The 288358-nt window shown below is 36.6% G+C and overlaps 9 protein-coding genes, 1 long non-coding RNA gene and 1 pseudogene across 12 annotated transcripts; 6 read left to right on the top strand and 5 right to left on the bottom strand.

Annotated features, from left to right (window-relative positions):
- Positions 1–9097: 9097 nt before the first annotated feature.
- On the top strand, positions 9098–24941 carry LOC137394662 (tubulin polyglutamylase complex subunit 1-like). The gene is made up of 9 exons (XM_068081421.1): positions 9098–9171; positions 13178–13276; positions 14534–14624; positions 17254–17384; positions 17790–17853; positions 18288–18403; positions 18809–18944; positions 19843–19900; positions 24115–24941. The coding sequence occupies exons 2-9, from the start codon at positions 13213–13215 to the stop codon at positions 24211–24213; spliced, it is 759 nt and encodes a 252-aa protein (XP_067937522.1). The 5' UTR covers positions 9098–9171; positions 13178–13212; the 3' UTR covers positions 24214–24941.
- Positions 24942–25605: 664 nt separating this feature from the next.
- LOC137393408 (glycolipid transfer protein-like) lies at positions 25606–46359 on the bottom strand. Its single transcript, XM_068079955.1, has 8 exons — positions 46101–46359; positions 43966–44088; positions 38683–38802; positions 36534–36619; positions 31099–31154; positions 28999–29129; positions 27108–27237; positions 25606–26626 (listed from the first exon to the last, which is right to left on the bottom strand). Exons 1-8 carry the CDS (start codon positions 46193–46195, stop codon positions 26429–26431), a joined length of 939 nt encoding a protein of 312 aa, XP_067936056.1. The 5' UTR covers positions 46196–46359; the 3' UTR covers positions 25606–26428.
- A 27168-nt stretch (positions 46360–73527) lies between these two features.
- Positions 73528–113624, top strand: LOC137393315 (Na(+)/citrate cotransporter-like). The gene is made up of 16 exons (XM_068079811.1): positions 73528–73575; positions 74556–74708; positions 78308–78525; positions 85064–85213; positions 88298–88413; positions 92435–92574; positions 97780–97849; positions 98523–98681; positions 99594–99713; positions 102601–102693; positions 104348–104452; positions 108838–108929; positions 109078–109187; positions 111549–111710; positions 112151–112288; positions 112998–113624. Exons 2-16 carry the CDS (start codon positions 74657–74659, stop codon positions 113133–113135), a joined length of 1863 nt encoding a protein of 620 aa, XP_067935912.1. The 5' UTR covers positions 73528–73575; positions 74556–74656; the 3' UTR covers positions 113136–113624.
- A 3334-nt stretch (positions 113625–116958) lies between these two features.
- LOC137392892 (Na(+)/citrate cotransporter-like) lies at positions 116959–162875 on the top strand. 2 transcript variants are annotated; one of them, XM_068079248.1, is made up of 15 exons: positions 116959–117099; positions 120180–120397; positions 124351–124500; positions 127290–127405; positions 135944–136083; positions 139158–139227; positions 140777–140935; positions 141288–141407; positions 146958–147050; positions 148379–148483; positions 158080–158171; positions 158319–158428; positions 161036–161197; positions 161639–161776; positions 162463–162875. In XM_068079248.1, exons 1-15 carry the CDS (start codon positions 117048–117050, stop codon positions 162598–162600), a joined length of 1863 nt encoding a protein of 620 aa, XP_067935349.1. In that variant the 5' UTR covers positions 116959–117047; the 3' UTR covers positions 162601–162875. The 2 variants fall into 2 exon arrangements, with proteins under 2 accessions (XP_067935349.1, XP_067935350.1); XM_068079249.1 differs by having other exon boundaries at positions 117033–117099; positions 120201–120397.
- Positions 162876–165282: 2407 nt separating this feature from the next.
- On the top strand, positions 165283–165636 carry LOC137394157 (uncharacterized). The gene has a single exon (XM_068080878.1). The coding sequence runs from the start codon at positions 165283–165285 to the stop codon at positions 165634–165636; it is 354 nt and encodes a 117-aa protein (XP_067936979.1).
- A 165-nt stretch (positions 165637–165801) lies between these two features.
- LOC137394156 (uncharacterized) lies at positions 165802–166653 on the top strand (annotated as a pseudogene).
- An 8364-nt stretch (positions 166654–175017) lies between these two features.
- LOC137394155 (streptococcal hemagglutinin-like) lies at positions 175018–176236 on the bottom strand. Its single transcript, XM_068080877.1, has 2 exons — positions 176177–176236; positions 175018–175818 (listed from the first exon to the last, which is right to left on the bottom strand). Exons 1-2 carry the CDS (start codon positions 176234–176236, stop codon positions 175018–175020), a joined length of 861 nt encoding a protein of 286 aa, XP_067936978.1.
- Positions 176237–183983: 7747 nt separating this feature from the next.
- LOC137393004 (transient receptor potential cation channel subfamily M member-like 2) lies at positions 183984–258851 on the top strand. The gene is made up of 22 exons (XM_068079384.1): positions 183984–184087; positions 187779–187962; positions 188466–188635; positions 194785–195040; positions 195693–195897; positions 197670–197775; positions 198141–198341; positions 201613–201759; positions 202956–203024; positions 203550–203673; positions 206892–207023; positions 214439–214538; positions 223509–223734; positions 224785–225051; positions 229980–230171; positions 231673–231936; positions 233599–233779; positions 234359–234437; positions 236295–236479; positions 241104–241236; positions 243136–243255; positions 258033–258851. The coding sequence occupies exons 1-22, from the start codon at positions 184064–184066 to the stop codon at positions 258169–258171; spliced, it is 3504 nt and encodes a 1167-aa protein (XP_067935485.1). The 5' UTR covers positions 183984–184063; the 3' UTR covers positions 258172–258851.
- On the bottom strand, positions 231878–255548 carry LOC137393005 (uncharacterized). 2 transcript variants are annotated; one of them, XR_010978268.1, is made up of 3 exons: positions 255409–255548; positions 243862–244080; positions 231878–231998 (listed from the first exon to the last, which is right to left on the bottom strand). It is a non-coding gene; the product is annotated as an uncharacterized lncRNA (long non-coding RNA). The 2 variants fall into 2 exon arrangements; XR_010978267.1 differs by lacking the exon at positions 255409–255548 and adding an exon at positions 255109–255228.
- Positions 258852–260615: 1764 nt separating the features above from the next.
- On the bottom strand, positions 260616–261251 carry LOC137394154 (putative uncharacterized protein ENSP00000383309). The gene has a single exon (XM_068080876.1). The coding sequence runs from the start codon at positions 261249–261251 to the stop codon at positions 260616–260618; it is 636 nt and encodes a 211-aa protein (XP_067936977.1).
- Positions 261252–281651: 20400 nt separating this feature from the next.
- LOC137394153 (involucrin-like) lies at positions 281652–282218 on the bottom strand. Its single transcript, XM_068080875.1, has one exon. It carries the CDS (start codon positions 282216–282218, stop codon positions 281652–281654), a length of 567 nt encoding a protein of 188 aa, XP_067936976.1.
- Between the last annotated feature and the right edge of the window lie 6140 nt (positions 282219–288358).

Raw genomic sequence — 288358 nt, 5'->3', positions numbered from 1 at the left:
CTAAAATTTAACTCGCTGAAACGAACAGAAGGGAACTCAACTTTTTGTAGAAACAAAAACTCTTTAGATTGCAACAATAATTATTGTTGCAATCCTGCCTGAGCTTGTTGCTAGTTATTTAATGATGATTCAAAGTAATATTTCTCCGAATAAACGATTTTATCATATCATTTAATCAGCCAAACACAAGCTGACCTGATTAACAAATTGCAGAAGTATTTATATTGTATAAGCGGGCGGGCTAGAGGTTAACAGTCGTTGGCCAAACTGACCAATTACATATCTTTGCTGACTTCTGACTTGGTAAGTATTTCACATTCGCAACAATAAAAATTATTGAGTGACAACTAACCATTATGGTGCAACAAGCTAGATACCAACAAAAAGGGATGTAGGGAACAGTACTCTCAAGAAACAGTAAAACATTGTCTAAGAATGAAAAACAATAAATACTAAACTTTATCTCGAAAAAATGTATGAGCAACAACGGAAAACATTTACTTCAAGAAAGAAACTTGGACAGCTAGTAACTAATTGGAACATATACCTGAAAAATATTTCGACAGGCAACCATGAGCAAAAATAAATTTTATTAACATGCCATTCTCCAGTCTGTCCTACTCTGCAAAGTTGCTCCCCATGGCCCTATTTAGAATCATCACTCATTTCATAGTTTGTTCGCTAGAGTATCGTTTGAGATTTTTAGGTTTACTACACTAGAAAACCCGCCAGGAACCGTCTATGCTAGTAAGTGAAGACTCACACTAAGGCTTTAAGATTATGATGCAATCTATTATGTTACGCTGTATCAGATGCTTCAGCTTAAATAAAGTTGTGTGACCTATTTGGCCAATTTATTCTTAAATAAACATAATTACCTTTTCATTTATTATTACCATTGCAAGTAGTGAAGAGCTAGAGAGAGAGAGGTAGACTCAAGCCCATAGTAATGTTGTATGGAAGTATATATCATAATGGAGAAATGTACAAACACTAGAGAGGAGATATATGCAATATTACGATGAGCATTACACCTAATGCATCTGAAGAGCAGCAATACAGACCGTTCTCATAGGCTCATCTACATGTACAAGCGGATTAGAAACCTACAGTGTCAGTAATCCATGAAGAAAAAGACATCAATTCGCCTGCTAAAAACCGTCAAATAAAGCTAGATCTCTACAAGACACAACCGAAACAATTGGAGCTAGTCATCTGTTCTTATTATTACACTCCCATGACGTACTTAAAACAAGTCCACTCAATTGTCAACTTTTTCCAATATAAAGACCAGAAACTGAGCACCCAAACACCCCCTCACAGGCTAACAAAGACATCTACAAAAGCAGCTCCAATGACTTAGCCTCTTTCCTTAGGGCGTGATGAGGCTTTCTCTTTTCACTCCACTTGCTAAGGCCTTTCCTTGCCTGTGGAGCCTCTTCCCCACCACTTGCTGAGCTCTCTTTCCCTACGTCTGCTGAGGCCTCTTTGCCTTCATTGCCAAGGCTACTATTTTACTGCTGAGCATTTCTACCTATAGACTGTCATGATTTTCGTTTGACTGGCGAGACTCACAACTGTACAAGACCGAGTAACCAAGAACATGGGTGACCATTCGTGTGAGGGTGTAACTTTTATTGACTATTTAAACCTTTTTTCATTAATATAATTGTTCAGAATTTTGTTAATTGTGTATTCTATTTGTTTGACTTGTAAAATAAAAAAGCAATTTTACGGGTGAATATCAGTATTGCTTACAATAGCTTAACACTTTCATTAATACCTGAAGGTGTTCACAATAATGATGAATTAGTACTGGTTCACAACCAGTACTAATTGATTATTACTGGTTGTGAACCAGTAATAATCAATTAGTTCCCACAAGCTAAGCAAAAGTGCATAAACCAAACACAATCAAAATAGAATAAGATGACAAAACAAATTCAACACTGATTTCCCATGTGGTTTCAGATTGTGTATAAAATAATTTCTCCCTCAACACACATGATAGTAATACTGCAGGATGATTGCAACAATGGCTTGAGCAAGATTAGGCCCTACCAGAGCCATTATAAAATTAATTACAAAGGTTGATGAACCTAAGGGATTGGCTAGACTATTACGACATGAAGCATTACTCATCAATAAATTTGCTTGATTTAAAACTTTTCTTATGAATGTGATTTAAATGCCGAACAAATTATATAAAGTCAAAAGGATGGAAATGCAGATTCAGAGCCTTTTGACTTTGTTTTTCATGCCTTTTATGTTCCTACTAGACTGACAGAAAGCGTTTTGCAAAGAAGAAAGAAAATTACAGATCATCAAGGCTATCCTCCCCTTCCCCCATTAAAGAGGGTCTAGAAGATAAACGAAGAAGAGAAATTATTCAGAAATTGAATGAGTCTGAAAATAAAAAATAGTAAGCAAACAATGGACAGCCTTCAAGTTTAATGAATGGGCTCGCGATTTAAGCAATGATAGCTAGCCCCATTTCGGTAGAGAAAATTCTAAACTAGAGCATCAGTTGCTAAATCAAAACTTCAGGTCAGGCATTACATTCCTTGTTGAGATGCTGGAGAAAACTAACGAGCTGATGTGTGAAACTTTAAAAAGCTGTTTTTAATTGTTCTCTAGTCGTGGTAAGTATTATGATAGGAAAATGGAACATTCACAAGGTACAATGCAATCAGACTTTTGCATTGAGAAAAAATATCGACATGAAAGAAACAGATTTTTTGTCCAATTAGCAGTCAAATGGCACTGCAGTGCAATAGGATAACTGCAATGGTAGCTGTAATGTACTGGGTGTGGGTGTTGTTATATACAACAAACAGCAATAATGAAAGAAAAAGATTATATGTTTATATCTCTCCCCCTGCAATAGGAGAAATGCAATATTGGCCTATATTAGAAGTAAAATGCACTGATATCATTAGAATAATCAATATTATCCCACGACCAAACAGAGCAAAGCGATTGGTTGGGAGATTTATGATAAATGCACATGTGCACACAACTCCAGAAAATTATTCATCAACAATGAGACGAACCCTTGAATCAAAATTTTATTAACAAATTTAACCATCGTTTTGTAGAGTCATTAAAGTATAATAACAATACAAAACACATACAAACCTATTTAAATATGTTACCAAGTCTTTGTAAACCGTCGTTATTATCTTAAAACTTACCCATCTGATTGGATTATACACAAATAGACAGATTTATTTAGACGAAAATCGTTATTAAAACTTGTCAAGCCTCACTTTTATAAAAGTTAAGACCAAAAATTGAAACGCCGAGCGAAAAAGAATAGAACGATTAAGTCGTGCGCAGTTCACGAAAAAATAACGTGCAATTTTCACCAGTCTATAGCATTGTCGGAGGTTTCGGTGATTAATGTAGGAGTACTGAAATCGTTTCATTTTTGCCGATTTGAAATTAACTGACATTTCAGACACATTTGAGTACTATGGTATTCTAACTGATGTCCAACGCGGTGTAAGTAAAGGATATGACGATGATATTTTTTTCTAACGATTTTTATGAGATTACGATATTTAATTATAAGTTTGGATATTTTTCTTGATACTTCTTGATATTGTTAGCTATGACGTTTTGAAATGTAAACAAAATTGCGCATTGGTTGTTTATTATTACTGTATTACTAGCACTAAGTTTGGATATTCTTTTTGATACTTCTTGATATTGTTAGCTATGACGTTTTTAAATGTCAAAAAAATTGTTCATTGGTTTTCTATTATTACTGTATTACTATATTAATAATATTGGTTATTCTAATAATATCAGTGCATTTTACTTCTAATATTGCATTTCTCCTATTGCAGGGAGAAAGATATAAACATATAATCTTTTTCTTTCATTATTGCTGTTTGTCATGACCAAACACTTTTTTAAATAAATTTTCTAAAAATCTATATAATAAATATCACTTTGTGATATTGTTAGCTATGACGTTTTGAAATGTAAACAAAATTGTGCATTGGTTTTATATTATTACTATATTAATAATCTTGGTTATTCTAATCGAATCTAATAATCTTGGTTATATCAGTGAATTCGACTTCTAATATTGGCCAATATTGCATTTCTCCTATTGCAGGGGGAGAGATATAAACATATAATCTTTTCTTTCATTATTGCTGTTTGTTGTATATAATAACACCCACACCCAGTACATTGCAGCTACCATTGCAGTTATCCTATTGCACTGCAATGTCATTCGACTGGTAATATTGCATTTCTCAACCATCAGTACCCTTGCTTTTTCCAATATCACTTTGGTCGTGGGCTGTATGACAGTGGAATTTCTAGTTAATTCCTTGTTATCACTTTGTTATCACTTGTGGCTACATTGTCTCATTATGGATTTGGCTCATTATTCAGCTTTCTGGTAGATATGAGAATTTCATTCGAATACAAACAGTCATTGGAGAAAGTTTACTTATCACAAGCTATTTCGGCGGTGTTACAGTATGTCAGTCAAATTGTCCGATTTGATAAAAATCTATGAGGACAGCAACCTGGGGAGTTCAGGTCTTGGATTAGTAAGCTTGAGCTGGTGGCTAAGTTACGGAAGATAGACGATCAAAAGTCATTTGTGCCATTGTTTCTAAATGGACCAGCCTTTTCATTGTATGACCAGCTCTCAGAGGACATTAAAGGTGACTATGCCAAGTTAAAGAAAGAACTGCTGACAGAATTTAGCAAAAACTGTTACAGCGCTTACGATCAGCTACGAACAAGAGTTTTGCAAGAAAGTGAAACGGTGGATGTATACTTGGCTGACTTGAGGAAGTTAGTAGATGCCATTGGTCAAAAGGAATCTAATCCACTTCTTAAATGTGCTTTGTATCATGACTGCCAGTAGACATAGCAAATCAACTCAAAGCTACAGCAGCAGTAGAGGAAATGAGTCTACATGAACTAGTGGCTCGGGCTCGAACAATCCTTTCTTCTACAACCAGTGGTAATAGTTCTGCTTATGTGTGTAGCGCGGCCATTCAAAAGGAGGTCAAAAATGCTGTGCAATGTCACTCTTGCTCAGGCTTTGGGCATATTTCAAGAGAGTGCCCTACTGGAAAAAAGTCTAGAGGCTATAATAGGCAACCTCACTGCTATAACTGCCAGTTTATTGAACATGTTCAGAGGCAGTGCCCTAACAAACAGGGAAACGAGAACGGGGGAGTATCTGCGCCGGATTCTCGCCCGAGCAACCAGCAGTAAATATGGCACTACCAATCATCCCTTTGACTGTGGATAGATTACCAGTAAAAACAATCATTGACAGTGGATGCCAGCAGTCTGTTTTATCGAGAATGTTAGTAAATAGATTGGAATTAGTTACCCGGTATCAGCAGAGGACAGTAATGCTAAATGGAAGCACTACGCAATGTAGTGGCGAGATCAATGTAACAGTGGGTCTTAGTAGTAACCAGGCTATACCAGTTCAGTGTCTTGTTGCTCCAGAGCTAGTATGTGGTTGTGGATTAATTCTTGGAGTAGATGCAATCTATCCATTAGGCGGTGTAACAATTATTTCCAATAGTATGATGCAATTCGGAGTGGAAAGTTGTGTAGCAACCGCATGTGCGAAGCAATTATTTAGGGAAAATTTGACTATTGTAGATACTGATTTCATGGCAGCTATTGATGGAACCAAATGGACAGTCACATGGAAATGGAAAGACCAGAAAGAGCCTGTGTTAACGAATCAGTGCGCAGAGTATTCAGTAAATGTAGATCATAAAGAGCAGTATGAAGCTGAGATTACACGGTGGATTAACGATGGATAGCTAGAGCCACATAATAGAGCATTACATGGTAAGGTGAGTGGAGTTATCCCATTAATGGCTGCTTTCCAGCCGAACAAAGGCAGGAAAATAAGGCCTGTTTTGAACTATAGCAAAGAGTTGAATAAACATGTGCATAGCAACAGTGGGAATGATGTAGCTGTCTGCCAAGATAAGCTTCGAGAATGGCGTAAGCTTGGTAAAAATGCATGCATGTTAGATCTACAGAAGGCTTATTTACAGCTACACATGGACTTGTCATTACAGCGATTCCAGGCTGTGCGTTTTCCTTGCAAACTTTATGTGATGACCAGAATGGGATTTGGGTCAAATGTTGCTCCAAAGATAATGTCCCGCATTCTAGCAAAGGTTTTGGCTCTTGATAAAAACGTGAGTAGAGGTACCGATCATTATATTGATGACATTATAGTAAATGAGGATATTGTATCAGTAAGTGCGGTGAAATAACATTTGAGCAAGTATGGATTGACATCTAAAGAGCCTGGAATTTTAGCTTGTACCCGAGTTTTGGGACTAAAAGTGAAAGCTAACACCGGTGACAAGCTTCAATGGGGTAGAGACTATGAGTTGCCAACAGTGCCCGATAAGCTGACTAAGAGAGAACTGTATTCTATTTGTGGTAAATATGTAAGTCATTACTCTGTTGCACGGTGGTTGCGAGTTGCTTGCAGCTACATTAAACGAGAGGCACAGTCAAGTCAATGGGACCATGAAGTAACCACTGACGTTGTGTTTGGGCAATGGAATGTCAATGATCTAACCAGAGGCAAAAAATGGTGCGATGCAAGTAGTTTGACCATAGGAGTATGTTTAGAAATGGACAATCAAATAGTAGAAGATGCCAGCTGGCTAAGAGGTAATAATGATAGTGCACACATTAACCTTGCTGAGTTAAATGGAGTGGTAAAGGGTATAAATCTGGCTATCAAGTGGAAGCTACTAAATGCGACAGTGATGACAGACTCCGCTACAGTCTGTGGTTGGGTTAGATCCGTATTGACTGACAGTAAAAGACCAAAAGTAAGTGGGCTTAGTGAAATGGTTGTCAAAAAACGTTTGAACCTAATTGGTGAGCTTGTTGCAGAATATGGACTGAAATTAAGCATTGTCTTGGTGAAATCAAAGGAGAACAAAGCTGACGAGATGACTAGAGTACCGCGCAGATGGCTTGACCGGCGTGTATGTAGCGTAATTGCACTGGTTTCTGACTCTGACATTGTTGTTCAGCTTCGTGATTTGCATGATACTCATCATCTAGGCATTGAACGAACATTGCATATGGCTACTGTGCGCTGGGGATCTAAGATCACCAGAGAGGATGTTGAAAAGATCGTAGCGGAATGTCATGTATGTAAACGTATCGACCCTGCACCAGTGCGATGGGAATCAGGACATTTAGATGCTGCTGATGATTGGCATAGGTTGGCGACGGACATAACTCATCACAATGGTATTCCGTACCTAACAGTGATAGACTGTGGACCCAGTAGATATGCAATATGGCGGAAACTAAGAAATGAAACATTGTCGGCTGTTTCAGAGCAGTTAGAACACATATTTACTGAACGTGGCTCTCCTGCTGAACTAATGCCGGATAATGGACCATGCTTTAGAGCTATGACACAAATGTTAAGGAAGTGGAATGTCGTGCAATTATTTAGTTGCGCATACAGGCCGTTTGGAAATGGCATCATTGAATGGAATCATAGAACTATTTAACGGATGTTGGCACGGTCAGGAGGCAGTGTGAACGAAATGGTGTACTGGTACAATAACTCGCCTAATTCAGATGGTGTTGTGCCATTTGAGAGACTACACAAATACAAGCCACAGTACTTAGCAGCCTCAGGAACTATAAGAAATAATACCAGCTTGAACCCATATAAAATAGGCGATCATGCATATGTGAAACCAGGCAATGCAAAGTGCACTTCAGTATGGAAACCAGGTATAATCACAGCTCTCGTCTCAAACACAGCAGTTAAAGTGGACAATATGTCAAGACACGTTGGAGATGTTAAGTTTGGCTGGCGTCCTGACTGTATAGAGCATGTGCAGCCAGTGTTTCTACATGCTGACTTAAACATTGGGGATGACAGTGAACAAAGCAACTCGTCTGATAGTGAACATAGCCAGCCTGATGATAACGAAAATGTTGATCGCCCAACACGCCCCATGAGAACTCGGAAACCCCCGTCATGGCTAGCGGACTTTTACATAACAAACTAGGTTGATCATGGAGATCAGGGGGAATGTGGCTAAATAATTGTATATACGGTAAACCTTCTGCTTTCTGTGGGTCTATTGTATTCATATTTGATAGTGTTGTCTTAGCTACTTTTGCACTAAATTATTGTGTCTCATTGGCTGTGTCTTTGTTATCACTTGTGGCTACATTGTCTAATTATGGATTTGGCTCATTATTTAGCTTTCTGGTAGATATGAGAATTTCATTCGAATTCAAGCAGTCATTGGAGAAAGTTTACTCATCACAACGACATGGTTCTACGAACTTTCCCTCATTTGAGCATAACTCTATTCAATGCAAACTTGCTGCAAATTATATTGCAAAATTTAAAGCTAGTATGCGAACAGCTTTTAATAACAAATGGCGCATCTTCACCATCCATATGTCGAGCATTGCCTTCGAGGAACGAACACATACATAAAAACGAAGTATTACTTGCTGTGGTACCCTGTGGAAAACATATTGTAAAATATGACTATTTATTACCACAATAAAGATTGCTCAAATAGGTATCATCCTATTTCGTGTAATCCAACCAACTCAATACTACGTCAGCACCTTTAATTCAGTTGAATTAAGGATTGCCCACTGTTATTCTATGTGTTTTAACAAAGGTCAGGTTCCACGAAACGTTTGGCTAATATAAGAAACATGAAAACCTCACGTCGCTGGTTATAGCATCACTTGTAGTTAGCTATACGACTATGTACTGCACATGCTGCAAGCCAATCACTCTGTTCTCAGCAATTGAAAATTTTAGTCTATCGGTTTGGCGAAATATCTTATCCGTAGTTACATTACTTGCTAAATCCATACCGATCGCTTGCCAACTTTCTCAATTACATAAAAAAAACCAACATTGACGTGGTATTCCGACGATAATCTCAATTGTTGTTAAACATAGAGATCAGTTTTGAGCTTTACCTTTCAGCATTGATTTTGTGACGCGTATAGGGCTATTGCCTAGGTACTGCTACCAATTTCAACATCCTGTTTATAATTTGCGGCATTCTCTTGCTTAGAAATCGGCAACCTTAGCATTTATAAGTTGTTAACGAGTCATATTCATTGCATGTTTTTCGCATTGTAAGTTGTTATTATCATTAATTATTGAAATTTTGTCGCCTTAATATTTTTTGACCTGCAAGGTGCCATACTCATGCGGGTTTTCAAGCAAGGAATGTCAAAGGCGTCTTGCTAAAGTAAAGTTGTCACAAACTTCTCTCGATACATACAAAGTGATACAAGTTCTCAGAGTATTCAAGGACAGAAATATCTCTACTGGCTTTACAGTGCCTCACAACAAACCGTACTTGAACAAGGAATTGTCTGAATTTTCGAAATTCTTGCGTACAGCTAAAAGTCTCCTCAAATACCGATCAACATATGACAATAGAGACAAATTTAAAGAAGCCAAAAGACAGTTTAAGTAAGCACTTACTAAAGCTCAAAAACTATATTAAAAAAATCCAAAAGTCTGAATAGTTGTAACAGAAATGGCTTTCTGGAACAAAAAATTTAAAAATGGGTTCCATAGCATTGGAGATAATACCATTAGAGACCTCAAGGACACCAATGGGGATATCCTTCATAATGATAAAGAGAAAGTTCGCCACGTAGTTTAACAAAATATTTGGCAGTAGGTATACCAAAGATTTTTCTCCACCGCAATCATTGCCGGCTGAACAAAGGTCACAAGGGTATATCACATATACAGAAGAACTGAATAGACATACATGTATTTCCATGGATGAAATCAGGAAAACACTATCCAAGCTCAAGACATCAGAAAAAAGTGCTGACTTTGATGGAATCTATCCAAAAATGCTGAAGCAGACTACCAATGTTTTTATGATGGTACTGCATGCTCTCTTTAACAACATTCTTGTTACACACCAATGGCCTTAGAAGAGTCAAACTTTGTTATCTTTCTCAAAAAGCTAGAGAAACACAACTACTATGATGCTGGCTGATATAGATCACCATAAGCTCACCTGTTGGTGAAACTTCGGAGTGTCTTGGAAAACATGCTTAGAGCATTGGTCAAGTTTGTTCTCCCTAAAACACCGTTCAGGACAGAAAGAAGGTACACTTATGTATTTACTCCAGCTACTGATAGAATTGACTCAACATGTGAAAGCTAAAACACACACTGCTGCTATATTCCTAGACTTCTGGTGCTGTATGGCATTGTGGAATAATCTGCAGACTTGAAAAGCTTTGAATAGAAGGCAATTTTTTCGAAGTTATTTGCTCTTTTATGACAACAAAAGAAGTCAACCTGAAAGTAAACAACTACATACATCTAGCACCAAAATTCACAATCTGCCTTCCTCAAGCTAGTAGGATTGCACTGTTACTAGTCATTATCTATATTAGATATAATTATGTTGTCTAATGTTGAGGGAACTTGTCTACAGCATGCAGACGGCTGCACTATGCTATTCATTGGAAAAAACTCAATTATGCTGCAACATAAAAGGCTAAGATGTCTGTACAAAAATCCAGCGGTGAATGGAAAGATGAAAACTGACGATCAATTATCAGAAAACCAGAGTAACAAATTTTTCAGACAACTTTCACCCCCTGGTATGAACACTACCAAGATCTAGGTCTTCGAATTCATAAAATTTTTAGGTATCATAATTGCTTGGAAGCTGACATTCACAAAACAGTATGCAAGTTGTAGGAAAATATAGGAGCAAAAACCGACATGTTTAAACCTTTCATATTTGCGAGTCTCAACTGTGAGACTGCAAAGAAAATCATCAGCCAAGTGAATGTACTAAATTGATACTAATGCTGTATCACTCTGGGATACCAAAGCAAAAATTTCAGTTGCTGAACACATCAATTTCAGTTGCTCTACCCATATTTTGCTCACGTCAACAGCTGAGCAAAATATGGGTACACTGGTATCCTGTCCTACTCACCAAGGAGCAGGATCACCAAAACCTTCCTAGCAGACTTGAGAAAAATGATAGCCAAACATTTCCAATTACATAAAGTTAGTCTCAAGCACCATTCTAAAAAGATAATCAACCGGACCATTGAAAAGAGTGGTCAGGAACATAGAGGCTACAACTGCGCCAAGGAGCAGGATCACCAAAACCTTCCTAGCAGACTTGAGAAAAAGGATAGCCAAGCATTTCCAATTACACAAAGTTAGTCTCAAGCACCATTCTAAAAAGATAATCAACCAGACCATTGAAAAGAGTGGTCAGGAACATAGAGGCTACAACTGCGCCAAAGAGCTTGGTTCAAATGACCTGTTGTCAGAACTATCTCCTGATCATCTTGATGAATACCTAGTCTTACTGCAACACAACAGGCGCTCTCTCAGCTCCTGAAAGATTTTCAGACAATATCGCATTAGTAGGACCTATACCCCAACTTGCTCGTGCCTGGGAGATGAACTCCCACACCACTATCTATTCTACTGTCCAGATTATGAAGTCAAACAGTAGACCACATGTGTCAAACTCACAGCCTGTGGGCCCGCCTTGAAATCATATCTGGCCCACAAGGTCATTTTGCATTATCGTTATTCATGACCCATCGATATGGAGCGCTGATAACATAATACTGCACAGAACTGTAGATCCCGTAATGCAACGCTTGAGCTGCCTTGTCGCTTACTTCTCACGTCAATTAAGTCTAGCTGTTACAAGATATTACGAGTCGCTACCCTGATGATCACCTGCTGTCCATTCTGGGAATCTCCACAACACAGGACTTTGCGCTAAATGTAAACAAACTTGTTGCCAAAAAATATACTATGTATCTCGTTTCGTTCAGAAAATATAATCAGATCAGAGTCATAAGAACAAAGAAAACTGAATGATTTAAATTGTTCTTGCTGAAAAGCACACATTTTATGCATATTTTCAGGTTTTGTACCATGTTCATATCTCTACCTTGTATAATTTTGACAGGATATATTTTTAAGGAAAGCAAAATCTTTTGGGATATTTAAGTTTATTTTTTATATACATTGACATAAGAAGCAATGGAATTTGAATTTTATTTTTAACAAGCCACTTGGAGAAAAAAATAAATAGAAGTAATTTAAGGTTTAAGTTTGTTTTATAATAAAATTCCTGTCTGTTTGTATTCATATTTATGTTCCAAAAACATTTAGTTTCAGTGTATTAAATAAATGTTTTTCCGGTTCGGCCCGCGACTAAAGTGTGTTTTGAACTTTGGCTCCTTGTACAATTGAGTTTGACATCAGTGGACAGTCAACTCAAACTTATTCAACTGGGAGCATGTAACCCGGTTCAAATTTCCAACCAGCAAACTGTTATTCATATAAATTATAGATAGAGCCCTGGTCAGGCGTTAACTCGACTGTTCACCTCCGTCAGAGATTGACTGGTTCTGTTATTTAGCTGCAACAGTCACAATGTGGTGCTTGAGGTTTGATAATGCGCTCTAGGGTTGCGGTTCTTGAAGATGAGGTGACCCAGTGTCGTAGACAACCAGGGAGGAGAGTTTCATACACGCACTAACACTCACTCATTGAACAGTCATTTTGTATGTTCTACGCCCACTAAAACATGATATATTCTATTACATTTTATGCCATATGCTGTAAAACCTTCATTTGATTAAACCATCAAAACTCTGATAGCTCCGCTATTTTTCTGCTGTTGATCTGTTTTATTACAGGGTAAAAAGAGGTTGTACATGAAGTTGTTTTTATTTGTTGCGACCAAAAGCTGCTTTCTCAGGCAAATGTATAAACATAAAGCCATGCTTTGTCAAACACATCTGCGTGTGTTTGTAGCATGTAAGCAGGTAACACATCACGGCGAGTAGGCCCAAGTGGGAAACAGTAGCCTAAGTTGTGCGATTAAATTGTAGTTTAACTGTTAGAATTAACATTAAAAGACATGAATTTATTTTAGTCCTAATTTTAAATTTAGTTCGCTACTCTATGATTTGCGGGGCATTTTCCCCCAATAAAAACTTAACATCTTTATACCTAACCGGTCAACGTAAATATCATTGTATAATGTATAGCAATAATTTTTGTAGATAGTTTGTAAAGTTTATTTGTACCCGTAATAACCAAATAATTTTTTTGTAGAGATGGTCTGCTGAAAGAAAAATATTACAAAAACAATGGCTGATAGAATGCGCAAGCCTGCTGAGGAGACCAAGGCTGACCTTGACAAGTTGTTTCTTGGTAGGCAGATGTTTATAAAGCATAGAGCAGCATTATAGTATCCCAAGATTAGTCGGCGATAAGTTGATTTGTTGTTTAATTCAACTCAACCTCGGAAGACCCATTTTGACCAAGTCGAAATAGTGTATGACTATAAATCTTCTATTTCAGTTCACTTCTCTGTACACATAAAAAATTAATTTTTTTTCAATATGCACAGCCAATAATTTTTGTTACCGGTATATGCCTTTACTTAGGTAATTATTCCTGTGGTACTTGTCAAAAATGTTCTTGCTACCGTCTGGTAAGTCTATATAACTTAGATGGTTGATCGTCAGAATTTCTTAGCAAAAAAGTTCAATAAACCGAATGAAGGAGTTGTAACTGTAAGGAAAATAAATTGTATCATATGCTCAAATAATTTGGGTAAATTATTTAGTTGATCCTTTTGGGTGTCAGCTAATGCAAAAATTTGCTAACACCCAAAAGAATCCTAGCAATTTGTGATTTTTGCATTAATGTATTTTTTCAAAACATGTTCCGAGTTAGTCTTTGTTTACTGGTGTTCTATCATAAATATCAATAACCATTTCATTTTGAACATGCTGTTTGAATGTAGAGTGTTGAATTACTCCAAGTTATTTATGACGGCTATTAATGTGTTGTTTTCCCTTAGTATACAACGATAGTAATGATTTATCTCTATGGATCCTATAAGCAACCTTCTCCAGTGTTCATGTCTGGTATTTGATTATTTTTTATCATTGCCCAACATGCATAACTTTACATAGAATGGCTTTTAAAAAATCAAGAGCTTAATTTACATTTTCTGTTGGCGTAGGATGTTTAATCATAAAGCTATCAGTCTTTTAGTTCCTTTGATCTGTGATCGATAACTCAAATTTATCATAATAATCAATACAAAGTTTAATTTTTTTACCAGCACAGCCTTTGTTTTTGGATATGTGAACTTTGTTTTCTGATCAGACTTTCTGATTGATCATCTTCAACTAACTGTGAATATTCTGTAACAGAGCACCTTCAACTAACTGTGAATATTGTGTGACAGAGCACCTTCAACTAACTGTGAATATTGTATGACAGAGCACCTTCAACTACTGTGAATAATGTGTGACAGAGCACCTTCAACTGACTGTGAATATTGTGTGACAGAGCATCTTCAACTAACCGTGAATATTGTATGACAGAGCACCTTTAACTAACTGTGAATATTGTATGACAGAGCACCTTTAACTAACTGTGAATATTGTGTTGCAGAGAAAAGTCGAGTGAAAGAGACAATGAGTGATGTTCTTGCCAAGTTGACAGCGAATAGACCAAAAGACGCTTTGCAGTTTATCGCCGATTAGTGAGTACTTATGCTTTCCAATAACTGGGTTTCTGACAGCTGTGAGTTAGTGCTTGACAGCTGTGAGTTAGTGCTTGACAGCTGAGTTAGTGCTTGACAGCTGTGAGTTAGTGTTTGTCGCCTGAAAAAGTGAGGTTACTCATACAGGCAGTTGGTGTGGTCTGCAGCAGCCTTGTAAGTTTTCAGTTTTCTGCAGTATTTACAATTCAAGGTTTTTTATTTAACAGCCAGATTATACTGACTTTGTCTGTCAACAAGTATTTCTGCTATTTTTATCATGTTTCATCATGTAAAATACAACTTCCGGATGCTATTCTGTGGTTTTTGCAATTTTTTGCGCACTGACAAATCATTAGGCGTGTCTGGATGGGAATAACGTGCTCTGTTGGGTGACTACAAGTATGTATCATACTAATCTGAAGCATGAAATCATCTGTCAACAGAAAGCAAGATCTCTCTCACATTTATCTGGCCATGGCTTGTTTTAAGACCAATATTGTAGCAGAGATTATGATAAAAATTAGCAAGCGATGCAATTTCACAACGCTTTGTGATATGCTTGTACATGTTCTTAGAACATGTACAGACAAAACATGTTCAGTAAAAATGTAGAAGGCAAGCCCTCTACATTTTTACTGAACATTCCAGAGAATCAACGCACAAGGTGTGCTACTCTTTGATATTTCAATCAGAATTCTCTCGGTGACAAGACCAGTTTAATATTGAAAAGAAAGCTTGCGCGGTTGCAGTTCATAACAAGACATGGTCTGCTCATATAGCCATGGTTTTAAATGAAGTAGTCGGTGTTACAATCAATCTCAACATACAAAAGTACTCTGTCAAAAATAAATTAAACTATTAATTGTCAAAACTAGGTTAACAAAGTAATAGTTTTTTATTCTTTCTTTACTTTAGAGACACGTAAAGACAAGCGTAGGGAATGCCTAGGTTAAGTGGTAGAATGAGTAATAGAAATACATGGATTAATTTGTTATTATTTAACCTAGATATAGTTCAACTTAATTTATATTCTGTTATTATTTTTGGCTTTATTTTTATGTCACCTTATTTGTTCTTACAAAATTGCCCAAACAACTAGTATGTATTATAAAGGCAGTTGTGAGTTGAAGTTTACTAGAATTAATCTTATAAGAAACCTGAGATGAATATTTTATTGCTTGTTGAGTTTCTACCGACACTGAACAGTCATAGCAGTCCTAAAGGTAGATGAACGTTTATTAAATATACATATTCAAATATGTACTAGTGGTTAGTCGTTTATTAAATATACATATTCAAATATGTACTAGTCGTTGGTCGTTTAATAAATATACATATTCAAATATGTACTAGTAGTTGGTCGTTTAATAAATATACATATTCAAATATGTACTAGTAGTTGGTCGTTTAATAAATATACATATTCAAATATGTACTAGTAGTTGGTCGTTTATTAAATATTCATATTCAAATATGTACTAGTAGTTGGTCGTTTAATGAATATACATATTCAAATATGTACTAGTAGTTGATCGTTTAATAAATATACATATTCAAATATGTACTAGCAATTGGTCGTTTATTAAATATTCATATTCAAATATGTACTAGTAGTTGGTCGTTTAATGAATATACATATTCAAATATGTACTAGTAGTTGATCGTTTAATAAATATACATATTCAAATATGTACTAGCAATTGGTCGTTTATTAAATATTCATATTCAAATATGTACTAGTAGTTGGTCGTTTAATAAATATACATATTCAAATATGTACTAGTAGTTGGTCGTTTATTAAATATTCATATTCAAATATGTACTAGTAGTTGGTCGTTTAATGAATATACATATTCAAATATGTACTAGTAGTTGATCGTTTAATAAATATACATATTCAAATATGTACTAGCAATTGGTCGTTTATTAAATATTCATATTCAAATATGTACTAGTAGTTGGTCGTTTAATGAATATACATATTCAAATATGTACTAGTAGTTGATCGTTTATTAAAAATTCATATTCAAATATGTACTAGTAGTTAGTCGTTTGATAAATATACATATTCAAATATGTACTAGTAGTTGATCGTTTATTAAATATTCATATTCAAATATGTACTAGTAGTTAGTCATTTAATAAATATACATATTCAAATATGTACTAGTAGTTGGTCGTTTAATAAATATACATATTCAAATATGTACTAGTAGTGGGATGTCTATTATAATTCTGTCAGCCTGTAGTCAGCTGTTACATTAAAAAAATGATTAGCATTATCAGCTGGGTAAAAGTTGCATTATGTTTACAATCTGTAGTGCTTTTTGCTTCAACTAAATCCAAGCTCTGAAGACCCTCCAGCGATGTGTCTTGTTAATTGACTTCATTTTGTCTTCGCAGCCCTCTTTGGCCTTCCAGTGTTATTGTATATGATTTAGTGTTATAGCATAGTGTTATAGCATAGTGTTATAGCATAGTGTTATAGCATAGTGTTATAGCATAGTGTTATAGTATAATGTTATTGACACCTACTGGTGCAATGTCACTCATCGTATAAGCTCGGCAATTACATTTGCATATGGCTCCTGCCATTTTAGAATGCAACTTCATACCATTTTTCATATAGTTTTCAGTCTACATTTGAGCAGAGCAAAAGACTTGACAAGTGTTATCGGTGCATAATGATGACCCACCATTCCAGGCCTGTCTACCAGCAAAATATAGCCTCAGCATTTGACATTCTCAATCAGAGCAAGTGTGAGTTGTAGCTATGTGTGAGCTATGTGGCCACAGAGATAGCAAGATAGGTACCAGGTCATATATGAATCAATTTAACAGGCTCAATATGCCCTGATAATAGACTGTAGCGCCAGTGATTTGTAGAATAAGGACTGAGCTATTGCTGGGTCAGGATGACCACATTTCTATGTCATTGCCTCGTTTGACAATAGATATATATTTTATGATTTGTGTTATATATTGTAGCTTTGTTAAAACCAGTGAACTTTTAAAAGATCAATAATTATTATACTTGGTCAGTATGTGAGTCAGCTAACGCCTGTTTAGGCTCATCACATAATAGACTGAAGCGGTTCGCCGTTCCTATTTATGTCAGCGTTCTACAACTACACCAGACACATGAATGTGTTTGCATTGTTGCAGTGGGGAAAGGTCTTTACGGTGTTACTGGTTCCATCTTCGACGAGCTGATAACTTTAATACTACAGTAGGTGTACATTCCTAATATGGTCATACCTCTAATACCACAGTAGGTATACATTCCTAATATGGTCATACCTCTAATACTACAGTAGGTGTACATTCCTAATATGGTCATACCTCTAATACCACAGTAGGTATACATTCCTAATATGGTCATACCTCTAATCCATGTTTTACTGTAATTTCATGTTTTTATGGTTTATTATTAAGTTTTTATGGTTCTCAAAATGTTGACACGCTTCTAACATTATTAAATTATATTTGGTGTTTGTATGTTGGATATAGTAACCTGATTTGATGTATTTAATATATTTAGTATTCTTAGTGTTATATTTAATATTTAGTATTCTTAGTGATATAGTTCCTAGATGACCGCATTGTTCACCAATTCCTCCATAATTATTATTTCACCCACATACTGGCTGTTTGTTGTCTAAGGGGAACTCCAGAGAGCCACATTAAAAAGATGACAGACCGACTGTCTCGAAGACGCTATGAGGCAGTTACATACCACGTCTTTCATTACGCCGTCACAATTCTTGCCGTCTATAAAGGTGAGTCTTTTATAATTCTTGCTAATAGACAATGTCTTTTTATTATGCGCAAGTAATTACCATAGAAAAATTGTGTCACATTAAGGGAATCGTAATATTACGAATTATTCTTTTCATCAAAATAATTGGTCATGGAGAAGCAGACAATTCCAAATTCTGTTGAAATTGTAATTGTAGCAATGCTAAGACAACCTATCAAAGTTTGAGATGTGAAAACATAAACCTAGGTCATTCTTCAAGAATATCTTAAACTATTTCGTAGTTGCAATTCTGTCAGTCTCATGTCTCCATGTCACTTTGGTCTGGTTAGTCTAGTTGAGACTGTCATTGTTATGTTCAAAGTGGCAGCTTCAACTAATGGAAACTGTCTTTTTACTCACTATATATGCTGCTTGCTTCTCACAGATTACTTGAGGGTAGCGGAAGATCTTTTTGAACTGCTGGATGTAAATTCATCGGGTCAGGTTGACAAAGTCTATGCTGATCTTTTGCTAACACAGCTCAGTACGACTTTTGACCACTTCAAGAAGGACTGTCATAGGTAACACTCAAGATAAGTCGTGTACCAAATGTTGATCGTAGAAGATTGAGTGATTTTGCGTCTATCTAAGGTACATGTACATAGTCATGGTTTGACCAGCGCTCACTAGACTCTAGCTAACATTTTTGCCACATGCCATCATGGGGCACTCGTCATCACTGTTATACTGGTTATCACAGCCACACAGTTCTCTTGGCTATACGAGTTTGATGCTCTTCTCCGTGATTAGCCTCGTTTTCATTGATAGATTTCATAGTTTTCATTGCCCACATTTTGGATTGGTTTTTTTAGTAAAACTGGTACTCATGGTTTCCCTAGTCCTCAATGATAGGATTAGACACGTGGTCGGACACAAGGTTGGACAAAGGGTCAGACATGGGGTTAGACATAGGGTCAGACATGGGGTTAGACATGGGGTCAGACATAGGGTTAGACATGGGGTCAGACATGTGGTTAGACATGGGGTCAGACATAAGGTCAGACATAGGGTCCGACATAGGGTCAGACATGGGGTCAGACATAGGGTCAGACATAGGGTTAGACATAGGGTGAGACATGGGGTTAGACATGGGGTTAGACATGGGGTCAGACATAGGGTCAGACATAGGGTCAGACATGAGGTTAGACATGGGGTTAGACATGGGGTCAGACATATGGTTAGACATGGGGTTAGACATGGGGTCAGACATAGGGTTAGACATAGGGTCAGACATGGGATCAGACATAGGGTTAGACATGAGGTCAGACATAGGGTTAGGCATAGGATCAGACATGGGGTTAGGTTCGTGAAGTTTTAGCAAAAATTATTTTACCATTTAGACATTTGCTTGTTTTTTGTCTCAATAGATAGCATTTGTTTGCATTTGAGTAAATTATGAGATTAGCTGTCCTTTTGCAGTGGCATACAGGCAGGCATTTCTCTATCACCTGATGCTCTGCACACCACCGTCTCTAAGGTTGGTATTTAAATCTCTAGTCAATGGTGGCCATTCTTGGGTTTGCCAATCACTTGAGAACAATTAGTACACCGAGAGCTTTAAAGGTTGACTTGCAACAAAATTCACATTACAGTTATATGGATCAAAAGATTCACCATGTCTTACTCTGCTGGGTTGTAGGTGCAAAATATGCGGAAATGTGATTACAAGCTCTTAAAAGCTCAAAATCGAACAGTTAATCGCAGCCATCACAAAAGTGCCGTAGGTTAGAATCCCTTTCCAAAACGGCTCAGATGTGACGTAGGTGAACACGATAGCTTCTGTTTACACTTTCATGCAACTTCATTCCTCGAAATATTTTCACAAATATACTTCACGCATTCAATAAAGCCATGTCTATTGTTCTTAAGCATCTAATTCATCATCATTGTAATGCTGTCACCTTGAGCACTGATATCTCAAAACCTACTGTAAAAATTCGTTTAATTTTCTAACTTTAGCTCGAAAGAGTGCATATCATCCTCTAATAAACATGAAGAGCCTGTTGGTCACCTGTGATAGTCGGAAAATGCAGTAGAAATTGTTTGCGAAATTTGGCAGGAAGTATGGGTCACATGATCAGATTACGACTAGATGATTAGACCAAACTGAAGCGAAACTGTAAAGTATCGAGCATCTATATTTGATAAGGGCTTTCCGGTAAAACCCGAAGTGTTTTTCATAAACTAGTGCTACGAAACGTTTTATATTGAGCCTTTTATTGGCTTTTAATTTCACACGATAACATCATGTGTCAAAACAATAACCACATTGAGTACGTCATCAAAATAAAGGGAGTCCACACTACGGGATTTTCGTGATGGCTGCGATTAACTGTTCGTTTTTGAGCTTTTAAGGGTTTGTAATCACAATTCCCTCATATTTGGCACCTACAACACAGCAGAGTAAAACATGGTGAATCTTTTGATACCAAATAACCGTAATGTGAATTTTGTTGCAAGTAAACTTTTAAGAAGATGCAGATATTTTATAAGGTACTGCGTTTTACAACTGTACAAAAGCAACAGAGTTTTATTGGGGTTTACAGTCAATAAAATATATATGTATATATTTCTCAAAGTATGTCCGTGTGTCGTGGTATATCTGTATATCTGTTGGTTTTCCAGCTATAGCTATTATTAAAACAGCGGAGCTGGACAACAATGCAGACGCAAAGTCATGGCTTACCGTCATTGAAAGCCTAGTCTTATTAACTAGCTTAGTGGAATTTTCCATTGGCATTACACCAGGCTACTAGCTTGAAAGGTACAGTTGTTTGACAGTTTTAAAACCTTTACAGTTGTTTTAATTTTTCTCTTAATTTATTTCAACTACACAAAACACTTCACTCATGATATGTAGTTTGAAAGTTAGAATGGGATCGTGAAATAGTATCATTCATTACCAATCATGAAACAATGTTAAAATTATGGGTTTACTTTCACTTTAAGAGAGCTCAAAGGTTAAATCTTTGGCAGGATTCGCATTAGGAATAGCGTAAAGATGTAAGTACTTTTGTGCCAAGATTATGGCTCTTCACTATATTAAGAGGAGCCAATCATCATATGCTACTAGCACTAATTACAAGGATAGTTCAAATATGAGATCTCTGTTAACATTGTAGTTCACTAACGCATGGGTGCACAACTCCAACATATTAGGGGGTCGGTCACGTACCAGATTAGAGCACTCAGTGTTGCGCCCCATGTGCGAAGACTAGGCGCGAAGTATTAAAAATCCTAGCATGCTGAAACACAATTATACACATTTGCGTGTAGCATGGAGTAGTATAAAAAATGGTATATAAGATTGAATACCTTAGAGCAAACGTGCTCATATACCTAGAATAAAAATATATACTTGTATTTTTGGATAATTAAGCAACACTCAGACTTAAATCTCACTGTCAGACTCGTCATGAAATGTCAACATTTGATTCAATTTTTTGAGAGCTCGTAGCTGTGCAGTATGTCACAGATTGTGGAAATAGCATCGCTATCTAGCATTTTATTTATAAATGGTTATTATTACTCATGCAACGCCAAGCATTCACCTCATGAGGCCAGCTGATAATTGTTACGTGTGATGCAACATCGTTATGCGTATTTTAACCGATATAATGAATATTTTCACCATTATTGGTTAGGTTATTGCCTGGTGAACGAGAGGATCTGAGACCAAATCTTTTTTGATATGGATTTGTGATTGCTAGATACTGGTCGCTATAGATGGACAGACTTACAGACAGTGACAAACTTTAAGATTAATATATATACTAGGCTACTAGCTGTACCACCCGGCGTTTCTATTACCCAGTGTTGCCCAGGTAATAGAAAAGTCTGGACAGAAAATTTAATTGTATTTAACATATAACAACATTTGCCATTCTAACTTTCAAACTACATATCATGAGAAAAGTGTTTTGTGTAGCTGAAATACTTAAATAAAAAATAAAAACAACTGTAAAGTTTTTCAAACTTTGTCAAACTGTAACTTTCAAACTTCATATCATGAGGACAATGTTTTGTGCAGGTCAAATAAATTAAAAAACAAAATAAAACAATTATAAAAGGGTTTAAATGTAAATGTGAAATAATTAGCAAGTAATAGCTAAATTAATTCGGTTCTACTACGATTACAATAAAGGATAATTTGGTAGTGATATAATTATTACAAACTGAAAAAACAAAATAAAACTCTTGAATATGTTGAATCGATAATAACAATTCTTGTATAATATCCATGTACAAATTTAACTATCTCCTTACGGCCAGCCATTTTACTGAAAAATGCCAATGTTGCTTCATGATATGTAAGCATTATTTTTTCAATTTCAAACTCTATCTAGAACAGTTTTGTTACATATTTTATTTTTCCAATATGTTAAAAAGCACTGTCATGCAATAAATTCAATGTATCTATACTTTGTGTATTGATAAAGCGATGTGAAGCTACGATTGCTATGAAGCTAAAACAATCCTCTACAACGTTCCTTACTCTTACAAAACTATTACTTTCACCCCATCTGAGTGAGTGCTGCTATTTTACTTATTTGTGTAATCACAAAAATCTGAATCGGCTATAATGCCATCAACATAAGTAATTATCTGTTTTCTAACTTACAAAAAACTAACACAAAAAATGTTCGTTTTTTGTAATTGAAATTCTTGCATAGAAGTGTGTGTGTTTGAAAATGGTTACTGTTCTACCAGAAGATATTAAAACTTTGAATATGACGATAATATTATCGCTCGATACTGGTACAAATGTAAAAATGAGATATCGTACTTTGTCTGACCGAAAGGTGAGAGAATGTCGAGGCTCTTCTCACAAATATACAGTATACCTGTCTGCGCCGGAAGAATATAGTAATTAAACCTTACGAAAAATATTTCTTAACAGGAGCATCGTAACGCTTGGGCGCATCTGTAAAATATTCAGCATGCGCTAAAGCTATATTTATAGACGGAATGCAGACAGACGACAGACATACTTTGAGAAATATGTATATCGATAGATAAGCGAAATCTGCCCTGTCATTCACGTGGGTACCCATGTGAACTTTCTCTAATTTTTGAGATTTGGTTTTTGTCGAACTTGAGTACTGGTTTTCTTAGTACTTTAACATCAAGTCTTGTTTTGTCTACTCTTGTCACTGCATCATTCAAGTTCAGCCATAAATCAGAACTTTCTATAGGAAAAGTTGCAATATGGTGTCTGCCTTCTCGTGGTAGTGTAAGCAAACAATCGTTTCACACAGCTAATTGTTTGAGAATCCACTGTCTATTTGTTTGGCTAACAACCACAACTATATTTATGCAATCCCTGAAGCAAAAAGTCCATAGCATCGTACTTTTGAGTGGTTGGAGATAGCCCTGCATTATAAGAACAGAAGTTGTTCATCCATGCGTTTTCTATCAAGGCGTCATAGGAAATAGCTGACCAATTAGCGAATACTCAACCTCTACCCCACCCTACAAGTTAATACAGCTAACTGCAGTGTGTTTATGAGAGTGTGAGACGTAGTGAACTGGGGCATTGTCTCAAAGTCATAATGAAAAAAAGTATTGGCCAACATGATTATTGACAATGTGACCGATAATTATTATATCAGTAGTTTTCTTTCCTTTCTCCCAGTATTTGAGCACACAACTTCAATACAACTTACAAGCTTATTCACTGTCGATATACAGGTATCCCGTAATGCAACCGGTAAAGAATTCATCGACTGCAAACATTTTTTGGAGTTGTCCGCTGATGTATACCTTTCACTTCTTCAGCCTCCAGACTAACATCTATCAATGTCAGTACCAAAACTGTCTGAACATTCGATCTTCATTTTGATTTTGTTCTATTCTGCATGGCTCACCTACACAGGCGCTAAGGCTTATTGTGGGTCTGGCTTAATGTATGAGCATGGACTGTGTTCCACAAATGTATTGAAAGTATTTTATGAGCTTCTGTAAATGAATATGACAAATATTTTGATGAGAGATGAGTTGAAATAATAACTAAGATTACATTAGACAACATCATCCTCGCTCTTTGAGCTATTCTGCTTTTTGTTGCCGTTTATTATTTTTAAGCGTACGATTGACGATCATGAGCCAAAGAGAAATTATTACCATTAATGCCTTTTCATATTATTTTCTCCTAAGTAAATGATTTTAGTTCTTAGAGTTTTTCTTTATGCGGTTCAGGCACCAAGCACTGCATTTGCTGCAGTTCAAGTGTCTGCCATGAATGTACATTCTATTTATATACATGAGGTTTGGAATCATCTACGGCACTATTTTACACTCTTTTATCTTTTCATTTTCAACTTTTTTAAGCGCCCTACTTTGTAGTCTCCTTTTGTGCCTAAAACATTCCAAAATCTTTTTGAACATTAATTATTTATTCTAATCAATTCTATGATGAAATGTTTCTGATGAAATATATTGAGGTGATGCATTCCAACATGTTTCTTATATACCTGTCTTTCCTAGATCAACAAACTACCTACACTGAGGTTTTTCTTAAAGGTGACTTATTCCTATCACTAGTATAATACATCTGGTACCTGTTTAAAATACTATTTGATATGGCGCAAGATGCCTTGTCCTTAATATTTTCTATTACTGGTACATGTTGTATGCTATAATAACAGATGGAACCTTTGACCTATCGATATATAATTGGTAATATATGTGATATCATGAACATTTCAACGTAATGTTACAGTTTCAAGCATGATATGAATTGTTATCCTCCTGATATATCTAACCACTTTGTCTCTCAACTTCCAATATATATATAATATATATTATATTAAATTGTTTTCACCTTAATAAATTTTCTTGCTAAGGATGATGACTTGAGCACATTGAAAACAAATAATAATAGTAACCTTGAACCAGCAGCCAGCCAAGTTTTGAGAGGAGTTTCTCATTTGTGCTGGTTACATCATTTTAACAAACTTTAAAAGTAATGTCAATCAACATATGTAGGTTTGTACACAATTTTAAGTTGGTTAAAAACAACGCCTCTGGCGCTCTCACATCACAGTTGCACAAACCGTCTGTATACTGAGTAAACTGGCAAACCGCTCCTCTAAAAACTATCAGCAGGTTTAAGCAGGATATTTATTTATGAGGTAACATCTCACAACCTAAAACATTAAAACTCAACATAAAAGCATCGTGAACATACGCAGAACGCAATCCTGCATTAGTGTTTATTCAATAGTAATCCAACGTGAATTCACAGTGTAATATCAGTCAAGCAAACTCAATGTGATTAACAATCTATGTATAGAAAATTATTTTGCATTGCTTTTCCATAGAGTAGGGCATAGACTCGAGACGTGTTACACAACAATAACAATGTATCTGAAGGCGATGTGACTAGACAGAAGCGTCTATAGAAAAATAGTGAGCTCCAGCAGCACAAACAAATAAAAACAAATGCTAATACAATAAAACAAGCATCTATTGTTTTGTCACCTGCTACTATAATCAATCCTTCAACATAAAATGTTGGAATATACTTCTATATGAAACATTCCAACAACTTTAATATAATCATAAAATTTTAGCAAAACATCATCATAGAAAAGGTGAGCACAACATCTCAACATGCATAAACATCTGAAATTCTTGGAATTGCATTGGTAATAAGTGTGAAATAGACATAGAGATACCACATAGCAAAAGTCAATAAACCAAACCGGGTGGCTGTAAGCATATCCTTAAATGCAGTTGTTCCTTTAATGCTACGAATTGACGGATTCAAGCCGTTACTGCTTGATTTATGCTGACATTTCTAAATATTGTTTTCTAAATTATGGGTAAAAACTTAGGCTATAGAAATGTAGAACGCTGTTATAAAATCCACATTAAAATAAAAGTGGTTATGTAAATATTTCGAACAGTAAATATTACTGTTCACATATTTATTATGTGAATAGCCCAAATTTCACACCCACCCAGTTGCTCCTGAGTCGCTACGAAAACAAAAAGTCATCTATTATCTTTCTTTCATAAGAACAATGTCATAAAGCGCTAAAAGTTTGCGAATATTTTCACAGACAGCGACTAGACCTTCATTGTAGGCAGCGACGCTATCATATAGACAGACGTTATATCCATGCTTGTTCTTATCTTTCTCGGTCATTGCCAGGGCAGCCATTACAGACTCCTTGCTAGGCACTGCCGGTGATATCATCTGTAATTACCATTCAACAAGCATTACTAATACATGTAGTATAATAGTCTTATCTAAGCAAAGAGGAGACAACTACCAAGTGTAAATAAACCAACGATATGACCTCATGCAGTTGATTAGTGTATTGTGGTGCAGAATCTCTCAGACCAAGATCAAGGCAACAATTGGTTATTTACAATTTTTATTAGCTGAAAATTTTTATGGTGAAAACAATTATTTTGTTCTCATATTTAATAAGTAGAGACATCTCCGATAGCGTAATATTTTAATGCGCAAAATATAAACACAGAATAACGAGTACAGCAGAATAAAATAATACACTCATTGACAGCCATGCTGACAACAACTATAACTCTAAACGTTTCTTCCCATTGTCTGTAGTGAGGTACCCCATACAAACAAGGCAACGCATTCCACATACATATAAATGAACTATTACTGATCATATTTATACTAAATAACATATTAATTTAAAACTTACAGTAAACATTGATCTCACAAAAAAGTTGTGGTACTGCTTCAGGGTCGACTCATAAGCGAGGGAAACAATCTTGGAAAAGTTCTCTTCTGTTTTAATGTGCTTGAACATTTCTGTCATAAATAATATGCTCCTGTAAAAATGGAAATATTAAATACTTCAGTCATTCCATCTCACGGTTACCAAACATTAATGCTTGGACTGTTGCGGACTTTGACTAAACACATTTAGTAAATCACATCTCTAAGCTTTCAGCCAAACATTGTGGGAATGGACTTCCTGTAGGCTCAGATATTCAAAAGTAAACAAAACCTTTTCATAAAGTCAGTTGCATATATAATTAGATAAAAGTAAGAGATTATTTTTATTTTCAAAATCCTAAAACTTTAAAACGTCAATTTGAGATGTTTCATTTAACCTTTACTTTGTTCCATTTGAAGATATTTGTTGGCTGTTTGAAAGAGATTTTATGAGTACGTGCTCTATAAATTGTATTAATAAGAGAGCAGCAAGTCTTATTGTAAATATGCAGAAAAATTAAATTCATCTTAAACAACAAAATGAGCTCGCTTGGTCGCAACCACAAAACCACAACTAAGCAATTATAGATGAAGCTCGTAGACTAACATCCTGAAGGCAACCTTATCTTAGTCTGTGCTGCTGACGATAGTTCAAACTTGTCTTCTCTTGCAAATTATTAGTGACAAAACTCATTTTGTTCTTACAATTCCAAGATAGAGAAACCTTAGCCCAATATTTTGTTATATGGAATAAGCGCATGTCGGAGTTGTTGTAAAACAAGAATTCCAATTTTATTTTATTTTTTGAAGTTTCAAATGTAAACCAAAATGTAGAAGTTATCCTAATAAATCTATAAAGCTATTCATGACAATTTATAACAAGGAGCAGTCTCTAGGTAGATCTAATTCTTCTTTGAACTCCAATGTTGATACCTTTGACCCTGGTCTATCAGAAAAAAGAGACACATCAAGAGTATCTAATTATATAAAGACAGGTAGTTAGCTAATTCTGTTATAAGTACAATCATCTTTGACAATATTTGCTCTTTAACACAATCATTTTTATAATTAGTAGTAGAGGTTACAGTAACTATTAGTAGTAGAGGTTACAGTAACTATTAGTAGTAGAGGTTACAGCTACTATTAGTAGTAGAGGTTACAGTAACTATTAGTAGTAGAGGTTACAGTAACTATTAGTAGTAGAGATTACAGTAACTATTAGTAGTAGAGGTTACAGCTACTATTAGTAGTAGAGGTTACAGTAACTATTAGTAGTAGAGGTTGCAGTAACTATTAGTAGTAGAGCTTACAGTAACTATTAGTAGTAGAGGTTACAGTAACTATTAGTAGAAAAGGTTACAGTAACTATTAGTAGTAGAGGTTACAGTAACTATTAGTAGTAGAGGTTACAGCTACTATTAGTAGTAGAGGTTATAGCAACTATTAGTAGTAGAGGTTGCAGTAACTATTAGTAGTAGAGGTTACAGTAACTATTAGTAATAGAGGTTACAGCAACTATTAGTAGTAGAGGTTACAGCAACTGTTAGTAGTAGAGGTTGCAGTAACTATTAGTAGTAGAGGTTACAGCAACTGTTAGTAGTAGAGGTTGCAGTAACTATTAGTAATAGAGGTTACAGCAACTATTAGTAGTAGAGGTTACAGCAACTATTAGTAGTAGAGGTTACAGCAACTGTTAGTAGTAGAGGTTACAGCAACTGTTAGTAGTAGAGGTTACAGCAACTGTTAGTACTATGACAAGAATACTACTACTAACTATTACGCCTAAGCAACAACTACGAAAAGAACTAAAAACAGAAATCTATATGAAGCAATTTTAAAATTCACATTAACACAGCGAGGTGTGATTACTGCACCTGCCAAGCCAGAGAATAGAGTCTGTTACGGAATAACTTTTTTTGTGAGTGCCGGCAGAAGCCTCCTCCTCTACAATCGCAGCTAGAAGAGAGTACTTGTCTGGATCTTTATCATACTTATCTTTTATTACCTGCAATGGAACTACACCTTATCACCTGCAATAGAACTACACCTGATCACCTGCAATGGAACTACACCTTATCACCTGCAATGGAACTACACCTTATCACCTGCAATAGAACTACACCTTATCACCTGCAATGGAACTACACCTTATCACCTGCAATGGAACTACACCTTATCACCTGCAATAGAACTACACCTTATCACCTGCAATAGAACTACACCTTATCACCTGCAATGGAACTACACCTTATCACCTGCAATAGAACTACACCTTATCACCTGCAATGGAACTACACCTTATCACCTGCAATGGAACTACACCTTATCACCTGCAATGGAACTACACATTATCACCTGCAATGGAACTACACCTTATCACCTGCAATGGAACTACACCTTATCACCTGCAATGGAACTACACCTTATCACCTGCAATGGAACTACACCTTATCACCTGCAATAGAACTACACCTTATCACCTGCAATAGAACTACACCTTATCACCTGCAATGGAACTACACCTTATCACCTGCAATAGAACTACACCTTATCACCTGCAATGGAACTACACCTTATCACCTGCAATGGAACTACACCTTATCACCTGCAATGGAACTACACATTATCACCTGCAATGGAACTACACCTTATCACCTGCAATGGAACTACACCTTATCACCTGCAAATGACTCGCCCATCGAGTATAAAAGCCATATCGTCATATGCTTAAAGCCTGAGTTGTATTCTCCAACATTCTATGCAAAACTTTGACTGTAAAAGTCATCTTGAAGATATGAGGGTCAATGAGTGAATGGAAACGTAGTTCAGCAACTTTTGAATTTATGTAAAAGCCAAATTGAGATTTTCTTCTTTGGTTTGCATGTCTGAGTTGCGGCATGTTTCATATGAGTGTATAAAATGAAAACTTGACAAACAGTTCATTTCCACTAGTTACATACTATAGCAAACATTGAAAACTTCTGAATGAGTTTTTAATATTCAAAGAAGTTCATTGAAGTCTAAATTAGAAAACAGGTAGCGTTAGACGTTGCAGATTTTTGAACTACTACAATGACAATACAATACTTCTGGCAATGATACGCAGCGGTGCATAATAGACTCAAATTCCTTATATAAGCACACTTCAATTGTTGGGTTAGACAATGGGGCACTCACATTTATGTTGCTATGGTAAGATTTGTTTTTGGGGCGATACTGCCGTAAAGGTTGATGAGAAATGCCTCGAACACGACCAACGACGCAGTAATAATACATGTACGTCATAATACGTTGCGCATAGCACGAACGCCTAGTATGCTATATTTATGACAATAGTTCACTTTTCTCATTGACCTGAGAGTCTACTCGTGCGAAAAGCATGCTCAGCAATAGTAAATCTGTCCACGAAGAAATTATTCCCAATTACCATGAAGTTGTCTGTATATAATCATGTTTACGAAATGTGTAAATCATTGCACGAGTGAAAAAAACGGTTTATAAACAGTGGCAGGTAGTGTAGCTGCCATTGGGTAAGTTGACTAATTAGTCAATCACAAAAATAGCAAATTGGCTAATTTGAGTAACTTAGGCTAGTAACTTAAGCTTGTCTAAACATTACTATAATAGGAGCCACGAAGCCAGCTTGTAAACGTTGGGCGTAGGTTATACGTAATGATCTCTCACGCAATCAATCATGATCTTCAAGCGTACCAGCAATAACCATTAGTATGTTCACAAGAGCATCAAGTGTGCATGTTTCAACTGGGGTAATGAGTATGTGCACAATTATTCAATTGTATGGTAATATAGCCACTTGGTCTAGTAAGTACGTCTGACTGCAAATCCAGAAAAGTGCAATGTTTTTGACCTTTTCCATCACAGGTCAAAAACATTTTGGTTAATTTGATCGATTGGTCATATGATGACTGTATCAACATTTTATAAAATTCCTGCATCAGACATGTAAGACTGACCTTTATATTCTTTGTCAATTCGTGTTCCATCGGTGACAGAGCTTTTCCAAGACGATCTGAAATACAAATAATGACAATCACAGAAGTGCAAGGTTAACCACAAAACAAAATATTACTGCATTAACAGCTGCAGATAACATTACAGATTGGTGTTTGAATAATATTTTTGTGTGCTTTTAACCAGATACCAGGTGTAATGAAATTAAATACGTGTATTATTTCTAGCCATTTCTTAAAAAATATTTCTAGTAAACATCAGCCCCAGACTTCTTTGTTTTCAAGGTATAATAGATAATTACCTCAACAGATGTGTCACGACTATAAAACAGGTACATTTTTAATAAATACTAATGCTTTTTCCAGTCTTTGGCTGTTGGGATGAATAAGCTTGAGAGCTGCTGCTGCGGGCGTTGGAGCGCGTTCCATTAGCGATTGGCGTGGCTGGGACTACGACTAATTTAGGGTCCGAGATGTGCACTAATTTTGTCTAACTTTTTTGCATTCTCGGTTCATCTTGGTCAACTGTCTTCTCTAGAACTGGTCAGTAGAGCAGCAGTCTTTGTCCTGAGCAGTATGGCTCAATAAGCTCACCATTATTGGTGATAAAGTTTCTAAGTTTATAAAGTTGTTCTTTTAAAAGTTCTCAAGTCTACAATATTTTCAAGTCTATTTTACCAAGACAAGCCACGGAAGGCAACAAGGTCAGTTTTTGCCTATTAATTTGTGCATTTTACTTTTAGCAAACTGTTAAACTTTTACACACATAAGGATTTGTTACATTCACTGTCTATTTCTCATTTTATGTTTATTTCACAATTTATGGCTAATTCTATACATTTGATTTGCCTCTAAAACATTTGAATCAATTTGTATATTTTACACTGTTATTAATAATTGCAACTGTTTTATATTAATGTACATGTCATGCAATTTGCATTGCAGACTTCACGTTGAGCCAGTTGGGTTAAATAAAGTCTCATGAACCACAACTACTCATCAGTAAAGCTAGCTCTCCATTACGGCTTGTCGCCCTAGATAGCGCCTGTCGCTACACCAGGTTTTATCAACATTCTCATGTCAAAAAAATTGACAAAGATTCTAAAATATCAACCGGAAACAGCTGTGAGGCTGTATAATCATTGTAAAGCTTTAGTTTTATAATCATGTTATCTAAAGGTTGTTCCTTCAAAATCCTTATTCATCAAAGCAGAGCGTGCGTTAATAGGTTTTAATTGGATGAATTCCGAGAATAATTAACTTTTACAGACAATTGTTTAAATTACCCAATTGAGTGAAGGAAGAATTGGTGTACAGTAGACGCTGCTACAGTTATAATCCGTTCCAGGAACATTTACGTAGGGATTTTATGTTATAGGAACTTTAAAATACATGTAAATATCCTAATCTGTTCCAAGCTCTTTCCAAACTCATCCTTTTTGGCCATACACAAAGAAAAACTAAACTTGACTTTTTTAATTTGTTCTCACGTAACTGTAATGTTATTAGTTTGCATCGACAAATTTTCACCTTCTGATCAACTTCCCTGGTTTAATAGACTCTGATTGCGGTAATATTACTATAAAGTTGATGAGAAACGCACATATTCGACATCCAATTTTGATTTGTTTATTTTTTCCGGACAGCAAAGTCTATTCTGGAAAGTAAAATGAATAACAAATATTTTATACGCCTACAATAAAGCAAAACTAAAATATATTTTACTATGAAAAGGGCAGTGTTTACCTGTTCGTCGTGTATCTGTGTATCTAGGGGGTCATGGTTAGGATAAAAGATAACTTTTGGCGATACTCCCAACTCGTGACATTCAGATTAGTAGACTGACGTTGTAACCCTAGCACCAATCAATCGCCTTTCTAAGTATTTATTAACAATTGAGCAGCTACCTATTTTCTGTTTTGTCGACACATCTGACGATCTATCATGACGAACTAGAATGTCATAGAAGTTGTATATATAATAGATATAACGCTATACATCCACTGTCTTTTTTCACAATTGCGGCGAGATATGTTACCATTAAAATCTAATTTGAAAAGTTGTTCCCACTTGATACTTTACGTTATATGGAATTTTTTACGTAATACATAGCAAAAACTTTGCATAATTTTTTTACGCTATCTGGAATTTATGTTATAGGAGGTGTAAGTCTACTGTAATTCAATGATCACTGCTCAAAAGTTAATACAGGACATAAGAATGCGCCCCAGATTTTTTCCGTATTATTGGAATCTGCTTTAACCTTGCGATGTGATTATCTGTCATGTTGGGTAACCATACCAGCAAATCAAGGCACACTAGATGGTGATTATCTGCCATGTTGGGTAACCATACCAACATAGCAAGGCAGACTAGATGGTGATTATCTGTCATGTTGGGTAACTATACCAACATAGCAAGGCAGACTAGATGGTGATTATCTGCCATGTTGGGTAACCATACCAACATAGCAAGGCAGACTAGATGGTGATTATCTGTCATGTTGGGTAACTATACCAACATAGCAAGGCAGACTAGATTGTGATTATCTGTCATGTTGGGTAACCATACCAACATAGCAAGGCAGACTAGATTGTGATTATCTGTCATGTTGGGTAACCATACCAACATAGCAAGGCAGACTAGATTGTGATTATCTGTCATGTTGGGTAACCATACCAACATAGCAAGGCAGACTAGATTGGGGGAAATGTTTAAGAATGGCAGCAAACACGAGTGCTTTTGTTTCATGCTCACACATTGGCTAATCCCTAGTGTTGGCGTGTAATTGCTAAGTCTGGTGTTTGGCTGCAAAATGACTGCCTGTCATCATAACTTGTAGCTTGCATCGAGAGGGTTCTAGTCTTCAAAACTGTTTTTCGTTTATTCAATGTCAAAATAATTACTGAGAAACGAAATATAATGATTATATTGGTTTAACTTAATATAACTTTGTCAGTCAAAATATTGTCAATTCTCTTTTAAACCAGTTGCACTTTATTTGTAGAATTTATTATCAGCCGTGACACTTTTCCTTCGGTAGGAACGTTTGAACGATGAACTATGAACGATAACGCAGGATGAGAGATAGTTTGACCTTTGACATCCTAGATAACTGACGGCCTCGATAGCCAAATTGTTTATCTGAATACATGTTTTGGCCATCATGTGCTGAACTAGATTCGGCCATGCGTTCATTTGTTTACCAGATCTTATCTAAAGTGAACATTTGTCTTCTTGCTCACAGACAGCAGTGCTCAACTACACAAAGGCTCAGGCTTAATACACAAGAATCTACATTCAACCTACTGAGATAAAATGGTGTGATTAAATAACATATATTGGAACAGCCATAGATATATAAACCTTTATATATCTATGGGTTTATATATCTATGGGAACAGCCAACCAAATGACTGAAGCAAGTGTTTAGATCGAAGTATTTCAAGTCTATCAACTCCTATTTGCCCTCGCTTAAATATCAACTATAACATAGAAGGTCTATTGAAAACTACATCTAGCTATATCATAGTGGGTCTATTGAATACTGTACATCTAGCTACATCATAGTGGGTCTATTGAATACTGTACATCTAGCTATATCATAGTGGGTCTATTGAATACTGTACATCTAGCTACATCATAGTGGGTCTATTGAATACTGTACATCTAGCTACATCATAATGGGTCTATTGAATACTGTACATCTAGCTATATCATAATGGGTCTATTGAATACTGTACATCTAGCTATATCATAGTGGGTCTATTGAATACTGTACATCTAGCTATATCATAGTCGGTCTATTGAATCCTGTACACCTAGCTATATCATAGTGGGTCTATTGAATACTGTACATCTAGCTATATCATAGCCGGTCTATTGAATCCTGTACAACTAGCTATATCATAGTCAGTCTATTGAATACTGTACATCTAGCTATATCATAGTGGGTCTATTGAATCCTGTACATCTAGCTATATCATAGTGGGTCTATTGAATACTGTACAACTAGCTATATCATAGTGGGTCTATTGAATACTGTACAACTAGCTATATCATAGTCAGTCTATTGAATACTGTACATCTAGCTATATCATAGTGGGTCTTTTAAATTCTGTACACCTAGCTATATCATAGTGGGTCTTTTAAATTCTGTACACCTAGCTATATCATAGTGGGTCTTTTAAATTCTGTACACCTATATGTTGTTCAAATTAGCACCATGCATGTTGGTGACAATAATTTCCTGTTAGCTTAGATGGCAGTTTGAACTAGCTTCGAAGGCTATTTAGATGTTACATGTAGATGTCTGGGTTCTAGACATACTCGCCTTTGAGCTATCATACCTGGCCTTTGACGCATTCTATAAGTTGGTGATTGGATAGAAACACACAATGAACATGATTTCAGGTTTTCTGTGGCTACTCTTGGAAGGAATTCATGACAAAATGTTGAAAAAAATATTTACCCTGCATTTAGCATGTAGTACGCGATAAGCATTCGTTTAGTCTCACGCATATCGATGAACTCTGAGCTATCTTCTACTTATCACTTTCAGTGATATGTGACTGATAGTGATTACTCTATAGATGACAATTGTTAGCACAGGCTAACCTCATTTCAGTGATATGTGACTGATAGTGATTACTCTATAGATGACAATTGTTAGCACAGGCTAACCTCATTTCAGTGATATGTGACTGATAGTGATTACTCTATAGATGACAATTGTCAGCACAGGCTAACCTCATTTCTGATAAGTACAAGACAAGCAGGCCTTTAGCCTCATAAAGTTGTTATAAAGATCTCAGTGGTACTGATGCTTATGCAGTGAATATCTATTAACAATGAAACATGCCTGACTAAAGCCTGGTTCCCATATCAATTGCAGGAACCCGGCGGTAATCTTGCGCAGGAAAACACTTGCGAAGCTAGGCTCGGCGGCTTCTGCTCACATAAAGCCGCATCACTAATAATGGCACAAAAATGTTTGCTCGCCATGCCGTTTCGAAAATGCTGACTTCCACCTGTACAGTGCATTTCGAGAAGGCTTTGCCTGCGGCTCTTCGCGAAAGTTAAACAACGCTGAACTCTTGCGCTGTATCGCCACAACTACCGGAGATACTCGGCACGTAGGTTCACATTTCACAGCTGATAGCTCTGCGGTGCTGTCGCCGGTGCTTGCTGCGTATATGGGAACCAGGCTTGATCATGGTAGTAATCACGACTAGTGGCTACTCAAGTTAAGGTAAAATCACCATATTCCTCCTAAAATCGTGACTTGAATTGACTGGAATTCAAATGCATCACGCTTACATGTTTGATTACTCCCTTTGGCAACCAAACTGTACCTTGAATACAAATATTCTATCTGTACGCATTTAACAAGGAAGACGTTATCTTCCATATTTCGTTGCTTTTATTGATTTTCTTACCAAATATGGTTGCCAGATCACGGCAGCAGTCAAGGAATTCTTTCGTTTTAGTTGGCCGGTCCAGAGGTCCAAGCATATCAGTAAAGCTTCAAGAAGACACAGGTAAACCATGAATTACTTTACAAATTTCAAACAAAGATATAAGAGATGAATAATATTGCATACACTAACAAATATATAAAGGATGAATAATATTGCATACACTAACAAAGATATGAAAGACAAATAATATTGCATACACTAACGAAGATATAAAAGACAAATAATATTGCATACACTAACGAAGATATAAAAGACAAATAATATTGCATACACTAACCTTAATGTTTATTATCAAGCATGAGCTGATTTAAAACAAATTCTCGCTAACGAGGTAGCAGTGCTCGGAGTTGTGACACTTTTACAATATTAGGGATTGTATCATGGATGTATTTTTAGCAAATTGATGATAGCAATGTGGTGAATGAATCATGAATATACCATGACCTCTTTTACATTATTCTTATTTTTCATGTTCATTCTATTATTAGAAAAAGAGTAGACAACTGATTGTCTAGTATTTTACCATATACGTAGTTATATCGTATAGTCTGCCAAACTTTAGTACCGTACATGTAGCCAACAGGAAGTGCAAGTACGAAGGAAATATAGACTTTCCTTATATAATTACCAAAGACCTCTATTTGAATGCCACCTCTATTTGAACGCCACCCTAATTGAATGCCACCCTAATTGAACGCCACCCTTTAATTGAACGCCACTTCCATTTGCCCGCTACTTTGATCTTTAGGAACTCATAACAGAAAGTGATCAATAGAAAAGTGTCCACAAAATAGTACTAGTAATGACTTGGTTACATCGATAACAATTAATTATTTCATTGTTGCTGTAGTGGTTGCTTTTAGCGACGGTATAACTGAGAAGGTCGATCATCACAATCATCAGGACAACACTCTGATTCGAAGTCCCTAAGCTCTAAATCCTATCTAGTATTTTCAGATTCAGTCATAATGTAGTTTACTATCCGACCAGAAGACTTTAAAGGGTTTTGATGAACGATGAGAATACTCTTCAGTAATACTGTACGACGTAATAGCAGCCAATGTTATGGCGTATTCTAACTTTAAAACGTCAAAAATGTCTTTACAACTTCAAAGCTTTATGGACTTTTCTTCAAAACTTTAAAACGACACCATCGAAATAGTTAATAATAGTCTTCTGTTTAACTTGGTTTGATAAGTTTGTGTATTTGAAAGACAGTTTGGCAAAAATGCTGAGGCCAATGGCATTAATGTCGATCCACCCAAAAGAGAGTTCGAAATATCGGCGACATTAGCATTGCTTTGCCAGTAAAAGGTTTAAATTTATCTGCCCAAAATTCTGACAAGCTAGTTGAAAAATACAGTGCCACCCTTTATTAGAACATCATCTCTAATGAAATTCCACTATAGGGGAAGGGTTATAAATAGAGCGCCATGGCGCTCAAATAGAAGTTTTACGGTATATTAGTGAATAAACAGAAAAAACACATACATGCGCGGTTTCTAGTAACGTGCACAAAGGGCTTTTACACACAAGTTACATCTCAGAATTGATGAATATAAAGCTGCCTTTAGGTACATAGGCAGCAACCAGCTGCTAATGCTGCCATGTTTATAGGACTACATGGGCACACTTTCAAACAACTCAGCTAGTAGCTAGAGCAGAGCAATGTGATATTTGTCATCAACAGGGTGATTAAGTATACAGTTTATGCAATAAACAAGTAAATAGGTCAGGATCTCATCTAACTGAAGACCAAGTTCTCATTACAACATCTCAACAACTTTGTGTAAGTTATATTCTGCTCCTGCCAATCTTATCAAGGTCACATTCCGCAGTCCATCACGCATATTTCATATCTACATTGTACTTTGATTCTCATATCAGATTTCTATAGTTTGCAAAAGAAAAGCCATAGAAATACATGCTGCAGATAAGGCCTAAAGCAAGGGCGGATGTCAGCCCACCCGTCCAGTTCAAATTAAAGAGGCATCCTATTTACAGCTTGTCGATAATACCAATCGCAAGCTATCAAAATTAATGTCAAATTCATTATATTCTGTGGGTGGGTTAAAAGGTTGCCATGTCATCTGACACTTTAACTGACCTGTGTTTCATGTCTGTGAAGAAGTTATGTATACCTTCTTTGGAGCAACTGGCAACTCGCATCTTAATAGTTGTACTCCTTTCCACATTTTCAGTCTCAACTTCTAGTTTCTCGACTTTCCTAAGAAAAAGTGGGCAATATATTATATTTCGTATTGCATCACACAATTTACAGAGAAATAATATAAAAACAACTAAAATTATAAATTATTAATTTTACTGATGATTAGTCAGTAGGTCTGTAGGCCCTATTTTAAAGATGGATATAATTTTATAATGAAAATAAATTATAAATAGCAAATGTTAGTATAAAACAAAATCATTTTCAACTAAGTCTTATTGCTTCTTCCAGATGCATAAACACCACTGAAAATATAATAGCATAACTCAGTGTGGGTGAAGCAGACCTCCTAAAATTGGCGAACTTAATTCAGGGGACTTGTGTTAATATCGTTTGCAGCGAATTGCATTATTTTTGGGTGAGCTGTTGGGTAGTAGGGTTTGTTTGGATTATATGTTTATAAACAACGGTGTTTGACTGTTTTTATTGTGTTTGACAACGGTGTTTGACTGTTTGTATTGTGTTTGACAACAGTGTTTGACTGTTTGTATTGTGTTTGACAACAGTGTTTGACTGTTTGTATTGAGTTTGACAACGGTGTTTAACTGTTTGTATTGTGTTTGACAACAGCGTTTGACTGTTTGTATTGTGTTTGACAAAAATATTTTACTGTCTGTATTGTGTTTGACAACAGTGTTTGACTGTCTGCATTGTGTTTGACAAAAACGACACAACAACAATCATTTCACTGCTCTGCTACCGCACACACCTAGCCTGTCTTGACAAGCTGTTGTTTTTGCGTAGTTGTCCCCCCGTCAAGCGGCGAGCAACAACAGCTTGTCACAAGACGTACTGCACCTGATGCATCAGCTGCACTTATAGGGAGTTGTTCTCTTCCGTCTACGCGGTTGGGCCGCGATGTTATGTTGGTCGCTCCATTGGTAATCATAACGGATTTCACGCAAAAATTTATGTAGAAAAAAACAAGATTACAACGTTTAACCAAAGACCAGTTTCTGTGATAAACTTTAGTAAAACTTAAGAATAAAATAAACTCAAAATAAAATCCATAAGAACAAATAAAATTGACTGACACAGAAAGAGAAATAAAACTGACTGAGCGCACAAATAACGACATGTTTAGTCGCTGTTGTTGCCTAAGTTCTCAAATTCTAATAAAGTTTACTGCAGAGAGGGGTTGCCAGTTAAACGTTCTTATCGTAATTTTTCTACATAAATTTTTGCGTGAAATCCGTTATGATTACCAATGGAGCGACCGGAATAACATCGCAGCCAAGCCGCGTAGACGGAAGAGAACAACTCTTTATAAGTGCAGCTGATGCATCAGGTGCAGTACGTCTTGTGACAAGCTGTTGTTGTTCGCCGCTCGATGGGGGGACAACTACGCAAAAACAATAGCTTGTCAAGACAGGCTATCACACACCCAACTCTGTTCGCCTCACCATTCTAACCTTTAAGACCTGTAACGGAACATACATGTAACCACAGTACACAATTCATTTGCAGACTCATTTGGATTTGAACCCGGAACCTCTGTAGGACAGTACAGTACAGTACAGAATCTGTAGGACAGCACACTAACCACTACACCACAGCCGCTCAATGGTAGCCGTGGAATAAATAGCCACTATATTATTACTAGACTATATTATTGTAGCACACTATGGCTTGTAAGCTTCAAATTAAAAACAAAGATTACAGTCAGCAAAAGGCTGCAGCTAAAGCCTGGTTCACACTATATCATCGTATGTCAACATTTTCCTTTCAGTGTTCATCTTTGATTATGTGAACTGTACACCGATGGCATCAAAGAAGCAACAAGAAGGATACATCGGGAAAGTTTGACAGCTGTATACATTTCCAACATATCGGCATCGCTTCATCGATGCCATCGATGACATTTCGCCGAGAATCGACGACCGCCTTTACAAAGTGAACCATTTCGTCGATAGTAATTCGCGGTCGCGGATAGCATGATTTCTTTACTTCCATTTATGATAATTGCTGGGAGACTAGTATTTGATTCGAGGCAAAAACAAAATAGTTTCTTCATAAAAATTTAAAAAGAAAAATGAGAATACTATGTCACGGAGTATTTGCTGATTCAAACACGGATGGGTTTGTGATAGTGTGAACATTGTTACCATCAACGATCACCGATGTATTGTGGCATAAATGCCGAGATACGGCGATAAGTCTAAACCAGCCTTACGAGGTCAGCAGTAGGGATGGCATTTGTAGTTTAGAAAGATGTGATCGACTATCGTTGGAGTTTTCCCACCAATAGTGATAGCTATCGCATTATCAATGAGCAGACAGAATTCACCGATAGTTATCGCGTGACTTGGCAGCTGGTAAAACTATCATATTATCGAGAAGATAACTTCACTAGCCAGATGACCATACGCGCGTGAAAAGATCGAAGATTGTGGGAAGCGATGGGAAAAAGAAAAGCTGCAGAAAAAAATCTGTAGAAGAAACAACAAAAACTATCTGCAAAACTATCGGGTTATATTCTTTTTTATTATTCGATAACGATATATAAGTTTTGGATGTTTTGATAGACTAAAAATAGGCAACATATTCATACCGAGAAGACAACTACCGACTATCGCAGTCGATTATCCAGCTATCGTCAACCTTAGGCAGCAGCTCATCTGGAGAGTGGTCGCGGATAATGATGCAGTTATTGAAAAACTGATAGAGATCAACCAAAGACAAAATTTTAAGTGTGAATTTCTTTCTTGAAGATGAGATCTATGAAAAGGCTACAAAGTATCTTGGAGTATTAGGTCAACGGTGAAAATGTCAATCTAATAGTAAAATTGCAACAATCAAAAGAAAGAAGTGGAAACTCTCAGATGGAAAGCTGCCCACCCAAGACAACAAGGAAGTTGTGTCTAAAGGTCAGCTGCATGATACTTTGTATCTTGGTCACAAAATAGTAGGTCATAGAGGTAGAGACATAACAACTAGATGGACAATGGACAATTATTCAGATGTTACCAGATATGTCATAACCACTTTTATAGGAATCTGTATAATACACTCCCAGCATAAAACCATAACCTCACTAGTCAAGCCAGTGGTAGCGCCCTTATCAAGTAAAGGTTTCCTAAATCTCCTGGAGATAGATTTAATGGATTCTCTCAACTTGCCGTGTGACTGCTCAACACTGCTGCATACATGGGCGTTAAATGTAACCAATCATCATACAACATATATTCCACTTTATCCCATGCAGTGCTGAAGAGGTGTTGTGAGTACTACAGGGATACTGCTGGCTGTTTGGGTATCCTAAGAAAACCTTATGTGACGGCAAAGAGTTTAAAAACAAGCTTTTAGACCATTTCCCATGAGAAAATAGCATTACTATTATAGTGCGCGGGATTACAAACTGTCAGACTAGTCTAAACTTTTGGACTAGTCCACATTTTTCAGACTAGACAACAAATTTGTACTACAGCATATATACAGCATATATACAGGATATATACAGGATATAAACAGCATATATACAGCATATATACAGCATATATACAGCATATATACAGCATATATACAGCATATATACAGCATATATACAGCATATATACAGCATATATACAGGATATATACAGGATATAAACAGCATATATACAGCATATATACAGCATATATACAGCATATATACAGCATATATACAGCATATATACAGCATATATACAGCATATATACAGCATATATACAGCATATATACAGCATATATACAGCATATATACAGCATATATACAGCATATATACAGCATATATACAGCATATATACAGCATATATACAGCATATATACAGCATATATACAGCATATATACAGCATATATACAGCATATATACAGGATATATACAGCATATATACAGAATATGTTGTAATATTGTATAGCAGTTCGAATTCTAGCCTCACATTCTCAGATTTTTGTGTAGTTCCATAAAAAATGGTAAAAAACAGTTTGCGTTTGATTCTGAAAAAGATGAAAATAAAGTAATACACAAATGCACTCTGGCAAAGTAGAGTCAGTATTTCGTAAACTACAAGTACAATGAGCACGGCTACACGCAGTAGACGCTCCTGTAACATTACGTTCCTCTCCTATCACATAAATTCCACTTAATGTAACAAAATTATGCAGCTTTTGCTTCATATTTAAATAAACTTTATTTAACGTAAAGCGTTAAGTCTTCGAATTCGATTTGAATAACAAAAATCTCATAGCCTTAAAATGTAATTTTCTCTTTTGTCCCACTTTGGAGAGAAAGCGACGTATACACTATTATATATACTAGTACCCTCATAGTCTTGTTTGACTACAGTCTGTGCTGTTTTGTACTACTATTTTACAGTAAATTAAAAAGTCAAGTCTAGGTTTTTCTTTTTGGAAGGGCCAAAGTGGTGTGTTTGGAAAGATCTTAAAACTGATTAGACAACTCCCTGTATTTTACTGATCATATGACATAAAACTCCCTATAACTTGAACGTTCAAGAAACAGATTACCTACAGTACATACGTACAACTGTACATATGTACAGTTGTACATATGTACAACTGTTGAATACTAAGACAGTGAGTGCGAGTTGGAATCAAGCCTCATCGAGTTCCTTCAGCTTATATCGAGGTTCTACCATTTCAGAACTTTTGTTCATCATGAGAAGCAAAAAAGTCTGGAGCATTTCGTTAGCACTCGGTTTTGTTCAAGATTGTTCGAGACATTGAAAAACTGAGGTTGAACTGCATAAATGGCCTGTGGACCACACATGCTGGATATCGGGTTACATTCTTATCATTGTTGTTAAATATGGACGCCAGATGAGCTAATGAGAAGGTTTTTTTGTATTGCTGAGAACAGAGCCAGCTATCTAACTGGTGAGAGAATGAGGGAACCACGGGAGGCTTTCTCCAGGTGAAAAAGAAGTGTTCTGTTTCACCTTTCCTGTTTCCACTCTGACTAAAAGCACCAATTTCTGACCCAAATAGAAAAGTCACTGATATAACACTACTTTTTAGTGTAAAAAACAAGAGATTGACCCATAATGCCAAAAAGTTATTCTGAGACAGCCCTGCGTCATTGATGTTAGCTTAAGAGCACATGCAAGACATTCCTAACAAAAGCTCAAGTAGATATTTGCTGCAGTCCCCTAAAATGCTCCTCGTAATAATGCATATTATTACCGGTGAATTGGTGTACCATCTTGAGTCTGTTTGACATCAATTACTTCATATGTTACATCTGTGCCATGAACTGGGACTACGTCATGATGCCTTTTGCCAATCTCAAAATTCTTGTCCGGATCTCTACATTAAGAAAAACTATAACTATTTGTAATTTCGTTTTGCTAGTATGAAGAAAAGTTATAGCTAATTATTGCAATACAAAAAAGTTAAAAAAAGTTAATAATAAATTTTAATATTTAAAGATGAACTAACACAAAAATGTTGTAGATTTTATTTTAAAAATGTTTACCATTCGTGGTTGTTTTTGATGCTTGAGGTGATCTAATAGCCAGGATGTTTCAAGATTAAAATCGATAAAACCTCATCAAGATTAGAATGCTCAGAGCAATCGAAAATGCAAATATGATGTCAATAAACACCAAGATCGAAAGAAGAAACGCACGTAATGCTTCAACTTGAATACAATAGCCGATATCAACTATGGCAACGATACCAACTAGTCGATTCACACATTTTTATTCTGAGTATTTTAAATGCAATCAAGTTTTATTGATTATAATCTAGATACATTCTAGCAATGCGATTACATTACATGCCAAACATCAAAAACAAGCGTAAATGATAAAAAATACCGAAACTTTCTGATTGAATCTACGAAAAACTGTGTAAGTTCATCTTTAATATTCAATGATTATGTTTTATTATCCACATGTATACTCTATAGTATACTCTATATTCTATAGTATACTCTATATTCTATAGTATACTCTATAGTATACTCTATATTCTATAGTATACTCTATATTCTATAGTATACTCTATATTCTATAGTATACTCTATAGTATACTCTATATTCTATAGTATATTCTATAGTTTACTCTATAGTATACTCTATATTCTATAGTAAACTCTATATTCTATAGTATACTCTATAGTATACTCTATATTATATAGTAAACTCTATATTCTATAGTATACTCTATAGTATACTCTATACTCCATAGTATACTCTATATTCTATAGTATACTCTATAGTATACTCTATATTCTATAGTATACTCTATAGTATACTCTATATTATATAGTATACTTTATATTCTATAGTATACTCTATAGTATACTCTATATTCTATAGTATATTCTATAGTATACTCTATATTCTATAGTATACTCTATAGTATACTCTATAGTATACTCTATAGAGTATACTATATAGTTATAGTATATTCTATAGTATATTCTATAGTATACTCTATATTCTATAGTATACTCTATAGTATACTCTATAGTATACTCTATAGAGTATACTATATAGTTATAGTATATTCTATCATGTTTACTAAATACACTTACTCTACTAGTTATAGTATACACTATCATGTTTATTAAATACACTTACACTACTAGTTATAGTATAATCTATCATGTTTACTAAATACACTTACACTACTAGTTATAGTATAATCTATCATGTTTACTAAATACACTTACACTACTAGTTATAGTATACTCTATCAAGTTTACTAAATACACTTACACTACTAGTTATAGTATACTCTATCATGTTTACTAAATACACTTACACTACTAGTTATAGTATGGTCTATCACATTTTCTTACATTATTGTCTTGACTGAAAAGTAAAAGTGCTTAAATCAGAGCGTGAAATCACATTTTGGGTTAAAAGATCCGTAGACATCGATAAGGACTCTTCTGTAACATTTGCTTGATGTGCTATGATAATAGTCTCATCGCTAGTGCCTTTTATGACAATTGAAAATTGTTATGTTAGATACTTCAGTTGACATCTTAAAGATAGTTACTGACATGTTTAGATTGCTTGCTCCTTATGAATGGCAATAGATCTGTTTCTATTGGCAACTTGCTATAGATACTTTAAATCTAACGTCACTAAACAACTTAAGTTTGCTGTAGCACAGGAAGTGAGCTGCTGCTAAGGTGTAGCACATACAGATAAAATAACAGGAACTGCTTTCAAGGGCCAAATTAACTAGCTAAGATTTCATGCTTACAGTCCAATACGCTTGAGAATCGGTTATAGACGAACAATTTCATAATTTGATCCATTTAAAATGTCAGTAAAGCTTGTTGGTGATAGGATTTTACTCACCTGCGGCCACCAGGAATATGGTACAGACAAAGGGTTAGTAGTACGAGCGAGCTAGTAGCAGCTACTATTCGAGCACATGTTGATTTGGTAACCATGTTGTTCTTTAATACTCAGTGCTGCATGATTAGGCGACTCAGTTTTGTTGTCCTCTAATGAAACCTCTTATTAATGGAGATGAATGAAGTGGCGCACACTGTCTTCGCCCTATACAGCTATCTGACCGTATAGCGAGGATATCGGGGAAGATGTAGATAAGATAAGAGACGCAGTGATATGAGTACTCGATGACCGCAAGACAGCTGTGGCCTGTCTAAACAGTGATCTCCCGGATAGACCTGCTGTAGGAAAACTTCAAGATTGATCCATCTGACTGAAGTCTAAATAATGGCAACTTGTAACAGAGTTGTCTGCTTTTAATTCAAAATATCTCAAGTAGACAACTCTTCAGCTATTGTATTATTTGCAGGATTTTTATGATTCTAGTCAAATAGCAAAATAATTAAAATAACACATTAATTAGAAATTTAAGGTAAAAACTGTAATAATAGCTAATTTTTAAATAACATTCATTGTATATTGTTTAAATATTAACAAGCTCCTGAAGATTCTTATAAAATCTAACGTGTATTCATTTCATACAGTGTATTAATAAAACAGCTTTAGAAAATCTTTCATATTAACAACAAAATTAGAGAGCAAAATCAAAAGAAGTTTTCAAATGTAAAAAAGGGTATAACAACACAATACAATGTGGGATTGCAAAATGTCCTAGTAGCGAATAAGGAAGGAATGTAATTATGAAAAAATGTACAGATCTTTCCTTTTAAAACGAATATGAGCTGAACAGCATATTAAGGAGTGTGTCTGAAATTCCACATGTGATACTCATCCATTCTTTCTTCTGGCCCACCCCTCGCTCTACTTACCCACTTCTTGCCTCACTTTTCCTCTAATTTTTAGTCATTTTATGACTTTACAATGTAGTGCACAACAATGAAACTCTGCCCAGAGTATAATCCATATACATATCAGTAAGTCATAAAACTGTCACAATTACGGCATGCTACCTGCTGCTAATTGTCACATGCTACCTGCTGTTTCAGTGACTAACATGTTCACACAAAATAATAATACGTCACTAAACTGAACCTACTAAAACTGAACCTACCATTGCTTAAATAAATTGATTTTTGCAGTAAAAAAGCAATATTCTTAACAAATACTCATAAAAAAGTTTTTTACATGTACTGTATAATACTCAATATTTATACCATTATATATATATCTACCGTATATATATATATATAAATTGTTTCCTCACCCCGGTTAACCCGTATGGGTGGTAGTTTCTGCTTTAACTCGGGTCTCCTACCAGAGACCTGGGAGTTTGAGCACTCGCCTCAAGATCTTAGCTGTTCCCAGTAGCGCACTTTTCTGCAACTCACCTGAGTTGATTGCTGTTGGTATTTGGGCAAGCCACATTTTATGCGCCGGTGTTATTGCGCCCAGTGCCCCAATGACTACTGGGATTACAGTTGTTCTTACATCCCAGCAGTTTTCAATATCTTCTCCAAGAGGGAGATATTTCTCTACCTTTTGTTTTTCTTTGCTGGCTATATTGTAGTCATTGGGTACTGCTATATCTATTATAGTAGCCCTCTTGTTCTCCTTGTCCACCACCACTATATCTGGTTGGTTTGCTAGGACATGCTTGTCAGTCCGGATGTAGAAGTCCCAGAGGATCTTAGCGCGGTCATTTTCCTTGATCTTACCAGGAGCTTCCCACCAGTGTTGTGGTTTATTAAGGCCATACTCGTCACATAGACTTCTATACACAACACCTGCGACATGATTATGTCGCTCAGTGTATGACATGATTATGTCGCTCAGTGTATGCGTTTCCTGCTAGCTGCTTGCATCCACTGATGATGTGTTGAATGGTCTCAGGTGCATCTTTGCACAGTCTGCATCTAGGATCGTCTCTAGGGTGATAGATTTTTGTTTGGAGTTGCCTTGTTGGGAGCACTTGCTCCTGGGCTGCCATGATTAGCGGACTCTGTATTGGCCGTTAGGTTTCTTTTGTTCAGCCACATATATGTCTGGTGAAGATCGCCAACCTTAGATATTTGTCGGTGGTAAGCACCATGAAGAGGTTTCGTGTGCCAGTCACACGGAACCGAGAGAGTGAGAGAATATATATATATATATATATCTCCCGTTCTCTCTCTCCCTCTCTCTTGCTCTCTCCCTGTCTCTCTCTCTCCCTCTCTCTTTCTCTCTCTCCCTGTTTTTTGCTCTCTCTCTCTCCCTCTCTCTTTCTCTTGCTCGCTCTCTCGCATTTGCTCTCTCACTCTCTTGCTCTCTTTTTCTGTAATTCGTTTGGCACACATTTAAAGGAATGATAACCCATAAAGCCATAATTTGCTCATATTCAGTGATCATTGCAAGTTCCCTTAGTGCTGCAGTAAATGCCCACAATTAACTGTAAATCTAGCTAGAGGCAAGTAAAGCTCAGCAACTATTTTATGCATCATATTTGGGCGCAGAACAAAAATTGTAACAAATCAATGAGGTTGTTGAGTTTTAATGTTTAATTACAAACAACTATTACTGTTGTTCAATTGCCCCTTTGGTATTACAGGCGGACACTAGCAACTGAGTATACCATGTGGGAGAATTTGTCTAAAAACTCCCTCAAAATGTTGACTACTTTATTGTGGAAAGATATAGCATAATAATATATTATAAATATATTAAATTACCATGTAGAGGCCTACTGTGCTATAAGCAAAATTAAATATCATATCATGTCAGATTATAATATATTATGTTATGTTTTGTTCTTTTGTGAATTTCATGTAGATTTTAAGCTAGTTTTTTTATTGATTATCTGTTTTGCTGTCCGAGTAACCATAGCAACTATAGAAACCATAGAAATAATGCTGTTTGTATGAAAAGGGCTTTCATGGAAACTATTTTCAGACTGAAAACAGAGTAAATTATAACATGTGAAAACATTCAGCATCATTTCAAAACTTGTAATTCAAAAATCACAGATGTTTAAAGATTTGAAAGCGACTGATGAGTAAACATAAGCCCTGTTTGTGCCATTAGCAAACAATACATTGTATACAGTAGAGCTGGGGCAATAGGCAATTGCAAACTTCCTTTTCTACAGGATGAAAGTATTTGTGAGGAAGCTGAGTCAACCCAGAATGCCACGCCTTTGAACATCGGATATACAGAACATTTGATCAGATACGCTGAGATAACATACTCTATCCCTTCTTCCTGCCTCTTTAGACATGCACTGCTGGCTACAGTAATTACCTCTTAAACAGCTGATTGTCAAATCCTCGTCTGGGTCTCCGAAAATCCCAATTTCCAAACAATGTTTTGAGTGAACCAGTGAGTGAGCAGACCTTTCTCAAAACACAACTCCTTTTATTTGCTCAGTGACGGCTATGATGCGTACAGTTTGTGATGCGTACAGGTTGTGATGCGTACAGTTCGTGATGCGTACAGGTTGTGATGCTGGTAAGGCAGCAGCATTCCTATGAAGAACTTTATTATACTCGCTATATTATACTCGCTATATTATACTCGCTATATTATACTCGCTATATTATACTCGCTGTATTATACTCGCTATATTATACTCGCTATATTATACTCGCTATATTATACTCGCTATATTATACTCGCTGTATTATACTCGCTATATTATACCGGCTATATTATACTCGCTATATTATACTCGCTATATTATACTCGCTATATTATACTCGCTATATTATACTCGCTATATTATACTCGCTGTATTATACTCGCTATATTATACTCGCTATATTATAATTGCTATATTATACTCGCTATATTATACTCGCTATATTATACTCGCTATATTATACTCGCTATATTATACTCGCTGTATTATACTCGCTATATTATACTCGCTATATTATAATCGCTATATTATACTCGCTATATTATACTCGCTATATTATACTCGCTATATTATACTCGCTATATTATACTCGCTATATTATACTCGCTATATTATAATCGCTATATTATACTCGCTATATTATACTCGCTATATTATACCGGCTATATTATACTCGCTATATTATACTGGCTGTATTATACTCGCTATATTATACTCGCTATATTATACTCGCTATATTATACTCGCTATATTATACTCGCTATATTATACTCGCTATATTATACTCGCTATATTATACTCGCTATATTATACCGGCTATATTATACTCGCTATATTATACTCGCTATATTATACTCGCTATATTATACTCGCTATATTATACTCGCTATATTACACTCGCTATATTATACTCGCTATATTATACTCGCTATATTATACTCGCTGTATTATACTCGCTATATCATACTTGCAACATTATAATTGCTGCATTATACTTGCTATTTTTATACTCGCTATATTATACTCGCTGCATTATACTCCCTGTATTATACTCGCTGTATTATCCTCGTTGAGGGAAGAGGCGTGGAGAGGGGTGAAAGTGGGGGAGGGGAGAAGGGGAAAGGGGGGAAAAGGGGATGGGGAAGGGGGAGAGAGGGAGAGGGGAAGAGGGGGACAGGGGGTAAAGGGGGAGAGGGGGAGAGGATGAGAGGATGAGAGGGTGAGAGGGTGAGAGGGTGAGAGGGTGAGAGGGGAGAGGGAGAGAGAGAGGAAGAGAGGGAGAGAGGGGGACAGGGGGTAGAGGGGGAGAGGGGGAGAGAGGGAGAGAGGGAGAGGGGGAGAGGGGGAGTGGGTGAGAGGGGGATAGGGAGAGGGGGAGAGGAGGAGAGGGGGAGGGGGAAAGGGGAAGAGGGGGAGAGGGGGAAAGGGGGAGAGGGGGAGAGGTTGAGAGGGCGAAAGGGTGAGAGGGTGAGAGGGTGTGAGGGTGTGAGGGTGAGAGGGTGAGAGGGGAGAAGGGGGAGGGGGAGGAGGAGAGGCTGAGACGATGAGAGGGAGAAAGGAGGAGAGACAGAGAAGGGGAGAGGGGGCGAGGTAGAGGGGCTTAGAGGTTGAAGGGGAAGAGAAGGGGAGCGAGAGAGATCCTTATCTGTAAGGCAAGTTACTATTTACAAAACAACTAATTAAAAACACTTCAAAGAACTTGACAACTATTTGCATGATAGTAAGAACTGTTCACATCGGATTTAGTCTTTCAAAACCTATTTGCGTAATGATTTATTGATTTATTGATCGCTAAGACTGAGCAATCTCATGTTTTCTTTAAGATTGGCTACGCTCACTCCTTCCATTTTTAATGAACATGCATGCTCGTATATTGGTCATTAAATGCTTTTGCTCAAAACTACTCTCAATTATACTTCTCCAGTTTTAATTGGAGCAAAAAGAAATAATTTAGCCATGAATTTATTGATTCACAAAATGTGGGACAGGTACAAAAGGTGCTAACAGAATTAGCTATAACTGTTTTAAACAAGTACGAACACGCTTGACTAGATGTCAATGACTAGATGTCAATGACTAGATGTCAATGACTAGATGTCAATGACTAGATGTCAATGACTAGATGTCAATGACTAGATGTCAATGACTAGATGTCAATGACTAGATGTCAATGACTAGATGTCATCTAAAAATATGATAAACACACTGGTGCTAAACATCAGCTTGAATATGGACAAATTTACAGCAAATCCAAACACTGAATTAGTGCCTACAAGTTTCCTCGATGCATTCTGGAGGTAAAACTAGAACAGTTGCAGTTGCCTTGCTAAACCGTTTAGCCATTTTGTGATAAGTGAAAGTTTTGAACAGCGAACAGCTAAATTCAACATTTATTTTACTTCCGTTCGTAGGAAAACATTGGCGTTTGAAGCTTCTGGGCTGAAAATTTGTTGAGCACTTAGAAATACTCCCAATATTTTATTGACTGTAAAATCCCAATAAAACTCTGTTGCTTTTGTACAATTGTAAAACCCGGTACCTTACAAAGTTTCTGCATCTTCTTAAAGGTTTACTTGCAACAAAAACCACATTACAGTTATTTGGTATCAAAAGATTAACCATGTCTTACTCTGCTTTGTTGTAGGTGCAAAATATGTGGAAATGTGATTACAAGCTCTTAAAAGCTCAAAAACGAACAGTTAATCGCCGCCATCACGAAACCGCTGTAGATCGGAATCAGTTTATTTCTTTGACGTAGTTAATCCATTTGGTTTTTGTTTTGACACATGATGTTCTCACATGAAATTAAAGGCCAATAAAAGGCTCAATATAAAACTTCTCGTAGTACTAGTTTATGACAAACGCTTCGGGTTTTACCGAAGACCTCGTATCAAATATAGATACTCGCTACTTTACAGTTTTGTTTCGGCTTGGTTTAATCGTCTAATCGTAATTTGATCATGTGACCCATACTTCCTGCCAAACAGCGCGAACAATTTATGCAGCATTTTTCGATTATCACAGGTGCCCAACAGGCTCGTCATGTTTATCAGACAATGATATGTACTCCTTCGAGCTAAGGTTAAACAATTAAACAAATTTTCACGGTAGGTTACAAAATATCAGTGCTGAAAGTGACAGCATTACAATGACGAAGAAATAGACGCGTAACCACAATAGATATAGTTTTATTGAATGCGTGAAGTATATTTGCGAAAATATTTCGACGAATGAGGTTGCATGAAAGTGTAAACAGAAACCATCTCGTTCATCTACGTCCCATTTGAGCCATTTCGGAAAGAGATTAAAATCTATGGCGGTCTTGTGATGGCCGCGATTAATTGTTCGTTTTTGAGCTTTTAAGAGCTTGTAATCACATTTCCACATATTTGGCACCTACAACACAGCAGAGTAAGACATGGTGAATCTTTTGATACCAAATAATTGTAATGTGAATTTTGTTGCGAGTCAACCTTTAAGTTCTTTGTAATGCCAGTTTATGAGCCCTTACAGATTGATGCTTTCGACATTTGGTCAGCTCCATAGCTACAGTAAACGTCCAATAAAATGCTGGCACTCTTATGCAGTGTATGAGAAGGTACGTGATTGGGCGCCTCCCTTGCGACATAATTTTGCAAGCTTTTCACTCATTACAATTATGGCATCTCTAACAATTGTGAGTCAATTATTACAACTAATGAACCATGAGATGAATCATAAACAAACAGAGGCGCATGTTTTTAAAGAGAACCAAACTATTTATTATCTCTTGCCCCTGTTATTTAATGAGTCAATTGCTTCCAACACCCTCTTCCCCTTCAACGAGGCTTTTTGACATTCCTGCCAGCTTTTAAAGAGTGAGTCAATGAACAGTTGTTGGCTGACAATTGAAGCTTACAGCTTTACAAGGCTCTCTTACCTGAATTCATTTGAAGAGTATTAAAAAAGTGAAAAAGGTCTCTGTGACTCACTTCATTCCAGCATGACGATTATTCCTGATTGTCACATACGATAATCTTTGTAAATGTATAAGCAATTCGAAATGACCATCAACAGATGCTTCTGATATGATCGGGTTTATACTGAAGACAGTAGCTAACAGATGCTTCTGATATGATCGGGTTTATACTGAAGACAGTAGCTAACAGATGCTTCTGATATGATCGGGTTTATACTGAAGACAGTAGCTAACAGATGCTTCTGATATGATCGGGTTTATACTGAAGACATTAGCTAACAGACGCTTCTGATATGATCGGGTTTATACTGAAGACATTAGCTAACAGATGCTTCTGATATGATCGGGATTTATACTGAAGACAGTAGTTAACAGATGCTTGTGATATGATCGGGTTTATACTGAAGATACTGAAGACAGGGTTTATACTGAAGACAGTAGCTTTCAATATTTGACTTTTAAATTCTTCAGCCTAATAAATAAAATTAAATGCTTTTATTTTAATATTGTTAACTGAGTCCTTTAATATTGTTAACCGAGTCCTTCAATAAAAAGACCACAATTTAAAGTTGTTAATAATAATCCAGCTTTATCACTAAACTCCTTCATTATTATTCATAATTTCATAAAATCTTGAGATACTGTGGAATAATTAGAGCTGGTATTAATACTATCATGCTTGAAGATCATGGTTGCACAAGAGATCATGATGCGTAATGATTATAAGTACAATTATTCCAAGCCATGGCAAGCTTTTTTCTTAACTCCGAGACGAAATGAAGGACACGACTCTTATTTACGGCTCTTATTATATTAATGATATGGCCTCGCTCAAGTTACTCAAGAAACTTAGCCGATGACAACTACATTACCTGCCAATGTTTATAAGCTGTTTTAAATCTTGGGCATAAGAAATGTTGAAATGTTTTTTGATAATCTGTTTAAGCTATGCCTCGAGCTTTCAAATATTTGGCTTATGCATTGGCCAGACACACAAAAATCGACAAATACTGTATCCTCATTTAAAATTTATAATAGCATATGTTGTATATGTTGATTACAAATAAATTTTCTATACAAAAACTTTTTATTTTATTTGGGCAATGCCGGGCATTCGGTAGAATATAATACATACATGTTATATATAGTTAAATATATAACATACGAGCAGATATATATATATATATATATATATATATACATATGGGAAGATGGTGTATATATATACACCATCAGAAAAGTATGTCATACATCTATAGCACAAGGTTTTAATGGTATGTAGGCCTAGATATGACACTTTAAATGGCTGAGAGTGAAATGAACAAGATTTGCAAATGTTAAACTATATATATTAATAATGATGATGTTGTGATAGCTAAGAGGCTCAATTTTGTTTGGAAAAGGCAAAATGGTGTTGAAAGGTTAAGCAAGAATATTGTCAGATGCTATACTTCCTCACCAGTTGATGCATGGGCAGCAGATATAAATTATTTATGTTCTAAAGATGTTTCTATAACATTTTCAATGCTCACAGTGCTCACATCGTACACCTATAAAAGCCTTATAACCAAAGTACATTTAAGAAAACAGCTAACGCTTGTAAGAAAGGACATAGCACAATAACATAACCAAATGCAGTGTGATACGATCATATGCTCATGCTTGCTTATGTCAGCAACTAACGATTTGATTAAATGGTTGAGGAGATGAAATTGGTAAGCATTTTACTTTGTTGGCAGGTTGAGGGGTTGAGTTGTTGAAAGAGAACATGCTTATTATATAAGCAACGTCACAATGAGTCTAATAATATGTTGTTTTATGACAAGGCACTAGCTTAGCTTTACCAAATTTTTAAAAACGCCCAAACTTTCAAAATATTGCTTTCAGACTATTTAGTTTTGAAGCAAAAGGAAGCAGTTTTATGCTTATCATTATACTTTAGATGTGAGAGAAAAAAGGTGCCAAATGTTTCTACACACTCTGTAATAATACACTAGAAGGATGGTTAGGATGTAAACATGTAAGGAAGGATGTAAAGCAATCAGCTCAGCATAGTGTGACTTGTAGAATGTTGTTGAGGTGTGTACATCTACAGAGCTTGATGTGGTGAAGAAGAAAAAATATGGCTTTGATCCTAGGGCAGAGATATAGCTGGCAATATTTCCATTTAATCAACGCTGTATGCATTCTGTGATTATTAACGGGAAGCAATAATTCTTCCATTGTTTTGGATCGTTACACAATGCTAGTAACTGCCAACAGTTTCACATAATTGCTCAGAGGTAATTTCATTACGTGTCTAATTTGACAGTTTCTCATTCAAAGGCAAAAAAAGATGGCTGCTTAAGGGACATGCCCACTCAATATTTGTGCTCTATGTATAACTTTATGCATACCTCTATGTATACCTCTATATATACATCTATGTATACCTTTATGTATACCTTTATGTATACCTTTATATATACCTCTATGTATACCTCTATGTATACCTCTATGTATAGCTCTATGTATACCTCTATATATACCTCTATGTATACCTCTATGTATACCTCTATGTATTCCTCTATATATACCTCTATGTGTACCTCTATGTATACCTCTATATATACCTCTATGTATACCGCTATGTATACCTCTATATATACCTCTATGTATACCTCTATGTATACCTTTATGTATTCCTCTATATATACCTCTATGTATACCTCTATGTATACCTCTATATATACCTCTATATATACCTCTATGTATACCTCTATGTATACCTCTATGTATACCTCTATGTATTCCTCTATGTATACCTCTATATATACCTCTCTGTATACCTACTTGTATGGTATAACCACATGAACTTGCATTTCTTTATGCTGTCAGTCAACATATTGGTAAGAAGCTACTAGTTTGACACTCAGAACACACACTGTTTATGGAGAAATCAACATGGTTGACACAACAAATATTTATAACAATACGTGAGCCTAAACATGACTGCCAGGGTGTTAGTTTGGCAGGGGCAATATGGTTACGTGATCTATTACTTATCGTCTAATTTCCATAAATTCGATGACACAATCTAGATAATACATGCTTTGACTTGGTTTTGAAAATCTATTTGAGTTTGTGGCTTTCTAAGAAGCTAGTATTTACATGACAGACAGATTTGGTAATTTGGTAAACCTCGTTGCATGGTATATCAGATACACAGCTCTACCCTATGTGCGGTATGAACTTGTAATATTCAAGCGATAGCAGTTTCTTCCATTTCTCTGACACATTTCACAAACATTGGCGGTCTCACCTGATATATTCCCTAAGCATGGACAGTTTCACTTAATATTAATACTTACTATTAATACTTACTATTAATACTTACTATTAATACTTACTATTAATACTTACTATTAATACTTACTATTAATACTTACTATTAATACTTACTATTAATACTTACTATTAATTATGGTATCAAAAATTACGATGATATTATTATACTTTACTATTTTGTTTTTTTTGTTTCTCGGTCTAATTAATAATGTATAAATAAAGTTAATATATATTATATAATATATATTATATCATTATTAAATAATATATATTATATTATTATATAATATATATTATATTTCATAAACATAGAAAGTTTTACTTGGTATGTTTATGCTTGATATGTTTGATGAATATGAACAGATTCTTTTCATATGTCTTATAAAGATGGACAGCTTTGCTTGATATGTTCAATGACTTTTGTGCATAAAATGTTTTGACAAATTTGTTCTTTATAGAAGTATGGGTGCGGAATGGTTTGGTGTGGAATTGGAGTGTGATTGGAGTAGAAGTTCTTTGGTACAGAATATGCAGCACAACTTACACATAGTAATCATGTGGTAAAAAAATATATTCCTTGCATCTTTAGAAAAAAATAATTATTGTGATAAAGTTTTAGAATAAATTAAAAAGTAACGGCTCTCATTCAGCATCTTCATAGAAGGAGTAAATGTGTCTCACTGCTCATTGGAGATTATTAAAAATTAAAGAAAAGAGAAACGATTATCAAATCGGTACGGGAAGACGGGAAGCGAATTCAATTGGGCAGAATATTTCAATGCCCTCAACGCACAATAAACTAACATAATACACTTGAAAATGAGTCACAACCAGGCTACATAAATTAAACAGATAATATCATATTACGCTCTTGCTAATCGTTTGACAACTGATTGTCAATGCCAGTTGGCTCGATACAACTAATCCTATAATGCGATGTATCAGCTCATCTTTTCATCTCAGCCATTAGGGATGAGCCAAAGGTTCGTTCTAGGACTGAGGCAGCGATGAGCTGAGTTGACAGCCGTGAGACTTGCGGAATGTCGTAAAGGGATTTCTGGAATGCTACAAAATGAATACGCACTGTCATACAAACATTGTAATGGCCAGGCTTAACAGGTAGCTGCAGTAATTGTTTATTTGATTGGCTGTTATGTAATGGCTATGTCAGCGAATACAGCAATAACCAACTACCCTGCTGCAGGAAGAAAAATTTAGGAATATTCCTTTAGTTGTCACTGTCTATAAATCCTTTGATACATGTATATAGCAATCAAATGTATTAAGTATGCTCGTTTTAGGTCAGTTTGAAGCGATTGAAAATTACAAATATGCTTTCAACAGGTATGTTGGGGCTAAAGTTTTTATTGTAGGACTCTTGAGTTTACGAACTGAACAAAAAATGACATGTATTATGTAACGAAGTCACAACAGCATTGAACTGCTAATGGGTATATAATTTGAAGAACTAAGAGAAATACAAACAAACCTAAAGTCCAAAGTACAATTAGCTTGATGAAGTGCTCAGATTTAAATGGGTCAAGAATGCGAAAAGACACTGATTAAAGGAGTGCTAGTGACATCAGCCAAGACAAAAAGACAACGATGGGAGTGATTGAACTTTGGAAAGATATTTAATTAGACATTTTCTGGTTAGGCTTTATCGAGGGAGTTATGCTGGCTTTTTTACTTTGTTTACATCCAAAGTTTAGACGGAGACAGACGGGGAAAATTTTTATTTTGCAACAAAGCAAAAACTGTATCAGCTCCACAAATGAAAAAAAAGTATTTTTGTTTAAATGAGTTAAAAATTGTTTTTTTTATTTAAATGACAGTTTACCATATCACCCTGTAACAATCGATAAATTCTAGCCTGATTTCAGTTTTTTAAAAAGATCTACAATTAAGTTATAAAACTTAGTATACTCTTGCCATATTTTTGCCTTCAATAAAAATAATATAAATATATATGTTAATGTTTCATTTGTTTGAGACTTATATCTAACATGGACTTACAAGCAATTGAAAGATAGATTGCATAAATTGCAAGAGAGAATCAAGTTACACGTACATCAATTTGAGTGAAGCAATTTTGTGTTTACTGTTCAGGATTTGATCAAATCTTTAAAAAAATTATTATGTTTTTGGTGAAACAATATAGTCACTCTTCCACAAAGAACAGAAACAAATTTGATAACAACTTGTTCAATAGAATATATTTCTGAAGACTGTGAACCTACCTAAGGTTTGACACTAAGCTGAGGGTTGGTCACTCCTTTATTTTCCAGCTTGTAGCAGTTTAAAGACTAATTCTGCTTCTTGTGATAAGTTATTTGATGGCTGCCTTGAACCATGTGCTCGGTGACGATGTCTGCTTCTCACATAGTCAAGATCCACAATGGCCGAATCGACATTGTCTATTCCCACTGTGAGAGAAAAGAGGTAAACTCATGTTACATGTAAACTCAGGCTTGTAGAGTTTGGTATCAGTGAGCTCAATCACTCTCAATCACTTGACTAGAGATTTTTATTTTTTAAATAAAAACATCAACTGATATCGCCGCTATACCGTTGTATCTACTCAAAAGGTTTTGTCTACAACAAAATCCGAATCTCAGGTGGATGTACGATTCAACACCTTAACACACACATGGCTGAAGAATATTATGTACATGTATATTAATTTGTATTTATTGCTATGCAAGCTTTCATCAGGAATTCAACTGCCACTTTTTTTTAGGCATAACGAAGCAAAGCGTGTAGTTTGAGATATTTTATTAAATACAAATATTTAGCCTTATTTATGATTTATTTATTTAGCCTAAGAGATGACTTAGGAAACGGGTTCTGATGATTCTTTACATAAAGACCAAGATAAAACCTGAACCACTGCCATGTCAGTAAAATGAGTGTGTTCAAATTTAGCAAAAACATCTATGTAATTATTTGTTGCTGGCTTCTTTAAGTGTTTATTGTGCCCCTAAGAATTTACAAAAACAAACTGCAAAAACTAACATTGTTTGTAAGAGTTGCCAACATTTTGTAAAGTTTATAGGCTCACCGATATGGCAGGCCAAATGTTGTAACTTACTTATAGAGCGCGGTATTCGGAGTCTTGGTGGAGACCTTCTCAATATGCTTCTAGAATAAGATTTATGGAAGAATCCAGAATAACTTTCTGCTGATAACTTAGACCAGACTTCACTCATTTTCTCGTCGTCTTTGCTGTTATCCGAATGGGCTAAGTTTTCTTGTATATTAATATCTATAGATTCAAAACCGCCCCATTTTTTATCGAAGCCTAAAGTCCTTTCTGGCATCGCCGCTGCTACTGTCAGCAGAGTGTGAACCAGTAATAAGAGAAGAAGTCTTTCTCCAAACGATGGCTGACTCATCTTCCTTAATACAAATAGAGTTCAAGTAAACATAACGTCTATAAAAAGGGATGATAAGATATTAGTTATGTCGATGAACACATCCTAGCTGTGATCATAACAGAGCAACAAGATAATAACAGCTGCAAGAAAAAAATAATGGACAACAAAATGATACAAATTATTATCATTATTATCATTATCTCTGTTATGAAAAAGAATAAATTAGAAAAAATAAATATTCTGGTAGCGTTGTGACTTTGGTGATGCCTTTGGTGATGCCTTTGTTTCAAATAATTATATTTTTTTGCTGATGGAATGTGAATCAGAAGAATGGTGATAGTAAAAATAAAACATTAATCATAACACAAGTCAACCACTTAACCAAAAATAAAATTACTTTGACGCACCCAGAAGAGACAACTTTTGTAAGATTTTCACTACTGTAGGTATGAGCACCTACAACTTTTTAGGCAACTAATATCACTCCGACACCAAACCGTTGAAAGCTAATATAAAGTTTACTTACAATTTGGTAAGTATTGTCAGTGGTAGAACTGAATGGAATAGTTGTGGTTAGATTCAGCCAGCCCGTGAGCTCCCGTATTTAATGATGCGATGATTGACACATCGTGTCTTATATACTGTATACCCTCGTGTGACTGATTCCCTGCCATCTGCTTTTCATTGCATATCACAATAACTACAGATGCAAGGACATGTTTATTACGTAATTAGCTGAGATATGAAAAGATGCGAATGCTAATAGGCTATTTTAGCTGTCGCTTACGTTGCGCTACGACATCACTACAGAAGCGCTACACTATCGCACTGTGCAGTTTCATCAGATGGTTTCTTGTGTTCTGTGATTCAATAAGATATGTTTTGTCTGTAACTAGCTTGCATTAATCGAGTATTATTTCATGCAAGAAATTGAGGAGAAAACAAGGAAATATGTGCAACATATTTTATGACACATTACAAAGTATTAAATTTTGGATTCCTGAAATTTATACGTATTCCAGTGATTGATGCGCATGCCTGGTGTGAGTTGCATCAGGTTAACCTTTTTGTAGAAAAAAGGGATGTAACTTAGCTGTGCTGAGATGCGTAGGGAACAGCTGATACATGTGTGTGGTCACCTTTGATTCATGTGGGTGGTCAGATTTGTTGCATGCCATTCGTGACCCCTCTCCAAAGTTTCTCAAGCTCTTCATACTTGGTCTATATTACTCCAACCTTTTAACATAGTAATATATATCATTATTTTGGTAAACATGCAGTTGGTTTTCAGAGAAAGTGACATAAATTACGCCATGCCTATAATTCTGTTTAAAAATAAAAAAAATTGCAATTCTAAAAACTCCGCTGCATATAAAGTGATGATATAGGTAATTGATAAATCTAAATTCATGCCAACTGTCGAAGTTTGTCTCAGTAAGCTGGCCATACGATATAAGGTAATACCATATATGGTAATACCATATATGGTACTACCACATATAGTATTACCATATATGATATTACTATATATGGTAATACCATATATAGTAATATCATATACCGGTATAATATTACTATATATGGTATTACCATATATGGTAATATAACATATTCTCTTATTTTATAGCATCTCAATAACACTGTAATAATGTAATGCAGCATCTAATAGTTACGGTATTTGTTATGGCATCAGCTGTGACTGCTAAAATAACGATTCTAGCTGGTCTAGAATGGGTGAAGAACTGAAAGTCAGAAAAGGCGATGACAAGGTCTTCCACTTTGAATTGCTTCTTTTGCCAAATCAATAATCAATGATGTATATTTCCCTGTTCTGGTACTACAATTATGGGTCTGTCAAAAATATTCATGGTGTAAAGTATATACGTTATGCACCGCATTTTTTTAGTGTAATAATATTGTATTGTAATAACTCTATGTATACGGTATGTAATAACTCTATGTATACAGTATGTAATAACTCTATGTATACAGTATGTAATAACTCTATGTATACAGTATGGAATAACTCTATGTATACAGTATGTAATAACTCTATGTATACAGTATGTAACAGCTCTATGTATACAGTATGTAATAACTCTATGTATACAGTATGTAATAACTCTATGTATACAGTATGTAATAACTCTAGGTATACAGTATGTAATAACTCTATGTATACAGTATGTAATAACTCTATGTATACAGTATGTAATAACTCTATGTATACAGTATGTAATAACTCTATGTATACAGTCTGACACACATAGTGGCTCTGATTAGATACACTCCATCACCAGGTACACAGGAGCATTTACACAGACGGTCAGCTCAATCATATCATCTTGTTTTTGACATTGATTTCAATCAATTTAATATTGAGCCTTTACTACAAGATTATAGGCTAAATCTCTAGAATTCTTGCAGGATATTCTCAACATATACGGTTATCAAGTGAAAGGCGACTGATCACAAAGATGTTTACCTGGCCATAGCTGAATGAACAACAATGTAACAATGTGACCACAGGACTCTACAGCTGCATAATGGTAAGACTGTGCAGTCGTATGACATGGTTCCAGATACCTGTAAGTAAGTTCACAAATGGCTAACATGTTAGCAGTACATATATCTGCTTGTGAGGGTATTGAAGCTGTCTTATTATTGCTGTATTACAGAAACTTGATATGGTTGTCAAAATATAAATAAAAAATACATAGAGACCGCTATGTTTTTTAAAACTTCCTAACACTGTTTATATTAAATATTACTGTACTCTCTTTATATGTTACTTACCTATAATAAGTTATGTTTGCATTGCTTTATCACAGAAGGTGAACTTTGTTGTTTATGTAGAAATGACGAGAAGGCAACGTAACTAAAATATTTTTGCATCTCTAGTTCTAAGGTAGTATTATATTAGTATTATTATAGTTCTAAGGTAGTATTATATTAGTATTATTATAGTTCTAAGGTAGTATTATATTAGTATTATTATAGTTCTAAGGTAGTATTATATTAGTATTATTATAGTTCTAAGGTAGTATTATATTAGTATTATTATAGTTCTAAGGTAGTATTATATTAGTATTATTATAGTTGTCTGTTTTATCAGCTTTAATAATTATATAAAAATGTAAATCTAAGTTTATAAATAAAATGGAAAAATTGAAAAATTCTGAGAGGAAACCAAGAGTTAACGTTGTACTTCATATCAACACATCTCTGTTAGCTCATCACTGATGATGTTTGTTAGAGTCGGACTGTGGTACTAATAACTATTTAGGTAAAAAGGCTGTTATCAGCCAAATGGTTTTTAGATAAAAAATTTTGCAATTTTGTTCACTGTTTTTTTGTACAAAAACTTTAGATTTTTTTGGGAATTTTATACCATTGTAGTCTATTTGATAGTTACTATGCATTTGCCCCATATCTACTGCAGTTGTACGCGCACAGCGAGGAAAACTGTCCGCTCCTATTTTTCCTGACGCATATACACAGTCACACCTACCACCTTCTACGCCTTTCTTCTATTATTGAATTACTCCACTTAGGCAGTACACCTACCTAGTAAGTTTGCGTGTGCTCTGTCAAAAGATTTTATTTCTCGCCCAGTTTTGACTCAATGTTTCAAATTACCTTCAATATTGATTAAGCAGTTAAATATGCCAGTCTAAGGTCTGCGTTTAAGGAAATGCAGCCATAAATCAAAGCTTATTCAAGAGCCAAGCTGTACAAAACCTTTTCATCTCCATTTGATTGAGTCGTAGACTATACGCATCACAAATTTGATCTTCAAGTTTGTCATAGGAAAGGTATCGCGGACAAGGATGCTATGGGATAAGGATGCTATGGGATAAGGATGCTATGGGATAAGGATGCTATGGGATAAGGATGCTATGGGATAAGGATGCTATGGGATAAGGATGCTATGGGATAAGGATGCTATGGGATTAGGATGCTATGGGATAAGGATGCTATGGGACAAGGATGCTATGGGACAAGGATGCTATCGGATAAGGATGCTATGGGACAAGGATGCTATGGCACAAGGATGTTATGGGACAAGGATTCCATTCAAAGAATCATTAAGACGGTGCAATGGAGTTGTTAGATGACCTTTTGCTGACCTCTGTCACAAGTCCTTCCTTTGGGCACCATTCTATTGCAACGGTACTTTTCCACAGTAAACAATATACAACAGCTGGCTGTGTGCATAGGAGACTAATAACCAATGAGCTAGTCCTTACTCCGCCTAGATGAACTTTGACCTCTGTCTTTCAGCGCCGTCGAGCCTGTCATGATCTACAGTAGCGTTTGCTCTCCATATGTTTGATGAAACAATTTACTGTGCTGCCATCTGCTTCACTAAACAATATTTTGCACATAGTTGTCGATATTAATCATGGAAATGCACCCTGGTCACAAGGCCTTTCATTCGTATTTCTTCAAAACATATTGTGAAATTATTACTATAGCTTATGGTATCAGTTTGTCTATCTTCGTTAAACCATAACTGTCACGAACAACTTTTATCGTATTTACTAGGTAAATCAAACACACTGATTCCGATTTTGTACTCAAAATAAAGATTAGTTCACTAACTTTCAGAGTAATAAAGGATTTTTTATAGCGTTTTAATATCAGTCTCGAAAACAACACGATTAGCACAACAAGCTCCACCCATAAATACGTGACGTAACCTAGCTTTTTAGGAAAGAAGTTACGTAGGGATGTTTAGACCGATTTAGAATAATAGAGATAGGTGTTTTAAAATGCATTAATATCTAAATTCAGCCTTAAAAATAATATCAGTCTTTTCTGAAAGGTAGATAAGCTATTTAGCATTGCATATTTAAAAAAGCGCGATAACAACGCTAGATTGTGATAAAACCACGTTTTTTGAGCTCATTTTTCTCGGCGTTCAGCCCATTTAAACATCATGTAACAAGCTACGAGCAATTTTAAATAGTTTATATACTTTTCATAAAAAACTGAAATTATTTTACAGGCTGGATTTAGATAATAATGGGTTTTAAGACACCCATCTCTATTATTCTAAATCGGACTAAACATCTCTAACTTCCTGAAAAAGCTAGGTTTCGTCATATATTTATGGGCGGAGCTTGTTATGCTGATTGTGTTGTTTTCGAAACGGATATTGAAACGCTTTAAAAAAGCCTAAATTACTTTGAAGGTTAGTGGACCAATCTTTATTTTGAGTACAAAATCGGAGTCAGCTTGGCTGATTTACCTAGGAACTACGATAAAAGTTGTACTTGACAGTTATGGTTTAATATTCGAATAACTACTCGTACTACTGATCAAATATGCCCGCATTGACATAGGACCTTCAGTCTTCTTAAAATAATACAAAAAATATATTTTAGCATAAAATAGTGTTTTACTAGGAACTTTCTTATAACATTCCCTGTTTTATTCTCGGACAAAAATCTAACGGTACTGTGGAGAGTGACCTTTCAGTGAGGAATAAATTTGTGCATGAGGCTTTATTATGGTTAATAAATGTATATTCTGGCATATCTTGCCCGCCATTCAATCGAAGCCTGAGGACTTAGGTTTCTGGTATAAACAATGGAATCAAAGCCTGAGGACTTAGGTTTCTGGTATAAACAATGGAATGTCAAGCAGGAATGATGATACTAGCTGTAAATGGTGTTGACTTAAATGTGGCACACTGTAAAACAACATTTACAGACCGTGCAATAATATACTTGTTCAAGCTAGACAACTATAAACTTAAGCCTTGAACATGCCATGAAATTGAAAAAGAGAATTAAAACAGATTATTCATATTGATAAATAAATGGACAAATGAATTTCACAGTGGTACATCTATTACTATTTCACAGTGGTACATCTATTACTATTTCACAGTGGTACATCTATTACTATTTCACAGTGGTACATCTATTACTATTTCACAGTGGTACATCTATTACTGCAGACATATAGGTAGTAGTCTAGTAGGAACACTAATTTTATATTTATAACAAAACTACTTATTGGTGTTTCCAGAGTTTCTAGATGCGTCGTTTTACTATGTCCGGGTAGACAACTCCAGCAGAAGTGTACATAACTGTCAATCAGACCAAAAGACAAAATGCGATGAGTAGTGTTTGTATGGTTCAACCTTTCACAACAATAGACAACTCCTGATGCTGTCATGATGCCATACAGGGGTTCTGGATGATTGAGTGCAAAGAATTTTAATGAGACAGAAGACAATTTCAAATAGGTCATCAAGGGCATACCATTAAGGAATTTAGAAATACGCAGATAAAACAATATGATATGCATTCATTGCCTGGAATGAATTAGCTGGTGCAATTAACACTCTTCTACGTACAAGAATAACAACTAGTAATCCAGCAGTTAGGTAAGACTCCATGAAGGAGACAGCGGCAACCTTGGTAGTGCTAAATATTTCACAACCTGAGTTTTCGTAAGCTAGCTGCCTGTATCTTGGCATATTTTGTTCACTGAACAAAATATCAATTATTGATAATTGATTAAGCTCATGAGTTTTCACGTACAGTAATTACGATCTCTCATGATCATCAAGAATTTTGGTCATCAGTTTAAAAACCGGTAAGATGATCTTGATGACAGTCACCATCAGGTGTTTGCAGTGTTGCTATGTTGAAGAGTAATTCAGGTGTCAAATATATCGGAGAGAAGTAATTGATTAGACTTGTGTCTAGTGACATCGGTAAACAAGGCCGATACTTTCCCACTCATCGATACCGTATTGATCTGCATCAACACATGGTTACTAGGGTGGGCGGCTGCAGCGGGCCTTTATCTCTGTATCAACACATAGTTACTAGGGTGGGCGGCTGCAGCTGGCCTTTATCTCAACAATTGGTGCTGTCAAAATTAGTCTTTTGGCTACTTTTGTTAAAACTGCATTATTAACAATATTCTTGATGTCATTAATCTTAATATTCTGTATTGTTAAAATTACAATACATTGTAATACAATACAATACATTGTAATACAATACAATACATTGGTCACTTTGGTTACTTTGGTTATATTGTTTCTATTTTATACACTCCTTACGCTGTTACCTCGAGAAACTTTGGTAACACTAATTTATTGGCATTATTATTTTGGTCACTTTAGCTGATACTCTGCATTGTCCTAATGTCATGTAAGTCACTGATATAAAAACTCTAATGTTCTTTGCACCGCTATCTAGGTCAATTTTATTACAACATCATTTTCCACAGTACTATCTACTTGCTGGAATATTTCTGTTAACATTTTGTGTCATTCAAAGGAGCATCTACTATATGACTAACTTACAAGAATATTCACAACTCTCATCATACTAGATAGTAGAGATACTACTGCCTAGTTGACTAGACTATTTAATTGTATGTTTCAACAAGATTTTTATTTGTGTTTGTTATGTAAGTTCTACAATTTATTTTACAGACCATTGTTTATTTTTTTCATTTATTTGTATAGTATTTTTCTGTTCTGATTTTATTAAGCTGCTACCAGTGCCTTGAACTCGTGTACTAATTGCGCTGTCATAACAAATACAGTCAAACCTCGGCACAGTCAAACCTCGGTTCAGTCAAACCTCGGTACAGTCAACCCTCGGTACAGTCAAACCTCGGTACAGTCAAACCTCGGTACAGTCAAACCTCGGTACAGTCAAACCTCGGTACAGTCAAACCTCGGTACAGTCAAACCTCGGTACAGTCAAACCTCGGTACAGTCAAACCTCGGTACAGTCAAACCTCGGTACAGTCAAACCTCGGTACAGTCAAACCTCGGTACAGTCAAACCTCGGTACAGTCAAACCTCGGTACAGTCAAACCTCGGTACAGTCAAACCTCGGTACAGTCAAACCTCGGTACAGTCAAACCTCGGTACAGTCAAACCTCGGTACAGTCAAACCTCGGTACAGTCAAACCTCGGTACAGTCAAACCTCGGTACAGTCAAACCTCAGTACAGTCAAACCTCGAAATACGAAGGTAATCTATTCTGATATTACCTTCATGTTAAAATAGTAAGACTTTGGAGCAGGTATTTTTCTGAGAATGCATTATATTCTATTTCACACTCTCCAGAGCTTCAAACAGTGATAACTATTTCATGTAAAACAATATATATACTATAAGCATATATATTCTTATTAACTGCAACGTATTCTTTTCTCAAAATGTTATTTCATATCGTAGATTAACATAAAATATGAGCAGGTTTATAGATGTTAATTTATGAACAGTTTTTAGCTGAAGACTATAATCAGAGAGTGAGGCAGGACTCCAGTTTTATGGCATCCGGCTAAATTATGGTTATATTTATGCTCTAAAGCTATCATAAACTCTTCCCGGTAAGATCAGGGTCATTGCGCTACATCCCGATTGGTTGTTTTGCAAAAAAGTCATCTTTCTGTGAATCAGTGTTATCAGAATAGTTCAAAAATGAAAAATTACCCGTTAAAATATAAGTTTTATTACTGTTACCGAGCAATGTGCATATTTACTGTATTATATTATACAGTCTAACATAAATGGTATAGGATTTTTTTAGTTTTTAAATACAAAATATTTTATATTTGAAAAGGAAATAGGTATTAACTAACCTTTACACTTACACACGAGCAATAAAGTTCATGACAACGGGTAACGACATTTGTTAATATCCTTTCTAGATATAATCAATGACAACAAACCTTCAATATAGCACGCTATATTTCACCATGATTTTTTGTAAAAACTACTAATAACCATTAATGTATCCGTATTAATGCGTGTTTATTCACTAATGTTTTGCATCCTCAACGCATAAAAGCGATTGCGCAATATCTGTTGATAAGCCAACAAAGTCCAGAATTTAAAGGCTTGGAACAGAGCAAATATTAAATTAATGAACTGGAAATATGAAATAAATACAATTTGGCTTTTGAAGATTTTTTGTTTACTTCAAGAAATCAAGAAAAGGTTTTGTGGCATACTAGTTCAGAGGGTAATTAAACTGTTGTGTGGTATACTAGTTCAGAGGGTATTTAAACTGTTGTGTGGTATACTAGTTCAGAGGGTATATAAACTGTTGTGTGGTATACTAGTTCAGAGGGTATTTAAACTGTTGTGTGGTATACTAGTTCAGAGGGTATTTAAACTGTTGTGTGGTATACTAGTTCAGAGGGTATTTAAACTGTTGTGTGGTATACTAGTTCAGAGGGTATATAAACTGTTGTGTGGTATACTAGTTCAGAGGGTATATAAACTGTTGTGTGGTATACTAGTTCAGAGGGTATTTAAACTGTTGTGTGGTATACTAGTTCAGAGAGTATTTAAACTGTTGTGTGGTATACTAGTTCAGAGGGTATATAAACTGTTGTGTGGTATACTAGTTCAGAGGGTATTTAAACTGTTGTGTGGTATACTAGTTCAGAGAGTATTTAAACTGTTGTGTGGTATACTAGTTCAGAGGGTATTTAAACTGTTGTGTGGTACACTAGTTCAGAGGGTATTTAAACTGTTGTGTGGTATACTAGTTCAGAGGGTATAAAAACTGTTGTGTGGTATACTAGTTCAGAGGGTATTTAAACTGTTGTGTGGTATACTAGTTCAGAGGGTATATAAACTGTTGTGTGGTATACTAGTTCAGATGGTATATAAACTGTTGTGTGGTATACTAGTTCAGAGGGTATATAAACTGTTGTGTGGTATACTAGTTCAGAGGGTATTTAAACTGTTGTGTGGTATACTAGTTCAGAGGGTATATAAACTGTTGTGTGGTATACTAGTTCAGAGGGTATATAAGCGGTTGTGTGGTATACTAGTTCAGAGGGTATATAAACTGTTGTGTGGTATACTAGTTCAGAGGGTATTTAAACTGTTGTGTGGTATACTAGTTCTGAGCGTATTTAAACTGTTGTGTGGTATACTAGTTCAGAGGGTATTTAAGCTGTTGTGTGGTATACTAGTTCAGAGGGTATATAAACTGTTGTGTGGTGTACTAGTTTAGAGGGTATTTAAACTGTTGTGTGGTATACTAGTTCAGAGGGTATATAAACTGTTGTGTGGTATACTAGTTCAGAGTTTTTATAAACTGTTGTGTGGTATACTAGTTCAGAGGGTATATAAACTGTTGTGTGGTATACTAGTTCAGAGGGTATATAAGCTGTTGTGTGGTATACTAGTTCAGAGGGTATATAAACTGTTGTGTGGTATACTAGTTCAGAGTTTATATAAGCTGTTGTGTGGTATACTAGTTCAGAGGGTATATAAACTGTTGTGTGGTATACTAGTTCAGAGTGTATTTAAACTGTTTTGTGTGCCAAAAGAATGTTAACAACCCTGAATCCTATGATATATAAAAGGCAACACAAAATTTTGTTAAGGTTCTTTTATTAATGATGTGATCTCTTCGTAAGGATGTGGCCCCTTTGTTAATGCTAATAATTTATCTTTCTACTACATTATCAAATTTTAGCCTCAAGCAGTTTCAATTGGTAACATTTATGGACCTACCATGGACTGCTCATTAGCAATTCACTCATGTATTCGACTTTGCTTATAATTATTATAATAAGCAAATGACATACAAAGTCCATTAATGGTAACCATAATATATTAACTACCCAAGCTTCAACTAAATATGTACAATTTTATCTCAGTTCCACTGCTTAATGACTAAAGGCAACTTTTAAGATAAAATTAATGACTTAATAGAGGTTCATACAAGTTTGGGGTATCACGTAGGCAGTTGCAATAAAAAGCAACAGTAATGAGGCATGTTTTCTACATGAGTTGGCCTTTTTTGTCATTGCAAACTTCTTTAATACGTAAAACCATTTGTTATGAGTTAACTCTTTAGCTATTGTGTATTATCTAATACTAATCATGGGCTTGCTCAGATATATATATATATATGAATAAAAATCATTAGATTGCAGTGTGTATATTCTTCATTACATTTAGTTTACTATATTTCTGGTAGAGGATTTACTAGCTATTAGAAAAATTTATGCTTCAGTTTTGAAAATCCAACATTATTTTTAAAAAGTTTTCTGGCTTGTAAGCCGATAGTGGAAAGATGCTAGTGTTTTATTTTTATTTCACTGATTGATTCTTAGGCATTCTATTCAGGAGCAGCTTGCAGCGCGTCAGAAGCCAGCCCCTTACTCTGAGCTAGGATTGCTAGCTAACCAACCATTCTAATAGTTCCCTCGCTCCTATACACTTTAGTTTGCAATCATTCAGCGGCTAGAAGCTCTGCTACTGCTTAGTAGATGCTATGCTCAGTGTCAGCTGACATAATGATAGGAAAGGAGAAAGGAGAATATTATTATCTATTTATAATATTAAGTGCATTTTAAGCGCAGTTGACATAAAGTTGCTGATACCAAGGCTAAGCAAATGGGTAAATTGGGTTCAAATAATACCAACGGTAGTTAAAATTTACTTTTCAAACACATGCAGTGGTGCGGCAGGTCGTTATATACTAACTGCTAAAGGTTTTGGTTTGTACAGAAATACCGGCAATTCTGCACATTAAAGATGAAGATGGTCTGTTTCTACAAAGCATATAGGAAACTGTTTACCCTCGTTATGTTTCATCCCACCTCCCGTAACTCTTCTTTTGACCTCCTTTCTCAATGCACTCAACTCATTACTCTGCCACCATCCCACCTCCCGTAACTCTTCTTTTGACCTCCTTTCTTAATGCACTCAACTCATTACTCTGCCACCATCCCACCTCCCGTAAGTCTTCTTTTGACCTCCTTTCTCAATGCACTCAACTCATTACTCTGCCACCATCCCACCTCCCGTAACTCTTCTTTTGACCTCCTTTCTCAATGCACTCAACTCATTACTCTGCTACCATCCCACCACCCGTAACTCTTCTTTTGACCTCCTTTCTCAATGCACTCAACTCATTACTCTGCTACCATCCCACCACCCGTAACTCTTCTTTTGACCTCCTTTCTCAATGCACTCAACTCATTACTCTGCTACCATCCCACCACCCGTAACTCTTCTTTTGACCTCCTTTCTCAATGCACTCAACTCATTACTCTGCCACCAGTTCAAACATGAGCTGAAGATCTAGTTTATTTCAGTAAAACATAACACTAGATATATAGCTTTTCAGCTAGAAAACTGTCACATTCTGTGTCTATTTCCTGAACTCGACTGTTTCAACTACATCATGCCAACACGCTTCCTTTACTCTAACCGATCCTCTTTAAATCTACAGATTTATAGAATCTAAAAAATCTATAGAATCAAAAAACCATAAAAGTTTCAAATGCTATATCAATGTAACTGAAGTTGTTTTCTCATGGTTGCAGATGTAATAACTCCAGCAGTGGTAGGATCCAGCTAAGCTTTCCAGGGTGACCCCAGACTGAATAACCTTGCCAAAATAACTATTAAGAACTAATTCATTAAAGAAATGTGTAAAAATAGGAGCATCACAGTATCTAAATAATGAGTACCTTACTCTGAAAGGTTGGCCTCAGCTACTAATAATAATAGTTGTGTGATATATATGTATATGTATATCTATGTATATGTATGTGCAATATTGTATCTATGTATAGGTATGTGCAATATTGTACCTATGTTTATGTATGTGCAATATTGTATCTATGTACATGTATGTGCAATATTGTATCTATGTATATGTATGTGCAATATTGTACCTATGTATATGTATGTGCAATATTGTATCTATGTATATGTATGTGCGATATTGTATCTATGTTAATCATATGTCATATTATGTTATGAGTTATCTAGGAGGTTTTAATGAAGCTGGGTAGTTTTGGCAGCCGCTAGCTAAGAGCACATGCTAAAGGGTCATCAAGTCTAGTAGGTCGGCGAAAACATTGCTCACTGGAATGAACATTGTTCAGATCGATGAATTAATTGTTTACTGAAAGCATGGGTTTTGATTTTATTACCAAATTCAATGTATTCATAATACAGCAACAATATCAGCATTGTCTACGCTTCTACAGTTATTTGGATAAACCATTCATCATGGGCATAGCGTACAAATAGGCATAACCGATACTGCTTGTAGCTAAATACTACTACAAGAAAAAGTAGGTGAATTGCATTATTATAATGCAACTGCTAATTCAATTTAGCGTGTTTGCTATATTTTACTGCTAAATAGTCATCAAAACAAGGCTGTCTCAAGGCATTGGTTAAAATTGATTTTCTTAGCTTGGGCTTTAAGCCTTTTAAGCGAGCTAAGTGACACCGGTTTCTTCTAGTGGTAGTCCTAATGGTATGGGTTGACATTTACGCAGGCATATCATAGCATAGCAGAAAGCTTCTGTTGTTCACGCGTCGGACTTACGGTAAGTGAGTGCGCTGTGTTCTGTATAGAGTGTAACTCAAGTTTTGGAAACTTAATCATAGGTTGGAAAGTTTATGTCAATCATTCCTAGGCATTAGTTGCTGGCTAGCACCGCTAAGGCTTCGGTATAGAGGATTGGTCATTAGCTGGCACTTGACCAAATGTAGAGACCTCTGGCTCACCAACCCTCATCTTTAACTTATTGCAATAAACGCATATTACTAGTTTTGAACTTATGATAAATTAGATACCGGGCTGTGCATTTAAACCAGAGCTTTCAACATAAACAATCAACCACGTCATTTTCCCTTTTTATTTACATGAAGATGTAGTTTGTTTAATTTACATTTGTGCTCTGGTCGCTTGTAATTTGTTGGTGAATTGATTGCCATTTGGTATGCCTGCTTGTATCTCCATGTCTTCAGGAATGCACCAGTATTGAGTTGAAGTCCTTTCCATGTTTGCGAATAATAGTTTTTCTAAAATTAATCAGACATTGGTTTTGTTGTATAAAGGTATTCTTAGGTTCAATAATATCTTAGATCTAAATGATGTATGACCACAATTTTATTAGATGCAGTCAGTAAACTACAGATATATATTTGTGGGTGAGTGCAAACTTTAATCCAATAGTAAGACCATGCTTTCTAACAAGAACATACCTGATAGCAGTTTCAACATACCTAATAGGTAGTTCCTAATTTCTATAATAAACTCGATGAGTCTATTTTAAGAGAGGTGCATATGCTGTCGATGATGTTTGTATTTCCTGAAAGTGTTGTCAATATATTTCTGCTCTTATGTTCAGGCGCATCAGGAGTATTTTGGTATCTGTAACTACTCATAAACAGAATCTGCAATAACAATTGGCTTGTAGCCACATCATTGCCAATCTACTTGTAAGCTAATTAAGTCTTTACAAATAAGAGAGAGAAAAGGCCAGCATTCATGTTGCATGTACAAATAGTGCTGTATTTCTAGCGGCGAGGAGAAGACCGAGCTCTTTAGAGGCGTGCGTGCGGTCACAATAGGCTAACAGTTCTACTGAGTCTGGAAGGAAGAGAGAGCTCTGATAAGAACCTATGATGAGTGGAGAACCTGAACTGCTGCTTGTGACGAGCAAACATAGAATTGGTGAGTAAACCAGCCCGGTTGTCTCTTCTGTCGTTAGCAGACCTGCTGGAGAGTAAACCAGCCTGGTGTTCTTTTCTGTTGTTAGCAGACCTGCTGGTGAGTAAACCCAGTCTCCTGATGGTCTCTCTGCTGTTAGCAGACCTGCTGGTGAGTAAACCCAGTCTCCTGATGGTCTCTTTGTTGTTAGCAGACCTACTGGGGAGTAAACCCAGCCTGCTGGTCTCACCTGTTGTGAGCAGACCTGATGGTGACTAAACCCAGCCTCCTGGTGGTCTCTTCCGCTGTTAGCAAAATCGCTGGAGAGTAAACCCAGCCTCCTGAGGGTCTCTTCAGTTGTGGGTCCTCTGCTGTACTTTATAAACTCTACACACCAAGTTGTATATATGACAATGCTATCATTGTTAACCATCATTTTAGAAATGTATTGTTGACAAGGGAAATGGAAACAGTATGGTTTCCTGTTTGATGAGCTGAAATTTGTAATCCTTCAAACTGCCAAAGATACCTCGTATAACCATCCAATGATAGTCCAGGCCACACTAAGCATAGATGTATGACAGGAACCCATAGAGTGATCAGTTTGTATTGAACATTTAGATAATCAATCAACAATGAAAGCAAATGTGTTTGTTTTTCTAAAACAGCTGCAGTTATTGATTCCAAATTGAATAGCGACTCAGCAAAAAGGCCTGTAGTGCAAACAATAATATTGAGCATGAGCCTGCTACCATCAGCGCTGAGTCTATTGGTGTATTAGCTCAGCTGCCATGAGTAATGATACTTTGACAGTATTAGTCTCGCTACAACCCAAACCAGCTCCAGTAACAACTAACAACTATGGTAAGAAGATGGCACCAACCCACATTCCGTTGTCACATAAAACTATGAAAGTATCCATTGCAATTAGGAGTAGCCTCTCATCTTCTGATGATTTTGCGCCTTTGCTATGTGGCCAATCAAAAGTGGCAAAGCTTTTTGACACCTGTCCTCAAGCGCACTGTCAGGGCTGGCTAACAATTCTCTTTCAACGTTATAGCATGTCCTTGTAGCTGATTTATCATTCGCCACAGTGTTTGATAAGATTATATCTAAAGGTTTTTTGTGAGGAGGTAAGTTGTTATGAATAGCTTTTTGAGAAAACCTTACTAATATGTTGGGATGAGAGGAGAGTTAGATTCAGGTGATGATATGTAAGAGAATAAAGATATCAACAGACTGTTAGTAAACGTTCCTAAGTACTATATGCATAAGCTTAGAGAGCTTATTTATAGCTCTGTAGTAATTACTAAAGATCTATTTATAGCTCTGTAGTAATTACTAAAGATCTATTTATAGCTCTGTAGTAATTACTAAAGATCTATTTGTAAATGAAGAATTGAGCAATGAAAAACTTGGCTGAAATTGAACTCACGGTGATCGCAACCGCAAGTTTCCAAAACACGCGCTCTATTTGCAATCCTTTGACAAAATTAATTAATGAATCTTTAGAAATTGGCCAAATCACAAAATCTCTTAAAATAGCTAAAGTAAAACCTTTATTTATACAAAAGGCTCAGTAAAGCTTTGTTCAAATTATCGGCCTATTTCGATACTGCCCGTCATAAGCAAAATGCTGGAAAAGATCTTGAACACACAAATAATGCAATATTTAGAAAGTAATAATTTGATTCATGAAAACCAGATTGGATTTCGGAATTTAGTTTCGGCACAGTTTGGGCCTCATCATTATTTTCTTTTGTTGTTTTTTCTGTTTTCATATCTTTTGATGAAATAAAACAAACAAAACAAACCATAAGCTATACAGTCCTTAACTTTTATTGATCTTATCATATACTGTATACCTTTTATAATATAACTTTCCTTGATTGCCCACGCTAAATGACATATTCATTGAAACTATGAAATCTATGAAACACGATGCTTTTCTGTCCTCGCCGTACTAGGGCTAATTTGTTTTTCGCCATACGATATCAACAATAATTTATCTCGAAATTTAAATTTGGCGATTATATCTCAGTTCAGCGTCATCCGTTATGGTAAAAAAGGGTTTGCAAACAGATAATAAACAAGTGATAAGACTTTTAGTTAAAAGTTTACTAAAATGCATATGAAAACTTCCTTCAAGTATGTTTAGTAAGCAAATTCATATAAGTTAGATTCAGCATCATGTAACACGACTGTCTTGAACGTAAGGACTTTGCACGTGGTACATTGTCATGTTACATTTTTTGCGGATCATAACCACAAAATGCACTAAAGTTATTGTAGGTAACTATAGTTACTAAGGTTAACCTATTGTTTGGTTACTACTTTTTAATGATGATTTTGATAATTTTTAAGAGGCAGTGATAGCATTAGATAATTACTACGGGTTTTTATATCTTTCTATACAATATTTTCGCCTTATGATGCCAACGCTGAAACGAACTAAAATCATATAATCGTATACCAAATAATTTTTCAATGTAATCGTCGCAAAACAGACTATATTTAGCCATTACTTGCAAATGATTTCACATTTACATTTAAACACATTTACAGTTTGATTTTTTCGCCTAATTTTTTTTTACAAAATACTTCTTTCATGATATGAAATTTAAATGTTGCAGTTGTTTAAAAAAGTTTGAAAACCTTTACAGTTGTTTTATTTTTTCTCTTTATTTATTCCAACTGCACAAAAAACACTTTTCTCATGATATGAAGTCTAAAAGTTAGAATGGTAAATGTTGTATATATGTTAAATAAAAATGAGTTTTCCGTCCAAAGACTTTTGTATTACCCAGGCATTTACCAGTAGCACCAGTGACAGGTGCTACTGGTGCTCTCTTATGACTTATGTCTGTTCTTTCGTTTCAGAATTTGTATATTTCATAGAACTAGTCACACATTGCGAGGAACAGCTACACTAGTTTGGATAAAATTCAGAAAACTGACATTGTCCTTTGCTATATACTGGCTTGTTATTTATTGATTTCATTTGATACATATTGAACAACAATAAAATAAACTGTCCATAAATAAATATTAGGTGCGTATTAATAATAATATTGAGTTGTTCGTACGGTTGCAAGCTTTTGCAAGGGTTGCTCTAGATGTCTTTTCTAACAGACGCTATTAATGTTGGGAGCTGTAGTTGGGCTTCTTTCAGACGAGACCACCCCTTAAAGTATCATGAAGGACTCTGGCTTGATCAGCTTCTAGAGCCAGCAAAGCTTTGATAATAAGCCATTTGCCAAATATAGTTGTCCTAAAATCGTTAAAGGTTTACTTGCAACAAAATTCACATTACAGTTATTTGGTATCAAAAGATTCACTATGTCTTACTCTGCTGTGTTGTAGTTGAAAAATATGTGGAAATGTGATTACAAGCTTTTAAAAGCTAAAAAACCTTTAAGGTCAATGCATTACCAACCTACTTGAACCTATTTAGAAACGTGATCAGTTGCTTTGAATGCTATAATGGCATGGACGCCGCATGAAGACATGGCCCCCCCCCGTAGTTACATGGCCATCTAATTAGCTAGTCATATACCAGCAGTTCGCTCAGAGCTGTAGCCTCATTATTATCATAATCATCAGATAAACAATATTGCTTTTAGATAATTCTCCTGACCAATCAGATCTTGACTTTTTGACGAGCAGCGAACCTCTGACTAAAAATAATGAGACGCCATTGCCGGCCCGCAGCACGGAAATGAGTAGCCAGGCTATAACAAGTTCACCTCTGAGACAGGTTTTGAACAATTGGAGACTCGCTGTTGTTCTGCTGACTCCATTGCTGCTCCTGCCCATCATCACAGAAATACCAGACAGTCTAGTGAGTTGTGACAGCTGGCCATAAGGCTGCTGTTGTAAAAGTCGGACTACAAGCTACTGTCAGACTACTTTACTCAGACTACAAGCTTGTCCATATGTTTGCCTACCAACGTACCTTTACTCAGACTACAAGCTTGTCGACATGTTTGCCTACCAATGTTACATACTTAATAACACTTTCAGTCCAGTCTGTTTAGACTAATCTTACAATCCTATCAACTGAGCCATCAAGTTCTCACAATGACTTCACAATACCTATTTGTTTAGTATGTAGAATGGAATTTAAAACATCTACTGATAAACTTAATTTAATCATTACAATTTTCTGCTGTATTTCATCTAATAAAATGGTATCAGATGTATATATATAAATAAATAAATATATATGTATATATAAATATATATATATATATAAATATATATATGTACATGTATATATATATATGTACATATATATATGTATGTACATATATATATACATATACATGTATTTATATATATATATAAATACATGTACATGTATTTATATATATAAATAAATATATATATATATATATAAATATATATATGTACATGTATAATGTATATATTATATATACACGTATGTATATATGCGGATATACATGTATTTACCGTGAAACCTTTATTTGAAAGCTATGGCGCTCTATTTTTGACCCTTCTCTCACAGTGGCGCTTTACTAGAGGTGTATTTTTTAAACACCTCGTCAGAATTTTGAGAAGATAAATTTAACCCTTTCGCAGGCAAATCGTATGTCGCCTATATTGTGCACTCTCCTTCAGGTGGTGCGAAATTAACTCTTTTGGAGGCAAGAAATTTGTTAGCTTACTTCCAACTTGTCGTAGATCACTAACTAAGTATGCACATAAAAGCTGACACGTTTCTCTATCAGTTGATATCTATTGCTTGCACTTATCCTACAATGATTTTATAGCCTTCTTTGCAATTTGCTGGAGCTTTTCTTTGTTTTTCATTTTAAATTTGAAGGCATATTTTCATTTTATAATTATATTTAACAAGGTTACCCAAAAAACTCATTTCACCCATGGATATGTTTACTGCAGTTTGCAGCCAAAACTAGCTTTTTATTTGCAATAGAAGTGGAGTTATGGTCGCCGATCAATTGTAACCTGAGTTCAGATTACCGCAATCATGCTATCAAATAGTACGCTATAAATCTGCACATTTGTAAGTTTTACAATAATGATAGTTTATCAAATGCTGCAAATATATATTCCAGAACAAGTGACATATACAAGCCATAATTATAATATATAATATATATATATATTATTATAATACATGCAGAAACAAAAATTAACACTTTAAAACAACTATTAGCATTTTTAAAACAAAAAGACTGGCATCAATTGCTCAGCCAGTTGAGTTCTGATTGTTGCCTTCGTTCGAAAATGTTTCATATTCTTCTGGCTGTTCAATACCTTCCACAGTGTCTTTTGACCTCAGTTTCTTTTCTGCTCAGCTGAGCTAGTTGATATTAACATCCAAACAATTTTTAGCGGAGCAAAACTTTTACGGGAAGCCATTTGAATTGCGTAATCAGAATACCCTCAAAGTTTTAGCTTCCAAATACATAGTAGCACAGATTTCATAGTAAATGCAAAAGTTTTTTTCACCTACTTCAAAGTATCAAGAATGCATTAAAAAGAAATTACTATTAGCCTGATACAGCTACTAATCATTCTTATGCTGTTCAATCAAAGTTTTTAACGTATTCATCGGAAAAGGTTAAAAATGTTTTTAACCTTTTCGACGAAAAAGTAGAGGTTTTATGGTATATGTATATATATCATAAAACCTCTAACTAAACGCCACCTTCATTTGAACGCCACCTCCATTTGACCACCACTTTCACATTTTTTGATCTTTACGAACCCATAATAGCAAGGGGTAAGTTGAAAAATGTCCTCAAAATCATACTAATAATGACTCGTTTACAGCAATAACAATTAATTCTTTCATTGTTTCTGTTTGTATCCAAGTCCGTTTTCCAACTCCTAAGCTTTTCGATTTCTCGTTAAAACTTTAAAAGCAATGCCATAAAAATAATTAATTACTGTATCGGGCCAATAGTAGTTCCTTTTTCACCGCGGTCTTGTTACTTCGACATATGTAAAAAACATTTTACATTTACGATGGTATATGAATGACTAGTTTTAGGCTAAAAGTTGTGCTGAGCGCCTATGTGGCTGAGTTTATCATTTTTGCGTAAAATCTTTGCTGTGCTAATATTTTTGTTTCAAAAATGTTAATTTTTGTTTCTGCATGTATTATAAGTATGGTTCGTTTGTGTGTATTTAAGTATGGTTATTGTATATATATTTGTAGCATTTGATAGATTATTATTATATAATTTATCAATTTTCAGATTTATAACATATTATTTGATAGCAAATCTTAGCTCAGCTTACAATTGACCGATACTGGTAACTCTTCTTCTATCACATAAAAAGCCAGTTTTGGCTGCTAACTGTAGCATACATCAATGAGCGCAATGATATTTTATGCAACGCTGTTGAATACTGTTACAAAATAAAAATATGCCTTCAAAATTAAAATGAAATAAAAAATTGAACGCTCCAACAATTGGCAAATCAAAGCACAGGCTATAATATCATCGCAGGTTAAGTGTATATGTAAGCCGATGTATAGGCTTTCGCGGTAATACAAGTACAGACTGTAATCAATGGGATTTCAATTTTCTTTTCATTACGAAGCCTACATATTAGCTAAACCAATCAAATTTTGTCTCCAATAAAAAACCTTGCTGCCAATCTTGTAGCAAAATCTTTTTACTAAGCAATTCCATTTCAAATCATTTTTCAAAACGGGAAAACCAAATCGCTATCGTCATGGTAATAAGAAACTCACGCCGTCTTTCACTGCAAAGGAAGCGTCAGAAATTTTGTGAGAGTGGGATTCACTAAACAGTTTTATACTCATCTTGTAGAAAATTTTTTCTGAATAAGATTCATTTTACATTAAAATGATATCTGCATTGATTCTCAAGATATTGCATAAATACTAGCGGTATATCAATTTTTTGAAAATCTGTTTAAATTAATTTGGGCGGAATAATCATTCAGTCAGAATTTAGTGCGGTAGTGAAAGGGTTAAGAAGGTATAAAATTATACCCTCCATTTAGTGTAGCATTTTTACGAACGGTAAAACAGTATTGTAGTTTTGTGGCATAGAAAAGCAACGTTAGTATTTTGTCTCCAATTTTCAGGCATAAAATACGCAATATTTGAAGCTCTTTGCAACCCTCTTGCTCATTTATGTATTTTAATATTTAAATTTTAAAGTTTTTCCAATGAATAAATTTTATCTGTATTCGCCGATGTATTAGAGGACAACTTCTTATGTTTGTTGAATCAGTCATTTTTTTATTCTACTATTACTTTGAACAAGAAAACACGGTGTCATTTTACACTCAGCATTCTTACATATCCAGATGTAAATATCTCTCAGACTTTTAGCACATGTTAGATAACTCCAACTTAGAGTATCCTCAGGGAGTGCCCTCAGAGTATGCATAAGATTCTCTATATGCCGGCAGCATTGCCTTTAATTGTTTATCAGCTTCCGCTGGGACTCTCTCTTGAGATTGTCTAATAGCTGTAATCACTCTATTAGTTTAAACAACGCTCTATGGTTCCCAGAGGAATACTGGCTTTAGCCTCAGAGCAGTACTTGGCTATCTTTATACTGTTGGGAAACTGAAAATATACATTTATTTAACAATATTTGTTAGGTTATATTTATCCCTGGAACAGTTGTGTTTCTCTGGTAATAGTTTATACTCAGTTAAATGGCTTTGCCACAGGCATGCCGATCCCCAGGTGTTTCAAGTTCACTATGGCAACTACCAACAATAACAATACATGCTTTGCTAAGTCGAAACATTAAAAGGGGTCTCACAAATCACAACACAAGCAGCGGTATTTTCTGTCTATGTCAAAGGTCAAAGGTCTGTACATTAGCCTCACTTCTAAAACTTGATTTCTGACTAGGTTTGAACAAATAGCTTTGTATGCAATAAATCTATGAGACTGCTCTCGCTTGATGATAAATCTGCTGCAACATTGTTTTCTGTACAACCACAATAAGTTAGTGCACATCAAGGAAAATGTGGTGTTCAAATGAATAGCTAACATACACAGTAAATAAATCCAATTCACTGCCATACAGAGCTACATGTAGCGTATGAAGTTACCTTGTCATACAGAGCTAGCGTATGAAGTTACCTTGTCATACAGAGCTACATGTAACGCATGAAGTTGGCTTGTCATACAGAGCTACATGTAACGCATGAAGTTGGCTTGTCATACAGAGCTACATGTAACACATTAAGTTGGCTTGTCATACAGAGCTACATGTAACACACGAAGTTGGCTTGTCATACAGAGCTACATGTAACGAATGAAGTTGGCTTGTCATACAGAGCTACATGTAACACATTAAGTTGGCTTGTCATACAGAGCTACATGTAACACATGAAGTTGGCTTGTCATACAGAGCTAACATATGGAGTAACCTTGTCATACAGAGCTAGCATATGGAGTTATCTGGTCATACAGAGCTAACATATGAAATTGGCTTGTTGCCTGATAAACTCATTTCATTAGCTCAGTTTCATTAGCTTCTTTCTGTTCAGGAAGACTCACTAGCTCATGGGATGCCAGTCCAAACTCCATTATTAACAGAAGCAGTCATAGGGTGAGACTGACCATATGATGAATCTGTCTGAGTGCATGATCTCTTAATTGGCCACTCGAGTTAATCTATATGTATATGTAAAGTTGTAAACTGTGTTATTGTGAAGTGTTCTCCTATTATAACCCGGATTATCTTAGAAGTGCCAAGGTTAACTTTGTAGCTGCAGTCAAATTCTGGTTATAGACTCTTAGCTCCAAAGGCCTTATTCTTGTTTAAATACTTTAATAGTTACAATATTTTACTAGGCAACAAAGTTTCAATGCTCAAGTGCGGTAAATGGACAAGTGTCCAGCTATCTGTAAAAATGCAAGTATTAAGCTATCTGTAGATGCACAAGTGTCCAGCTATCTGTAAATGCACAAGTGCTGCAATTTGAAGCACTATGATATGATACTAATGCACCAATATGCACTAATGCACTATGATACTAATGCATTGCTGGCTCATCTGGCATTCTGTAAACAAAATTTAAGCAAATGCGGTAGGCGCTGCAATACAAATAATCCATTCCAGGAATTTATACGTTATATGGATTTTACGTAATAAGAACAGTAAAATACATTCAAATTGCCTAATCCATCCTAATCCGCTCCAATAACTCTAATCCGCTCCAATAACTTTTCAAACTCAATTCTCTCGCCCTTGAAAAAAGAAAAACCTAGACTCAACTTGAATTTATGGGCTGTACAGTACAGCAACTGCATATTTATTGGTATGTATCGACCATTTTTCTCCTTTGTCTTATCGCTTTCACTCGGTTTATGATATCTAACTGCGGTAATTTTGCAATAAGTCTTTACACCTTTGATGTCATATTATAACGATTTGTTTACTTTTTTTTAAACAAAAAAGTCTATTCTGCAAAAGAAAAAGAATCAAAAAATATTTGATGTGTCTACAATAAAGTAAAACAAAAGTATCTTTACTATAAAGATTGCGGTGCTGATCTGCCCATCTTCTCTTTGTCTCCAGATCTGCGCTTCGTCTCTCTGTCTTCAGATTTGCCCAACGTCTTTCTGTCTCCAGGGTTCAATGTTAGGATACAAGATAACTTTGGACGTTGTTGCAACTCATGAAATTGAGATTGGTAGACCAACACTGTTACACATGCTCATATCGATCACCTTAAGTATTTCTGAACAATTTCTCATCTACTTATTATTTGTGCCTTATCGACACAACCTGATGTTTTCTCATGGCGAACTGCACCGCCATGGTACTTGTATATAAAATGAAAATATAAGTCGTTTTCTCTACCAGATGCAGCAAAAGAGAAGGGATATTTTTTAAGACTAACTACAAGATTCTCATTTTTAAATCAAAATTGAGAACTTCCACTGATTTGACACTACGTTATGTGAAATTTGTTACATAATATGAATCAAAGCCTTTACATAAACTCTATAGGTTAAGTGTATTTACACCATAGGAGGTTTGTGTTATAGGAGTTTCTACTGTACAGGGTGTTTTAGTTGCTGATGTGTTCTCCATGGAATTTTTGTCAGCTTGTTAGATAAACTAACCAATACACCTTGCTCTTCTTTGACAGGTCAGGCAGAATTTTAGGCTTTCACTAAGGCTATTGCTAATTTTTAATAATTGGTGCTTAATAATAATATTTCACTGTTCCAACCTAGAGTTCTAGATCCTAGACCCTAGACAGTCATAAAATCCAGCGTGCTTTGCTCAAATACGTTGTAATTAACTTCATGTGCTTTGTGTGAGAAAGAAACAATTTAAAACTGTTTTTACTATCTTTTCTGTTATTTAAATTTACAGATATCGAAATGTGCATACATCCTCTTATTGATGGCTATATACTGGTGCACGGAAGCCCTTCCACTGGCAGCGACCGCACTGATTCCACTTTTCCTCGCTCCCATGATAGGTCTGATGAGTTCTAAGGCTGTTGCAGTCAACTACCTGACGGTAGGCAAAATATTTTATGCAAGTCCAGATACGATCAGACATGAATGTAGATATGATCAGACAGTAATGTAGATACGATCAAACACGAATGTAGATACGATCAGACATGAATGTAGATATGATCAGACATGAACGTAGATATGATCAGACACGAATGTAGATACGATCAGACACGAATATAGATATGATCAGACATGAATATAGATATGATCAGACACAAACGCAGATACGATCAGACATGAATGTAGATACGATCAGACATGAATGTAGATATGATCAGACACGAATGTAGATATGATCAGACACGAATGTAGATACAATCAGACACGAAAGTAGATACGATCAGACACGAATTTAGATATGATCAGACACGAATGTAGATACGATCAGACATGAATGTAGATATGATCAGACACGAATGTAGATACGATCAGACACGAATGTAGATATGATCAGACACGAAAGTAGATGCGATCAGACACAAAAGTAAATACGATCAGACATGAATTTAGATATGATCAGACACGAATGTAGATACGATCAGACATGAATGTAGATATGATCAGACACGAATGTAGATACGATCAGACAGTAATGTAGATATGATCAGACATGAATGTAGATATGATCAGACACTAAAGTAGATATGATCAGACACGAATGTAGATATGATCAGACACGAATGTAGATACAATCAGACACGAAAGTAGATACGATCAGACACGAATGTAGATACGATCAGACACGAATGTAGATACGATCAGACATGAATGTAAATATGATCAGACACGAATGTAGATATGATCAGACACGAATGTAGATACGATCAGACATGAGTGTAGATATGATCAGACACGAATGTAGATATGATCAGACATGAATGTAGATATGATCAGACACGAATGTAGATACGATCAGACGCGAATGTAGATACGATCAGACATGAATGTAGATATGATCAGACACGAATGTAGATACGATCAGACACGAATGTAGATACAATCAGACACGAATGTAGATACAATCAGACACGAAAGTAGATACGATCAGACACGAATTTAGATATGATCAGACATGACTGTAGATATGATCAGACATAAATGTAGATATGATCACACACGAATGTAGATACGATCAGACTCGACTGTAGATACGATCAGACATGACTGTAGATACGATTAGACACGAATGTAGATAGGATCATACACAAATGTAGATACGATCACACATGACTGCTTAATGTTAGAACTACACTAATCCTGTAATACAAGCACTACTTTTCTCAGCATACTGTATGCTGTAAACCAATAGAGAATGATGTTTTATTGATCTACACGTATGTTCATTGAGAAGATATGTCAACATGTAACCTAATATTGCCCTTCCAAGCTTTCTTCCATCTCTCCTTTCACACCCTATTCATGAGCACCTCTCTGCTATACTCATATTAGCTAATATGTTTGCACCTTGAAGCCACCAACTGAAGGACATGAGGCGATCCGATGCCCTACAGGGTAACAAGAGTTAATAACTACTTTTTCTCCAGCACTCCAAGTTTGTAATTCCATGATGGAATAATTTCTTATACGCACTGTCTCTTCTTCTTAGTAGTACAGAAGACTATCTATTTAGGTGAGAACAGATAGTTTCTGCGAATGCTAATTTGTTGGCCATGGTCCAACACTAGCCAAAGCTAGTGATCTGAAAACCCTGGTTTTCCTCAATAATTAACATATAAATGTAGTATAGCTCAGGTGCGTATAGTCTGCAGCTGCTCCGGGTGGCACATCTTGCTCTGGTTGGCTAGTTTCTAGCCGTCCAAGTTACTCAACATCCCCCTTGACTGTCAGCCTTCCAACAGTAAGCATGACTGTCAGCATGTCTGCAGTCAGCATGACTGTCAGCACATCCACAGTCAGCATGCCCACTGTCAGCATGTCTGTCAGCATGTCCTTGTAATGGCATGCTTTTGTCATGTGGTGACAATGCTTGGTAGTGTTCTCATGTTTAGTAGAGAAACACATCGCCAACACTAGTTTTTATAAACTGCCTTGGGTGGTTCTAACACTTATCAAGGGCTTCTTCTGGAACTGTCAGATTAACCCAAAGGGATGCATTTTGCAACACTTTCAGAGTCTGACAGAGCCAGGTAGCAATTTCACGTGCCCAACGTGCGAAGGACAGAGGTGGATCTTTAACGTGCCCACATTACTGACAGTCATGCTGACAATCAGCATGACTGTCAGCATGCTCACAGTCAGCATGCCCGCAATCAGGATGACTGTCAGCATGCCCACAAACACCATGCCCACAGTCAGCATGCCCACAGTCAGCATGCCCATAGTCAGCAAGCCTACAGTCAGCATGACTGTCAGCATGCCCACAGTCAGCAGGCCCACAGTCAGCATGACTGTCATCATGCCCACAGTCAGCATGCCCACAGTCAGCATGACTGTTAGCATGACAGTCAGCATGCCCACAATCAGCATGCCCACAGTCAGCATGACTGTGGGCATGCCCACAGGGATAGGTAAAACCTGGATTCCGAGTCCAATAAACGCTTGATGATTAAAAAGAGTAACCCCGCCAGCAATTCCTGAGCAATTCCACCTCAACTATTGTATTGTACGTAGTTGCAACGTGATTATTGTTGTGTTAGTTCATTATAACAACATTCTTTAACACTTGGATAGCATAAAAGAATTCTCAAATTATATGTATAGTATAAACAAATTATTAGTATTGTTCAGTGCACTCACTAGCTCAGGCGACACGAAAATTTGTGTGACCCCCAGTGTCTTGGCACTTTTGGCACCTTCCCAAGCATGTACTAAGGTATGACATATTTTAGCTGTACATTTGAACTGTCTACAAGGAAGAGATTGACAATATAATATGATATATAATATAATATGCATTATCTGCTATGATATTCGTTGTTTTCCAAAATTTAACTAAAAAGGTAAATAATTATGAAAGATAACAGGGTAAATAACCAAATAGCGAAGATTCTATAAGAAGAGTAAAAAAGTCATAAGACCAGGCTTGAGGCTTTTAGTGAAATGGCTGCCGTGCTGCTTGCAGGATCTAAACTTCCTGTTTGTTGGAGGGTTGATGTTCGCTACGGCCATAGAGAAGTGGAACTTGCACAAAAGGATAGCATTGAGGGTGCTCATCATAGTAGGGACAAAACCAAAAATGTGAGTATAAATCTACTTAGTATTCTGCGTAGCGAGTCGACACACGACTCGACTCCCTGTAATCTGATCACCTAGTAATCAGTCGACACGTGATTTGCTGTAACCCTTGTTACCTGGTAGTTAGTCGACAAGCGACTCACTGTAACCTGGTCACCTGGTGGTCAGTTGACACACGGCTCGCTGTAACCTGGTAGACTGTCAACACAAGAAGTGCTGTAACCTGGTCATTGTATAGATGCTATGTCAGGCTGAATAGCATCTAACCAAAGACACAGTCTTTCATCCCTACTAGTTATCCTGAGCACCAACTTGCCTGTCTATGACAAGCTCAATACCCAGCGCCATCACAAGTTATAATCAGGCTTGTACGCTCTACTGGTAGTAAGATTATCGCTTTTCACTGTCAGCATGGAGTTCTCATTTGTTTGATCTTAGGATCACAGACATATAAAAGCCTCTTCTAATAATAATACCATGCAGCTATAAGTCAAGTGTTTGACTTATACCAAAGATTAACAACTTTACCAGCGGTATTAGAATATTGTCAAATACTTGTTGGCTACAGAGATGAAGTAAAGTACCTGAGACAAGTTTGCTACGTTATATTATTATCTGAGATTTTGATTATGAGATAAGCTAAATGCATTAATAATCACAAACTGGGCAGAATTCAATTTTTAAATAAAAGGATAACTCCTCCTAAGTGGTGTCATCTTTAAATAAAAGGATAACTCATAAGTGGTGTTATCTTTAAATAAAAGGATAACTCCTAAGTGGCGTTATCTTTAAATCATCAGAAGTATCAGTTTTAAGTTTTTCAGTTAGATATCTAAAAGTTAGCTACATTTTTAAAGTTGAGTAGTTTTTAAATACGTATATCAACAAATACAACCCACAATGGTAGATTGTTGTATAAATATGTTCCAGAACTGATAGTAATATACATAGTGAAATTCTTCTTATTAGAACAGGTGTTACTGTTATGATTAGCCAGGTGGTGTTATGCAAAAATGAATTACCTGATGTGCATGACAAGGCTTCTCTGTATTTTAAATGAACAATACAGCGGCTTCTTATACAATAAGACAGCGATGCTGAGATCTTACCTCTGTTACAATACAGCTGCTTCTTATACAATAAGTCAGCGATGCTGAGATCTTACCTCTGTTACAATCAGGGCTTGTTCGCCTTTAGTTTTTAAATTAAGTGCAGACAGGAAATGTTTCACATATTCTCATTACAAAAGAATTTTCTTTTAATTGCATCTATTCTATAAGCATTTGGTTTTTTGTTCAATTAAAAAAAATTATTAAAAGGAAGTCAATGGGAGAATAATGGCCTTTTTAGCCATTTGAATAAATCTTTTTCTACACTACCACTCTAATGACAATGGAATACCATAAACTACAACACTCAAACCTTTGAGCAAACCAACTCTAGTCAGCAGAATATGCCGTCACTTTTATATCTCCAACTCAAATATATTTTGCATAAGACTGATGTGCAAAAGGTATGATTACTGTCTTCTGATTCAAGGACCTTGACCTTCGCTATGGATAATTATATTAAATATGTCAACATAGGATGTCCAAATTTAAGTCATCATGATTAAAATAATTGCGTGTTTTGTCCTAGAATTACTCTATCACATCTCGTAGCTAGGTCCTCAGCTATGTATTTACACCACATTGGTGCCCACTCATACATGTTAACATTGCGCATAGAATACTTGCAAGAGACATGTTGGCATTCTCCAGTTAATCAAGCAATGGCTTCCTTATTTATCTTCCTAAGTAGCCACTTAGTGAGGAATATTTTTAGCAACGGAACTTGATGTGGTGTACTAATGTATCACTTGTATATCAATGCTCACACCCTGACGGATGCTGAGGCTATGTCAAGAGGCTGAGCATGCTAGAAGCAAGGCAGTTGGCTTTCTTTGCCCTGTGTGTGTTTCACGTAATCATTAGTAAACTAGAGGGAATTTTGTGTCGAATTACAAATATACTTTGCAATGGTAATAAATATCAGAAACTGAAAGACTATGAATACGACTACCAGAGCTGACTAACAAGGAAAAATATCTATCTGCGCTTGACACAGGCTTTTTGCGTCACATTCTCCATCATGCTGCAGTTGCACCACATATTTATGATATTTATGTACTAGATGAATGCCCGGCATGGCACTGGTAATAAAAAACATCTTATAAACAGTGGCAGGTAAATGTAGTAGCCCAGAGTTGTCCAGAGTTGCGGGAGTTGTGCAGAGTTCGGCAGAGTTGCACTGAGTCTTGCAGAGCATAGGAATAATTAATGATTGATACTCTCTCTCCCACCACTCTGATTGAAGACTCAACTCTAAACTTGTATAACGGTTAATGTGATACTTTTGCCAAATGCGCTACATTATGTTGCTAATACTATATTGTATCGCATTACTTGATATAATACAGTGCTAAATAATAATATGCTTGTACAAGTTCATGGCATATCAGCCTGCACATGGCTTTAAACATCTTAAGCCCCTGCTTCAATTTCTAGTCATAATGTTGATAGAAAGCTGGTCTTGCTTTAGACGCTTTTGTGATTGTCAGAGGAAGATAACTCCACAACTCTTAGAGTACTTTCATGCTGCTGTTGCTCATACAAACTTCAGCTCAGGGTCAACTTTACCATTATGCTCATATTAGCCTTCAACCTTCAGCAGTGTTTTTCAGAAGGTCTGTCAACGCTGAAGTAGATAGCGTAATGGCTTAAGATGTCCACTTTGTTAATCCTATTGATTATGGAATTATGTTCCTTTTAGCTACAGTCATTAGTGGCAAGTGAATTACCATTTGCAAAGACGCCCGCTTGCTTTCAAACAGTAAATCATTCTGATCGTATCACTCCGCCTCGTTATAAATGATATCAAGGAAGGAGTCTGTCCACTAGCACTCATTGAATCACCCATTCAACCTTCAAACCTTTCTACATATATAGATCTTTTATACCCAAAACTAGTCATCAACTGTAATCAAATTAGGTATTATTTTAAGATTTAACGGTCTTCTAAACTTTTTTGAAAATTCACATTTGACTGTTTTCGTAACTATACTGTTTTTCAAAAACTAAGAAAAACTGAGATTCAATTTGTATAAAACTAAAATTAATCAATATAATTACCTAAATATAGTACGATTTAAGCTTTTTTAAGTTATTACCAAGTTTTTATGTGAGTATTGTAGTAGTGTTTCTAAACTGTGAAAGTGCATTTTCGCTGACCAAATTTGACCTTGAGCTATTCGCCTGATGCATCATTATGACAGGCTAAATTATTAATAAAATTAGTAACTTGAAAAAATTCCACACAGTAAACATGGAAGTTTCTAATTCATTGGCATCCTGCCAAACCAAAAATAAATCTGATGCCACAGTCAAACAGCTCGCGCCTTTGCTATTGGTTTTTACTAAAAAGAAGACCTCTTTGTACATTCTGGCAGACATCCAAGGTTTTCATAAGCCTATCTGACTGTGCTTGCTTACCTGTTGACTACCTGCCAAGCCTGTGTGTACACAGATAGTAAGGATTACATTATCTTCCCATGCTATATAAATCTAGAATGCTACGTATGACGTTACTAGCTGCCAATCGTAATTATGGTTAAATAGGCATATTAATTAACTGCTGCAGAGGAATTCTTCTATCACAACCTTTCGGCTAAAAATATATTGAGAATTTCCTTCTATCAAATCGTACTTACTTAAGAATGATATTTAAATGAAGAGGCAGGTAACTTATTAGGTTAACTTATATGATAAGTATATAACTTATATAATGTTAACTTATATGATAACTATATAACTTATATAATGTTAACTTATATGATAACTATATAACTTATATAATGTTAACTTATATGATAACTATATAACTTATATAATGTTAACTTATATGATAACTATATAACTTATATAATGTTAACTTATATGATAACTATATAACTTATATAATGTTAATGCAGTGGTTTAAATTTTAGGTTATTGCTTGGCTTCATCATTGTTACCGGTTTCCTGTCCATGTGGCTCAGCAATACCGCTACTACGGCCATGATGATTCCAATTGCTCATGCAGTTATAGTCGAGATGTGGAAGCAGAAGAAGGCAGAAAACGCAGCAGGCAAGTTGAACACTGTTGCTAGTGCGTGGTGGTATTTGTTAGCATTGATAGAATTTGAAGGTTCTATTGACACCCATAAGATTGTCCATGCTGGTGATATATAATATATAATATGCTCCTCGAAGATACCAAGCTTCCAATTGGAAATCTTAGTTAGACATGTGCATTATACCAGTAAGGATATGGATGAGCTTGCTGAAAGACCCATAATCTAAGAAACAGGAGTGTATGTAATTTTGTGACTACTCTAATCTAAGAAACAGAGCTGTATGCAATGCTGTGACTACTATAATAGCCTAAGAAACAGAGCTGTAGGTAATGTTGTGACTATTCTAATCTAATAAACTGAGCTGTATGTTATGTTTTGACTACTATAGTCCAAGAAACAGAGCTGTATGTAATGTTGTGGCTACTCTAATCTAATAAACTGAGCTGTACGTTATGTTTTGACTACTATAGTCTAAGAAACAGAGCTGTATGTAATGTTGTGGCTACTATAAGAAACTGAGCTGTATGTTATGTTTTGACTACTATAGTCTAAGAAACAAAGCTGTATGTAATGTTATGACTACTATAGTCTAAGAAACAGAGCTGTATGTAATATTGTGACTATTATAGTCTAAGAAACAGAGCTGTATGTAATGTTGTGACTACTATAGTCTAAGAAACAGAGCTGTATGCAATGTTGTGACTACTATAGTCTAAAAAACAGAGCTGTATGTAATGTTGTGACTACTATAGTTTAAGAAAAAAAGCTGTATGTAATGCTGTGACTACTATAGTCTAAGAAACAGAGCTGTATGTAATGTTGTGACTACTATAGTCTAAGAAACAGAGCTGTATGTAATTCTGTGACTACTATAGTCTAAGAAACAAAGCTGTATGTAATGCTGTAACTACTATAGTCTAAGAAACAGAGCTGTATGTAATGCGGTGACTACTATAGTCTAAGAAGCAGAGCTGTATGTAATGTTGTGACTACTATAGTCTAAGAAACAAAACTGTATGTAAAGCTGTGACTACTATAGTCTAAGAAACAAAACTGTATGTAAAGCTGTGATTACTATAGTCTAAGAAACAGAGCTGTATGTAATGTTGTGACTACTATAGTCTAAGAAACAAAACTGTATGTAAAGCTGTGACTACTATAGTCTAAGAAACAAAACTGTATGTAAAGCTGTGACTACTATAGTCTAAGAAACCGAGCTGTATGTAATTATGTGATTACTATAGTCTAAGAAACAGAGCTGTATGTCTTGCTTTGACTACTATAGTCTAAGAAACAAAGCTGTATGTAAAGCTGTGACTACTATAGTTTAAGAAACAGAGCTGTATGTAATTCAGATGTATGTCAGATGATGATTATTCATGATAATACGCTGCGCTGTCAAATCCTATGGCAATCTGACTCGTCAAGAAATTTCATGAAATTATCCTTGGCCACGAATTCTTATTAAAATATGTCAGATCATGATATTTCATGATAATCCGCTTTACGACAAATCTTACAGTAGTATTTACTGTGAGATATTGAGACACCCTAGGACACTTATATCTCGCTAGTATTTAGTTTCGTGAGCAGCATACAGAGTAAAATTTTACTGCAACTTAATTTCGCAGCTCTGATGAGTGCGAAAATATAGTGATGTGAAAATAAATGCAGTGGAACAAACATAATTAGATTCCTCAGGTTCAGTTCACGGCAGGCCCGTATTCACTGGTTGCAAGTTGGGGCGGCTAATGTTAGGCGACTAGTTATGAACACCTGGGGGTGTTGAGGGGGGCGGTGTAAGCCCCAACAGGTTTTTCTTCTGTAGGGCCTCAGCCGGGCCTCTCGTGTGAAGTTTTAAAAAATTTTATCGAAAAGTATTAACATTTTTCTATTTTTTGAGATTTGTTTTGTTTTAGGTGATGTGACTGACGAGACGTTTTAAATTAAAATAGGCAAAACTTGACCACAGTTAAAATGCTTAGAAAAAAGACATCTTTTTTTTTAGCGTTTTAACAAAGATCAATTTTGCCGATTTTATTTTAAGTTCATACGGAGGTTTCCACGCTTTCGATGGGACATGGCCAAGCGAATGTTTGGTAAAACTTGATATTTTGAAAACCTTCATAAAGGTCGTTAACAAGAATATTTTGCCACTGATGATGATAATAATGACGCCTAAGAACTACTAAAAGTTGATGTTTGTCTCTATGGCTTCGATTAAAGTAATATTCTACAGCGATAAAAACCGTTTCCATAGCCGTTGGGCAAATAACTTTTCAAATAAATGATGTTGAGGTCGAGTTATCTGAAGCAATTTATCATTGCGTGGGAACGGACCAAACGAATTCGTTCGAGTTAACCTTGTGTAAGAGATGAAATGTTACATTTTATCCGAGGGCGAGTTATCCAAGTTTGACTGTACTTAGCCGCCGAAAGTTCCTAAAAAGTTCGGATGGCTCAGCCGGCCAGCCGCCCCAGGGAATACGGGTCTGGTTCACCGGTAAGAAAAAAAATTCAATTTGGGACTAGTTTGTAATTGTGAGCCGCAGGTAGAATGGTGTGGGCAAGGTCGATATTGCAATTTGATCGCTTGCTGCCATTTGTTTTTTGGACTATCAACAAGCCCGTATTCCCTGGGGCGGCTGGCCGGCTAGCCGCCCCAACTTTTTGGGAATTTTTCACGGCTAAGTACAGTCAAACTCGGATAACTCGCCCTTGGATAAAATGCAACATTTCATCTCAAACACAAGGTTAACTCGAACAGATTTGTTTGGTCAGTTCCAACGCAATGATAAATTGCTTCAGATAACTCGACCTCAGCATCATTTATTCAAAAATTTATTTGCCCAACGGCTATGGAGACAGTTTTTAACGCTGTAGAATATCACTATTCCAAGCCATAGAGACAAACATCAACTTTTAGTAGTTCTTAGGTATCATTATTATCATCATCAGCGGCAAAATATTCTTGTTAACGACTTTTATAAAGGCTTGCAAAAGATCAAGTTTTACCAAACACCCGCTTGCCCATGTCCCATTGAAAGCGTAAAAACCTCCGAATGAACTTAAAATAAAATCTGCAAAATTGATCTTTGTTAAAACGCTCAAAAGAAAAAGATGTCTTTTTCTGAGCGTTTTAACTGTGGTCAAGTTTTGTCTATTTTAATTTAAAAACGTCTCGTCAGTCACATCACCTAAAACAAAACAAATCTCAAAAAATAGGAAAATGTTAATACTTCCTGATAAAATTTTTTAAAACTTTACATGAGAGGCCCAGCTGAGGCCCTACATGAGAGAAACCTGTTGGGGGCTTACACCGCCTCCTCTACACCCCTAGGTATTCATAACTAGTTGCCTAACAATAGCCGCTCCAACTTGCAGCCAGTGAATACAGGCCTGACTATCAATGAACAAAGCTATTTAATTTCGAGTTTTCGCTTGTTCGTTATGACAGTTTAGTTTTGCACATGAAATTCTCGCGAGAGGATGACTCCGCGAAAATGCGAAAGTTAGATGAGGCGAATACATAAGTGTCCTAGGGTATACGATTATTTTGCCTTACGAAATGGAACATGAGAATTTTTCACTTCACAATACGAATCTTATTTCACCATACAAATTCAACAAGATTTTTGCCCGAGTTCGAGTTTGGCAGTCGGTGTGGTGTGCCTATTATGTACGTCAAAATAACAACGACGCTGAAATGCTGTTTACCAAAGACATTTTCCTAACGCCTGAAAGAAACACGATGACCGACTTTTCTCAGTCCAGCAATCCTTGTGAGTAAAACGGTAATATTTTCCCTTTAAACCTGTAGCAAAGTTGGAGTTGCAATCCCTTCAAACAGAAAGTCAGTGGTCAGCCAACTTCCCTTAACCTGCTAACAAAAATCCACTTTATTACGGAAAAAGCATCGTTTGGGCTTTCCTGCCGAATTAGGTTAAAAAAGGTTTCAATGATATCAGTTAAAATTATATTGACTACGAAACCAAAAACTAATAGGTGATAAAACTTTTGTGATAAAAAGTTGAAATTCAGTAAAATAGTTATATAAATAAATAAATAAGTAAATACATACTAAAGTATACAAAGATACAAACATACATTAAAAGTATACAAAAATTTTTATTTCATTTACTGAGACAAATACACACTTAATTTAATTTTAAAACTTAGCTTTAAGACTGTGTTTAGTAAGCTAAACTTATTTGAGGTGAATTCAAAGTTTGTGTTATCCATTCGTCTGTCTTGAAAGTAAAAACTCTCTACGGTACGTACTATACATAGCATTATGCAATTACATTGTGATGCAGATCATAACCAATAAATGCACTAAATATACTAAAGTTACTGTAGGTAACTATAGTTACTAAAGTTAACATACTATTTTGTTACTAGTTTTTAATATGTACAGTACTTGTATAGAATTTTAATAATTTTTACCAAGAGATGTTTGCATTATGTAATTACTATGGTTTCTATATCCCTCTCTACGATACCAACCCTAGAATGGATTATAATTGTATCCTGATGGTGCACTGTATAGATAAAAGATAAACGTTGGGCAATTTGAGATTTTATTGTAACTAAAAGAAAAGGTTATGAGTTTACTGTCTGATTAGGAAAAATTAGAACAGTACGAAGATGAGATAACTCCAAATATCTCAATAGCAGTGCACTAAGATATTCAATGATATTGCCAAACTCATTTTATTGGTTTATAGTCTGCGTCTATATCAGTACTAGGATGTGACTGTTACTAATACTTGACAAAACAAAGTTTTACAAAAATCATAGAAATATTAATCCAGTGCTGTGATATGTATCACCAATAGTATGAAGTTTTTAGTCAGCAGTGTTTATAGATGACCACATGCAGTTAGTTACAATTGCTAGGATCATTCATATCTGTCATTAGCCAACGCTACTGCTCGTGGACATACAAGACTCTAAAAAAGTTATTTTGCTTTAAAAAAGTTTGCGTGTTCTGTAATCAATTTTGCAAAAACACGCCAACCTAGCCTTCCAAAATGAAAAATGCGTTATTTGGGCAAAAGAATAAAAAAGAGCAAGGTTAATTGTGGCCCTTGAAACCTTTGAGCCTATATAATCAATGAACAAACATTTCAATAAGGAAAGATTGAGTCACATTTCAGCTGTAAAACTCTCGACTTGTCAGGTGTAGGCAACTCCTATTCATTTATTACTTTCAGTAAATGGCTACGAGCTTAAACCAAATGGCCAGTCAGATGATGTGGAAGAAGTTCATATAAAAGACAAAGGGTAAGAATTTACGATGTTAGACATATAGAGTGCTTGATAAACATGAACAGAGTGAAGGACTAAATTCATATGTAGAGTGATAATTGAATAACTGAATATGACTGATTATAAATGTGCATTACCAAAAGCACATTTACATCTGATTATATTCAGATATGACAACCAGTTCTTGGTTTGTGCCAATACTAACAGCAGTACATAAATAATATAGTATGGCAGATTTGGTACTGATGGGGAGGGGCTATTTACATCATGGTTGAGTCTCCTTAGATTGGGCTGTTGGATATTGGGCTGAACCTATACAAAAAAGTGTCCATGAGTGAAGAAAAATGCTTAAACTCACATGACCAACAAGATTATTACAATCAGTATAGAGTTTTAGTAGGCACTACAGCTAGTGTAGGTGTACATCTACAATCACAAAGTGTAAATGAGTGATTATTAATCTTGATTGGTCACATTGACATTCTCCTTGTTACACCAGAAGCTGCTACATATGTATCTATTGTGAGTGAATCATCATTATGTTGGATGTCAAACCTTGTGATCAAACTATCTCATGTTGTCATTTTTTTGCTCTTTACCAAACTATGCAAGAATGTATGGTCTGCAAATACAGATACGCGTTGAATTAGAGTCATTCCCCCTTGATTGTCTCATAACCCATTTATAGCCCAGACAATGACAACATATCTCCCGAGGATATGAGCCCAAAGTTTCAGAACCTGGGCAAGGCAGTCTCACTGTGTGTCTGCTATGCAGCCAATATAGGAGGTACTGGCACACTGACAGGCACTGGGCCCAACCTTATCATTGGCCGAGTTATGAACGAGTGAGTGCTCTAGTAGAAAGTTATCATCTCTTTTTTGGTAATTACTTTTCATTTATGCCTGGTAGGATAACTTCAAAGTAGTGCTTAGACATTACTTGCTATGCTACATTGCACTTTGAGATTTCTTTTTTGTCTCTTTAGTAAGTTATATAACAAAATGTGACTACAGCTTATGAGCTGCCTGAGTGAGATATTAACCCCTTTAGCTTCAAAATAGCTTCAACTACTATTTATTAAGAGAAAATCAATTTGCCATGATAGTGACAGTAAATAACGTTAGTGGTTCAAAATAAATTATTTTTAAACTTTTGTTCAGACAAACGTACATGTGAGTTTAATAAACTGAGCTGAAATATAAAAAGAAGTGTTGTTAACTCTTTTTCTAGTTTTAACTAGAATGAAAAAGAAAGCAACTCTGAATTTCATGATCCATAGTGATAAATAATGGCTACCGTCACATTAGTTTACTAAATTTCAGTATACATGCATGTAGAAGACATCTGATAAGCTGATCACTCAGTAAATAGGCTGAGGGGTTTTCCTCTCATCATTTTTTTAAACATTGCTCATGGAGCTAAGAACTGTTTAGCCAAAAGTCAATGTGTTGGTCCAGATGTACGATAAATTAGTTTTTGCTTTTATTCAGTGACTTGTTTAGCCATCCTTTGATTTGCACTCATATATGAAACTTCAGTACATCGCTATGCGACACTCATCATTAAGATGAATTATACAAGGAATAAAAAGTAATCACACATTCACATTATGTTCTGCTTCTTTTTTTAGGTGCGGAACTAATATATTGTTGCACAAATTTTATGAAATTTCAAACAAAATTCTAAAAATGTGGAAATTCTGTCATGCAGATCTTGAGCCTTTAATAGTGTCATACGGGTTGAGGGCCTGTTACAGGTACTTCCCGGATAGCGATGATGTAACCTTTGGAAGTTGGATGCTCTTTGCAACTCCTCTTATGGTTGTTTGCCTAGCCATCTGCTGGGTGATACTGGTGCTTATCTTTCTTGGTCCAAGGTCAGCAAAATAGTCCAATATCTGAATGCATAGACATTGTAATACTGTTGCTGCTGGGATTATTAATCTGTTTATTAAGAATTTTCAAATGAATGCTAGCTTTGTTTTGAGTTTTTTATTATTTAGACTGTGTATTTTCTTTTTAATATATCTACTATATAAACGGCAATCGTTGTCTGTCTGTCTATCCGCCTTATAGAGCGGTCTTTCCTTTTATCGTCATACGAATTTCGGTCGTACGAAGCGAACTGAATTAATATGTGTAGTAACGGTAAATAAATTATAGAGCGGTCTTTCTTTTTCCATTCGGTCGAACGAAGCCAACCGAATTAACATGAGTACTAATTATCGTAATATCGTAATTTCGTAATATGGACTATTAGCCGCTACTTTTCTCTGACGATTTGAGCCAAACGGCTTATATAAAGGTGTGGCGATTCTGTTGTTTTTCTTTCACCGCTCGGGCGCATTAACCGAAATCCCCGGTTAGCACGCTTTTTAAACGGCAAATTTTCTGCCGTGTTAAAAAGCACCTTTCCTGAGTTCTGCGGCCTATACAAAGGTGTCTATACAGCTATACAAATGTACTATTCATTAAATAAAATAAATTAACGAGTAGTTATTTACATGCAATTAATATTTACTGCCAACGTGTACCGAGAAGGTCACGTAAATGTTTGTTTCTTGGAGCCACTGGAAAAACGCATTTCTCACCTACTAAATTTCCACATCAAAAAGGTGAGTGTTTCTTATACGATGTTGTATTGTCTATGAATCGCCACATCTCCACTACTTAATATCGTTGGATTTGCCGCTGTTCGTGATAGTGGGTCATGTTCATTTCCTTCAGCAGCCGAGTTACTAATTTTTTCCAGCTACGAGTAGGCCTACTGTAACTTACTATTACAGAACTTTCACGAGTACTCCGAGGGTTGCGATACGCTATTCTGAAAAGAAAGAGAGCAGCTGCTATCGACTTACTGTCACCCTGCATCAGCCATGACCGGCTATACGTCGCCTGCTCAAAAGTAGGCACACGCCGAAAACTGTTTCTTCATACGCCCGACAGAAAAACCAAAAATGTTGTCTATCCGCAAGTGTTGCGTTGAACTAAGGGAGAGAGAGAGAAAGGGAGAGAAAGGGAGAGAGAGGGAGAGCGAGGAGGAGAGGGGGGGGGAGAGAGGGAGAGAGGGAGAGAGGGAGAGAGGGAGAGAGGGAGAGAGGGAGAGAGGGAGAGAGGGAGAGAGGGAGAGAGGGAGAGAGGGAGAGAGGGAGAGAGGGAGAGAGGGAGAGAGGGAGAGAGAGAGAGAAGGGGAGAGAGAGGGAGAGCGAGGAGGAGATGGGGGGAGAGAGAGGGGGAGAGAGAGAGGGGGAAAAGGGAGGGAGAGAGAGAGGGGAGAGAGAGAGGGAGAGAGAGAGGGAGAGAAGGGGAGAGCGAGGAGGAGAGAGGGAGAGAGAGAGGGAGAGAGAGAGGGAGAAAGAGAGGGAGAGGGGGGAGAGAGAGGGGAGAGAGGAGAGAGACGGAGAGAGGGGAAAGAGGGAGAGAAAGAGGGAGAAGAGGGAGGGAGAGAGAGGGGGAAGAGGGAGGGAGAGAGAGGGGAGAGAGAGAGAGGGAGAGAAGGGGAGAGAGAGGGAGAGCGAGGAGGAGAGGGGGGAGAGAGAGAGGGAGAGAGGGAGAGAAGGGGAGAGCGAGGAGGAGAGGGGGGGGGGAGAGGGGGAGAGAGGGAAAGAGAGAGAGGGGGAAGAGGGAGGGAGAGAGAGAGAGGGGAGAGACGGAGAGAGGGGAAAGAGGGAGAGAGGGAGAGAGGGGAAAGAGGGAGAAAGGGAGAGATGGAGAGAGGGAGATGTAACTGTATATTCGGAGTTGTTTTACGGTATGAAAGCCAACTCTCAATAAACCTTATGCTGCCCGTGAATCTGCTCCTGTAGACGGGTAATGCAGCTAGTACATATATATTTGCTGGCACCCCGACTCGAAGACAACATGCTGTATCAAATATAGAGTTAGTTTTAATCCTGAACCGTCATATGCTATTGCTTTAGCTTTAGCTAATGCTTTTGCATAGCAGATAACAGTTAACAATTTATTGCAATCCAAATTTACTGGACTGGTACACTTTAACTGATGAATATGTGTACTTTTACTGTACTGGTACACTTCAACTGATGAATATGTGTACTTTTACTGTACTGGTACACTTTAACTGATGAATATGTGTACTTTTACTGTACTGGTACACTTTAACTGATGAATATGTGTACTTTTACTGTACTGGTACACTTTAACTGATGAATATGTGTACTTTTACTGTACTGGTACACTTTAACAGATGAATATGTGTACTTTTACTGTACTGGTACACTTTAACTGATGAATATGTGTACTTTTACTGTACTAGTACACTTTAACTGATGAATATGTGTACTTTTATTGTACTGGTACACTTTAACAGATGAATATGTGTACTTTTACTGTACTGGTACACTTTAACTGATGAATATGTGTACTTTTACTGTACTGGTACACTTTAACAGATGAATATGTGTACTTTTACTGTACTGGTACACTTCAACTGGTGAATATGTTTACTTTTACTGTACTGGTACACTTCAACAGATGAATATGTGTACTTTAACTGTACTGGTACACTTTAACTGATGAATATGTGTACTTTTACTGCACTGGTACACTTTAACTGATGAATATGTGTACTTTTATTGTACTGGTACACTTCAACTGATGAATATGTTTACTTTTACTGTACTGGTACACTTCAACTGATGAATATGTGTACTTTTACTGTACTGGTACACTTCAACTGATGAATATGTTTACTTTTACTGTACTGGTACACTTGAACTGGTGAATATGTGTACTTTTGTTTAGGACTCTGTTTTGTTGTTACAATGATCCTGACTTTGAGGCAGAAGGAGGAAAGACAGTCTTAAGGAGAGAATACAACAAACTTGGAAAAACAAGGTCGGTGACATATCGACAGCATATTTACATGCTCTTATATTAGCATATATTTATCTTCAGCAACATGAAAATATTTATAAATATATACATATACATATGTGTATATAGATGTATATATACATGTATATATGTATATATACATATATTTCTCAAAGTTTATGTGTTTATTCGTCTGTGTATGTGATTGTCCAACTACAGCTATTATTTTAGCCATGCGTTACGATGCCCCTGCTAAGAAATATTTTTTGTAAGGTTCAATTAATATATTCGTGGTCAAGACTAATTCTTCTCACGCGGACAATTATATTTTGTCCGTGGGACGAGCCTTGACATTCTCTTTCCGTTCGGTAAGACAAAGCTGGTACGATATCTCATTTTTACATTTGTACCATTATCGAGAGGGTACCAGTATCGAGAGGCGCTCTACCACTGAGCCATACAAGACCTAACGATCCAAGACTTTATCATATTCGATATACTGTAACCACATGCTAATATTTTTTAGCACTGCACCCACACATTTCGATGCCCCTATTAAGAAATATTTTTCCTAAGGCTCAATTACTATATACGGTGTCATGCGGACATTTAAAGTAAGAACTTCGACATTTTCTCTCCGTTCGGTCAGACAAAGAGAGTACGATATCTCATGTTTACATTTGTACCAGTATACCAAAAATAGCAGTTAAGGTTCGATTACTATATCTGTAGTCAAGGCCAATTCTTCTCACCTGGACAATTGTATTGTCTCTGTATCGCCGTATTCAAAATTTTGGTGGATATAGCTTCTGGTGGAACAATTACCTTTTTATATACATACACTTTTATGCAAGAATTTTTATTATTAATTCAACATATTGAGAATTTTTACTTTGTTTTCTCAGTTCGTATTAATTGTATCATTACCGAGTCATCTTTTATTGTAATCGTAGGAAAACCGACTTAATTTAGCTATTACTTGCTAATTATTTCACATTTATATCTAAACCCTTCTATAGTTGTTTTATTTGTTTAAATTAATTTGACCTGCACAAAAATTTTTTCCCAATGATAAGAAGTTTGAAAGTCACAGTAGTTTTATTTTCTCTTAATTATTTTAACTACATCAAAAACCTTTCTCATCATATGTAGTTTGAAAGTTAGAATGGCAAATGGTGTAATATACTAAACACCAATCATGCAGTTTTTTGGGCAAAGACTTTTTTATTATCCGGGCAACGCCGGGTAGTACAGCTAGTATATATACATATATATACATATATATATATATATATATATATATATATATATATATATATATATATATATATATATATATATATATATATGTAGATGTGCTCCTCGTTTCTATAGTTTTGGAAAGACTAGTATGGCCTAGTGATAAATATATTTATTATATATATTAATGTATATGATTAATATACATATAGTTTTACTTCGTACTAAAATTTATTGACAAACATAGTATCATAATTGCTATTGGCTAATCCTAACTCAGTCTTGATCAAGGTGAGTCTAGTATAGTTCCATCATTTAGAGCCACTCTACTGGAAGCGGTCAGACTACGTGCATCACATTCAAAAGGTCTGGGCTGACAGTCTTTAAAACATTCTGTAGTCATGTAAACTTCTGAGTTTAACATTTTCTATTACAGCTTTACAGAGATTGTCTTGATCATCTTCTTCAGCATTCTAGTTCTGCTCTGGCTATTCAGAGACCCCAAGTTTATGCCTGGATGGTCGATATTGTTCCTAAACGGGTATGTTAGTATGAGAGCGGTTAGACTATGAGAGTGGTGAGACTATGAGAGTGATGAGACTCTGAGAGTGGTGAGACTATGAGAGTGGTAAGACCATGAGAATGGTTAGACTATGAGAGTGATGAGACTATGAGAGTGGTGAGACTATGAGAGTGGTGAGACTATGAAAGTGATGAGACTATGAGAGTGGTGAAACTGTGACAGTGGTGAGACTATGAGAGTGGTGAGACTGTGAGAGTGGTGAGACTATGAGCGTAATGAGACTATGAGAGTGGTGAGACTATGAGAGTGGTGAGACTATGAGTATGATGAGACTATGAGAGTGATGAGACTATGAGACTATGAGACTGGTAGCTGATGATCTGTAAAGTAGGGAAGAGTTTGCACTTCAGTAAACAACTTGAAAATGTACTAACCCAGTTCAAAGCAATAATCAACTGCGTTTATACTTCAGAATCAAAAAACGGGTGATCAAAGATTACATCACCAAAAATAGCAGCGTCAAAACATCTGTGCCGAAATATCAGGCCAACTCATATTATTCCGGTTTGTATACATATGCCTATATAAAACACTAGCTGCATTACCCGTCTACAGGAGCAGATTCACGGGCAGCATAAGGTTTATTGAGAGTTGGCTTTCATACCGTAAAACAACTCCAAATATGCAGTTACATCTCCCTCTCTCCATCTCTCCCTTTCTCCCTCTTTTCCCTCTCTCCCTCTCTCCGTCTCTCCACTCTCTCCGTCTCTCCCCTTTCTCCCCTCTCTCTCCCTCCCTCTTCCTCTCCTTCTCTCTCCCTCTCTCCTCTTCGCTCTCCCTCTCTCTCTCCTTCTCTCCCTCTTTCCCCTCTCTCCGTCTCTCCCCTCTCTCTCTCTCCCCTCTCTCTCTCCCTCCCTCTTCTCCCTCTTTCTCTCCCTTTCTCTCCCCCCTCTTCTCCTCGCTTTCCCTCTCTCTCTCCTTCTCTCCCTCTTTCCCCTCTCTCCGTCTCTCCCCTCTCTCCCCTCTCTCCCCTCTCTCTCTCTCCCTCCCTCTTCCCCCTCTCTCTCTCCCTCTCTCTCTCCCCCCTCTCCCCCCCTCTCCTCCTCGCTCTCCCTTTCTCTCCCTCTTTCCCTCTCTCTCTCCCCCCCTCTCCTCCTCGCTCTCCCTCTCTCTCCCCTTCTCTCCCTCTCTCTTTCTCCCCTCTCTCTCTCTCCCTCCCTCTTCCCCCTCTCTCTCTCTCCCTCCCTCTTTCTCTCCCTCTTTCCCGTCTTTCCCTCTCTTCGTCTCTCCTCTCTCTCTCTCCCCTCTCCCTCTCTTTCTCCCTCTCTCTCTCCCTCTCTCTCTCCCCCCTCTCCTTCTCGCTCTCCCCTTCTCTCCCTCTCTCTCTCCCCTCTCTCTCTCCTTCCCTCTTCCCCCTCTCTCTCCCTCTCTCTCTCCCCATCTCTCTCCACCCTCTCCTCCTCGCTCTCCCTCTCTCTCCCCTTCTCTCCCTCTCTCTCTCTCCCTCTCTCTCTCCCTCTCTCTCTCCCTCTCTCCCCCCCTCTCCTCCTTGCTCTCCCTCTCTCTCCCTTTCTCTCCCTTTCTCTCTCTCTCCCTTAGTTCAACGCAACACTTGCGGATAGACAACATTTTTGGTTTTTCTGTCGGGCGTATGAAGAAACAGTTTTCGGCGTGTGCCTACTTTTGAGCAGGCGATGTATAGCCGGTCATGGCTGATGCAGGGTGACAGTAAGTCGATAGCAGCTGCTCTCTTTCTTTTCAGAATAGCGTATCACAACCCTCGGAGTACTCGTGAAAGTTCTGTAATAGTAAGTTACAGTAGGCCTACTCGTAGCTGGAAAAAATTAGTAACTCGGCTGCTGAAGGAAATGAACATGACCCACTATCACGAACAGCGGCAAATCCAACGATATTAAGTAGTGGAGATGTGGCAATTCATAGACAATACAACATCGTATAAGAAACACTCACCTTTTTGATGTGGAAATTTAGTAGGTGAGAAATGCGTTTTTCCAGTGGTTCCAAGAAACAAACGTTTATGTGACCTTCTCGGTACATGTTGGCAGTAAATATTAATTGCATGTAAATAACTACTCGTTAATCTATTTTATTTAATGAATAGTACATTTGTATAGCTGTATAGACACCTTTGTATAGGCCGCAGAACTCAGGAAAGATGCTTTTTAACACGGCAGAAAATTTGCCGTTTAAAAAGCGTGCTAACCGGGGATTTCGGTTAATGCGCCCGAGCGGTGAAAGAAAAACAACAGAATCGCCACACCTTTATATAAGCCGTTTGGCTCAAATCGTCAGAGAAAAGTAGCGGCTAATAGTCCATATTACGAAATTACGATATTACGATAATTAGTACTCATGTTAATTCGGTTGGCTTCGTTCGACCGAATGGAAAAAGAAAGACCGCTCTATAATTTATTTACCGTTACTACACATATTAATTCAGTTCGCTTCGTACGACCGAAATTCGTACGACGATAAAAGGAAAGACCGCTCTATAAGGCGGATAGACAGACAGACAACGATTGCCGTTTATACAGTAGATTGTTACAAAGACATCGATGAGAAATGTACGTAACCTACGCTATCTGACCACGTGTCCTATAAGAGCCATGTTCTATACGCATAAAACTGCTCATATAGATTTATCTGTGTACCCTCATCTATCCCTTAGAATAATGACCACACTGGTTGTTTCTACAGTAGTTAATAGTGATGTTGAGAAGACAACTCCAAAGTTATATAACTGCAGTTGTAAGCATCCAGCATGGTCAATGTTTTACAGGGCGCGAGGTATGCATAGGCGTCAATGATCTCTTATCTTGAACCATAGGTCAGGCACAGAAAGGTTGTGATTCTTACAGTGTACATATACTGTATAACTACAGTGTATATATACTATATAGCTACAGTGTACATATACTATATAGCTACCATGTCTATATACTATATAGCGGCAGTGTGCATATACTATATAGCTACAGTGTACATACACTATATAGCTACCATGTCCATATACTATATAGCGACAGTGTACATATACTATATAGCTACAGTGAACATATACTATATAGCTACAGTGTACATATACTATATAGCTACCGTGTACATAAACATGTAGCTACTGTGTATATATACTATATAGCAACAGTGTATGTATACTATATAGCTACAGTGTGCGTATACTATATAGCTACCGTGTACATATACTATATAGCTACAGTGTACATATACTATATAGCTACTGTGTACATATACTATATAGCTACCGTGTACATATACTATATAGCTACAGTGTATATATACTATATAGCTACTGTGTACATATACTATATAGCTACAGTGTACATATACTATATAGCTACCGTGTACATAAACATGTAGCTACTGTGTATATATACTATATAGCAACAGTGTATGTATACTATATAGCTACAGTGTGCGTATACTATATAGCTACCGTGTACATATACTATATAGCTACAGTGTACATATACTATATAGCTACTGTGTACATATACTATATAGCTACCGTGTACATATACTATATAGCTACAGTGTATATATACTATATAGCTACTGTGTACATATACTATATAGCTACAGTGTACATATACTATATAGCTACCATGTACATATACATGTAGCTACAGTGTATATATACTATATAGCTACTGTGTATATATACTATATATAAGTCTACATTAGGTCACCAGGTGGAAACAACTAGATCACAGCAGAACACGGATTCTTGAGAGCAAATTTCCCTCACAAAAGTTTACATTGTTATATCAAATTGCCATCTCTAGTAATTAAAAGAGAGAGGATTGGTAGTTATCACATTTGCTAGTACAGAATCTTTATAAGGTTGCTTTCGTAAGCTTAAAATGGCATTGTAAGCAACACGCAGAAGCATTTCATTGGACAGCCTCATAGCCAATGGTTAATAGCTGCTAAGTGACAGCTAATAGTTATAATCTATCAATTCTACAATCATATTTTTTCAGTTTATTCTAGCTTAATTTTTCTCCAATTGACCGTGTTGAACGGTTTTTTGGAAAGTAATAAATGTATGTACAATAACAAATATACATTTACAACAAAGCTTTGATACTTATTAAGAATTGCCCAAAAACTTTGAGTTCACAAGATTTGCAACACAATCTATTGAAATCTTTTATAAGATGCAACATTAACAGTGTGCTACAGGATAACTCTGTTTGAATCATATGCTGCCCCACCACTTACTCCTGTCAATCTCTGACGCTGTCGGTGAAGACTTTCTGAATATGTTTCCACCCTGTTGGCTGTTTGTGGTGAATTACATGATGCATTACAGACTGTCTCATTTAATAGATATGGCCTGAGTTCCTAAAATTGTGTTGTAGGTATGTGTCTGACGCTTCAACTGGTATATTTATCTGCACATTTCTCTTCACCTTTCCATCAAGCTTTCCTTGTCTCAGTTCACACACTACAGGTTGGTCCTGTCTGTTTCTAAAGGCTGATAGTTTATAAATGTATAACAGTGCTTTCTTGAATAGGTTTGCTATTTTGTAAAGCTATTTGTACTAGATAACATGTTAATATATTATATGTGATGAGTGCTAACTGTTTGGCCCTTATAGGATATACGCTTGGCCCACCTATTCTTGACTGGAACACTGTACAAAAGAAACTTCCTTGGGGAGTTATCATTCTACTCGGTGGAGGTTTCGCATTAGCAGCCATGTGCAAGGTAAGACAACTTCAAAGTAGTTAGTGCAGAAGTTGTGACTAATAGCCCACATAGTCTATTTGAATTAGTTTAGGAAACAAATCACAAAGGACAACAGTGTCCTACACAGTCGATCCTTAATTTGATAATCACGTCTACATGCAAACTTTCTGAAAAACTGTAACACCTACATTCAAACGTCATGGCGCTCAACTTCTCAACCCTTCCCTTGTAGTCGCAGTTTATTAGAGTTGACATTCAAATAGTGGGTGACGTATTTCTCAAATAGCTTGTCAGATTTTTAGAAAGCTAAATTTAACTATTTTACTAGTGAAGCGAATGTCACTTATATTTTGCGCTCTCCTTTAGGTGAAGCGATGTTAACCGTTTTGGTTAAAATAAAAGGATGCATAAAATTTCATTGTACTCCTCCATATGTTTGCTACAGTTCGCGACCAAAACTAGCTTTTTATGTGCAATAGAAGAGGAGTTATGAGCGTCGATCCACTGTAAGTCGAATTTAGATTTGTTGAGAAGTTTGGTATAGAACAGATAGTTTAGAATTATGCTATCAAATAATATGCTATAAACCTCCAAATTTATAAGTTATTTAATAATAATCTATCAAATGCTGCAGATATATATTAAAAAACAAATGGCATGAACAGGTATATATATAATGCGTGCAAAAACCAAAATTAACATTTTGGAAACAAAAATATTTGCATCATTTGGTCGGCCAGTTGCATTCTGATTGTTGCTTTCATTTGGAACCATTTCATCCTCTTCTGGCCGTTAAATACTTTTCACAATGTCTTCCGACCTCAACTTTTCAATGCACTGCTGAACTAGTCAATATTAAAGTTCAAAAGAATTTTTTAGCGGGGCAAATCTTTTACGTGTTGCTATTAGAAAAACCTTTCGCGAAAATAATGAAAAACTTTCAGTTGCATTCACCCCAAACACAACTTTTAGCCTAAAAACAATAGTACAGATTACATCATAATTTTAAACCATTTTTCCCACACCTCGAAGTATCAAAACTGCTGTCAAAACGAAAAGCTACTAATATCATGATACAGTTATGAATTATTTTTATGGTGCTGCCTTCAACATTCCAAAGAAAAAACTGTAAGCGTTAGAGTTAAAAAACGTACTTTGATACGAACAGCAACGATGAAAGAGTTCATAGCTAATGATGTAACCGAGTCATTATTTGCACCATTTTGTGGAAACTTCTACTGATCACTCGCTCTTCTGGGTTGATAAAGATCTAAGAATGTCAAAGTGGCTTTCAATTAAAGGATGACGCTGTACTTCTCTACTCTTCTCCCATAGTGGCGATCGAAAAGAAGTGGCGATCGAATAGAAGTGGCGCTCGAATAGAAGTGGCGATCAAATAAAAGTGGCGATCGAATAGAAGTGGCGATCGAACAGAAGTGGCGATCGAATAGAAGTGGCGATCGAATAGAAGTGGCGATCGAATAGAAGTGGCGATCGAATAGAAGTGGCGATCGAATAGAAGTGGCGATCAAATAGATGTGGTGATCGAATAGAAGTGGCGATCGAATAGAAGTGGCGATCGAATAGAAGTGGCGATTGAATAGAAGTGGCGATCGAATAGAAGTGGCGATCAAATAGATGTGGTGATCGAATAGAAGTGGCGATCGAATAGAAGTGGCGATCGAATAGAAGTGGCGATCGAATAGAAGTGGCGATCGAATAGAAGTGGCGATCGAATAGAAGTGGCGATCGAATAGAAGTGGCGATCAAATAGATGTGGTGATCGAATAGTAGTGGCGATCGAATAGAAGTGGCGATCGAATAGAAGTGGCGATCGAATAGAAGTGGCGATCGAATAGAAGTGGCGATCGAATAGAGGTTTGACGGTACATGGTATGATTTTAAATTTTTCAACGTATCTGTCTCAGCATTCAAAGTATTTTCCAACATACAAACATAAAAAGATCGGAAACTTCTGAAAACAGTTTTGTAACTAACAATAAAATAACTAGTAGAAGTTACAACTAAATTTAAAAGTAATTATAACATATAAATTAAGTTATTTTTAACGATATTAGTGTCAGTTAGAGCAAATTGTGTCATATATTTTTATCACTTACTCTGCCACCACACCTACACATCATTGATCTTCCAGCTCCATTCATGTTTCAAGGTTTCTCTAGCGCAAGGTTACGATATGAAGTTAATATCACAAAATGATTAACTTTGTATATCAGACTTTGACCTTCCATTCAGTTCACTTGGTCTCATCACAATATTTTAGCCAACCTTTTGAGACTTTGTAAAATATACAGGTTACTTAAATATTTTGTTTTCTGGCGTTTTCACCTTATTTTAAGATATTTATTTTTTCTGCAGGATTCAGGATTATCTGACTGGCTTGGGTGTCAGCTAGCTGTGCTGGACTCAATCCCCCCTTCGGCACTAGTCTTCACATGTGGAACAGTTATGACACTTTTTACTGAGTTCACGAGTAACACTTCCTCAGCCAGCATATTCCTACCCATACTTGCACAGCTGGTCAGTATTTACTCTATGATCATACCACAAGCATAGATAGATTTATGATCTGTCTCTTACACTAAAACTATCGAAATAGCCAATAACAAACAACTATTCAAATTACGTATCATTTTTTCTTGATGCAAAAAAGTACTTTATTCTGGCAATCCTGTTAGAGATTCTAATTTATTCAGCCAATCAGAATAAGCAATACATTTTTGGGATGAATCATATTTAACATGCACCTTTATCCCACCATTGAATATTTTATATAAAACACTTCATTTAGCCTTTCCTATTAAATGAAACAGTTTGTTCAGCAAATCATGCCAAGCTACACATTTTTTTAACCAATCAATATGCTTTATTCAGCCAAGTATTTTACACAAGGCAGTACATCTATCACATAACCAATCACAAGCTATATAGCAAAATCTGTAGTTGGTTTTCTTTGATAGGCTGTCACTCTGAAGATACATCCTCTATACATTCTCGCTCCAGTGACTGTCTGCTCCAGCTTTGCCTTTGCATTCCCAGTGGCCACAGCTCCCAATGCAATAGTGTTTGCCTTTGGACATCTGAGGGTCATTGACATGGTGAGTACATCAGACTATAGAAAATAAGGGTTATTGATATGATGAGTACAGTAGACTTTAGACATCTAAGGGTTATTGATATAGTGATTACACTAGATTTTAGACATCTAAGGGTTATTGATATGGTGAGTACATCTGACTTTAGACATCTAAGGGTTATTGATATGGTGAGTACATCTGACTTTAGACATCTAAGGGTTATTGATATAGTGAGTACATTCGACTTTAGACATCCAAGGGTTATTGATATGGTGAGTACACTGGACTTTAGACATCTAAGGGTTATTGATATAGTGATTACACTAGACTTTAGACATCTAAGGGTTATTGATATAGTGAGTACACCAGACTTTAGATATTTAAGGGTTATTGATATGGTGAGTACACTAGACTTCCTGTACAAATGCTATCATTTGAAATTGTATCTTGTTTTTTTGTAGGTCAACTTTATTATTTGACTTCGTCATCATTTTTTGTTTTGTTAATTTGTTGTCTAGATTAAAGCGTTGATAAACATAAAATTGTAATATCAAGACCTTGTACCAAAGCATTATTTATGTGATATATAAATAGTTACAATAATTATTAATATCAGCTAATATGAATGTATTGACAAAATCTGCCTTACCATTAGACTAGGCAAAGAACCTTTAATTTGATCCAAGAAGTCTCATAGATTTGCAAACATGATACATGTGTATAATGACAGGTAAAGTCAGGCATGCTGATGAACCTGCTGTGTCTGAGTGCTACTATGCTTGCCATCAACACCTGGGGAGCGGCTTTCTTCAAGCTAAACACCTTTCCATCATGGGCAGCAACTGGTGCAAACAGCACTTGTACATAATCTGACTCAGGTCACTCAGACAATAGCTCAAGTGTATTTAATACATAGTTACGTAAATTACCCAAACAAAACATATTAAGATTACAGTTTATTTGTTTGTTTTCAAACTTGGTACCTGGGTAGGTTGTGATTTTGTAATTTGAATATTAATAATAATAGATGACTAACATAGTTTTAATTCTATTTTTGTTTTCTTTACTTTTTAATTATATTTTAAACCATGAGATTCCATTTATAACAAATCAAATTTTTTGGTGCTTTTGTAGTATTGTCATTGGGAAGAAATACGTCATGATAAAATACTATATTATTAGGCTATTTCTTATCAGTAATATGTTTGATTTATTTGATTATATCAAATTTATGGTGATGTAATAATCTTATACTTAATTGTTAACAAAGCACTACGTTATCTTGTGATACTATTGATACTGTGATACTATTATACTGTGATCTTATACAATGATACATATAATAACAACATGACTGTATTTATGTATTTTTTTGTTTGGTGCTTATACAAGATAATTTTTATTTCATCACATTTTATTAATGTTACCAAGCTGAAAAAATGATATAAGATTGCTTGACTTCTTTAATTAGTGCAGATGGACTAAAGTTTGTTTTTAATTGTTGTAGCATAAAGCGTTAAACTTTAATCATAAAAACACATATTAAAGTTAAAAGGTTACTTTATGAGTGTTATGCAAGCTATGAAGTATTATTATAAAAACAATTAATTTTGTGTATGTGCAGCCATAGGCGTTTTCTGTTATCATGAGAATTATCAGCCAAAGACTTGGTTTAGTCCCCCGAACTGCAAGCGTAGAACTAAGCAAAACTGGAATTGTTAGGGATTTCGTTGCTGTTAATCTTAGGATAATATTCAGGTCAATGAAAAGGGTACAGTACTGGTTTATGAGTCCACAAATGTTTGACATCTCTTTTTTGTTCTTTATCCACCCTTTCTAAATTTATTAAAATAATAAAAAGGAAATTATGTATTATAAGGGATATAATTGTGTATTAAGGGCTATTTCACCCTCGAAGCTGGGCCTGAACCCTAAAAACCTTACCACATTAGAGTAGCTGTCTGTTTATGCACTTTTTACAGTTAGAAAAATCTCAAAATATATTCATCATCCAAATCGTCTCAGGACCCACCTGGAAACCAAGAATTATGTTGCTCGCTCAAAGTGCTGTGTCTGTTTTTAAATGGAAAATAGCTGTGGCCTTTGACTCCATTTTAGCAGACTCGTAACAATGATTCAACGCTAACTTTTATTATTTGGCAGGATTAACCTGATTTCAAAAGAAAAAACCATGTTGATTTCTGCTATATTGTGGAATCTATTAAAATATACTACATGTACTTGTATTTCATACAAAACAAGAACTTGTGCTTAACTTTTTGTGGGCATAAAAAATGAGCTTACATCTGTAAGGTATAAAAATATAAGTAGCTTTCTTTAAAATACGAAATGGTACAGAAGCCAGGCTAGCTTACAAATACAGTACATATAAAATACAACAAACATCTTTAAGCATTTGTAAAAATGTGCACAGCTTATTACAATGTACAACAATGAAATATTTTTCTTAAATTTACAAATGTTGATACAGTAAATCACTAGGGCATAATGGTCTTTTCAAAACCATAGAAACTTGGGGCCATTCTACATTCATTGAGAGTCTAGTATTCTACAAAGAATGAAAATGTGCTTGCTTGTTTTTTTAACTACATGCTTTCTCCATGCAAGTAGACAACAAGTTATTATCCAAGTTAATTTTGAAAAGCTCACTAGGATTTAATCTAGATAGCAGAGGCTTAATACGCAGCTTCTTATGTCTGGGCTTCCTGACTCTCCGTGACAATATTCTGATTATATGGTTAGTAGTGGATGAGAGCTTGTTAATGAGTTGGCCTTTAAGATCTTTCATCCTTGGTTCAAGGGTATCAGGTTTATGGTACATGTACATGTCACCATCAGCAGATGAGTCAACATAAAATGCTGTGTGTAACCTCTGTTTAGCACACATTTATCATTGGTGAAAGTCACTTGAGACAGCTTTTGTTTGATTTCATCTACTTCAAGTTCTCATATTAGCTGTCAGAGACAAATCTGGACGCAACTCTATCTACAGTTGTCACAACCTCCCCATATAGCCCCAATTTTGATTGCCCACTCATAAAGTAGCCTTTTATCTTGTTCAGCTACAGGCAACACAAACCTTGTTTGACCAAGTGAAGTCATAGCCGGCATGGCATATATCATGGACAACCATGAATAATGAAGTTGGTAGGAATTAAACCCGAAACATGTCGCTTACCATGCAGACAACCTACCTTCCGCCCTACCAGGCCTTTATGTACAATTATGCTTATATACGACACTGAAAGCTAGTTCAAATTTCAGCTCATAAGAATGCAATCAGACTTGAATGAGCCTTAAATGCTGTAGGAGCAGTGTACATAGATGTAAGAAGTTGTCCCATGGTGTGACAACTTTTCATCAAGTCTGCAATAAAGAAAGATCCATCAAAGATTATAATTAAAAATAAAACAGGCTAAATATTGCTGTAAAAAAGAATAGCAAATACATTTGCAAAATATTCTTGGTCAAATTTAAGAGCCATAGTACTAAGGATAGCTACAAACAACATATTTTGATACTGTGATGACTATTAAATAACTAGCGGAATGCCCAGCATTGCATGGTATTAAAAAAGCTTATAAAACAGTGGCAGGTAATGTAGTTGCCTGCAACTTGCCATTGGCCTGGCGCATTGCCAATGGCTAATTTGAGCAAGCTAGTATACGTATTGTTAAACTTACTAATAAAAGCTGTGAGAGCAAGCATAGAATGATGTTGCGCCGTAATGCAGAGCGGTATGAATATTTGCACCAACATAGCGACATACATCACCCAATGAATCTATCAATCTCGCATAGCTCAATAGTTGGGGAACGGGAGGTTCCGAGACAAAATCTTATGCGATACGAATTCTTCATTCAAAGATTTTAATATCTATAGCTAGACAAACCAAATGAAACATGCACACAAGCACGCACGTACGTATGTATGTACGTACACACAACGCACACACACACACACCCGCACGCACGCAAACACACACTTTGAGATTTATGTATATAGTTAGACGTATTCAAGATTGTGAACAATGTGAAACCTTGTTGAAATAATAATCATAGTCATAAAGGGCCATAATCTTTTACAAAGCTTAATATAAAATTGTTATAATGTTTTAATTATTTTCAAATCATATATTTTGTAGTAAATGCAGTTGTAAATTACTGATATTATGATTTACTGCTTTGTTGTTTTACCAAACTAAAAGCCTTGATCATCCAGGTATATGTTTTAGATCTGATATTACGAATCTGAATACAAATCAGTAAACTACAGATATTTAATTGTGGGTGAGTGTAAACTCCAATCCAATAGTAAGACCATGCTTTCTAACAAGAACATACCTGATAGTAGTTTCAACATACCTAATAGGTAGTCCCTAATTTTTATAATAAACTCATATGTGCATATGCTGTTGATGCCTCAAGTGTTAATAGGCTCTTTCTATTTCCTGAAAGTGTTGTCAGTAGATTTCTGTTCTTATGTTCAGGCGCATCAGGAGTATTTTGGTATCTGTAACTCTTCATAAACAGAATCTGCAATAACAATTGGCTTGTAGCCACATCAATGCCAATCCACTTGTAAGCTAATTAAGTCTTAACAAATAAGAGAGAGAAAAGACCAGCATTCACGTTGCATGTACAAGTAGTGCTGTATTTTTAGTGGCTAGTAGATGACCGAGCTCTCTAGAGGCGTGCGGTCACAATAAGCTAACAGTTCTACTGAGTCTGGACGGAAGAGAGAGCTCTGATAAGAACCTATGATGAGTGGAGAACCTGAACTGCTGCTTGTGACGGGCAAACATAGAATTGGTGAGTAAACCAGCCTGGTGGTCACTTCTGTTGTTAGCAGACCTGCTGGAAAGTAAATCCAGCCTGGTGGTCTCTTCTGTTGTTATCAGACCTGCTGGAGAGTAAACCAGCCTGGTGGTCTCTTCTGTTGTAAGCAGACCTGCTGGAAAGTAAACCTAGCCTCCTGGTGGTCTTTTCTGTTGTGAGCAGACCTGCTGGTAAGTCCCCCAGCCTGTTGGTAGTTTCTTCCGTTGTTAGCACACCTGTTGGAGAGTAAATCCAGTCTGGTGGTCTTTTCCGTTATTAGCAGACCTGCTGGTGAGTAAACCCAGCCTCCTGATGGTCTCTATGTTGTTAGCAGACCTACTGGTGAGTAAATCCAGCCTGTTGGTGCTCTCTTCTATTGTGAGCCAACCTGCTAGAGAGTAAACCCAGCCTGGTGGTCTCGCCTGTTGTGAGCAGGCCTGATGGTGACTAAACCCAGCCTCCTGGTGGTCTCTTCCGTTGTTAGCAAAATCGCTGGAGAGTAAATCCAGCCTCCTGAGGGTCTCTTCAGTTGTGGGTCCTCTGCTGTACTTTATAAACTCTACACACCAAGTTGTATATATGACAATGCTATCATTGTTAACCATCATTTTAGAAATGTATTGTTGACAAGTGAAATGGAAACGGCATGGTTTCATGTTTGATGAGCTGAAATTTGTAATCCTTCAAACTGCCAAAGATACATCATATAACTATTCAATGATAGTCCAGGCCACACTAAGCATAGAGGTATGACAGGAAACCATAGAGTGATCAGTTTGTATTGAACATTTAGATAATCAATGAACAATGAAATCGAATGTTTTTGTGTTTGTTTTTTCTAAAGCAGCTGCAGTTATTGATTCCAAATTGAATAGCTATGCAGCACAAAGGTCTGTAGTACAGACAATAATATTGAGAATGAGCCTGCTACCATCAGCGATGAGTCTATGGGTGTATTAGCTCAGCTGCCACGAGTAATGGTACTTTGACAGTTTTAGTCTCGCTACAACCCAAACCAGCTCCAGCAACAGCTAACAACTATGGTAAGAAGATGGCACCAACCCACATTCCGTAGTCACATAAAACTATAAAAGTATTCATTGCAATTAGGAGTAGCCTCTCATCTTCTGATGATTTTGCACCTTTGCTATGTGGCCAATCAAAAGTGGCAAAGCTTTTTGACCAGCGCAGTGTCAGTGTTTGAAAGCTTATTTATAGCTCTGTCGTAGTTAATAAAGATCTATTTATAGCTCTGTCGTAGTTACTAAAGATCTATTTGTAAATGAAGAATTGAGCAATGAAAAACTTCATTCTTGATGAAACTCCTACAAATGGCTTTTTACATCTTGTCTTATTACTACGATAGAGAGCGAATAGAGGACTTGCACTCGCAATCAGTGAATCGGCACTTATTTGTTGGGTGCTGCGGCAGCTGTAGCTTTACAAATTTGTGGACATGTTTGTTTTCGTTGTTGAATAAAATTTATATCTACATGAATTTAGTTTTCAGAGAAACCAATTCTACAAAAGATGTTCAAGCTTATATCTTTGTTCACCCGAAGAAGGTGCATGAGCGCGTAACTTGGTCAGTATTTCGAGGAGACCAGATTATATTAATAAGCTCTCAGGTCAAGTACAGATGCAAGTCTAATCATGTACTTATCGGCTGACAATGGAGAGCTCATTGCGAGAGGTCACTCATGAACCTCTTCGCATCATAGGAAAGAATGAATGGTTTGGCAACCAGTGCTTGTTGTTCCATTTGCAAAGACATAAGGGTCTATGTTGCTTAAAATATTAATGGGCAGTTTTGTGTAATTTGTCAATTTCTGAGCAATATTACTTACAAACCTTAGTTTAATTTTCTGCAAACTTGGATTACATTTCAACGAGCAATATGACTTCCTGTCTTGAATCTCGTGGGCTTCTTATAGGCTTAAGCGTTCCTTCTTTGCCAAATCACAAACACTTGAAGAACTCTAAGCCTTGTATTATGACGTGACTGGAAGCATCGGTTTTTGACCCCAAAGCTGGCTTAATGCCAGTGCCAATGTCTTCACCCATTGCCATTCCTACTAGCTACAGAAGGCTTGTGTTAGTTCTGACTGATTTAGCCTCACGTGCCATTGACTAATTTTACAAGTGCTGACAGCTCTTTTAAGACTTGGAAAAGTTACCAAAAAGGAACATCCCCAATTACAATAGTTCATTTTGTAAATACTCAGAATTAAAATGCATCTTTACGAATAGCGAATCTCACTTGCGATTATATTACAGTATGGAATATTATTTGAAATAAGTAACTGTTGATAAAACTAAACACACATTTTTCTACCCTCGTATGATTTATGGAATAGAGTCTCAAGACCATGCTAGCTCAACAGAGTTGGAAAACATTTTGTAATTATAGAAAAAAGCTTTCGGGATTGTTTTAAAAGTTAAACCAAAAGCATCAGCAATTAATAGCTTTTCTTCATTAAAATTAATACCTGTAAAAATGTTTTTTGAATTCTGGCTTGTGCTACATTTTTCAATGTATCAGAATTTGAAATAATGTTTGTTAGATTTTATTATAGTGTTTTTAATACAAAAGTTTTTTAAGTTGTCACTTTTCAAAATATGTTAATTGATCACATAGACTAACTATACTATATACTATATAATTAAAGTATAGTTAATTGGTCTATGATTAATCACAGCTACTGTACCAGATTAAAGACAAGCAATGCTTTTAAAATACAATACTTTAAAAATAGTAAAGGTCAAAGATCTATGTTGTTCACTGCAGCTAAATTATTCAATAAATGCTTATTTGACTTTTATGACTTGGCTTCAAGTGTTTTAAAAGTGAAGCTGTCAAAGCGCTTGTCGGCAGGCAGCCGGTGACAGGTGCTACTGGTGCTCTCTCATGACTTGTGTGATGAGTGATCGGTTGGTTTGAATGCTATAACGCAGCATGAAAACATGAACCGTAGTTACATGGCCATCTAATTAGCCAGTCATATACCAGTAGTTCACTCAGAGCTGTAGGCTCATTATTATCATAATCATCAGATAAACAATATTGCTTTTAGATAATTCTCCTGACCAATCAGATCTTGACTTTTTGACGAGCAGCGAACCTCTGACTAAAAATAATGAGACGTCATCGCCTGCCCGCAGCACGGAAATGAGCAGCCAGGCTATAACAAGTTCACCTCTGAGACAGGTTTTGAACAATTGGAGACTCGGTGTTGTTCTGCTGACTCCATTGCTGCTCCTGCCCATCATCACAGAGATACCGGACAGTCTAGTGAGTTGTGACAGCTGGCTATAAGGCTGCTGTTGTAAAAGTCGGACTACAGGCTACTGTCAGACTACTTTACTCAGACTAGAAGCTTGTCCATATGTTTGCCTACCAACGTAGCTTTACTCAGACTACAAACTTGTCGACATGTTTGCCTACCAATGTTGCATACTTAATAACACTCTCAGTCCAGTCTGTTTAGACTAATCTGACAATCCTATCAACTGAGCCATCAAGTTCTCACAATGGCTTCACAATACCTATTTGTTTAGTATGTAGAATGGAAATTAAAACACTTACTGATAAACTTAATTTAATCATTACAAATTTCTGCTGTATTTCATCTGTTAAAATGGCTATTTAAGAAAAAATTAAGTAAAGCATGAAATTACCTTGTCATACAGAGCTAGCGTATGAAGTTGGCTTGTCATACAGAGCTACATGTAACGCATGAAGTTACCTTGTCATACAGAGCTACATGTAACACATTAAGTTGGCTTGTCATACAGAGCTACATGTAACGCATGAAGTTAGCTTGTCATACAGAGCTACATGAAGCGTATGAAGTTAGCTTGTCATACAGAGCTACATGTAGCGTATGAAGTTAGCTTGTCATACAGAGCTACATGTAGCGTATGAAGTTGGCTTGTCATACAGAGCTACATGTAACGCATGAAGTTACCTTGTCATACAGAGCTACATGTAACACATTAAGTTAGCTTGTCATACAGAGCTACATGTAACACATTAAGTTGGCTTGTCATACAGAGCTACATGTAACGCATGAAGTTAGCTTGTCATACAGAGCTACATGTAGCGTATGAAGTTAGCTTGTCATACAGAGCTACATGTAACGCATGAAGTTGGCTTGTCATACAGAGCTACATGTAACGCATTAAGTTGGCTTGTCATACAGAGCTACATGTAACACATTAAGTTGGTTTGTCATACAGAGCTACATGTAGCGTATGAAGTTAGCTTGTCATACAGAGCTACATGTAGCGTATGAAGTTGGCTTGTCATACAGAGCTACATGTAGCGTATGAAGTTGGCTTGTCATACAGAGCTACATGTAACGCATTAAGTTGGCTTGTCATACAGAGCTACATGTGGGGGTCCTCCCATGTTTTGTGACGATTCTGACGACCCGACGACAGGGATATTTAAAAAGTGACAGACGAGACGACCATTTATCAATGTAGGTGACGAGGTGACGATGATTGTGTAAGTAGGATTACTAAAGGTACGGCTGCACGTAACGAATTTTTCGTCGGTTCTGACCGAAATCACGAAAAACGCAGAATTATTCGGTCGAAATTCAAAGAATTATTTGAGTTGTGCATGCCCAACGAGTTCGTTGACGAAACGCTTTTAACTAACAGATTAAACAAATTATTAGCGAGCACGATTCTAGCAGCTTTAGCAATTAATATAGTCCAAGACATATATCGCGACACACAATAAAATTACATAAGTATTTCAACATAAAACACACGATGTAACTGTTTAGGTCGCGCTATTGTTGGTTAACGAGCACGACTCTAGCAAATTTTTAGATATACGTAGTCCGAGAACATAATGCGACATACACGAAAAATATTACAGAAAGTTACCATAGTAAATACGATGCAATCGACTTGATTGCGCTAGAGACGTCAACATTTTCTACCACAAAACTTTTGCTGCTAAAAAGGAAATATAATTAACAAATAAACAATTTGTAGCTATAGCGTCCAAACAATAAATACATTCAATAACGCAATCTAAGCAGTTGCATCGTGTGTACGATGTTGAATTGCACTTATACTTTTATTGTGTGTCATTATACGTCTGTTGGACGTCATTATACGTCTCTCTAATTGCAAAAGCTGCTGGAATCGTGCTCGCTAGCACGATTCTAGCAGCGCAGAATAATTCTGTGTTTCAATCATTTCGTGATTTTGGTTAGAACCAACGGAAATTTTGTAACGCGTAGCCGTACCTTTACTAACTTATTATTTGTTCATAAATCACCACGGTCAACCGAAACTTAACTAGTTTTGGTTTGAAGCATCTGGCCCAGCATTTATAGACTGCCAAAAAATTAAAGCAATGAAATGCCACGACATTGACAGCAAATCCGTTTCCAAGTCTGTGACTGACAGTGATTATTAAAGACAATCTCGGTCTATTTTTAGTACATGAAATATAGCCCTAAAAACCTAACACGACTGTCACTCTTCGCGGAGTAATCAGCAACGCTCCCAAACATCACTAATAAGTTTGTGAAGGTCGCTGGTTGAGCCATGCTTTTGGTTAGCAGAAGTTCAAACTGAGCGAGTTTCAGATTTTTAACGCAACCCAGTGCCACCAGAATAGATATTTGTATTAAAATAACGAATGTGAAGAAAAAGGTTGATTCGGTTGCCAACTTGAAAAAGGTGACAGTGATTTTAAAAGTGACAACAGTGATTTTAAAAGTGACGACAGTGATTTTAAAAGTGACTATTCTGACGACAACTTTGTGTGGTAGGACCCCCACATGTAACACATTAAGTTGGCTTGTCATACAGAGCTACATGTAGTGTATGAAGTTAGCTTGTCATACAGAGCTACATGTAACGCATGAAGTTGGCTTGTCATACAGAGCTACATGTAACGCATTAAGTTGGCTTGTCATACAGAGCTACATGTAGCGTATGAAGTTAGCTTGTCATACAGAGCTACATGTAACGCATGAAGTTGGCTTGTCATACAGAGCTACATGTAACGCATTAAGTTGGCTTGTCATACAGAGCTACATGTAACACATTAAGTTGGCTTGTCATACAGAGCTACATGTAGCGTATGAAGTTAGCTTGTCATACAGAGCTGCATGTAGCGTATGAAGTTGGCTTGTCATACAGAGCTACATGTAGCGTATGAAGTTGGCTTGTCATACAGAGCTACATGTAGCGTATGAAGTTAGCTTGTCATACAGAGCTACATGTAGCGTATGAAGTTAGCTTGTCATACAGAGCTACATGTAGCGTATGAAGTTGGCTTGTCATACAGAGCTACATGTAGCGTATGAAGTTAGCTTGTCATACAGAGCTACATGTAGCGTATGAAGTTGGCTTGTCATACAGAGCTACATGTAGCGTATGAAGTTGGCTTGTCATACAGAGCTACATGTAGCGTATGAAGTTAGCTTGTCATACAAAGCTACATGTAGCGTATGAAGTTGGCTTGTCATACAGAGCTACATGTAACACATTAAGTTAGCTTGTCATACAGAGCTACATGTAACACATTAAGTTGGCTTGTCATACAGAGCTACATGTAACACATTAAGTTGGCTTGTCATACAGAGCTACATGTAACACATTAAGTTAGCTTGTCATACAGAGCTACACGTAGCGTATGAAGTTAGCTTGTCATACAGAGCTACATGTAGCGTATGAAGTTGGCTTTTCATACAGAGCTACATGTAGCGTATGAAGTTGGCTTGTCATACAGAGCTAACTACAGATATTTTTTAAGACTAACTACAAGGCTCTCATTATTTAAATCGAACTTGAGAACTTCCACTGATTTGATACTACGTTATAAACTCTTAGATAAACTAGGTAAACTCTTTAGGCTAAGTGGATTTACACTATAGGAGGTTTGTGTTATGGGAGTTTCTACTGTACAGGGTGTTTTAGTTGCTGATGTGTTCTCCATGGACTTTTTGTCAGCTTGTTAAAAAAACTAACCGATACACCTTTTTGCTCTTCTTTGACAGGTCAGACAGAATTTTAAGCTTTCACTAAGGCCATCGCTAGTTTTTAATAATCGGTCATAATAATAATTTTTCATAGTTTCAACCTAGACCCTAGGCAGTCATAGAATCTAGCCTTCTTTGCTCAAATACGTTGTAATTAACTTCATGTGATATTCGTGAGAAAGAGACCATTTAAAACTGCTCTCACTATCTCGTCTGTTATTTGAATTTACAGATATCAAAATGTGCGTACATCCTCTTATTGATGGCTATATACTGGTGCACGGAGGCTCTTCCACTGGCAGCAACCGCACTAATTCCACTTTTCCTCGCTCCCATGATAGGTCTGATGAGTTCTAAGGCTATTGCAGTCAACTACCTGACGGTAGGTGAAATATTTTATGCAAGTCCAGATACGATCAGACATGAATGTAGATATAACCAGACACGATTGTAGATACGATCAGACATGAATGTAGATATGATCAGACACGAAAGTAGATATGATCAGACACGAATGTAGATACGATCGACACAAATGTAGATATGATGAGACACGAATGTAGATATGATCAGACACGAATGTAGATATGATCAGACACGAATGTAGATACGATCAGACGCGAAAGTAGATATGATCAGACACGAAAGTAGATATGATCAGACACGAATGTAGATACGATCAAACACAAGTGTAGATATGATCAGACACGAATGTAGATATGATCATACATAAATGTAGATACAATCATACACGAAAGTAGACATGACCAGACACAAATGTAGATACGATCAGACACTAAAGTAGATATGATCAGACATGAATGTAGATACGATCAGACATGAATATAGACATGATCAGACACCAATGTAGATACGATCAGACATGAATGTAAATACAATCAGACACAAACGTAGATACGATCAGACACGAATGTAGATCTGATCAGACATGAATGTAGATATGATCCGACACGAATGTAGATACAATCAGACACGAATGTAGATATGATCAGACATGACTGTTTAATGTTAGAATTACACTAATCCTGTAATACAAGCACTACTTTTCTCAGCATACTGTATGCTGTAAACCAATGGAGAATGATGTTGTATTGATCTACATGTAGGTTCATTGAGAAGATATGTTAACATGTAACCTAATATTGCCCTTCTAAGCTTTCTTTCATCTCTCCTTTCACACACGCTATTCATGAGCAACTCTCTGCTATACTCATATTAACTAATATGTTTGCACCTTGAAGCCACCAACTGATGACATGAGGCGGTTGGTGCACAACAGGGTAACAAGAGTTAATAACTACTTTTTCTCCAGCACTCAAAGTTTGTAATTCCACGATGGAATAATTTCTTATACGCACTGTCTCTTCTTCTCAGTAGTACAGAAGACTATCTATTTAGGTGAGAACAGATAGTTTCTGCAAACGCTAATTTGTTGGCCATGGTCCAACAAGCTTAACAGCCAAAGATAGTGATCTGAAAACCCTGTTTTTCCTCAATAATTAACATATAAATATAGTATAGCTCAGGTGCGTATAGTCTGCCGCTGCTCCGGGTGGCACATCTTGCTCTGGTTGGCTAGTTTCTAGCCGTCCAAGTTACTCAACATGCCCCCTTGACTGTCAGCCTTCCAACAGTAAGCATGACTGTCAGCATGTCTGCAGTCAGCACGTCTACAGTCAGCATGCCCACTGTCAGCATGCCCACAGTCAGCATGACTGTTAGCATGACAGTCAGCATGCCCACTGTCAGCATGCCCACAGTCAGCATGATTGTGGGCTTGCCCACAGAGATGGGTAAAACCTGGTTTCCGAGTCCAATAAACGCTTGATGATTAAAAAGAGTAACCCCAGCAGCAATTCCTGAGCAATTCCACCTCAACTATTGTATTGTACGTAGTTGCAACGTGATTATTGTTGTGTTAGTTCATTATAACAACATTCTTTAACACTTGGATAGCATAAAAGAATTCTCAAGTTATATGTATAGTATAAACAAATTATTAGTATCAGGCCCGTATTTCCTGGAGCGGCTGAGTGGCTGAGCTGCCCCAACTCTAGTAGTTTTTAACGGCTAAGTACTAAGAATTGCAGTCTAAGCTCATTCACTTGGAATTTCCAACTACTAATAACTAGTACTAGTACCAAATACCGGTACTAATTACTAGTGCTTGTCTAGCACAACTAGCGATGAGGCTCACTAATCTAATACGTATTGGTTTTGCCTGCCACTTATGTAGTGAGTGAGAGATCCTTTTCTGCATTGAAGCAAATCAAAACAGAGATGAGGAGCACCATCGGGCAGGCTCATCTAAATAATCTTTCAATATTACACATATACATAAAGATGTTGAAATACATGTAGATACAGAATCGGTTGTGAAAAATTTCTGCCATGGACACATTGACAGAACAAAAGCTATTGCAATAAAGAAGTAATAGCTTTTGTTCTTTCAATGCTTCTCACAGAGATCTGTAGTGTCATGAGTTTTATATCGTTCGTTGAATAAAGAAAAAATTTCGCCTACCATGAACCATTAACAATATAATATATTGTATACATAAATATTATTTATGTAGATTTCGATGCTTACAGTTTATTGCACCTATGCATACTTTGAGGGTTGTTGATGCTTAAAAGGTCGAGAGCTCCGGGGCGCTGCCCCGTACCCTGTTAAAGAGGCGGGAGGGGGGGGGGGGGGAGGGGGGGGGAGGAGGGAGCCTCTCGCCCCCTACACACCGCCCCCTAAACCCCCAAGTGTTCATAACTAGTCGCCTAACATTTGCAGCCTCAACTTGCAACCAGGAAATACAGGTCTGATTAATATTGTTCACTGCACTCACTAGCATGTAAATTTGTGTGACCCCCAGTGTCTTAGCACTTTTGGCACCTTCCCAAGCATGTACAAAGGTATGACATATTTTGCTGTACATTTGAACTGTCTACAAGGAAGAGATTGACAATATAATATGATATATAATATGCATCATCTGCTATGATATTCGTTGTTTCCCAAGCTTTACCTAAAACAGCCATTAATTATGAAAGATAACAGAGTAAATAAACAAATAACGAAGATTCTATGAGAAGAGTAAAAAAGTCATAAGACCAGGCTTGAGGCTTTTAGCGAAATGGCTGCCGTGCTGCTTGCAGGATCTAAACTTCCTGTTTGTCGGAGGGTTGATGTTTGCTACGGCCATAGAGAAGTGGAACTTGCACAAAAGGATAGCATTGAGGGTGCTCATCATAGTAGGGACAAAACCAAAAATGTGAGTATAAATCTACTTAGTATTCTGCGTAGCGAGTCGACACACGACTCATTGTAACTTAGTCACCCGGTAGACAGTCGACACGTGACCCATTGTAACTTAGTCACCCGACAGAAAGTCGACACATGATCTGCTGTAACTCTTGTTACCTGGTAGTTAGTCGACAAGCGACTCACTTTAACCTGGTCACCTGGTGGTCAGTGATACATGATTCGCTGTAGCCTGATCTGTAGTGTCATGAGTTTTATATTGTTCGTTGAATAAAGAGAACATTGCGCCTACCATGAATCAATATATTTATGTAGATTTCGATGCTGTACATTTGAACGTACAGCATCGAAATCTACATAAATATACATCAGATTGACCTGATAGTCAATCAATGCACGACTTGCTGTAATCTGGTCACCTAGTTGTCCGACGATACACAAAGCGCTGTAATCTGGTCACCTGGTAGTCAGTCGAAACATGACGTGCTGTAGTCTGGTCACCTGGTAGACAGTCGACACATGACATGCTGTAGTCTGGTCACCTGGTAGACAGTCGACATGCGACTCACTGTAATCTGGTTACCCGGTAGTCAGTTGACACACAACCTCACTGTAACCTGGTCATCTAGTAATCAGTCGACACACGATTTGCTGTAACCCTTGTTACCTGGTAGTTAGTCGACAAGCGACTCACTGTAACCTGATCGCTCGGTAGTCAATCGACTCGCGACTGGCACCTAGTAATCAGTCGACACACGATTTGCTGTAACCCTTGTTACCTGGTAGTTAGTCGACAAGCGACTCACTGTAACCTGATCGCTCGGTAGTCAATCGACTCGCGACTGGCTGTAACCTGGTCACCTTGTAAACAGTCGACGCTCAACTCGCTGTACCCTGGTCACCTGGTAATCAGTCCACATGCGACTCGCTGTAACCTAGTCACTTGGTAGATAGTCGAGCCGCGAATCGATTCGTAGTAACTTGAACAAGAAAAGTTTTGTTTGATTTAACAAACCAGTAAAAAACCACAAAGTGAACTAATCACAAGGCATGCTGGTACAATGCAAGCCTTCAAATTTGATTTAAATATCAAGTCTTCTGACGGTATAGCATACAATGTAAATGCCACAACACTATGTTAGGGTAAGCAAGCATTTTCAAAGGTCTGTAAGGGCTGTTTTGGTTAGCTTGCGCTTTGGTCGGTTAATATTTATGACAACCTGTTAAGATTATAGGCAGCTTTTTGTCTGCTAAAACAATCATTTTATAATTACTAGGTCAGGTTGAATAGCATCTAACCAAAGACACTGTCTTTTATCCCTACTAGTTATCCCGATATTTAACAATGAGCACCAACTTGCCTGTCTATGACAAGGTCAATACCCAGCGCCATCACAAGTTATAATCAGGCTTGTACGCTCTACTGGTAGTAAGATTATCGCTTTTCACTGTCAGCATGGAGTTCTCATTTGTTTGATCTTAGGATCACAGACATATAAAAGCCTCTTCTAATAATACCATGCAGCTATAAGTCAAGTGTTTGACTTATACCAAAGATTAACAACTTTACCAGCGGTATTAGAATATTGTCAAATACTTGTTGGCTACAGAGATGAAGTAAAGTACCTGAGACAAGTTTGCTACGTTACATTATTATCTGAGATTTTGATTATGAGATAAGCTAAATGCATTAATAATCACAAACTGGGCAGAATTCAATTTTTAAATAAAAGGATAACTCCTACCCTAGGACACTTATGTATTCGCCTCATCTAATTTTCACGTTTTCGTGGAGTCATCCTCTCGCAAAAATTTCATGAGCGAAATTAAACTATCATAACGAACGAGCGAAAACGTGGAATTAAATAGTTTTGTTCATTGATAGTCCAAGAAACAAAGGGCAGCAAGCGATCAAATTGGATTATTGATCTCGGCCACACAATTCTACCTGCGGTTTACAATTACAGACTAGTCCCAAATTGAAAAAAATTTTCTTACCGGTGAACCGAACCCGAGGAATTTAATTATGTTTGTTCCAATGCATTTATTTTCGCATCACTATATTTTCGCACTCATCAGAGCTGCGAAATTAAGTTGCATCAAAATTTTACTCTGTATGCTACTCACGAAACTAAATACTACCGAAATATAAGTGTCCTAGGGTAAGTGGTGTTAACTTTAAATCATCAGAAGCATCAGCTTAAGGTTTTTTAAGTAGATATCTAAAAGTTAGCCACATTTTTGAAGTTAAATAATTTTTACATACTTACATGAACAAATAAAACAAACAATGCTTGATTGTTTGTTGTATAATTAAGTAACAACAATGTTAAAAGCAACTGTTCCATTCATTATACCAGATATCGCTGATATGTTTAACAGAATATTGACTGATGGCTGTTTTCCTTTGGCATAGATGCATCCACAGGTTACTCCTTTATGTAAAGGAGGAGATAATAGCAACCCATCAAATTCCTGCCCTATCTCAGTACTCCCCATTTTATCTAAAGTTTTTGAAATGCTCTGAAATATTCACACTTACTCTCATTTGTGCAGAAATGATATTTTGCATCCTTATCAGTGTGGTTTCCGAAAAATCACTATTGTGCTGATGCTGTTCATAAACTGATCTCAGACTGTTCATATCTTGAAACAAAGAATGAAAAAGTTTGCTTAATGCTTTTAAATTTCAGCAAAGCTTTTGACTGTCAATCATAAAATATTATTTGATGAACTGAAATTTGCTGGTTTTATAAATAAATCCCTGCAAATACTTCCATCTTAGTTTCACAAAAGGCATCAAAAGGTATTGAATAACAAAAAATCCTTGATGCTAGAAATAGATGTTGGTGTTCCAAATAGGTCTCTTATTGCTCCAGTATTATTTTTAATATATATATAAATGGTCTCAGACTTATTCCCAGAAGCTTTGCATACGCCGATGATACTGTCTTTGTGAGCAATCACAAAAGTGTGCAAGTTTTTGAGGCAAACTGCAAACTCACCATGTGAATAATCAGCAGTCGGTGTACCTCAAATCACATTACAATCGATTTACAAAAACAGCGGTTTCTTTTTTATAACACTAATGAAAACCTTTGACATAGCTTTACTTTTGAGTTTAGCAGTCAATCTCTCATTTGTAGATTTGTTTTGACGATCGATCAACTCTCTTACAGTAACCATGCTGACACTATTTGTAATAAGGTCACTAAGTCATCGACTCTGCTCCAGTTTTGCAGGCCATACATTAACTCAAAATCTGCCATAGCATTTTATTATCAGTTTATATTTTGCCATATTATTTGGGGTATACATATTTATTATAATCTAGCTCCAAGATATATCACAAATGATTTATTTTTGTTGCAAAAAAGCATTCTGACTAATTGCATATCTATATCATATTCTAGCATATCTTATCCTGACGAATGATCTTTCCAAGTCTTTATACTTTCTGATTTTACCTGCTAAATGTTTATTTTACTTTATTTAAAGGTTTCAAGATAATTCATGGTTTGTGTCAATGTGTTTGACATGACAGTTACCGGTACACATTTTCAAATAATTTCAACTTACATGATATGAACAAATGGCATACAACCTCTAACAAGCACTATGAAAATATCCCTGCTAGCTGCTTAACAGTCTTCTACCGTATACCTTATATCAGTTCTCTTAGCAGAGAAGAGTATTTTAAACGCCATTTGTCAGACCATTTATTTGATTTTACTGGCTAACTGTTGCTCTTTTGTCCTTTTTGTTTTATTATTGTCTTATAGCATAATTTGAAAAACATTTCTATTTAAAATGAAATTATTGCCAATAAAGTATTACGAGATATATATAAATATAGAATATTAAAGAGCGAAAGAAAACATACTGTATAATATGTATGAGGCCGATGAAAACTTGGTGATAGTTACTTGGATGTTTATATGACATACAGAGGCCTGCGTGTGTATATGACATACAGATGCCTGCATGTGTATATGACATACAGATGCCTGCATGTGTATATGACATACAAATGCCTGCATGTGTATATGACATACAGAAGCCTGCATGTGTATTTAACATACAGAGGCCTGCATGTGTATATGAAGTAGGGAAGCCTGCGTGTGTATATGACATACAGAGGCCTGCATGTGTATATGACATACAGAGGCCTGCATGTGTATATGACATACAGAGGAATACATTGTGTATATGACATACATTGACTACATTGTGTATATAACATACAGAGGCTTACATGTGTATATGACATAGGGAAGCCTGCGTGTGTGTATATGACATACAGAGGAATATATTGTGTATATGACATACATTGACTACATTGTGTATATGACATACAAACGCCTGCATGTTTATATGACATACAGAGGTCTACAATGTGTATATGACATAGAGAGGCCTGCATGTGTATATAACATACAGAGGCCTACATGTGTATATGACATACAGAGGACAGCATGTGTATATGACATACAGGGGTCTACAATGTGTATATGACATACAAACGCCTGCATGTTTATATGACATACAGAGGTCTACAATGTGTATATGACATAGAGAGGCCTGCATGTGTATATAACATACAAAGGCCTAAATGTGTATATGACATACAGAGGACTGCATGGGTAAATGGCATACAGAAGCCTACGTTGTGTATATGACATACAGAGGAATACATTGTGTATATGACATACAGAGGAATACTTATGTATATGACATACAGAGGAATACATTGTGTATATGACATACAGAGGACTACATTGTGTCTATAACATACAGAGGACTACATTGTGTATATGACATACAGAGGACTACATTGTGTATATGACATACAGAGGACTACATTGTCTATATGAAATACAGAGGACTACATTGTCTATATGACATACAGAGGACTACATTGTCTATATGACATACAGAGGACTACATTGTCTATATGACATACAGAGGACTACATTGTGTATATGACATACAGAGGACTACATTGTGTATATGACATACAGAGGACTACATTGTGTATATGAAATACAGAGGACTACATTGTGTATATGACATACAAAGGACTACATTGTGTACATGACATACAGAGGACTACATTGTGTATATGACATACAGAGGACTACATTGTGTATATGACATACAGAGGACTACATTGTCTATATGACATACAGAGGACTACATTGTGTATATGACATACAGAGGACTACATTGTGTATATGACATACAGAGGAATACATTGTGTATATGACATACAGAGGAATACATTGTGTATATGACATACAGAGGAATACTTATGTATATGACATACAGAGGAATACATTGTGTATATGACATACAGAGGACTACATTGTGTATATGACATACAGAGGAATACATTGTGTATATGACATACAGAGGAATACATTGTGTATATGACATACAGAGGACTACATTGTGTAAATGACATACAGAGGAATACTTATGTATATACTTATGTTGTTATTTAAATAAAAAGTACAAAACTAGAGTAATAAATACTCAGAAGGGTAATGTATATCCTACATAAAGTCGCTAGCAGAAGTTTAATATGACGCACATTAAAGGTCATTTCTTTATTTTGTTATTCTGAAGTCTTGTAAAGCCACAGGCTGATTGATGCACGAATACTCTTGTCTAGAGTTGCGGAGAGTTGTTCAGAGTTGCGGTAGTTGTGCCGAGTCTTGCAGAGCATAGGAATAATTAATGATTGATACTCTCTCTCCCACCACTCTGATTGAAGACTCAACTCTAAACTTGTATATCGGTTAATGTGATACTTTTGCCAAATGCGCTACATTATGTTGCGTTTACCATGTTGCGCCTTCCCTTAACTGGCTACTGCAATCCACCCCTGTTTCAGGCAGAGAAAGAGTGTATGAGTTCAAAGAGAATAAGTTTGTATTTGACTGTAATCACCACATTTAATGTACAACAGAGGCATTCTCAACTACACTGGAGCCTGGCCCGTCTTGCCAAGTGACCCAATTTACTACAATATAAAAGGAAGGTGGATATGTACAAAAACAAGTAAAAACATAGCACACGGTCGAAACTGAATATAATAATATAAAAAGAAGTATAAGTAGGATTAAATAATTACTGGCGTCGCCGATTAAAAACGTACAGAGTAATAAGAAATAAGCATATACAACAGACAGGGGAGACGATTCACGATATTTAAAAGGACAAGACAGTATAAGGCATATAGGAGTAAATTAAGTAAATGCAATATCCGCCACAATATAATTTAGTGCTAAATAATAATACGTTTGTACAAGTTCATGGCATATCAGCCTGCACATGACCATAAACATCTTAAGCCCCTGCTTCAAATTCCAGTCATAATATTGATAGAAAGCTGGTCTTGCTTTAGACGCTTGTGTGATTGTCAGAGGAAGATAACTCCATAACTCTTAGAGTACTTTCATGCTGCTGTTGCTCATGAAAATTCCAGCTCAGGGTAAACTTCACCATTACATTTATCACTATGTTTCCGCGCATGATGCTCAAGTTTGAGCCAATCCGCAAGTTATCATGGAAACGGCATAAGCTAAAGCTTTGCTACTCGCATATCTTTATCGAATCCATAATGCTTGCGGATGATGGAAATGGCACTAGCGAAAGATACGCATTAAAATATCGCACGGGCTATTCTACTCTAAACATTGTCGCGCTTCAGTATTTTTTATTTCATACTGAGCAGTTTCCCTGCTGTTTGAATGCTGCTAACCGAGGCAAGACTGTTACTAATTATTGACCTATGGGGTCAATAATTAGCGACACAGCTTAGTCCTGTCATCAAAGTACTAGCTTTAAATGTAACATAGAAACTCCATAGAAACACTTAATTGCACGGTAACTCAATGTGCGCACAACTCCAAATGTGCATCATGGGCGTATTAGAAACAGTGATTATTAGCTAGCCCTCAGCATGTCTTTCAGAAGGTCTGTCAACCCTGAGCTTGATAGCATAATCACTTAAAATTTCCATTTTGTTAATCTTATCAATAATGGAATTATGTTCCTTTTAGCTGCAGTCATTAGTGGCAAGTGAATTACCATTTGCAAAGACGCCTGCTTGCTTTCAAACAGTAAATCATTCTGATCGTATCACTCCGCCCCGTTATAAATGATATCAAGGAAGGAGTCTGTCCACTGGCACTCATTGAATCACCCATTCAACCTTCAAACCTTTCTACATGTATAAATCTTTTATACCCAAAACTAGCCATCAATTGTAATCAAATTAGGTATTATTTTAAGATTTAATGGTCTTCTAAACTTTTTTGAAAATTCACATTTGACTGTTTTCGTAACTATACTGTTTTTCAAAAACTAAGAAAAACTGAGATTCAATTTGTATAAAACTAAAATTAATCAATATAATTACCTAAATATAGTACGATTTAAGCTTTTTTAAGTTATTACCGAGTCTTTATGTGAGTATTGTAGTAGTGTTTCTAAACTGTGAAAGTGCATTTTCGCTGACCAAATTTGACCTTGAGCTATTCGCCTGATGCATCATTATGACAGGCTAAATTATTAATAAAATTAGTAACTTGAAAAAATTCCACACAGTAAACATGGAAGTTTCTAATTCATTGGCATCCTGCCAAACCAAAAATAAATCTGATGCCACAGTCAAACAGCTCGCGCCTTTGCTATTGATTTTTACTAAAAAGAAGACCTCTTTGTACATTCTGGCAGACATCCAAGGTTTTCATAAGCCTATCTGACTGTGCTTGCTTACCTGCTGACTACCTGCCAAGCCTGTGTGTACACAGATAGTAAGGATTACATTATCTTCCCATGCTATATAAATCTAGAATGCTACGTATGACGTTACTAGCTGCCAATCGTAGTTATGGTTAAATAGGCATATTAATTAACTGCTGCAGAGGAATGCTTCTATCACAACCTTTCGGCTAAAAATATATTGAGAATTTCCTTCTATCAAATCGTACTTACTTAAGAATGATATTTAAATAAAGAGGCAGGTAACTTATTAGGTTAACTTATATGATAAGTATATAACTTATATAATGTTAACTTATATGATAACTATATAACTTATATAATGTTAACTTATATGATAACTATATAACTTATATAATGTTAACTTATATGATAACTATATAACTTATATAATGTTAACTTATATGATAACTATATAACTTATAAAATGTTAACTTATATGATAACTATATAACTTATATAATGTTAACTTATATGATAACTATATAACTTATAAAATGTTAACTTATATGATAACTATATAACTTATATAATGTTAACTTATATGATAACTATATAACTTATAAAATGTTAACTTATATGATAACTATATAACTTATATAATGTTAACTTATATGATAACTATATAACTTATATAATGTTAACTTATATGATAACTATATAACTTATATAACGGTAAAACTTGCTAGATGCTTCCTTTTTAATTTATCTTATAAGGGTCTAATATAGAAATCTAATGCAGTGCTTTAAATTTTAGGTTATTGCTTGGCTTCATCATTGTTACCGGTTTCCTGTCCATGTGGCTCAGCAATACCGCTACTACGGCCATGATGATTCCAATTGCTCATGCAGTTATAGTCGAGATGTGGAAGCAGAAAAAGGCGAAAAACGCAGCAGGCAAGTTGAACACTGTTGCTAATGTGTGGTGGTATTTGTTAGCATTGATAAAATTTGAAGGTTCTATTGACACCCATAAAATTGTCCATATTGGTGATATATAATATATAATATGCTCCTCGAAGATACCAAGCTTCCAATTGGAAATCTTAGTTAGACATGTGCATTAGACCAAAAAGGATATGGATGAGCTTGCTGAAAAACTCATAGCCTAAGAAACAGGAGTGTATGTAATTTTGTGACTACTGTAATCTAAGAAACAGAGCTGTAGGTATTGCAGTGACTACTATAGTCTAAGAAACAGAGCTGTATGTAATTCTGTGACTACTATAGCCTAAGAAACCGAGCTGTATGTATTGTTGTGACTACTATAGTCTAAGAAACAGAGCTGTATGTAATGTTGTGACTACTATAGTCTAAGAAACAGAGCTGTATGTATTGCTGTGACTACTATAGTCTAAGAAACAGAGCTGTATGTAATGCTGTGACTACTATAATAGCCTAAGAAACAGAGCTGTATGTAATGTTGTGACTATTATAGTCTAAGAAACAGAGCTGTATGTAATGTATTGACTACTATAGTCTAAGAAACAGAGCTGTATGTATTGCTGTGACTACTATAGTCTAAGAAACAGAGCTGTATGTAATGTTGTGACTACTATAGTCTAAGAAACAGAGCTGTATGTAATGTATTGACTACTATAGTCTAAGAAGCAGAGCTGTATGTAATGCTGTGACTACTATAGTCTAAGAAACAGAGCTGTATGTAATGCTGTGACTACTATAATCTAAGAAACAGAGCTGTAGGTATTGCAGTGACTACTGTAGTCTAAGAAACAGAGCTGTATGTAATTCTGTGACTACTAAAGCCTAAGACACCGAGCTGTATGTATTGTTGTGACTACTATAGTCTAAGAAACAGAGCTGTATGTAATGTTGTGACTACTATAGTCTAAGAAACAGAGCTGTATGTAATGCTGTGACTACTATAGCCTAAGAAACAGAGCTGTATGTAATGTTGTGACTACTATAGTCTAAGAAACAGAGCTGTATGTAATGTTGTGACTACTATAGTCTAAGAAACAGAGCTGTATGTAATGTATTGACTACTATAGTCTAAGAAGCAGAGCTGTATGTAATGCTGTGACTACTATAGTCTAAGAAACAGAGCTGTATGTAATGCTGTGACTACTATAATCTAAGAAACAGAGCTGTAGGTATTGCAGTGACTACTATAGTCTAAGAAACAGAGCTGTATGTAATTCTGTGACTACTAAAGCCTAAGACACCGAGCTGTATGTATTGTTGTGACTACTATAGTCTAAGAAACAGAGCTGTATGTAATGTTGTGACTACTATAGTCTAAGAAACAGAGCTGTATGTAATGCTGTGACTACTATAGCCTAAGAAACAGAGCTGTATGTATTGCTGTGACTACTATAGTCTAAGAAACAGAGCTGTATGTAATGCTGTGACTACTATAATAGTCTAAGAAACAGAGCTGTATGTAATGCATTGTGGTTCTTTTTTTACATTTATATATACAGTGCACCCTCAGGATACGATTACCCTGATATATGATTTTTTCTCTTTAACCGAAGTGGAGCATGAGGATTTTTAAGCTCACCATATGAATCTGTTTTCATCATACAAATTCAACAAGATTTTTGCCCGAGTTGAAATTTGGCAGTTGGTGTGCTTATTACTTATGACAAAATAACAAAAATGCCAAAATGCTGCTTGCCGAAAACATCTTCACAATGCCTGAAAGAGACACGATGACCCACTTTTTTCAGTTCAGCAAGTCTTGTGAGTGAAACGGTAATATTTTCCTCACAAAAACCAGTAGCAAAGTTGGAGTTGCGATCCCTTCAAACAGAAGGTCAGTTGTCAGCCAACTTCCTTTATTCTGCCAAAAAAAATGAAAATCCACTTTATTACAAAAAAGTATTGTTCGAGCTTTCTTGCCGAATTAGGTTAAAAAAGGTTTTAATGAGATTGGTTAAAACTATATAGACAATGAAACCAGAAACTAATAGGAGATAAAATTTTTGTGATAGAAAGTTGAAATTCGGTGAAATCGTTAAAAGGACATACTCAAACTTAGCTTTAAGTGTGTGTTCAGTAAGCCAAATTTATTTGAGGTGAATTCAAAGTTTATGTTATCCGTCCGTCTGTCTTGAAGGAACTCTCTACAGTACGTACTATACATAGCATTATGCAATTACATTATGACGCAGATCATAACCAATAAATGCACTAAATATACTAAAGTTACTGTAGGTAATAATTTTTACCAAGATATGTTTGCATTATGTAATTACTATGGTTTCTATATCCCTCTCTACGATACCAACCCTAGAATGGATTATAATTGTATCCTGATGATGCAATGCACTGTATAGATAAAAGATAAACGTTGGGCAGTTTGAGATTTCATAGCAACTAAAAGAAAAGGTTATGAGTTTACTGTCTCATTAGGAAAAAATTAGAACAGTACGAAGATGAGATAACTCCAAATATCTCAATAGCAGTGCACTAAGATATTCAATGATATTGCCAAACTCATTTTATTGGTTTATAGTCTGCGTCTATATCAGTACTAGGACGTGACTGTTACTAATACTTGACTAAACAAAGTTTTACAAAAATCATAGAAATATTAATCCAGAGCTGTGATATGTATCACCAATAGTATGAAGTTTTTAGTCAGCAGTGTTTATTGATGACCACATACAGTTAGTTTCAATTGCTAGAACCATTCATGTCTGCAATTGGCCAATGCTACTGCTCGTGGACATACAAGACTCTAAAAAAAGTTATTTTGCTTAAAAAAAGTTTACGTGTTTTGTAATCAATTTTGCAAAAGCACGCCAACCTAGCCTTCCAAAATGAAAAATGCATTATTTGGGCAAAAGAATAAAAAAGAGCAAGGTTAATTGTGGCCCTTGAAACCTTCGAGCCTATATAATCAGTGAACAAACATTTCAATAAGGAAAGATTGAGTCACATTTCAGCTGTAAAACTCTCGACTTGTCAGGTGTAGGCAACTCCTATTCGTTTATTACTTTCAGTAAATGGCTACGAGCTTAAACCAAATGGCCAGTCAGATAATGTGGAAGAAGTTCATATAGAAGACAAAGGGTAAGAATTTACGATATTAGACATATAGAGTGCTTGATAAACATGAACGGACTAAATTCATATGTAGAGTGATAATTGAATAACTGAATATGACTGATTATAAATGTGCATTACCAAAAGCACATTTACATCTGATTATATTCAAATATGGCAACCAGTTCTTCGTTTGTGCCAATACTAACAGCAGTACATAAATAATATAGTATGGCAGATTTGGTACTAATGGTGAGGGGCTATTTACATCATGGTTCAGTCTCCTTAGATTGGGCTGTTGGATATTGGGCTGACCCTTGACCATCATCCAACCCCCAGCTTTGACCTTTGAACTTGTAAAAACAAATTACGGTGGGTGCTCTGAATGGAGATACAAGTAAAAGCTGTAAAATTTATTTTGAAAATGATAACTAAATCTATTGCCATATTTTAATGTGGCTCATTATATTATATATTATATTATATATTTTATATTATATTATAAGCTTTTTTATATTGTTTTAAATTTGCTTTTGCTTTCTTTGAAAGCTGATAAGCTTTTCTCTTTTATGTTTTTTCACTTGAGATGCTCGGCAAACCTTACAGTATGATTCATATACACTTCAATCTAGTTTTCTTTCACACCAGAGAGTCTTTTACGAGAAGAAAGACATTACTAAAGCTGAATAGTTGTATTTTTATTTGAATCATTTAAGCGATTGGCTAAGTTCAAGATTTTTTGGGTCTGATTAAAATCTGTCAAGTTTTCACCAAAGCTAAAAAAATATTTAATATAGATGTAGCTTTACAAGCTTTGTGCTGTCAATAATGCTGCCATTTAAAATACCAATAGCCTTACCAAATTAAAATACTTTTTATATTGATTTTAAAGAATGCCAAATTACCATAAAATCCACAATGGTAATAATCTATTATCTTCATTTTTTATATATATAAATTTCAATTTCTGTCTGTCTGTTCAGGTTTCCAGCTATAGGGATAAAGTTTTAGGAATGAAAAGTCCACTGTTCACTGGATTTGAACTCCAAAACCTCCGGTTTTGCAGACAGACATTTATTCAAAACACTAGGCTGTCCAACTGGCTTTACTATGGAATAACTTATGCACATACTTATTACATCAGCCAATCTTTGATTGCTTCACACTTCACTTAGCGCTATACGTGAACCTATACAAAGAAATATGTGTCCATAAGTGAAGAAAAATGACTCACATGACTTAGACTCACATGACCAACAAGACTATTTCAATCAGTATAGAGTTGCAGTAGGCACTACAGCTAAGGTAGGTATACATCTACAATCACAAAGTGTAAATGAGTGATTATTAATCTTGATTGGTCACATTGACATCTTTCTCATTACATCAGAAGCTGCTATATATGTATCTAGTGTGGGTGAATCATAATTATGTTGGATGTCAAACCTTGTGATAAAGCTATCTGGTGTTGTTATTCTTCTCCTCTCTACCAAACTATGCAAGAATGTCTGGTCTGCAAATACAGATATGCATTGGATTAGAGTCATGCTCCCTTGATTGTCTCACCCATTTATAGCCCAGACAATGACAACATATCTCCCGAGGATATGAGCCCAAAGTTTCAGAACCTGGGCAAGGCAGTCTCACTGTGTGTCTGCTATGCAGCCAATATAGGAGGAATCGGCACACTGACAGGCACTGGGCCCAATCTTATCATTGGTCAAATTATGAACGAGTGAGTGCTCTAGTAGAAAGTTATCATCTCTTTTTTGGTAATTACTTTTTATTTATGCCTGGTAGGATAACTTCAAAGTAGTGCTTAGACATTACTTGCTATGCTACATTGCACTTTGAGATTTCTTTTTTGTCTCTTTAGTCTCTTTGACACTCATCATTAAGATAAATTATACAAGGAATAAAAAGTAATCACACATTCACATTATGTTCTGCTTCTTTTTTTGGTGCAGAACTAATATATTGTTGCACCAATTTTATGAGATTTCAAACAAAATTCTAAAAATGTGGAAATTCTGTCATGCAGATCATGTGCCTTTAATAGTGTCATACGGGTTGAGGGCCTGTTACAGGTACTTCCCGGATAGTGATGATGTAACCTTTGGAAGTTGGATGCTCTTTGCAACTCCTCTTATGGTTGTCTGCCTAGCCATCTGCTGGGTGATACTGGTGCTTATTTTTCTTGGTCCAAGGTCAGCAGAGTAGTCTAAGATCTGAATGCATAGACATTGTAATACTGTTGCTGCTGTGATTATTAATCTTATTAAGAATTTTTATGTAAATTTTAGCTTTGGTTTTAGTTTTCATTCTTTAGAGTCTATTTTCTTTTGACCCTGTACCTTGGTATCTTTTATCTTCCTCAAAGAATGTGTGTACACATTCCAGCTATAAATCTTAATACGTATATTGGAATAAAGATTCCGTACCGAAGAAGATTCGATCTCGCACCCTGCCGTTCACAAGACCGAAGCGCTACCCACCAGACCACATATGTTGAATAGCTACGAAGCCAATTTAAGTCAGGATAAGCGTACGACGCGGGTCACGAAAAGCTGTTCGCTCCCCTTATTACACGTACTGACTGACTAGCGCGCAGGCTAATAGCGAGCAACTCTCACTATTATAGTGGAGAAGCAGCCTACCATAAAGTGCTCAAAAAGTGATTTATTTTATATTAGGATGGATAATATGTTGAAATAATTTTTTAGACCAGATTTTTATGCTGATTCCGAATATCTAGTTTTTACACCTCTAAACTAGCCACCAGACTAATTATAATGTAGGCCTATTACGTAATACAATAAATTAATAATATAATTTTTATAATTTACATGTTTGATCAGTACAGAGCGGGACAGTGATACATCGAACGAGATCAAAATTTGTAGCTGATTTCAAATATCATATTATGAGATTTCAAAAATGCATGGATTTGAATTTATATTACATAATGATATTATTACGTAAGTTATATGCGTAACTTGAAGTATGTATTAAATATGATTGTGAATACCACCCAATTCCATTTGTTTTTGGACCAGACTGGAGCTTGTTCTGAGTATGTAATTGACAATTCTCTCAACTAGCCATAACATTTTATAATGTATTATGTAATATGTACATGAATTTAATGATATAATTTCAAATTTCGCCAGTTTATCATTTAGGGAAAGCAGAGAGGTTGCAACACATCAATCAAGATCAGAATTTGTTGTATATTTCAGACTTAATATTTATATCTTTCCAAGTTGCATAGATTTGAAATTATACACGATATTGTATAATATAATGGATTACATCATTTGTCTGTCTGTCGGTCTGATGTAGCACCGTGACTGTGTGTTATTTCCTACAAATCTACAAAAAGGAAAAATGAATCAAAAACTGTCACAGCTGTTTAAAGATTTGACCAAGATGTAGAATCTTTTTTTTCTGTCTGGTATCAGGGAAAGGTATCATGAGTGGAAATATTCTGCAAACTTTTAAAGACATAACCTGATACTTGATGTATAATAACCTACGTACCTTCACCAGCATTCTAATCAGAATCTGTATTCTCTTCTTCAGCACTAGTTTTGTTTCCACAGTCTTTGCACTGACACATATCTGTACATTTGAGTCCAGCCTTCGGGCACTGGCATCTATTGGATGAACATCCTGTCTTGCGTTAACAAGACATGTCTTTCATCACATCAGAAACCGAATCAGAATCATCAGAGTCATACTATCACAACCGCTGAGTGAATGTAGACCCTGAAGTGCCCGGCAGTAGGGTGGTGTTAGAATACCTGATATATCTCCAATGTGTGTGTATGTATCGCATTCGTTCTTTCTTCCCACGGAAGTAGTACAGTTGATCTTGTACCAAAGATATACAAATCATAAACACATCTGTATCTTGACACTTTATCATCAACGTACAGTCCGATCCTTTGTCTTCCATGATGGACTTTATATGTGCTATTATTCTTGTGTCAGCTTCCTCATGATCTGATGCTAGACTCACTACATTTTTATTACTAGTTTTCCCATCCATTTTAAAACTGATCTTGTTGCGCTTGGAAGAAAATGCTATGTATACATCAAGATCCTGTTTGATCTGTACACTGCTCTACTCCTTACTCAAGAAAGCCACCAAAGCTTCTTTGTTAGCCCTCTCTGCCAGGAAGTCTGACCATTTTGGTACTATTTTATTTGGTCCAAAAATAGTCACCCTTTGACTACCTTTCAATCCATGATGCATTCATTCTGTTGATTTGATGCTCGCCTCAGGATAGCTATCACAGACAAAATTCACCCAAGAAGAACCATATGATGTAGCGATTGATGCTAGCCTTTTCAATAGGACACTAGCAACCATTCCAAATGCTGCTGAGAGTTTCAAAGCTTGAATCTCAGTCTTTCCATTAATGACCACAGCATCGAATTTTGGAAGGTTTTCAAATTTTGGGTAACATGTTGGATGTGGCTCTAGCTTTTTTTCCAATGCTGTCATAAGGTAGACTTAGCTGTCTTCATCATCAATCCATCCGCATTTGCCAGGCTTCCAGCTTACATTGCCAAGGGAATAAGAAAGTACTTTTCTAAGATCTATGTTCCTCTACTGGCTGACTACAAGAAGACAATCAAAGATCCGTTCTGTACACCATAGACTTTTCTTACTAGAAGTTTTCTTAGCACTTTGACTCAAAGCAAAGTCTTTCAGTTTGTTTGCCTTTATTGGCGCATTAAATTCTACTTCTTGAGTTGTCATGCGTTTGGTGACAAAATCTTGAAACTGCTTTTTTCTGATCTGTCTTGCATTTTGTAAATCATAGGCAATGTCAGTTGAAGCCTTCCCTCCACTGACGATAGAGACGAGGTTTTTAATTTTGTGCTTGAATGGGTTGATTCGAGCTGATATGATTTCTTTGATGAGACATATTGTGTCTTCGTCTGCTTTCCATGCTGATTCTGACAAGCCGTGCTTGTCTAAGCTAGTAGAGTCCAATTCTAGAAGCTTCTTTATTTCTGTGTGCACAGCTGTCCTTTGTGGATGAGCCATAGTCCATCTCTGTGAGGCAGATAAGGTTGTTGTGAATCCAATGAGACCTCCTTGTGATTTAGAATCATGATTGATGGGCTGATCTGCCGCCATATTACAGGCAATGCTGGAGAATGGGCGGTGATGCTCATATTGAAAGATAGAATAACCACGGTGATCTGTCATTGCTCGGTAAATTAGGGGGTGAGTCTTTGCCAGCTGCGTCATCTCCATATAGTAAAGTGTGCCATACCTTGCATAGTTGGAGTGGTCGTATGCAAAACACCATGGCAAGAGTCGTTGTAGTTAGTTGACATGGAGGTTCCAATCAGATTCCCTTGTTGCTTGGACAAAACTTAGCAGTTGTGTCACCATTTCAATATACTCTACCCATAATCTAAATGTGGGGTTGCCTATTGAAAAGGTGACCATAAAATCTTGGAATGCCTGATTCATGTGGGTGAGTTCAGATTGATTATATTCAGTGTGATGAAAAACAGCTCTACTAACATCCAAACTAAGAGAGTCAAGGGCACTAGAGGATTCAAGACTTTCAGGGAATTCATCAAACAATAGGTCATACAGTGCTTCCAGACAGAGTTTGTGTGCCATGATGGGCCTATTGTAACTATGACCATTGATCACCCCTTTCAGGCTTCCTTCAGCGATACATTGCGATTCTGTGATTATTTTGGCCCACCATACCTTTTGTCATCCTCATCCTTTACCTTTACCATACCTCATCATCACCATACCTTTTGTCTATCACACCAAGGAAAGCCATCACTGTGTGGAAATCTTTTAATGTAGGGACAAGTCTTGACATCAGAATGGGATTGAGGAAGCGAATAGTTTGTGCTTTACAATATATAGCTTGGTCGAGCACTACTACTGCAGTTTCTATAGCCAACTTGTCAGCTTCATCGATACTTTTCTGAAGAACCCTAACCAAGGTTTCCTTACAATTTTTCACACAATAGAAGACACACTCCACATCATCCATGCTTTTATAACTCTAAAATGTGAAAACTTGATTAATAGCAGTAATTCCAAGCAGGAAAATGGAGATTTCCCGAAATTTTAGGAGTTGTCCTTTCTCAAAATAAAATCGTTCTAGAACTTCTGAATGTGACCAGTTATAAGTGTAGAAACTATATCATCAAATTCAGCATAAAATTTTGGCCAAGAATCTTGTCTTACTTTATTCTCCATATTTATATAAATAAGGGTGAAAGGTAGCTCTGGGCTGCTTCTCCACTACTACTTCTCATTGGTTACAAGACAAAACACTTTTCTAATGATATGTAGTTCGAAAGTTAGATTGGCAAATTTTGTTAAATGTTAAATACAAATCAATTTTCTGTCCAAAGACTGCTATTACCCGGGCAACGCCAGGTAGAACAGCCAGTACATATATATTTGTTGGCACCCCGATTCGAAGACAACACCAGGTAGAACAGCCAGTACATATATATTTGTTGGCACCTCGATTCGAAGACAACACCAGGTAGAACAGCCAGTACATATATATTTGTTGGCACCTCGATTCGAAGACAACACGCTGTATAAAATATAGAGTTAGTTTTAATCCTGAACCGTCATATGCTTTTGCTTTTGCTTTTGCTTTTGCTTTAGCTAATGCTTTTGCATAGCAGATAACAGTTAACAATTTATTGCACTCTATTTTTACTGTCCTGGTACACTTTAACTGATGAATATGTGTACTTTTACTGTACTGGTACACTTCAACTGATGAATATGTGTACTTTTACTGTACTGGTACACTTTAACAGATGAATATGTGTACTTTTACTGTACTGGTACACTTCAACTGATGAATATGTGTACTTTTACTGTATTGGTACACTTCAATTGATGAATATGTTTACTTTTACTGTAGTGGTACACTTCAACAGATGAATATGTGTACTTTTACTGTACTGGTACACTTCAACTGATGAATATCTGTACTTTTACTACACTGGTACACTTCAACTGACAAATATGTGTACTTTTACTGTACTGGTACACTTCAACTGATGAATATGTGTACTTTTACTGTACTGGTACACATTAACTGATGAATATGTGTACTTTTACTGTACTGGTACACTTCAACTGATGAATATGTTTACTTTTACTGTACTGGTACACTTTAACAGATGAATATGTGTACTTTTACTGTACTGGTACACTTCAACTGATGAATATGTGTACTTTTACTGTATTGGTACACTTCAATTGATGAATATGTTTACTTTTACTGTAGTGGTACACTTCAACAGATGAATATGTGTACTTTTACTGTACTGGTACACTTCAACTGATGAATATCTGTACTTTTACTACACTGGTACACTTCAACTGACAAATATGTGTACTTTTACTGTACTGGTACACTTCAACTGATGAATATGTGTACTTTTACTGTACTGGTACACATTAACTGATGAATATGTGTACTTTTACTGTACTGGTACACTTCAACTGATGAATATGTTTACTTTTACTGTACTGGTACACTTCAATTGATGAATATGTGTACTTTTACTGTACTGGTACACTTCAACTGATGAATATCTGTACTTTTACTACACTGGTACACTTCAACTTACAAATATGTGTACTTTTACTGTACTGGTACACTTCAACTGATGAATATGTGTACTTTTACTACACTGGTACACTTCAACTGGTGAATATGTGTACTTTTGTTTAGGACTCTGTTTTGCTGTTACAATGATCCCCACTTTGAGACAGAAGGAGGAAAGATAGTCTTACGGAGAGAATACAACAAACTTGGAAAAACAAGGTCAGCGATCTATCGACAGCATATTTACATGATGTAATATTAGCATATATTTGTCTTCAGCAACATGAGTATATATATATTCATGTTGACTACATAAATATATACAGTATATATATATACATGGATATATATATACATATATATATATATATATATATACATATTTATATGTATATATATGTATATGTATATATATACATTTACATATATACATATATATATATACATATATATATGTATATATATATATACATATATATATACATGTATATATATATATATATATATCGTAAGTCCTTATGCTCAAGCCGCACGGCCTGTCGTTGGGCGCGGCTTCTGGTTCAAGGTCATAGGCCGCGGCTAAAGCCAAGTTTTTAAAACTTATGTGGGGATCAGGGCAGCTTCTCGATAAATGCGGTCTCTGCTCAGCTCTGCACTTTAACCATAGAATCGCAGTCATGGTACACTTTTATGTATGGGGTTTTGGCGATCTACTCGTTTATTTTCAAGGTCATGTTTATGGAATACTTTAGAATAAAGAAGAATTTATCGCTCATGTTTAACTCACCACAGTCATAGGTAATTAACACCTTTTCATTCTTGACCGGGCATCTTTCCATAAACGTGAAGCCCTCTAACAGTGCAATAAAAATCTAGGTGAGACATGGCAAATAAGTTATTGATGCAAGGGTTTAGGAATTTTAATTCGAACTTGGAAGTAAAAGAAAATTCTTTTCACGTGTACTGATGTAGCCTGGGTTTTTATTCAAGAGGACAGGGGTATAGCGAAACCCGTCTTAACACTCTCGCTCCTGAAGGAGGTCAAGGACGACAAAACATCAGTCATTAGCCGCGGTCTGTGGGCATACGCGGCTTGTTGGAGGAATATTTTTTCTTTCGTGAGTCATTTGTTTTTGAGCACAAGCTGCACGGCTTGAGCATGAGGACTTACGGTATATATATATTTATATATAATTCGTTAATATATATTCTTGTATATATATATATATATATTTATGAATGTATAACATATATATATATATATCTATACATATTTATATATATATTAGTAGAGGTAGAATACTTATCTTGGTTAAATATTAATATTACTTCGTACTAAAATTTATTGACAAACATAGTATCATAATTGCTATTGGCTAATTCTAACTCAGTTTTGATCAAGGTGAGTCAAGTATAGTTCCATCATTTAGAGCCACTCTACTGGGAGCGGTCAGACTACGTGCATCACATTCAAAAGGTCTGGGCTGACAGTCTTTATAACATTCTGTAGTCATGTAAACTTCTGAGTTTAACATTTTCTATTACAGCTTTCCAGAAATTGTCTTGATCATCTTCTTCGGCATTCTAGTTCTGCTCTGGCTATTCAGAGACCCCAAGTTTATGCCTGGATGGTCGATATTGTTCCTAAACGGGTATGTTAGTATGAGAGTGGTGAGACTATGAGGGTGGTGAGACTATGAGAGTGATGAGACTCTGAGAGTGGTGAGACTATGAGAGTGGTGAGACTATGAGAGTGGTGAGACTATGCGAATGACGAGACTATGAGAGTGGTGAAACTATGAGAGTGGTGAGACTGTAAGAGTGGTGAGACCATGAGAGTGGTGAGACTATGAGAGTGGTGAGACTATGAGAGTGGTGAGACTGTGAGAGTGGTGAGACTATGATAGTGGTGAGACTATGAGAGTGATGAGACTATGAGAGTGATGAGACTATGAGAGTGGTGAGACTATGAGAGTGGTGAGACTATGAAAGTGATGAGACTGTGAGAGTGATGAGACTATGATAGTGATGAGACTATGAGAGTGGTGAGACTATGAGAGTGGTGAGACTATGAGAGTGGTGAGACCATGAGAGTGATGAGACTATGAGAGCCCTGAGACTATGAGAGTGGTGATACTATGAGAGTGGTGAGACTATGAGAGTGATGAGACTATGAGAGTGGTGAGACTATGAGAGTGACGAGACTATGAGACTGGTGAGACTATGAGAGTGGTGAGACTGTGAGAGTGGTGAGACTATGAGAGTGGTGACACTGTGAGAGTGGTGAGACTATGAGAGTGATGAAACTATGAGAGTGGTGGGACTATGGAGTGATGAGACTATGAAAGTTGTGAGACTATGAGAGTGGTGAGACCATGAGAGTGGTGAGACTATAAGAATGATGAGACTATGATAGTGATGAGACCATGAGAGTGATGAGACTATGAGAGTGGTGAGACTATGATAGTGATGAGACTATGATAGTGATGAGACCATGAGAGTGATGAGACTATGAGAGTGATGAGACTATGAGAGTGATAAGACTATGAGAGTGATGAGACTATGAGAGTGATGAGACTATGAAAGTGGTGAAACTATGAGAGTGGTAAGACCATGAAAGTGGTGAGACTATAAGAATGATGAGACTATGAGAGTGATGAGACTATGAGAGTGATGAGACTATGAGAGTGGTGAGACTATGAGAGTGATGAGACTATGAGAGTGATGAGACTATGAGAGTGGTGAGACTATGAGAGTGATGCGACTATGAGAGTGATGAGACTATGAGAGTGGTGGGACTATGACAGTGATGAGACTATAAAAGTGGTGAGACTATGAGAGTGGTAAGACCATGAGAGTGGTGAGACTATAAGAATGATGAGACTATGAGAGTGATGAGACTATGAGAGTGATGAGACTAGGAGAGTGGTGAGACTATGAGAGTGGTGGGACTATGAGAGTGATGAGATTATGAGAATGATGAGACTATGAGAGTGATGAGACTATGAGAATCGTGAGACTATGAGAGTGGTGAGACTGTGAGAGTGATGAGACTATGAGAGTGATGAGACTATGAGAGTCGTGAGACTATGAGAGTAGTAAGACCATGAGAGTGGTGAGACTATAAGAATGATGAGACTATGAGAGTGATGAGACTATGAGAGTGATGAGACTATGAGAGTGATGAGACTATGAGACTATGAGACTGGCGGCTGATGATCTGTAAAGTAGGGAAGAGTTTGCACTTCAGTAAACAACTTGAATATGTATAAACCCAGTTCAAAGCAATAATCAACTGTGTTTAAACGTCAAGGTCAAAAGACTGGTACTGAAAGATTACACCACCAAAAATAGCAGCGTCAAAACATCGGTGCCGAAATATCAGCCCAACTAGTATTATTCCGGCTGGTATACATATGCCTATATGAATCATTGTGGCAAAATATTGCCTTCATTGATGTGGAACGTACATAACCTACACTAACTGACCGAGTGTCCTATAACAGCCATGTTCTATATGCATACAACTGTTTATATGGATTTATCTATGGATCCTCATCTATCCCTTATAATAATGACCACGCTGGTTGCTTCTAGTTAATAGTGATGTTGAGAAGACAACTCCAAAGTTATATAACTGCATAGTTGTAAGCATTCAGCATGGCCGATGTTCTATGGAGCAGAGGCATACATAGGCTTCAATGAGCACTTCTCTTGAACCATAAGTCAGGTACAGAGAGGTTGTGATTTTCACAGTGTATATTTACTAAATAGCTACAGTGTACATATACTATATAGTTACAGTGTACATATTCTGTATAGTTACTGTGTATATATATGCTATATAGTGACAATGTACATATACTGTACAGCTACAGGGTACATGTACTATATAGCTTCAGTGTACATAAACTGTATAGCTACTGTGTATATATACTATATAGGGACAATGTACATACACCGTATAGCTGCTGTGTACATATACTATATAGCTACAGAGTACATATACTATATAGCTACTGTGTATATATACTATATAGCAACGATGTACGTATACTATATAGCTACTGTAACAATGTACAGTGGAACCTCGGTTCTCAAGCGCTTCGGTTCTCAAGCGCTTCGGTTCTCGACCAATTCGGTTTTTGACCAAAAAAATTGAGAATTGTTTGTCTCGGATCTCAAACATAAATTCGGTTCTCGACCAAACCGGGGCATGCGCATTAAAATTAAACGTTCGGAACAGCTCCAGAAACAGCATGGAAACATTCATTAACAAAGGGAGAAGCAAGTTACGCTTCATAAATTCTTTATAAAAAGGAAGAAATCATCTGGGATGATGTCCCTCTACCAAAGAGATTTGCTAGGGAGACAACTCTTCCATTCGAGTCACCCTAAATTGTTTTTGAAGAGGATTCTTTTTCACAGATGTGAAATAAACGTGCCATTGCCATTTATATTTTCTTTTCACACGAATTTTGATGGTAACCACTGATCTGTTGTATTTTTCATTGTTTCATTATCAATTTTTGCAATTTTTTGGTATTGTAATTCAACCTAGAATGTTTTTGATGTTTTAAGAGCAAAACACACAAAATGTTTAGTTTTTGTTTTTTGTTTTCATCATCATAGGTAGAAAATAGTTTATTAAAAATAATCACAATATCTACTTGTTTTTATTTATAGTATGTAGTATACAGTACAGTTTATGGTGTAAAATGTTTAAAAAATACTTTACTGAGGTTGTTATCTCGGCTTAAAATGGATTAAAATTTACATACATTAATTCTAATGGGAATAATTGTTTCGGATCTCGAACAACTCAGTTTTCGAACAACCTTCCGGAGCAGATTATGTTCGAGAACCGAGGTTTCACTGTACATATACTGTATAACTAGTGTGTACATATACTATATAGCTACAGTGTACATATACTATATAGCTACTGTGTCTATATACTAGAGTTGCCCCGGTTTTAATATCGGAATTGGTATCGTTGCCGATTTGAGTGTATTAAGTATCTGAATCGTTATCTGCCGTCTTTTTCTTTAAAAAATTGTAAACTTCAGATACTTTTCACAGATCAACTATTTAGCAGAAAACAGTATTTTAGCCTGCTCTACCAATAAAAAATCTTCAGCTGCAAGTTCCTTACTTTTACCTAATGACTTTCGGGCCTGTCACACAATCTATTTCATGTCTATAGCCTGATAAACATACACACAGCTGAGGAATCTTTTGGCTTTAGTCAGGACATAATCACAAAGTGCAGTATTTCCCAATTACAGCGAAATGATTTATTGCAGCCAATCACGAACAAGAGAACAATCATGAGCAACAAGAATGCGGTATATTATTAACTAGCATTACAAAAGTAATTTGAGCAGTCGATGCATAAAGTTATCTATCTCTCTCCTGATCCTGACGATATCCTTACGCTTGTATCGCATAAAATAACCTCAGCAGCTTATCGGTATTTAGCCTGTCCTCCATCATCTGTGGCAAGTGAGTCCTTCTTCAGTATGACTAGCTACATCGATAGTGATAGAAGATAGAGACGTCTTACTGAGATAATTGAATTACTAACAGTAATTAAAAGAAACCTTGATTTGCTCTAAACTTGTACAGGTGCCGCAGTTTGTTCAGCGATAGAAGAGAGACTTCATTGTCGCAGATAAAGCTGTACCACTAACAGTAATTACCATTATTAATAACAAATTACAAGAAACATGGATTGTTTTGTTACTAGATGCACGGTATGTCAGTATGTGAATATATACATGTATATCTTTTTTCCATAAACACAAACAAATAAATACATCAATATTTATATTTTCTTTGCATTATATTTATATTTGCATTATAAAACTAACAATTATCTATGCAACACAAAAGATCGAAATCGGGTTATTTTTCAATAAGAATCGGTAATTCGGATCGGTGTCTGAATCAGCTGGTGAAATTAGAATCGGGCATCTTTACTATATACTATGTAGCTACAGTGTAAATATACTGTATAGCTACTGTGTATATATACTATATAGCTACTGTGTATATATACTGTATAGCTACAGTGTACATATACTCTATAGCTACTGTGTATATATACTGTATAGCTACAGTGTACATATACTGTATAGGTACTGTGTATATATACTAGAAATTCCACTGTCATACAGCCCACGACCAAAGTGATATTGGGAAAAAGAAAGGGTACTGATGGTTGAGAAATGCAATATTAGCAGTCAAATAGGATAACTGCAATGGTAGCTGTAATGTACTGGGCGTGTGTGTTATTATATCCAACAAATAGCATTAATGAAAGGAAAATATCATATGTTTATATCTCTCCTCCTGCAAAAAGAGAAATGCAATATTGGCCAATATTAGAAGTAAAATGCACTGATATTATTAGAATAACCAATATTATTAATATAGTAATAATAGTAAATCAATGCACAATTTTGTTTACATTTCAAAACGTCATAGCTAACAATATCACGAAGTTGTGATATTTATATAGATTTTTAGAAAAGCTGTGCTATGTAGTCATTGTTCTGTAGTCATCCAAACTTATAATTAATTATTGTAATAATCTCATTAGAACCGTTAGAAAAAATATCATCGAATATCCCTTTACTTACACTGCGTTAGATTTTTAGAAAATTTGTACTACGTAGTCATTGTTCTGTAGTCATCCGAACTTATAATTAATTATTGTAATAATCTCATAAAAACCGTTAAAAAAATATCATCGTCATTTCCTTTGCGTGGGACATCAGTTAGAATACGAAAGTACTCAAATGTGTCGCAAATGAAATTGAGAATGAAAAAATTGAAATTGGCAAGAATGAAAAGATTTCTGTACTCCTATGTTAATTGCCGAAACCTTCGGCAATTCGACAATGCTATAGACTGGTGAAAAGTGCATGTTTTTTTTTTGTGAAATGCGCAATACTTTATCGTTCTATTCTCTGTCGCTCGGCGTTTTAATTTCCGGTCTTAACTTTTATTAAACCAAGCTTTTCAAGCGTTTTGTGGCGATTTTCGTCCAAATTAATCCTTATATTTGTGTATAATCCGATCAGATGGGTTAGTTTTAGGAATTTGTGGTAACCTTTCAAAGGATTGGTAACATATTTAAATAGGTTTATATGCGTTTTGTATCATTATTATACTTAAACAATTTTACTGAAAAATAGTTAAATTTGTTGATAGGATTTCGTTGCAAGGGTTTGGTGACGGCCGTTAACGGATAATCTTTCAGGAGTTGTGTGCACATGTGCATTTATCATATATCTCCCAATCAATCGCTTCACTCTTGTTTGGTCGTGGGACTATATACAGTGGTGTGAAAAATAAACGGAGCACCTTATAAAACTTGATCATTGCTAGCGCTCAGCACTCAAGGTGATTAAATCCCTCATTAAGCTCTTGTTATTGAGTAGAACCTATACATAGTATACATCAAAAGAAAGCTTAGAATGAGTAGAACTTGATGAAACTAATTCTAGCTTAAAACAACAATGTTAGATAAGTTTTAGAGAGAGTCAAAATTAGCAATTATTTTTGGCATTTTCATTCATTTTGAATAAAATTAAACCTCTATTTTATTTATGGTCAAGCTTAAAGCAGTGATGCTACTCAGATCAAAGATGTTGTGTGAAACAATCCTCATGCCGTTACGTTTTGCACAACAGAATAATTTGTCTTTGAAGTTGCTAACTTGCTATAAAAGTGAACTTCTAGCGTTGGTAGATTCATTCAGTCAAAAATCGACATAATGCATCGTCATCCTACAGAAGCAAAGCGAGCAGTAATCGTACGCTTTTACCAGGAACCGTTTGATGGTGTTACAAACAGTACTTTTAGCAACCTTTACTTCTTTGGCAATCTCCCGCTGTGATTTGCCTTTCTGGTAAAGGTGTACGATGACTGCTCGCTTTGCTTTTGTAAGATGACGAGGCATGATGTCGATGTTTGACTGAATGAATCTACCAACGCTAGAAGTTCACTTTTATAACAAGTTAGCAACTTCAAAGACAAATTATTCCGTTGTGCAAAACGTAACGGCATGAAGATTGTGTCACACAACGTCTTTGATCTGAGTAGCATCACTGCTTTAAGTTTGACCATAAACAAAATAGAGGTTTAATTTTATTCAAAATGAATGAAAATGCCAAAAATAATTGCTAACTTTGACTCTCTCTAAAACTTATCTAACATTGTTGTTTCAAGCTAGAATTAGTTTCATCAAGTTCTACTCATTCTGAACTTTCTTTTGATGTATACTATGCATAGGTTCTACTCAATAACAAGAAGCTTAATGAGGGATTTAATCACCTTGAGTGCTGAGCGCTAGCAATGATCAAGTTTTATAAGGTGGTCCGTTTATTTTTCACACCACTGTAGCTACCGTGTATATACAGTAGACGCTCCTATAACGTAAACAATCTGTTCCAAAAGCGTTTACGTTATAATGAATTTACGTTATGAGAACAGTAAAATACATGTAAATTTCCTAATCCATTCCAAGATCTTTCCAAACTCACCCTTTTGGCAATGCTGGAAGGAAAATCTTCACTTAACTCTTTTAATTTGTAAGCTGTACTGTAACTGCAGAATTATTGGATTGCATAAACAACTTTTCTCCTTTTTATGATCGATCTTACTAGTTTTATAGACCATGATTGCGGTAAACTTACAACAAATTAATAGGGATTGCACATTTTGTACTAACGTGCATTGCAAAATTTATAAATAGCAGATAGGGCAGTGAAGCACTTCATGACTACTGGATAGTACAAAATAGTGGAATGCTAGCATTGATGAAAATGTTTAGCCGTGATAACCTGGATTGCTGTGACGTGTGAGGAGTGGATGGTGCAAGGAATACATGACATGCAAAATATCTGAATATGTGATAGTTTGACACAGTGGCAGAAAAGGTTATATACATTGCAAGAAATACAACTGGAGGCCTAAATGATCGGGTTTCAGTGTGTAGAGCGGAATGAAGTGTCAGTTTTTGAATCAGTTTCAACTATCTTTTCTATTAGTAAAGATTTTTTTTAATCATGATAGTCCAAAAATGGCAAATTTTGCAGCCATATCTTTAAAAAAAAGTGTCAAGTGGTTTGATATCCGCATCGAATATTTGTGTCAGCTTCAATGTCAAGTGTTTAGTAGATCTGATGTAAACTAATAAAGTGTGAAGTGCAGTGCAAGTGGATAAATATCACGACCATAATGTACAAAGTGTGTAGTGCAAGTGGATAAACATCGCTATCATAATGTACAAAGTGTCTAGTTCAAGTGGATAAACATCACTATCATAATGTACAAAGTGTCTAGTGCAAGTGGATGAACACCACTACCATAATGTACAAAGTGTCTAGTGCAAGTGGATAAACACCACTACCATAATGTACAAAGTGTCTAGTTCAAGTGGATAAACATCACTATCATAATGTACAAAGTGTCTAGTTCAAGTGGATAAACATCACTATCATAATGTACAAAGTGTCTAGTTCAAGTGGATAAACACCACTATCATAATGTACAAAGTGTCTAGTTCAAGTGGATAAACATCACTATCATAATGTACAAAGTGTCTAGTTCAAGTGGATAAACATCACTATCATAATGTACAAAGTGTCTAGTGCAAGTGGATGAACACCACTACCATAATGTACAAAGTGTCTAGTGCAAGTGGATAAACACCACTACCATAATGTACAAAGTGTCTAGTTCAAGTGGATAAACATCACTATCATAATGTACAAAGTGTCTAGTTCAAGTGGATAAACATCACTATCATAATGTACAAAGTGTCTAGTGCAAGTGGATGAACATCACTACCATAATGTACAAAGTGTGTAGTGCAAGTGGATAAACATCACTATCATAATGTACAAAGTGTCTAGTTCAAGTGGATAAACATCACTATCATAATGTACAAAGTGTCTAGTTCAAGTGGATAAACACCACTACCATAATTTACAAAGTGTCTAGTTCAAGTGGATAAACATCACTATCATAATGTACAAAGTGTCTAGTTCAAGTGGATAAACATCACTATCATAATGTACAAAGTGTCTAGTTCAAGTGGATAAACATCACTATCATAATGTACAAAGTGTCTAGTTCAAGTGGATAAACATCACTATCATAATGTACAAAGTGTCTAGTGCAAGTGGATAAACACCACTACCATAATGTACAAAGTGACTAGTGCAAGTGGATAAACATCACTATCATAATGTACAAAGTGTCTAGTTCAAGTGGATAAACATCACTATCATAATGTACAAAGTGTCTAGTTCAAGTGGATAAACATCACTATCATAATGTACAAAGTGTCTAGTGCAAGTGGATGAACACCACTACCATAATGTACAAAGTGTGTAGTGCAAGTGGATAAACATCATTATCATAATGTACAAAGAACATCGCTATCATAATGTACAAAGTGTCTAGTTCAAGTGGATAAACATCACTATCATAATGTACAAAGTGTCTAGTTCAAGTGGATGAACACCACTACCATAATGTACAAAGTGTCTAGTGCAAGTGGATAAACATCACTATCATAATGTACAAAGTGTCTAGTGCAAGTGGATAAACATCGCTATCATAATGTACAAAGTGTCTAGTTCAAGTGGATGAACACCACTACCATAATGTACAAAGTGTCTAGTGCAAGTGGATAAACATCACTATCATAATGTACAAAGTGTCTAGTGCAAGTGGATAAACATCGCTATCATAATGTACAAAGTGTCTAGGTCAAGTGGATAAACATCACTATCATAATGTACAAAGTGTCTAGTTCAAGTGGATAAACATCACTATCATAATGTACAAAGTGTCTAGTGCAAGTGGATAAACATCACTATTATAATGTACAAAGTGCAGTGCAAGTGGACTTAGTTTTAACAGCAAGTGTGAAGTATAAAGTGCAAGTAGATTCAATACTGACAAAAAGTGCAAAGGGCAGTGCGAGTGGATTAACTTCAACCATAAAGCGCAAAGTGTAAAATGCAAGTGTATGATTCTGTCCTAATAGTGGATAGTGCAAAGTTCAAATGCATAAAGCTCCAACTAAAAGTGCGTAATGCAAGTGCGTAGTGCAACACCATGGCTGGCAGTGAGCGTTAGTGCAGTGCGTCCAATATTTGCTGGTGGCCTGCATTACAGTCTGTCTCATTTAATAGATACGGCCTGAGTTCCTAAAATTGTGTTGTAGGTATGTGTCTGACGCTTCAACTGGTATATTTATCTGCACATTTCTCTTCACCTTTCCATCAAGCTTTCCTTGTCTCAGTACACACACTACAGGTAGGTTGTGTCTGTTTCTAAAGGCTGATAGTTTATAAATGTATAACAGTGCTTTCTTGAATAGGTTTGCTATTTTGTAAAGCTATTTGTACTAGATAACATGTTAATATATTATATGTGATGAGTGCTAACTGTTTGGCCTTCTAGGATATACGCTTGGCCCACCTATTCTTGACTGGAACACTGTACAAAAGAAACTTCCTTGGGGAGTTATCATTCTACTCGGTGGAGGTTTCGCATTAGCAGCCATGTGCAAGGTAAGACAACTTCAAAGTAGTTAGTGCAGAAGTTGTGACTAATAGCCCACATAGTCTATTTGAATTAGTTTAGACAACAAATCACAAAGGACAATAATGTCCTACACAGTCGACCTTTAATTTGATAATCACGTCTACATGCAAACTTTCTGAAAAACTGTAACCTCTATTCAAACGTCATGGCGCTCAATTTCTCAGCCCTTCCCTTGTAGTCACAGTTTATTAGAGTTGACATTCAAATAGTGGGTGGCGTTGTATTTCTCAAATAGCTTGTCTAATTTTTGGAAAGCTAAATTTAACCATTTTGCGTGTGAAGCGAATGTCACTTATATTTTGCGCTCTCCTTTAGGTGAAGCGATGTTAACCGTTTTGGTTAAAATAAAAGGATGCATAAAATTTCATTGCATTCATCCATATGTTTGCTACAGTTCGCGACCAAAACTAGCTTTTTATGTAAAATAGAAGGGGAGTTATGAGCGTCAATCCACTGTAAGTCGAATTTAGATTTGTTGAGAAGTCTGGTATAGAACAGATAGTTTAGAATTATGCTATCAAATAATATGCTATAAACCTCCAAATTTATAAGTTATTTAATAACAATCCATCAAATGGTGCACATATATATTAAAAAACAAATGACACGAAAAGGTGTTAATGCATGCATGCATATAATGCATGCAAAAACCAAAATTAACATTTTCGAAACAAAAATATTTGCATCGTCTGGTCGGCCAGTTGCATTCTGATTGTTGCTTTCATTTGGAGCCATTTCATCCTCTTCTGGCCGTTAAATACTTTCCACAATGTCTTCCGACCTCAACTTTTCAATGCACTGCTGAACTAGTCAATATCAAAGTTCAAAAGAATTCGAACGAAAGAATTTGAAGAATTCAAACGTCTTGGCGCTCAATTAATTCTCAACCCTTCCCTTGTAGTCACAGTTTATTAGAGTTGACATTCAAATAGTGGGTGGCGTTGTATTTCTCAAATAGCTTGTCCGATTTTTGGAAAGCTAAATTTAACCATTTTGCCAGTGAAGCGAATGTCACTTATATTTTGCGCTCTCCTTTGGGTGGAGCGATGTTAACCGTTTTGAATGCAAGAAATTTGATAACTTACCTCTGGCTTGTCGTAGGTCTCTGAATGAATATGTTTGGAAAGCTGAGAATATCTCTGCCAGTTGATATTTATTGCTTGCACCTAACCTACAACGATTTTATAGCCTGCGCTGCAATTTATTGGAGCTTCATTCTAAAGTTGAAGGCATATTTTCATTTTATGATTACGGTATATTTAACAAAGTTGCATAAAAGCTCATTGCACTCATCGATATGTTTGCTGCAGTTTGCAGCCATAACTGGCTTTTATGTGCGATAGAAGAGAAGTTATGAGCGCCGATCCATTGTAAGACTACTTTAAATAACTGAAATGATGCTATTCAATAAAATGCTATAAACTTGGAGGCTTATAAGATATAACAATAATCTATCAAATTCTACAAATATATATTCAAAAACACGTGACATAAACCACATTTATAATACTTGCAAAGACAAAAATGTACATTTTTGAAGCAAAAACATTTGTATCGTTTGGTCAGCCAATTGCATTCTGATTGTTGCTTCAAGCTGGAACCATTTCATCCTCATCAGGCCGTTAAATACTCTCCACAATGTCTTCCGACCTCAAACCTTTCAATGCACTGCTGAACTGGTCGATATTAGGGTCTAAAGAATTTTTTTAACAGAGCAAAACTTACGTGTTGCTGTTGACAAAGCTTTTTGGGAAAATAATGATAAACTTCAAGCTGCATGCGCACCAAACACAACTTTTAGCCTAAAACTACTAGTACTGATTCCATCATAATTGTAAACCGTTTTTCACATACGTCGAAATATCAAAACCGCTCTCAAAACAAAGAGCGACTAGATAGCTACCACTAATAGCTTCAAAAACGAAAGAGTTCATAGCTAATGATGTAACCGAGTCATTATTTGCACCATTTTGTGGAAACTTCTACTGATCACTCGCTCTTCTGGGTTGATAAAGATCAACCCAGTGTACATGTAGTGGTACATGTATTCACATAGAGGTTTGACGGTACATGGTATGATTTAAAATTTTTCAACGTATATGTCTCAGCCTTGAAAGTATTTTCCAACATACAAACATAAAAAGGTCGGAAACTTCTGAAAACAGTTTTGTAACTAACAATAAAATAACTAGTAGAAGTTACAACTAAATTTAAAAGTAATTATAATTTATAAATTAAGTTATTTTAAACGATATCAGTGTCAGTTAGAGTAAATTGTGTCATATATTTTTATCACTTACTCTGCCACCACACCTACACATCATTGATCTTCTAGCTCCATTCATGTTTCAAGGTTTCTCTAGCGCAAGGTTACGATATGAAGTTAATATCACAAAATGATTAACTTTGTATATCAGACTTTGACCTTCCATTCAGTTCACTTGGTCTCATCACTATATTTTAGCCAACCTTTTGAGACTTTGCAAAATATACAGGTTACTTAAATATATATATATATACCTTTTGTTTTCAGACGTTTTTACCTTTTTCTAAGATATTTATTTTTTCTGCAGGATTCAGGATTATCTGACTGGCTTGGGTGTCAGCTAGCTGTGCTGGACTCAATCCCCCCTTCGGCACTAGTCTTCACATGTGGAACAGTTATGACGCTTTTTACTGAGTTCACGAGTAATGCTTCCTCAGCCAGCATATTCCTACCCATACTTGCACAGCTGGTCAGTATTTACTCTATGATCATAATGCAAGCATAGATAGTTTTATGATCTGTCTCTTACACTAAAACTATCGAAATAGCCAATAACAAACAACTATTCAAATTACGCATCATTTCTTCTTTATGCAAAAAAGTACTTTATTTTGGCAATCCTGTTAGAGATTCTAATTTATTCAGCCAATCAGAATAAGCAATACATTTTTTGTGATGAATCATATTTAACATGCACCTTTATTACACCATTGAATATTTTATATAAAACACTTCATTTAGCCTTTCCTATTAAATGAAACAGTTTGTTCAGCAAATCATGCCAAGCTACACATTTTTTTAACCAATCAATATGCTTTATTCAGCCAAGTATTTTACACAAGGCAGTACACGTATCACATAACCAATCAAAAGCTATATAGCAAAAACAGTGGTTGGTTTTCTTTGATAGGCTGTCACTCTGGAAATACATCCCCTATACATTCTTGCTCCAGTGACTGTCTGCTCCAGCTTTGCTTTTGCATTCCCAGTGGCCACACCTCCCAATGCAATAGTGTTTGCCTTTGGACATCTGAGGGTCATTGACATGGTGAGTTCATCAGACTGTAGACAATAAGGGTTATTGATATGATGAGTACACCAGACTTTAGAGTACATCACGACTTAAGACATGTAAGGGTCATTGATATGACGAGTACACCAGACTTTACACATCTAAGGGTTATTGATCTGATGAGTACACCAGACTTTAGAGATCTAAGGGTTATTGATATGGTGAGTACACCAGACTTTAGACATCTAAGGGTTATTGATCTGATGAGTACACCAGACTTTAGTCATCTACGGGTTACTGATATGATGAGTACACCAGACTTTAGACATCTAAGGATTACTGATCTGATGAGTACACCAGACTTTAGACATCTAAGGGTTGTTGATATGGTGAGTACACTAGACTTTCTGTACAAATGCTATCATTTGAAATTGTATCTTGTTTTCTTGTAGGTCAACTTTATTATTTGACTTTGTCATCATTTTTTATTTTGTTAATCTGTTGTCTAGATTAAAGCGTTGATAAACATAAATTTGTAATATCAAGACCTTATACCAAAGCATTATTTATATGATGTATAAATAGTAACAGTAATTAATAATATCAACTAATATGAATATTATTGACAAAATCTGCCCTACCGTTAGACGAGGCAAAGAACCTTAATATGAATAAAAAAAATCTCATTGCTCTGCAAACATGATACATGTATTTAATGACAGGTAAAGTCAGGCATGCTGATGAACCTGCTGTGTCTGAGTGTTGCTATGCTCGCCATCAACACCTGGGGAGCGGCTCTCTTCAAGCTAAACACCTTCCCTTCATGGGCAGCAACTGGTGCAAACAGCACTTGTACATAATCTGACTCAGGTCAATCAGACAATAGCTCAAGTGTAATTAATGCATAGTTATGTAAATTACTCAAACAAAGCCTATTAAGATTACAGTCAATTTGTTTGTTTTCAAATTTGGTACCAAGGTACAATGTAGGTTTTGATTTTGTAATTTGAATAATAATAATAATAGATGACTAACATATTTTTAATTCTACTTTTGTTTTCATGTACAATTTTGCGATCATATTTTATACCGTAAGATTCCATTAATAACAAATCAACTTTTGGTGCTTTCGTGATATTGTCATTGGGAAGAAATACGTCATGATAAAATACTGTATTATTGTGCCATTTCTTATCAGTAATACGTTTGACTTAATTGATTTTATTTGAATTTATGATGATTTAATAATCTTATGCCTAATTGTTAGCAATGCACTATGTTATCCTTGTGTGATAATTTCACCATAATGATACGTATAATAATAACATGACTCTATTTATGTATTATGTTGTTTGATGCTTATACAAGATAATGCATATTTTATTACATTTTATTAATGTTACCAAGCTGTTAGGTAGCGACCTGATGTGACCTGAATAGGTCAGGTCAATGCTCGCTACTGGTACTATGGAAACCAGTACCACTTGTTTCACGGTCGACACACCGGCGACTAAAGTGGTAATCCAACTCTCTATGAGAATGAAGTTTGAGCTGCTGCTTTGCAGAATGATCCTGGTTATGAGCAAAGGCTATCGGAGATAACCCTAAACAAACCTAAAGGGTTTCTGAGCACTCTATTAGAAGATTGAATGAACCATCATCAACTTTCAACAGCCAGCTTGCTGCAGCCATGTGTTTCTCTGGTCGTCAAGATTCCCTTGCCATTAAGTACAGAAACACCTGATCAAGAAGTAAGGACTACACTGTGCAATGAAAACTTCAACACGCACAGGTTCTGCTTCAAATTTGCCAACAAAGTCCTGCGGCAATTGGGGAGTGACGGAAGAGGCAGGGAAGTGATACCACAAAGCCTCTAGTTATAAACCAGCAGCTAGGTGATAGAGGTTGATCAATCGCTCAACTTAAGATCAGAAACAGTGAAGCTGATCCGTAATGGCCACTATGACTGAGCAGCCCTATTTAGAATGCGCTCTGCTCATTCCAATCAGAGGATTGGGCTAAAAAAAATGCCCTAAACATAGCCTGTCTCCTCATACTCTTGGCTGGAAAAGCGCATCCAAACGCTGATGAAGATCAGCAATCTAAAATATCAGGACAATGATGGATAAGAAATCTGAACAGCCAGAAAGATGCACAGCATTCATTGCGTGTGAACTCTAAAAGCTCCATGTAGACAATGCAGCTGTTCAGGAAACACGCCCGCCCGATGAAGGTCAACTTACTGAAGAAAGTAGAGGATACACCTTCTTTTGGAAGGGAAAGCCCTCCACTGAGCTAAGAATTTATCGAGGTAGTTTTGTTATCACAGCAGAACTGGTGAAGAAGCTGAATCGTTTGCCAGTCGGTTTTAACAAGAGGCTCATGACCCTACAGCTGTCGTTGCAAGGTAACAGAAGCACAACCCTTATATCTGTGTATGCTCTGACCCTGCTTGCTGATCAACTGGAAAAAGAAGCTTTCTACTGTGACTTGAATGATATCATTTTTAGGAATCTTAAGCAGAATGAGATTGTGCTCCTGGGGGATTTTAACTCCCGTGTTGGAAAAGACCGTCATGTATGGAAGACAGTGATTGGCGAGAATGGTGTTGAAAAATGCAAAAGTAACGGGGAAATCCTGCTGACAAAATGTGCTGAACACAGTTTGGCCATCACAAACACAGTTTCAGACAACGGGACAGGAAAAAGATCATAGCGACACCTCAGATTTGGTCACTGGCATCTGATTGACTTCATCATTGCACTACAATCAAACCATTGTGACAGAAATATCACTTGCGCAGTTGAATGATCAGGATGCCTGCTAGACTGTTTACTGGATGATTGTATCTCACATCAATTTCAAGATACAGCCAACAAAAAGGGAAGAAAAGACAGTTGAAGAAGTGCAATATCAGCCACGTGAGACAATCTAAAATCCAAAAACAGTTCCAGACTGACTTCCCTACAAACCTCAAAAAAATTGACACAGAAACGATTGATGAGACTTGGAAGGAAATGAAAGCTTTAATCACAGAACAATGCTTGTCCCATTTTGGAAAAAGGCTAGACACAACGAAGACTGGTTCGATGAAAATGATCTCGAAGTACAAGACCTGATGGCTCGAAAGTGGACTGTCTTCTCCACCTGGCAGAAGAACTACAGAGACAAACAAAAAAGGTTGGAGTATCACAAAGTTCGGGGCGAGATACAAAAGAGGGTTCGAAGACTGAAAATTACTTGTTCTTGAAGAAATCAAAAAAGATGCAGAGCCTAGCAGACAGTCACAACTGTAAGGAGTTCTTCGAGACAACCCAAAGGCTCTATAGGCCAACCCCGAATGGGGTTCTACCACTTGCTGCAAAAGATGACATTGTATATCAAGAGGAAAAAATCAAACAAAGGTGGGCTGAACATTTCTCTGATCTACTCAACCAGGACACAGTCATGGATGAATGTATCACCAACCAGCTGCCGCAAGCTGAAATACAAACCCATCTTGGAAACCCCCAACTCTTGATGAACTGAAGAAAGTGATACGAATGTCTGAGAGCGACAAGGCTGCAGGATCGGATGGTATACCGACAGAGGTATACAAATATGGAGAGAAACACTTGGAAAATAAGCTGCTGGAATTTTTTCAGCAAATATGGGCTAGCGAAACAATCCCTGCTGATCTGAAAAATGTCAACATTATCACCATTTTCAAGAAAGGAATCAAATCTGATGGTGGCAACTACACAGGTATTTCTTTGCTATCAATAGCTGAGAAGATGCTCTTTCAGATAATAGGTTACCACCTAGGACAACTGACAGAGACATGTCTACCAGAGAGTCAATGTGGGTTTGAATTCGGTCGTAGCACTGTAGACTGTAAAAAGGATCTTCACAGCTAGACTTATTTAGCAAAATTTTGTGAACAGTACAGAGATCTCTACATGGCGTTTATCAATTTAACCAAAGCATTTGACACAGTGCATCGAGCAACTTTATGGAAGGTCTTGAGGACAATCGGATGTCCCGAGAAACTAGTAAGTTTAGTGCGCATCCTCAATGATGATATGAGAGCCTCTGTGTTGGTGGATGGTGAATTCCCAGAAGACTTTGGTGTAAACACTGGAGTAAAACAGGGCTGTGTGATTGCCCCTTAGCTGTTCTCCATATTTCTGACTGCTGTTCCCAAGCTCATCAGAAAGAATATGCCAACTGGAATCTAATTAAGATTTAGGTTCAATGGCATATTCAATCTACGCCGATCGAAAGCAAAGACAACAACAACTGTGTGCGAGCTCCAGTACGCAGACAATAATGCTATTGTTACTTACAGCAAGGAAGACCTCCAGCATGCAATGGATGCCTTCAACTATGCATACACTGCTCTTGGACTAAAACTCAACGCAAAGAAAGCACAAGTCTTATACCAATCAAGGACGGAAATATCAAGTCATGATCTCTCTAAGATTAAGGCTGATGGAGAAGAGCTCGCTTGTGTTCATACCTTCAACTACTTTAAAAGCTTTCTATCCTCCAAAGCCAATATCAATGCAGAAATGGATAGAAGGCTCCAGGCTGCTTGCATGGCACTTAAAAAGCTGCAGACTCGAGTCAACAACAAGGACATCAACAAACACAAAGAGTTGATGGTCTACAAAGCCTTTGTACTACCGACTCTCCTGTATGAGTCTGAAGCTTGGGTTACCTACAGCCACAATCTGAAGACATTTTAGAAGTTTCCCAATCGCACGGGGAGGAGAATTCTCGGCATCAAATAGCAGGATCGGCAAACAACGAACAGCGTCTTTGAGATAGCTTGTACCACAAGTATTGAAGCTAAAGTTATCAAGAACCATCAAAGGTAGTCAGGCCACGTAGTACAGATTGATGATACTCGTTTACTAAGACAGGTGAACTGAAAGAAGGCAAGCGCACTCATGGAGGACAGAGAAAATGGTACAAAGATACTATCTATCGTAAGTTGAAGCAGTGCTTCATCTATAACGAGGCTTGGGATAAGCCAGCCATTTATCAGAAATCGTGGCAGAACGCCGTTAACAATGGTGTGAAACAATTTGAAAAAAATAAACATCCTAAAAGAGAGCTGAAGAGGGTTGCACATAAAACTAGTCCAAGCGCAACCGAAGACAGTTATCACTGAAGACAGTTATCTCTGCCCTCTATGTGACAAAGTTTGCCGATCTTGGATTGGACTCACGAGCCATCTGAGAGTGCACTAGCTAGCAAGCAGACATTGTACTCAGTAGTTGAGTGATTGCAGATGACGACCAAGCTAAAAAAAATGATATAAAATTGCTTGACTTCTTTAACCAGTGCAGATGAGTTGAAATTTGTTTTGTAATTGTTGTGGCATAAATCGTTAAACTTTAATCATAAAAACACATATTAAAGTTGAAATGTTACTTTATGAGTGTTATGCAAGCTATGAAGTATTATCCCACGACCAAACACGAGTGAAGCGATTGTTTGGGAGATTTATGATAAATGCATATGTGCACACAACTCACGAAAATTATTCATCAACGGCCGTCGCAAGCCCTTGTACCGAAATCTCATCAACAAATTTAACCATTTTTCAATGGAGTCGTTTAAGTATAATAACGATACAAAACACATATAAACCTATTCAAATATGTTACCAAGTCTTTAATACTTGTAGAAAATTTCCTAAACCTTACCCATCTGATCAGATTATACATAAATAGACAGATTAATTCGGCCTAAAATCGTTGTTAAAACTTGACAAGCCTTATTTTTATCAAAAATAAGACCGGCGAACGAAACGCCGAGCGACAGAGAATAGAACCAATAAGTCGTGCGCATTTCACGAAAAAAAAATCTGCACGTTTGACCAGTCTATGGCATGGTCCAATTGCCGATGGCTTCTGTAATTAACGTAGAAGTACTGAAAAGTTCGTTTCTTTTTTACCGATTTCAGAGTAACTGACATTTTGGACACTTATGTGTACTTGGTATTCCAACTGATGTCCAAAGCAGTGAAAGAAAAAGAAATGACGATAATATTTTTTTTAACGATTCTTATGAGATTGTTACAATACTCAATTATAAAAATAATTATTTGATTTTATAAGATTTAATTATAAGAATAACTATTCGATTTTCTAAGATTTAATTCTAAGAATAAGCATTCGAATTTACAAGATTGAAGTATATAGTGGCCGATGTTGGGCAATATGTTACTGTTATTATCTTTTCTAATTATTTTTATTAAATAGATTTTCTAAAAATCTATATAAATATCACGAGTTTTTGATATTGTTAGCTATGACGTTTTAAAATGTAAACAAAATTGTGCATTGGTTTTCTATTATTACTGTATTACTATATTAATAATATTGGTTATTCTAATAATATCAGTGCATTTTACTTCTAATAGTGCATTTCTCTTATTGCGGGGGAGAGATATAAACATATAATCTTTTCCTTTCATTATTGCTGTTTGTTGTACATAATAACACCCAGTACACTACAGCCACCATTGCAATTATTCTATTGCACTGCAGTGCCATTTGACTGCTAATATTGCATTTCTCAACTATCAGTACCCTTTCTTTTTTCCAATATCACTTTGGTCGTGGGCTGTATGACAGGGGAAGTTCTAGTTATAAATACGTAATTAATTTTGTGTATGTGCAGCCATAGGCGTTTTCTGTTATCATGAGAATTATCAGCCAAAGACTTGGTTTAGTCCCCCGAACTGCAAGCGTAGAACTAAGCAAAACTGGAATTGTTAGGGATTTCGTTGCTGTTAATCTTAGGATAATATTCAGGTCAATGAAAAGGGTACAGTACTGGTTGATGAGTCCACAAATGTTTGACATCTCTTTTTTGTTCTTTATCCACCCTTTCTAAATTTATTAAAGTAATAAAAAGGAAATTATGTATTATAAGGGATATAATTGTGTATTAAGGGCTATTTCACCCTCAAAGCTGGGCCTGAACCCTAAAAACCTTACCACATTAGAGTAGCTGTCTGTTTATGCACTTTTTACAGTTAGAAAAATCTCAACATATATTCATCATCCAAGTCGTCACAGGACCCACCTGAAAACCAAAAACTACGTTGCTTGCTCAAAGTGCTGTATCTATTTTTAAATTGAAGCTAGCTGTAGTCTTTGACTCCATTTTAACAGACTCGTAACAATGATTCAATGCTAACTTTTATTATTTGGCAGGATTAACCTGATTTCAAAAAAATACATCAGTATTCAGTAAGGTATAAAAATATAAGTAGCCTCCTTTTAGAATAAAAAGTGGTACAGAAGCCAGGTTAGCTTACAAATACAGTACATATAAAAACAACAAACATTCTACAACATTTGTAAAATGTGCACAGCTTATTACAATGTACAACAATATTTTTCAAATATTTTTCTGAAATTTACGAATTCTGATACAATAAGTCACTCACTAGGACATAATGGTCTTTTCAAAACCGTAGAAACTTGGGGCCATTCTACATTCATTGAGAGTCTAGTATTCTACAAAGAGTGAAAATGTGCTTGCTTGTTTTTTTAACTACATGCTTTCTCCATGCAAGTAGACAACAAGTTATTACCCAAGTTAATTTTGAAAAGCTCACTAGGATTTAATCTAGATGGCTGAGGCTTAATACGCATCTCTAGGGTGCTGGTTGCTTTACCATTAGTTTCATTGATTCCGTCTGAATAGATTCTACATTCCAGGTTAATATCTTCTAGCAGCTTCTCATGTCTGGGCTTCCTGACTCTCCGTGACAATATTCTGGTTATATGGTTAGTAGTGGATGAGAGCTTGTTAATGAGTTGGCCTTTAAGATCTTTCATCCTTGGTTCAAGAGTATCAGGTTTATGGTACATGTACATGTCTCCATCAACAGATGAGTCAACACAAGATGCTGTGTGTAACTTCTGCTTAGTACACATTTATCATTGGTGAAGGTCACTTATGTCATCTTCTGTTTGATTTCATCTACCTCAAGTTCTCATATTATCTGCGTTATAGCGTCTCTGCGCAACAGGTCGCTTAGCTGTCAAAGGCAATTCTGGGCACATCTCTATCTATAGTTGTCACAACCTCCCCATATAGCTCCAGTTTTGAGTGTTTGCTCATAAAATAGCTTTTTCCTGATTCAGCTACAGACAACACAAAGCTTGTTTGATCAAGTGGAGTCATAGCTGACATGGCATACATCATGGACCACTGATTTAATGCAGTTGGAAGGAATTAACCCCAGACCTGATGCTTACCACTCAGACAACCTACCTTCCGCGCTACCAGCCTTATGAACAATTATGCTTATATATGACACTGGGAGCTAGGTCAAACTTCAGCTCATAATTATTCAATCAATTGAATACACCTTAAATGCTGTAGGAGTAGTGTAGATGTAAGAAGTTGTCCCATGGTATGACAACTTCTCATCAAGTTTGAAATCAAGAAACATTCATCAAAATTATAATTAATAATAAAACAGGCTATATATTGTTGTTAAAAAGCCTATATAAATATATATATATATATATATATATATATATATATATATATATAAATACAGTATATATATAATTATAGCAAAGTGAGAGTTGACTAAAAAAGCTTTATTACTATTAGTTTCATATACATAGTAAAATGTACAATCCTCAAATAAAACTCATTTACTAGTGACAAGCAGGTAAGATGTACCTTGAACAACCCCACTCTAGGATTAAAACATAATTATATGAAAGCCATGTTGTTAAGTATATGGCTAGGTTGTATTACTGGATAATAAGACTTTTCTACCGTGGCGACATGTAGAAATGAGTTCTTGTCTCTTATTTAGACTGGCCTTATCTGGATGCATATTTATATAATATTTTTCTAACAAACATAGTCTGCATATTTTTGAGGTGTTGCCATATGCTCTCGCTTGCTTTACTGCATTCCATTTGATGGTATACCCTGTGTTGCTCCTTTTCAGCTCCCAAATATAATTACTGAGCGTTGTTGCGTGTCTTTTTTGTCGTTGTTGAATGATGCTTTATGATTGGTGAATCTAGCCTTGAAAGTGGTTTCACACAGCCCAATATATGTTTGGCTGTTTTGCTGGTCATCTGTAACTATTGCCTGGTATATTAGGTTTTTGGTTAGACACCTTCCTTCTAGTTGGCATTCTTCTTGCTTTCTGCAGTTGCAGGTTCTATCACTGGTGTTGTCTTTCTTCTTTTCCGTGTTTAGTAGCTTTTTGTTATGGCCTTCTACATGTATAATGCCCTTTACATTTTCCATACAGCTGTAACTTAGCTTGAGTGTATTCTAGTTAAACATTTTTCTAAGCGGGTGGAATTTGTTGAATATTCTTTTAATCATTATGATCAAAGCTCGTCCTATGTTGGTACTGGCAGCTGCATTATATGGGGGTTGTACCATAATACGTTTCTTTTTCTGCGGTCTAGTCGTTTCCTATCATCATCATTCTGTGGTTTGTATATCAGCTTGTGTTGGTATTTGCTATCATTTAGGGCATCCTGATATATTTTAGTTGCATTGTTGAAGATGGTTTTGCTTGACGATTATGTTGTTAAGGCGCCTGCTGATTGGGTCTGGTATGTTTGCCATTATTTGCGGTGGGTGATTGGATTGCGTGTGAATGTAGTGTGATGTGTTGTTTGGCTTGTTGAAGGGCTTGTATGAGTGTTGGTTCGGTTTAGGTCAAGTGTTATATCCAGTAAGTTGTGTTGGTATTTGCTATCATTTAGGGCATCCTGATATATTTTAGTTGCATTGTTGAAGATGGTTTTGCTTGACGATTATGTTGTTAAGGCGCCTGCGGATTGGGTCTGGTATGTTTGCCATTATTTGCGGTGGGTGATTGGATTGCGTGTGAATGTAGTGTGATGTGTTGTTTGGCTTGTTGAAGGGCTTGTACGAGTGTTGGTTCGGTTTAGGTCAAGTGTTATATCCAGCAAGTTTACAACTTTCAAGTTGGCTTCTATAGTGATATTTAAATCATATTTGCTGAAGATGGTACAAAGGCCTTTCTTGATCGCTTCTGCTCTCCTAGGTGTGCTCCTAACAATTCCTAGCCCGTCATCTCGGTATAATCCAAAATAGTGATTATAATTCTCCTGAATCTTGTGTAGCGTAAACAAGCCAACCAACTCGCATGTCTCCGCCCCATCATATGATCCCATTGTTACATCGAAAAAGCTGTTTCTGGTATTCTTCACCCAATGAGTATCTTTATTTACCAGTATAGATATCTTGGCGTGTATGATAACGTGTCGGATATTAGCATCTATGGTGGTGAAATTAGTGGCATAATCTAGAGCCAGGTTCATTAGCTCTATTGTTATAGATGGATAGAAATTCACAACATCGAATGATATAAAATTCGTACCTTTTTTGTCAGTATTGTTAAACCATTCTATGACTGCTGAAGTATTTCTCCACAGATTAGCGTTAGATTTAGCTGTGACACACTTGTTGATGTTATCAAGCAGCTGTTTTCTGATCTTACCGATTTCAGACTTGGCCGGGTTGATAAGTCTAGCGCTTGGTGTATTTATTGAGTTTTCCTTATGATCTTTAAGGGTTATGAATGCGTCTTTCATTTTCATCTGATATATTCGGTCGTGTAAATCAAATGTTCGAGCGATTTCGGCAGCTTCTCTTGTGACCCTTCCCAGCTTCCCTTCACCTTCCCATTATCCAGTAATATAACCTAGCCATATACTTAACAACATGGCTTTCATATAATTATGTTTTAATCCTAGAGTGGGGTTGTTCAAGGTACATCTTACCTGCTTGTCCCTTGTAAATGAGTTTTATCTGAGGATTGTACATTTTACTATGTATATGAAACTAATAGTAATAAAGCTTTTTTAGTCAACTCTCACTTCGCTATATATATATATATATCTATATATATAATTTCTCAATTTTCTCATAGCACAAAGGGTAGTGATCATCACATCTCCAGAATTTGTAGATGCTGTTTCTATGAGAATCTGCAATAATGATGTAATTTTTTATTTTCCTTAAGTCCATCTGTGCATGGCTGATATCCGATATAACGATGTACATCAATTATTTTCGTGAGCGATCTGGTGTGAGTTGGTGTGGCGTGAGTTTCTCTAAATTATGGGAGTTGTTTGACCAGAACGAAAGATTCGAATTAAGTCAAACTGGAATCGTTAGTGTTTTCGTTGCTACGAGCTTATGATCCAAAAACTTTTTTATAAGGTGAGTACATACAGTAATCACAAATTGCTTGTTGCGAGTTCATTAGCTAAGGATTCATTGCAGCTTGCCAAAGCTCGCAAGTGTTGAGCGTGTATTTTTTTTCGTAAAGTAGTTACTTGGTTTGTAATTTGCATCTTCCCTTCTTAGGATTAACAAAGAAACAAGTATGTACGTCTTTGCTTTAGTTTATTTATTAGTAAAGCTTCACAATATATAGTTTGTATGATATTGTATATACGATATGTCGTAGCTTTATGCGATATATCATGGAATTTTCTTCACAAGTAAAAAATTTAATGCGATTATCTAGACAGATAGACGCTAAATAGATTAATGACAAGACGTGTGAGATGCAATTGTAAAATAATATACTTCAACAAACAGGCACCATTTCGGCAATTACGTGATGAATTAAGTTAGTAGTAGTCGGCGTATAGACGCATTTTTTACTCTGAGTGACTTTCTTAAGTCCATATGTCGTGTGTGAGGACAACGTAAACTAAATTTACGAGTGCGTATCATTTGTGGCTATAAGGAGTTTAGATTGACTCACGGATAATAAGCTCAATCACGCATTTGACGTGTCCCTTGAGCAAAGTTGTAAATCATTAAGACCATGTCGCCCTCCAAACTGCGCCGAATTTCTATGTATCACAAGTACTTTTTAGCACTTTCTACTGTTAAAACATTATCAGCACAAAATATACGTTTGTGTCAAAGCTATGAAATCTAAAACTCGTATTTGCAAATGTAGAGTGAAGCTACCCATCTTGCTTCATTGCTTCACAATTTTGGTAAATGGATAATTTCTTTGTTCTAGAAATGATTTTTGGCATAGTATCTTAACAATGACTTTTTTGCTAATTCTACTAATTTTGAAATAACAAAACTATATACTGAGTGGCACAAACTACATTTTGCATAATGCCTCATCTCATAATAACCATTTCTGTTTCTCGAAAACAAGCAGCTTCCAAGTAAGTGATAGATGGTAAGTTGGTAAATTAGCCTTAACCTAAAAAGTATTGTATATTTGTTTCACTGGGAATGTTTTGCCAGTTAGTAGTAATTTTAGCTTTACAGATATGCTGCTTGATTTAAACTATAAAGAAGCTATAATGAGGATGACTTTAAAAGTCTACCGTATAATAAGAGTGACCTCTAGAGCCTTGTGTAAAGGTTTTTGTATGATAAAAATAGTTCTATCAGTGGGTTTATTAGTAGTTGGACGTTTTTAGTAGACATTTTTTTAATTTACAACTTTGCCGTTTCACCAAAATATAAACAGTTACATCTGATTATGCTGTAAAGTTTTATGTTGTAATCGTCTCACAACATCATTGTTCTTAGGAAGGTAAGTTTAGATGAGTATTGGATATATATCAATCTACAAATAAAGTTACAACTCATATGTAGACCAGAGTTGGTTTGAAAAAATCAGATTATTGAACTTTTTGATTAAGTTATGATCTTTTCATTCGAAAAATCATTCTTTTTTTATTTTTTTGTAAATTGGTAAAAATCAGCATTTCTTAAAAAGAATTTTTGTTTGGATTTGTGTAACAAAATTGTAAACACTTTTCCGTCCTAAATTAGCAAGTGTGATGGAGATAATTGACTGCATGTGTAGTAGGACGTGAAGAACCTTTGAAGTTAGTAACTGTGAGTTTGTTTAGTAACCATCAAAGCAAGATTAATTGGGAGGCAACAACTGTAACTGGTACAGTTTTCCCTCACTACTCTGTTTAATATATGAATATGACATCAACTTCTTTACTGCGGTTAGCTCAAGTGTAATCATTAAAAATTCTCCACATTTGCTATCGTTCATTTAAAAATAGAAAACTAGCTAGGTACTGGAAAACTGATAAGCTGGTTTTTATGTTTTGCACTGTCATTCGCATTGATCACACCAAGGAAGAACCTGCTCAAATATGTCATAGTGCCTTATTATTTCTTTGGCTCTCATTCGTACTTTATGTGAAACTGCTAGTAGCTCTACTGAATTAATTACATCTGGTCTGCACATTATAACTTTATATGGCTGTTGAATGTGCACTCTGATGTGCACTCTGATGTGCACTCTGATGTGCACTCTGATGTGCACTCTGATGTGCACTCTGATGTGCACTCTTATGTGCACTCTGATGTGCACTCTGATGTGCAGCGCTCTGATTTGCAGCGCTCTGATTTGCAGCGCTCTGATTTGCAGCGCTCTGATGTGCACTCTGATGTGCACTCTGATGTGCACTCTGATGTGCACTCTGATGTGCCCTCTGATGTGCACTCTGATGTGCACTCTGATGTGCACTCTGATGTGCACTCTTATGTGCACTCTGATGTGCACTCTGATGTGCACTCTTATGTGCACTCTGATGTGCACTCTGATGTGCACTCTTATGTGCACTCTGATGTGCACTCTGATGTGCACTCTTATGTGCACTCTGATGTGCACTCTGATGTGCAGCGCTCTGATTTGCAGCGCTCTGATTTGCAGCGCTCTGATTTGCAGCGCTCTGATTTGCAGCGCTCTGATTTGCAGCGCTCTGATTTGCAGCGCTCTGATTTGCAGCGCTCTGATTTGCAGCGCTCTGATTTGCAGCGCTCTGATGTGCACTCTGATGTGCACTTTGATGTGCACTCTGATGTGCACTCTTATGTGCACTCTGATGTGCACTCTGATGTGCACTCTGATGTGCACTCTGATGTGCAGCGCTCTGATTTGCAGCGCTCTGATGTGCAGCGCTCTGATGTGTAGCGCTTTGATGTGCAGCGCTCTGATGTGCAGCGCTCTGATGTGCAGCGCTCTGATGTGCAGCGTTCTGATGTGCAGCGCTCTGATGTGCAATGGAATACAAAAACAATTTTCGTGAGCAAAAGTGAATGAAAAAGTTAAATTTATCATAAACATCGGAAAAATCGATTTGAATCGAAAAAAATCCAATTTTTTCAACAAAATAATGATTTTTTCAACCTTGACGTATACAGTAGAAGGATCACCCTTTAGGTAGTTAAGTAAAATCCAAATTTCTTTTTTATGAAAAAAGTGGGATGAGTTGGGAAATTAGCAACCAAGATATGAAAGCTATGTACATATATTAAGCTATGTATGTTATTTAGATATTCCAATACATATATATATCTGTCAGTGAATCATTGCTGGCCATTCAACTCTACACCAATGCATAGACAAACTTTAACATCAATAACCCCACGTTTATAAGATTCTGGTGTGATTATACCGAGACAGCTCATGGATGATGACCAGCATGACAGCTTAGATTCAGACCTAGAGGGGCGGGTGAATGGAACTTATACAATAGCTGGTGCCTTGCCACCTGTCAGTGATGAGAGAACGGGTGACCGTGTTATGGATACGTCTAGTGATTCAAAGATTCCTTCTGGTATGTTAATATTTGACGTGTTAAACATATCAAGTTTTCTTCAATTAAATCAAACATAGTAGCTTTTATAAGCTTTGCTGATATTCACTGCCTACAGTGTTTGCTGTTCAGTTTTACTCAGCCAACAGGAACCACCAAATCAAGCCTACAGGAACTTATAAAGTTATAAAAATCTAAAAACCACAAAAATAAACAAAACAAAAAATGAGAAAGTGGTAAAATAATAGATTTAGAGAAAAACTAATCTTTTAGTTGACAATAGAACAGATTTAACCAACTTTTAGGGTTAGGCTAACTCTCTCACCCCCAGGCTATGTATCTAGACATGTTACTATCATGTGCTGTCTCTAGACATGCTACTACCATGTGCTGTTTGTAGACATGTTACTATCGTGTGCTGTCTGTAGACATGTCACTATCATGTGCTGTCTCTAGACATGCTACTATCATGCGCTGTGTCGCTAAACAGGTCACTATCACATGTTGTGTTTTTAAATGTTACTATCATACACTTTATTCTTGAGGAATTAATAAAATTAATTGCTTTGCTTTTAATATATTCTCAAGGCCCAGAAATTTAGAAAGTGGGTCTCAGAGCATCTCTGTCAGGTCTCTGTCATTTAATGATCGCTTGTTTTTGGAAGGGGTATCACTAGTTATTTTATGTGAAATGTCACCTGATGCTTTTTCTATGCCATTTTGATTTTCTTTGTTAAGATGGTCCTTTTATGTTGCATATCATTGCAGTGTTCATGTTATGTTACATATCATTGCAGTGTTCATGTTATGTTACATATCATTGCAGTGTTCATGTTATGTTACATATCATTGCAGTGTTCATGTTATGTTACATATCATTGCAGTGTTCATGTTATGTTACATATCATTGCAGTGTTCATGTTATGTTACATATCATTGCAGTGCTCATGTTATGTTACATATCATTGCAGTGTTCATGTTATGTTACATATCATTGCAGTGTTCATGTTATGTTACATATCATTGCAGTGCTCATGTTATGTTACATATCATTGCAGTGCTCATGTTATGTTACATATCATTGCAGTGCTCATGTTATGTTACATATCATTGCAGTGCTCATGTTATGTTACATATCATTGCAGTGCTCATGTTATGTTACATATCATTGCGGTGCTCATGTTATGTTACATATCATTGCAGTGTTCATGTTATGTTAAATATCATTGCACTGCTCATGTTATGTTACATATTGCAGTGTTCATGTCATGTTACATATTGCAGTGTTCATGTTATGTTACATATCATTGCACTGCCCATGTTATGTTACATATCATTGCAGTGATCATGTTATGTTAAATATCATCACAGTGCTCCTGTTATGTTAGATATCATTGCGGTGCTCATGTTATGTTACATATCATTGCAGTGATCATGTTATGTTACATATTGCAGTGTTCATGTCATGTGACATATTGCAGTGTTCATGTTATGTTACATGTCATTGCAGTGCTCATGTTATGGACTTTTCTAACTGTTGAACATTCATAAATACTCCATGCATATTGTATTTGCTACATTTTCATATATGAGTTCTGAAGCAGTCAATAGACAGCGTATGTATACATGACATCTACTGCTAGTCCTCCTTGTAGTCCTCCTTGGCCAACCTTTCCTTTGTTTAGTTTTATAATTCTTTTCTATATTATTAATACTTTTCATACAGTTTATTTATTATATATTTACTATACTTTTATATACTACTAAAAGTCGTTTGCTATTAGCCTATTGCTGTTGCCTGGGATGCCTTAGGAGTTCTACAGAACACTTCAAGGTTTTATTATCCCTATAGATAAACTTGTAAGATCAAAATCTAGAAGTAGGAAGAGGTCTAGCAGATCAAGTGTGACAACAGCTACTCAACAAATAGAACTAGCCGGCGGAGCATTTGCCTTAGGTTCAGATGTCGCTATTACATCGCCTCAAGCACTTCCTTCCATTTTTTCAGGTAAAAATTACAGTTTCCTGTTGCTCGACTTCATTTCACGTCTTCACTGAAGCATTTCAACACATTTGAAAATATTCCTTACACACAATATTTCTGTAAATAATTTGCGATACTTTTAAGACTCAAGAGCTCCAGCAGAAGGTGTCAAAGCGGACGGGGGTCATAACGCAGACCTGCCTGCGCTTCACTCACCACCAGATGGTTCAGTATCTGCCAGAAAAAAAGAGACGGACAGTGTTCTAGGTAGGACTGTAAAGTCTGGCTCAGGCAATTGCGTGTAAACCTATTTAGGTCTACAAGAACGAAGAGTTTGGATAATCATTTTGCCAGTTATTCTGAAGTAACTACAATGGTTTACAATTAAGTTGATATTGTTTGAAACCTTTCAGTTCATTAGGTGGAGTGACAAGATTTTTGCTGCGAGATATTGAGTGAAATATGTATAACAGAGCAGTATATAAAAATACAACAGTCGGTATCTGAATCAGGTACAAGCACACAGATATACAGTCAGCACTTGGAATAGGTACATGTATAAAAGTACAGAAATAGTAAAGTTATGGTTGTCTGTGGAGAACAAATGGCAATCTTTGCATGACATGATAGATGCCATTGGCCATTTTAGTATGATATGTATATATAATATGTATTTTAATATGATATGATATATATAATATATATTATATAATATATATAATAGATTTTGTATTTTACTATGATATAATATTTATATCATAATATATAATATGATATAAATAATATAATATGTATTTTAATATGATAGCTGTATTTTAATATGATAGTTGTTATTTAATATGATAGCTGTATTTTATTATGATAGCTGTATTTTAATACGATAGTTGTATTTTAATACGATAGCTGTATTTTAATATGATAGCTGTATTTTAATATGATAGCTGTATTTTAATATGATAGCTGTATTTTAATATGATAGTTGTTATTTAATATGATAGCTGTATTTTATTATGATAGCTGTATTTTAATACGATAGTTGTATTTTAATACGATAGCTGTATTTTAATATGATAGCTGTATTTTAATATGATAGCTGTATTTTAATATGATAGCTGTATTTTAATATGATAGCTGCATTTTATATGATAAGTGTATTTTAATCTGATAGCTGTATTTTTAATATATAATAAAAATATATAATAAAAAGGAGTGAAAGCTAATAAAAGCTTTGAGTCCTTTTTATTGCTAATAGCCATTGTCTAGTGTGGACAGGCCTTTCCTTGTTAGAATGTTCAAGTCTTAGCTAAGCATTACGTAGGAGTTTTGTTGTTTTTTATGAAGTCATAATGCTGCTATATTGACGCTTTCAAAGGCAGCTAAAATGTCCTTTCAAACACCCGGTTATGTTTATTTAACGGCAGTGAGGAGTAAATACTCCACAAAGGCCGTTTCTTACTGACTTCTAGTTTTTACCTCTGGTATTGCTGTCGCTAGTTGATGCCATAGTAGTGTTAAGATGTTACTCAAATCTTGCCAACTGATTGAGTTCGTAAACCCACACAATATACAACGAGGCCATTGTCTAAGCTTTACAGTCTGTCTAGATCTTTTCTCTTTACTCTAGTTTAGACTAGCCTTCTCAGCCAACGCCCATCACGTCTGTAAATGTTTTTAGTCACTTGTATCATCCTTTCTTTCAGGTCTGCAAAAAGAGAAGTGTGAGTTCAGCATGCTAGTACGCTCATTTTGCTCGCTACGCTTTTGTGTTAGTTTATATATTTTTGCAGTGACCTTTGCCTTTTCATAGTTTTGAATATCAATTTTAATTATTGTCAAAACTAGCGAAAGAGCAGTTTGGCACCAGTTTGATCACGGATGGTGAGCAAGTATTGCATGACACACTCATTGCTCTGATTACGAGTTAAATGTACTCATTGATAACACTAGCTTCACTTCAGCATAGCTGTTCCTCTTACCTCAAACTGTGCTTAGCTTTTTTCTTTATGCGTACTGTGTAGCCTTCGTGTGCATGCTTCAATCTGTAATCCTATGGAAACTGCTATCACTGAAGTTCAGTTCAACTTTTGATGGATTTAAATGTGCTTGAGAACTAGTTTGCTTCTGTGCCAAACATGTTGAGCTATTTCTCTGAGCTCTCTCACTTTGGTTTACATGCGCGGCATTTTTAAGGTGGTGTGTTTCAGCTATGTCTGGAAGGATTTTCAGAACATTCTGTTTTCATTGCTACTAGGTAGTCATAGTCTACTATTTGAACCACTATTAGGTAGTCATAGTCTATTAGTTAAGTCATTACTAGCTCGTCATAGTCTACGAGTTAAACCACGACTGGATAGTCACGGTTGAACTAGTCTACTAGTTAAACCACTATTAGTTAGCCATAGTCTACTAGTTAAACCAGTATTAGGTAGTCATAGTCTACTAGTTAAACCACTACTAGGTAGTCATAGTCTACTAGTTAAACCACTACTAGGTAGTAATAGTCTACTAGTTAAACTACTATTAGGTAGTCATAGTCTACTAGTTAAACCACTACTAGGTAGTCATAGTCTACTAGTTAAACCAGTATTAGGTAGTCATAGTCTACTAGTTAAACCACTACCAGGTAGTCATAATCTACTAGTTAAACTACTATTAGGTAGTCATAGTCTACTAGTTAAACCACTACTAGGTAGTCATAGTCTACTAGTTAAACCACTACTAGGTAGCCATAGCTTATTAACAATTTTCTACATTGTTTAGCTTTATTTACCGTTGTAATCTCTCTACATAGCCCGACTAAAGCGCAAGAGCTTTGGAAACAAAAAAAAACGACAGAAACTTCAAGATGAACTCGGACTTGATAACAATATTGAGTCAGTACGAACCTTCGTCAAAACTAACTTTCACCAAAAGTAAGTTGCTGGAAAACAGCTTCTCATTATTTGTAAGACTTACTCTCATTTTATATTTTGTATCAGACTTTCTATCAACTTGTCTGACTATATTAAGTACTGGCAGATAATCAGATATCTTGCAGCATGCGTGTAGATTTTCACTGAGAATTGCTACACTGCTTTCATAACAACAATCAATGAATGCGTTTATTGAGAGTTTGGGGTTTGAGTTTTGTAAGCAAATATTATTGACGACCTGGCGGAGCATGTGGTTGGGAAATTTTGACAAAATCAGCGAAAAAATGTGAAACGTATAACGTTCACAAGGACTATGACACTGACGCACACACATAAATGTATGGCGACAAAGTGGGATTTGTTAAATGAAGACGTGTGTTGCTGTCAAGTTACCGCTCTATAGCATTCCTACTAATGTATTAAGCTGTATCACTCTTTATATCGACTTGTCTGCCAATGCCCACAATGAGATGTAATGTTATGAAATCGTAATTCATAAGCAATCTCTTATCAAACTGATAACTTCTCAATGTCAACTCCCCTATCAACTCCGCTGTCAACTCCGCTGTCAACTCCCCTGTCAACTCCCCTGTCAACTCCCCTGTCAACTCCCCTGTCAACTCCCCTGTCAACTCCCCTGTCAACTCCCCTGTCAACTCCCCTGTCAACTCCACTGTCAACTCCCCTGTCAACTCCCCTGTCAACTCCGCTGTCAACTCCCCTGTCAACTCCCCTGTCAACTTCGCTGTCAACTCCGCTGTCAACTCCGCTGTCAACTCCGCTGTCAACTCCCCTGTCAACTCCGCTGTCAACTTCGCTGTCACTCTTAAAATCAAAAGGTCAAATATTTAAAGTTTATATATATTTTAAAGGACTCGGCCTGGCCCTTCACCCTCTACAAAATAAGCAAGGCAAATAAACACACCGAGTGGTTAATCACAAGAATATATATATTTAATAATAAATATATAATGGTTCGTGAATGTCATAACATGAACAAGCATGCGGAGAGGGTGCGCGTACTACTCAGCTCTAACAATATTGGCCAGTCCCTTATATACGCTTCTTCTCTCTATGGGCTCCACCCTTTATTATTTTTCCGGCCATCTTTCTTTGTCTTTTTGACTTACAGAGCCGGCTCCCCTACAGCCGAGCCTCCTGCTGTGATAGAGAGGCTCGGCCCGGCCCGGCCCGGCCCGGCTATGCCAGTGCTCATTAGGTCAGCCCCGCCAGCTCTGGCCACGGTGCTCCGCCGTAACACTATTTTACATTTTAATTTAGAGTAAATTTTAATTTAAATATACAGTATGAAGTTTAATATAGCTTATATATTTGTTTTATCTGCTGTTAAACTTCATCAATGCACAGACCTGACAGCCCTTCTGAATGTAGAGCAGTAATAGTAGTAGTAATAACAGTAATAATAGCAATAGTAGTAATAATAATAGTAATAATATAGTTTAAACAGAATGAAAAGGTCTGTCAGATATTATAAAGTTGAGCAGACAATCATGTTGTCACTAGAAGATGTTTTATAACTTCACCTGATATATAGGTATATTTCTGATTACATAATATCTCCTGTCATCAAAAACTTGCTTCAAGCTCTTGCTGCAGCTAAACAAGGTAGCCCATGTTCTGCTTTCTTGCCTCAGTTTTTGTCAATTGAATGCTTCTTATTTCATAAAACAACTCTATAATTTCTGTTAAGCAAACATCTTCTCCTGCACTCACCAGTAGTTTGCTTGTTGAATATAATTACATTATCTTTTGTAAATCATTGAGCTTTTATTTCTCTACAAAAGACTTGATTAGGTGACTTTTAGTAATCGCTAAGACTTGTGGTTTCTATTTTGTACAGCACATTGTTTGGTAGCAACGAGATTGCCTCAGACGTCTTTTCTGCGCTTTTATTTTCTTGTTTCATAATTGTGTATTTCATTTGTCCGCCTTATAATAGGGCCTTTTCAGCCCTATCCATTTATTGCTTGATGTCAAAACCTCCAGCGAACAGGCTATCACTGTTGATTCGTAATTGCATTGCTAGGGGGAGAGTAGGTCCGCATACATTTTTAGATCTCTTGCTGAGCCATGAATTGCAAAAATAGGCATAACGTGAGCCGAGCCAATCATACTTTTTAAGCAAAACGTGTGAATGACATAGTATTTCTACCACAGCGATTGTGTATTGGGAGTTGCTACGCCTTGACTTGCTTTCTATTTCTGCCAAGCTCTGCTGATACAATTGCTTTTTTCTGACCAAAAATCTGGTATATTTATTTACGATGCCAAATGCAAAATAGCGGAGACAACCGACAGCATTGCTTTGTGCCCTACAGAGCAAAGGCAAACACCACTTTCTTTCTACACCCGGAGCAAGCCTCACATGTTTGACATGTACAAATGTGTGCTATGATCTTTGGTTGGGACCCTCTTGTTTATAGCTGTACCCAGATGGTGCATAGATTATTTGACATGGTTATATATTTACTCAGATGATACTTCTAAAAAACATTGCTGTGTGAGCTTGCAGATTGGATTTTTAGATCTTGTCCAAAAAGGCATGAACAAGGATTTTGAGCTTAATAACACTAAGCTCGTGTCGATTCAGGTGTCCTCACCTCTGCGCTTTGGTTTTATATACAGAATTCCTAAAGATGATATAGATGCTCTACAGCCATATTCAAGCCAGTTGACAGTAACTCCCGCAGGCATAGGTGGATCTAAGGCTAGCCTTCGCAGTTACTCCAAATATAAAGTTGAGAAGACTCGGGCTTATGGTTGGATAAACTTTACGAAAGACATGAAGAGTAGCTATGAGCCTCCTGTAAGTTTTTTGAGTTTGGGCCAAGTGTGCATGAAGCTATATACCTTGAGATGCTAGTTTGGGTCAAGTGCGCATGAAGCTATATACCTTGAGATGCTAGTTTGGGTCAAGTGCGCATGAAGCTATATACCTTGAGATGCTAGTTTGGGTCAAGTGCGCATGAAGCTATATACCTTGAGATGCTAGTTTGGGTCAAGTGCGCATGAAGCTATATACCTTGAGATGCTAGTTTGGGTCAAGTGCGCATGAAGCTATATACCTTGAGATGCTAGTTTGGGTCAAGTGCGCATGAAGCTATATACCTTGAGATGCTAGTTTGGGTCAAGTGCACATGAAGCTATATACCTTGAGATGCTAGTTTGGGTCAAGTGCGCATGAAGCTATATACCTTGAGATGCTAGTTTGGGTCAAGTGCGCATGAAGCTATATACCTTGAGATGCTAGTTTGGGTCAAATGCGCATGAAGCTATATACCTTGAGATGCTAGTTTGGGTCAAGTGCGCATGAAGCTATATACCTTGAGATGCTAGTTTGGGTCAAGTGCGCATGAAGCTATATACCTTGAGATGCTAGTTTGGGTCAAGTGCGCATGAAGCTATATACATTGAGATGCTAGTTTAGGTCAAGTGCGCATGAAGCTATATACCTTGAGATGCTAGTTTGGGTCAAGTGCTCATGAAGCTATATACCTTGAGATGCTAGTTTGGGTCAAGTGCGCATGAAGCTATATACCTTGAGATGCTAGTTTGGGTCAAGTGCACATGAAGCTATATACATTGAGATGCTAGTTTAGGTCAAGTGCGCATGAAGCTATATACCTTGAGATGCTAGTTTGGGTCAAGTGCGCATGAAGCTATATACCTTGAGATGCTAGTTTGGGTCAAGTGCGCATGAAGCTATATACCTTGAGATGCTAGTTTGGGTCAAGTGCGCATGAAGCTATATACCTTGAGATGCTAGTTTGGGTCAAGTGCGCATGAAGCTATGTACCTTGAGATGCTAGTTTGGCTCTTTTTTTGTTGGTTTTGTTACTACACCGCCGACTTGAAAAACTCAAAAGTTTGAAATAATCATTTGTAAAGGAAACTGCTAGTTCTCTTTGCTTTACACAAGGCAGTCAAACAACAACACCGAGTATTAAGTGCCTATGACTTATATATTCACTAAATAAAAAGCTGGTGTAATCAAAGTAAACTCACATTAAATATTGATAAAACAAATTATGATGTAATACAAAAACCCACAAAACAAATTTTCGCTAGCTGGAAATTTAAAAATGAATCATTTATCTATTTCAGAGACAAGCAACATAAAATTTCTCGGTATAACTATAGGTCAAACACTAACTTAGTCCGGTCATATAGCTAATTTAAGACAACAACTTCGCAAAAGCTTAGGTTTAATTTACCTAGCTTCTAGCTATCTTCCTACTACTACCCTCATATTACTATACAACAGCTTGATAAACAGTAAAATAATATACTGTATTGAGGCATGGGGGAATGCACCTGTTACATACATAAATAAAATACTTACCATACAGAAAAGATTACTTTGAATCATTTACCGGTATCATAAACCTCCCACATATTCTTCTGCTTCACTGTTTAAACTTAGTAACATCTTACCTATTCATCAACTTTAGACTTTACGCATTTGCATTCTAGCACATAATAAATTCTACAACCATCCATTATCACATCCAGCTTACCCTACTAGACATTCATTACTATCTCTTCTACTCCCGTCTTCTTCTACTAAGTGTGGGCATAGACAGGTCTCCTATCAGATGGCACGGGCTTGGAACCTATTGCCTGGCAGTCTACTCTTGATTGCCAATGCTCACAAATTTAAAGTGACTTTGAAACAACATTTGCTTGAATTGCTGGGATAGCTTAGGTCTATTGACTTTTAGCTGCTTTGTCTGCTGACTTGGGTTCGGCGCCATGATTAGCTCTGCTATTGCGGATATGGGCCCTCATTTTCTACAAATTTCTTATTTTTTATATGTTGTATATTAAAATAATGAAAATAGATACGTACATACAAATAAATATATAAGTTTCCATGCATGACAGGCAATAAACCATATTCAAAGCATGCAGAGAGGGTGTATGCACAGCTCTGCCAAAACAATCAAATCTTTTATACTTTTAGTTTCATTTTAGGCTCCGCCCCTTTTCCTTTGTTCAATTCTCGGTTTCCTCTCGGCAGCCCGAGAAGGCACGGCCCTACCAAAGTGCTGACCTGGAAGCCCTACCGCTACAGCCCTGTGGCCAGGGCCATAGCAATTATTTAAACAGATCATTATAAAATCTGTTTTAAAATTAAACCAGATAGTGTTCATTTGGAAGGCTATCATCTATCATCCATTATTGAAACCCAAGCATGAACACAAGCCATCACTTCAAAATAATTAAAACACCAAAATTGAGCAAGCGACTGAATTTCAGGTTAGCTACATATATAAAAGTTGCTAACAAGCGTATACAACAGGTGGTAACAATTGTATATAACAGTTGCTAACAAGCATATACAACAGTTGCTAACAATCATATACAACAGTTGCTAACAATCATATACAACAGGTGCTAACAATCATATACAACAGTTGCTAACAATCATATACAACAGTTGCTAACAATCATACAACAGGTACTAACAATCATATACAACAGGTGCTAACAATCATATACAACAGTTGCTAACAATCATATACAACAGTTGCTAACAATCATATACAACAGTTGCTAACAATAATACACAACAGGTGCTAACAATGATATACAACAGTTGCTAACAATCATATACAACAGTTGCTAACAATCATATACAACATTTGCTAACAATCATATACAACAGGTGCTAACAATCATATACAACAGTTGCTAACAATCATATACAACAGGTGCTAACAATAATACACAACAGGTGCCAACAATTATATACAACAGTTGCTAACAATCATATACAACAGTTGCTAACAATCATATACAACATTTGCTAACACTCATATACAACAGGTGCTAACAATCATATACAACATTTGCTAACAATCATATACAACAGGTGCTAACAATCATATACAACAGTTGCTAACAATCATATACAACAGGTGCTAACAATCATATACAACAGTTGCTAACAATCATATACAACAGCTGCTAACAATCATACAACAGGTACTAACAATCATATACAACAGGTGCTAACAATCATATACAACATTTGCTAACAATCATATACAACAAGTGCTAACAATCATATACAACAGTTGCTAACAATCATATACAACAGGTGCTAACAATAATACACAACAGGTGCCAACAATCATATACAACAGTTGCTAACAATCATACACAACAGTTGCTAACAATCATATACAACATTTGCTAACACTCATATACAACAGGTGCTAACAATCATATACAACATTTGCTAACAATCATATACAACAGGTGCTAACAATCATATACAACAGTTGCTAACAATCATATACAACAGGTGCTAACAATCATATACAACAGTTGCTAACAATCATATACAACAGCTGCTAACAATCATACAACAGGTACTAACAATCATATACAACAGGTGCTAACAATCATATACAACCGGTGCTAACAATCATACAACAGGTGCTAACAGTCATATATAACAGGTGCTAACATTCTCTTCTATACTGTTTTAGTATGTTTGCGTCAGTGACACTGACCCTAAAGAAGATCTCTTGAACCTTATGTTGGAGAAGTGGGAGTTGCCTGAGCCAAAACTCATTGTTTCTATTGTGGGTGGCGCAAAGAGGTTCGAATTTGCCAAAAGTAGAGTGAGCTCTCTGTTTAAACAGGGCCTCCTCGATATCGCCACAACTACGGGTTTGTATGCCATGAAGAGGCTGCCAACTATTATGACTATTAACTACATATATTCATTTAACTAATACTAGTTGTCTAGTCTATATCTACTAAATACTGTTAATACTACTAGCTACAGGTAATACTACTAGTTACAGTTAATACTACTAGCTACAGTTAATACTAATAGCTACAGTTAATACTACTAGCTTAAGTTAATACTATTAGCTACAGTTAACACCTGCTCTTACTGAACAGCTTTACCATAAGCAAACAGTACTAATGTTACCAGTTTGTACCACCATTACTAGATAGCACTATTTACTGTGATGGTTTAGTTTGATGCTTGAATATTGTATTTTTGTCTTCAAACTGTCACTTTTCACCCCCACAGCAGTTTTATCACAAACAGTTAAATTATATGCAACTGCGATTTATAGAGGTTACACGTACATTTGATGTGAAACTTTCCAAGAAAAATGTTCACCTATTTTTCCATGTTGTAACACATTTCCTTTTTGCAGGTGCTTGGATACTGACCCCTGGATCCAATACCGGTGTTTATAAGATGGTGGGATCTGCTGTGAAAGATCATTTAGATTCTACTGGCTCTACAGCTATGAACAACATAGTGCTTCTGGGCATTGCTGCATGGGGATCAGTCGCCGCCAGAGAAAAGCTCACTGGCAAAGATGTAGGTATACTTTACTACAGGCTTCAACATATTTTATTGCAGACTAGTACAGTAAACGTTGTTAGTTCAGCATTGGAACATTCCAGAAACAAACATTCATTACAGTGCACCCTTAGGATACAATTACCCTGATATGCGATTTTTTCGCCTTACGAAGTGGAACATGATGATTTTTTTACATCACCATACGAATTTTATTTCACCATACGAATTCAACAGAATCTTTCACTCGAGTTCAAATTTGGCAGTCAGTGTGCTTATTACCGTACGCCAAAATAACAAAAACAGCGACATGCTGCTCGCCGAAAATATTTTCACAACTCCTGTAATAGACACGATGACCTATTTCTCTTAGTTCAGCATTTCTTGTGCGTAAAACAGTAATATTTTCTCTACATACAGAGGGTGCCATGGTCAGACAACTTCTAACCTGCTAACCAGAGTCCACTTCATTACAAAAACAGCATCGTTCAGGTTTTCTTGCCGACTTATGTTGAACAAGTTTTAAACAGGTCTGCTGAAAGTTTTAGTAAAAGTGAAGACAGAAACTGATGAGTGATAAAATTTTAGTGATAAAAAGATGAAATTCAGCGAAATAGTTGAAAGTTGACATGCAACAAAGTTCACATTACAGTTATTTGGTATCAAAAGGTTCATCATGTCTTACTCTGCTGTGTTGTAGGTGGAAAATATGTGGAAATGTGATTACAAGCTGTTAAAAGCTTACAAACGAACAGTTAATCGCAGCCATCACGAAAACACCGTAGGTTAGAATCCCTTTATTTTGATGACGTGCTCAACTCGATGTGGTTATTGTCTTGACATGTGATGTTATCACATGAATTGAATGGCCACTAAAAGGCTCAATATAAAATGTTTCGTAGCACTAGTAATCAGGGGTCTGCAATCTTTTCCACTCAAAGAGCCATTTAGACCCGTTTTCTGCAGGAAAGAATGCAATGGGAGCCACCAACCCCCTCTTTAATATTTTAAATTAGAAAATACATAAATACTACATGTTACATTTTTGTTTAGCTTTTAATGCTTTTATACCATGTTCATAACATAAAACGAAAAGGCGTGGCATGTATAATGATTTACCTGCTAAGAACAAAAATTACACTTTTGCAAAGAACAATAAAATAGCTAATAATAACTTAATCGTAACATGAAAATGGTACATTGTTTTTAAGGTTACTTTCAAGAAAAATTGCAACTTCATGTTTAATTCAGTCCTTCTTTTAACAAAACACCGAACTTAATATCCAACTGCAGCAAATGTCATTTAGGCAGCGATTTTTACTCAAAATAGCCTTACGCATCAGTTCTGAAATGGCCTTTGTTCCTTCATCTCCCTCTGGATATTTTTGAGCAAAGGCTGCATGTTTATTCTGAAAGTGTCTTGCGACATTTGACTTTTTGTTTATAAATTTCTCATTACATATTAAGCAAACTGGTGAACCAGTCTCATCAGCAGTGAAAGCAAATGAATCAGCCCACATAGGATAAAATGTTTCATTTTCCTCTGTCACTTTTCTTTCATTAGCATTCCCCATAGTTTGCCTACCTGCGGTAAAAAAAATCAAGAAGTGTTGTGCCGGCTAGTGTAATTTTGGTGGTTTTATTGGCGCATAAATAATGAGTCAATGACGCATAACAAGCGACAATGTTTGATTTATCATGATATTTACAATTTTTTAAATTATATGACAAATCTAGTGATAAAACTTCTGTTTTATTAATTACTCAGCATATGGTGAAAAAAGGGAAAAAGAAAAAAATCCTAAGTCAGAGCCGCATGCGGCTTTGAAGCCGTGGGTTGCTGACCCATGCACTAGTTGATGACAAACACTTCGGCTTCTACCGGAAAGCCCTTATCAAATTTAGACACTCGCTACTCTACAGTTTTGTTTCAGCTTGGTCTAATCATCTAGTCATAATCTGATCATGTGACCCATATTTCCTGCCAAATGACGCAAAAAATTTCTGCAGCTTTTTTCAACTATCACAGGTTACCAACAAGCTCTTAATGTTTATCAGAGGACGATACGCACTCCTTCGAGCTAAGGTTAAAACATTAAACGGATTTTTACAGTGGGTTTTGAGATATCAGTGCTCAAGATGACAGCATTACAATGATGATGAAATAGACGCGTAAGGACAATAGACATGGTTTTATTGAATGCGAGAAGTATACATGTATTTGGGAAAATATTTCGACGAATGAGGTTGCATGAAAGGGTAAACAGAAGCCATCTTGTTCAGCTACATCCCATTTGAGCCGTTTTAGAGAGAGATTCCAACCTACCACGTTTTCGTGATGGCTGCGATTAACTGTTCGTTTTTTGAGCTTTTAAGAGCTTGTAATCACATTTCCACATATTTTGCACCTACAACACAGCAGAGTAAAACATGGTGAATCTTTTGATGCCAAATAACTGTAATGTGAATTTTGTTGCACGTCAGCCTTTAAAAATAGATACTAAAACTTAGCTTTATGTGTGTTTGTTTAGTTAGCTAAACTTATTTGAAGTGAATTCAAAGTTTTTTTATACTTACGTCTATCTTGAAGGTTAGAAGTTTCTATGTTATGTAGTACTGCTCATTGTAATATTACATTTTAATGCATATCATAACCAATAAATTCACTAAATATGATAAAGTTACTGTAGGTAACTATAGTTACTAAGGTTAGCATACTATTTTGTTACTAATTTTCAATATGTACAGCACTTACATATATATAAAACTCTGATGATTTTTACCAGGGGTTGTTTGCATTATATAATTACTATGGTTTCTATACTCCTACATACGACTTTTTCACCATACGATGCCAACCCTGGAATAGACCCAAATCGTATTCTGAGGGTGCACTGTACATTATAAAGTTAACTCATATGAAAAAACAGTGTTGCAAGTTTTTTTGATTCAGCTGAATTTATAAGGCCAACTTAATCAGGCTATAAAAGGCTGAATTCTGCGCTGCCTTTCACTCAGGTGCTAGACTCATACCTTTGACAGCTATCATTTTAAACTCTGATCATGGAGACTCAAATCAGGTGAGTTGAAGAGTTGAATTACTCTGACAGAAGGTAAACATTTGAACTTGTTATGATTGCTATTGTTATTAGTATTGATTCAGCTGAACAAATTTCTAATACAAACAATTAGTTTGACCTTTCAACATCCTTCATAAAAATTACTTTTTATCAGAAGTGAGCTCGTCACAATTTGAAGCTTTGGTTTAGTGAACAATGTTTGTAATAAGATGTGAGATTCAAAACACTATTAAAGCCTCTTAGTGTGTGTAGTTGCATATATTAGTGCGTATAATTGCATATATTAGTGTGTATAGTTGTATATATTAGTGCTTATAGTTGCATATATTAGTGCGTATAGTTGCATATATTAGTGCGTATAATTGCATATATTAGTGTGTATAGTTGCATATATTAGTGCGTATAGTTGCATATATTAGTGCATATAGTTGCATATATTAGTGTGTGTATAGTTGTATATATTAGTGCTTATAGTTGCATATATTAGTGCGTATAGTTGCATATATTAGTGCTTATAGTTGCATATATTAGTGCGTATAGTTGCATGTATTAGTGCATATAGTTGCATATATTAGTGCGTATAGTTGCATACATTAGTGCGTATAGTTGCATATATTAGTACATATAGTTGTATATATTAGTGCGTATAGTTGTATATATTAGTGCATATAGTTGTATATATTAGTGCGTATAATTGCATATATTAGTGCGTATAGTTGTATGTATTAGTGCGTATAGTTGCATATATTTGTGCGTATAGTTGCATATATTAGTGTATAATTGCATATATTAGTGCGTATAGTTGCATGCATTAGTTGCACTAGCTACCCCACTTTCATACTGTAAAAGGTTCGTCACGAATTTTTACTGCTCCACCTAAAACCAGCCACTTTGTGCGAGTCTAAATAATATATTTGTAAGTAATTAGTTGGTACAGTGAACCCTTGCCATATGACATTAATTCTTTCAACAATGGCATCGTAAGGCGCAAATGTCAAATAGTGGGGTATAGAAACCCATCGTAATTATCTAATGCAAACACCCTTTGGGGAAAAACACTAAAATTCTATGTTCTGTACGTATTAAAAGTTATTAACAAAATCGTATATTAACCTTAGTAACTAAAGTTACCTACAGTAACTTCAGTGCATTAAGTGGTTATGATCTACAGAAAATTGTAGCACTACTATCTACAGTACGTATCATATGGAGCTTTTACCTTCGAGACAAATTGTATTACATAAGCTTTGATTTTAACTGGAATGAATTTACTAAACACTTGCTGAAAACGCACTTAATGCTAAGTTATAGCTTGTATTTTACTGAACTAAACTTTAATTTTTTCATCGTCTTAATCTTTTATTACCTGTTTCAGGTTTTGTTTTTTCTTATAACGAATAATATTGAGCTGAGGGAGAGAGAGAGCATCGTATCTTTTTCAGGCGTTGTGGAGAGATTTCTGCCAGTAGCATAGTTGCATCTTCATTATTCCGAGATATGCAGCGACCGACCTCTGATTTTGAATTTCGAGAGACATTTTTGTTGATGTCGTACGGCAAAAAATGTGGCTTGGAAAAGATGAGAAAACATCGTTGTCCACACCGTAAAGCGAAAAAATCCACAAAACAGGGACATGGTAATCCTGGAGTGCCCTGAACGATCACATACATGTGTGCGCAATACAATCAACTGTCTGTTTTGAGGCTTTATCATGTTCTGCTGTGCTGGTGCTAGGTTGTCTCCTCATATAGCGGGTAAACCGAGCCTCCGTCTTCCGGAGCAGGCCGGTCCTTCTAGTGCCTGCCTGCTAAGCAGGCCAGTCCTCTTGATGCCGGCTGGTTATGCTCTAAGCCGGACCTGCCTTTCTCTCTCAGCTTGGTTGGTCGGGAAGTGTTCTTGCCGGCCAAGGATGCGGTAACCGACCGGTTGGCATGGTCATTGGACAAGCTAGGGGTCGCTGTGACTGATACAACTGATACAATTGATACGACTGATATAACTGATACGATTGATACGACTGATGTAACTGATACGACTGATATAACTGATACGACTGATATAACTGATACGACTGATACGACTGATATAACTGATACGACTGATATAACTGATACGACTGATACGACTGATATAACTGATACGACTGATATAACTGATACGACTGATATAACTGATACGACTGATATAACTGATACGACTGATATAACTGATACGACTGATATAACTGATACGACTGATATAACTGATAAGACTGATATAACTGATAAGACTGATATAACTGATGCGTCTGATATAACTGATACGACTGATATAATTGATACGGCTGATATAACTGATACGACTGATATAACTGATACGACTGATATAACTGATGTATATATATATATGAATATATCATCATCATAGCACTTTGTTGATGCGGCAATGATTGTTCTTATTTTGGTCTGATCAAACATTTCCCACTATCTTTATTCTTAGCACTTTTTATCAACCATTCATGTCCATATCCAGCTTCTTCATATTTCATTTCACGGTGTTTTCGAATGGCAATCTGAGCCTCCCCTGGTTATGTTTTTGTGAGTTTTTTCCACAAAACTGAGAATAGAAAATGTGTTGAAGCAAGCGCTCTTGATCCAACTCTCGAGATAATAAATATGTACAGCTGATATAATCAATATTACAATATGACAGCTCGTGTACACTTTTGGCAAATGACTTCGGGTGTAAACGTGCACCTATATGACCTCCGGTGTACACATACACCACAATGCCTGCTGGTGTACACATTTGCTAGTATGACTGCTTGTGTACACATTTGCCAGTATGACTGCTTGTGTACACATTTGCCAATATGACTGCTGATGTACATGCATGCCAGATAATTCACAAAGGAAATTTTTGATGGAAAGTCTTAAATCACTGTTGTTTGCCCACAACTTTATTTTTAATTTGTGGAGGCCTTGTAGATGATTTGATGTGAAAGCACCAATCACACTTCTTCAATAAACTTCTATAATGGTTATTTACATACAATGATTAGTTGATTGCTGTTTTGTTAATGGAATATGTCCGTGTCATCATCTGTAGGGTGAGGGCTTGTTCCCTGCCAGCTATCCGACCACAGATATTGTGGGTAAAGGGAAAACTCAACCTCTGGAGCCTAACCACTCACATTTCATCCTAGTAGATGATGGCTCGAGAGACCAATTTGGTGGAGAAATCAAATGGAGAGCTGAATTTGAAAAGTTTCTTACAGACCATGTTTTAACGGGGTTGGATGCCAAAAGCAGCAGTGACACCAAAAGCAGTGTTGAGGCTAAGGATGGCGTGGATGCCAGAGGGGGTATGCTAACATTAGGTGTTGAGGCTAAGGATAGCATGGACGTCAGAGGGGGTCTGCTAACTTTAGGTGTTGAGGCTAAGAATAGTATGGACATCAGAGGGGGTATGCTAACTTTAGGTGTTGAGGCTAAGGATAGCATGGATGTTAGAGGGGGTCTGCTAACTTTAGGTGTTGAGGCTAAGGATAGCGTGGACGTCAGAGGGGGTCTGCTAACTTTAGGTGTTGAGGCTAAGGTTTGCGTGGATGTCAAAGGGGGTCTGCTAACTTTAGGTGTTGAGGCTAAGGATAGCATGGACGTCAGAGGGGGTCTGCTAACTTTAGGTGTTGAGGCTAAGGATAGCATGGACGTCAGAGGGGGTCTGCTAACTTTAAGTGTTGAGGCTAAGGATAGCATGGACGTCAGAGGGGGTCTGCTAACATTAGGTGTTGAGGCTAAGGATAGCGTGGATGTCAGAGGGGGTCTGCTAACATTAGGTGTTGAGGCTAAGGATAGCGTGGATGTCAGAGGGGGTCTGCTAACTTTAGAACATCATGTTTTTATTCTAATGCTATTTATGATAGCCTGAGAGGGTACGCACACCTAATGTGCATAACCCATATGAATAGAAAGTCAAAAGCACTTCCAAGCTTTAGATGTAGACATCCTTTTTAGAACAATCAGATGAGGTTCACATCCCCCTCGTGACTCTTCTTGTCAATGGCGGTGATGGTTCACTCCACGCTTGCGCTGAGAGCCTCTCATTTCAGATTCCATTGGTGGCTATCGCTGGTTCACATCGTGCTGCAGAGGTCATTGTTCAAATTCACAATGCCATACATGGCTCAAGCCAGAAGCATAGCAAACCAACTCTCTCCGGGTGGGCTCATAGAGTAGATATAAGAGAGTAGATATAGAGCTCATAGAGTAGATATAAGCGAGAAATACTTGTAGGTTTTTTCTTAGTTTTTTTAGGTTTAGATATATGCAAGTGTACTTATGTAGACATATGCATTCTTGTCACTTGTATTGATTTACACAAGTGTAGGTATGAAGACATGTGTACTCTTGTCACTTATATTGATTTACACAAGTGTAGGTATGGAGACATGTGTATTCTTATCACTTATATTGATTTACACAAGTGTAGGTATGGAGACATATGTACTCTTGTCACTTACATGTATATCGATTTACACAAGTGTAGGTATGGAAACATATGTACTCTTATCACTTATATTGATTTACACATGTGTAGGTATGGAGACTTGTGCACTCTTATCACTTATATATTGATTTACACAAGTGTAGGTATGGAGACATATGTACTCTTGTCACTTACATGTATATTGATTTATACAAGTGTAGGTATGGAGACATGTGCACTCTTATCACTTATATTGATTTACACAAGTGTAGGTATGGAGACATATGTACTCTTGTAAATCTGAAGTGCTGTGCAACTATATGATGATACTAGATGAATGCCCGACATTGTTCAGGTAATAAAAGTCTTTGCAAAGAAACTTATTTTTATTCAACATATAACAATAGTTACCATTGTAACTTTCAAACTTCGTATCATGAGAAAAGTGTTTTGTGTAGTTGAAATAAATTAAGAGAAAAAATAAAAACAACTGTAAAGGTTTTCAAACTTTGGTCAAACAACTGTAACTTTCAAACTTTATATCACGAGAAAAATGTTTTGTGCAGGTCGTATTAATTAAAAAAAAATAAAACAACTATAAAAATGTTTAGATATAAATGTGAAATAATTAGCAAGTAATAGCTAAATTAAGTCTGTTTTGCTATGATTACAATAAATGATGCTTTGGTAATGATACAATTAATACGAACAGAAAACAAACTAAAAATCCTGAATACGTTGATTAATAATAACAATTTGTGCATAAAATTGTGTTTATAAATAAAGGTTACTGTTCCAGTAGAAGCTATCCATCAAAACTTTGAATATGACAATATCGGTACCTCTCGGTACTGGTACAAATGTAAAAATGAGATATCGTACTGTCTTTGTTTGACTGATTGGAGAGATAATGTAGAGGCTATTCCTACTGGAGATAATACAATTGTCCACAAGAATTGGCCTTTACTGCGACTTGGCAATTGAACGTTACGAAAAACCGGAAATAGAAGTTCGCAAAATACGCAAAGCATCATTTTTCATAGAATTAAAAGAGTTCCATAGAGTTTCAATTAATACATCATTTTTGGTGTGAAAATGGAAAAGGATGTATACGTTATGTAGTAAAAGCTAAGAATTGTAAGAGCTTTTGTAGTCTCGTGGTTAGTTAGGTGCAATCTTCGTGAGTTCAAGTCCAGCAAAATGTGAAATTTTAAATCCAAACTTTTAATAGTTGTAGCTGGACATACCGAAGACAGACAGACAGATGACAAATTTTGAAAAATATATATATATAAATTGCTAGGCAAAGCATTACATATTTATTTTATTACTTACAGAGCCATAACACATTATAACGGAATGACTGTACAAATGATGGTTGATAGGGGTGTGTGATTTACCAGTTAAACAGAGATAAGACTCCGCAGTGCTAATTGTTTAGAAAGAAGTTACAGTGGCTGATCGTGCTAGTCATCCAGATTAACTTGTTAGATCACTTGTTGCAGACTCAGTGCCAAACAGCTGAGGGCAATTTATCAGGCTGAGCTTGGAAAAGAACCAACTCAAGATATGCTCGAGTCTCTTCGAAAAATTGCTCACCAACACAAGCTGGTAATTTATTCATACATTTTAGTGGCACCTTTAGTCAATGCCATGGCCATCTGATTGTATACACTCCCACTTTTTATGCAGCCTAGTGGCAGCTTCACTCAAAGCCATTGTCAACTGATTGTATAACCTCCCACTGTTTTTGAATGTACATACTAAACAAGCCGGTTTTCCTTGGTTATGGTTAGCTAAAATTTTGATTTTGCATTATAGCTTTATAAAACAACACATCTTTATAAATCGATTTGATGAAAATTAATTGTACAAACTTTCCTATCTTAATTACTGAAAAGAGCACTTAGAAGTTATTTGCAAAGCTTTGGTACTATAGATGTTAAAACTGTTAAAATCAGCCCTATGTATTGTAGATAACAGTGTTTGACTTCACACATCAGGGAAGCAGCTCAGATGATTTGGGTCTTGACAGAGCTATTCTCTCAGCACTTCATGATAAGGACACAATGGATATTTCAAAAATGAAGGCCCAGATGCGACTCGCTCTTGCTTGGGGAAGGGTCGATTATGCTCGAGATGACATCCTCAATGTTTCAAATACTGACTACAATGACGTTAGTGTTGCCTCAATGCTTGCTTCCCTTGCAAGTGCAGTCAAACTTTAGGATTTCGTCTCCTCTACATGCAAATGTTTTGGCATTTGGTCGACAATGAGGCCAATATTTGTAGCAGCAAACCATGTTTCTCAAAACACTGCAGTTTTATGTATCAGACATGTGTAGCCTAATCAGTTTTCCTTAGTAGTTATCATAAGTTGTCTAGTAGTTATCATTAGTTGTCTAGTAGTTATCATTAGTTGTCTAGTAGTTATCATAAGTTGTCTAGTAGTTATTCTAAGCTGTCTAGTAGTTATCATAAGTTGTCTAGTAGTTATTATTAGTTGTCTAGTAGTTATCATTAGTTATCTAGTAGTTATCATAAGTTGTCTAGTAGTTATTCTAAGCTGTCTAGTAGTTATCATAAGTTGTCTAGTAGTTATTATTAGTTGTCTAGTAGTTATCATTAGTTATCTAGTAGTTATCATTAGTTGTCTAGTAGTTATCATAAGTTTTTTAGTAGTTATCATTAGTTGTCTAGTAGTTATCATTAGTTGTCTAGTAGTTATCAAAAGTTGTTTAGTAGTTATCATTAGTTATCTAGTAGTTATCATAAGTTGTCTAGTAGTTATTCTAAGCTGTCTAGTAGTTATCATAAGTTGTCTAGTAGTTATTATTAGTTGTCTAGTAGTTATCATTAGTTATCTAGTAGTTATCATTAGTTGTCTAGTAGTTATCATAAGTTTTTTAGTAGTTATCATTAGTTGTCTAGTAGTTATCATGAGTTGTCTAGTTGTTACCATAAGTTGTCTAGTAGTTATCATTGGTTATCTATTAGTTATCATTAGTTGTCTAGTAGTTATCATAAGTTGTCTAGTAGTTATTCTAAGCTGTCTAGTAGTTATCATAAGTTGTCTAGTAGTTATTATTAGTTGTCTAGTAGTTATCATTAGTTATCTAGTAGTTATCATAAGTTGTCTAGTAGTTATTCTAAGCTGTCTAGTAGTTATCATAAGTTGTCTAGTAGTTATTATTAGTTGTCTAGTAGTTATCATTAGTTATCTAGTAGTTATCATTAGTTGTCTAGTAGTTATCATAAGTTTTTTAGTAGTTATCATTAGTTATCTAGTAGTTATCATAAGTTGTCTAGTAGTTATTCTAAGCTGTCTAGTAGTTATCATAAGTTGTCTAGCAGTTATTATTAGTTGTCTAGTAGTTATCATTAGTTATCTAGTAGTTATCATTAGTTGTCTAGTAGTTATCATAAGTTTTTTAGTAGTTATCATTAGTTATCTAGTAGTTATCATAAGTTGTCTAGTAGTTATTCTAAGCTGTCTAGTAGTTATCATAAGTTGTCTAGTAGTTATTATTAGTTGTCTAGTAGTTATCATTAGTTATCTAGTAGTTATCATTAGTTGTCTAGTAGTTATCATAAGTTTTTTAGTAGTTATCATTAGTTGTCTAGTAGTTATCATTAGTTGTCTAGTAGTTATCATTAGTTGTCTAGTAATTTTCATAAGTTGTGTAGTAGTTATCATAAAAAAGAAGTAAAAGTGATGTAAAGAAAAAAGGCCTGAGCTAGTGAACGTGGAGATGGTTAAAAATAGAATAAAAAACCATCAAATATAGAGTTATTTGTATAGTTACTGTAATGTATGTCAATTTATATAAGTTAATTTAATGCAAGTTAAACTAGCTCGGCGTCTCTATGGCGACCATTTCCCCAAGCACCATTTGCTTCTACTCTTAATTCCCATCTTACATTTAACGCAATGTGACAGCAGAAGCTTCCTTTTTCTTAAGAAATACTCTATGCATTTAGAGTTGTTGGATACAATTCAGTCTTTACGTAGGTTTCATAATCCATTTGTTTAAACGATAATTACCTGAAGCATCTATTGACAAGTGGTTTTAAGATGTGGCATGAATTGAACAAATTGCTATGCATTCTTATTAGAATGTCTGCTCCAATGTATTATGATCTTGACGTAGCAAATATCAGAACTAAATAAAATTGTATGCCAAAGTTTGACTATATAGGTTGCTGTCTCACTGGCTAATAGTGTAAACTCTGCCTGCAGAAAGTAGGGTTAAATCACAACTTGCTCGCAAAACCAGTTTATCGGTTTTGGTTGCAGTTTAGTAAATGCGTGCAAGTATATCAAAAATAATTTTACAGTATTAGTTATCAAACATATTATTGAGAGTTGCATTCTGTTGTATGCTAATCATTAAAACAAGGTTAGATGAGTTGGTACATATCATAAGCATGGTTGGGTTAGATGAGTTGGTACATATCATACGCATGGTTGGCTTAGATGAGTTGGTACATATCATACGCATGGTTGGCTTAGATGAGTTGGTACATATCATACGCATGGTTGGGTTAGATGAGTTGGTACATATCATACGCATGGTTGGCTTAGATGAGTTGGTACATATCATACGCATGGTTGGCTTAGATGAGTTGGTACATATCATATGCATGGTTGGCTTAGATGAGTTGGTACATATCATACGCATGGTTGGCTTAGATGAGTTGGTACATATCATACGCATGGTTAGCTTAGATGAGTTGGTACATATCATACGCATGGTTGGCCTTTCAAACTCATTCAAATACCTGCCCTGGCTCATAGATTTAATAATAGTTTGATTTGAGTACTAAATCTTTTGAGACATGAGTCTTTTGACCAATGATGTGAAGTACGTTAGGTCTTTAAAACTTTCCGGTTTCAAAAGAAAAATAAATTGCTTTCTTCACTTTCAGGAAATATGTACTCTTATTTGACCATGTTTAATTTTCTCTTTAGCATCATTTGGTCTCGGTTAAACTGGGGAGTCAGCTTCTCCTACACCTACATGTACTTCTAGCGAGTTCATTCATTTGGCCTCTGTTAAACTAGGTAGTCAGCTTCTCCTACACTTCTAGCGAGTCCATTCAACACCATTTAGTTTTGGTTAAACTAGGTAGTCAGCTGCTCTTACACTTACTTCTAGCGAGTCCATTCATTTGTTTTTGGCTAAACTAGGTAGTCAGCTTCTCCTACAATTGTTTCTAGTGAGTCCATTTAGCATCATTTGGTCTTTGTTAAACTAAGTATTCAGCTGCTCTTACACCTACTTCTAGCGAGTTCATTTATTGAATGGTCGTAAATAATGACTTGACAACAGCGTTACCGCTGCTATTGCCCTTCATTGTAGTTCTGACAGGACTAAGATATATTAATGTCTATGCAAGTTGGAATTACCAGTCAAACAATAGAAATGTTGATTCTTTATGCTATAGTTTATGAAAGAAGAAACATTTCTACACGAGATTACAAAATTGGCCTTGCTGGATGACCTCCCAGATTTCGTCGAGTTGCTTGTGGATAGTGGGCTGAGCTTAAAGGAATTTGTTACAGAAGAACTTCTGGAAGAGCTTTATAAAAAGGTTATTTTAACATACATTTATCTAGTCATATATTATTGTAACACACATCTGTATAGTAATATGATATTCCAACATGCATCGATATAGTCATATGTTACTCCAAAATGCATCTATATAATTATACGCTATTCCAACATACATCTACATGTATATAGTCTTATGTTAGTAACACACCATTTTGGTAAGCTGATTCTTATGAGGAAGTCTGAATAGTTTTATGTCATGTGTTCTGTTCTAATGTAAATACTTTTATGGAATACCTCCTACTGTTCTAATTTAAATATCTTTATGGAATACCTTCTTCTGTTCTAATATGGATACTTTTATGGAATACCTCCTACTGTTCTAATATGGATACTTCTATGGAATACCTTTTACTGTTCTAATGTAAATACTTTTATAAAATACCTTCTACTGTTCTAATGTAAATGCTTTTATGGAATACCTTCTACTGTTTTAATATGGATACTTCTATGGAATACCTTTTACTGTTCTAATGTAAATACTTTTATAGAATACCTTCTACTGTTCTAATGTAAATACTTTTATGGAATATTTTTTACTGTTCTACTATAGATACTTCTATGGAATACCTTTTACTGTTCTAATGTAAATACTTCTATGGAATACCTTTTACTGTTCTAATGTAAATACTTCTATGGAATACCTTTTACTGTTCTAATGTAAATACTTCTATGGAATATCTTCTACTGTTGTAATCAGATTAATCTTTAGCATGATAGTAGTTTTCATCATTTTAACTCAGTTCTAAATACTTTCTGATTAAAACTTACTTAAAACAGTCAAATAAGACATATTTGAAAGATAAAATTAACTAATGATATTATAATTATTATCTCTAGATTGTAATTCTTCTAAGAGAGATGTCACTGTTGTAAGAGTAATGAGTTGCTGTTGGACAAACAATACAGGAATGTAAATGATAGTGCAGCAATAACAGTGATGGCAAAGTTAATCAACACGCCTCTTCAGAACGCCTTCACTTCCCAGAGATATTATGAAAATTTGTGGGTTAAAATCTCTTCAGTGTGAAATGTTGTGTTTTTCTAAGTCATACCACACAGTAGTGCAATTATCTAAGTGGCTACAAAATACATTCCACAGACTCATCATATCCCTTCTAATTTATTTTTATATGATTCTGACGAAAAGAATATTATCTTCTACTTTTACAGTCGATGTCAAGAGACGAGGGATATTCAAGATTTGTTAAAACTCTTTTTAGCACCGTTGAGACCAAAAAGGTGAGCTAGTATTTTATTTAAAAAATTTTGTTAGGTTTTAAAATGTTTTAAAAATTAATATTTCATGCCTGGTTGCTGCTCAAAACACTTTAAGTTGTTACTATATTTATGTTAAAGAATGAAAAAGAGACAATATACATACTAGTTCTAGAAGTGTCTTGCCACTATGCGTGTGTTATTGCTTCAACTGTCAGATGTAGTTAGGTAGTTACTATGGTTACACTGCGGTTACTAATTACTATGATTACACTAAGGAATCGAATCTTGCATCAGGTAATTATTTCACATGGAGAAAAATCTGTAGCGCCATCAGTGTAATAGCTAAATTGTTATGAGCAGACAACTCCCTACAACTTTTGACTAAATTTAGATAGTTATCTTATTTCAATAGCAGGTTGTTAAAACATATAAATTTCCATTTTATATGTTTTAACAACATAAGTCATACACAATTTAGGATAAATTATGTAGAAGGAGTGTATTGATCTCTACGCCGAGTCTATATAGCGTCAGTTTTTGTTGCAGACTAGAGATTGCAGTTGCATCAATGCTGTTGGAACAGAAAAGGGATACATGCACCAAATAGGGAAGCTATTCAAGTCCCTTTTAGGCTACTCCTATCCCAACATCTACAAGAAGAATGAGCAAGGTATGTGTGTCCTTTCCTGACTGCCTAGCTACTGTCTAAGTAAAGTGTCCTTTCCTGACTGTCTAGCTACTGTCTAAGTAAAGTGTCCTTTCCTGACTACCTAGCTACTGTCTAAGTAAAGTGTCCTTTCCTGACTACCTAGCTACTGTCTAAGTAAAGTGTCCTTTCCTGACTACCCAGCTACTGTCTAAGTAAAGTTTCCTTTCCTGACTGCCTAGCTACTGTCTAAGTAAAGTGTCTTTTCCTGACTGCCTAGCTACTGTCTAAGTAATGTGAGTTTAAGTAGATCTATGTTGATGGCCAGTACATCTGTAGTCCGTGCAGGTATTATACGACTAGTACTGTGCTAGTAGTGTGCTAATGGCAGGAAGTGTACACTCAAACCTTCACTCACGTTCACTTCTATTCTCCAATCCGAGCTGTCAAACTTCAGTTAATATATGACCTTACGCCTTTGACTTAAAACCTTTGACCTTACACCTTTGACTTCACACATACATGTAAGTGTAGTTTCAACTTATGATGTTCGAAGTTTCTCGAATAATTCTGCGGTTGTAAGTAAAAGTGCAGAGGCTACGTATATATAAAATATATGAAAACAAAAATGCAGTATATGAGATAATTTTGATTAGTTTAAGAGCAAGTTATGCTGAGTATATTTACCACCTCCGAAAGTCCGCATCGGCAAATCCACCCATCTGTATGCATACCCTTTTAAAGACAGTTATAAAGCACCCTCTTTTTATTGGCTATCCGCCTTATAATTTAGTTTTTACCTATGATTTAGTTTTTACCTATGATTTAGTTTTTACCTATGATTTAGTTTTTACCTATGATTTAGTTTCTACCTATGATTTAGTTTTTACCTATGATTTAGTTTTTACCTATGATTTAGTTTTTACCTATGATTTAGTTTTTCACATATTTTTTTAATAATGTCATATAAAGTATTGGTTTTAATTATATGTGTAATTATTTGCAGTATTTGTTAGGAATGAGTATTTATTTGCTATCGTAGGTTTGTGAGCTGAGGAATGAACTAAATTATTTACAGTGCATTCTGATGAGAATAGCTGCTCCAACATACAACAGTTAATATATAATGGTAGACTTGGAATGATTAGTTTCATAGGTAGAGGTCTATCAAATATAAGCTATGCAATAAGTTGAGTATTAAACACTTAGACACACAAATAGAGCATAAACACTGAAATTATTAATAAAAAGATTCGTGAAGACAGAAGTTAGCCAAGGCTATGGTAAACATACATATAGGCAGAACACAAGTATTGCTAGAAAAGATGGTTTGAATGTTTCATGCAGTCACTGCTTGTACTAACATCGTGGTAAGGAAAGTGGGATCGATTCAGCTGGTTTGAGGTTCACTATCACTTTGTCAACTGATATATATTTTATGTGTTTCTTTACCTTAAAACATCAGAAAAATCATTGGGCATGTTAAATATTCATCGTTTGTCTTCAATTGACATACCTCTCATCCACTTTAGGATTTAGCATGTCCAAGTGTAGAATAAGATGCTAACTCTAAGCCTCGAGGCGCTGTCATATGATCTCCGCTATGTTATGCTGCTAATTAAGTAATATCCTGAAGTTAAATGGCCACGACATTGACAAGTCCATTGATACAACACCTAATTTTGAGTCCTATTTTATATGACCCTCATTTTTAACAACTATTTTACCAGGTTCCTCTTGCTTTGCAGACTGCTACACTGGTAATTAATGCTGCTTGCTGTTGGTTTAGCTCTGTTACCATTTGGCTTGTATTCAATTATAAGTTTTGTATTTGTTCAAAGTTTTTTTGGCAAGCGGTCTTTAGCACCATGTGACTGTTGACAGAGAACTGATTGGGTCACTAGAAACCACTAGGAACTGCTCAGTACAGATTTGTGTTTATTGCTTTGCGTTGTTTATTCTCGTTTTGTAATATATATGGTTTAAATGAGTTTGCTAGATTTAAAGCCCTCATTATTCTTGCCATCGTAGAACATAGACCTAGAAGTATAGAGCATATCTAGATGATTTCACAGCACCTGTAAAACTGCTCAATATACTGGTATACTGAGTCATACTTAGTATATACTGTATACTGGTTACGATTTTGCATCACGTTAAACTTTTTTAGAAGGCTCTTTTCGTTAATTCCTCACTTGCATGCTTTCATTGTCAAGGTTTATGCGGTGGCTGAAACATTCAGTTTGTCCGGAGCTAATTACAAAAAACATATTTACGTAGAAAAGACTTCAAAGTAGTTGCTTGGAAATCTGTACTTAATCTAAACTAATCACGGTATAAAGTATTCTATGAGGAACCCTGGAGTTAACACTGTAATCAATGAATACTCCTGTCTACTGAGATGATACACGACTCTACTGCGGAGAATTTTTTCTAACATTTGTTAATCGCCAAAAGTGGACCTAGTAACGTGGATGGTTAGGGTAATACAAGAGGAATTTTAACCACAATCTACCGTAACCACATGTCTACCATAACTACTTACCTACCATAACCACGTGTCTACCATAACTACTTACCTACCGTAACCACATGTCTACCATAGCTACTTACCTACCATAACCACATGTCTACCATAACTAGTTACCTACCATAACCACATGTCTACTATAACTACTTACCTACCGTAACCACATGTCTACCATAACTACTTACCTACCATAACCACATGTCTACCATAGCTACTTACCTACAATAACCACGTGTCTACCATAGCTACTTACCTACCATAACCACGTGTCTAAAATAACTACTTACCTACCATAACCACATGTCTACCATAGCTACTTACCTACCATAACCACATATCTACCATAACTACTTACCTACCATAACCACATATCTACCATAACCACTTTTACAGTTAAGTCTCGTAGTTTGTCAGCTCAAAAATTTTAAAAAGAGCCGTTTGTCGGAGAGTTACTTTGGACAGGTTAAGGGACATGAGTTGCAGCAGTTGCCATGCAACGACCTAGTTATTTCCTCATGATCAGCTTATGCGATTGTGAGGATCTGCAACAGCTTTTCTAAGCCATTCATTTTTAAACAATTCTTAATTGACTTTTTTCAGCAACTTTCTATATCTTAAACGGGTATGAATGAATTACGACTGGCTTATGCAGCTCTGCTGATGTCACAGTAAGGCCTTTCATCCTGGTCAATCAGACTGTTTCTATGTTTAGATCAGTCATCTAGCTGTCTGCCAGGCTCCAGTGTCTATAGAGATCCTGCGCAGCACCTCTTCCTCTGGGCGGCCCTTTTTAACAGGATGGATATTGCTAGGATGTTCTGGAGACGCTCACAGGATCACATTGGTAGGGCCTCATAAGTCATATCAGGGGGTGTCTTATGGTAACATTGGTGGGTGTATCAGTGTCACATCTGGCAGGTGTTTTATTGGCATGTCCAGCAGGGGTTTCGTTGTCACCCCTGCAAGTGAATTAGCAGAGCATCATACTTGAAAGCATTTAATTTTGATGCACAAGTACATATTTCTCTGTTATCATAGCGATTGCCGCAAACACCAAAATTTCATAGTTTTTTGTACATACTAAGAACAATAAGTTTTTATTAAACAAGCAATAGTTGTTGATCAAATATAACTTAGCGATTGGGGTCTGAGCAAGATAAAGGTCAGGGGGTTGGAGATGACAGCTGTTTATTATGTCCAGCAATGGCTGGTGACTGAATCACTGGTTTAGTCTAATGACTACGTGGTTGCTCCTTCATGAAGGTACTCATCCCCCAGGCATTCTTCATCATTGCTAAACAGCAGAGTGCGCTGGCTCTCTAGAACATTCTTGAGTGTAATCAAGAATATTCTAAAGAATCTCTTCAAGATTCTTGTGGTTTCTCTTGAATACGCCAAACATGCAGAAGCATTCCTTAAATTATACAGTGTGCAAATAAGGGGTGTAATATTACTGTTGAATCACTTGTTCGATAATAGGAATCGTTGTTTTAGTTCGGAGTAATTTAATCATAAAATATATTTTCTTATGATTTAGTAAGGTGTGTAAATAATCAGCTGACTCATTGTTGTGCTTATCACTTTCATAGAATATTGCCTGTGTTTACAATTAATACTGATTATAATTCCCTCTAGCTTATCGTTTAATATTTAAAGTCTATATTGCTCTGTTGCCATAGTTACAGGTCAAACCACTTTGGAACATTTGAAGAGTTGTCGTATTAAAATTATGGCATTGGCAAAATCTACCCGGTTTGTGAAAATTGTTGCAGGAGTAAAAACTACATGTATAAAATCTGAAGTTAGTTTTTGTGAACTAGCTCAGCCGTTCGACTTGCTTGCACATGGTTAGGTCAATGACAAACATGAATTATTGTTGTTATTGCTACACAGCAGGCTGTTTGTTGAGTTGCTTTATGCAATTGGCAGCGCTAGATTATTTTTCCATCTTTGTATATTTGATGATTTTATAAGGAAGCACTTATAAACACTTACAAGCTTGCTCCCGAGATAATTCAGAATTGTTTTCCTATCTGGTCTTCGCCCGACTAAACTCGGCTCCATAGTTTTGCCGTATTACGTAGGATTGTATTGGTCGCTTGTTCGTGATACATTCATAGGTCAGTTATGAAGTTTTAAGTCAAATGGACGCTTACCGTAAGTCCTCATGCTCAAGCCGCTCGGCTTGTCGTTGGGCGTGGCTTCTGGTTCAAAGTCATAGACTGCGGCCTAAGGTCATTCTTTTAAAACTTACAAGGGGCTCAGGGTGGCTTCTCAATAAATGTGATCTCGGCTCAGCTCTTGCGCTATAACCGTAGAATCGCATTCATGATACACTTTTATGTACGGGGGTTCTGGCGACCAACTCGTTTATTTTCAAGGTCATGTTTCTGGAATACTTTAGACTAAAGAAGAATTTATCGCTCTAAGTCGAGATGAATACACGAGTGAGAGACAAGTGGTTGGGAGCGCGTTAATACCTGCTGACATCGAAACAGAAACTATGGGCCAAACTGGGTGCGAAACAGTTTTTCTTATTCAAGAGGACGTGGGTATAGCGAAACCCGTCTCAACACTCTTGCTTCCGAAAGGTTCAAGGACGACAAAATCTCAGTCGTCAGCCGTGGTCTGTCGGCATATGCGGATTGTTGGTAAGGGCGGCTAGATACCACAGACGGCTTGTTGGAGGGTTATTTTTTCTTTCAAGAGTCATCTGTTTGTGCGCACAAGCCGCGCGGCTTGAACATGAGGACTTACGTTAGTTGGTGAGATCAAGGGGCATCTGTTATTAGAGCTATCTGTTTTTCTATTCATAACCTATACACACACTATCAGACTCGGTGTAATGCAATCATTTTGTTTCGTCAGTTACCTCTAAACCATCACTTTTTTGAAATATTGTAAAAATCTATTTACTCTATTTGGTTTTATTTTTTTCATCGAGTTTTGCAAGTTTGGAGCTTCAATGTAATATTCAGTTCAAAAGGAATTAGGCTATCCCATAGAGTTACCTCCCCCTAGAGTGATAACAACACGAGCGTTTCCGGTGCCAACAAGAAGTGTTTAGGCCATGACCCTTTTTTGTGCTAGTCAATCGTATTGATTGACTAGATCAATAACATCAGTCATGAGAATGGTTAAACAAGGATCATGAATTTCCAGTTAAGATAGTAATTAATGCTCATATTAAAGAAATTATGATTATAGCTTATTACTCTAATATATGCTTATTATTTAAAGCAATTCAATACCTACCAGGGATCACTAAACATATTATGGAAATGTTTACTTTTCCATATCCATTTCCATAAACATAAATATTTCCATAATTTTATGGAAATGGATATGGAAATTTTATTTTAGAAATATGAAAATGGTATGAAAATGGAAATTATATAGATATGAATTATGGAAATGTTATGGAAATGATATGAAAATGAAATAGGAAAATGTTATGGAAATTTAAATAATATTGAAATGTTATGGAAATGGAAATAATAAGGAAATGAATTATGGAAATTGTAACATACACGTAATCCAAGATATAAACAGAGGCAAGTTATACTGGCTAATACGTCTACATAGGTGTATATCTGAATGAAAGAATATTTAAAGTGCTAAGTGTATACATATTTACAGGGATCGCTAAACATAATATGGAAATGTTTACTTTTCCATATCCATTTCCATAAACATAAATATTTCCATAATTTTATGAAAATGGATATGGAAATTTTATTTTAGAAATATGGAAATGGAAATAATGTGGAAATAAAATAGGGAAATGTTATGGAAATGGAAACAATATGGAAATGAATTATGGAAATTTTATGGAAATGTAAGTAATATGGAAATGAATTATGGAAATGTTATGGAAATGGAAATAATATGGAAATGAATTATGGAAGTTTTATGGAAATGGAAATTGTGACTATCTATCTTATCTAAGAGTAACCAATGATATACAGCCCCCCATGTGTGGGGGATGTATATCATTTGAGTAACTGATTGCATTAACTCACTTAACAATATCTATTCAGGGCCTTTGCAAGGCATGTAGGTATTGAATTGCTTTAAATTATAAGCATATATTAGAGTAATAAACTATAATCATCATTTCTTTAATATGAGCAACAATTACTGTCTTAACTGTGGAAATTCATGGTCATTGTTTAACTATTCTCATGGCTGATGTTATTGTTCTGTCAATCACTACGATTGACTAGCACACAAAAGGGGCGTGGCCTAAACGCTTCTCGTTGACACCGGAAACGCTTGTGTTGTTGAAGGCACAGTTATCACTCTAGGGGGATAACTCTATGGGCTATCCTAAGTACTTTCACAGTTGATTGAACATTCTTAATATAGCCTAGTATCAGGGGACCTGCTTGTATATACATGTAGAAGATTGGCTTTAAAGTTTTAACTGGATACACGTTACTGAGGAATTTAAGTTTAACATCTTCAACTTACTGTCTATTCATATGAGCCAGGAGTTGGCAGGTTAAATGGCTATTCATATGAGCCAGGAGTTAGCAGGTTAAATGGCTATTCATATGAGCCAGGAGTTAGCAGGTTAAATGGCTATTCATATGAGCCAGGAGTTAGCAGGTTAAATGGCTATTCATATGAGCCAGGAGTTAGCAGGTTAAATGGCTATTTATATGAGCCAGGAGTTAGCAGGTTAAATGGCTATTCATATGAGCCAGGAGTTAGCAGGTTAAATGGCTATTCATATGAGCCAGGAGTTAGCAGGTTAAATGGCTATATTTGGCGAGCTAGCAAAATTTACTAATGCTCAATTTGTGTTCTTTCAAACTTAACGAAATATGTTGCAACTGCTATACGAAAGGCAATTGAAAATGACAAAGTGATACAATTCCTATAAGAGAGTCAACTAAAGGTGTCATTAGGTGATACAATCCATATAGGAGAGGCAATTAAAGGTAATAAAGTAGTACAGTAACTATAACAGAGGCACTTGAAGGTGTCAAGTTGGTGCAATTCTAATAGGGGAGACAATTAAAGGTGACAAAGTTATGCAATCTTTACTATAATTAAAGCCATTTCCATCTGTTGTCCATGTAGTAGTTCCACTGGGCAGTAGTTCCAGATAGTGGCCTGACATGGAACGGCTATTTTGCTCTGTGGGCCGGCACCACCATATTTCTCACCACCTGCACCTTGTTAAGTAGCAGACACCCGTGTCTATCCATACAGGTCAGAGGCCGACCGTCGATGGAAACCACGGGCTGCTGAAATTCCATAACACAACGGTGTGCTACCAAGAGGGATATGGCATCTAGGATGGCATCTTTGCTGATGCGGCTCATCACAAAGACCTCCTCAGTCTTTACTTTTCGGAGATGTATGGGTAAACGTATGACACTATAGAATGGCAGTTGGGTTCCATCCACCATGAGACCGTGACTGTCACTCTTTTTGAGCAAGTCCCTCACGCTTTGAGAGAACTTTTTGAACACTTGCTTGCTCAGCAAGTTCATGGCACACCCGAGGTCAATCAGAAACTGAATAGACTGCCCTTCTTGCTTTCCGGAAAAGAAGTAGCTCGTAAAGTAGAGTTGGTTCAGAGCCTGTTCTCTGCTCGGTTTGGTATCACCCTTGCCTCGAGAGGCAAGATCTCTGGGGCGCAACACTCCTGAGTCTGCCAAAGCAGCCTTCTGAAATGTCTGTTGAGTTCAAAAGAGGGCATAAGGTAAACTGGCCCTGCCACTGTTAAGGCAGGCTTTCGACTATGCACTTGTCGGGCTTCTTCGGACTCAGTTTCAAGTATGACCTCAAGGGAAAGTGCTCCTGGATCAAGCTCCTGATGTGTTTGTTCAACTCGAAGGGAGGAGCATAAAGGCAAGTCAGCCCTGTTGCTCTCAAGACAGACTTCCGACTATGCATTGGCCTCAGTCATTCGGGCTGGCCTCTGAGTGTACTTCTGCCAGTACAGCCTGGGGTGACCCGCTCTGGCTTAGGTCGTATTCCCCCGATTGTGCCATTGTCCTGGTATCCGGGCTCCAGTTTCTTTAAGACCTTGTAGTAATTCTGGAGAGCTATTCCCGGAGGCTTTTTCACCGCCATCTTGTCTTGCGTGGTGCGGCCATGTCGTCTTTTTATTACGCCTCTGACTCTTCTAGGTTGGAGTTCCTCCTGGCTGGATGTCTCCGACCAGCGAATCGGAACGTTTTTGTTTTAGTTGGATCAGTTCGATGCTTCAGTGCAACTTGGAGTCAGCACTACCGTAGCAGCTTTTTGCCGTCTCCAGTTCTGTGGCTTTTGGCTAGGGCAGTTTTTGCGGACCTGTCTTTGGCTTCCGCACTCCCAGCATTAAAAGAGTTTCTTTGTGGTGGCCTCCCTAAGCCTGTCATTTTCCTCTTCTAGTTGCTAAACCTACTTGGTCAGCTGCTGTCCGAGTAGCGCCAGCTGGCTGACAGTCTGTTTTTAACTACTGCAGTCCTCTCCACCTGTTCTTTGTCTACGGACCGGTCGACTGTTGACTGGCGTTCCTTAGGTTTAACTTAGATGGATTCCATGCCAACTTGGACCGCATCGGTCAACCTGGGTGTTAGCACTGCCAATAATTGGCTTTGAAGGTTCGAGTTGTTCAAAGTGCTGCAAAACAACTCATTGGCTATATCTGTTTGATAGGGCGCCGGCAAGTTCCTGCAGAGCTTGAATTTGCCATTCCACTTGGCTTGCATGTTTCTGGAGGGTAGCGTCTGTGACTTTTCTTAGGGTACTTAGTTTGCATCAAACTTGCCTGGGGGAGAGACCAAACCGAGCTCATGACGCAAAGACGGCTTCTACTCTGTCAACTTGACCACAGTTCTCTATTTCCTCTTGCAGAGCTTCTTGAAATTGGAGTAGGCTGTCAGCTTTCGTCTACTCATTAGCCTCTGCCACTTCTTGGAATCAGCTGATGAATTATTTTACAACTCCCGAGCCGGAATAATGAGGTGATTTGAACTGGTAAGCTACAGCCCAGGGTGCCATCATCATCTTGTCCAATGTCTTAACCAGACAGTCTGTACTTCTGCCCACGCTACCAGCACATCTGGTAGCTATCATGCTGCCAACCCTTATGAGAGCACCTCTCAGATAGTGCTGCACGATATCTTTGCATGTACATTCGATTATTTGGTCTCAAAATGTATCGAATATCGAAAAATATCGAACATTGGAGCTGTCTTCTCTCGATATGTAGTGTTAGACTTTAATATGAACGATATGAAAGAATATCGGTTAATATCGGTTGAAAAAACAAGAGTTGGCCCTTCTTTACAATAAAAGGAATAGACAACTCCATTTTTGCAAAATAAATTCAGCCGATATTTCGATAAAATATCGGCTTCGATATTCATATCGACTTGAAAACTGACCAAATATAAAATCACCCACTGAAATATATCGTCATATCGAATTATATCGTGTTATCGTGCAGCACTACTCTCAGACCCTCAGAGGTGGGGATGCTCTTTGAGCAGTCCCACCTCTGTGGGTCTGAGAGAGTGTTAGGCTGCCCAAAGAGCAGCCCAACACCCTCTCATAGAAACTTGGCTGCCCTTTTGGCAGCCAAGTCTTTCTGTGATCAGAAATTAGTCCCACCTCGGAGCTCTCATTTTCTCGGGAGCTTTCCCCTTACTATCACTAAGATAGCCTCAGTTAGAGTATCCAGTCAGAGTATCCAGTTAGAGTCTGCTGCTTCCTGTAGAGTCGAAATCCATGAATCCATTGCTGCTGTCAGTGTAAAGGAACTGACCGAGGTCATCGACTTGTTCTAGAAGAAAACAAACCAATCGATTGCAAAGCAGTGAACATATATCTTTCTTAGCACATATATAATGATACAATTAGTTATGCAATGAACATATAAATAGCTGAATAAGGCAAGATTCCCAAGTGCTCTGCTCTTGGCCCCTTCTGCAGCGTTTTTATAGCTCCTGACTTTGGCTTGTCTCCACTTCTCGGTAGCATGGTCGACTCAGCAGCCGACCCTTTGCCAACCGAAAGTATTACCAGGGGCCTGTATCGTCTGTTGAGTTGCGGCTCAGCCTGGTAGTTTCGGTCATCTAGGGGTCGGCTTCTCTCTCTGACCCGGCTCTGGTTTTTGCAATCGGTCATCGCACTAATAATTAAGAGAGGCATTTAAAGCTGACAAAGTAATACAATTCCTACATGAGTGACAATTAAAGGTAAGGCAGAATGTGTAGATGAAGGTATTAAAAGTGAAATTATGTCATGTATTTGTAGCTGGGGCGATAGTTGGTGCAGCAGTCATGAGAGGAATGTACAATAAAAGCAACCATCAGGAAGGAATAGATATCACTGCATCTTATCTCAACAACTCCCTGTAAGTATCATAAAGTATTGTAGTTTGAGTAAGACATTTTCAAAACAGCACTGCTTTGTTGATTTTTGTATTTTTGTGAAAGGTTCACAAACAAGGCTAACTAAAGGTTTATAAAACTTTGCATATTTAATGTGTCTTTGGACACATTTTTAGAGTGGCAGTGCCTTTAGTCTACTGGTAGTGGAAAAATATTAATTGCCATATTTTCTAAAACTGTTACATACCTTATTTTTAGAATTGGAGTTGTTTTATTGGTGTTAATGGTATTTTAATGACCTTGATGCACATTTCTCTGCACTATCTGAAAGGCTGAATTTGACATATCTGTTTATGTGAATTCAAATAACTCTGCACATGTGAACCCTAAAAGCAAAGGAAGGAATGTAAGAGACTGCTAGCATCGCAGGCAGTCCCACAGCTGCCATTAAAAACAGCCTCGATGGTCATATTACAATGCTTAGATGTGTAGATAAAATATTTTAACATACACACTACTACAAAACTACTACAAACTACTTTTCTCCACAGTAGCAGATGTAAGCAAAAATTTAGTTTGCATGTTTTATCAGATTGCAGGGTTAATCATTTTATCCCCTCGGCCCATCCTCATGTCTATCAGAGTTTTTTAATCCTAGTATACGTTACTATAGGTAAAAACTTTAGAGGTATTATTATATAGCAATATTAAAAAGTCAAGGAAAACCTTTAGATCCAGTGTTAGTAGTCCAACTGATTTTTAGCTCTAGTGTTAGCAGTCCAACTGAACTCAACTGAACATATTCCCTGGAATGTCATCAATATAAGTCAATATAAGCTTGAAAGGAAGAATTTGTCCAACACAAAGTAAGCGGCATATAATGAAAAGGTGTGTTATGATTTAGGCTTGTTTGAGTATATTTGATTGTTATCTTTAGCTTTTATTTCACTTATTAATTAAACTAGCTAAATGCCCAGCCCATGCAAAATTTATTTTTGATTGACTAAGTTTCTTTACCTAGTAAGTTTGAGTAATTTAAGCTAGTAACTTTACTCTAATGAAAGTCATTGTTATAACTTGAGTCAGCGTTAGAAAAAAAGATTGCGTCATGATCTCTCACGCCATCATTATCTTCCAGCGTGTTAGCTGAAGCATGAATCTTGCTACTAAAGCGTGAACCCATTAAAGATTGGCAGGCGCATAAGTATGTTCACAATTATTCATGGCTATGGCCAGTTGGACACGCAATTTAGTGGTTGAGCATGGCTGTCTGAACACCTGCAGGTTTTGAGTTCAAATCCAATGCGAAACGGATTTTTTGTTTCTAAAACTTTATCGATATAACTGGATGCACGAATGACAAACAGCCAGCAGACAAACAACTAACATTGAGTTTTATATATAATTATACTAGCTGTGCTATCCGGCGTTGCCCGGGTATTAAAAATCAGCTTATAAACAATGACAGGTAATGAGAGTTGTCTGCCACTTACTATTAGCCTGGCACAATTCCAATGGATAATTTGAGTAAGCTTATTAGTAAGAGCTACCAGCTTCACGCGACGTTATGCCATCACCTGGCGTAGGAACGGAAAGCCGTTGCCTATTTGCTCTCGTACGCCGACATATATCGCCTAGGATTCTATCAAGCTTGTGTGGCTTAATTAGTAAGGCGTAGGACTGGCGAACCGGATGGTCCAACATCAAATCTTCTGCGATTTGATTCTTTGTTCCAAGATTTTAATAGATATAGCTGGAACTATGCACATACCCACATACTCACACACAAACTTTGAGAAATATATATACAGACTAGCTGCGCTACACAGTGTTGCCCGAGTAATAAAAAAGTTTTTAGACAGAAAATTGATTTGTATTTAACGTATAACAACATTTGCCATTCTAACTTTCAAACTACATATCATTAGAAAAGTGTTTTGTGTAATTCAAATAATTTAATAGAAAATAAACACAACTGTAAAGGTTTTCAAACTTTGTCAAACAACAAAGTATGTAAATGTGAAATAATTAGCAAGTAATGGCTAAATATAGTCTGTTTTGCTACCATTACAATAAAAAAATTATTTAGTATACAGTTATATGATTTTAGTTCGTTTCAGTGTTAGCATCATAAGGCGAAAATACCGTATAGAGTGGTATAGAAGCCCATAGTAATATGTAATGCAAACACCTCCTGGTGAAAATCATCAAAATCTTCATCATTAAAAAACAGGAATGAAACAATATCTTAACCTTAGTTACTATAGGTACTTACAACAACTTAAGGACATTTTGTAGTTACGATCTGCAATAAAATCTAACATTACAATGTACTACGCGCATTGCGTACCATAGAGAGCTTTTACCTTTGAGACAGACGTGTAGCATAAATTTTAAATCTAACTTAAATGGATTTAGCTTGCTAAACTCATACTTAAGCAAAGTTTTAGTATGTATTTTAGTAAACTTTAAACTATTAACTAAAATTGTATCACTTATCTGTTGGCGAATTCGTTTTTACCACAACTTATAACGCTGAACTGAGACAGCCAGCAACATAGATTTTTTTTAGCGTTGTAGGAGGTATTTCAGCGAATAGCATATTGACATTTTTATCATTTTATTGTAATCAGTACAACAACAATCGCCAAGTTATAATTTCGAGAAAATTTTTTTTTGATATTGTATGACAGGAAAACAAATTTGGTGTAGTATGGCAAAAATGAAAAAGGATTGTGTTTCGTAGAGTTTGGCAAAAAATAGTTTATAACACTGTACTGGGCACACTGTATCAATTAATACGTCATTTAGCATTTGCAATTGAGCAAAAAGAATGTGGTATATAAAAAGAGTGACAGAATTCTAAGGACTGTGTAGTACAGTAGTTCCAAAGTTTTAATAACTATAGCTGGACAGACCGAATCACGGACAACACACAAAGACCGAGATTTATAAATAATAATAGACAAGTGAGAAATTAATTTTCGTGTAGAGCATTATTAGACAAATGCACATTCAGCTTTGAGAGTGTGAGACTCGTGTCAGACAAGTTTGTACCTGGTTCAGTTGATAAACTCATATCAGACAAGTTTGTGTCTAGTTGAATTGATAAACTCATATCAGACAAGTTTGTGTCTTGTTGAGTTGATAACCTCATGTCAGAAAGATTTGTGTCTTGTTGAGTTAATAAACTCATGTCAGACAAGTTTGTACCTTGTTCAGTTAATAAACTCATAGCAGACAAGTTTGTGTCTTGTTGAGTTGATAAACTCATGTCAGACAAGTTTGTATCTTGTTGAGTTGATAAACTCATGTCAGAAAGATTTGTGTCTTGTTGAGTTGATAACCTCATATCAGACAAGTTTGTGTCTAGTTGAGTTAATAAACTCATGTCAGACAAGTTTGTGTCTAGTTGAGTTGATAAACTCATGTCAGACAAGTTTGTGTCTAGTTAAGGTTATAAACTCATATCAGACAAGTTTGTGTCTAGTTGAGTTAATAAACTCATGTCAGACAAGTTTGTGTCTAGTTGAGTTGATAAACTCATGTCAGAAAGATTTGTGTCTTGTTGAGTTAATAAACTCATGTCAGACAAGTTTGTGTCTAGTAGAGTTGATAAACTCATGTCAGAAAGATTTGTGTCTTGTTGAGTTGATAACCTCATATCAGACAAGTTTGTGTCTTGTTGAGTTGATAAACTCATGTCAGACAAGTTTGTGTCTAGTTGAGTTGATAACCTCATGTCAGAAAGATTTGTGTCTAGTTGAGTTAATAAACTCATGTCAGACAAGTTTGTGTCTAGTAGAGTTGATAAACTCATGTCAGACAAGTTTGTGTCTTATTGAGTTGATAAACTCATGTCAGAAAGATTTGTGTCTTGTTGAGTTAATAAACTCATGTCAGACAAGTTTGTGTCTTGTTGAGTTGATAAACTCATGTCAGACAAGTTTGTGTCTAGTTGAGTTGATAAACTCATGTCAGACAAGTTTGTTTCTTATTGAGTTGATAAACTCATGTCAGAAAGATTTGTGTCTAGTTGAGTTGATAACCTCATGTCAGACAAGTTTGTGTCTAGTAGAGTTGATAAACTCATGTCAGAAAGATTTGTGTCTTGTTGAGTTAATAAACTCATGTCAGACAAGTTTGTGTCTAGTAGAGTTGATAAACTCATGTCAGACAAGTTTGTGTCTTATTGAGTTGATAAACTCATGTCAGAAAGATTTGTGTCTTGTTGAGTTAATAAACTCATATCAGACAAGTTTGTGTCTTGTTGAGTTGATAAACTCATGTCAGACAAGTTTGTGTCTAGTTGAGTTGATAAACTCATGTCAGACAAGTTTGTGTCTTGTTGAGTTGATAACCTCATGTCAGACAAGTTCGTGTCTAGTAGAGTTGATAAACTCATATCAGACAAGTTTGTGTCTAGTAGAGTTGATAAACTCATATCAGACAAGTTTGTGTCTTGTTGAGTTGATAACCTCATGTCAGACAAGTTCGTGTCTAGTAGAGTTGATAAACTCATATCAGACAAGTTCGTGTCTAGTAGAGTTGATAAACTCATGTCAGACAAGTTTGTGTCTTGTTGAGTTGATAAACTCATATCAGACAAGTTTGTGTCTAGTAGAGTTGATAAACTCATGTCAGACAAGTTCGTGTCTTGTTGAGTTGATAAACTCATGTCAGACAAGTTTGTGTCTAGTTGAGTTGATAAACTCATATCAGACAAGTTTGTGTCTTATTGAGTTGATAAACTCATGTCAGAAAGATTTGTGTCTTGTTGAGTTAATAAACTCATGTCAGACAAGTTTGTGTCTAGTAGAGTTGATAAACTCATATCAGACAAGTTTGTGTCTTGTTGAGTTGATAACCTCATGTCAGACAAGTTCGTGTCTAGTAGAGTTGATAAACTCATGTCAGACAAGTTTGTGTCTTGTTGAGTTGATAAACTCATGTCAGACAAGTTTGTGTCTTGTTGAGTTGATAAACTCATGTCAGACAAGTTTGTGTCTTGTTGAGTTGATAAACTCATATCAGACAAGTTTGTGTCTAGTTGAGTTGATAAACTCATATCAGACAAGTTTGTGTCTTATTGAGTTGATAAACTCATGTCAGAAAGATTTGTGTCTTGTTGAGTTGATAACCTCATATCAGACAAGTTTGTGTCTAGTTGAGTTAATAAACTCATGTCAGACAAGTTTGTGTCTAGTTGAGTTGATAAACTCATGTCAGACAAGTTTGTGTCTAGTTAAGGTTATAAACTCATATCAGACAAGTTTGTGTCTAGTTGAGTTAATAAACTCATGTCAGACAAGTTTGTGTCTAGTTGAGTTGATAAACTCATGTCAGAAAGATTTGTGTCTTGTTGAGTTAATAAACTCATGTCAGACAAGTTTGTGTCTAGTAGAGTTGATAAACTCATGTCAGAAAGATTTGTGTCTTGTTGAGTTGATAACCTCATATCAGACAAGTTTGTGTCTTGTTGAGTTGATAAACTCATGTCAGACAAGTTTGTGTCTAGTTGAGTTGATAACCTCATGTCAGAAAGATTTGTGTCTAGTAGAGTTAATAAACTCATGTCAGACAAGTTTGTGTCTAGTAGAGTTGATAAACTCATGTCAGACAAGTTTGTGTCTTATTGAGTTGATAAACTCATGTCAGAAAGATTTGTGTCTTGTTGAGTTAATAAACTCATGTCAGACAAGTTTGTGTCTTGTTGAGTTGATAAACTCATGTCAGACAAGTTTGTGTCTAGTTGAGTTGATAAACTCATGTCAGACAAGTTTGTTTCTTATTGAGTTGATAAACTCATGTCAGAAAGATTTGTGTCTTGTTGAGTTGATAACCTCATGTCAGACAAGTTTGTGTCTAGTTGAGTTGATAAACTCATGTCAGAAAGATTTGTGTCTTGTTGAGTTAATAAACTCATGTCAGACAAGTTTGTGTCTAGTAGAGTTGATAAACTCATGTCAGACAAGTTTGTGTCTTATTGAGTTGATAAACTCATGTCAGAAAGATTTGTGTCTTGTTGAGTTAATAAACTCATGTCAGACAAGTTTGTGTCTTATTGAGTTGATAAACTCATGTCAGACAAGTTTGTGTCTAGTAGAGTTGATAAACTCATATCAGACAAGTTTGTGTCTTGTTGAGTTGATAACCTCATGTCAGACAAGTTCGTGTCTAGTAGAGTTGATAAACTCATATCAGACAAGTTCGTGTCTAGTAGAGTTGATAAACTCATGTCAGACAAGTTTGTGTCTAGTTGAGTTGATAAACTCATGTCAGACAAGTTTGTGTCTAGTTGAGTTGATAAACTCATGTCAGAAAGATTTGTGTCTTGTTGAGTTAATAAACTCATATCAGACAAGTTTGTGTCTAGTAGAGTTGATAAACTCATATCAGACAAGTTTGTGTCTTGTTGAGTTGATAACCTCATGTCAGACAAGTTCGTGTCTAGTAGAGTTGATAAACTCATATCAGACAAGTTCGTGTCTAGTAGAGTTGATAAACTCATGTCAGACAAGTTTGTGTCTTGTTGAGTTGATAAACTCATATCAGACAAGTTTGTGTCTAGTAGAGTTGATAAACTCATGTCAGACAAGTTCGTGTCTTGTTGAGTTGATAAACTCATATCAGACAAGTTTGTGTCTAGTTGAGTTGATAAACTCATATCAGACAAGTTTGTGTCTTGTTGAGTTGATAAACTCATGTCAGACAAGTTTGTGTCTTATTGAGTTGATAAACTCATGTCAGAAAGATTTGTGTCTTGTTGAGTTAATAAACTCATGTCAGACAAGTTTGTGTCTAGTAGAGTTGATAAACTCATATCAGACAAGTTTGTGTCTTGTTGAGTTGATAACCTCATGTCAGACAAGTTCGTGTCTAGTAGAGTTGATAAACTCATATCAGACAAGTTTGTGTCTAGTAGAGTTGATAAACTCATATCAGACAAGTTTGTGTCTTGTTGAGTTGATAACCTCATGTCAGAAAGATTTGTGTCTTGTTGAGTTAATAAACTCATGTCAGACAAGTTCGTGTCTAGTAGAGTTGATAACCTCATGTCAGACAAGTTCGTGTCTAGTTGAGTTGATAAACTCATGTCAGACAAGTTTGTGTCTTGTTGAGTTGATAAACTCATGTCAGACAAGTTTGTGTCTTGTTGAGTTGATAAACTCATGTCAGACAAGTTTGTGTCTTGTTGAGTTGATAAACTCATATCAGACAAGTTTGTGTCTAGTTGAGTTGATAAACTCATATCAGACAAGTTTGTGTCTTATTGAGTTGATAAACTCATGTCAGAAAGATTTGTGTCTTGTTGAGTTAATAAACTCATGTCAGACAAGTTTGTGTCTAGTAGAGTTGATAAACTCATATCAGACAAGTTTGTGTCTAGTTGAGTTGATAAACTCATGTCAGACAAGTTTGTGTCTTATTGAGTTGATAAACTCATGTCAGAAAGATTTGTGTCTTGTTGAGTTAATAAACTCATGTCAGACAAGTTTGTGTTTAGTAGAGTTGATAAACTCATATCAGACAAGTTTGTGTCTTGTTGAGTTGATAACCTCATGTCAGACAAGTTCGTGTCTAGTAGAGTTGATAAACTCATATCAGACAAGTTTGTGTCTTATTGAGTTGATAAACTCATGTCAGAAAGATTTGTGTCTTGTTGAGTTAATAAACTCATGTCAGACAAGTTTGTGTCTTGTTGAGTTGATAAACTCATGTCAGACAAGTTTGTGTCTAGTTGAGTTGATAAACTCATGTCAGACAAGTTTGTGTCTTATTGAGTTGATAAACTCATGTCAGAAAGATTTGTGTCTTGTTGAGTTAATAAACTCATGTCAGACAAGTTTGTGTCTAGTAGAGTTGATAAACTCATATCAGACAAGTTTGTGTCTTGTTGAGTTGATAACCTCATGTCAGACAAGTTCGTGTCTAGTAGAGTTGATAAACTCATATCAGACAAGTTTGTGTCTTGTTGAGTTGATAACCTCATGTCAGACAAGTTTGTGTCTAGTAGAGTTGATAAACTCATATCAGACAAGTTTGTGTCTAGTAGAGTTGATAAACTCATATCAGACAAGTTTGTGTCTAGTAGAGTTTATAACCTCATGTCAGACAAGTTTGTGTCTAGTTGAGTTGATAAACTCATGTCAGACAAGTTTGTGTCTTGTTGAGTTGATAAACTCATATCAGACAAGTTTGTGTCTAGTTGAGTTGATAAACTCATATCAGACAAGTTTGTGTCTTATTGAGTTGATAAACTCATGTCAGAAAGATTTGTGTCTTGTTGAGTTGATAAACTCATATCAGACAAGTTTGTGTCTAGTTGAGTTGATAAACTCATGTCAGACAAGTTTGTGTCTTGTTGAGTTGATAAACTCATATCAGACAAGTTTGTGTCTAGTTGAGTTGATAAACTCATGTCAGACAAGTTTGTGTCTTGTTGAGTTGATAAACTCATATCAGACAAGTTTGTGTCTTGTTGAGTTGATAACCTCATGTCAGACAAGTTTGTGTCTTGTTGAGTTCATAAACTGATGTCAGACAAGTTTGTGTCTTATTGAGTTGATAAACTCATGTCAGACAAGTTCGTGTCTTGTTCAGTTGATAAACTCATGTCAGGCAATTTTGTGCTTTGCTGACTTGATATATAAGTTTAAGCAGTGGGAGATGTGATGAAATAAGCATAACTGGTGGATGACGTGACATTGTTCATGTATATTGCAATAATGATAAATATAATTAAAAGCTGCATGTTGAAAGTCTGTAAAAGCATTTATTGTGATGATATCGACTCACTATTGAAAGGCTGTCATTTCTTTCTTATAGCTACAACGCTATGTTTGACCAGACGATAGGTTATTTTTGAATATGAGCAAATTTTGATGCCATTGTAGTTCATTTTACCGGTTTGTTTTATCTACTCTAAAAGATTAACCAAATATAGCAACAAAGCTTTTTAGCCATTTTGTATGTCTAATTGTTCTTTACAGGAAGTTTGAGACGCTTGCCAATGGTATTCTGGAGTTATGCTGGTCAAAGGACCGGCAGTACACATCAGACATGCTTGTGAGAGAGGCCCCAAACTGGGGCAATACCACAGTTCTCTCTATGGCCTACCACGGTGAGATGGAGGAGTTCCTTGCCCAGCCTGCCTGCTACACCAAACTTAACAAAATTTGGAGAGGAGACATAGCCTTGAGGACCCATTGGTTTTGGGTTAGTAACTATATTGATGTAGGCTTATCTAGCCCCACCCGCCTCTGAGTACGCCTGTTTAACAAACAGTTATTTTCAGTAAGATTTTGATGACTGTTACTCTTATATGCAAGCTGTTAACTGTTTCCATGTTTATTTCATGCCTTCTAATTTCACTTTACTTATGGTAACTTCGCTATCTATTAGACCCACATATTTTGTAATATAGTGCATAGTGTTTGTTCTGTTCGACTATCATATGTTGCAACATCGTTCATGATGTTTGTCCTGTTAGACTCTCATATGTTGTAACATAGTTCATGATGTTTGTCCTGTTAGACTCTCATATGTTGCAACATAGCACATGATGTTTGTCCTGTTAGATTCTCATATGTTGTAACATAGTTCATGATGTTTGTCCTGTTAGACTCTCATATGTTGTAACATAGCACATGATGTTTGTCCTGTTAGACTCTCATATGTTGTAACATAGCAGACGATGTTTGTCCTGTTAGACTCTCATATGTTGTAACATAGCAGATGATGTTTGTCCTGTTAGACTCTCATATGTTGCAACATAGTTCATGATGTTTGTCCTGTTAGACTCTCATATGTTGCAACATAGCACATGATGTTTGTCCTGTTAGACTCTCATATGTTGCAACATAGCACATGATGTTTGTCCTGTTAGATTCTCATATGTTGTAACATAGTTCATGATGTTTGTCCTGTTAGACTCTCATATGTTGTAACATAGCACATGATGTTTGTCCTGTTAGACTCTCATATGTTGTAACATAGCAGATGATGTTTGTCCTGTTTGACTCTCATATGTTGCAACATAGTGCATGATGTTTGTCCTCTTAGACCCTCATATGTTGCAACATAGTGCATGATGTTTGTCCTGTTAGACTCTCATATGTTGTAACGTAGTGCATGATGTTTGCTATGAAAATAACAAATTAAATCAATACAAACTGATAATTCTATTATCAGGTTGGATTGATTTCGATATTCAATATTCTATCAGAGTTTTTCATGCTAGCTTTTTTAAACATCTTTTTTTTACAGGTTATGGCATTTTCTATCATGCCATTTCTTGTATTCCTCCTCAAGTTTGTTCGAAAGAGGAATAATGATCCACGGATGGATGAACGCCAGGATGACCCGGTGGTCATTGAGGATCTGAATACAGATGATGTCAACGATAAATCCCCGGCTGTTTATAGGCCCCTCATATCAGTAACATTACTTGGCAGAGAAAAACATGAGATCTCCTTTTTCACAGCTATATATCGGGCCTTGCGCTCACCCCTTGTAAAGTGTATCCACTATTCTGTAAGTCTCTTGCTGTTATTGTTTTAGTATGGCATTTTATTTGTACCCAATTTAAACAAGTTGTAAACATTATTCACACTAATAATAATGCTACATGTAAAATAATGTTAATTTTATTAATAATTATCTTTAAACTTTTATCTTACATAGCATTGGTAGCTTCTAGCTTTATCACTTGCGTGTAAAGTTTGAACAACTATTTGACCCAAATTAATTTTGAAGATGCCCTACAGTTTAGGGCATCTTTAGTTTCCCCTAGAGTGACCCTTAGCTTCTCCTAAAGCCACTCTTGTTTCACAAGCATGGCCCCCTAGTTCCCTCCAGAGCAACCCCCTGGAGCGATCCCTAGTTCCCCTAGAGCAATTCCCTATTTTCCCCGAGAGCAACCTCCTTAGTGTCCTTTAGCGTGACCACCTAGTTCTCTTAGAGCAACCCCCTAGTTTCCCCTAGAGCGACCCCTTAGTTTTCTCTAGAGCTACCCCTTATTTTCCCCTAGAGTGACCCCCTTAATGTCCTTTAGAGTGACTCCCTAGGTTCCCCTGAGTAACCCTCTAGTTTCCCCCTAGAGCGGCCCCGTAGTTTCCCTAGAGCTGCCACCTAGTTCTCGAGAGCAACCCCTTAGTTTCTCCTAGAGTGACCCGCTAGTTTCCCTTAGAGTGACCCCTTAGTTTCCTCTTGAGTGACCCCTAGTTCCTTAGAGCGACTCCTAGTTTCTTGAAGTATTTCAGCTGTTGGGTTGACTCAGTCTCCGAGTGCATCACTAATACTGGACTTATGGCGACCATGATACCTGTCTCATCAGCGACTTGTTTTCTGTGTGTGCAATAGATTTAGGGTACCTTTTTATTCCAAATTCAAGATTTTTAGGGCACTTTCAGATTCCATACGAATGCTCTAGGTCTTGTACTCAAAGGAAATGCATTATGTAGTCAGTTGTGCAATCCAAACACTCGTCATGTAGGTATTATTTTGAGCTAGTCCAAGCCTAATGCATTTGCAATGTTAGCAGTTCAATACAGAAGTATTGATGGATATTCAAGTCTATATTCAAAAAAATATTCTAAATTCAAATATTTTAAAAACAAATTGTTTGTGATAGTAATAAAGTACGTGGGAGTTTATGAACGTAACTGGCAGGTCTGAAACTGCTTATGATGAAATTGACAATATAAACACATATTTGACACAAAACAGAGAATTTTCATGAGATTTCCTTTGTGTTTTTGTAGCGGTTGGTGAAACTGTAATGCTAGCAGCTATGGCAGTAGTAATAAATCCGCCTCGATCTGGGATTTCCTGTCAGCTGGTATTATTCACATGATCATCATTCGTATAAATTCTGTCAACCGAGTGCGCGATCAATGTGATTGACAATCTGTTTTTAGATTATTTTGTTGTATGGAGTTGTTTATGGCGAGTCCGGTAGATGCATGTACTGTAAAACCTTTAGTTGAACGCCTTGGCACTCTATTTTTCAACCCTTTCTCAATAGTCACAGTCATTTAGAGGTGGCATTCAAATAGAGGCTGGCATAGTATTTTTAAAATGGCTCGTCAGAAGTTTGAGAAAACAAATTTAGCTTATTTATGCGCCTATATTTTGCCATCTTTTTCCAGTGGAACGATATTAAACATTTTGGATGCAATAAATCTGCTAACTTAACCCTTTCGCGGGCAAAGCGACATTTCTGTCGCTTCGCGATACTCCTTCAAGTGGGCAGAACGACAATTTTGTCGCTAGAGAAATATATTTCTTTTATTACGGCTTTTGGTTTGCTAAATGCCGTTTTTGTTTACTTTTTTGATTGATAGCAAGCTACGATATATTGGCTTTGGTTAGCTTCTAAAAAAATTTTTCTATTTGCACAAAGCGATTGTTTTTAGCAGTAATAAATGAATAAAAATTGCGAAAAAAATTAGAAAACCGTTCTAAATAATTTTTAATTATTTTTTTTTGTTCTGTTTTAGCCGTTATTTACTGAAAGCTTCAAGACTTTTACTTTAGTTTATCGTCATGACGACTTCTAAGAGAACTCTCCGTGATTATATTCTACTACAGCAAGTACTAGTACCGGAGTTACTAAGAGAATCACAGCTGACTGTGACTTTTTAGATTTAGTAGCCAGAGATGACAATGAATCAGGTTCAAATTGTGATTGTAATTATTTTACATCTGGAAGTGATATTGATGAAAAAGCTGATAGCTGTAATGATGAGGTTGGTGGGGTGATGTTAGTGCCTGGAAGAATATTACCAATATAAAAAGAGATAAATCTCCTACCATTCATCAGTTCGTAGTAGTGACAGGCCCAGTATTTACTCCAGTAGATGCTGTGTGATTGGTACAAAAAGACAAGAATAAGCACTAGGTGCAAAGACTGTGATGTAGGCCTTTGTAAAGGAGAATGCTTCTGGATATATTGTACAGAAACTGTGCTTATTAAAGTGTACACTTGTATTATAAAAAGATATACAATATATATATTTATTTATCTTGGTAGATCTACATATATAAATATTTTTATACATTTTTATTCATTTACAATATATAGATGTATATATATACATCTGGACATATACATGTATACATATGCATGTTTATACATAGATATATGCACACAATAACATACAAAAGAGTGTATAAACCTTTTAAAAGAAATTGATTTTCTGGAAAATTAATTCGCCCACGGGGGGCCTGATATAATCCTGAAAATTCGCCCGCGAAAGGGTTAACTCTAACTTGTCAAAAATCTTTTAATAAATATGCATTGAGAAGCAGAGAAATATCTCTACCAGTTTATAGCTATTGCTTGCAATTAACCCGCGATGATTATGATATTATAACCTGTGTCCTCCTTTGCAATTTTTTCAAGCTTTCAATTTTTATTTTATTCTAAATTTAAAAACATATTTTTATTTTTTTTACCAAAGTTGCATAAAAACTCATTGCTCTATGTTTGCTACAGTTTGTAGCCAAAACTAGCTTTTTGTGTGCAATAGAAGAGGAGTTACGACCTTTGATCAATTGTAAGATCAAATAATATGCTATAAATTTGCAAATTTATAAGTTATAAAATGATAATCTATCAAATGCTACAAATACGTATTCATGAACAAGTGACATAAACGAACCATACTTATATTACATGCAGAAACAAAAATTAATGTTTTTTAAAAACAAAAATATTTTCATCGTTTGCTTGGATAGCTGCTTTCTGATTGCTGCTTTCGATGGAACAAACATCTTCTGGTTGTCCAATACCTTCCACAATGTCTTCAGACCTCAAATTTTCTTCTGCACTGCATAACTAGTCGATATTCGTGTCCAAACAATTTTTTGGCACAACAAAAACGAAAAAAAGTCTTGATCGCTAAACGTAACCTTTGTGCCATCGCAAATGTAAACCGTTTTCATATACATGTACTTCGAAGTATCAATACCACGTTAAGCAAGGAACTACTATTAGCCTGAGACAGTAATTTTTTTTATGGTGTTGCTTTCAAAGTTCTAATAAAAAACAAACTAAAAGCTTTGGAATTGGACCAGCAGAGAATTGATCGTTATTGATGTAAAAGATTCATTATTGATACAATTTTGTGGAAATTTTTCTACTGATCACTTGATATTATGGGTTCATAAAGATTAAAGATAGTCAAAGTAGCAGTCAAATGGAGGTGGCGTGTAACTAGAGATGGCGTTCAATTAGAGGTTTTATGGTATGTCAAGTTTTCAAGAAACTCACCTGATTATAAAAATTTCTCAGTGTATGAGCATGCATAAAGTACAACAGTTGCTCGTTGCAAATATAGGTATTTTTGTATGTGTGGAGATTTAGTCGTTATGTGACTGTTCTCAACATCCTGAACATATAAAAGAAATTTCTCACTTGGGATGGTATCATGAGGCTCCATGTTGGGATTGTATAATATCATGAGCCTCTACATTTTGATTGTATGGTATCATAAGCCTCTGCGTTGTGATTGTATGATATCATGAACCTCTATGTTGTGATTGTATGATGTCATGAACCTCTATGTTGTGATTGTATGATATCATGAACCTCTATGATGTGATTGTATGGTATCATATGCCTCTATGTTGTGATTGTATGATATCATGAACCTCTATGATGTGATTGTATGATATCATGAACCTCTATGTTGTGATTGTATGGTATCATACGCCTCTATGTTGTGATTGTATGATATCATGAACCTCTATGTTGTGATTGTATGGTATCATGAGCCTCTACATTGTGGAAGATTTAAGTCTGAGATCTAGCATTATTACAAAACATTTATTTTCATAAATTTATTGTTATTTTTTATTTAACGACACCGAAAGGCTAGTTTGCAACAGGAAACCGAAAGGCTAGTTTGCAACAGGAAACTGAAAGGCCAGTTTGCAACAGGAAACCGAAAGGCTAGTTTGCAACAGACTCTAAATGAACAAAATGCATCAAGGCAATTGTTTTGTCATTCATTCTTTCTTATTTGTTGCACCGTTTCATCATAGAAATACCTAGTAGGGCCGCAGTTCATGATTTTATTACATCATAGAATTATCTACAGTATAATACAAAGTATGTATAAAATGTTATAGCAGCCTGGAAATTTCTAGTGTAAAGTGAAAGTTAAATTCTCATGCTATGCTTAATCACTCACAACAGAGACTTACTTTTATTACTATGATTAGCCACTCACCACGGAGACTTACTTTTATTACTATGACTAACCACTCACCATAGAGACTTACTTTTATTACTACGATTTGCCACTCACCATAGAGACTTACTTTTATTACTACGATTAGCCACTCACCATAGAGACTTACTTTTATTACTATGATTATCCACTCACCATAAAGACTTACTTTTATTGCTGATTATCCACTCACTATAAAGACTTACTTTTATTGTCTGTTTATAGATACTGATGCTAATCTTCCTTTCTATCTACTCGATATTCCTCATAACTGAGCTGAGGCCGTACGAAGGGCTACTTCCTATAGCCAACCGAACAGAGCCGTGCGAGATTTGTTGTGGAAGTCTATACATAGGCTGTTTGGAGATCACCACTTACTGCTGCGCATTTACCAACTTTTTGGAAGAAATTCGTCAGGTTGGCCTTAAATTTTACACAGTCGTGAGTGAAAGTAGGAGGTAGTTTGTTTTGTATCAGTTCTTTTGTTACAATACCGCAATGGTCATGTGGAATATTCTAGATTTCTTGGTTTTGTGCTGGCAATGCAAAGCTCACTGCAACAGCATTATTTACACAAGCAGAAATAACCAACTACCGATATCATGTCTATTCCACCAATGTTAAGATTTCGTGTTTGTTTTAACTCACAGTTAGTACGAGGTCATCGTTTTGGTTAGTACGAGGTCATCATTTTGGTTACTACGAGGTCATCATCTTGGTCAGTACGAGGTCATCGTCTTGGTTAGTACGAGGTCATCGTTTTGGTTATTATGAGGTCATCATCTTGGTTAGTACGAGATCATTGTCTTGGTTAGTACGAGGTCATCGTCTTGGTTAGTACGAGGTCATTGTTTTGGTTAGTACGAGGTCATCATCTTGGTTAGTACGAGGGCATCATCTTGGTTAGTACGAGGTCGTCGTCTTGGTTAGTATGAGGTCATCATCTTGGTTAGTACGAGGGCATCATCTTGGTTAGTACGAGGTCATCATCTTGGTTAGTGCGAGGTCATCGTTTTGGTTAAATATCTGTTTGAGTTGAAAAATAACAGAAAATATATTTTGTAAATTTTTCTCAGTTATTTATTAGCTTGCTTCTCAAGAGAGTGAAGACTGAATTAATTTTGGTAAAGCTCTATAATGGGTTGATTTTGAATTTTATTAAGTTTTAATTTAAAACCTATTTTAATTGGATTTTGGGAATTCTTGTTCTTGATAACGAGTTGTATTATTAACAAAGGCAGTTATACTTGAACATACAGAGTAAGTTATATGAACATACAGAGTAAGTTGTACTTGGAACATACAGAGTAAGTTATACTTGGAACATACAGAGTAAGTTGTACATGGAACATACAGAATAGGTTATACTTGGAACATACAGAGTTATGCTTGGAACATACAGAGTAAGCTGTACTTGGAGCATGAGTAAGCTGTTATAAATACACTTTGGAATACTGTATGATACAATCTTTTTTCAACCATAAACCTGGCTTCGGACGAACATGGATCTTATTATAGTAAATATCTTGATGGATTACGTGATTTTATGCTAATTTTTTATCTCACAAAGCTTGCTAATTATGTTACAAAATATTATCATAATATAAACAAAATTAGTGGAGACAACGTCAATGTCATATCTAATATTTTGTTGTCATATCAGCTTTGAGTTTTGTTACATAGAAATAGTTGTCATGGAGCAAAGAGAATTGATAATCTTATTTCATCTGGAGAGTACCTACTTCAGTTTTGTAGATAATAAATAAAATACAGACTCTGGCATACTTTTTTATAAGTTTATAGCAGTGGCTACACTTTATATAGCATCTTAGTACAGTAGTTATTGTAGGTTAATCACAAATCAGTGGATGTCAACAATTATTGACACTCAACTTTGGTTTTTATTCTTTTTGACTAGATATGGTTTCGGGACACAAGGTCGATGAAGTATGCGAAACAGAAATTCAAAGACTGGATTCGAGACTTTTGGAACAAAATTGACCTCCTCTCCTATTTACTGTTTTTCACTGCCATTCTTTTGCGGTTCTTCCTGGACGAATTCTACTTTGAGTGGGCTCGATGGCTTTTCGCTTTTTCCTTCATGGTCTACTTCATCCGCTTCAGTCAGATATTCTACGTGGTTGAACAGCTCGGACCAAAGATTATTATGATCCGCAAAATGGTTCGTTACTTCTCTGTTCCTCCGCTTTTCTTCAGTTACAAACAGTGAGGAGCTGGTTTCATCTAGAATACAAATGTCAGAATGGAGTATTTAGTGTTTCTAGCAATGATTCGTCAAATAAAAGCAGGAGTGCTATGAAATTCTTCTGATTGATTATGCGGATACGGACTGCATGGCTGAGCTTCAAGGTTTTTCTTTTTGGCTTGAATCATCTTTGGTAAAATTTAAAAACGACCTTAGCTAGTACAGGCGAACATAGACAACTCCAACTTACAAATGTGTCATCATTGAATGTAAAATTTGAGTAAATAGTTGGACCCACAGAAACTCTTTCAACATCAAACTCAAACTTTTTTGTGACATTGTATGTAGTTTTGTAAATTAGTTAATTTGTAGGCATTTCTTTTTTACAAAGTTTTGTTCCGTGTTTTTTGTATATTATCAAAGATTATATTATTTCATACCATTTTTATAGTTTAATAATCATGGGTTTCAAGAAGGCAAGTGCAAGTAGTGGTGAAAAAAGAATTAAAGCAAGAAATTATATGTAAAAAATGGGCAGACATGTTTGGATCAAGTTATTTGAGAAATCTGCGAAGTTGTTCTGTGTATAGTTACTACTTACAAAGCTTGAAACTCCCTAACTTGGAAAGGTTGGCCATGTTAGTTAAGGATAAATAGTCAGAAATATCATATGCAAAGATGAGAAAATATGCATGTATATGTTTTAAATATATGTTGTTAACTTATATTAATATATTATTAACATCTATATAACATATTATGTATATACTTTGAAGCTCATATAGTTGAAGTTAGAGTAGACTAGCTCTGTATCTCTATCACCACCTCTACCTAGACACTGTTCATCTCTGTCTCTCTATCACCACCTCTACCTAGTCACTGTTCATCTCCTCTGTATCTCTATCACCACCTCTACCTAGTCACTGTTCATCTACTCTGTCTCTCTATCACCACCTCTACCTAGTCACTGTTCATCTACTCTGTATCTCTATCACCACCTCTACCTAGTCACTGTTCATCTCTTCTGTCTCTCTATCACCAGCTCTACCTAGTCACTGTGCATCTCCTTTGTCTCTCTATCACTACCTCTACCTAGTCACTGTTCATCTCTTCTGTCTCTCTATCACCACCTCTACCTAGTCACTGTTCATCTCTTCTGTCTCTCTATCACCACCTCTACCTAGTCACTGTTCATGTCCTCTATCTCTATCACCACCTCTACCTAGTCACTGTTCATATCCTCTGTATCTCTATCACCACCTCTACCTAGTCACTGTTCATCTCCTCTGTCTCTCTATTGCCACCTCTACCTAGTCATTGTTCATCTCGTCTGTTTCTTTATCACCACCTCTACCTAGTCACTGTTCATCTCTGTCTCTCTATCACCACCTTTACCTAGTCACTGTTCATCTCTTCTGTCTCTCTATCACCACCTCTACCTAGTCACTGTGCATCTCCTCTGTCTCTCTATCACCACCTTTACCTAGTCACTGTTCATATCCTCTGTATCTCTATCACCACCTTTACCTAGTCACTGTTCATCTCCTCTGTTTCTCTATCACCACCTTTACCTTGTCACTGTTCATATCTTCTATATCTCTATCACCACAGTGGTTTGATTTATCTTTGCTGTTTTAGCTTGTCGATCTGCTTTTCTTCATCATTATATTATTGATGACAATGTTAAGCTTTGGAGTGATCACTCAAGCTATACTCAGCCCACAGGCCGCCTTTGACTGGAATCTCATTGACGGTGTCATAAAGAGACCCTACTTTCAACTCTATGGAGAGTTGTACCTTGAGGAAGGCGGATATATCGGTGTGGTTTATTTTTGTAATTTACCTGTTTAAAGATGACAAAGTACAGGTCATTGATTATTTCTCAATATCTGCTATCATATGTAAACTTTGAACAAATTTGCTCATAATAACCAGCTATTTAAAGAGGTATATACTGTAGGTTGAAGTGCTGTCTGCCGGTGCTCTCACTTGCATCAAGTGTGTTGATCTTCTAGCAACATAATAGCAGCGTACGCGTCGGGTGACAGTTTGTTTCCCGCGTAAAACAAGTTGTTTGATTTACATCCATATTGTTCTGCTGTTGATCAACCAGAATTGATAGTTCCACAACTCAGACTAACGAATTCTAAGCAGTTGTATACATCATCAAATGACTGGATGTGACTTTGGGCGTGACCAAACACGCATATTTTACTATGTTGCAAGAAGACTTGCTTCAAGTGAATGAAACCTGTGTGGTTGTGTGTGAAAGACTACTGCATAACATTGTGTTAACAGAATTTTAACAAAATTTTATGCATCTGCGCGCTTCAATAAGACCTTTAATTGCATCATCTTTAGTTTACATAACAATAGATGATCCTGATACTATTTGTAGGCTACAGATGGATTCTTTTAGCCGTCTACATGATACTGACTAACATTCTACTTCTCAACCTACTCATCGCTATGTTTAGGTTAGTAGCTAGTATCTACCAAATAAATATTTACTATAATAAGAGCCGTGTTGGTCTGTCCATTCGAAGTCAAGCTAAAAATGTTAGGAAAAAATGTATCGCACAGGGATTGAACTCAGATATTTGATTAGGTGGGCTGACACACTAACCACTGCGCTACCTTGCTACCTTTTGCAATTATCACTCACACACTCATTACACATGATGATCTCTCACGGCACATGGGCTGCCAGTCTACTAGTATATACAATTGTACATCTAAGATCTTTTCTCCCTATTTCAGACCAAAGGTAAATTCCTAAACTGTTTTCTGTTATTGAGAGCCTAGTGTTGCGGATTATTGGAATCATTACGGGGGCAGGTGCAGGATCAATTGTCAGTTTTATCTTTCATCAATTTTCTAAGGATGGTTTCTTATGAAGTTCTTTTTGTTTATGCAGATTATGTACAATCACACAGCCTATGATTCCCTCATCATGTAATACAGTCAAACCTCTGCCTATGGTCACCACATCATGTAATACAGTCAAACCTCTGCCTATGGTCACCGCATCATGTAATACAGTCAAACCTCTGCCTATGGTCACCACATCATGTAATACAGTCAAACCTCTGCCTATGGTCACCACATCATGTAATACAGTCAACCTCTGCCTATGGTCATCTCATCATGTAATACAGTCAAACCTCTGCCTATGATCCCTTCAGCGTAGGTATTTTTCAACATACTGTGTGAAAATATTTTGCAACTAATGTGTCAGATACTGCATGCAATGTTCAAAGCTTCTCGCAACATTGAAAACTTGTTAGTGAGAGAGAAGTCAGGGAAAACGCGTGTAAAAAGATAAAAATACATAATCCAAGCTTTGCTAAATTAGAGTAAGGTACACTGAATAGTTCTATTTCTGGCTCTATTTCTGAGCCTGCGCATTGCTAGGTCTCAACTTGCATTCATATGTTTTAAGATAAGGTAGATAAGATATAGGTTTGACTGTATTGTAGAAGCTTCACTATATTGTGGAGGTTTGATTGTATTATAGAAGTTTGACTATATTGTGGAGGTTTGATTGTATTGTAGAAGTTTGACTATATTGCGAGAGGTTTGATTGTATTGTAGAAGTTTGACTATATTGTGGAGGTTTGATTGTATTATAGAAGTTTGACTATATTGCGGGAGGTTTGATTGTATTGTAGAAGTTTGACTATATTGCGGGAGGTTTGATTGTATTGTAGAAGTTTGACTATATTGTGGAGGTTTGATTGTATTGTAGAAGTTTGACTATATTGTGGAGGTTTGACTGTATTGCAGAAGTTTGACTATATTGCGGGAGGTTTGATTGTATTGTAGAAGTTTGACTATATTGTGGAGGTTGGATGGTTTTGTAGAAGTTTGACTATATTGTGGAGGTTTGATTGTATTGTAGAAGTTTGACTATATTGCGAGAGGTTTGATTGTATTGTAGAAGTTTGACTATATTACGGGAGGTTTGATTGTATTGTAGAAGTTTGGCTATATTGTGGAGGTTTGATTGTATTGTAGAAGTTTGGCTATATTGCGAGAGGTTTGACTGTATTGTAGAAGTTTGACTATATTGCGGGAGGTTTGATTGTATTGTAGAAGTTTGGCTATATTGTGGAGGTTTGATTGTATTGTAGAAGTTTGGCTATATTGCGAGAGGTTTGACTGTATTGTAGAAGTTTGACTATATTGTGAAGGTTTGACTGTATTATAGAAGTTTGACTATATTGCGGGAGGTTTGACTGTATTGTCAGAATTGCAATAAAGTCTGTCTTCTTATTTTTAACATTTTTTCAGGCTAATGATCATTGGTAACTATGAGTCTCTCTCTTCTGCAGCTATACCTTTGAGAAAGTGCAGGAGAAGTCAGAGATTCTGTGGAAGTACAACTACTACGCAGTTGTTCATGAGCATTTTGACAGGCCATACATTCCTCTCATTGGTACTTTAATCACCATGTTTAGGCATTGCAAGTGTTCTAAGCAGTCTACTCTTTGTGGCAAGGATGAAGGCTCAGACTTTAGTAAGTCTCAACCTATAAATAATTTTAGTAGGAATTAGTCTTGTTATGTTGCTAAAAGTTTGCAGGGTCCTCTATGACATCACAATGAGGAACCAATCAGGTGACAAGTTGCCAAAGTTGCCATGACAAAGTAACAATGATTTTGAAAATCTGTCACTTGATTGGTTAACATAATTTAGCCCCTCCCATGTCAAGCTCACGGTGAGACTAATAGAGAGCAAATTTTTCAGAAAATTTTAATATTCATACATGTTACATGCTTAGATTCTTACACGCTTCAAACTGGGAAGTTACTGTGAAACCTTTATTTGAACACCACTATAGAAGAAGGGTTGAAAAATACAGCGCCACCCTTTAATCGATAGCCACCTCTATTAGACCACCACTTTGACATTTATTATGCTTGATCTTTATGAACCCATAATAGCAAGTAGGTATCAGTATATCAGTGGCAAATTTTTCACAAAATGATACTAATAATGACTTGGTTACATCAATAACAATTAATTCTTTTCTTGTTGCTGTAGTGGGTGCCATAGTTTTAGTGACCTGAGAAGATCGAATCATCACAATCATCAGAACTGCACCCTGATTCAAAATCGTCAAGGCCTAAATCCGATCCATTTGTCTTCAGATTTGTTCATAATGTGGTTTACAACCTTATCTGAAAACTAAAGAATCTTTATTAACAGCGTATGGCGTAAGGGTTGAAAAATACAGCCCCATATATATATATATATATATATATATATATATACGGCATTAGGAAAGTTTGTGGTGACCTTTGCACTGAATTTCTGTTAGGTTCACATTAGTCTAGCGAACAGCAATAGATTACACTAGCTCAATCAAAAGACTTATCTGGTTAAAATGAAGGGGGAACAATTCTTAGTTTTGTGTTTTATGGGTAGGATTGTGACCCATTTCTGAGCAGTCATATAAAGTTGCTAAAATGGCTTGTGGGTAGCCAGTAGGTATGGCATTTGATGTTTGAAAAGGTGTTATCGACTATCGTTGGAGTTGTCCCACCGATAGCAATAGATTGATAGCGCATGATTGGCTTGTTGCAAATTAAAAGGCTTCTAATGTAAAGTTTAAAATATATTTATTAGAAAGTATAGAGATTTTTCTATCACTTGAGATTTGTTTTTTGTTTGAAGGGATGTGACTGCCAGGACGTTTTCAGATTAAAATTAGCCAAACTTGATCGCTGTTGAAATGCTCCGAAGAAAAGACATCTTTTTTTAGCGTTTTGACCAATGATATACAGCCCCCAGGAATGATATACAGGGGGCTGTATATCATTGTTTTAACCAAGATCAAGTTTGCCGATTTTTCTTCAAGTGTTTATTCGAAAGTTAGCTCACTTTTCTTAGCTTTTGGAGGGCCATCGCTAAGCGGATGATTGGCAAAATTTGATTTTTGCAAACCTTTAGAAATATCGTTAACGAAAATATTTTGCCGATCATGGTAATAACGACGTCTAAAACAAATCCGTTCGAGTTAACCATGTGTTCGAGCTATCCGAGGGCAGTAATTATCGGGTTATATTATTTTTTATTATTCGATAACGATATATTTGTTTCGGATGCTATGATAGGCTAAAAATAGGCAACATATTCATATCGAGAAAGACAACTATCGACTATCGAAATCGACTATCGAGCTATCGTGCAACCCTAGTAGCCAGATGGGAGTTGCCTCACTGACTATAACCATAGTTTTGTTTACATAATGTAGTTATATAACTATGTTATCACTGATCTCGGCATTACTCAGATCAGTGATAACATACATGTACAGTAAACGCTCCTGTAATGTACACTTCTTAGAACGTCAATTCCAGATAGCATAAAAAATTTATGTTAAGTTTTGGCTTCGTACTACGTAAAAATTTCCATATAACTTAAAGTGCCAGGTCGGGCAAATTTTCAAATTCGATTTGAATGTAAGTTCATCTCGTCGCACTTGCTGAAAAAAAAACGCCGTGTACATAGCGTTATATCTATTATACATGTATATAACTTTTGCAACATTCTAATTCATCGTAATAGATCATCAACTGTGTCGACAAAATTAAGAATAGGATAGCCATACAATTGTTCATAAATACAAAGGCAGTTGATTGGTGCAGGTGTTACAGCGTCGCGCTACCAATTTGAATGTCACAAGTTGAAGTATTTTCGAAAGTTATCTTTTATCCTAACCTTGACTCCTGGATACAGATAGATGACGAAAAGATAGAACTGCTTTTTATAGATTTCGTTGTTTTGTCTTATTGCAGACGTACAAAATATTTGTTATTAGTTTTACTTTGCAGAATAGATTTTGCTGTTTAGAAAAAATAAGCAAATCGTCGTAAATGAACGTCGAAAATGTGCAGTCCTTATCAACTTGTAAAATTACCACAATCATAGTCTATAAAACCAGTGAGATTGACTATAAAAAGAAGAAAAGTTGCTGATGCAAACCAATAGCGCTACAGTTACGATACAGCACACAAATCAAAAGAGTTAAATCAACTTTTTACTTTTTGCATGGCAAAGGGGTGAGCTTAGAAAGATTTTGGGACGGATTAGGCAATTTACATGTATTTTACTGGTCTCATAGCGTAAATTCCCTATAACGTAAATGTTCCTGGAATGGAGTATTCACGTTGTAGGAGCGTTTACTGTAGTCATATATACTCTATACTTTGAGCCGTTGAGTTATAAAAAGGGTTGACCAGCTACTAAAACATGTTAGTAAAGACGGTATGCAAATCTGAAAGATATCCCATGTGTTACAAAACTTTTTGAAACATATATTTTTATTTTATATATGTAATATCTGTAAAACTATATACAGTGGAACCTCGGTTCTCGACCAACTCGGTTTTCGACCAAATTATTTGAGATTTGTTCGTCTCAGATCTCGACCATAAATTCGGTTCTCGACCAAGCCGGAACATGCCCATTTGAATTAAACGTTTGGAACAGCTCCGGAAACCGCGTGTTTATACGTTTAACGGCGTCGTTATGAGCCACTTGCGGAAGGTTCTCAAAAAGGGTGAAAGTTTTGCGTCATTATTTTCTTTACAAAAAGGAGCCATCTGGGAGGGCGTCGTTTCTACCGAAGAGATTTTCTAGGGACACAGCTCCTCCAGTCGAGTTACCCTAAATTGTTTTGGAGGAGGATTCTTTTTCAAAGATGTAAAGTAAACGTGCCATTGTTGTTTCTATTTTCTTTTTCACATGATTTTTTGATGTAACTGATCTTTTGCATTTTTTGCTGTTTCATTATCAATTTCTCCGATTTTTGGTATTGTACTGTAGCCTTTAATGTTTTTGATGTTTCAAGAGCAAAGCATACGAAATGTTTACTTTTTGTTTTCTTTTTTCATCATCATAGATAGAAAATCTTTTATTAAAGTTAAAGACAATATATATCTACCCGTTTTTATTTATAGTATGCCGTATACAGTACAGTTTATGGTGTAAAATGTTAAAAATTACTTTACCGAAGTTGTTAAATCGACTTGGAATGGATTAAAACTTGCATACATTAATTCTAATGGGAAAACCTGTTTCGGATCTTGAACAACTTGGTTTTCGAACAACCTTCTGAAACGGATTGTGGTCGAGAACCGAGGTTCTATTGTACATGAAAAGCTTACAGATTTTTATCACATTATTCGATTTTAGGGATCTAAAGTCAATAAGGTAGGTTTTCACTTGCCAAGTGAATCCTATTTGTTACGGTTCAAGATTAAAGTCCTTATTAGTCACACTTTCTGGCCAGCAGTCACCTGTATTTTAAGATTGAGTCACTATTGTGAGGCAGCACAAGAGCTAATCTGTATCATTTTTTTTTCGAATTGTTAAAAGTGCAATTATGATGACATTTAGAACAGCGTTTAATAGCACCTGTTGATGCTGGTCAATGAACATACCAGATTAGAGTCAGCTGGTTACATAGATCAATGTTTTTAATTAACTTGGGTAAAACTTCATCATTAGAACTTGGTGTCGTCAGGTTGTTGGTGCAGGCTGGTTAACTTATTTTAACCCTGATGGTGCCACACATGAGTCATGATAGCCCTGATGGTACCACACATGACTCATAATAGCCCTGATGGTACCACACATGACTTATAGTAGCTCTGATAGCGTCACGCATGACTCCTCGTGAAATTGTGGAGTTAAATAAATACAATCTTTATCAAGCAGAGCTACTACGCCAGCTTGTTGTATGCAAATCTTGGTAAAGCATTAAATTTGCCATCAGAATAGATCAGTAGTTTTGTCAAAAGGTAATACAGACAATCAGGAAAGAGAGGAGAGGAGCAAGTTTAGTAGCATTGCTTCTTTACTAGACAGGGAGTTTTCTAGTTTCTTTTAGTACTTTATGCCTACACACCTATACTAGCATCTACACACCTATACTAGCATCTACACACCTATACTAGCATCTCATTCAATCCTGCACCAGATTTATCTGAGCAACTAAAGCAGTACTCTATGATTACATAGAAGTATCCATAGGGTATGGTGGTTAGTCCACTAAATAGACATATTTTGTTAACAAACTAACAATGTATTACGTAGTGTCGTCTTGCACTCACTCTCCATGTTTATGACCTCAGGGAGGATTTTGGAGGAGGATTACAACCGTAAGATTACCAAGTTTGTCAAAGCTTGTATGCTGAAGTTTGTAGCTCAAGAATGCAAGCTGCAGAAGGAAGATATGTCCCACAAGGTGACTAGCACTGCCCAAAGGTACATGTCATTTCTTTCATATTCACTTTGAGCTCTCTTCCCAACACTCATGTGTAAGAAATAGTGATGGTTAGGAGCTAATACAGGTAGGTATAGGGAGTGATAGTTAAGAGCTAATGCAGGTAGGTATAACAGGTGACAGTTGGGAGCTTGTTGAAAGATTATCTCTAGAATTAGCAGAGTTAAACGTAATATTGAAAAAATAATCTCTCTAGTAATTCTTAGTCTCCATAAAAACATTTAATGCTCTCTCCATATGATTCTTCAGCACCTTGATAAACTAATCTTGTTTGACAAAAGGTAGAAGTTTGTAAGAGAGTTTTGTTTGCAAGTCTCTCATCTAGCTAGTTGTCATGTATCTAGTTAAATAAAATATTTACATATCTGGAGTTGCTTTGCTTCTCTTATTTGGACAAGTAGTGACTCTGCTCAAAATTTGAATTTGTCTGCCTTTTCTCGTGTTTGGCTGTAGTCAAATTTAGTTAAGACCTTTTAAACCAAAGCGTTAGTGACTTCAATCAAAGTGCAAAGCTTTGTCTTTGTTAAGTCCTAGAAACCAACCTTTTACCTTCGTCTATAATTGATGCACTCGACTCCTTTAAAGGTTTCACTACCTGCACTCTGTGTTATACATAATACAGTAATTGGTTTGTGACTAAAAATTTTCTCATAGTCATGAATCAGTTAAAATAGGTAGATTTTTGTATAGAGTATTTCTAGTAAGTTTAGATAATTTGATCAGACAATAGGTTAATGAGGCGACATGTAAGTATCATATTTCTAGTAAGTTTAGATAATTTGATCAGACAGTAGGTTAATGAGGCGACATGTAAGTATCATATTTCTAGTAAGTTTAGATAATTTGATCAGACAATAGGTTAATGAGGCGACATGTAAGTATCATATTTCTAGTGAGTTTGGATAATTTGATCAGACAATAGGTTAATGAGGCGACATGTAAGTATCATATTTCTAGTCAGTTTAGATAATTTGATCAGACAGTAGGTTAATGAGACGACATGTAAGTATCATTGATGGGAAGCTGTTCTTATATTATCACAGCTTTTTTCTGCACATTAAGATCAGAATGTAATTGTTTTAAACTCTTGATAAATGGTTTGCTACGAATTTTACTTGCAATTTAGTTGATTGTTAAATGCAAAAAAAACATCTTATAAATTACTCATTAAAGTGAAATACACTATCCAATCAGAACGTCGGTATGCTGATTTGATTTCATGATAAATTAAAATGTTATAAGATTGATAAATATGTTAGAAGCTACAGGATAAACTGGTCGCGGCATAAAGCAATAAATTGTCTACTAGTCAGTGCGGTCTGCTTCTGCATGCTGTAAGAGCTAAATTTATCTCAAACTGTGGAAGAAAACATCATAAAACAGGTTAAGTTATGTTTAAAGTGCAAAGTACATGTAAAGTACTTGTGTAAAATACTTCCAGTTGTATGTTTTGTAGTTGTCTACTTTTAAAAGTGGAGTGTGTGGATTAGACAACTCCTAGTAAATATATTAATTTGTTTTAATACATGTCAGCGTTGTTCAAAGTTTCCTAGCTGCTGAGGAGAAAAATTATGAAATAGTTTTGGGATGTTTATACATTATTTTTAATGATAGCCTACATGTATTACAAGATACTTTATAGAAGATGGTAACCTTGCGCTGGATTAAGGCTAGACCATTTCCATAAAGGAAAAATAATCATGCTGATATACTATTATTTTTGAGGCTAAACTATTTACTTCTAGCAACATTCAATTGTGAATGTCTAGTGAGAGCTGACTCTAAATTCGTATATCTACATGTATTACAACGTCTGAGCTCATGTCGAACAATGCCTATATGTAACTATACATTCAACGTCACCTGACATTTTGTTACAGGTTGGAGATGGTGATTGAGCAGTTGGATGACCTGAGAGATGATGTTGTCAGTCAGCAGTCAAGGTTGTCTTATGGCAGAGCGCCTTTGTCTACGGAGATATCACCAGTAGACAGTTTGAAGTATGTGACCGTTCCAGTATGTGTGTTTGAATTACTGTAGACATGCGAGGTATATTAGTGAGACTTCAATAAGAGGAAGCTATGTTCAAGTGTACGCCTATTCCAAGCCTCAATCATTTCTTTTTATCCCAGTTGATAGTTTGCATAATCTTAGCGGGTCATCCGTTTTTCATACCAAAGGATTTTATTATGCAAAAGGAACATCGCTCAAGTATAGGTTTTCTAAGAATGCGCTAATTTTAGAAAGTATAATTTTTTCCAATGGTGAAAACGGGTCAAAAGATCATGTGAAATACCAATGGTATTCCGAGAATCTGCTTAGTGCTCATAGTACATCTTTTTTGGAGATAAAAGTTCATGTTATTACTAATAACTGCTAGAAAGGATTGTAGCTGGACTAAAACTGAGGGGTTTATTTTAACCCCTCAGTATATAATATAATAATACAGCATGCAAATTTTCTACTATTTTCTCACATTATTTCCTGTTTCGACATTAATCTGAGTTTTGCCCGTAGTGTCTGGGGTCATTGACGGTTAAAGATCAATGAGTGAAAGCCATTTGTTTATGTTGGAGATACGTTGATTTGTTTTACTAGGTCATTACCTTGACATTTCTCCAGTTTTTGCAAAATAGCCGAGACACCTGCTCTCAGGTGTCATGAAAGAATGTCACTGGCTCGAGGTATGTCTTTTTGCTCATTTGCTCTATTTGTTGGCAGCTTCAAAGAGCAATTTTCATATCAAGGCTTGTAAATCTTTATCCATGATGTTATTGGAAGCTGTTCAAAGGTCTTTTTTCTCTTCTCTCCAGTTTTCATTATCTCTATTAGATCAAAAGACTGTGTGAAGTTTGGGTGTGGACTGAGATTTGGTCTCCCAGTTTCATATGTTACACCATAAACATGTAGAACAAAAATATGTAGAACATAAACATGTAGAACATAAATATGTAGAACATAAACATGTAGAACATATACATGTAGAACATATACATATAGAACATATACATGTAGAACATATACAAGTAGAGCAAATACGTGTAGAGCAAATACGTGTAGAGCAAATACATGTACAGCATATACATGTAGAGCATATATATGTAGAGCATATACATGTAGAGCATATACATGTAGAGCATATACATGTAGAGCATATACATGTAGAGCATATACATGTACAGCATATACATGTACAGCATATATATGTACAGCATATACATGTACAGCATATACATGTACAGCATATACATGTACAGCATATACATGTACAGCATATATATGTACAGCATATACATGTAGAGCATATACATGTATATGTAACAACAGTTACATGTTACTGTTGTTCCAAGCTAAGGCTCAGTACTCATAAGCTCAACTAGCACTCTGCTACCCGTAGCGCTGACCGGCAATGGATCAGTTGCACTTCAAAACTCGTTTGTTCGACAGCACTACTTTTGATCCCTCAAGTTTTATATGAAGGTCACTAGATTTCTGTTAATACAAATAATTGTTGGAAACCTTTACAATGTTGTGACCGCAGTAAACACTTCAATAATCATAAACAAACTTCTACTGGAAGCAGAGTTGTCTATTAGCTATATGCTAGATACAGTTGCTGATAGATTATCTCTGCTACGTAAGTAACAATAGCTATTAGCACTTGCATTGTTTGCGTTTAATTAAACTCTATAATATAGAATAAAAGCACAAATATAATACAGCTTAATTTTTACTGCAATGCATTGTAGTTTTTACATTTGTGCAGTAGAAAGAACATGTACATCTGAAAATGAATTACCGGCAAATACACAGGAATCACTTACAAAGCTACTCTTAAACTTGAAGATATATTCACATAAAAGTTTGATTGATAAATTTGTAGCCATAATTATTCTAAAAAACAATCATCGTTATTTTGCCACAATGTTGCTTTGTCTGGCAACATTTACATGTAGATATAGCCTACATTCATGACCTCCTTAATTGGCCAAAAATTATTGCTTACAGCCACTGCTCTTCTAACCAATAAGTACATTTGGTGCGTGTTATTGGTCGAAGTAACACTTATATTACAGGGCATCTTCTAATCGGTGAAGTAATAACTGTATTGTTGTGTAGAAGACAACTACAAGTTTGTTGGTATGTCTAGGTTTCATTTGATAGCCCCAGTTCACAATAAATACTTCTCATATCAAAGGGTACGCGTAGGGAAGCACCCTTGGTCAAGGGTTAAGCAGTCGCTGCTCTATCCATGGGCTACGCATAACAATTGATGTTCTGTCGAGTTAGGTAGACCCCAAGCTCTCTTACAGTTGTTGAACACGCCATAAATACATTACAGAACTTATACTCACTAAGGTAGCAGCGTTCAAAGATAGCTTACAGTATCAATATAATAGCTTAGTATAATGTTAAATCTTTCCAGCGTCTATGGCTTAGGGGAGGCTAGCCTAGCTTCAATCTTTTGAATTTGGCCTGTCAAGCTGTGCATATGAGGTAGCATGCTCGTACAATCTACTGAACACGGTTCATCAATGTTGGCTTATTGATGCATTAAAAGAACTCGCGCTAGTCTCTAGGTCTTTGTACTAAAAGTTCTCTACATTTTTTGTGTGTAAATGTATGTCTATTATTGACGTTTACGTCAATAACAGACTTATGTATTTATACCAGACATAAAGTAAAGCCTGGCTATCAGGTTATAGAAGCCGTACCTCTCCTACTCGACTCCTCTATTAGTAGTATACACAGAATGCTGTCGTTATACTTCACATGAACAGACAACTCCATAAATAATTTGCCATTGCACTTGTCAGCCTTCATTACTATTTTCTAAATTTTTACAGCTTAGAAATCTTGTGGAAGTTTTTGATCATGCAAAGTATTGCAGCTGCACAGAGTGTAATTGTTATATAAATGTAATTGGACAATTACAGCAAGAGTTGGCATCACTCCGTCTCGTATCAATTTAGAGCCAGTGAGCATGGCTCTTTTATTGTGCTCTTTTGAGAACTGCTAAAATTCACTGTCAGTGCCAAAGGGCGCTTTCTCTTCTTCGAGGTCACTAAAATCCACTGTCAGTGCCAAAGGGCGCTTTCCCTTCTTCGAGGTCACTAAAATTCACTGTCAGTGCCAAAGCGCGCTTTCCCTTTTTCGAGGTCACTAAAATTCACTGTCAGTGCCAAAGGGCGCTTTCTCTTCGAGGTCACTAAAATTCACTGTCAGTGCCAAAGGGCGCTTTCCCTTCTTCGAGGTCAGTAAAATTCACTGTCAGTGCCAAAGGGCGCTTTCTCTTCTTCGAGGTCACTAAAATTCACTGTCAGTGCCAAAGGGCGCTTTCTCTTCTTCGAGGTCACTAAAATTCACTGTCAGTGCCAAAGGGCACTTTCCCTTCTTCGAGGTCACTAAAATCCACTGTCAGTGCCAAAGGGCACTTTCTCTTCTTCGAGGTCACTAAAATTCACTGTCAGTGCCAAAGGGCGTTTTCCCTTCTTCGAGGTCACTAAAATTTACTGTCAGTGCCAAAGGGCACTTTCCCTTCTTCGAGGTCACTAAAATTCACTGTCAGGGCCAAAGGGCGCTTCTCTTCTTTGAGATCACTAAAATTCACTGTCAGTGCCAAAGGGCGCTTTCCCTTCTTCGTGGTCATTAAAATTCACTGTCAGTGCCAAAGGGCGCTTTCCCTTCTTCGAGGTTACTAAAATTTACTTAAATTTAAAAAGTATTGAAGGTTTCATTGTTCAAGAAAAGATTTATACAAGCCAGGCCTTTCTTGAAATTTCAGTAAAGTAGTATGCGCCTGTATCAAAGTTACATCTCTTCCTTTCTAATCTTTTATGCACTTTATTTAGTTTGGAAAACCCAACAGCCGTATCAAACAGGTGACCTTTGTGTAATTTGTAGACGTTATCCTTTTGAGGGCCATCGCACTTCCTTGCGCAAAAGCAGCTTTTATACTGGTCATCATTTTTAGAAATACACTAGTGAAGCGAGTTGGTCTCCTTCATTTCAACATGTGAAACTCGAATGCAGGCTTGTCTGAACATGTAAGCACTCATCAGGTCTGAACTTGTAAGCACTCATCAGGTCTGAACTTGTAAACACTCATCAGGTCTGAACTTGTAAGCACTCATCAGCTCTGAACTTGTAAGCACTCATCAGGTCTGAACTTGTAATCATTCATCAGGTCTGAACTTGTAAACACTCATCAGATCTGAACTTGTAATCACTCATCAGGTCTGAACTTGTAAGCGCTCATCAGCTCTGAACTTGTAAGCACTCATCAGGTCTGAACTTGTAATCATTCATCAGGTCTGAACTTGTAAGCACTCATCAGGTCTGAACTTGTAAGCACTCATCAGGTCTGAATTTGTAAGCATTCATCAGGTCTGAACTTGTAAGCACTCATCAGGTCTGAACTTGTAAGCACTCATCAGGTCTGAACTTGTAATCATTCATCAGGTCTGAACTTGTAATCACTCATCAGGTCTGAACTTGTAAGCACTCATCAGGTCTGAACTTGTAAGCACTCATCAGGTCTGAACTTGTAAGCATTCATCAGGTCTGAACTTGTAAGCACTCATCAGCTCTGAACTTGTAAGCACTCATCAGGTCTGGACTTGTAAGCACTCATCAGGTCTGAACTTGTAAGCACTCATCAGGTCTGAACTTGTAATCATTCATCAGGTCTGAACTTGTAATCACTCATCAGGTCTGAACTTGTAAGCACTCATCAGGTCTGAACTTGTAAGCACTCATCAGGTCTGAACTTGTAAGCATTCATCAGGTCTGAACTTGTAAGCATTCATCAGCTCTGAACTTGTAAGCACTCATCAGGTCTGAACTTGTAAGCACTCATCAGGTCTGAACTTGTAAGCACTCATCAGGTCTGAACTTGTAAACACTCATCAGATCTGAACTTGTAATCACTCATCAGGTCTGAACTTGTAAGCACTCATCAGGTCTGAATTTGTAAGTACTCATCATGTCTGAACTTGTAAACACTCATCAGGTCTGAACTTGTAAACACTCATCAGGTCTGAACTTGTAAGCACTCATCAGGTCTGAATTTGTAATCACTCATCAGGTCTGAACTTGTAATCACTCATCAGGTCTAAATTTGTAATCACTCATCAGGTCTGAACTTGTAAGCATTCATCAGCTCTGAACTTGTAAGCACTCATCAGGTCTGAACTTGTAAACACTCATCAGGTCTGAACTTGTAAGCACTCATCAGGTCGGAACTTGTAAACACTCATCAGGTCTGAACTTGTAAACACTCATCAGGTCTGAACTTGTAAACACTCATCAGGTCTGAACTTGTAAACACTCATCAGGTCTGAACTTGTAAACACTCATCAGGTCTGAACTTGTAAGCACTCATCAGGTCTGAATTTGTAATCACTCATCAGGTCTGAACTTGTAATCACTCATCAGGTCTAAATTTGTAATCACTCATCAGGTCTGAACTTGTAAGCATTCATCAGCTCTGAACTTGTAAGCACTCATCAGGTCTGAACTTGTAAACACTCATCAGGTCTGAACTTGTAAGCACTCATCAGGTCTGAACTTGTAAGCACTCATCAGGTCTGAATTTGTAAGTACTCATCATGTCTGAACTTGTAAGCACTCATCAGGTCTAAATTTGTAATCACTCATCAGGTCTGAACTTGTAAGCATTCATCAGCTCTGAACTTGTAAGCACTCATCAGGTCTGAACTTGTAAACACTCATCAGGTCTGAACTTGTAAGCACTCATCAGGTCTGAACTTGTAAGCACTCATCAGGTCTGAATTTGTAATCACTCATCAGGTCTGAACTTGTAAGCACTCATCAGGTCTGAACTTGTAAGCACTCATCAGCTCTGAACTTGTAAGCACTCATCAGGTCTGAACTTGTAAGCACTCATCAGGTCTGAACTTGTAAACACTCATCAGGTCTGAACTTGTAAGCACTCATCAGGTCGGAACTTGTAAACACTCATCAGGTCTGAACTTGTAAGCACTCATCAGGTCTGAACTTGTAAGCACTCATCAGGTCTGAACTTGTAAACACTCATCAGGTCTGAACTTGTAAACACTCATCAGGTCTGAACTTGTAAGCACTCATCAGGTCTGAATTTGTAATCACTCATCAGGTCTGAACTTGTAAGCACTCATCAGGTCTGAACTTGTAAGCACTCATCAGATCTGAATTTGTAATCACTCATCAGGTCTGAACTTGTAAGCACTCATCAGGTCTGAACTTGTAAGCACTCATCAGGTCTGAACTTGTAAGCACTCATCAGATCTGAATTTGTAATCACTCATCAGGTCTGAACTTGTAAGCACTCATCAGGTCTGAACTTGTAAACACTCATCAGGTCTGAATTTGTAATCACTCATCAGCTCTGAACTTGTAATCACTCATCAGCTCTGAACTTGTAAGCACTCATCAGGTCTGAACTTGTAAGCACTCATCAGGTCTGAACTTGTAAGCATTCATCAGCTCTGAACTTGTAAGCACTCATCAGGTCTGAACTTGTAAGCACTCATCAGCTCTGAACTTGTAAGCATTCATCAGGTCTGAACTTGTAATCACTCATCAGGTCTGAACTTGTAAGCACTCATCAGGTCTGAACTTGTAATCACTCATCAGGTCTGAACTTGTAAACACTCATCAGCTCTGAACTTGTAAACACTCATCAGGTCTGAACTTGTAAGCACTCATCAGCTCTTAACTTGTAATCACTCATCAGGTTTGAACTTGTAAGCACTCATCAGGTCTGAACTTGTAAGCACTCATCAGGTCTGAACTTGTAAACACTCATCAGGTCTGAACTTGTAAACACTCATCAGCTCTGAACTTGTAATCACTCATCAGGTTTGAACTTGTAAGCACTCATCAGGTCTGAACTTGTAAGCACTCATCAGGTCTGAACTTGTAAACACTCATCAGCTCTGAACTTGTAATCACTCATCAGGTCTGAACTTGTAAGCACTCATCAGGTCTGAACTTGTAAGCACTCATCAGGTCTGAACTTGTAAGCACTCATCAGGTCTGAACTTGTAAGCACTCATCAGCTCTGAACTTGTAAGCACTCATCAGCTCTTAACTTGTAAACACTCATCAGGTCTGAACTTGTAATCACTCATCAGGTTTGAACTTGTAAGCACTCATCAGGTCTGAACTTGTAAGCACTCATCAGGTCTGAACTTGTAAGCACTCATCAGGTCTGAACTTGTAAGCACTCATCAGGTCTGAACTTGTAAGCACTCATCAGGTCTGAACTTGTAAGCACTCATCAGGTCTGAACTTGTAATCACTCATCAGGTTTGAACTTGTAAGCACTCATCAGGTCTGAACTTGTAAGCACTCATCAGGTCTGAACTTGTAATCACTCATCAGGTCTGAACTTGTAAACACTCATCAGCTCTGAACTTGTAATCACTCATCAGGTCTGAACTTGTAAGCACTCATCAGGTCTGAACTTGTAAGCACTCATCAGGTCTGAACTTGTAAGCACTCATCAGGTCTGAACTTGTAAGCACTCATCAGCTCTGAACTTGTAAGCACTCATCAGCTCTTAACTTGTAAACACTCATCAGGTCTGAACTTGTAATCACTCATCAGGTTTGAACTTGTAAGCACTCATCAGGTCTGAACTTGTAAGCACTCATCAGGTCTGAACTTGTAATCACTCATCAGGTTTGAACTTGTAAGCACTCATCAGGTCTGAACTTGTAAGCACTCATCAGGTCTGAACTTGTAAGCACTCATCAGGTCTGAACTTGTAAGCACTCATCAGGTCTGAACTTGTAAACACTCATCAGGTCTGAACTTGTAAACACTCATCAGCTCTGAACTTGTAATCACTCATCAGGTTTGAACTTGTAAGCACTCATCAGGTCTGAACTTGTAAGCACTCATCAGGTCTGAACTTGTAATCACTCATCAGGTCTGAACTTGTAAACACTCATCCGCTCTGAACTTGTAATCACTCATCAGGTCTGAACTTGTAAGCACTCATCAGGTCTGAACTTGTAAGCACTCATCAGGTCTGAACTTGTAAGCACTCATCAGGTCTGAACTTGTAAGCACTCATCAGCTCTGAACTTGTAAGCACTCATCAGCTCTTAACTTGTAAACACTCATCAGGTCTGAACTTGTAATCACTCATCAGGTTTGAACTTGTAAGCACTCATCAGGTCTGAACTTGTAATCACTCATCAGGTCTGAACTTGTAAACACTCATCAGGTCTGAACTTGTAAGCACTCATCAGGTCTGAACTTGTAATCACTCATCAGGTCTGAACTTGTAAACACTCATCAGCTCTGAACTTGTAATCACTCATCAGGTCTGAACTTGTAAGCACTCATCAGGTCTGAACTTGTAAGCACTCATCAGGTCTGAACTTGTAAGCACTCATCAGGTCTGAACTTGTAAGCACTCATCAGCTCTGAACTTGTAAGCACTCATCAGCTCTTAACTTGTAAACACTCATCAGCTCTGAACTTGTAAACACTCATCAGGTCTGAACTTGTAAGCACTCATCAGCTCTTAACTTGTAATCACTCATCAGGTTTGAACTTGTAAGCACTCATCAGGTCTGAACTTGTAAGCACTCATCAGGTCTGAACTTGTAAACACTCATCAGGTCTGAACTTGTAAACACTCATCAGCTCTGAACTTGTAATCACTCATCAGGTTTGAACTTGTAAGCACTCATCAGGTCTGAACTTGTAAGCACTCATCAGGTCTGAACTTGTAATCACTCATCAGGTCTGAACTTGTAATCACTCATCAGGTCTGAACTTGTAATCACTCATCAGGTCTGAACTTGTAAACACTCATCAGGTCTGAACTTGTAATCACTCATCAGGTCTGAACTTGTAAACACTCATCAGCTCTGAACTTGTAATCACTCATCAGGTCTGAACTTGTAAGCACTCATCAGGTCTGAACTTGTAAGCACTCATCAGGTCTGAACTTGTAAGCACTCATCAGGTCTGAACTTGTAAGCACTCATCAGCTCTGAACTTGTAAGCACTCATCAGGTCTGAACTTGTAAGCACTCATCAGGTCTGAACTTGTAAACACTCATCAGGTCTGAACTTGTAAACACTCATCAGCTCTGAACTTGTAATCACTCATCAGGTTTGAACTTGTAAGCACTCATCAGGTCTGAACTTGTAAGCACTCATCAGGTCTGAACTTGTAATCACTCATCAGGTCTGAACTTGTAAACACTCATCAGCTCTGAACTTGTAAACACTCATCAGGTCTGAACTTGTAAGCACTCATCAGCTCTGAACTTGTAATCACTCATCAGGTTTGAACTTGTAAGCACTCATCAGGTCTGAACTTGTAAGCACTCATCAGGTCTGAACTTGTAATCACTCATCAGGTCTGAACTTGTAAACACTCATCAGCTCTGAACTTGTAAGCACTCATCAGGTCTGAACTTGTAAGCACTCATCAGGTCTGAACTTGTAAGCACTCATCAGGTCTGAACTTGTAAGCACTCATCAGGTCTGAACTTGTAAGCCCTCATCAGGTCTGAACTTGTAAGCACTCATCAGGTCTGAACTTGTAATCACTCATCAGGTTTGAACTTGTAAACACTCATCAGGTCTGAACTTGTAAGCACTCATCAGGTCTGAACTTGTAAGCACTCATCAGGTCTGAACTTGTAAGCACTCATCAGGTCTGAACTTGTAAGCACTCATCAGGTCTGAACTTGTAAGCACTCATCAGGTCTGAACTTGTAAGCACTCATCAGCTCTGAACTTGTAAGCACTCATCAGGTCTGAACTTGTAAGCACTCATCAGGTCTGAACTTGTAAGCACTCATCAGGTCTGAACTTGTAAGCACTCATCAGGTCTGAACTTGTAAGCACTCATCAGGTCTGAACTTGTAAGCACTCATCAGGTCTGAACTTGTAAGCACTCATCAGGTCTGAACTTGTAAGCACTCATCAGGTCTGAACTTGTAAACACTCATCAGGTCTGAACTTGTAAGCACTCATCAGGTCTGAACTTGTAAGCACTCATCAGGTCTGAACTTGTAAGCACTCATCAGGTCTGAACTTGTAAGCACTCATCAGGTCTGAACTTGTAAGCACTCATCAGGTCTGAACTTGTAAGCACTCATCAGCTCTGAACTTGTAAGCCCTCATCAGGTCTGAACTTGTAAGCACTCATCAGGTCTGAACTTGTAAACACTCATCAGGTCTGAACTTGTAAACACTCATCAGGTCTGAACTTGTAAACACTCATCAGATCTGAACTTGTAAGCACTCATCAGGTCTGAACTTGTAAACACTCATCAGGTCTGAACTTGTAAACACTCATCAGGTCTGAACTTGTAAACACTCATCAGGTCTGAACTTGTAAACACTCATCAGGTCTGAACTTGTAAGCACTCATCAGCTCTGAACTTGTAAGCACTCATCAGGTCTGAACTTGTAAGCACTCATCAGGTCTGAACTTGTAAGCACTCATCAGGTCTGAACTTGTAAACACTCATCAGGTCTGAACTTGTAAGCCCTCATCAGGTCTAAACTTGTAAGCACTCATCAGCTCTGAACTTGTAAGCACTCATCAGGTCTGAACTTGTAAGCAGTCATCAGGTCTGAACTTGTAAGCACTCATCAGGTCTGAACTTGTAAGCACTCATCAGCTCTGAACTTGTAAACACTCATCAGGTCTGAACTTGTAAGCACCATATGTAGCGTGTACCATACGAAGTGGGTACCATACAGAGCGTGTACCATACGTAGCGTGTACCATACGTAGCGTGTACCATACGTAACGTGTACCGTACGTAGCGTGTACCATATGTAGCGTGTACCATACGTAGCGTGTACCATACGTAGCGTGTACCATACGTAGCGTGTACCATACGTAGCGTGTACCATACGCAGCGTGTAACATACGCAGCGTGTACCATACGCAGTGTGTACCATACGTAGCGTGTACCATACGTAGCGTGTACCATACGTAGCAAGTACCATACGTAGCGTGTACCATACGTAGCGTGTACCATACGTAGCGTGTACCATACGTAGCGTGTACCATGCGTAGCGTGTACCATACGCAACGTGTACCATACGTAGCGTGTACCATACGCAGCGTGTACCATACGTAGCGTGTACCATATGTAGCGTGTACCATACGCAGCGTGTACCATACGTAGCGTGTACCATACGCAGCGTGTACCATACGTAGCGTGTACTATACGTAGCGTGTACCGTTCGTAGCGTGTACCATACGTAGCGTGTACCATACGCAGCGTGTACCATATGTAGTGTATACCATCGTTTTGTACAATTGGTCTAATACTGATCGGTCCAAAGGTGTTTTGTCTAAAACCACTCTGTCCAATATACCTTTTACAAATCTTTGTCTTCCAAGTGATAATTACGTTTGCAAACAACCGCAAAGACAAATCAAAGACTGGGACAGGAAGTAGCAAATAGTTATGACAAATTATATATTTACGTGCAAAAATGACTGGTAATATATTCCCACTGCCATTTCTTGTTGTTAATATTGCAAAGCGCAAATTATTTCTCCTTGTAGACCACAAAGCACAAATTGCAGCCTTGTAGATCCCTCCCGCTCAAATTGACCCATTTAAAACCTTAGGAGTATATTGACCCTAAAAAGCTTCATATCTTTGACGCTATTCAAAGCTTTCTAGCAATTCGTAGCATCTAAGCTGTTCATAGCTTCATAGTTTTTGTGTATTCCTGGCGGTCGATATAAAACACACTGAGACCCACTGTTCCATACTCTATAAGTTAAAGGTTGACTTTCAACAAAATTCACATTACAGTTAATTAGTATCGAAAGATTCACCATGTCTTACTCTGCTGTGTTGTAGGTGCAAAATATGTGGAAATGTGATTACAAGCTCCTAAAAGCTCAAAAACGAATAGTTTATCGCCGCCATCACAAAACCGCCGTAGATTAGAATCTCTTTCCAAAATGGCTCAAATGGGACGTAGTTGTACAAGATGGTTTCTGTTTACACTTTCATGCAACCTCGTCGGAATATTTTCACAAATATACTTCACGCATTCAATAAAACCATGTCTGTTGTTCTTACGCGTCTATTTTATCGTCATCGTAATGCTGTCACTTTTAGCACTGATATCTTATAACTTACCGTAAAAATTCGTTTAATTGTTAACCTTAGCTCGAAGGAGTACATATCATTATCTAATAATCATGATGAGCCTGTTGGTCACCTGTGATATCGAAAGTGCTGCAGCAATTATTTGCGAAGTATTGGGTCACATGATCAGATTACGACTTGACGATTAGACCAAGCCGAAACAAAACTGTAAAGTAGTGAGCATCTATATTTGATACGGGGTCTTCGGGGTCTTCGGTAAAGCCCGAAGTGTTTGTCATAAACTAGTGCTACGAGAAGGTTTATATTGAGCCTTTTATTGGCCTTTCAATTCACGTGAGAACATCACATGACAAAACAATAACCAAATGTAATGATTACATCAGAGAAATAAACTGATTCCAATCTACGGCGGCTTTTCGTTTTTGAGCTTTTAAGAGCTTGTAATAACATTTCCACATATTTTGCACCTACAACACAGCAGAGTAAGACATGGTGAATCTTTTCATACCAAATAACTGTAACGTGAATTTTGTTGCAAGTCAACCTTTAACGAAACATTCTTATCATTGAAATTTATTGTTCATCTGTGGAACTGTATTCAAACAGTAAATGTATAACTTTCCTGTTTTGCATCATTTAGAAATATAAAGATAGCTGTAGTTGTCTATTTTGCCCTAAACACACTTTTACACTATTGTGAATGCCAACAGCACTCAGCAAGAGGTAAATCTAGATATATTAGCGTTAATTAGGAAGTGAAAGCTTTTACTTCTTATGAGGATACGCTGAGAGCAAACGTAAACCACTAAACATTTTATGATTCACCATGAAATGTTAATAATGGACATGCTAAAAGATATCTCGGCTATCATAACAAACTTGTAAACGAGCTAATACCCTAAAATGCTCGCTATACACTTGGTATCAAATTTCCATCAGCCAAGTGGGAGCTGCAAACAACATCCAGCCATGACCTAACCACCTGTGCCTCGCCTATGTATTCATAGCTGCTTTTTCTATTTCATTTATAAATCTTATCGCTTGGGGTCAATGACCAGACACGGTATCCAGTTTAGACCAGTTTTCGCTACTTTTTGCCATGCTGTAAGCTCGTTGGAAATTACTTAGCAAGCGATAGCCTGAGGCCAACCGGATGTATTCTTGTTTAGGTCTATTGCCATAAATGATATCGCGTTTCTAGTTGTCCGAAGTCAAAAGTTGACCTACTGATAGGCTGCTGTGAGATTCTTAGAAAATCTTCTGAGAAGGAATGGTTTTTAGATGACACTTAGTCTGGTCAAAGTAGAGAAAGCTTGATTATTTCTGCTGAATGCGCAGCCTGTTGCTATATATTAACAATTAAGGCAGTCAAAGTAGGTCAGCTCACTCTTTTTGAAGGGCAGCGGTTTAAGAATTTCCTCCTGTTTTCTTCGTTTTTTTGGTATAGAAATTTGGTTGTAACCTAAAATGACCATAAATCTTTGCAAGAATCACATTAAAAATGTATATGTATAACATAGGTGTATCACGCGGTAAAATATGTTTGGACTTATTTCAGATTCTAAATTCTGGTTTCATTTATGTCTGTGTCTCATATATCCTATCTTCCACTCATCTAAGCTAGAATGCGTCAAATAGCCTGAGATCATAAATGATAGTGCTCATAAATATAGTTATGGGCATTACTAAAAATATTTGTGCTCATACCATTTTGATTGTTAGAATTTTAATAAGGTTAATAATTTTAAAAGGTTATCACTCATTTTGTCATTGTATATATAATAGTAGTAGACAACTCCAAAGGTTATATAATTGTTGCTTACGCTGGACATGTTTTGGCAAAAAGATATCATGTATTTTTCTTATTGATGAACATCAAAAGAAGATGAACCGATTCTCGTGATGCCCGTTTCTCAATCTGATCTCTTCTTACTTCTTACGCAAATTTATAAAAAAAATTGCCTTTCCTAGTTTTGAGTTAGCATCTCAGATTTGAATGCTTAGCTCGTGTTTGAAAATTCGCTGGTATGCATTATCTCAACATTTGTTCACTTTCTTTCTATTATTGTCCCATTATTGCCCTATTATTATCTTACTATTGCCCTATTATTGTCCCATTATTGCCCTATTGTTATCCCATTATCGTCCCATTATTGTCTTATTATTGCCCTATTATTTCCCTATTATTGTCCCATTATTGTACTATTATTGCCCTATTATTGTCCCATTATTTTCCCATTATTGCCTTATTATTGCCCTCTTGTTGTCCCATTATTGTAATGTTATTGCCCTATTATTGTCCTATTAATGCCCTATCGTTGTCCTATTACTGCCCTATCGTTGTCCTATTATTGCCCTATTATTGTCCCATTATTTCCCTATTATTTTCCCATTATTGTCCTATAGTTGTCCTATTATGGTCCCATTTTTTCCCATTATTGCCTTATTGCTGCCCTATTATTTTCCCATTATTGCCCTATTGTTGTCCAATTATTGCCCTATTGTTGTTCCATTATTGTCCTATTATTGCCCTATAATTGTCCTAATATTGTCCTATAATTGCCCTATTATAGCCTTATTATTGTCCTATTAATTTCCTACTTTGTCCAATTATTGTCCTATTATTGTCCTATTATTGCCCTATTGTTGTACAGGCTGAAAAGTAACCAACATATTGAAAAAAAGATGAAGAGCTTGGAGACCAAGTTTCAAGCCAGATTTGAGAAGTTGGAGACCATCGAAAGGAAGTTGGATAGGTTAACGGATATGGTGCTGCATATTCAGCAGTCATGAGCACAGGCTACAGTATGACACATTAGTTATGGATAAAAGGAAACCAGTGACCTTAGGCTATAGGATGCTGACAACCTAGGTTTTCTTCGGATTCGTAATTAGAAGTGTTTCTGCTGTCATCCGTGACCTTTAATTAGACCTGATATAATTAATTTTTTGCATACCATGTTCTAGTTTTAAATAGTTGTATTGTTTTTGCAAGTTGCGATGTCATTCGCTGATTATATCCAATTATAGGAGTTTTAAGATTTCTATGGATCAATATGATGTCCTAAGATGATATTTTGAATATTGAAGTTTTTTAGTCTGCATACAGATTTTATACCTCATTTGCCAGCTTATCGTGTTTTCTTGTTTATTTATTCTAGGTAGTAGAATTGATCTCTAGGAGTTTTTCTTTCCTTTTATATATGCAAGCCTTCCATCAACCGTCCTTTTGAACAACAGCTATTATATTCTCAAACTAATAGACGATCAATTTGTAGAACAGTTTATATATATCAGCATTCATGGCCGCTCATCAGTGATTTAAGTTAGTGATATAAGTTAGTGATATATATTAGTGATATTTATTAGTGATATTTATTAGTGATATATATTAGTGACATATATTAGTGATATATATTAGTGATACATATTAGTGATATTTATTTTAATACATATGCCTTTTTGTCGACTCATTAGAGCCTGTTGTTTATTTCAAACCTTTGATAATCTTGCAGACCCTTGCAGACCTCAGGTCTTGCCACAAAGAGTTTTATGTTGATAGCTATGTTGTTGTTTATGGTGATAGCTGAACTTGCCTGGTTTATTATTGAAACTGAATTGACTTGGCTGTAGTCAGCAAAGGAGCAATATAACAGTTATGCAACACTTGAAAAAGAAAAGCACACAATTATGTAAGGTCCAAAGGTACAACGAGACTCACAAAAAGACAATGGAAAAAGTCAGGCAGTAAAACGTACACACACACTCCGTGTACATAGCAACTATTATGTAACCAACATTTTATTCAAAGTAAAGTTTTAGATTTTAATAGGCTGTTATGCCTAGGCAGCATTTGATGAAATTATATGATGTAGCAGAATCTTCATTCGAGCTTTTCTATCAAACACAAGTGTAAAATTTGTCTTGTAACTAGATTTCATTAGCAGTTTTACTTTGGTCGTTTTAGTATTGGTGTATGGATTTCGGCTACCCAATAAATCACATCTATTTGTACCATAGAATGATGATGGAACATTACAATTAGAACCTAAATGTATAGTTGTTTCATGAGAGTGTTTTTAGCAATTATAAAATCGAGAAAAGAGCTGAATATAAAATGGTGCAAATAAACAGCACAAAAGGCAATTTCAAATTAATTATAAAGTAATATTGGTAAATATTCACTAACACATGGAAGAGGACAGGCAATAAATATTTCTAAGGTGCCCTGTTAAATCTAAAGCCATATTAGTTTAAATAATAGCAGTGACGGATGCTAGATGCTATGTCAAACAATAATGGCGGTATGGTCATAGCTGTTACAATCACGTACAACAAATGCATAAAACAACTTGACAGAACAATGAACTAAATGACAGTGTTTTTAGACTTACATTATGAAGCATAGCAGTCAATAGTTCTACTATGGGAGTGGGTAGCCATGGATTTGTACCTTTAGATATTTACGAAGGCCACAGACATCTATGAATATAGATTTTTCAACTATACATGTAGTTCTGATACATTATTTATATATTACTAGCATAATGTCCGGCATTAAAGGGGGGGGGGGTGGCATGCTTCTGTCAAGGATGACAATGCTTGGATTGTGTTTCACTTTCATCTCTGAGACTTGCTCAGTCGTTGCAGCCAAAGCTTTTCTAATGTTTTTTGTGCATTAGTTCTACTATGGAGTTCTACTATTAGTTCTACTATTCCAACTCGGCGGTACTCGGCGTGTAGGTTCACATTTCACCGCTGATAGCCCTGCGGTGCTGTAGCCGGTGCTTGCAGCATTGCGCGGATATTAAACAATAGCTTATATAAGCAGTGATAGCAGTGCCACACTTATAAACTCTGTTTAAGCCTGGTTCCCATATCGATTGCGCCACCCCAGCGGTAATCTTGCGCAGCAAAACATTTGCGACGCTAGGCTCTGCGGCTTCAGTTCACATAAAGCCGCGTCACTAATAAGCGCATAAAAAATGTTCGCTCGCCATGCCATTTCGATAATGCTAACCTTCACCTATACAATGCATTTCGGGAAGGTTTTGCCTGCGGCTCTTAGGGAAAGTTGAACAACACTGAACTCTTGCGTTGACCACTGGCAACTACCGGAGATACTCGGCGGTACTCGGCGTGTAGGTTGACATTTCACCGCTGCTAGCCCTGCGGTGGTGTAGCCGGTGCTTGCAGCTAATATGGGAACCAGGTTTTATAAACAATGACGCTTGCTATTAGCCTGGCCCATTGCTAATGGCTAATTTAAGTAAGTTCTTATTAATACATAAAATGGTGTTGCGCAGGGCGGTGAGAGACAGCGTTGCGCAGGGCGGTAAGAGGCAGCGTTGTGCAGGGCGGTGAGAAATAGCGTTGCGCAGGGCGGTGAGAGGCAGCGTTGCGCAGGGCGGTGAGAGGCAGCATTGCGAAGGGTGGTGAGAGGCAGCGTTGCGAAGGGCGGTGAGAGACAACGTTGCGCAGGGCGGTGAGAGGCAGCGTTGTGCAGGGCGGTAAGAGGCAGCGTTGCGCAGGGCGGTGAGAGGCAACATTGCGAAGGGCGGTAAGAGACAACGTTGCGCAGGGCGGTGATAGGCAGCGTTGCGCAGGGCGGTGAGAGGCAGCGTTGCGAAGGGCGGTGAGAGGTAGCATTGCGCAGGGCGGTGAGAGGCAGCGTTGTGCAGGGCTGTGAGAGGCAGCGTTGCACAGGGCGGTGAGAGGCAGCGTTGCTCATGGCAGTGAGAGGCAGCGTTGGTAGGGCGGTGAGAGGCAGCGTTGCGCAGGGCGGTGAGAGGCAGCGTTGTGCAGAGCAGTGAGAGGCAGCGTTGCTCAGGGCGGTAAGAGGCAGCATTGCGCAGGGCGGTGAGAGGCAGCATAGCGACATATATCGCCTAATGAATCCATGAAGAGCGTGCAGCATAACTGGTCAGGGATTGGACTGGTGAATGGGAGGTTTTGCATTCCGAGATTTTAATAGCTATAACCAGACATGTTGAAGGACATACAGGTTTAATAGCTATAACCAGACATGTTGAAGGACATACAGGTTTAATAGCTATAACCAGACATGTTGAAGGACATACAGGTTTAATAGCTATAACCAGACATGTTGAAGGACATACAGGTTTAATAGCTCTAACCAGACATGTTGAAGGACATACAGGTTTAATAGCTATAACCAGACATGTTGAAGGACATACAGGTTTAATAGCTATAACCAGACATGTTGAAGGACATACAGGTTTAATAGCTATAACCAGACATGTTGAAGGACATACAGGTTTAATAGCTATAACCAGACATGTTGAAGGACATACAGGTTTAATAGCTATAACCAGACATGTTGAAGGACATACAGGTTTAATAGCTATAACCAGACATGTTGAAGGACATACAGGTTTAATAGCTATAACCAGACATGTTGAAGGACATACAGGTTTAATAGCTATAACCAGACATGTTGAAGGACATACAGGTTTAATAGCTATAACCAGACATGTTGAAGGACATACAGGTTTAATAGCTATAACCAGACATGTTGAAGGACATACAGGTTTAATAGCTATAACCAGACATGTTGAAGGACATACAGGTTTAATAGCTATAACCAGACATGTTGAAGGACATACGGAGGACATACAAACTTTGAGATTTATATATATAGATTGGAAAATTGTTTAATATTCTACATTTGCAAATACTTAAATCTCCATAACAATGACTTCAGATCGGTAGCCTTGCCCGCAGAATAGTATGAATTGTTTTTATTACTGATGAGTTATTTTGTGACAGAACTGAGTATTTCAATTCCTAAAACAATGGCAAAGATTTGTTTGACAAATTATGTTGTTGTAAAGGATGCTGCAACCCTTTACAGCTCCACAATGAACCAAACCACTTGGAGTATAAATTTAACTGTATATTATATACATTTGTATAAATATATAATACTAGAAATTCCTCTGTCATACAGCCCACGACCTGATAATGGAATAAGTGATAATGGAAAAAAGAAATGGCAGTGCTGGTTGTTAAAAAAGTAGTGGTCAGCAGGAATTGGCAGAGTATAGTGTAAATGAAAGTTGTTCGAGATGACATAAAATAAATTTGAGAGAGCACGACTTCAAAGAGGTGCAAATAACAATTTCAACAAATATAGATAAGTTAGATAAGTTCAGCGTTCTGTTAAAGGTCGCGCAATCTAGTCTCCTCTTTTTTACGTTGTAGGATTTGGTCATTGATAGCTAATCGAGTGATGCGCTCCCTAGCTAAGTTGTTAACAAGTAAGTCATTAATGTTTCGAACTTGAGAGAAAGCAACAAATGATATTTCAGCGGTCATTTCGTAGTGTCCTATATCAAATATATATGAAATGCAAAATTAGAAGTAAAATGGCAAGCTACTGTGTACTATACACGGTTTGAAAGTTGGTTGTGTTGAATGTAGAATGGTTTTGATAGCGATCTTTAACAGAAAGCAAGTACGAGCATTTACACATCTGGAAGTTTTCAGCAAACTGGAGCAAAATAAAAAAATGTTCTCTTCGTCATAAAGGGGCATTGTAGTTCGGCCCTAGCTTGTACATAAGTTGTAAAGAATTTCGGCTAACGTTTTGAATAATTTAATGAAACCTTCGGTAATTGGACAAAAAACATAGGCTAACAAACTGTGTACCACAATTTCGTACCTGTAAATCAGTCTACGCCTCAAACGGTCTACATTTATTACAGAAACTTTCGGATAAATTCGATTACAAGTAAAAAATGCCATAGACTGGTGAAATGAACACGTTTTTCTCGTGAAATGCGCACTGCTAAATAGTTCTACTATCTGTCGCACGGCTTTATTGGCGTATCGTAGGCCGGTCTTAACTATTTTTAAACCAAGCTTTTCAAGCGTTTTGTGGCAATTTTTGGCTGAATTATTCTGTCTATTGATGTATAATCCGATCAGATGGGTTAGTTTTAAGATATTGCGGTAACCTTTTAAAGACTTGGTAACATGTTTAAATAGGTTTATATGTGTTTTGTATCATTATTACACTTTAACGACTCTACAAAAAAATTGTTAAATTTGTTGATGATATTTCGATACAAGGGTTTGCGACGTTGTTGATGAATAATTTTCGTAAGTTGTGTGCACATGCATTTATCATAAAAACTCTCAAACTTCGCTCCATTCGTTTGGTCGTGGGAATATATAGTCAGTGTGTGTGCAACAGTTCCTGTAAAACTTGTATTTAAATGTCACTTTTATTTGAATGCCACCTTCATTTGAGCACCACTATGGGAGAAGGATTGAAAAATAGAACGCCAATCTTTAATTGAATGCTAAGTCCATTTGACCGATACTATTTGACCTTCTTGATCTTTATGAACCCATAATAGCGAGTGAAGAGTGTCTGCAAAGCTGTACTAATAATAACTCGGTTACACCAATAACAATTAATTCGTTCATTTTTTCTTTCGAAAGCTTTTGAAAGCACCGTAGAAATTATTAGTAACTGTATCTTGGTAATATTAGTTCCTTGTTTAATGCCGTCTTCATACTTCATACTTCAATGTATGTGAAAAAACTTTGCGTATTTACGATGGGTCCTGTGCAACTACCGTATTTAAAAGCTAAAGTTGTGAGGCTAATTTGTTTCCTTTATTTATGCGAGAAGTGTAGATTGCATCGTATAAAAGTTTTACTCTGCTAAAAAAATTGTTTGGTCGCTAATATTGACTAGCTCAGCTGTGCAGGAGAAGAGTTGAGGTCAGAAGACACTGAAAAGTATTGAGCGGCCAGAAAAATATAAAATAGTTTCAAATGAAGGCAACAATCAGAACGCAACTGGCCGAGCAAATGATGCTAATATTTTTGTTTTAAAAATGCTAATATTTATTTCTAAATGTATTATAAATATGGTTTGTGTAAGTCACTTGTTCTTGAATATATATTTCTAGATTTGATAGATTATAGCATATTATTTGATAGCATGATTGCGGTTATATGAACTAAGCTTACAATGGATCGATGCTCATAACTTCTCTTCTATTGCACATAAAAGCTAGTTTTGGCTGCAAACTGTAGCAAACATATCATTACATGCAATGAGCTTGTATGCAACTTAATTAAATATAGTTATAAAATAAAAATATGCTTTCAAATTTAGAGCGGAATAAAAATCTTGATAGCTCCGACAAATTTCAACGCAGGCTATAAGACCATTATAGATTAATTTCAAACAATATATATCAACTTGTAAAGATATGTATCAGCTTCCCCAAGCATATTTATTTAGAGATCTACGAAAAGTTGGAAATAAGTTAGCAAATTTTTTGCATCCAAAAGGGTTAATGTAGCTCTGCCCGAAGGAGAGTGCAAAACATAGGTGGCATTCATTTCGCCCGTAAAAGGATTAAATTTATCTTCCAAAAATTATGACGAGGTGTTTAAAAAATACAACGCCACTCTTAATTTGAATGTCACCTCTAATGAAGTGCCACTATAGGGGAAAAGTCACCTCTAATGAAGTGCCACTATAGGGAAGGGTCACCTCTAATGAAGTGCCACTATAGGGGAAGGGTCACCTCTAATGAAATGTAACTATAGGGAAGGGTCACCTCTAATGAAGTGCCACTATAGGGGAAGGGTGACCTCTAATGAAGTGCCACTATAGGGGAAGGGTCACCTCTAATGAAGTGCCACTATAGGGGAAGGGTGACCTCTAATGAAGTGCCACTATGGTCAGATCTAAAAAAGATAACGATTTGTGAGTTTCTAGCCCGCAGTTCCTAACTCGGTTTGAAAACTGTGTAGCTGTGTTGGCGATTATATGTAATCAGTAGTACCATGGACGTAATGGATTTATTTGATAGAAATATAACTGTTTTGTAGCTAGGCTAATATTTGCTGAAAAGTCTGGTTCCAATATGTATTTAATAGAAATATAACTGTTTTGTAGCTAAGCTAATAATTGCTGAAAAGTCAGGTTCAAATTTGTATTGTAATTAGAAGAAAAAGTAAAACTGTTTTGTGGGCAAGCCAAAACCTGCTGTAGTCATATAGAATAACCGTTTTGCAATGTAGTACATACGTAATAGTTTGTAATAATATTATCAATATACAAGCTCTATTCAAAAGTATACTAAAAACCATTTACAACAACAGTCTACTACAACTACTCAGTACAACTAGCATTAGCAGTTTTGTAGTTGCGTAGAAACGACCTTATTAACGTCCAGTTATATTGTAGGCGCCGAAATTAATTTACGTGTACATTCCGCAACCGATTTAAGAATTGCGGCTAGAAACTCACAAATCGTTATCTTTTTTAGATCTGACCTGCCACTATAGGGGAAGGGTCACCTCTGATAAAGTGCCACTATAGGGGAAGGGTCACCTCTAATGAAGTGCCACTATAAGGGACGGGTCACCTCTAATGAAGTGCCACTATAAGGGAAGGGTCACCTCTAATGAAGTGCCACTATAGGGGAAGGGTCACCTCTAATGAAGTGCCACTATAGGGGAGGGTCACCTCTAATGAAGTGCCACTATAGGGGAGGGTCACCTCTGATGAAGTGCCACTATAGGGGAAGGGTCACCTCTAATGAAGTGCCACTATAGGGAAGGGTCACCTCTGATAAAGTGCCACTATAGAGAAGGGTCACCTCTAATGAAGTGCCACTATAGGGAAGGGTCACTTCTGATGAAGTGCCACTATAGGGGAAGGGTCACCTATAATGAAGTGCCACTATAGAGGAGGGGTCACTTCTAATGAAGTGCCACCATAGGGGAGGGTCACCTCTAATGAAGTGCCACTATAGGGGAAGGGTCACCTCTGATGAAGTGCCACTATAGGGGAAGGGTCACTTCTGATGAAGTGCAATTATAGGGGAGGGGTCACCTCTAATGAAGTGCCACTATAGGGGAGGGTCACCTCTAATGAAGTGCCACTATAGGGGGAGGGTCACTTCTGATGAAGTGCCACTATAGGGGAAGGGTCACCTCTAATGAAGTGCCACTATAGGGGAAGGGTCACCTCTAATGAAATGCCACTATAGGGGAAGGGTCACCTCTAATGAAGTGCCACTATAGGGGAGGGTCACCTCTAATGAAGTGCCACTATAGGGGAGGGTCACCTCTAATGAAGTGCCACTATAGGAGAAGGGTCACTTCTGATGAAGTGCCACTATAGGGAAGGGTCACCTCTAATGAAGTGCCACTATAGGGGAAGGTCACTTCTGATGAAGTGCCACTATAGGGGAAGGGTCACCTCTAATGAAGTGCCACTATAGGGGAAGGGTCACCTCTAATGAAGTGCCACTATAGGGGAAGGGTCACCTCTAATGAAGTGCCACTATAGGGGAGGGTCACCTCTAATGAAGTGCCACTATAGGGGAAGGGTCACCTCTAATGAAGTGCCACTATAGGGGAGGGTCACCTCTAATGAAGTGCCACTATAGGGGAAGGGTCACCTCTGATAAAGTGCCACTATAGAGAATGGTCACCTCTAATGAAGTGCCACTATAGGGGAGGGGTCACTTCTGATGAAGTGCCACTATAGGGGAAGGGTCACCTCTAATGAAGTGCCACTATAGGGGAGGGTCACCTCTAATGAAGTGCCACTATAGGGGAAGGGTCACCTCTGATGAAGTGCCACTATAGGGGAAGGGTCACTTCTGATGAAGTGCAACTATAGGGGAGGGGTCACCTCTAATGAAGTGCCACTATAGGGGAGGGTCACCTCTAATGAAGTGCCACTATAGGGGAAGGGTCACCTCTGATGAAGTGCCACTATAGAGAAGGGTCACCTCTAATAAAGTGCCACTATAGGGGAGGGTCACCTCTGATGAAGTGCCACTATAGGGGAGGGTCACCTCTAATGAAGTGCCACTATAGGGGAAGGGTCACCTCTGATAAAGTGCCACTATAGAGAAGGGTCACCTCTAATGAAGTGCCACTATAGGGGAAGGGTCACTTCTGATGAAGTGCCACTATAGGGGAAGGGTCACCTCTAATGAAGTGCCACTATAGGGGAGGGTCACCTCTAATGAAGTGCCACTATAGGGGAAGGGTCACCTCTGATGAAGTGCCACTATAGGGGAAGGGTCACTTCTGATGAAGTGCAACTATAGGGGAGGGGTCACCTCTAATGAAGTGCCACTATAGGGGAGGGTCACCTCTGATGAAGTGCCACTATAGGGAAGGGTCACCTCTAATGAAGTGCCACTATAGGGAGGGGTCACCTCTAATGAAGTGCCACTATAGGGAAAGGTCACCTCTAATGAAGTGCCACTACAGGGAAGGGTCACCTCTGATGAAGTGCCACTATAGGGGAGGGTCACCTCTAATGAAGTGCCACTATAGGGGAAGGGTCACCTCTAATGAAGTGCCACTATAGGGGAGGGTCACCTCTGATGAAGTGCCACTATAGGGAAAGGGTCACCTCTGATGAAGTGCCACTATAGGGGAAGGGTCATCTCTAATGAAGTGCCACTATAGGGGAAGGGTCACCTCTAATGAAGTGCCACTATAAGGGAAGGGTCACCTCTAATGAAGTGCCACTATAGGGGAAGGGTCACCTCTAATGAAGTGCCACTATAGGGGAGGGGTCACTTCTAATGAAGTGCCACTATAGGGGAGGGTCACCTCTAATGAAGTGCCACTATAGGGGAAGGGTCACTTCTGATGAAGTGCCACTATAGGGGAAGGGTCACCTCTAATGAAGTGCCACTATAGGGGAGGGTCACCTCTAATGAAGTGCCACTATAGGGGAAGGGTCACCTCTAATGAAGTGCCACTATAGGAGAGGGTCACCTCTAATGAAGTGCCACTATAGGGGAAGGGTCACCTCTGATAAAGTGCCACTATAGAGAAGGCTCACCTCTAATGAAGTGCCACTATAGGGGAAGGGTCACTTCTGATGAAGTGCCACTATAGGGGAAGGGTCACCTCTAATGAAGTGCCACTATAGAGGAGGGGTCACTTCTAATGAAGTGCCACCATAGGGGAAGGGTCACCTCTGATGAAGTGCCACTATAGGGGAAGGGTCACTTCTGATGAAGTGCAATTATAGGGGAGGGGTCACCTCTAATGAAGTGCCACTATAGGGGAGGGTCACCTCTAATGAAGTGCCACTATAGGGGGAGGGTCACTTCTGATGAAGTGCCACTATAGGGGAAGGGTCACCTCTAATGAAGTGCCACTATAGGGGAAGGGTCACCTCTAATGAAATGCCACTATAGGGGAAGGGTCACCTCTAATGAAGTGCCACTATAGGGGAGGGTCACCTCTAATGAAGTGCCACTATAGGGGAGGGTCACCTCTAATGAAGTGCCACTATAGGAGAAGGGTCACTTCTGATGAAGTGCCACTATAGGGAAGGGTCACCTCTAATGAAGTGCCACTATAGGGGAAGGTCACTTCTGATGAAGTGCCACTATAGAGAAGGGTCACCTCTAATGTAGTGCCACTATAGGGGAAGGGTCACCTCTAATGAAGTGCCACTATAGGGGAAGGGTCACCTCTGATGAAGCGCCACTATAGGGGAAGGGTCACTTCTGATGAAGTGCAATTATAGGGGAGGGGTCACCTCTACTGAAGTGCCACTATAGGGGAGGGTCACCTCTAATGAAGTGCCACTATAAGGGGAGGGTCACTTCTGATGAAGTGCCACTATAGGGGAAGGGTCACCTCTAATGAAGTGCCACTATAGGGGAAGGGTCACCTCTAATGAAATGCCACTATAGGGGAAGGGTCACCTCTAATGAAGTGCCACTATAGGGGAGGGTCACCTCTAATGAAGTGCCACTATAGGGGAGGGTCACCTCTAATGAAGTGCCACTATAGGAGAAGGGTCACTTCTGATGAAGTGCCACTATAGAGAAGGGTCACCTCTAATGAAGTGCCACTATAGGGGAAGGGTCACCTCTAATGAAGTGCCACTATAGGGGAGGGGTCACTTCTAATGAAGTGCCACTTTAGGGGAGGGTCACCTCTAATGAAGTGCCACTATAGGGGAAGGGTCACCTCTGATGAAGTGCCACTATAGGGGAAGGGTCACCTCTGATGAAGTGCCACTATAGGGGAAGGGTCACCTCTAATGAAGTGCCACTATAGGGGAAGGGTCACCTCTAATGAAGTGCCACTATAGGGGAAGGGTCACCTCTAATGAAGTGCCACTATAGGGAAGGGTCACCTCTAATGAAGTGCCACTATAGGGGAAGGGTCACCTCTAATGAAGTGCCACTATAGGGAAGGGTCACCTCTAATGAAGTGCCACTATAGGGGAAGGGTCACCTCTAATGAAGTGCCACTATAGGGGAGGGTCACCTCTGATGAAGTGCCACTATAGGGGAGGGTCACCTCTAATGAAGTGCCACTATAGGGGAAGGGTCACCTCTAATGAAGTGCCACTATAGGAGAGGGTCACCTCTAATGAAGTGCCACTATAGGGAAGGGTCACCCCTAATGAAGTGCCACTATAGGGAAGGGTCACCTCTAATGAAGTGCCACTATAGGGGAAGGGTCACCTCTAATGAAGTGCCACTATAGGGGAAGGGTCACCTCTAATGAAGTGCCACTATAGGGGAAGGGTCACCTCTAATGAAGTGCCACTATAGGGGAAGGGTGACCTCTAATGAAGTGCCACTATAGGGGAGGGGTCACCTCTAATGAAGTGCCCCTATAGGGAAAGGTCACCTCTAATGAAGTGCCACTATAGGGAAGGGTCACCTCTGATGAAGTGCCACTATAGGGGAGGGGTCACCTCTAATGAAGTGCCCCTATAGGGGAAGGGTCACCTCTTATGAAGTGCCACTATAGAGAGGGTTGAATAGAGCTCCATGGCATTTGAATTCGAATAAAGGTTTCAAAGTAGCTGCATATAACTGCAGAGGCTTCCCCATGCTTCCAACTTATGCTTGCTCGGCTCCTTATATTTTATATCGTTTGTGTTGGCAGATGATAGAAAATTGTTTTTCATCTGCTGGCTCGGTGGTTCGCCTGGTTGTCCTTACCAGCCAATAGCTGGTTATCTATACTTCCGGCTAGGTCAAGGGCCGACTCAATTTCTTCTTGCCTCGGTCTGATGGGGCCTGCCCAAATCCCTAGTCCAGATTCTTTCGAAACCGCTCACGGAGTTCATATTATAGATTGTACTCTGACATCTTCGGTTACGGGTACAGTAGCTGACCTCTTCAACTATCTTTGAAAAACAAACTATCTTTGAAAAAAGTCTTGATTGGCTAAGTAGATTTGAAAAATGTTTATTTTTGGCTGACTAAAGATGTACTGAGAATTAGCTGAGCCTCGGGTTGAAGTTGTTTAATTTGTAGACAACGTACAGTTTTGACAACCAATCAGAGCAGATCAGAAGATAGACTGGTCAAAGTACTAGTGGTCAACTCAAACTGGTAGACGCAAGTCTGCTGGCAACTAACAGTAACAACTAACAGTGGACAAGGCACTAGTGTCCGCACAGCTGGTTAACAACAAAAGAGGCAGTAGGCTGGCGAGCTTAGTATCTCTGGTGTCCAGCACACTAAATAGCCTTAGTATCTCTGGTGTCCAACACACTAAATAGCCTTAGTTCTCAACCCGCTAAATGAAACAAAGAATTTTATTTTCATTTAGAGTGAAACCACTTAGAATAATCTTCAAATACATGTCTATCAGCAGTGAATCATTCTTATATCCATTGTTTTTATAGATGCTTAAAATTAAAAGCACTCAAAAACCATCAAACACAAAATACTGATTGAAACTCTCAATAAGTTTGATTGAAAACTACATTATGTTGCTATTGCAAGATTGCCAAATCTTATGCAAGTTAGCAAATACTTTAACCTAATCATTTTAAGTTAATTTTAATATAATAATTAATTGTTACTCAAAGAAAAGTGATACGTTTTATTATTTTTAACTAATAGGTACAAGAACGATAGTTTCCTATTTTTGTTATAATTATATTTATATTATGTATATAACCATTTATGTAATTCTATAAGTAGTATAAAGATAATTATAACAAAAAAATTACTGTAATTATAGTTATATAATTATGCTTATTTGAATTATTGTAGCAGCTTAAAATGTATAGTCTGCCAGTTCTTGATGAAAAGCAAAAGGGACTAATTTACATTTACTTTTAGCATAAATCAACAAATGAGAAACTTGCTTTGCTGCTGCCTCTACTGAACAGATAAAACTTCCAATATCTGATTACAACCTGATCATAAAAACCTCTGACATCCTGCTATCAGGTTTTACAGTTCTACAAACAATTTAAATAAAGTAACGATTCAACACTAAAGACTGAGTTCTCTGATATGAACACATACATGAAATACACATACATAGAGCGTACATAGTATAGAGAGTACATAGTATAGAGCGTACATAGTATAGAGCGTACATAGCAGGTGTTCTTGTACAGTCATAAGAGTTAGCAGATAGTCTTTGTAGTGCAATCTTGTCTCTCATTCCAGCCATTTCTTCTTTAATTCACAATTATTACAGTTCAATTTCATTATTTTCTATTTGCTTAGAAGCACAAAAGAGTTGCATTATCTTGCGTCTTCTAAACTAAATTTCCTCTACATATTGTATTCAAATGTTGAAAATATAATTCTATTAAAATATTTGAAAAATTTATTTACTCAAAGTATATTTGGCTAGTTTTGGTCGCTGTGATTAAATAAAATTTTAGTTTAGAGACGTCAATCTTAGATGATATTGAAAGTGATGGCTCAAGTTTGATACTATTCAAAGTGGAGACTGTAGTGCAGCTCCCAATTTTTACGCATTAGTATGAGGCACCCGCAGTGAGGCACCCACAATGGGTCATGATATCAGACTTATTAAGGGTTTAGCTTGGTTTGGTGAAAATGATCTTATGTTATGGTCCAAATAATACCATAGATTTTGCATAGAAAAATGGAAAATGTTAAAATAAAAAGCAAAATGAAGCTGTTCTAACAGGATGATAATATATAACAATATATTAATATATAACAGGCTATTTTCTCTGGTTTATGAAACAACTAGAACAATAATCATGCATACATGTATTTACTGTTAGACAGCCTTGCACGTTGAGTTTGTGTTATGTAAGCTCGCTATATGATCACCTTATGCTATATAAGGTGATCATTGTTTGTTCTGTTTAGTTAGCTCTGGCTGTCAGTCCCATCAAACAGGAAGCCCTTCAGCCATATACAGTATTTGATTGGTTAAACACATCGGTTTCGGCTTACTCAAATACAATATCAAATACATTTATTATTTAAAGCGTGGACTATTAGGGACATGGTAGGAGGAACAACTACTGGAACATTATGACACATGTCAACCTGACACCTGCTGCACGTGTGGCTGCTTTTACGAGGATATAAAACTAAGATAGTATTTAAGCTGTGTGAAGCAATCTTATGGCACACACTGTACAGGTATGGCAAGTGTATATATACATAAAACAAGTATATGTACAAAAATATAAAACATACACATGCGTACATATTCTTATATACATATGTGTAAATAAAACGTATGCATAACATATATATGTATGTGTACATCGAGCATGTATACAATCAATGATGATGTATAGATGTATATAATCTATACATCTATATAAATTTATAAACAAAGAGCATATACATATACTTATATGTAGAATATATATATATATATTCTTCAAAGAATGTATACTGTATATATATATTCTACGTAGAATATATATACAGTATATATATACATACACGTGTATATCTATATATACACATATATATATACACGTATATATATATATACGTGTATGTATATATATATTGTATATACATTCTACGTAGAATATATATATACAGTATATATTCTTCGAAGAATATATATATATATTCTACATATAAGTAGATGTATATGCTCTATGTTTATAAATTTGTATAGATGTATAGATTATATACATCTATACATCGTCATTGATTGTATACATGCTCGATGTACACATACATATATATGTTACGCATACGTTTTATTTACACATATGTATATAAGAATATGTACGCATGTGTATGTTTTATATTTTTGTACATATACTTGTTTTATGTATATATACACTTGCCATACCTGTACAGTGTGTGCCATAAGATTGCTTCACACAGCTTAAATACTATCTTAGTTTTATATCCTCGTAAAAGCAGCCACACGTGCAGCAGGTGTCAGGTTGACATGTGTCATAATGTTCCAGTAGTTGTTCCTCCTACCATGTCCCTAATAGTCCACGCTTTAAATAATAAATGTATTTGATATTGTATTTGAGTAAGCCGAAACCGATGTGTTTAACCAATCAAATACTGTATATGGCTGAAGGGCTTCCTGTTTGATGGGACTGACAGCCAGAGCTAACTAAACAGAACAAACAATGATCACCTTATATAGCATAAGGTGATCATATAGCGAGCTTACATAACACAAACTCAACGTGCAAGGCTGTCTAACAGTAAATACATGTATGCATGATTATTGTTCTAGTTGTTTCATAAACCAGAGAAAATAGCCTGTTATATATTAATATATTGTTATATATTATCATCCTGTTAGAACAGCTTCATTTTGCTTTTTATTTTAACATTTTACATTTTCCTATGCAAAATCTATGGTATTATTTGGACCATAACATAAGATCATTTTCACCAAACCAAGCTAAACCCCTAATAAGTCTGATATCATGACCCATTGTGGGTGCCTCACTGCGGGAACCTCATACTAATGTGTAAAAATTGGGGGCTGTATATATATATATATATATATATATATATGTAGATGTAGATGTAGATGTATACATCTGACATGTATATTCATTTGATTACCAGGCCCGTATCCCCTGGGGCGGCTGGCCGGCTGAGCCGCCTCAATTTTTCAGGAATTTTTGGCGGCTAAGTATAGTCAAACTCGGATAACTCGCCCTCGGATAAAATGTAAAAATTTATCACGAACACAAGGTTAACTCGAACGGTTTTGTTTGGTCCATTCTCACGCAATGATAAATTGCTTTAGATAACTGAACCTCAACATCATTAATTTGAACAGTTATTTGCCCAACGGCTACGGAAGCGGTTTTATCACTTTATTCCAAGCCATAGAGATAAACGTCAACTTTTACCAATAGTTTTTAGGCGTCATTATTATCATCATCGGCAAAATATTCATGTTAGCAATTTTATAAAGGTTTGCAAAAGGTTAAAATTTAACAAACATCCGCTTGGCAATGGCCCAACGAAAGCATAGAAACCTTTGGATAAACTTAGAATAAAATCGGCAAAATTGATCTTTGATAAAACGCTCAAAAGAAAAAGATGTCTTTTTTCTGAGCGCTTTAACTGCAGTCAAGTTTAGCCTATTTTAATCTGAAAACGTCCTGACAGTTACATCACCTAAAACAAACAAATCTCAAATAATAGAAAAAATGTTTATACTTTCCGATAAAATTTTTTAAAACTTTGCATGAGATGCGCGGTTGAGGCCCTACATGAAAGAAACCTGTTGAGAGGCTTACACTGCTCCTCCAAACCACCAGATGCTCATAACTAATCGCCTAACATTAGCCGCCCAAACTTGCAACCAGGGAATACAGGCCTGCTGATCACGTATACCTTACATAGAGCATATTCTATTAGGCAAATTTTATCTGTTGAGTGCAGTACACACACACGCGCACGCACACACACACATGCGCGCACACACACGCGCACACACACACACGCACACACATATGTGTACATGTATATATACACATATATATATACACACATATATATATGTATATATACGCCTTGACCCAAGGGTAAAAGAGCTTGCAGAAAGTACCATCAACAAAATACCAGCTGCTAATGATTATGGAAGCAGGATACCACTATGGAGAGTTAGCAGGGCCATACCTAAGAAGCTGTTAGAAGACATCATATTGGCGCTGGAGTCGATCTCAACGGGATCGATCAGTGAGACTAATGCCCTAATCTACAGTACGGCAACCGTGGTCTTGGAGGAGATGGGTATTAAGCCACTGTCAACAAAACTTCAAGCCATTCCATCTTGGCAGCTACTTCAAGCCATTCCATCTTGGCAGCTGAGGCTACAAAATAAGATCAAGGACTTGCGCAAGAAAGTTAGTAGGCTCAGTGAGAGAAGATCAAACCCCAGTTTGGAGCGTCCAAAAAGAGAAGCCACAATAGAAGCTCTAGAATCTGCCAAACAGCAGCTAGTAGCACTCTCAGCACGACTGAAGCGGTACACCAAAGAGCTGGATAACAAGAGAATGAACAAACTGTTCATCAATAATCCATCTAGAGTGTATTCCCGGTTCAAAGGTGAACTGCGGAGGCCAATGTCAGATTCTCCCCGATCCAGCACCTCAAAATTCTGGAAGGTCATCTGGAAGAAAGAGACTACTCCATAACACCACTGCAAATTGGCTGAAGAGGCTTAAAGAGAGCCACCAACACACTGTGGCTCAGCAAAGACTCACCATCAGCGAAGTGGGCATCAAGTGCAGAGTGCAGCGTATGAAGAACTGGGAAGCACCTGGCCATGACATGATTTAAGCCTTCTGGTTGAAGCAATTGACATCACTTCACACTAGAAAGGCTAAGCAGATGGAATGCCTAATAGAAGAAGGCGACCATCCGGAATGGCTGACCAAAGGACGAACTGTACTTCTGATAAAATATCCAAAGCAGGGGTTGATTCCCAAAAACTATCGACCAATAACGTGCTTGCCCACCACCTGAAAACTGCTTTCAGAAATAGTTACAGACAAACTGGGAGAGCACATGAGTCACTATATGACCAGTGCTCAGAAAGGAATTGAGCGCAACACCCGAGGAGCCAAACATCAGTTACTGGTGGAATGGACGGTCTGTCAAGACAGCAGGAAAAGGCATACCAATCTTGCCATGGCTTGGATTGACTACAAAAAGGCCTATGACTCAATTCTCCATAGTTGGATACTTGAGTGCCACAGTATGTACAACGTTCACCCTGCTCTTGTAGCATTCATCAAGATGTCAATGACCAAATGAAAGACAGAACTGGAGGCTAATGGCAAAAAGCTGGCGAGTGTAAAAATTAAGCAAGACATCTATCAAGGTGACTCCTTATCACCGCTGCTCTTCTGTATATGCCTAAACCCTCTAAGCAATATGCTGGAGAAAACTCAATATGGGTACCAGTTTAAGAGTGGCACCAAGATAAATCACCTCTTCTACATGGATGACATCAAGTTGTACGCTAACAAAGAAAGAGACATTGATACGCTAATACAACTCACTCAGGTATACAGCAAGGACGTCGGAATGACCTTCGGTATTGAGAAATGTGGAAGGCTAAGACCATTCTATGCTCACAGATGGCCTAAGGATGCCAAATGGTACCATCAAAGATATAGAAGAAGGATACAAGTACTTGGGGATCATGCGAAGCAACATCAACCACGAAGCCGAGGTACGTCACAAAGCCATTACCGAATACAAGAAATGCCTTCGTCAGGTCCTACGGAGCCAGCTCAATGCCAGGAATTAAATCATGGCAATAAATACCTACACACTGCTAATAATAAGATATCCAGCAGGCATAATAAAGTGGACTGAGGAAGCCATCAAGGAAACAGATATAGTAACTCGTAAACTGCTGACCATGCATGGAGCATTCCACCCAAAATCTGATACTACTAGATTGTATCTCGATAGGAAAGATGGCGGTAGGGGACTCAAAAGTGTACAGCAGACAGTGAAAGAAGAAGAACAAAGCTTATGCAGCCTCCATGACCACTTCAGATAAGTTGCTAGCTGAATTTCAATCGGCTGCTCTGACAATGGAGCTTCGCCATGATGATGAGGAAATTGACTGGCACATGAAACCTCTTCATGGTGCTTACTACCGACAAACATCTATGGTTAGCGATCTTCACCAGACATATATGTGACTGAACAAAGGATACCTTACTGCCAATACAGAGTCGCTACACATGGCAGCCCAGGAGCAAGTGCTCCCAACAAGGCAACTCCAAACAAAAATCTATCACATTAGAGACGATCATAGATGCAGACTGCGCAAAGACGCACCTGATACCATCCAACACATCATCAGTGGATGCAAGCAGCTAGCAGGAAACGCATACACTGAGCGGCATAATCATGTTGCAGGTGTTGTGTATAGAAGTCCATGAGATGAGCATGGCCTTAATAAACCACAACACTGGTGGGAAGCTCCTGGTAAGGTCAATGAAAATGACCATGCCAAGATCCTGTGGGACCTTTACATCTGGACCGACAAGCATTTCCTACCAAACCAACCAGATATAGTGGTGGTGGACAAGGAGAACAAGAGAGCTACTATAATAGATATAGCAGTACCTAATGACTACAATATAGCCAGCAAAGAAAAAGAAAAGGTAGAGAAATGTCTCCCTCTTGGAGAAAAGATTGAAAAATTCTGGGATGTACTGTATATATATATGTATATATATATAATTGATTCCTTTTTATATATATAAAAAAATTGTTTCCTCACCCCGGTTAACCTATATGGGTGGCAATTTCTGCTCTAACTCGAGTCTCCTACCAGAGACCTGGGAGTTTGAGCACTATATATATATATATATATATATATATATATATATATATATATATATAATTGTTTCAGTTTATATATATAATACCATGTGATGTGCGCGTGCGCATGTGTGCTCGTGTGCATGTGTGCGTTTGTGTGTGCATGTGTGCATTTGTGTGTGCATTTGCATGCATGTGCAAGAGCGGGTGCGTGTGCGCGTGCACCTGTGTATATTTACACAATGCAACATACTGTTTCAGTTGAAGTAGGTCAGTATAAACAACCTTGATAACCTTTGTTCAGCCTTCACCTTCTTTAACTCTTTGTAAATAAACTCTATTGACACAACCATTATAGCCATTGCTTGATGTCCTTCTACCCTTTAGCTGAGAAACTGCCAGTACAGATGCACTAGAGCAAAAAAATATGATGTATTGCCCCTCACATAAATCATTTCCTAGAGGCTGATGCTTAGCGATTCTATGAAAAGATATTACCCTATGAGTATCCTGGGCCTTCTAACAATCTTGGTTAATTTTCCGCATATGTCTTGTTTCACCAAATCAACTTATTGCATCATTGAGAGTAACTAGCAGCATGCCTTCAATCACACCAGATGGCGCTATTATTTAACCCCCCCCCCCCCTTATTGTGTTAGTCTAGTATAGTGATGCCACATATTAAACTAGCTTGTTGGCTATAGCATTACTACGGTTGCTTCTTTTGGTAGGGTGTCAACCCCCCCCCCTTTGGTAGGGTGTCAACTCACCAACAACGTGTAAAGTTCATGCTTTAATATTTCATATATATATTTCGATGGTACATGTAAGCAACAGCCTAGAAATAGCAAGCACCATAAGACAAACTATATACAGTTTCCAAATAAATAGCAAAAGTGCACATCAGAATATGCAGAGTTGTCTTTTCTCACTACTGCTTCAGTTTTGAAAATTAATGATGCAAGCGTGTCAAGGGCAGGCACACAGCTCCACACTCTGCACCTAACTGGGCACTGATATCTTTAACAAAAAAATTTAATAGCATCAGTACAAGGGCCCGCACTCATTAGTGAATTAAAGAACATTTTCTAAAATACAGAAAAGCTATCAAAAAGTTCTTTTTTTCCAATAAAAGATCAATTTGATGCACTTTGTATTTTTCTGAACATTATTTCATGTAAGGCGTCAAACCGGCAAATGGCCGGGTCTGAGATCGAATCTTCTTCGGTACGGAATATTTATTCCAAGATTTTAAGATCTATAGCGGACAATCAATCCTACAAACCTACATACAGCAAACTTTGAGAAATATATATATATAGATTGTAAATCTTGCTAACCCCCTATTGATGTTTTGACCGGGAGAACGCCTGCTTTTGAAGGTGTTGTTTATGACTGGAGCTGATAAAAAGACAGGAATTAAGAGTTGGAAAACTTCTGTGGTTACCTTATTGGTATTGTTACTATGATGTTATATAAATATCTTGAGACTTATTGCATTTAGTCTGAATGTTACATGTTTACATGCTGAACTACAGCGTCAGCAGTGCAATAAGTTGAGCTGGCTTTACCCAAAGCCTAAGGACCAAACCCTAGCCTACACTTACCATGTGATATACACGGGTTAGTGGTTTCTTTTCAGCTTGTGGCCACAACGTTACTCGTAGAGTTTTAGTGGTTAAAATTAACAACAAAAGTACGGTATTACATTCAAAGAATTTAGCAAGTAACAATACTGTTTTATCCCATTTAACATTCTGAAAATAAACAACACTGGTTTCTTATAACTCTGACCAATCGCAAGCTTTTTAGGTGATCAATTTTTGTTCTAAAACATGTCCTATAAAGGCTTGCTGTATTCCGGTATACAAAACCGGAGGAGTGCAAGGTGAAGGTGTTGTTAGTGTTTGTAGCGCAGGATCTGCAGAGCAGGAAATGAGAGCTTATCGTTTGACCTCAGCAGGTACAAGCTAACGCTGATCTGAAATGCTAGGCACTTTTCATATTGTTTTTCAAAGCACACCGAAAAAATAAAAATGTGATAGGACAACTGTACTCTTGGCACACTATCTTATGCATGTCAAGTGCCATAAATTTCTTTGATTAACGGTGTCATAATAGGTTAGCAGGTGATTCTAAGAAAATCTAAGGTGGACGAGGAGGTCACTTATTCACCTTTCATCCACGGTGTGCTTTTAGACATGAAATACTACGATTGAGAACCTCGAGATGCAGTTGATGTGTTGATGAGCGTAGAGGAAAATCTCAGAAGAATCTGAAAAAGACCCTTCAAGACATTTCTCAAATGCTGTACAGAATTGATATGTCTAGTGACTCATTTATGATGACTCACTAATTTACAACCAACATTTCTAACATTAATGATACCATGAATAATTGCCAAGCAATTTTTTTATTAATATGTGATAAACGATATAAAAATTGGGGTATCGTTTTTTCATAACCTCCAATTAAATTATGGGCACCTTCTGAGATATCTTCTAGTACAGCCTGGTTCGTAGGATGCCACAAGCAGCTCTAAATGTCTGCTTACTCATACGCTGAGTTTTATCAAAGACCAGTTTCAGATTTACTTCTCAAATCCTATAGACTACTACCCTAACTGTACAGATGTACATTGTACTACCTCATATAAACTGCTACCCTAACTACTCCAGATGTATATTGTACTACCTCATATAAATTACAACCCTAACTGTTGCAGATGTACATTGTACTACCTCATATAGACTACTACCCTAACTACTCCAGATGTACATTGTACTACCTCATATAGACTACTACCCTAACTACTCCAGATGTACATTGTACTACCTCATATAAACTACTACCCTAACTGCTGCAGATGTACATTGCACTGCCTCATATAAACTACTACCCTAACTGCTGCAGATGTACATTGCACTACCTCACATAAACTACTACCCTAACTACTGCAGATGTACATCGTACTACCTCATATAAACAAAAATGGCAAAGCTCATCATTTCATACCTCTTGAAAACCAAAATTTTTGCATGCACGCGGTTTGAGATATGTAGATATGATATGTAGATAATTTTGAAAAAGACCAAAAATCGAGCAGCAATAAAATTTGCAGATTTTTAAACTACAAGCGATAGAATAGTATGAGTAACAGCACACAGTCAGGCACACCTCTGACTCAAATCTATTATTTAAAATGTTAAGTTGGATAAGAACATATTTGTAACTACAATTATAGTATAATTGCTCGTCATTACAAATACTATGGCTATATAAGTTCTACAAGATGATTGGATAAAAGTAATGGTATTATGACAGCAGGTTTCCTACATCATTAAGTTTTTTAATGACCTAAATTTATATAACAAATTAAACCGTTCATTTGCTTATGCTAAAGTTGAGATGTCTATAAATTATTCCAAAAATAAATTACTCTTCATTCGCATGAAGTTGCCTATCCTTGACCCAGTTGCACAAAATACATTGCCACTGTTATACTGTGCGTTTAGTCATTCTGATGCACAGCAGGCTGCCTAAAACTTCTAGAGGCAAATAAAAAGAATTGCGCATTACTGTTGTTTTTATAATGTTAGTCCGAGTCTCTAAATGCTTCAAACAATCATGACCCATTTCCATAAAAAGATCTTTCCTTATTATATGGGCACTTTGTTACTCCATCTAACTTTTCAGCAATGTGTTCAGCAAAGAATTTAACTTTGTTGCAACTTCTCTGTCAACATGGTCGATATCAGCAACTTCACTATCAACATGGTCGATATCAGCAACTTCACTATCAACATGGTCGATATCAGCAACTTCACTATCAACATGGTCGATATCAGCAACTTCACTATCAATATGGTCGATATCAGCAACTTCACTATCAACATGGTCGATATCAGCAACTTCACTATCAACATGGTCGATATCAGCAACTTCACTATCAACATGGTCGATATCAGCAACTTCACTATCAACATGGTCGATATCAGCAACTTCACTATCAACATGGTCGATATCAGCAACTTCACTATCAACATGGTCGATATCAGCAACTTCACTATCAACATGGTCGATATCAGCAACTTCACTGTCAACATGGTCGATATCAGCAACTTCACTATCAACATGGTCGATATCAGCAACTTCACTATCAACATGGTCGATATCAGCAACTTCACTGTCAACATGGTCGATATCAGCAACTTCACTATCAACATGGTCGATATCAGCAACGTTTGCCATAAATTCTAGTTTTGCTTTTGCCTGGCTTCTTTAATTCTTCTGCTGCTTTATAAATAAAAATCCAACAAAAATCCAACTTATATCATATCAGTAAATCATATCAAGTTAATAACTCATATCAGTAAATCATATCATGTTAGTAACTCATATCAGTAAATCATATCATGTTAGTAACTCATATCAGTAAATCATATCATGTTAGTAACTCATATCAGTAAATCATATCATGTTAGTAACTCATATCAGTAAATCATATCATGTTAGTAACTCATATCATATTAGTAACTCATATCATATTAGTAACTCATATCATGTTAGTAACTCATATCATATTAGTAACTCGTATCATATTAGTAACTCATACCATATTAGTAACTCATATCATATTAGTAACTCATATCATATTAGTAACTCATATCATATTAGTAACTCATATCATATTAGTAACTCATATCATATTAGTAACTCATATCATATTAGTAACTCATATCATATTAGTAACTCATATCATGTTAGTAACTCATATCATATTAGTAACTCATATCATATTAGTAACTCATACCATATTAGTAACTCATATCATATTAGTAACTCATATCATATTAGTAACTCATATCATATTAGTAACTCATATCATATTAGTAACTCATATCATATTAGTAACTCATATCATATTAGTAACTCATATCATATTAGTAACTCATATCATATTAGTAACTCATATCATATTAGTAACTCATATCATATTAGTAACTCATATCATATTAGTAACTCATATCATATTAGTAACTCATATCATATTAGTAACTCATATCATATTAGTAACTCATATCATATTAGTAACTCATATCATGTTAGTAACTCATATCATATTAGTAACTCATATCATGTTAGTAACTCATATCATATTATATCATTAGTATATCTACATCCTGCTAAGTGGCGAAAATTTAGAATATATTTTCTATATATAGATTATATATTCTATATATTTTATATATATAGAATATATATTTTATGTATTCTGTATATATTCTATATATTCTATACGTAGAATAGAATATATATTCTATAGGTAGAATATACATTCTATATATATATATATATATATATATATATATATATATATATATATATATATATATATATTATATATTATACACTAACTGAATGCCTGGCGTTACACGGGTAATAAAAAAGCTTTGGCACATAAAGTTTATTTTTTAATCACCATATACAACAATTGCCGTTTTAACGTTTAGATGAAGGTACTTGTTTACTTCTGTGTGTGACTGGCCAATTGCATAATTCAAATATTTGACAGCTCGAGGCATAGCTGAAACAAATTGCAGAAAAACATTTCTTACTTCGTATGCTACCTATTCACTCAATATTTAAAACAGTTTACAAACAGTGACAGGTAATGCAGTTGTCATGGGGTAAGTTTCTTCACCCAACATATTTGAGTAACTCATGATAGAAAATTAGTTTTGCTTAAAATAAATAAAGAAATAACGTAAAAATTGTAAACAAAGAAAAGAACCAGGCCTAAGCTGGATCTCTGTTGGTTCCTTTGACATTATTTACTGATTACTTGTAGTTGTAACATATCCACATTACTGGGTGCTAAACCCATCCAGAACATTTTGATATAAAAAAGTCTTCCATGAAAAACAAAGTTATGCAGAGGGTGGTTCATGTCCAACTGAACCCGGCACACGAATGACCCAAGCGCAAATGCGCACATGCTTTACAAAGCTAAGGAGTATAACAAATTTTTAACAATCACTTTGAAAATATAAGAATATTAGCCGAAAACCAATAATGATTGAGATGGTGATACTTAAATAACACCCAAATGTCTACAGTAATCATGCTGGTCAAGGAAAGTCGGTAATTTAAGCTATTTCGAAGAAACTATATCATAAAAACTTGAGTGAAGGACTTGCTGCGCATAACATTCTGACATATGCCTCAAGTTACACAAGTTAAGAAAGCAGATTTGCTCTTTCTATCATTGAATGGCCAACAGCCATTCCTAGCCATTTATTCCTTGACTTTTCATGAAATGGCTGTCGGTCATGCTACTTCCTTCTTCGTCATTACAAATGCTAAAATCACTACCTTTACATGCTTGTGACTACCTTTCTACAACTTTGAAACATTGAGACCGGAACCCAAATACTAGTACACAGGTGATGGCAGCTATTAGTCTAATGGCATCCTCCACTTCAGAAAGGGCAGATGTAGCCTGAAGGTGATCCTTTTACGGAAATAAATGAAGTTTTACATTGAGGAGAATGAGAGACGGAACTAGTCAATAAAGAGCATTCAAAACGCTGCCTCAGGGCTCAGTAAGAGCTGCAGCGGAAGGAACAGTGTAGCAGTGTCAGTTTCTGCTAAGGCTGACTGAGCTGATGACTTTGTCTCTTGATGAGTTATCATTTCAAAGAGTTCTGGTTCCTTATATCAAACGGTTGCGAGTTGGAATATATTTCACTTTTAGCTGCAGCTTTAGGTTCAACTTCCACTTTGACGAATTGATGAGCTACTTTCTAGTAAAAAGGAATGTACCTGACGAAACTGGCGATGGACAAAATTTTTAACAGCTTTTTTGTTAATCTTTAACAGTGGTAAATATACATATATATATACGCATACACATACACATATACATATGTACATATATATATTCCCATGTGTATATACACATATATATAAACACGCATATATATAGTTCACTAAAAGAGAGTGCTCAATATTAAAATAGAGCATTTGTATAAAATATATTAATAACTGAAAATTTACTACTAAAAGTTTCATGGTTGTTATATATATACGTATATATATATAACAGCCATATGTATATAATTTATGTATGTATATATATATATATATATATATATATAACAACCATATGTATATAATTTATGTATGTATATATATATATATAAAATTGTTTCCTCACCCCGGTTAACCCGCATGGGTGGTACTTTCTGCTCTAACTCAGGTCTCCTACCAGAGGCCTGGGAGTTTGAGCACTCGCCTCAAGATCTTAGCTGTTCCCAATAGCACACTTTTTTGCAACTCACCTGAGTTGATTGCTGTTGGTATCTGGGCAAGCCACATTTTATGCGCCGGTGTTATTGCGCCCAGTGCCCCATTGACTACTGGGATTACAGTTGTTCTTACATTCCAGCATTTTTCAATCTCTTCTCCAAAAGGGAGATATTTCTCTACCTTTTCTTTTTCTTTGCTGTCTATATTGTAGTCATTGGGTACTGCTATATCTATTATAGTAGCCCTCTTGTTCTCCTTGTCCACCACCACTATATCTGGTTGGTTTGCTAGGACATGCTTGTCAGTCCAGATGTAGAAGTCCCAGAGGATCTTAGCGCGGTCATTTTCATTGACCTTACCAGGAGTTTCCCACCAGTGTTGTGGTTTATTAAGGCCATACTCATCACATAGACTTCTATACACAACACCTGCAACATGATTATGCCGCTCAGTGTATGCGTTTCCTGCTAGCTGCTTGCATCCACTGATGATGTGTTGGATGGTCTCAGGTGCATCTTTGCACAGTCTGCATCTAGGATCGTCTCTAGTGTGATAGATTTTTGTTTGGAGTTGCCTTGTTTGGAGCACTTGCTCCTGGACTGCCATGATTAGCGACTCTGTATTGGCCGTTAGGTTTCCTTTGTTCAGCCACATATATGTCTGGTGAAGATCGCCAACCTTAGATATTTGTCGGTGGTAAGCACCATGAAGAGGTTTCGTGTGCCAGTCAATTTTCTCATCATCAGTGCGAAGCTCCATTGTCAGAGCAGCCGATTGAAATTCAGCTAGCAACTTATCTGAAGTGGCCATGGAGGCTGCACAGGCTTTGATGCTTTGCTCTTCCTCCTTCACTGTCTGCTGTACACTTTTGAGTCCCCTACCGCCATCTTTCCTATCGAGATACAATCTAGTAGTATCAGATTTTGGGTGGAGTGCTCTATGCATGGTCAGCAGTTTACGAGTCAGCAGTTTATATATATATATAAATATATACATATATACATATACATATATACATACATACATACATACATACATACATACATACATACATACATACATACATACATACATACATACATACATACATACATACATACATACACACATACATACATACATACATACATACATACATTCATACATACATACATACATACATACATACATACATACATACATACATACATACATACATACATACATACATAAATTATGTGCAAACAGAATTAGCCAGTGAGACACAAGTGATGCCCAAGTATTTTAAACCAGCACCAATCTGCTGAACCTAGTGATGATGTCATCAGACGCAGTTGTCAAGCATATCAGCGATTGGGTCAGTGTCAAACACCTGTCTGTCTCACTTCACAAGTTTGATGAAAGATTTTGCCAAAAATGCTGCAATAGGATCGAACCAAAGGACATTTATAACCCAGCCCAACACAAACATAAATCTACATAAATTAACATAAATTCACAAGCTGCACAATTCCATAATCATTTGTTTGATGACTAAGTCCTAAATGCCAAGCTTGCTTCAGAATCTCTGACCTTTGGCCTTGCTGCCACTACTGCCCACCATTTGGAACAAAAGACCATTTTATCATTTTAGCTTTTGACAGTCTTATATCAATGCTAAAAGTCTACATACCTACGTTATAGCACCCAACTGCCTCATGTTAGCTTCCTAAAAGTTGTTGCTCAATAGCCAGTATGTTATTAGTACAGTATATTTTCAGGGGCTATATGTTATTAGTTCAGTATATGTTCGGGGGCTATATGTTATTAGTCCAGTATATGTTTGGGGGCTATATGTTATTAGTCCAGTATATGTTTGGGGGCTATATGTTATTAGTGCAGTATATGTTCAGGGGCTATATGTTATTAGTTCAGTATATGTTCGGGGCTATAATTATGTTATTAGTTCAGTATATGTTCAGGGGCTATATGTTATTAGTGCAGTATATGTTCGGGGGCTATATGTTATTAGTGCAGTATATGTTCAGGGGCTATATGTTATTAGTTCAGTATATGTTCGGGGCTATAATTATGTTATTAGTCCAGTATATGTTCAGGGGCTATATGTTATTAGTCCAGTATATGTTCAGGGGCTATATGTTATTAGTGCAGTATATGTTCAGGGGCTATATGTTATTAGTGCAGTATATGTTCAGGGGCTATATGTTATTAGTGCAGTATATGTTCAGGGGATTTATGTTATTGTTAAATAGGGTACATGATATGCGTTTTCTTAGTTCTATAAGTCTATAAAAATTAGAGTTGTTTTCTGCACGCCGCTTTCTGCAATATGCAACCGATCCTGGAGTTACTTTATCAATGATCCGCAATCGACTTCAATAAAAACATGTTAGCGTGTACTGACTATGCCGCAAAACCTGTAATTGAACGCCACCATCGTTTGATCTTTATGAACTCATAATAGCAAGTGATCAGTAAAAAAGTGTCTACAAAATCTTACTAATAATAGCTCGGTTACACCAATAACAGTTAATTCTTTCGTTGTTTCTGCTTGTCTCGACGCCCGTTTTCCAACTTCAAAGCTTCTCAGTTGTTTATGAATACTTTGAAGGAAACACCATATTAATAGCTGTATCAGGCTAATAGTCGTTCCTTACTTATTGTAGTCTTGATATTTCGACGTCTGTAAAAAACGCTTTACATTAACGATGGTATATTAACGATGGTATATTAACGATGGTATATGAACGATGGTATATGAACGATGGTATATGAACGACTAGTTTTAAACTAAGTTGTACAAGTTTAGCGCCAATGTGGCAAAAGGCAAAAATATTTCTGCGAAATGCAACACATAAAAGTTTTGTTCTACTAAAACGATTGTCTGCACGCTAATATCAACTAGTTGAGCAGTGTAGAAGAAGGGTTGGGGTGAGAAGACATCGTGGAAGGTATTGAACAGACAGAAAAAGATGACATTGTTCCAAACTAACGCAATAGTCAGAACGCACCTGGCCAAGCAAACGATGCAAATATTTTTGTTTCAGGAATATTGATTTTTATTTCTGCATGCGTTAAAAGTATGACTTGTTTATGCCCCT

This window comes from Watersipora subatra, chromosome 4 (assembly GCF_963576615.1).
Source record: "Watersipora subatra chromosome 4, tzWatSuba1.1, whole genome shotgun sequence".
NCBI classification, from domain to species: domain Eukaryota; kingdom Metazoa; phylum Bryozoa; class Gymnolaemata; order Cheilostomatida; family Watersiporidae; genus Watersipora; species Watersipora subatra.
The sequence above is the reverse complement of the archived record's forward strand: the minus strand, read 5'-3'. Positions and strand labels throughout refer to the sequence as shown.

What these genes read in the sequence shown, in the direction of transcription:
- LOC137393315 (XM_068079811.1), top strand. Translation starts at nt 74,657, where the DNA reads ATGATGAGTGGAGAACCTGAACTGCTGCTTGTGACGAGCAAACATAGA. An exon ending in GACGAGCAAACATAGAATTG is followed by an intron (nt 74,709 to 78,307) that starts GTGAGTAAACCA and finishes TATTGCTTTTAG; the next exon opens with ATAATTCTCCTGACCAATCA. An exon ending in TACCCATACTTGCACAGCTG is followed by an intron (nt 111,711 to 112,150) that starts GTCAGTATTTAC and finishes TTTCTTTGATAG; the next exon opens with GCTGTCACTCTGAAGATACA.
- LOC137394153 (XM_068080875.1), bottom strand. Translation starts at nt 282,218, where the DNA reads ATGGCAAACGTTGCTGATATCGACCATGTTGATAGTGAAGTTGCTGAT.
- LOC137392892 (XM_068079248.1), top strand. Translation starts at nt 117,048, where the DNA reads ATGATGAGTGGAGAACCTGAACTGCTGCTTGTGACGGGCAAACATAGA. An exon ending in TTGCAGTCAACTACCTGACG is followed by an intron (nt 124,501 to 127,289) that starts GTAGGTGAAATA and finishes TGCTGCTTGCAG; the next exon opens with GATCTAAACTTCCTGTTTGT. An exon ending in AACAAACTTGGAAAAACAAG is followed by an intron (nt 147,051 to 148,378) that starts GTCAGCGATCTA and finishes TTTCTATTACAG; the next exon opens with CTTTCCAGAAATTGTCTTGA.
- LOC137394155 (XM_068080877.1), bottom strand. Translation starts at nt 176,236, where the DNA reads ATGAGCTGTCTCGGTATAATCACACCAGAATCTTATAAACGTGGGGTT. An exon ending in GTGGGGTTATTGATGTTAAA is followed by an intron (nt 175,819 to 176,176) that starts GTTTGTCTATGC and finishes ATTGCACATCAG; the next exon opens with AGCGCTGCACATCAGAACGC.
- LOC137394662 (XM_068081421.1), top strand. Translation starts at nt 13,213, where the DNA reads ATGGCTGATAGAATGCGCAAGCCTGCTGAGGAGACCAAGGCTGACCTT. An exon ending in CTGATAACTTTAATACTACA is followed by an intron (nt 17,854 to 18,287) that starts GTAGGTGTACAT and finishes TTGTTGTCTAAG; the next exon opens with GGGAACTCCAGAGAGCCACA. An exon ending in AATTCTTGCCGTCTATAAAG is followed by an intron (nt 18,404 to 18,808) that starts GTGAGTCTTTTA and finishes TGCTTCTCACAG; the next exon opens with ATTACTTGAGGGTAGCGGAA.
- LOC137394157 (XM_068080878.1), top strand. Translation starts at nt 165,283, where the DNA reads ATGTCTGAGAGCGACAAGGCTGCAGGATCGGATGGTATACCGACAGAG.
- LOC137394154 (XM_068080876.1), bottom strand. Translation starts at nt 261,251, where the DNA reads ATGCTGCCTCTCACCGCCCTGCGCAATGCTGCCTCTTACCGCCCTGAG.
- LOC137393408 (XM_068079955.1), bottom strand. Translation starts at nt 46,195, where the DNA reads ATGGTTACCAAATCAACATGTGCTCGAATAGTAGCTGCTACTAGCTCG. An exon ending in GATGGTACACCAATTCACCG is followed by an intron (nt 38,803 to 43,965) that starts GTAATAATATGC and finishes ACTTTTTCTTAG; the next exon opens with GAAAGTCGAGAAACTAGAAG. An exon ending in TTCACAGACATGAAACACAG is followed by an intron (nt 36,620 to 38,682) that starts GTCAGTTAAAGT and finishes GTCTTCTTGAAG; the next exon opens with CTTTACTGATATGCTTGGAC.
- LOC137393004 (XM_068079384.1), top strand. Translation starts at nt 184,064, where the DNA reads ATGAAGAGTAGCTATGAGCCTCCT. An exon ending in TTGCTCACCAACACAAGCTG is followed by an intron (nt 197,776 to 198,140) that starts GTAATTTATTCA and finishes TATGTATTGTAG; the next exon opens with ATAACAGTGTTTGACTTCAC. An exon ending in TAAAGTGTATCCACTATTCT is followed by an intron (nt 225,052 to 229,979) that starts GTAAGTCTCTTG and finishes GTCTGTTTATAG; the next exon opens with ATACTGATGCTAATCTTCCT.